This window comes from Pipra filicauda, unplaced genomic scaffold (genome assembly GCF_003945595.2).
Source record: "Pipra filicauda isolate LSUMZ 115617 unplaced genomic scaffold, ASM394559v2 scaffold17_size4572894_pilon, whole genome shotgun sequence".
NCBI classification, from domain to species: Eukaryota; Metazoa; Chordata; class Aves; order Passeriformes; family Pipridae; genus Pipra; species Pipra filicauda.
The window spans coordinates 3,280,620-3,483,530 of record NW_024104287.1 but is presented as its reverse complement, the minus strand read 5'-3'; the positions used below and the strand labels follow the sequence as shown (position 1 = coordinate 3,483,530).

Sequence of the window (202,911 nt, the reverse complement as noted above, 5' to 3'; positions counted from 1 at the left end):
CCAGAGGAGCAACAGAGGAGGAAGGTGGCCCAGAGAACACAGCAAAGATGGTGAACTCTGTTCTGCCAGAGGATTTGAAGCCATGTGTCAGCAGGCCTTTCTACATGTTTGTTTCCCCATCTGTAATAAAATAAGTAAAATAGCACTTAGTTGCCTCATAGGGTGTGTGAGCTGCACTTAATTGATATGTGCAACCAATTTAAAGGTTCTGGGAACAGGGGAGAATTGAGAGGAGCTAAAAGGTGCTCGTGCTCTTGCACGATGCTGTGGCCTTTTGTACTGCACCCTTCAAAGGATGAACTGTCCCATGTCACCACTTCCCTTTAACAGTAAACCCCCTTTTGAAGCCAGGCTATCTTGACACACAAGATCTCTCTGTAACATTGACACATTGATTGTTGTCATGCAAGGGTCTGTCCTGACCCAAGGAGACAGATGAGGTTTTTGTATGCAAAAAAACACTGGAAGTTAAATTGTCCCTCAAAACAATGCACCTCAAGACACTGGAGCGGCAGGATGGAGGTGAACCGAGGGAAAGCTGGAGGGAATCTGGGCTTCCAGCGTGCTGCAGCTCTCTGCTCTACATTGCTGTCATGAGATAGTACAAATGTATCACCATTCCTTGAAGGTGGCTTTTAGTTTCCTTTGTACTGATACATTGGTAATATTATCCAAGAGTCACTTAAAATATGAAATAAGCACTTTTTTACAGGTGTCATGTTATTCAGGCTGTTTACTACCACCGTCCTGGGCTGCACTCTGAAGTGCATTATGACACCCTCTTTTTCCATGTGCTCCCCTTGCTCCTCTGGATGATATAAAAATTTGATTTTCCTTTGATTTTGCCTCATCCTGGCCTCCAAAAGTACCAAGACACAACAAGTTTTCTAAACCACTTGAGTTGCTGGCTGCAGGCATAGCTTCACAACTTTCTTGAACATACCAGTGCCAGGCCTATATGCAGAGGACTAGGCTCTGGTCTGCCTGTATGACTAGGTAAGATGTGCATAGAAATGTGTGCACAGGAACAAAACTGAGCTTTAGGAGGTCTTCACTGCCACAGCTGTTCCTGCCCAGGGAAAACAATTGAAGAGTAATGATAGACATCACCGGCATAACAGTCACTGAAACAGTCTCACCAAGATAATGGGAGAGCTGCTCTGTAGGCTAGATGAAATAACAGCCATAAAAGGAACCCATAACAAGATGATGGGGCAAAGGAACCAGGATTGCATCTGCCAACTCCTTATGCAGCATGGAGCAACAGATTAACACATGGCTCATCAAAGAGCAGCTGTGAAGCTAAGAAGAAAGGTGGAAGAAGAGAAAAGAAAGAGAAGGTGATGAAGAAAAATAAAATCAGCTGATTCAGCTTAGGGCGATGCAGAGGCAGATTTAGTCTCTGCCACAGTATTGACTCAAAGCTGAACAAGTGAAGAGACAGGGCTTCTACCAATGTTCTCTTGTACCAAGCCACTCGTCAAAATCAGGCAGGTTAGTCTTTTTACACATATGCAGGTAGTTAATTCAGACATCTGGTAAAAGTCACTGGAGACTTATTGCTCACTTAATTAAAGAATATAAAATGCTTAACCACATCTGGAGATGTGCAGGCTCTAGAAAAGGCCCTGCAAGATAGACAGCCCTCCCAGTCCTGTGAGCTGTTGGTTCATGAGTTCAATTCACCTCTGATTTTATCTTTCTTTCCCTTCAAACCCTGAGGTGTGCTATCCCTCTGTACCTTAGGATGGAAAACTCAGAATTGGAAGAGATCTCAAGGCAGGACCCAGAAATTAGTCATGACTGGGACCTGTAGGCTGCTGCTGTCCCCCCAGGGCAGCAAAGCACGGGTAGTTCAGCCTGTGTCTCAGGAGACATGGGGGAAACTGAAGGCCCAAACTGCAATTGCCATCTCACATGTCATAAGCAAGGGAGAGACCCAGCCACTGCCAGCCAGTGATTCATTCTTCCTAAGACTGTTCAGATGAATCATCTGATGCAGATATCTGCTCCTCTGCATCAGCCACAACAGGAGTTCAGCTGTCCTGCTTTGAGACATTGGCTGTTTGCTATCGCCCACCTCATGTGAGACCTCTAGCAAGATCAAGTGTCTGAGGAACTACCAGAACTTGACTTTCCCCACAGCCCTTCACACAAGTGTAAGGGTGTTGAGCCCTGGGCTGGGACAGTGGGTTTGTGATGTTAAAACACCTTAGCTGAAGGCTAGCCTTATCATATCACAGTTAAGCCCCACCACACTTCAGTCAAAGAGGCCTGCATTGTGGATGGGACCTAGGCTGCAGGTGTTACTCAAGTTACAAACCACATTGACCTGCTAGGGAAAGACAAGCCAGGAAGAGGTGGCTAATTTAGCATTCCTCAGAGCAGTAGAAAATTCATTCACCTAACCAACACTATTTTCCATGCAAGGCTTTTTTGAAGGTTTACTATTAATGCAATTAAACTGGCTTCTCTGGCTACAGCTGGGGTATCTCTACCACTGGCCTGTGTTGCTTTGGGTCAGATGACAGTATAAATAACCAGAACTGACTGAAATTAGAAGTCTTGGCTTGTTTGAGGACAGCACTATGGCTTGCTGGGTGTTTTCAGTAAGTCATATGCTGACTCTTTACCTGACTTTCCCCATTTGTCCAGTAAGGTTAACTTCTCCACCTTCAGAACTGCACAGAGACTGAGGGTTGTTCTTACAGGGAGATTGTCTTTTGCTCTACCTTTAGCAAGAACTATTTTAAAAGCACTGTTTTTAAACTTCTGTGGGAGTTATACACGACCTCAGGGTGAGGTGGGCACACCAGCCTTGCCAGGAGACAGGAATACAAAATCCCAAAATTGAACATCTCCTGTTCTCCCTGGCATAGCTCATCCCATCTGTGACACTGTTTAGTCAGCACAACATCCACAGACCTACTGGAAAAACAACTGAGTCATTAAAAACAGAACCCAAACCCACTAAAACCCAGGATCCCAAAATGCAGTTATCCTTGCACAGGCCTCTCAGGCTCTGGTAAAGCGCCTTGTGTCCATCAGATTTAACAGGCAGCTAAGATCAGCCATGCAGGATGTGAAGAAAATAAACAAACTATTTAGGCATTTGATATGGGAAAGAAACCAAACAAAACCCCCTCACTGTTCCCACAGTCTAATGTCACTGTATTACTGGGAGTTTAAAAAAAAAAAAGTTATTGTGCGGGTGACCACACAGTCAAACAGGTTGCTCAGAGAGGTTGTGGGGTCTCCTTCACTGGAGATATTCAAGAACCGCCTGGACACAATCCTGTGCCATGTGCACTAGGATGACCCTGCTTGAGCAGGAAGGTCGAACCAGATGACCCACTGTGGTCCTGACCAACCTTACCCCTTTTGTGATTCTGTGAAAATGCAGAGCAGCTGATATATACATAATGCAACCAGTTAGAAAATATTACAGAAGTTTCTTGCCATTTCAAGACATTAATCATGGGAGACACTACAGACACATTGACCAGTAATGGTTCATTCTTTCCTCTACAACTAAGAGAAATAAAAAAATGCATGTCAACAGGGACATCCTTGAAGATGTCCCCAGAAAGCCCCAAAAAGCTCACGTGATAGATGAATCCTCATCAGTGACATGGTATAGTCTCCTGGACTGTGTAAATGGATTAGGATTTACAACAAGTTTTCTGTAAAACCATGCAACAGTTTATAAGACAATGAAAGGGCAGAGAAACTATGTGGAGAGGAAGCCAGGGACATGGAGGATATCAATATATTTAATGAGGACTACCTGTGAAAGCCAGGCTAATCCTTTTAACTACACTAGAAAACCACCTTTTCCAAGGGGAATGGATATTTAGGCTTGTTGACAAACCTCCTTCTATGGTACGTCTCTCTCCTTGCCTGATCCTAGTCCTATACTGATGGGAATGGGACAGAGTATTGCAGCAGCTCAGCTTTGCACTTGGTCCATTACTACCACACAGTGCATTGCAGCTGCTGTACAGGGGTTGCTTGTAGCTGATGGCACCAATAACATGGGAGGTTTAGTCTGCAAAAAGAGGATTAAGCCATAATCATAATCATTATCCTTATCTGCGATTTCAAATCACCTACCATGTACCTTTTCAATCCGCCATCACCAAACTATGGATGTGACAACTCTGACTCATGTTACAGCTATGGTTACAGAGTCTGCAAGTGCAGTAACCTACCAGGACTTTCTGTATGGTCTCAGACATGCAGCCCAGGAGTTGGGCTTCCTTCAGAAGAGATTGTTCTTAATAAAATGTTTCATTGCCATTCAATTTCCTTCATGGCTCTCAGATTGCCTTCTCTAGTATTTATAAATAGTCTGGTGATCCTGTTCTTGACACATTCATTCCACAAGCTGATTCCTGTTGCAAAAGCTGACTTAGGCAGTAGGACCACAAAAGGAAAAAATGTAGATTCAGAGCTATGCACAGTCTTAGCACTTGACTGAATCACACCCACAGTGATGTCCAGATCCAACCTGGTAAAACTGATCCATTGTCTTAAAATATGTTGACTTTCCCTGCCATGTAAAATTTAGCTTGGATCCAACAGAGTTTCTTGTGTGTGTGCTTGTGGCTAATTTCTTGTAGGAGAAGCATCTCAGAGCGCACCTGGCCCTATGCTCCTTGGCTCATATGTTGACTAGCCCGGATGGTTCAGGGGTTGGGAGAAGTAAATGACACTAGCTGACAGTTTCCAAAGAAGGGATGTCTTCGCACAGTGCATAGTTAAAGCATGGACGCTGAACCACAGGATGTTGTGCACGCTAAAAGCTCACACAAGTTCAAAGAGCAATTAGACAAATTCATGACAGAAAAATCCATCAAGGGCTATTAATTGCAAAGATGGAGCCTCTGCTTCAGGAAATCCCCCAGTCCCACACACCTGGAGGCCAGGACAGTACCCTGGGATAATAAGAGAACATACTAGCCTCATGCTTTTACTTCTTGCTAGGCATTTTTTTCCAGCCCTTAGTAGAGATAGGGTGGATGGGCTGAGTAGTGTCATGTCAATGTGTGGCCTTGAGATGCTGGAAATACCATAGACCTACACAGGACTTCCTGCCTGTAAAGAAAAAAAGTAGCAATGTTGTAAGACTACAAACAAAATTGCACAATAAAAAAAAACCCTTTTCTTTTTATCTTGGAGCGTATCTATAAGCGCTATGGAAGCCCCCAAGAGCAAGATCTATTGCTAATGGGAGGAGGCAGAGAGCTATGCCATTTTGCCTGAGCTGCCCCTCTGATTTGAAGGCACCATCCCTACCTCCTGTTGATTTTTTCTTCCCAGAGGCTAAAATGCACATGAATCATTAACAAGCTTGTAGAGTCCATGCGCATTATCATTGCTTGCGTAATTAATCCTGAGCCAATGTGATTTGGCGAATTAATAAAGCTGCTGTTGCTGGGGTGGAAATTCCTGTTACCTGCAGTAGGGCTGGATTTGCTCTTTGTCTGCATCTGCACATTTGCATATGCCTGTGATCACAACGGTAGGAGTTATATACAGGGTTTATAGATAGGGGCAAATATGCGCAGAGCAGATGAGAATGAGAAAAAATGCATCATGATCCAAAGTTTTAGTGGCTCTTTTTTACAAGAAATAGGATTTATCATCACTCCTGCGCAGATCGGGTTTGTCATGATGAGTTTTGGTGTCCATGTATCACTTCTAGAATCTGGGAAGACCTCTCCAACACTTTGGTCTTTTGCTTTTGCTTTATCCAGCTATTCAAGCAGTTCCTTTACTTAGCATCTTCTCTTAGTCACCTTTATCTGAAAGATCCTTGTTGAGAGGAGCAGAGTAAACAAGCCTCATTAAAAGGAAGTAACTTTGTAGTTCTAGGCAGGCAAGAAGTCCATGTCCTCTCATCTCCCTCCATTGTCCATCTGCACTCTGACACACAGAAGCAAGTAGATGTGATGCTTAGGTTTTATCTGAGTTCCAGAGCTTGGTTTGATTTCAGAATATTCAGCTGTGGGAGAAAGTTGCACATGCTTCAGACACTGTGTTTTATGCAACCCCCTCTTCAATGTTTGGCCTGTGATTTCTCCAGTACTATTGTCCAAGTGAGCTGTCTGAGCTTCCTCTGAATATAAGACACTCCTGCAGTTGAATGAAAAATCTGCACTCTGAGGACATCAAAACCCTTTTGACCATTTCCTCCTTAAGGGTAATTTTGTTAATTCCTGCTTGGCAGCTGCTATGGATGAGTCTTGGTCCTGCCACTGATCTAGACAGATCTGGAAGGTCTCGGTAAAGTGCTGAGGATCTGGGCTGGAAATGTTGAATTTGATACCCTTCTCTCCCCATGCGTCTTGAGCACTGGGTGAGATGTCTGTAGCTTTTATTGATCTTTTTTTTTGTTCTTTCTTGAGAGTCAACAGGCACATGTTCCATGCAGCCAAAAAGCCTATCTGACATTGGCTGAGCTGATATCCACCCCTCCCTGGGTGCAGAGCCCATCTGTACAACATGAGCGATGCATACCTGTTTCTGACACCAAGGCAGCTTTTCTGCATCAAGAAGACATTGTGCTTTCAGTGAGTGAGGAAGAAAGGAGTCATACAAATATAGTCACCCAGTTTTCTTTCCCCACACAGGTTTCACAGACTCCTCGGTCACCATTTGCCAGATATGGTCTGCACAGTCAAGCAGGCAGGTCTGAGTGTACACAGATGGATGAGGTTTGAGGTGCTCTTCTGCTTTTCTTTTTTAAATAGAGTTTGGTTTCTTTCATAGTCAAAAGTGAAACCTGGGCTTGAAATGTTGAAAAAACAGCACAGTAATGGAGAGCTTACACAAAACCAGAGCAGTGAATTTTTTATCAGTGTTAAGTGATAGAAAAACTCTATCAAAACTCTGTTAAGTGATAGAAAAACTCCTATGCAATATGTCCTAAGCAACTTTCTGCTCACCATCAAGGGAGGGAAAAATGTTATTTGTCCTAAACGCAGATGTGCTAAAAATAGAAATTGAATCCGAGGCCATATTTAGCATTTCAATTAAATGACGTCATTTTTAACAAGCATACCTAGATGATTCACATATTAGAAAAATCAGGCTGTATACAGAGCTGTCCAAATGGGAAAATACAGCTTGCCAAGATAGAAGTGGAAGATTAAATGCGTCTTGGGTTCAGATCTTCACACCACTGACCAGATTTCGGTGGTGGTCTCTCTGACATTCCTTGCTTTTCTTTTTCCAAATAGATGTGGACTGCAATCTACCTTGTGCTACAACAGCTTCATAACTCCTCTCCACAAAGTCAAGAGAAAGGAGGTGAAAGGCAGAGTTGCTAGATCTAGAAGAGAAGGGAACAGCCTGTGCTAGAGAGGTCAGCTAAGATTGGGGAAAAAATAAGAAGGCAAACATGGAGGAAATAAATCTGTTGCAGAAGAGCAGGACAGCCCTGGACGGAGGCCTGGGGGCATGGTGGCATCTCCATCCTTGAGGACCATCCACTATCAGACCTGACCCATCTGTGAGGGTGTGAGGGAGAGAAGGGGCAGAGAGGTCCCCAGACCTCCCTGCTAGCCTAAACACTCTGTGACTTCACAAGCCTGTAAACTGCCCACATCTACCCTAAAGGTTGAATGCACCAGAAAGTGAAACCTAAGCAGCAAAACTTTGGCCCTAAAAGTACCATGGAAAGTAACTATCGAAGCAAAATGATTGTCTTAGGAGACTGGCTTAAGCATTAGTATAAACTTATTCTTCTGTCGGAAAGAACAAATATTTCCTGCAGAGTTAATAGAGCTCTACTGGGTTGCTCTTAATAGTTGTTTATTTTATTTTCCACTGTTTGTAATAAATCTCTGTGCATCTGAAAATAGCTCTCTCTAATTACTGTATGAGTACCTGAGTATTATCAGTGTGCATGGGTGTGTTTGTGTGTGCTGATGACACCTCAGGTATATGTAGAGGGCTACACAGCTTCACTGAAAAATGTATATTTACTAAGAAATCTGAAATGTTTCTGGTTCTCAAGAGTTTCACCAAATCCAACACTGGGTAAGCACGTTTGAAATCCCTGGCTGTCAGATCTCTGCATTTGGAGGACATGTACAAGAGAAATCCTGCAAGGACATTTGAATAGAAAAATCAGAAAATTAAAAAAAAGGTTTGCTGTGATTCAAACCAAAATTAACTGTCATAAAAATTATGTTTCCCCTGTGCATGAAACATTGCTGTTTTTCTACAGAAAGACTACAGTTATATCCTCTGCCACCTCTCTCTTGAGATTTTTGTCACAAACTGCCCTCCTGATAAGATTCAAGATCCTGACATGCAAAATGAGGCGAAGAAGATGAATATGGTGGGCTGGTGATTTCCAGCAGTAAATCTTGGTGCTACATGAAAGCCTTAAGTAAAATATGGCATGACTTCTTAATGAACAAGTTGTTTTTTATTTCGGTTAAGGCATTTCAGTTCATCGAGACACCTGGACAACATCTGGGTTGACTTAAAAGCAATGGGTGCCCAAAACCAGGATTCAACTCAAAAGCAGTGAAGGAGTGGGACAACCTGAGAAATAAAAGAGAAATTTGACTGAAAATTTTGCACAGAATTTGGTCAATGTAGAGAAAATCAGTGCTGGAGAAAGAAGATGGGTGAATGCTCAGCAATGTGCAACAAATAGGGAGCACACGTGTTTAACTGAAGGGGGAGAAGGTCTTTTTAAAGGGCTCCTGGTGGAGCTTCATATCTTTATTTTTGCTTGGTTGAGTGCAGCTGAGAAATTAATATGGAAAGATTTGCACCTCATGAATCCCTAAAGGACTATACCTGCAGCAACTACCTCCATTCCAGGTAAAGCAAATTAAAAGAAATCAAGGGTAAATTTCATGGAGATCTTTTCCAAGTCCAGCACTGTCTTTGGCTGCATCAGTGGATTTTATCTCTAGACCCACTTTAGAGCTAGACTAACTCCTTGTAGATGGAGTATCTATCACACAGCATCAGAAATGCCTCTTTCTTTCCACTGCCTTTTTACAGGTGACCAGTCTCTGGAGTGGCTGTCTATGCTGGGGTGTACAACCTCCTCTTTATTTTATCCAGCAATGTCTGTTGCAGCATGCTTTCACCTTGCTGAACTCTTCAAAATGAAGTCCACAACTGGAAATAATGACGCCTGCTGAGAAATATGGGACCAGCTGACTATACTGTTCAACATGGCCTTCGTTGTCTATTATCTCTGTCAGAATAGGGGCAGTAGGGATGATGTCCAAATGGATTACTTTTTCGTGGGATAATTCTACCCAGCTCTGAAACACCCTTATTTCTGCCCAAAATATCTCTGTCCTTTCAGCTGAAGTATCAACAATTCCTTCCCACTGAAAATACTTAGGATTTCTTTTGGAATTGCACTCATGGGATCGAGCGTGTGGGTCATGTGTGTTGTCATTTGGTGATGGGGCAAATCTGACAATGCCAGGGACATTGTTTCCTGTATTACAAGTTTCTATGTATGCAGTAGCGTGCCTGTGAAAGAAAAGACAGAAACACGATCCTAACCATGGTGATCCTGGACACCTCCCATCTCTGTAGCAGGCTGCAATGTGGGTCAGAAGCTGTTTCACAAAAGCTGGCTCTTGCACTGTCTTTTCTCTGGCTGATGCTCTTTAAGCACCACCACTGCCAGATCACGTTCTCTAGAGGAAGCAGAAAAATACCAGGTCTATGAAGCCAGCTTGGTCTGCCAGCTCAGCATTCAGGACAGGTAACAGCATCCTTGTTCTCACTAGATTCAGGCAATTGAAAGCCAGAAAAATAAAAACATAAAGTAAGTGCCATCCATGCCCCTAGGATCTGCAGGCACGCACTGCTCAGTGCCACTGTGCTGCTGTCAAGACAGCACAGAACCAGTAATTTAGCTCCAAAACCTTGTCTAGTAAATCAGCAAAAGTGCAGGATGCCCCAGCTAATGGTACCTGGACAGGGTACCTGGGACGAAAGAACTTTTCAAAACAAAACCAGGACTTGTTGCTTAATATAGGATAACAGGAAGGTTTCTAAGTTTTGAGGGATGCAAATGGACAGAGAGAAAGTCACTCTTTCACCTGCAGGAGTGGTTCTTCTGTGCCCAGCAAGAAGGCTAAACCCCACCCCAGGTGTGATGCTTCACTTCCTTTTCACCAAACCGAAGAGGCTGAGCTGGTGTCAGTCTGCTCTGTATGCGTGTCTTGGGTTCCTTGCACAGCCTGGGAAGGGGCTGGCAGGGGACACCCAGGTTCAGCTTCTTGCTCTCTCTCTCTCCCACCAGGAGAAAACCTGTCATCCTTTCAGGAAAGCCGCTCAATGGAGAGGAGACAAGGAAAGACAAGGAAGAAAAGACTGCCACTGGAGCACCAAAACCACTGAGATACAACAGCTGGCTAGTTTTTCTCACAGGCAAACAGCCATCAAGTGCTGGCTGATGAGTTTGCAGGCATCTTGGAAGTCCTCTGGGAAAGTTCCTACCAGTCTGCTCTCCTGAAGTCCAGCTGGCTGAAAGCACCTCCAAGCATCGCTCCACTTCCCATGGTGAACTGCCACTGCCAGAACACACATCAGATCAGCAGTCATGCCCCAGCCCCAGGAATAAGGTGTTGGGGAGGCAAAGTGGAGATGAAATGTCCTCTGAACGATTCATGTTCCACTGCAGAATGAGTGAAGGGGAGACCCTGCCCTTTGAGAGCAGTTCCCCGCAATATCAGCGTCTCAAGTCTCATCCCTTGGGTTCTACTTCTGGCTGGTCCCAGCATTGCATCCTCTGTCACACAAAGACACACAAATCATGCAAACAAGTGACATGGTGGAGCTCACAACCAGTACAGCTGGTATGGCACCTTGCTCTGGCCCTCACTTCATTGCAGAGGGTTATTGGGTTGGTTAAACACCCTTTCCCCTTTGTAAGTCTGTGCTGATTACTTCTGATCACCTTCTTGTCCTTCATGAGCCTGAAAATTATTTCCAGGATTAGTTGAGGTGAGGCTGGCTGGCCTCTAGTTCCCCATATCTTCCTGAAGACAGGAGTGGCGCTTGCTTTCTTCCAGTCTCAAGGAACTGGTCCCAGTTGCCATAACAGCTGATGCACTGAAGATGGGAGAAGCAGTGGACAGGCCCTGAATGTCATGCTCAACAGTTTTTCACTTCTTTACTAATATTTCCTCAGCCAAATTAAACCAAGAAACAGCGGTGTTGAGATCTTACACAGTTTTGTGCTCTGATATTGAGGATTTTCTTACCCTATGTGCTGCTTTCTCTGCAAAGCAGAGCAGTGTGACATGCAACTCCAAATTCTGCTGGGCCAAGGTTTGCAGCTCATTAGAGCATTGGTTTGTCTTTAACTGAAGCAGATGCTTAAATTTCAACTCATAGTTAAGGACATTGCTGGATCTGAATCTAAGGGAGAGGGAGAGATTTCTTCTGTGAGCGATCCCACTTCTTCTCCTGGCCACTTCTGTGGTCTCTGTTCTAGCCCACACTCCTGACTGCCTCTGTACACATGTGTGGCCCCCTCTGCGGAAATAAGATCAGCACTTTAAACCCTTACGGTAATTATTGGTTTAGCTTCAAAGCACATACACCCTGCCTAGAAGAAGAGTTTTGAGCTCACACCCAAAGCAAGAAAAGCCACATGGGGATTGCTGGAATAGCTAAAGGAAGATCTCTTTAAAAGCCTCAGTTTTTGAGAAGATGAATAAACGTTGGAAGTCAGCTGCTTGGCATTCACTCAACTCTCTGTATTTTACAAGTGCCTACCAACCTCTGAGGATGGAGCAAAGGCTGACGCATCTGAAGGGGATACTGAAATGACAATGATTTTACTTCTGCAGAGAATCACAAAGCTGTGGCCATAGGGAAAACAAACACGGGAAATCTGAAGAACAGAGAAAAAAAAAATCACAAAATTTGACCAGAAAGCTCCCTTCTATTTTGTATTTTCCATGAACCACAAGCCTACATGCTACTGTTTTGTTTTTGTTTTGGTTTTGGTTTGTTTGTTTGTTTTGTTTGTTTGTTTGTTATTTTTTAAATATATCCTCTTATTCCCTTTATGGTATTCTACAGATTTTGGATTGACTTTACAATTCCCACTCCTCCCATCAAACCACATCAAAGACCAAATCCAAGTCCTTCTCCCAAAATGCCTGGATTGCACAGATATTTTGGATCTGAAGGCAGACCCATGGGCTGCGGAGCCTGACTGGCATTGGCAGGTCTCCTCCACACACAGGGCAACACGTGAGGAACAACAGGGCCCTGCCAGGGCTGGGCAAGAGGGAAGGCATGTGGCAGAAAGACACAGTCTCCGTGACCCATGTGGGTGGATTTGGCTCCTTTCTTTGGAAATGCTATCGACAGAGGCAGACACTCCCTCTGGATGCTACAAGCCAGGCTACTAAACCACCCTCACATGTGCAACGTGGCTCTCTCACATTCTGCCAGGCAGAGCCTCCCATGGGCAACTTGCCAAGTACTGGGGGACAGGAAGCAAAGGTGGCATTAGGGGCTTCAATATGTGCTCTAGTCTATGGGGCAGCAACATCAAAAAACATGGAAAAAGAAAGATTTGGAGCTACTTTTTGCTCCATTCCCCACTGGTGGATGATCTTGAAGGCATTTTGCACCTTTCCACCAAAGAACGGGGAAGTCTCTGGGAAATATCCCTGTACTACACAGCAGTGTCCAGATGCATAATGTTCAGAGCAGCACCTGCCAGGTTGAAGGTCCCTAAGGTCCCTCTGATCCCCCAGCTAGGATGTGACTTCACCTTGGTGATACGGCTAGCAACAGGTATGTTGAAAAAACCCAGCAATTTCACCCGTGGGAGACAGCAGTGATCACCTGGGACAGGTGAGCGCATCCTTGTGTATTTGCTTTCTTTCTGAAACTAGTCATTAGAGAGGGTGTCACTTGCTTTCAGCTGACAGCAAGCAAGGCGTTGTTACAGGAGTCTTCTTTGCATGTCAGAACTTTCTCACGGTCAGAAATGCTCCTGGGCATGGGAAGGGTAGAGAAGGGAGTGGTGTTGCCCTCTGAATGTATGTCTCATGCGTTGAGGAAACACTCACACAAACCGGGAGGAACAGGAACTGTGCTCAGGTGATTGCATCAGGTCCTTTACACCAGTATCTCACCAAAACAGCTGTTTCTCTATGTCTTTCTCTATATTGACTTGCTTGTCTTAAAACGAAGAGGGTTTTCTTGTGGATTTCTCAAGCTCTGTTCCCTGCTTACAGGGCACTTTGTGCTTTGACTTCAGCAAGCCTGCCAGGCCCTATGGTACCATGGGAGCTGGTCTGCTTTTAGGTGTCTCTGAGCATTTCAGAGCAATGGTAGCACCTTACAGTTGATCTGGAGAGCACAACTCCAAGGGATAAGCTACTGTACTGCCTCCACAACATGCAGCTCTCCCATTTAGGAGTACTGACAGACCTAGTCCTCCTGTAATAGCTCTTCTTGTTGCTCTGCTGTGAATCCTGTGAAGTTGTTCCACTGTGGAACCAACTCTTCTTTCCAAATGTTGCTGCATTGCTTCCAGGCTCTCCTCCCACCTTTCTTCAGCACAGCACACCTTTCTGGCCAGAATCCACCCAGTATCATCATTAGAAGGTTTGTTGATCCCCAGAATAACAGCTGCATGTTCTTTAGCAAGTACTGAATTTAGTTCATGGCCGTTTTGCCCTATGTGTATTTTCATTGAGTCACACACTGCTTGCTGACTCACAGAAAACATTGAGGTGGAAAGTGGCAAGAATAGTAGGATGCAGGCTGGATAGCCTCTCTCCCAACGGGAGGTGGACGAGGCTCCTCTGCTTAGCTTAGAAAGAGACCTCATGCATCTACACACATCCATATGGAAGGAAGGTTTCTGACAGTTGGGATTCATAATTTTATAGGCAAACACAAAACAGAATCTAGAGGTTGACATGGATATCAGACAAATACAGGCTGAAAGAAAAGCAAGACGTTTTCTAAACAAGGTAGCAGAGTACTTCTCATGGAAGGGAGAAAGGCACCCTAGACACGATATCTCAGAAGCTGCCGTGCCATGTAATTCTATTTCCTCGTGTTCTGTTCAAACATTACTGTGTTAGGCTGGTGGGTACCAGAAGCACAGTATCTGTGCTCTAAACCACTCCCAGAAGGGATGAGGCACTTGCCAGAGTCAGGGGAATCTAATCCTACAGCCCTCCATCCACACAGGCATCACAGCTCTATCAGGAGTGAAGATTAACACCTCTGTCCATAAACATGTAGAGAATGGACTGGCAGACTTCCTGTGGTGTACGTCTGGGGTACTCCAACCAGGACAGACCAGTCTGGTGCTGCTAATGTCCCCACAGTGCTTGATATGGGACTCTAACACTGTAACATCTCTTGCAAGTTCCTTTCTGACAGGGTTTTGACAAGACAGGACAGCCTCCAGGAGAACGAAGGCTGGACCCAAGACCAGATAAAGGAAGCGGACTGATTTATCATGCATGGAATAGCTATTCCATATTTCCTAGCTCAGTCCTTTCGCATGGCTTGCAGATATTCACCCTGAGCGTGTGTTTCAAAGTCCCCTGTGCCTGCAGAATATCCACGCAGCTTCAAGCAGGCCCTTAATCAAAACATCAGAAGGAAAGCAGGTGCTATTTCCCTAGCTAACTGTGTTGGACCCTGAGGCCTCTGGAAAACTGTAGCAAGGTCCTCACAGCTTTTGGGATGAATGAGGGTCATGTTAGTGGCACTGAAGGGATGGCAGCTAGCTGTGAGTTTTGCTGGCTGCACGTGTGTTTACCTCATTCATTCACATCTCACATGTAGGGAGCTGTGGATTCAATTAGAAAATAATACCCATTTGCAGTTGATTGCCTGAGACATCAGCTTTAATAGCAGCTGGAGAGAGTTAGATGCCTGAATTGGTTCTGAGCTGCACTTCCTAGTTATTATGCTTCTAATTATGGCAAACCTGCTATTTGTCAACAATGTTTTATCAAAGGTGGGGAGACATGACATTCATCTTTTGGGAGGTGGCTCAGACTTTCTATTAGGTATTGCGCAAGATGGAGTCTGCCATATACCTGTTTGCCTTTCAAAGAAGGATCTGGGCTTTTTTTTTTTTTTTTTTTGTGGCGATGAGGATGTGCAGACAGACTGGGAACTGTCAGTCTGGCAACCTGGTGGCATACATGTTTCTCTTCCGAAACACAGGGGGCTTACGCATGCTCTAACACATTTTTCTCTCCATCTGGACAAAATCTGTGAGAAGATCTGTTCTAGAAGCCATTAAAATTTTCATTCCAATCAGGTCAGGAGATAGCTGGGAAATGGTCTAGAGCCCAGGACAAAACTTTGCAAACAGGTTATATGCTTGTAATGAGATAGCAAACAGCACTTCTTGTTCCTGTTGCAGCAATTCAGCAGGGATGGTTAGTGGGTCTTGGTAGCTCAGTCTTGGGGACCCCCTAAGACAACTTTTCCTGATGTAACTTGTTTCTGAAGAGCTGCACTTGTCCATTATACAAGCGTGTGATATGCTTTGCTTCGTTTGATGTAGAACGTACAGCAGGAGCTATAGGGCTGCCTAATCCAGCCTCCTGCAGTCAGAGGCAACCACTGAGGAGTTGTTCAGTCCTGATAGGAACACAGGGTTGCACTCCACGAGCTGTAGAGCAACTCCAATGCTCTTAAGCAAGCTTAAGATTCTCTACCCAAAGAACCTATCTCAAAAGCAACACAAATTCCTACTCTAGGAAGACAGTGAGAGAGATGAAGGTTATTGCCAGTGTCCTCAGTGCCTTCAAGGGGGAGAAATTTGGTAAGTGGAATTCCCATGTGTGCCTAGTAAATAGACCACATCCGTGTAACAGAAGGCAAAACAACAAGTATCCTAATCCTGCTTTTGCTATCCAGTTCGACTTGAAATTCCTTCCTGACTCCAGATGTGTTTAACTCTGGTCAAGACGCGCTAGCCAGGCACTTCGGAAACTTGCTAGCATCCATAAGTGCAGCATCATCCTCCATACTTAACTGTGGTCAACTACCAATGTTCCAGCAAAGTGTGCTTCACATCTTTCTTTTCAGCACTAGTTCTGCTTGCCTTTTTCATGTAGCAGTCCTAATTGTGGCCTCAGACACTGATGAAATGTATCTCAGGGCATGCAAACACAATTCCTTTTGGAGTGTCCTTGATAGAGTACCCCTCATTAGCTTCATCATGAACCAGCATCTTACTTTTGCAGAGGGATATGAAGAAGTCCATTGGTGATACTAGACTCCTTCGGGACAAAAAGAGACCAAAGATCCCCAGGAACTGGAGTTTCAAAACAGCACCACTGACACTTCCCAGAAAGCTCTTCCATGGAGAACAAAAACCCCACCTGTCCTGTGAAAATCACAGAAACCAGTTCTGGTCAGGGCAGAGGCATGGTAAACAGCTTTCACCTTCCTGTGACCCTGTTGCACATCACTGTAGCCCATGTGCAATATATTCAGGATATATAGTAATCCCACAAAGAGCAGATGACTATAAAACTAGAAAATAGCAAAAGGCATGTAGTTAAACTATAAGCCTAATTGTTAACATGTAATGAGGTCTCATGGTATTTCCTACAACATCTGAAACCCTGAGGCCTCAGGATCCTGTGGCTCTGAGAAAATCTGAGTGTTTTATTTAAAATATCTCCAGAAGATAGATATTTCTTCCTGCTTTATGGAAAAAAATTGAGTTTGTTCTAAAGGCATTTATTACCTCTTTTAGATCTGTGTTTTTAGGGGCTAGCAATACATAAGACATCTTGTTCATCATCTGGATTTATGAGACCCAGCATATTCTCTCCAGTTTCAAGGATGACACTAGCTGGGGGGGGAGCAGCTGACATGTTGGCAGGCAAGCAGGGCTGTGATTCAGGGGGACTGCAATGCGCTGGAATACTGTGCCAGCAGGAACTTTACAAGGTTTAACCAAGGCAAGGGCAGACTCCTACACCTGAGATGAAGTGGCCCCTTGTACCAGGACAGGCTGGGAACTGGCTGACTGGGAAGTATCTCTGTAGAAAAGGGCCTGAGGGTCCTGGTGGACAAGAAGTGGAGCATGAGTTCAGCAGTATGCTTTCACAACGACGAAGCTCAACTGCATCTCAGTTAACGTTAGCAAAGCACAGCCAGCAGAATGAGAGAAATTATTATTCCTCTCTGCTTCACACTGATAAAGGTGCATCTGAAGGGCTATGTCCAGTTTTGAGTGCAAGAGAAGTTTCAATAGACTGGAACAAGTCTGACAAAGGCCACCAAGATGGTCAGGGCCTGAAGCATGTAGCATACGAAGAGAGAACTGAAGGGCTGAGGGACTTGTCTTTGTTAAGCATGGAGAAGAGTCTGACTGTATCTTTCTTGTAATCCCCCGTTTGGCAGAGACAGCAGCTAGACCTCTCCACTACACACATCTTTCTCTTCTCCAGGTTGACCATACACAGCTCCCTCAGCATCTTCTTGTACATCATCTTCTTCTCCTCATATCCCAGCTGACTGCATCTGCCCTGCTTGTGAGACCTGCCAGCACTGCTGTTTGTGAATGTCACCACAGGGCAAAGATCTGGGGACCAAGGGACAAGGTGAAGAGGAACAAATTAAATCATCGAGGAAGCGCTGATGGCAATTTGCTCTGGGATCCCTTTGCTTTGCAGAAGCTGACTGCTATGACTAAAAGTCAGAGAACCCACACTGCTTTCCCCAGCCCCATCACTGATGTGTACCACACGAGTTGCCTCTCAGAAGAGGGTGAGGTTTTTTCACTGTACTTCAGGCACACCATGAGCTATGAGCAATCATTTGGATTGGAAGGCTGTTCTGCAATCCACTGCCTACTCTGGGGGATTAGCATATCTAATGAGTCTCCTGCCTCTTCTAATTGTTGCCCCTATACAATTACTGAAAAACCTGCCTCAACATGACCCAATATTCTCTCCCCACACTTGCTAATTGCCACAGGTTCTCACTCTTGCGCACGTGGCTATAGCTACTGGGAAATGTTCTCCTGCTCAGATAAAAATTGTAACACAGGCATTTAAACTGGGTGGCTTTGTTTATTCATTCAGCTAGAAGAAAAATAGCTGAGGGAAGAGCCAGCTAAGCAAACAGCATGAGATGAGGTGAGACACCGAAGTTTTATTTAGGCCTATACCATGCAGTAGGGTCTAGAAGGCATGTTCCTAGTGAGGAGCCCCAAAGGGAACCACTCCAGCTGTGGTCTAAGAAATGGCCCATTTTGGGATCCTGAGCATGGACTGGCTACAGAGAAAGCAAGAGAACTGCAGTTGTTAAGCTCCTCTGACTGAATCTGTGAGATGGCTGAGTATTTGTGGCTGACTGCATTGATGCGATTGAGAGAAGCTGGAGTACGTCCTTGAGGTCCAACACAGGTACTCCAGCTATGGGTATCTCTATTAGGAGGTGTTTGCCACAGCTCATTTGCATTCTTTTTTGCCTACTGATCCCTTTGCCCAAATTCCTTAAACATAACTCTGGCCAGTTGCTCCCCAAGGCTGAGAAGTGAGAAACCACCTGACAGTCTTTCATTTTCAGATACCCTCTTTCAGCATCCTCAGTACTGAGTTAGGGGATTGAAACAGGGATGAGGTTCCTTGGTTTATACATTTAATTTTACTGAAGATTGTGATGAGAAAGGACAAGGACAGTAAATTCTTCACCTACAAAAGATTTGCTGCTGGGTGAGACGAGTCCCTCAAAAGAGGGAAGAAATTCACAGACACCATTTCCTACACTGCCCCCTTTTTACCAATAGTTGTGTTGGCACCAAGCAGCAACCTTGATTGCAGACCCCTGAAGCCAGGTAGAACGACCCCCTCTCCCAGACCTGTATCATGGGGTTTATGTGAAACTGAATCTATGTCTTCTCTCTCTCTCTCTCTCTCTCTGTTTTGTTTTGATTTAATTTCATTCAGGCTTTCAAAGGAAAAACAAACAGTTGACTCAGGTATACCACCAGGTACCAGACATATTTGTAGTGGACCATCCTAGAATCTTGCTCAGATTCATCTAAAAATTTCTTTCTACTCCCCTAACAATTTGGATATCAATCACCTTTGGTAGTACAAGTATGTGCAGAAGCACATATGTTTCAGATACAAAGAGGAAACAACCAAAAGGTGCCTGTAAGAGGAATCACCACATGTATATGAATGTGCCTTCTTTCTACTTCAAAGGATTGGCAACTTTTACACTACAGGCCACGAGCTCACAAAGTGCTGCACCTTGAAAAGCAGGGTGAAGAATACCCATTTAAGGTCTGTATGAACCATACAGAAAACTTTAGTGCATGCTGGCTACCCATACATCTCAGTAACAACAGTTTAAATTACACCTTGAAGAGAAAGTAGAGCCAGAGAGTATGACTCCTACAATGAGCAGGCTTTATCTAAACACAGTAATTAAGGTCTTGTGCAACCTCTCTGGTACTTAAATATCTGTAATAATTATGCACCAGGAAAGTAAGCCCAACACATGTTCACAACCTGCCCCTAACATATGGATTGTTTACACATTCAAGTTCCCATCCCATCCTCTTGGCACCTTAAGAAGCTGAATATGAGGCCACATTGCTGAAATGGCCCTCTGACAATTCTGTTCCATTCAAAGGCTTTTGAAAATCATCCTTGAAAGGAAACTGGAAAGTAGGTTCAAGGTTCAGACATGAGTTTCTGCACTTCTACATTCAAATGTCAGCCACCATTCCACGCAGACCAGCATCACCATCTCTTGCTGGTGTTTTAGTCCAAGTCTTGTGCTCTTGTTTCCTCAGTGACTGTCACACTCGCACTATCAAGTGAGAAGTCACAGGGATCTGTCTCACAAACTCCAGGATCCCACCATAAGTCAAGTACAGAAAAGATGGAAAAGTCCTGCCTCCTGTGAGAAAGCTCAGTCATGGGGAAAGGGCAGCCAAGAGCATACAGAGAACTGGGATTTTACTCAAGCCCTACTGTGTGCTAGCAGTACAGCCACAACTAGCCCAAATCAGCTGTGACTGTCAACTAAAGTCTGCTCAGAGAGCTGGTCAGGGTTTGGCTGAATCCAAAGTCTGGAAGCTGGCAGCTGGTACAAACAAACATATTTTCATTCTTGTTTTAAGCCTCCCATTGTCACCTTTCTTTCCTGTTTCTGATTTTGAGGTCCAAGACTAAGTATTTTAACATGGAAACACATCTAAAAATCTCACATATAAAAGATTGCTATATACTGTATCAAAATTACAGAAGACCTCAAACGAGAATTACTCCCAAAGCCTTAAACATCCTTCTTTCCTTCACACACCAGCTATTTAATTTGAATTTCTTATTAATCTTTTCCTTTTTAAGACTGTTTCACGTAACTGGATTTATGCAATGGTATAAGCAGGGCAGAAGGCAAACACATGTAACATAGACTGCTTTGTTCAAGTAATCGGTGAGACAAGGAATGAGGCTTGCTGAATTCCTTCTGGCATAATTTCACCAATTTGCTGCTTGTGAATTATCTACAAACCTATTTTTTCTCCAGCCCAGTATGTGCTAGATGTGTACCCACCAGCAGACCCTCAACTTCATCTGAATGCCAGTGCGTTTGTTATTTAGCCTGTATGATTGGTCAGTGAAGTCACCCATCACTTCTTCTAGCTCACTGCATAGTAATAGACCACAAATAAGACCAGTTCCTGCTGAAATAACCTGAGCTTGCCCACAGACCTGACGTTCTTCAAATAAGACAGCCTCTCCCCAGGGGATACTTGGTGAGTTATGACCAAACACCTGCAAGCTGAACATTGAGTATTTTGAATTTCCACACTGGCAATGCCATGAGCCTGAGCCACGAGATTATATAGAAGCAGGAGGAAACCCTTCCTGAAGAAGTGGTCTCTGAACAGATGGTAAAGAGATGAACCCATATCATGCCAAAAAATGCACCAGTTTTTTGGAAAGACATGGCTTTTTCTAGGCTAATATTTTGTATAGGTTTGGACTTAACAGTGAAGTCTGGAGGTCAAGGGTATGTTTATACTTAGCTATCTCTTCAGTCTTCTGGTTATTAGGAAAGAAGGAGAATATATCAAGTTTGGATTTTCATATTCTCGTCACCATTGTTATTGTATATAAAATAGGAAGGAAGAAAGGAAGAATCGCACCCTGAATTTCTCTGTCCATTGCTGTTCTTTACATCATCAAGGGCAAGCTAGAAGAAAGATGCTGCAATATTGCACCAGTTTGGTGAATATGGAAACAACTCAAGGTCTCTGGAACACCATGATGGCTACCACTGCTCTCTTTACCTGCTGTGTGTTTCATGCTATGTGCTGCCTCGAAAGCAAGAGGGACTGGCCATACAGAGAGGATGCAAAGTGTCCCAGACAAATCCAGATAAACTACCAAATTTGGGAATGCCTCATGGAGCCCAGCCCACATTCCAGGACTCATTGAGGTGCACTCCTCTTGACTCATAGCACAAAGTTGACAAACTACCCACAAAGGCCTCTGAATTCTCTCTATAATTAATTAGCCACAGGAAAACCTCAGAGAAGAGAGAAGGGAGCAATTTAACACAGCTCTCAGAATGACAAAGGATGCTGAAATGCTGAAGAGTTAACCTGTCCCTTCTTCTCACCAACCTGCCCCTTAACAAGGCGTCCCAGAGGCCATCCCTCTGAAGGGGAAGTTCCCTGCTCCAAAATAGATGGTGATTTTGTGGCTAGTTTTCCAACTCATGAGAATGACTTCCTTCCAACCTTGCAGGTTTTATACTGTAGATGACACAAACAAGCAGCATTACTCAGTAGAAAGCTTCCTATCAGCTTCCATGACAATTGAAAGAGGTCTCACTCTGCTGCTGGTCTTCCTGAGATGCCACTGCTGAGATATGATCTGTTCCTGTGCTCCTCCAAACACCTTATGATGTCTTAAGATCATCTAGATAACATGTCTTATGTGCAAGATTCCCTCCTTCTCTTGCCTGACTTCATCCCCTCCATCCTTTATCTTCCTCCTCCCTCCATCATCTTATTCATGATACCAGTTTGGGGCATGGCAGGAGGGCTTTTCTTAAACAACTCTGCATCCACAGTTATCTTTGGGCACATCATCCTGTTTGGTTGGTATTTCCCCCAGTACACCTGCTTATAGGGTTTGAAAATAGTTTTAAGTCTGCTGAGTGAAGAGGAACTTCTACAGTGAGAGGAATTTCTCTCTCCAGCCTATGTCTCTAGTGAGTGAGTCCACCTCATTCCGGCCTTTCGTTTGTCATAACCATCTGTGACATTTAAGAAAAAAATGAATGAATTCATCACCACAACATGGTGTTCAGCAAGGAGCTCATAATTTCCCAGTCATTTACTTAAATTACTATAGAATGAGTGAATTGAACTAAATTACAATGGGGAGAAGTGAGAAAAAGGCCTTATGGTCTTCGATTTCAATACTCTACCTAAGTACCAAATTTACTACCTCATTACATCTTCTGATCGGGAGGTCTGGAGACACACCATCTATAACGCTGCTGCTTCTTTTGGGAACTCGTGCAGGATCACTCTAGAGGAGAAAAGACAATGCAGAAGGAATCGTGCCTTGCCAATACCATCCAAGGAGTCTTTCTGCTGTGCCTTTTGCAACCGGACTTGTCTATCTTGCATTGGCCTCTTTAGCCACCAGCACACTTGTAGCAAATGTGGGTAGAGCCCTTCCCAAATCTTCATTCCCGAAGCCTAGCCATGATGATGACATCTTCTGATGTGTTCAAGACACTGGAAGGAGAGTGACGTGCATATGCTTTAAATCACTTAGCTAATCCAAGTTTTTGCTACTTTTGGAGTGGGAAGGTTGGGAAAGAAAACATATATTTTCCTCTCCCAAACTCATATTGCTAAAATGGCATCTGGTGTATATTTCCCTCCTGCCCTAGACCATCCTACTGTCACCTGGGTGTAAGCTTCTTCTCCATGGGTGTGTAAGTCATCATTCAACATATTGTCCTGCCATGGTGAGGAAGTCCAGTGCAGCCAGATATCGGTCTGTGCCTTGGCTGCTCTGTGAAATCAGTCTCTAGAAGAAAAGGCATAAGGACAGTCAAAGCCTGGCTGTGGCCTTGCTGTCTGAGCTGTGAACATAAAATTTCTAAGCCACGGCTTGTGTGTGGAAATGGAGAACTGCAGCCAAACCACAGCAGAACAAATAGCATCAGACCTGAGAAGGCAGGGTCTCCACTCTGGATGGTTTCTTCTAGATTTCCTGTGTAAAGTCCCTGTTTGCAGGCACCTCTGTTTGACTCCCCTCTCTGACTCAAGCCGCTCTGATTCTACTACTGTCCTGACATGCAACAGCTCTGTGGACACCTAGCAGGTGTAAAATTGGTGGATTTTTCCAGAGGCTTGCCAATATATTGCTCCTAGTCAACCTAGTCTCAGCTGCCTTTCTGTAGACTTCTCCAAGTGTGCAGCACAGCTTAAAGGTCCAAACTGGAGGGCATATTTGCTTGTTGAGGGCTGCTGGGCTGCTTTTTCAGAGCCCTCTTGTGGCAACAAGGGAGAGCCAAGGAAAGGCCCTTGCCTCCCTGAAAAACAAGAGGATTTGGGGAGGTGCCCTGGATGGGTTTTGCCATCCCATGATGGCACACCAAGGGCTGAACTCAGAGCTGACCTCAGCAGACACATCTCTGATTGGCGGGAGCAGAAATATTTACACCACAGATTGGCTGATGTGACTCAGAATGGTCTTCTGTTCTGGGTATCTGCTGCTGTCCCTCTCTTAGTTTGCCAGGGAAGATGTTCTAGTTGATGCTGCCTATGTATTTTCATGACTCCACATTAGAAAAGGTGAAGCAATGCAGTAATTTTGAATGGGTTGGGAGCCTAAAGAGGCTCATAAATTTTAACAGAAGTGCCTCATCCGCTTAATCTGGATTGAGTGCATTTCCAGGTTGATCTATGTGTGAGCCCAGACAATCAGGACTCAAACTTCACTTCAGCCAGAGAGCAACATAAACTTCATCCCAGATTTTCACCCACAGCCTTTCTACAGACGGACATATGCCATACCATATCTCAGGTAAAAAACAGATCCAAGACACTCACATAAGCTCCTGGAGCTGCTACAAGAGTAATATTGAACATTGGGACAGGTGATGTCACTGAGAGCATCCTGCTGCTCCTGCACCATGCCTAAGAGCCTTGCAGGTCTGATTCTCAAAGAAGGTGTCAATTCATAGCTCTCCCACACTTCAAGACACAGGTCTGCATCTTGCTCTTCTGCAGCTTATACAGAAGTGATTGTGGGGTTTTTTTAAGGTTTATTACTGCCATCAAAAGAGGAAAATTTTTCCACTGCTAGGCAAATAAAGCAGTAGGCAGTGGGCTTGCAACACACCTTTTGCCCAAAAGACAAACTGTCAGTGTCACAGGATTTCCTGCTCCATCTCATTGTTATATCTATGCAATGCCAACCAAGAAAAACACCTTCTTTAGCACAATGGTCCAGAAAAAATGTATGTAATCAAAAAATACTCTTCCAACTGAAGCACCGCAAACCTGCCATTTTTCTACACAGAAGAGTTTGATCTGCCAGGAAAGGTGTGCACAGCACAAGCTTTTATCCTTGCACTCAGTTCTAAAGAAATCCCTGCAGGAAGACCAGAATCTTCAGATGGAGCTGAAGATAAAGAGTGTTTGGTCTTGGCTCAAGAAGTCCACAGGACAAAGTGTTCTTCAAAGCATACTGGTGTGGTTTTCCTGTGACTATTTAAATATCTGTGCTGTTAAAGATTCAGGTTTGCATTTATTTTTATTGTGCATGATTTTTTTAATAGGATTATTGTGATTTTATTTCACAAGATTGAAGAGATGTGAAGACATACATAGTTTACTTAGTCCAACCTCTGTAAGCCAAAGAAATCCCACCATCATCTGATCATGGGAAGAGGTAGATTTTATATTTAATGGAGATAAGGATAAATTTTCTGGACAATATATTACATTATTCCTCCCGAATGATAGTTTCTCTTTCTTTTGCCTCTTCAGGCAAAAGACAGACAACAATGCTGTTAGTACATCTCTGAGTCCTGCCTTGCTTTTTACAGCAGAATCACACTGACAGCTCACATTTGGTCCACGTTCTTCTACAACTCCCATATGTTTTGCTGAAGTACTGCTTAGACAGTCATTTTCCATTCATATAAAAATCATGCTCACAGGGTTTTTAATTCCATCTAGCTAGCAAACAATGAATTTAACAACTTCTGAAGTGCAAAGTGCTACACCTGTCTTTAATCAGACTTTTATCTCATTGATTTCAGACCTTCTCTCAAGTTTGGCAGATCATGCTGAATTTCTAGTCATTGCTGTCAAAGCTCTTGTAATCTGGCCCCACAAATTAAATAGCATGCCACTTTGACCTTTATCCAAATCATTAACAGAAATTTGAAATGGCAACTAGACTGCGACACATCCCTTGAAGATGGATCTCTAAAGCCCTTCCATTTTGATAGTTACCAGCAAACTACTGGTAATTACTCTTTTTCTTTTTTTTTTTTTTTTTTAATTTTGAATAAATTCACATAAGGAAGGCATGCTCAGTAAGGAGTGGCCTTGGGTTTGTCTGTTTTAGAGTAAAAGATGCTGAAGTGCGATCCCATTGCTCTCTACAACTTCCTGAGGAGGGGAAGTGGAAAGGGACATGCTGACCTCTTCTCCCTGGTATCCAGTGACAGGAAGTATGGGAATGATTCAGCGCTGCACCAAAGGAGGTTCAGACTGGATGTTAGGAAGCATTTCTTTACCAAGAGGGTGATCGAACACTGGAACAGGCTTCCTCAAGAGGTGGTCAATGCCCCAAGGCTGTCAGTGGTTAAGAGGCATTTGAACAATTCCTTTAACCACATGCATTAGCCCTTAGTCAGCCCTGAACCGGTCAGGCAGTTGGAGTGGATGCTCATTGTAGGTCCCTTCAGACTGAACTAGTCTGTTCTGTTTTATTCTCTTCTATGCTGTTCTGTACTTTTAACAATGGTCTAACCTTTGCTATCATTCCTGACTTGATTCTGAAACTGTCACCTGGGGCAGCCTCAAAACATTTTCTGTTAAAGCATATCACACTTATAACTTGCCTTGACTTCAAGGCCAGCTGATCTACCATAGGAGAACGTTTGGTTAACTTGATATAATCTCCCAAACTAACCATACATGTATTGTCAGCACTGAAATGTTTCCACAGAATTTCGGATTCATGAAACATTTGCTGTTGATGGCTTTTGATAGTCAGGTTGATTTTCAGTGAACGTTTTGGTGGAAGCATAGGCTTGGATTTTGACCATGTCCATTTTATAGGTGCAATAAATGGTAGAACAGAGTTGGAGCAAAATGGATTATGCATTTGGTCACCCACATGATATCCACTCCTTCTTGCTCCCCATCTCAAAGGCCACCAACAAGGATGTACAGCAAAGTGTGTAGCTCTCCTTTACAACATCTGTGGCCACCACAGGCCAGCAATGAGCACAGTGCTTCTCATCCCAACATTTTTCAACCTCACATCAAAAAACACCAAAAAAATACGCCTGAAAAAAATGTAAGCTTGGTTATTTTCTTATGTTGCACCATTTAAAGGCAAAATGATTTTTCTTTCCCATTACAAATGGCAATAATTCCTATGTTTCCATCTCTTAGTGAGTGATACTGCCCTGATAATGCACACAACCACTCCAAGGCAGAGGCATCAATCACACTGAGAAGCACTTCTTAGAAAATAAAAATAAAAAATGCTTCCCATTTTTATGATATAATTAGAACATGGGGGGAAGTGGTTTCTAGTCCTGCTCTGTGAACTAGATTTTTCCATTTTCTGCTAGATTCAGGGAGGTTTGGGAAGCTGTTAGCATGCAGATAACTAAAAAGGCAGTAATTCCAACTTAATTCAAACTGATGCCTAATTCCCAAAACAAAGGAAGAAGTCATAATGCGCAGGGACCTGAACACTACCCTTGTCCTCTGCTGCATAGAGATCTCCCAGATGCTGAGTTGCCATTTTTTCCTGCCAGATACCCACCTGTTTTGAAATCTTCATTACAACGGTTTCAGGTGTTCACAACAACAAAGCCAAGGGCGAATCAAGCCGGTGGTCAGTGTTATGACACTCCAGACTTTCTTCTGAAAATTTCAGCTACCCACTTAAACTTCTATTCCATCTACCCCAGCTCATGGTTTTGCTGAAGACAGGGGAAGGTTTGCCAGCCAACCCTATATGGAGACTCAGAGAAGAAAGTTCTTGAGCACTTCTAGCAGTTTATACATCCACCTATCACCCCACATTTTGGGGTGTTTTTTTTCACAACCTTTCTTAGAAACTGCAGATTGCAGCACAAACCATGGAAGTTTTTAATTTCTTTTTTAGCTGGGGCAAGACACATATTTTCCCCAACCTCACTTTCAGAATTAGCCAAGCTTGCTTTGACTGAAAAAAAAATTCATCCCAAGGCAGAGAATGACACTAAGAATTTCGCTTGATATTCTGACCAAGTTAGATGCAAGCAGAATGAGTTCTTACAAGAAGAACCAGGTAACCATAATAAGAGGCACTGCAGCCGGTACAGCCTATAATACAGCTGTAATACAATGAATTCCCATATAGCTGGCTATTCCAGAGTGATTGCTGGGCTGTTTTCTTGTCAGCTCACTGGTACATCAGGAAAAAAACCCACATCTATCTGGAGAAACTTTTTACATCTAAACAAACAAAATCAGCATAGGGTTACACTGCACCATCTGACCAGGAGAGGAACCGTGGCACACAAAACACAGACAGGAAGGATTTACTGTGCTCCAAAAGCAGTCTCAGTTCTATGTCTCCACAAGAGTGTAGTAGTTCTTTGACCAGCATCTCACTGTGAAAGAAAGATGTCTCTTCCACCTCTGTGGCCTTCAGCTAGTCTCTAAAGCACTTGGCTGGTGTTGTTTGATGCTCTGACTCAAAATCTCTTGTCTGCCTGATATGGAAAATGGCCTTGAATAGTAGCCTCCTGGTTGCCAGCAGAATCTCATGCCTCTCTCCTGCACCGTTTCCATATGGAGTGACAGTGAGTTGGGTTTGGTGAAACTCAGCCTCAACCAGAACCCCAATGCACAGAAATTTTTAGGCAACAACCCAGTCTGGGGTTCAGCTACTGGAATTTCTTTTTAAACACAAGGACATGAAAAATACCTGTTTAGTTATGTTGCAGCTAAAATATGTCCTTCATCCTCCACTATCTCTTCTGAACATACATATGTCAGAAAGCTAAGCTCCTGTTGGACTTGCTGGCAACTTTTCAACGTATCCGCTAGTACCTTCTTTCCTCTGTGTGCCGACATAGCTCTTTGGGGTAAATTTCTGTCCCTGTGGGCAGCTAGAAGCAATGATGAGATCTTGAGCAGAGGTCACTGAGGAAGAGGTTTGCAGCACACAGAGGTGTTCATGAGCAGATTAGAGCAGGTTTTACACAGAGGCCAAGTTAAAGAGACAGTTGCTGATTGTGCCCTGGCTACAGAGAGCTGCACGGCTGGGAGGAGGACCTGTGATCATGAGGGACTTTGTGTTCAGAGCACGTCCTGTGGGGTGGGAAATGCTCAAAGGGGCTCTGGTGCTGCTCCCTAGAAAGCTCTTTATCCTGATATCAGGGGTTTTGTGGCAGTGCAAAAACTGAGTCATCACAATGGTAGGGGAGTGGGGTTGACTCTGAACACTTCCCCATATAAACTACTGCTTACATAAAGTATCCAGCTCATACCTATGCCTTCCCTGCTCTTGTCATGCACTTGAGGTGATCAGAAAGGTTTCAGCTCTTGCCACCAACTTTTAGGGGTTTTTTTGTCTTATATATTTTAGCAGAAATTCTTTGTGGTGGGTTGACCCTGGCTGGATGCTGGATGCCCACCAAAGCCACTCTATCACTCCCCTCCTCAGCTGGACAGGGGACAGAAGATATGTTGAAAGGCTCATGGGTTGAGATAAGGGCAGGGAGAGATTGCACACCAGTTGCCATCATGGGCAAAACAGATGCAACTTGGGAAAATAAATTGAATGTTATTACCAATCAAATTACAGTAGGATACTGAAAACTAAAACCTAGTCTTAAAAAATACCTCCCGTCCCACCCTTTCCTTCCACAGGGTTTAACTTCATTCCTGATTCTCTATCTGCTCCCTCCACAGTGCAGGGGAACAGGAATGGGGGCCATGGTCAGTTAACTACATGCTTTTTCTGTTGCTCCTTCCTCCTCAGTGGGAGGACTCCTCACGTTCTTCCCCTGCTCCACCATGGGATCCCTCCCACACAAGGGAGTCTTCCATGAAATTCTCCATTGTGAGTCCTTCCCATGGGCTGCAGTTCTTCACAAACTGCTCCAATGTGGGTCCCTTCCACAGGATGCAGTCCTCCAAGAACAGATTGCTCCAGTGTGGGTCCCCCATGAGGTCACAGCAAACTTGCTCCAGGGTGGGCTCCTCTTTCCACAGGTCTGCAGGTCTGTCAGGAGCCTGCTCCAGCACAGGCTGACCAAGAGGTCACAGCCTCCTTCAGGCATCCCCCTGCTCTGGCATGGGGTCCTCCATGGCCTGCAGCTGAATATCAGCTCCACCACGGACCTCCATAGGCTGCAGGGGCACAGCTGCCTCTCCATGGTCTGCACCACAGGCTGCAGGGGAATCTCTGCTCTGATATTTGGGGCACCTCCTCCCCCTCCTTCTCCACTGACCTTGGTGTCTGCAGGGCTGTTTCTCTCATGTATTCTCACTCCTCTCTCTGCTGCTGGTCCACAGCAGATTTTTTCTCCCTTCTTAAATATGTTATCACAGAGTCACTACCAGCAATGCTTATGGGCTTGGCGTTGGCAGGTTCCATCTTGGAGCTGGCTGGCATTGGCTCTGTTGGACATGGGGAAAGTTTCTGGCAGCTTCTCGCAGAAGCCACCCTTGTAGCCCTCCCACTACCAAAACCTGGCCATACAAACCCAATATGCTCTTTGTGGGGCTAGTGGTACTTTTTTCTTTGAAAAGATATAACATATTTTTCTAGCAATTTGTTATCACTTTTTCCAAAACAGGGATTGAGAAAGAATTTCAATGGTAGTTCAGCTCTCAGTGATGAAGATGACCCCCACATGGAAGCCTCACAGGACCACATAATGTGTAGGCATCATAGGGACATTCCCTGTTCAGTTTGTGCACAATGTGGGCAAGATCTGATCCACTTTACTTGAGAAACAGTTGCTGAAAGTGTGCCTTCAGTCTCTGCCAGCGGGTACCCAATGTCCCATCTGCTCATGGAGCTCAGTCTGTCTTCAGATGCACTACTTTTTCATCACCTGCTCTTTCGTCATTGCCATTTCCATCAGCAATTTCCAGCCTTTCCAGGGAGCTATTGGGTCTGTTTGCCATCTGTCCTTCTCCTTCCCCTGAGAACACTTGGACAACATTTCATTTACTGCTGTTTTTTTCTTTTAAGTAAGTTGAACATCTTTTCATAATAAATTGCTCTTGATATCCCTTGGAGCCACTTAAATCTCCTTTGGTGACCTCTCACTCTTTCTGTGCATTACTATGGCTTAATGTTCACCTGCCCTCTTGCCATTTCATTGGTCCACATTTGACGACAGAACAAGTCATGAGCCTGAGTCATGATCCTATTATTCTTCTGGAGAGTGCTTACTACTACCCAAGATAATTTTTCCCCTTAGCATTACTCTTTTCTTATTTGCTTTTTTTTCCCTTTCTCTGTGTGTAGGTTCTCAATTTCATTCCTTGATTTTCACTTCACATCTCTCCTTCCGGCACTCCCTTTTCTTTTGCCCTTGAAAAACAAAGACAATAAAACCTAAAACAGCTTTCTAGACTTTTTTTTTTCTAATTACCTTTTTATTGGTTTTCTTTGAGACAATAAAAGGTATTGGTGTATACCAAACACAGAAAGGGACAAATATGGATAAACCTAAAGAATCATATAGGTTAAATATAAGGAAGAGCTAGACAAGACTATATTTAGGTGGTGCATAGAGAAGGAGAGAAAAGGAGCAAATGAAAGCAAGATCTGGGAGTGCTTTCACTTAGCCAACTTCTACAGACAAAAATAAAGCAAAGTTCTTCTAATCTGATAAAAACATAGAATCGGGCAAATGCATCACTTCACCTAAGACTGAATTTTGCCTTTCTTTTTTTTTTCTGTGTTGGGATTGACGGAATTTTTCAAATTTCCTTAAAAATATTACTTATTTAAAAAACAACCAATGAAACAAACAAACAAAACCAGCTGAAATTTTCTCCATGGATCATAGCACGAGCTAGTCTCCTGAGATTTCTAAACTCATCCTTGGACTGAGTCTTGGACTGAGTCTTTCCTTTCTTTTCTTCAGAGGTCTGCTCCTAGCTTTTTTTATGCAGCTAGTGAGAGCTATATGGCTTGAGTCTCTGGGGGGCTCCAGTGTCCATGCTGTCCACTCCATTGGGCAATCCCCTTGCCATTGAGAGCTGACATCTCCTCAAATAGCAAGCAAAATTTAAGCAGGTTGCCCAGAGAGCTTTCCCAGCTTACCACACCAAGATAGTCAAAACTGCTCCCCAGCTATTGCATTTCAGTGGGGAATCCCAATTGCACCTTGCATTTTTTGCTTGGGGTTGTGAGAGGTTGGTTTTTTTACAGGGAGAGGGAATACATCCTCTAATTGTGTATTAGTGTTCAAGCACTGAGCTGGTGAACTCCTTCTGGCTCAGGTGAGTGACAGAGAGAAATTCTGACTCATTTGCAACCAGGAAGGAAGCAAAGTATACTGTGTGCTCAGAATTAGGGACAGCCGGTGAGATTATAGCTGGAAAGGCTGCCTGCCGAGAGCATAGTGTATTTAGAAGCATCTAAAATTATTTGTGTGACTCAGTACTATTTTCCTAACACTGACAGCAGCATGTGGTAACTCTCCCCCTTAGAATGCTCTTTTTATCCTCCTTGTTTTTTAACTTATGGATGAGAAGGAGGAAGAAAAATAAAGAACAGGGAGACTTGCTCTGCTGTTTATCAAAAACAAACAACACTTTGCACTTCTGCAGCAATTCGAGGTGATTTGCAGATGAACTTGGAGGTACTGGACTTGGACCTGGGTCAGTATCACATAGTATCTGCTGTTGTTTACATGAACAAATTTGTGTGGTTATCTCTAAGCTGTTCTGATTGAGCTTAAGGGTTTGTTTGTCCTGGAACAAAGCCTTTCTTTACTGACAAAGACAATTTTACACAGTTAAAACCATATGTGGGTGGGCACCACTATGAAATCTGGAATGTCTAATACATCAATTTCAGGAGCCGGGAGGACCCAGCAGTAGCAGCACTAGGAAATGCTAAGGTGAGATGATAAGAACTCTACTACAACTTATTCACCCTTAATATTACAGAGGTCTTTGGTGATCCAGAAATACCAAATAGTGTTTCATTTTCTTCCCATTTATGCCAGCTGCTCACACCCCCTTCTCCCATCACCCATAACAGTGTGACCCTTCAGACAAATCTCCTCTGACAGTATCATATAGAAAGTGTTACCTGTTCTCCATGCACAGACTTTGGAGAATCTACCAAATGAGGATTTAATTTCCTTCCCAGATAATAAAGCTAGGTACCTCCTGTCTTTTCCTAGCCTGCTTCACATCTAGATCTAGCCCTTATGTTTGCCTCTGTCTACTGGATCAAGCAGCACTTGGCTGTCAGGAATACTCTGCAGGTTCCCAGTGGCTGGAGATCGTGACTGAGCTACCTTTTTGCCAGCTCATTTGTGCCCAGAGCTTTCTGGGAAGCTTAAAGGAAAGACCGTTTCATGTCACCGTGTGTCTCTGCAGGTCCAAATGGACCTCATGTGGAGCGGGTGAGTAGGCACAGCAACTGCTGTGCGGTCGTGATGATAACATGGCAGTGCCTGAGCCAGCTATCCCCTTGAATGATTCATTCTTTCCCCTCTTATCTACTTCCCTTACCAGCTTTGCTGACAAAATTAGCAGCATACCTGCTGTATGCTTAGTGCTACTGTTCACAGCACAGAAGAAAATATTAATTCATCATAAATGGAAGCAAATTAAGCAGGAAGCAGCTTATATTTGCATTATTGCATCAAAGTGAATGGTATGCTTTGACTCACCTAATAGAGGCCATCACAGAGAAGAACCTGCTAGGCAGAAAAGAGGAAGTCCAGATGTGGATGAGAAAGCATCTAGTGACACCAGGAGACATCTCTAAAGCTGTGCAAGTATCAACCACAGCATGTTTCTTTCTTCCAATCCCCTTGCACATCATGTAGCTATCTGGGCTGGAGTTCCCTCTAATCCATCCAAACCACAGAAAAGGCAAACGGGCCCACAGCAAGAGACATCTTAGCCTTCCCCCTCTCCACAACCACCTCCAGTGCCTAGCACTTGTACTCTGAAAACTAAAACTGAGGAGAGCAGAAAAATCAACTGAGAAGGAACATGGATTACTGTGCAAGTTATGGAGCTGGATACTCGACTTGACTTATTTTGGATTCTGTGTTTGTCTGGGTGCTTGCCAGCTACCCAGGATCTACTGGTTGAAAGAATCTACTTTCCATTCATGGAAAAGTACTCACCCTAACCCTAAACAAAACCACCAAAATGAGTACCATCTGCCAGCAGAGAAATGGAGGCTGTCCATGAGTGCAACTGATTGCTACACACTCACAGCTAGAACATCTGCACAAACATCATTGTACCTATGAGTGAGGCCTCAGTCAGGTCCTTTTCCAGATGTCTTTCAGTCATACTTCAGAGGATACAAGGAGCCGCAGAAATGCTCTTCTTTAGCGGCAGACAGTACATTGATGAAAAATTGTTTCATCTCCAAAACATTGCTCCCACCTTGCCTCCTTTCCCTTAATTGCTTTCCCCGAAATAAGCATCTCAACAGTAGCACATTTCAGTCCATAAAGAGACAAGCTCCAGACACGATGGATTTTCCTTCTTTTTCATTCAAGGTCAGCTTCAGTCCTAAGGCACTGGCTTATTTTTTTCAACAAAACATTACAAAACCATGGTAATGGGATCGACCTCTGCCTGCAAGCTGCTAATGACTTCCTGGGTGACAGGGAATAGATCCACTCTGGTCTGCATGCCGCTGGGGGAATTCATTCACTGGGAGAGCATTACTTAGCCGACTTTCAGCACTTCCATGGAAAAAAAAGGGGATCAGCTAAAAACTACAGCTTGCCGAGGGGGCCTGGCTGTTGTCAGATGCTGTTAAATCTCACAGCTCTGCACAGCCACAGCATGTCTCCAGCAGACAGGGTGTTTTCATTCAACAGTTATTTGGGAGTAAAGTGCACCAAGTACCTTAGGCAAGCATTATTATTAACTCCAATTATTCATCACTGGTTCTGCTATTACTCTACACCTAAGAAAGGGCACAATGACTCTGAAGGCCAGTGAAGGAATGCACAGACCACAGAGCAGGCATGAACTCGTGTCCCAAGCAGGCACAGCAAGGCAGGTATGGTCCAAAGGCCTTGCACTGCTGCCTGCAGTGAGACTTTGGACATGTCACCATGAACCTACCTGATGATCTTCACTCCTGGCTGAACCTGGCTGTCATCTAGGCCTGCCTTGCCTGGGTGTGAGTATGGATTCCAGAGTCCTGGTTTGCAAAGACCCTGCCTTGCTGGCTGTATTACCACTCTTGGCTTCTGTCCTTTAGTGAGGACCTAAGCCTGGCCCTCACTGCTCCTGAACACTCACTCTGCGATTGAGGTCCTCGATCACCTGGTGGAAATCGTTCTTACCCATCCTTGCTATAGCTCTGGGGTTTTTCAATGTGACAATTAATGATTGCAGTGGGAACTGCAGCCTAAGCCAAATCTGAGCCACCAGAAAAGCCAGACAGGTATGTGGTTGTCCTCCCTCATGTGGCTGCCTTTGGTTTAACATTAGGTTATATTCTTGTTCAGGATTTCTCCTAGACTTGGCTGTTGTTCACATAATGTAGGAAATGGGCTTGTCACATCTTGACACATCAGTAGTGAGGAAAATCAGGAGCATCAGAATCAGGCTGGGCATTGTGAGCCAAGCACTTGGTGCCAGGAGCCTGGGAGGAGCTGCAAGGTCTTTTGTGGAGACACACAAGGTGGGCACAAGCCAAAGTGAGACTTTGATTTCACTTTATCTGTTGTTTGAAGATACACAAACACCTATTTTAGTTTTGTGAATGTGCACCAAATGTGCAGCTTTCTCATACAAAGAAGGATCAACTTTAAAAAAATCAAGATAATGAACCTGGTTCTAATACTGCTTCAGCTTTCAGCTCACCAGGTAATCCCTTTCCTCCATGAAGAGGTGGTGGGTTTTTTGCTACCTGTGCATTGAGGTTAAGTTTCCTAGTGCTGGCAGATTTCTCCCTGGACTGAATGCTCCCTTTATGTTTCCCCTCACCAGTGGAATCCGCATTTACAACTGATGGATTCTTCAAAAGCAAAAAGAAAACAGAAAAGCCAAAGCCTAGGTTGCTATGCCAGTGTGACAGCTGTTAGTCTGTAACATTAGATTTACTTACGAACCTTTCCCTCATGTCTGATGGATCATCTGACATGCATACATCCAAACTGAGGGAGCTGGTGTAGCTATTTCCAGATGGGCTGCTTCTTATCCCAGGGTGGATGTATAAGCTGAGTGGATGATTCATTCCCTGCAGGTATTAGTTTTTACAGTCCTATCATAACCTTCAGAAATGGTACTTTGTTGTTTTTCAGCACCTGCTTAAAAGAAGCAAGTACGAAAACAGTAATACTTCATGGCTACGAATCTCATCAAATGTGGAGCTGAGACCTAACAGCAGAGAGATGTAGGTGTGCTACTCTGCCTTCCTTCTGCCACTCAAAAGGTGGACGAACAAATGAGATTTTAATACTAACATAAATGGGAAAGTATCACCACTGGAAGGAAAGAGTTAAATTCCAGTGGTGTCACCCAAAAAGAAAGATCAGGGTAGCTTTTTAAACCTTTATTTAAAAAAAAAAAAAAAATCTTTTTTCCCCAAACCTTTTTCTGAGTCTCTTTTTCTTCATTCCCACTGAGAACAACAATCTTTTTTCTTGATCAAGGAAATAATAGCAAAAGCAAAAAACTACCTTAAATTGCTTGGGCAGTAGGAGTGGTTGGTTCAATTAATTGCCTTAACTTTGCAGAAACATCTGGCATGCTGTTTACATTCTGTGAGAAGCAGACTTCCATTAGGAACAGGGCAAAGAAGATGAATGAAAACCAGCAAATACTCACCTGCAGACTTCAGCAAGCATAGATCTTTAGCCTAGTCCTATTGAAACCACCCTGCAAAACGGATCTGCCCACACAGTCAGAATGTCAGAGTAATACAGCTTTCAGGTGCTTTCAGGAGCTTTGATCCTAAAAATGGCAGCAAATGGGGATGATAAAATGACTCTAATTATCGTTACTATTATTTCAGGTAGAGTTAGACTGGCTGACAATGGAAAGCGTTCCTGAACTTTGTCTAGATGTGTTGCAACAAGAACACAATGAGACAACATGGTGCAAACTGAACAGCAGGCCTGAGCATTCATGCAAAACCTGTATAGATGTGAGCTTATTGAAAAGCATGACCAGCATGGCACAGAGGGCTTCACAGGGTTTATTGGAAATGCTCTGTGTGTGTGATGGAGGCAGGAAAAACTGTATAAGCAGCCAGAGAAGACAGTGAGGAAGCAGAGCCAGAGCCACAGATGACTCGACCCCCGAAAAAGAGGAATTTAGTTTCTTGGGTGCAATACTGGTGAAAAGAGGTTCCAGATGTTTCCAGACTTCTCCAGGAGACAGGATGCTGTATCTACCTCAGAACAACATTGCTCCTCATCAAATGAAAGGGATTATTTCCAAAACACAATGTTGCTTCAAAAAGTCAGGCCAGATTATCTGGCCTTGCATAAACTGTGGTAAGCACTTGGTGCTCGAAAATATAAGGTAACAGGCAGGTGAAGACTTTGGCCTCTCTGACTGAGAGGAAGCTCCAGGGAAGGTGGCAAGCTGGCTCAGAGACCCTATCCTGACCCACAGCACATAAGCTGGCTCTCCTTTCCTGGAATCAGTTGTGAAACACATATTTCCCCCAAGGCTGTGGATGATGAAGGTTTGGTTCAGAATAATTAAAGTAAATCCAAAAGTGGTACAGTGGTACAGATGCAGTAGGATTCATTCCCAGACCTTCTAGTAGTTTAAAATTCTTCATGTTCAATACTTCCAAGAGGGCAGGAAGGGAGCAGATCTAAAAAAATAATATTGTAAATAATTTATTTACCAGTGGAGGCACCAATTCCTTCTGTCTTTTCCCCTGCATCTGGCTTTGCTATTATCTTGAGCAGCCCACCAGCGCAGAGCAGCAGAGATGTGTAGAGTGGGTGGGTTGGAAGGGCTTATCTCATACATCATCTGCAGCTAACTGCTGGGACTGAATGAAGCTTGCTGGCTGCAGGAGATTTAATTAAGAGGAGATGTATGTTGCACTGGGGACAGGGCTCTTGCCTTGGCATGCTGTGCTTCTATTGCACGCTTTTGACACGGAACGTAAATGTTTTTCCTTCTTCCTAACATCAATTCTTATTCCAATAAAACCAATGCCTGATTGGCCCTGTGAGAGCACAAGTCCCAGTGCACTCCCTTAATGTGGTGAGGAATCCATTTTGAGACTCTCAGACCCCCCTTCCCCATTGTTTCTTGACAGGAAGGCTCACACTGTTCCCGCAGCCAGCTTCAGGACAAAGCAGCAGGGGCGCAGTGAAGCCTGCTGAGCCCTGATGGGAAGCCCAGGAACAGCCCCTCCTTGCTGGGTCACATCCGCTGCCTGAATGCTACCCCTCCAGCAAGCATCTGCTTCCCTGTTTCAGTGCACTCCCACGCAGGAACATTTATCACGTGCAGGCAGCAACGCTGAGCCAAAATTAGAAAGAATCATTTCTGGTAGATTAGTAAATTAAGGGTGTCTTTTGCAGGACCTTCCCCTGTGCGTGTTAGGAGGTGTTTTGGATTCAATTTAGCCATGGCATATCAGTATCTCACCTTGTGCTTTGCCTGACGTTTTCCAGCTCTGCCTTTTCTGTCTTTCAGACCCTTCAGCCACCTTCTTTCATTATTGTTACAGCCTAATCAACAACAATTTTAGTCCTTTTTCTTGAGGGGACAACTCATGTACACACCTGATCTGGCTTGTGTAAATGAATATTCAAAGACAAAATGGAGTGGATACAGAGTAGCAACACACTGAGAGGACTCTGCTGACACTGAACACCGAGGCCATGGCATACACAGCTGGAGAGCATTAGCAGAGCCCATTCAGAGGTCTGCCTCTCTCAGGGCTGTTTTCTGTTCTTTTTATTGGTGGTAAATTACTTTCCAAGCTCCCCTGTGAACTGAAGAGACATCATTTAATTTTAAAATGATAGATTGCTTCGATGCCTCTCACTGCCTCTCTTCTCCTTCCCAAAGGAGCAGAGTGGAAGCCCCAGTGACCACCACTTTGAAGGCTGTGTTGGCCTGCTTTAAGGTATATCTTTATCAGGGGCAATCTCTCATTCCCTGAGTGGGCAGAGATCTTCCACTGCCTGGAGGTTATTCTCAATGCCATTTTTAATGCAGTCTGTGCTCAGCCAGTGTATGATAGCCATCAGCCTGAGTTCAAACACTGTAAATAACAATTCCTGTCACCAGGCCTCATATCACCACAGAGGTCTCTCAAAAACTTTGGTCCCGTCATGCTTCTTGTGACCCGTGGCCATCATCTTCTTCTCTTGTTGTAGCTTTATCTTTCAGCTCCCACAAAGCAGCTACCTGAAAAGCAGACAGTACCACCAGCTTCTGCATCCAATAGCACCCAAGAGGAAAACATGACACAAGCCTTGAGACCTCTCACAGTTCCTCCTGACTGTTTGGCCCTGTGCTGCCTCGGTGGCAGAGACCCTAAAGAGTCTGTAGCCTGCTCCCCAAAAGACTGGATCCCAGAAACCTGTCCCCTCTTATCCAAGACCTTTGATGCAGATGGACTGGAATGTTGAGTCTTATAGCTGCCACCTCATTAGCCAGAGTGATGGAGGGTTTTTCTCACTTGATTTCGGCCATATCCTTCAAACTAAGTATTGTGAAGTCCATAGACAGAGCCAGGAACTTCCAGCCAAGGAATCTTGCCCTCTACTTGATATACAGGAGGGAAGGATTGAACCCCTCTAGGAGTGACCTAACAGTAGTCAGTCCCCTCTTTCCAGAGTCATCTTCTGGCAAGAGAGTAATGGATATATTTTTCTTGGGTTACTTCAGGCTTTCTCCAAGCTAAGGCTGGGTTCTGGGACTGTGTCAGGCAATGCTTTTCACAGACAGGGCACTGAGGGACCTGAAACAGCTCCGCCACTGATGGCAATTTCAACCTCATCCCAACTCTTTGGGCTCAGTGAACCCAGTGCTGGATTTTTGCCTCAACCTACTTCCTAGAAGTGTACACAACAGCATCACAGTGTATAGCGCAACTGCACTAATCTAGTTATGGAAAACATTTTGGTATGTACCCCTTGGTACCAGCTATGACCTCTTTATCACATTCTTATCAACCCACTCTTCCTAAAGTACAAGTCAGAAATAGACTGTGGCAGTGACTCAGAAAGGGAAAGAAGAGGAGGACTCATTCTGACTCGAATATCAAGGTGAGCCTCCAGAGGATGGCATGCGGGACTCTGCAGCAACACTTGCAGCTCTCCATATCTCAGCTGCCAAAGTTACCTCTCAAAAACCTGCAGCATGCTGGAAATGCTGCTGCCTATCCCTCAGTAGAGAAGGTGATGCTCTGCCAACTCTGTAGTGTGACTCAAAGGCACTAGTTCTCCAGAAGGTCTTGACCATAGGCTGAAATCTGAGTAGCTTTATCTGGGCTGGTAAATAACATTGACCAAGGTTCCCTGTCTGGCCTAGAGGGCAAGCAGCATAGCAGAGTTTACATTCATACAACTGAACTCTTTTCTCCGTCTATACATCCTGGGAGTATTCTCTGCCTATTGTTCCACCTGAACCATGGCCAGGCACTGCTGCAAGCTGGGACAGTCAGAGTCAAGACAGAGATGTGGATGGTCTCACAACTGAGCTCACAATACAGCTCCAAATAGGAAAGCCAAGATTATAAAGCACTTGTATTTAACCTCTTTCCTAAGCTGGTCTGACTCTTTTTAGCACTAACGGCCCAGCTAACAAGCATCTTGTCCTCCAACAACATCATTCCGCTGTTCCACTTACTGAAGGCACAGCTGAATGTGAGGCTTTTCCTTGGGAAAGAGAAGATAATTTGCAAAAAGATAAACAGAGACATTTCCCTAGAAGGAGAGAGCAGACCTCTGTTACCAGAACCTAAGTGATTTCCCTTTATTCTTCCTTCCTGTTTTTCTCATGTTCTGTGCCTTTTCCCCTTTGTCCAGCAAAATAGCTCGGAGAATAATATCATATGGACTCTCTGAGTCTAGAAGTATATGTTAGATGACTGGATAAAATAAGGCAAAGCCTGGCCAAACATAGAGATGGACAATCCCAGGGAATGGTCCTATCCCACATCACCTCCACATCACCAGGAGCAGTGGGATCCCTTCCCAGCCTGCTCAACAAATCAGCAAATAATCAATTCACCAGGCTAGGGCAGGCTCACCTGTAGCAGAGCAAACAGGTCCCCAGAGGATAAAATTACATCCTCACCACCTCTTACAGGAGCACATTCCGTTTCTCATGCTTTCCTCACTGCCTGATACCTCTGACTGGCTGTGAATGGTCAGCAGAGATCAGTCTGTGGGTGAAGGAGCTGAGGAGTCCTCTGGCTCTTGGATACTCATCTCATCTGTTTAAATGTCAGGGGTTTTTTGCAAATTGGGGACCATGAATGAGGAAGTATTTGCCTCAGCCATCACTACCCTTCAGCAGAAGTCAGGAGAAAATTCCTTTGAATTAGTTACAGCAGTTCTGAGATTAGTTTTGTGTACGTGACCACCTGTAGTCCCTTCAGCCCCTCCCACTTCAGAAGTGCTCTGCCCAAAAGATTCAAAATCAAGATATTCTTTGCATCCCCCAAAACACAAAGATGTCTGTGACCTGAGCTGAGCAGAAGACTTATCTGCTTTCAGACTCTATCCCAATGCTTGATATTTTACAGTGGGAGGTTTTGGCTCAAAAAAAATGATAGATTTGATCGAAGCAACCTCTAGATAGAGCTAGGAAAGCCTGACCCTGAGCTGACTTTCTTCTACCAAATGTCATATGCTGCTTCAAAGCAGAAAGGGTCCTGAAGATGTAAGAATTTTTTTAAATTCATCATTTTGCCTCACCTCCTTCTGGGAAACAGACAACTCATCTGAGCTGCAACTTCGCAAAGACATCAAGCCTGGGCCAGGCAGGCACCAAGGACATTGTTGCTCGAGTGAATAATGTATCCTAGAGATCAACTCCATCTTTTAGATGAAAATATCAAGGAAGTCTCTTTGCACCTTTCTGCATCTAGATCAGTGCAGCTCTCTCGGGGAAGAAAATAAAACTGCTGCCCAGGTCATTAGCGCTGTACAGAACCACAGCCAAAGGCCTTCCCAGCTGGCAGTCCACATCCATGCAGGCAATGTGCAACCAGTGTAATTGCTCTCATGCTTGCTTTTCATGACTTTCCAGAAGCAAGCAGCATCTAACATACTTCAAGGGACAGATCCTCTGATTTAAAAAAGCCACCTGACCAGTACCATTGTTCTTTAATTTGAACAGCCAATTAGTGTCTGATCACAACAAATGGGTCAGTATTTTTAAGGCCCCACTGAGTAGCAGCAAAAAAACCCAACCCAAGTTGAAATAGAGACACATCACTTTTCTCGGGAAATCAGAGAGATTCTTGAAGTTTATTTAATTCAGCAATTTTGGAGCCTTCTGGCAGTATTCCTGGTCACACTGGTGGTGGGTACAAGTGAACACAAGTGCATCTCTCTGATGTGTTTCTGACCTTGGTTATGCCAGGGTTAAGCCAGGTTTGTCCATTGCTCATCAGGAGGGGCTTCAAACTTGTGCTGTGAAGAAAGAGTTTCTTCTGAGAACCTTATCATCACAAAAGCAGCACACAACAAAATACGTCAGCTTTCTGCAGTGTGCGTCTGTCACCTCTTCTTGTGGCACCCCAGTTTTCAGCATGAGACAAGCCCCTATCATGAACGTGTAATTGATTCTGCAGTTCATTGAGATGGACACATACTTGCTTTTGTTACTGTTATCTGTGGGTTAACCACAGCTGACCCTTAACATTTTTTCCTGTGCACAAAGGACTTTCAGCTTCCGCAGTCTGAAATTGTGGCAAAAAGATTTGTTGCTAAACAGAAACTAAGCCAGTCACAAGGCTCTCAGTGCCCGAGAGAGCACACCACTCCTTCTCCTTACTCTCCAACCAGGGTGGCTTATAATTAGCACAGTCCAATTAATAAAGCAGTGTTGGCTTACAGTCAGGCTTCTGGAAATTATTCATGGGCAGGAGCAAACACATTTTGTGTAAACTTGTGTCGTAGTCTGGCAGGTTACCCCTGGGAATTTCTTGGTTGGAGCTACAGTTTCAGCTGGCACTCTGCTCCAAGCAGCACAATGTTCATCAGCCTTGTGTCAGCGTGCTGAGAAGGTGCTCAGTCCCTCTCTCATTGCTGCAGGAGTGCAGCTTGGTTTTGCTTTGGGATGGACAAATTTTATCCTGAGTACTTTTGCCCTTCTCAGTGCAGATCTGCTGCCTTCCTACTTTCTATTATTTCCCTCAAAGTTTGGTGAGGCAAGAGAGCAAAGAGCAGAGAGGATCACACAACTAACTGCTCTTCCTTCATTCAGTCTGATGTTAAATTCCACCTATCCCATGCCAATTCTCATTTCAGCAGACCAACACAGAAGTCATGCATTTGGCACCTAGCAGGATGGTTAAAAGAGAGGTAGAAGTGGAAAGGAATAAAAACCTTTTTACTAGGTGTCTAGGAGTCACAACTGCAAGGGCTGTCACTCAAGACAGCATGGGAAGGAGGGTTGAAGACCCTCTGTAGTTGCCTCCCACAGTCTGGTGTAAGACTTACTTCAGGATGGTTACTTCACCCAGGGAAGCATGTCTTCCTCAGTCATTCGAGGAACTGGCCATCATCACTCAGGTCTGACCCAGAGGCAAGAGAACAGACTCCAGGGCAACACATTGGCTAGGGGAGGAACCAAACCCTTGCCTAGTTCATGTCTCTCCCAAGGTTTAGACAGCAGCTGAGCAGGATGAAGATATGCCTGATGGCATTTTTTGGTGCCCAGGGAGATCACATTGCCTGTGATCTTCTAACTTTCCTCTTTACTTGCTTACCAGATGGAAGACACTGTAAGAAGAAGCAAGGGAAGGTAATCAAAGTGCTGAGCTGCCACAGTAAAAGGGGCCATGCCTCAGGGAAGCACCTTCCCAACCTCTCATGTCTAAGGAATATCCCTGAGACCTATTCATTTGCTTCTTACACCATCCATTTCTGGCTGAAATCTTGAGTCGTCACCTGGAAAAGACTTCCTGGAGTAGGTGAGAAAAGACTTCCTGGGCCACTGGGAAGCACCTGGGGAGAGTGAAGCTGCCAGCTGACATGGCTTGTGAAGATTGTTCTGGCTGAGGCCCTGGCATTTTGTTCCTCTTCCTGACACAGGACTTGATATATGTGCAATGTTGAACCACCACGGACCACCAGCACGACTTGATACATGTAGAAGGATGCAAGTCCCTGCTCATCCCAGACACCTGACAGAAAATTGCACATGAAAGGACCAAAGGTCTTATTTGCTTTGGAAAAGCTGGTTAATCCTGTTTGTTTTTTGTGAATCTCCTCACCAGAGGAAAAGCCTAAAATGAATTAACTAAAAGAAATCAAAGGCTGAAATGTCTTATATCTTCAGGTACCCATAATGCAAGCTGGAAGGTGTATTTAAAGATTTTTGAATGTATCAGAAAGGGAAAAGCCATAGGGCTGATATCAATAAAGGCAATAAATCTATCCTAGAAAAGACAACAAATTTAATCTGGTTCTAAAATTTCTGATTAGCTTTTCTCCTTATGAATACTTTGATTATTTGAACCTTGCTCTTTTATTTAATGATCATATAATGCAATCAATACTCATTTCAACGTTGCCATCGAGAGCGTCTTTTCATTTGCTTTTACAAGCAGAAAGCTGATGTCTGCTCTAATCGAAAGATGCACTCCAGGCATGTGAAATACAGTACCACAATGTGCATTACAAGGATCAATGATAAATTCCATGAGCTCTGAATCCCCAGGAGGGATTTATTACTGAGGTAAAAGGAACAAATGGTTTATAGAAAGAGACGGTTTGTTTTTTCTTGCTGATTTATGCAAAAGCTCTGTTCCGGCAGTCATTTAAATAAGAGTGTTAATGAAAGAATACAGTGTCACATGTATTCATTTAGAGAAAAACTGTGCAGCTTATAGAAGAAAGGATGCTAACAATGCTGTCTTTGTCATTTGGCCCAGTTAGTTACTTCCACCAGAAGAAAAACCCAAAGTTGGATTGTTAAATGTGGAGGGAAATGGGAGGAGCAATATCTTCTAAAGAAAAATGCCATGAAGAAAAAAAGAAAGTATAAAAGATATTTTAAAAGCAAAGAAAAAAGAATGGATTCAAAGTTACTCAAACTTCTATCTCATCAAGGCATTTTCCATTTTGTTGTCTCTTCTTTAAGACCTTTTCATTTTCATTCCAATCAAGTTACAAGAAAAGAATAAAGATTCTCTATAACATGGAGAATCATTGCCTGATTTCCTCCTCTTGTCATTGCTGTTCTCAGTATGGCTTAAACAAGAGCACTGATACATTTGGTTAAGACCTCTACAGCTTTTAATCCAACCATGGACTCCCAGAAGAAATCCAATCTTTTCCTCAGCTGCCTTGCATATGCGGTCTGTATTTTAAGGCAGTACTGGTTGTTGGATGTGTCTGCCTGGATTACAACAAACAGACAGGTTAGCTAACACATCATGACCACAAATGCAGCAGGATATTAACATCTTGAAGAGATCAGACCTACTTGTAACTTTGACTGGGGAACGTCAAAAATCCATTTTTATTAGGCTCAATAGGAGAACTGTCACTTGTGGTCAGGGAAATTAGCATATAACTCCTGCTCCATCTCTCCTTGAGTCTTCATGTGCCTTTCTGAGCCAACCTGGCTATATTTTTGCAATGTACCTGATCATTTTCTAAATACTGGACTGAACATTCACCTAGAAAGCCATTCCTGGCTCCCTGCCATCATTCTGCAGTAATGAACCTTTGCAAAGGAAGTTGCCTCAGCCCCTCAGGCTGAGTTCTCTCCTGGAGTAAATTCTGCCTGTCTCTTAGATGACATCAATCATTCAAAGCCTTGTCCTGCTCTGAGCATCTGCTTCCCATTCTCTTCCTTAGTTTCCTGCTGATTAATTGATGAAATTGCTAAGTGTGGTTGCCTGGGAAACCGCCATTTCCTTAAGCATTTTTGGCCCCCTTTATGGCAGAAAGCAGGAAATCTTCACAGGAACCCTGAAGGGACAGAAAGGTTGAACAGGATCAACCTTTAACCAGGACAACAGAGGCTAGGACACCAAAATAAATCCTAGCTGTTCCCAGGCTGCCATGGTGTCTAAGGGTAGAGAGCACAAGAAGAGGAAGGACCATGTGCTTTTCCTGTCATACTCGATTATCTAAGCAACAAATATGCCATTCTCTGGACAGTTTTCCCTCAGACAACATCTACAATGGCCCTCAAACTCTTATCCTTGACATCATATAGGTAGCATGAACGTTGGTGCAGGGCAGAAGTGGGTAACCTTGCACTACCACTGCTCGCCCTCTTCTGCTCCCGCTGTCCAGCACTTAAACTCACTGGCTGCACAACCACGATGCTCTGGGGCAGCTTGTGACCAGAACCTAAACAGGGAAAGGCAAAGAGATGCAGCTGATGTGAGCTCAACAGCATGGCAACTTCTCTGGGAGCCCATGGCAATGCTTTCTCTTCAAAACAAACCCAGGGCCAGCACAGTAATGGTTTGCAAAGAGAAGCTGGGGAAAGAGACAATGGTGATATTAAAGGCCATCTTCACCTGCAAAGCTAGGAAAGAGGCCCTGGAGAGCCTGAGCCTCAGGTCTGTGGTGTTTTTCTCCCTCTCCAGTGCCCAAACATCATCCTTACTGCAAGTCTTCTGTATTCAGAGGACTTTGCAGAGTGAGTCAAATTCTGTCTCACCAGGTTGCCAGAGGACCTGTCTCATCCAACCTTTGCAAAGGCACCAGGCATGTCTACCCCTTGCTGGAGAATGAGCATGGGACTTACTGACATGATGAGACAACAAACAACATGGGGGCTCTACCATAAAACCTGATTGATGGGCAACACTCGTTACAAGACAGCAAGCGACACAAGACAATGAAGGCAACTGTCTCATGGCAGAATTTCATAGCTCATGAGAAGCCTGGTGGACCAAAGCACTCTGGCTTCATTCCTGCATGAGACAGGAAACAGTGTCAGGAAAACCCTAGAGCAGGTGCAAGCTGGGGACTCTCCTTTGACACAAAAGGGAGCAACTTTGATTTCACTCTGTTCGTCTCACTGCTACTATTCAAATCTGTTAGTTCCAGTGCTTTTCTGTCATCATTCTTTTTCAGAAGTGTTTGCTGATCACTGAAAGAGCTCATGATATGCTGCTTTCTTAGGCTGACTCTCTCTGCTTTTATTTGGCTAAAGGAGAGAGCAAACAACATCCTGCCAGGCCAGAGATGCTTATGGTCCCACCAGCTTTCACTCATAGCAGCAGAATAATCCTTAAAAATGGGACTTAAATTCTACTTGATGTTGAAAAGCAAGTGCTACAGCCACTGGAGGATGATGAGAGATGACACAATATGGCAAAAGTACTGAATTTTTGTATTAGTAGACATGTTGCAAATCACAGAATCGGTCAGGTTGGAAGGGACCACAGTGGGTCATCTGGTCCAAGCTCCCTACTCTAGTGGGCTCATCCTAGAGCACATAGCACAGGATTGTGTCCAGATGGTTTTGAATATCTTCAGTGAGGACTATCTTGAGAATCTGCACAACCTCTATGGCCAACCTGTTTCAGTGTGCAGTCACTCACACAGTAAAGTTCTTCTTCATATTAAGGAGGAACTTCCTGTGCATCAGTTTCTGCCCGTTGCCTCTTGTCTATTGCTCAGCAGACAAGAAGAGCTTGGCTCCATCCTCTTGGATGTCCTTCAACAAATTCTCTTTCTCAAGCAGGCACACAATGTGTTACGTACTCTGTTCCAATCACAGGAGACCATTGGATAGGTCCCAGCAGGCACAAGCACTGATAATGAACCTGCTTTCTGACCTGTCACAGCTGTGTTTGGGAGGTGGCTTGTATCTGGGGCAAATTCAACTATTCCAGCTCTCAGTAGCAGCTAAAATCAGTGGAGGGAGGCCTTATTCCCCTTTCAAGGGAAGTTAAATTGAGTAGCCTGGTCTATGTAGAGGAAGACCTGGCTTGGGAACCAGGAGTTCAAATTTCTAGCTTTCCCACTCACCTTGGTAGTATCGGTCTTTTTTCCCAGTGTCTTCTCTGGCCACATAATCTTTAGGCAAGGACTGCTTCCCACTCTGCATATTTACTGCCCCAGCACTCTGAACACCAAGCCCCTGGAACTTACTGTAAACTGAAAACAAACAGAAAAATATGGGCTGGAACTCCCCTAATGCCCAGAGACAGTGGGTGCCCAACCGAGGGGCAGAGGCTTGCTGAAGAAAAGGAGAATCTGCCTAGTTTACAGGAAGAAATCTATGAGAATGTTTTAATGAGGATTTCAGTAGATATGGATTGTTTCCTGGGCAATGGCTAATGACAGCTAATAGGGATCACAGAAACAATTTGCCATCACCTTCTTGTTTTCTGTGGCTTGTAATCAGTGTTCAGCTGTTATTTTCATCCTCCTAAATAATATAATGGAAAACTGTATTCACATTTCCACTCATTTATTTTACAAGAGATGTCATCATTCCTGTTTTGTTTTTTTCTATTAACACAGAAATGCATTGCTCAGTTCTCATAGCTTCAGTTCTCAACTAATGTAAAGAGGCAGAATCCCGTAAAAAGTTTATTAGCCAACCCCTCCAGAGGATCAATTTAGCACAGTTATGCATGATAAAGCTTTACTTCTTTTATTTTTCCTTACATAAAAAAGATAGGAAAGGGAGTTGTTTTAAATTTATGAGCTGATGCGACAGTGAGTAATGGTGAATCACTGTTTAATATTTTAGTCAACCATCTGCAAGGTGAGCTGTACTTCCATTTCATATTGCTACAGCTAAGAAGTCACCTCAAGTTTCATGAATAGAATCAGTCTTGCATGAACCCCAAAAAGCTGTATTCAGCACCGAAAACAATCATCGTCTGTCCAGAGTCTCAAACACAGCCTCTGAACACAGGAGAAAACAAGCACAACTATAAGCCAAGGTGGTGGGTGAATTGCACACTGAGTAAAAAATGCAGCAATGGCTTTTTTGTTAGTTCTCAGTTATTCTGCAGGCAGTGTTACAGGGAAGAGCAGCTTTCTGGCTGTGAATGAAGGACAGGAGTTATCACTGTCTATGTGCTAGCTTGCAATTGTCTTGTCTTCTTGTGCTTCCAACAACATTCCTAGCACTCCAGAGGCACTAAACCTCAGGGCAGCTTGGCATTTTCCATCTAGTTTCCCAGAGGAAGCACACACAAGCTTCTCTCTTCTGATGCTTCTTTCTCCAGCCCAGTGATATATGGAGAATGTCTCTGTGTCTCAGTGTCACAGCTACCCCAAGAGAAAGCACAGCAGTGCTTGCAAGGGAGGAGGATGCAGCGTTGTCCTGTGCAAAGGAGGTTTGTCAGCAGTCTGGCACCTGCAGATCCACACTATCAGGGAATACCCACACTGTGCGGGTCAATCACCTGCCACACCTGCAGGGACAGCATTGGAGCAGAGAAGCTGCAGAGCCAGATGAATCGCTTCCATGGGACATCTCCCGGTGGGAACAACCCTAAGACCCTGAAATACCAGGTGGCTCAAGAAAGCTTCTCTTAGACCTGCTGTTTCCAAATTTCCCCTTCCTCCTGCTCCCTGTGCTGAAAACCTTATCAACCTCTTGGTCTTAGCTGCTTTCAGAATGGCATGGTCTCTCCAGACTGTGTACTTAACTATGTCTCACCCATCTCTTGTACTCAGCCCCTCTGCTGCCACTGACAAGAGCTGTCTCTTTAGCATGTACTACCAGGTAAAAACAGCTCTAGGTCCAGCCTCTCATCCTACCCTTCTCCAAGGACATCTCCAAGTTCCTCTCCTTGATTAATTCATGTTAAGACTGACTAATTTCATACCTTCCATTTCTGTAGCTGCTTTACAGTGGGGAAAAACGCAATTTCCTCTAGCTTGTCAAGTGTCACAAGAGTTTGTGAACCATGACAATGTACATTGCCACTCTGTGCATGCCCTACCCCCACCAATATCTAATGGAATATGAATAGTAGTTATGCAATAAATGTGAGTTATTAAATTACTACAGAAAGCCAGTGCTACAAAGAAGGGTACTGAGAACCTATGTGAGCCTGCAGAAATACAGCTCTTTGTACAGTGTGAGCAGACCACAATTGCTCCAAAGGAAACTATATCAGTTGCCCATTGCCCTGGGGCTGATTTCAATGGACAGGGGAAAACCCTCACACCTTTCATGCCTCTTTCACATCCATAGGAAGACCACTCATGTCCATTGTCTTTATATTGTCGGAAATGACAGAAAAACTGATGCATCCAGTTTCTTCAAAATGTTTTATGCTTATACATATGAATGAGCAGTTTAGTCTCCATATTGGTTTGTAGACCTTTTTTCCACAGCACATGCTTCAACAACAATGCAGTGAAATGTGATGTCAGCATAAAGTCAGTGGTCGTTTCTTCTCTTTTTAAAAATAACCTGTTTCATACTGTGTAATGGAAATTTTTGAAAGCTTAGGTGAGCTGATTTTGACCAAAAAGGTGTCTCCCTAGCTTTTCAGGCCGGTGGTTAACCACTCTCCCTGTGAAATAGTACAGCAGCTTTATTTACCACAGCTATTTCTCAACGTCCTTTTTTTTTTTATTGGACCTGACCCTACAAACAGAAGGAGCCTTCTGGTATGTACTATCTTATTTCTAGCAACACATGGAGACACCATGTTCATGTCACCTCCTGGACTTCTCACTGAATTGGGCAGATTTGGCACTGGTTTATTGCTAAAAAAATTCCTGATATTATCTAGCATTCCTGCCCCAGAGATAATATCTAGCACTCAGAAAAGTGTAGGTTTATTTTCTGAATGCTCTGTTTCCTCCCTAAAAATTCAAAAAGCTTGTTCACAAGCTTGAAGGACATATCTTGAAGGACAGTAACAGAACAAAACCAAACATTCAAAGAAGTATTTTCTTTTGTCTTTTCCAGGTCTTCCAAGTGAAGCAAAATAAAGAAAAAGAGAGCTTTCTAGCCCTCTCAATTTTTCAGACATAAAAGATCTCCATGCAAGCACATTTCCCCGTTTTTTGAGGTGATAGAAGCAAAGGAAAGAGTTGTTAGAGAAATGAGAGAATCTTCTCTATCTCTTTAACATTTAGGGAAGGAAAATTTTATGGGTTTTTAAAAATTAATATGAAGGTCTGTTATTTTGATCCCTCCCCCAGTCCATGCATGCCTTGAGTAAGCATGGCCTTGGAGATGGTGACCGTGCAGTGAAAGAAGGGTCCCCATCTTCATGCCACAACAACCCTCTTTTCTCACTGAATCTAGCACAAGACATGGAAAAAAAAATAAGGAGGATGAAAGTACTGTCATAATGCTTCAGTTCTGACAGGAGAGCCCAACACAAGAGTGGAAAAAGACACCCTCCTACCTGCATGTATGGTCATTTTGCTTTCCTGCATTTGTCCGAATCTCGTATTGTTCCCCTTTCTCTACTCATTTGTGGTACCACACAGAACTGCAATCTGTCTCGTGTATTCATCAGTGCTTCAGAGCAGATGATTCACCTACTTCTCTTTATAATTTTATCTCCCATCAGTTGCGAAGTCAAAGCCTGCATATTGCACCACTGTTGTTTTCAGGAGTGTGCTTGTCACTGTGATGGGATTGACTCCAGGAGAAAGGTGTGATTTGAATCGAAACAGAGGGTCAGCAGGTAGCATCCTAATGCTCCGGAACTAGCAGATTCAAATTAACAACAATGAAATCGTGTCTTCTAACAATAGGGAGGAAAAAAAATAATAATAATAAACACAATAGCCCTGACTGCGGAACTGCGTGGGAAGATGAAGGTATATTGTCCACTCTGGGCAGAACGTAAACAATGCTGCTAGTTTTACATCCTTTACAACCAATTGTATCTACAACCAAGCTCTGCCTCCTCCCAGATACAGAGGCTTCGACCTCTGCATCTGGGAGAGCTATACTGGTCTCCAAAAGAGAGGCTTTGAGAGGGGCACCTGCCCTGTGGGCCAACACCTCTTCACCTGCAGTAGTCAGGGACAGGGACAGAGAGTGCATCTGTGTCAGATACAGCTCAAGCTCTGCCATGGGTTGTTAAACCCTGAAGGCCATCAGGTAGGCATGCAGAAGAATGGATTAGCTCCCATGACAGGGAAATCTGACAATAGCTCTAGGTGATGCACTAGGGACTAAGGTTTTCTGCATGTTCAGCAAACACCAGTGGGGTTTGCTCTATGTCAGAGTGGTCTTCTGTCCTGGATGAGCAAAGAGCAGCTCAGGTCAGGTATCAATAGCACCTTATAGCTCTTTGGAGCTAAGTTGTGACCCCCCAGGCATCATTGTGTTTTTTGTTTATCCCAGTGCACCTCCACCCGCTTCAATAGAAATGTCATGTTCTGGCAGCTCCAGGAAGTTCTAGGCTGGTCCTTGAAGGCCACAGCCCCCAAGCTGAGCTTTCAGCTCCCTCAATTCAGCTCTCTCAACATTCAAGCACCAGCTTCCTGACAGCAAATGAAGCACTGTTGCCCTCTAACCCCCAATCTATGAGCCTACCTCTCCCACTTCTTGCACTGGTGTCATCCCTAAAGTCAGAGAGGTTTGGCTTTAAAAATCCATCCCAAATACCCATTTTCCCCAAGTGTGAAAAGCCACGTTGCTCACCCATCTACTAAACAACATCTGAGTTACTTCCTCAGATAAAACTCAGTAAAAATCCTTTTAACAGCAGAGTATTTCATGACAAGTGAGTCAGACTTAGTCCATTGTTAGTCTGCCAAGGAAATACTGTAAATGAAGATGACACACACATCTCTAGATGTTAAAACACAAGACCTAGACAGCAGCACCGCACTATTCAGGTCTCCCTGCTCAGAAAGCAGCTCTTTGGCTTGACGGCCCTCTGCTACCCCAGCCAACAGGCCATGGAACACCCCTACGCTATGTGGGACCTCTTGCAATTCACCTGGCCTAACGTGGAGCTGATGACAATGCCAGTTGCAATGCCTGAAAAAAGATGGAGTGACAGAAACCAGTGGCTCTTTCCAGCTGCTGGGCTACAGTGCCCTGACCTGAGAGCACTCTCTCAGAGCATCCAGGTGATGAAATGGGTGTTTGTTTCCTTGGTTGTTGGTGTTGTCACCCTGGCAGGGAACAGAGTACTGAATGCAGCTGTAGCTTCCCTACTCTGATCTACTTATGGAATCGAATTACCTATCATAAAAGATTTGCCTTGTTTTTTAAATTGTCACTGGATTTTGCATGAAAGTGGGTCAGGTAGAAGCTAATAGCCTCTCCAATGCTGCTGGATGTCTCCCAGCAGGGCCAGATTCCCACACATGGAAGCCATAGGAAGGACGCAGAAGGACACATGCCTCCCTGGGGACCATCTTGCAGAACATGGAGTGCAGAATGCCCTCATCTTCTCTAAATTTTGCCTGAAACTGTTTCTTCGTTAAGATGGGGCTTATTCAGTTTTGCATTCACCCACTGTGCTCATGCTGTTGATGTTAGGTAGGTTGGCATAGACTGGTGTAGCGCAATTGCTATCCTTGGCTAGGCACTAGGTTAAGGATTCTATAAGTATGTCCCTCTTTTTCACAATGAACCTTCCTCATTTACAGGGCAATAGTTGATGCAGCATCTTTCCTTCCATTCATCCCAACCTGTCTCATCTGGTAACAGTTTGAGATTTAAGGCCCGGCCAGATTCATGGCTTCTTTTTACAATGGTGGCCACTGCCCTGATACGTCTAATCCTGTCCACTATTTTCATTGCATCAACCCTGAAGTTTGTGGGATCAGGTGGGGAGTGCAATCAGGGAAGTGATATTGCTCTGTGTGTGTGTGTGTGTGTGTGTGTGTGTGTGTGTAAAAAGCTCCGCAGACAATGTTTTGGTTAAGGGAGATGAAGAGAATTCAGGAGAAGAAGAAATCCATGACATTTCAGGTGGCAAGACTTGTCAAACTATTTCCTAAGTTGGAAAGTGGCCCCTCAGCTCCACCTGTAGCTAAAGGATGAGAAAAGGATGTGAGACAGCTCCCAGGCTGAGCTCTGGCTCATAACCACCCTCCCTGGAGGCAACATATGATAAGCATCTTAAAAGACAGAGGTGGTACAAACATCCTCCTACACTGGCAAGAGATCTTTCACTGCTCTAAGCTGTGGTTCCACATGGGCTGGATTGATCCACCAGTTCCATTACCACCAGCACAGCTATTAACTCCCTCTAGCCTTAGTGACTACAAATTCTCAGCAGTTCCTGTGGGCAGCTGCATCTCATACCCCTTACTGCTCCATGGCATGAGAGGAATAATCTGAAAGGCAATGACTCGCATGACCACCTGGTGTTCTTGGAAAAAGCAAGCTTTGAAACAGAAATTGGCTCAGAAACAAACAACCCACAAGGACATCCAAGAATTGGCATGTTCCTACAAGAGGTGCTCAGGATAATATGGATAACAGTGTGTTATCCTTCTCTGCATAGCCCAAAATTCACCCCTAGAAATAAAACAAATACTATCAAATAAAACAAGCTCTGAAAGCAGTTTTGCTGGTCTAACCACCGCTACAAAAATAACCCCCAAAACAATAATCTTCTAGCTTCCTGTGTCCATCAGGATCCCTTACTACCTTCCTAATGATCAACAGAGCAATGCAGTCAGATATGTGTCATGTAGACCTGGCCAAGAGAAATCTGAAACAAGCCAGATGTATGTCCATCCACTGGAGAGTGACTGTTGCTGGTTCTCTGCAAAGATGGTATGCCCAAGAAATCACATCTGCACTTATTTCCTAATGAGAGCCATCCTGCAAGGCAAACCAGAGCACAACACTGTATTTACTATATTCCTCCTTCCTTAAAAGAATTACTCCCTTTGCCCTAAAATCATCATCAGACTTCCTCTTACTCTGTGGTTGGTAAAGCCAGTATTTACTGCTTAGAACTTACTCTGGCTAAAAGCCACCTACACTTAATCACCAGGTCAAAGCATCACATAACACCACCATTCCAATGGAGAGGCCATCCTCTGTTGTTTCCTAAGGTCTCCCTATCTTCTGGGAGAAGTCTCTGTGGCATGGGAATCCTCCATAACGGATGGATCTGTTTCTGTTCTTGTGGTTGATGGATGTGGTGCTGAACACCAGCTGCAACAGTTCACCTGCAACAACTGTCTACAAAAACTGCTATTTTGGGAAACACAGTCTGCTGGGAGAAAGTAAATGGGTTCATTTTTCTTGAGAAAAGCCCACCAGAAGCTAAGGATCTGCCTTGGTTTACTGTCTACTAATTCACCTCAAATCCATAGGAAGCACATCTTACAGCCAACAGAGACCAGTATGAGTGGGGAGTGTGTGTGGGGGTTCCAAACCATGCCACAGAGCCTAAATACAGAGCTGGTCTGAAAATACAAGGATTTTGCAGTTACTGAGCAGTTACTGAGCAGGTCAAAGCAGCCCCCATCTGTGCTCCATTTTCTGCAGAGAAACATGCATACCTTCAAAACAGTGCTACCAGGTCTTACACCTTCTCCATCTGCTGCCTGGGCTGTAACGAATGTGTTGCCACTTCCAGTACTCAGCAGTGATTGATGCTGTGTTAAGAGGACACCAGTGGTTCCGGTCTATTTACATTTCCAAGGAGCTTGGCTGGGTTTTGTGCTGTCGTTTTCTTTTGGTATACCAGCTGTGGGAGACCAAAGGGTACAAAAATTACTGTGATGCTCAAGCGAGGAAATGCTACTGTTGAGAAAACATCCTATTTATGCCACATTTTAAAAGAAGCCCGTCTTTAAGAGTTTTAAAGAGCTGCCACTGGCAACAAATAAGGCTGCTAATTTGGCCTGGCAAGCAGCGTTTGCTAAACACCATTTCAGGTTTTAATTCATCACATGTAGATTTGGAATTGGAATTCTACAGCAAAACCATCATCAGTGTGTTTTTGCAATTCCAGCTCCCTTTCTTTTCACATCAAGCCTCCCTCTCTCCCTCTGTCTTCCACAGCTGTCAGCTGTCATCATCCAGGAAGGCAGATGAGCCAGTCACACCCTGCAGATCTGACCCAACCTCCTGTGAAACAGATGCCCAGGCTCCAGGTCCTCTTCTCTCACCAGCCCCTTGTTTGCAGAAACTGCATGTGCTACCTGCCCCCCACAAAGTGAGGAAGAATAATTGACTTCCTGGGAAGCAGACTAGGGATAAAATGTTTCACGCATTTCATCACACTGAGAACTGAGGTCTAATAGCCTGCTTGTGCCACTCAGTTCAGAGTGGAACAACTGATGTATCCTCCCTTTCACCCAAGTTGCCACCAAGCAGCTCCTCTCAGTTTCACCGCTTTGAGGTGGCTCAAAGAAGGATGCTATTGATGCTAGCTTGACTCCAGCTGTGCCAAAGTCATAGCAGTCTGTGGGGAAATCTTTCAGGAGTTCGCTTCTCTCTCTAGCACAGATCTCTTCTTCAGGACCAAGTGAGCCCTGCCAAGAGCTATGTAAACAAAATTCTGTTTTTTCCCACACAGCCACCACAACCACGGCTTGGGGGAAGGTTGCAGTGGTGCCAGCACTAAAAGTCCCCTGTGTAAAGAGTTCTGGTTCCAAAGTGAGCTCTCCAAGGAAATGTAGCCCTGCTTGGGCTGTCCTCCAACACAGCCATCTTGCTACTCTGATTGCCCCAGTAGATTTCCCTGATCTGTTCCCAAGCAAAAAACTCCTTAGCACCTGCAAGGCAGACATAGTGATGTCCTCTGGCTAGGAACTGGGTAAAGGACTCCTAATTCATTCACACAGAAAGGGCCATCCAACATGCCATGCTGTCTGCACTATACCTCCCACAGCAGCCAGGAGTACATCTGCATATACAGAGCCTGCTGTGGGACAAGCACAGACCCACCTCTTCCCTGACATGTCTTTCTAGGTACCTTGGGTCCATCCTGGGACAGAATTTTTGCATTTAAAGCGGGGAGTTGTATTTACCTTGCACCATGCCGCTATCTTCATTTATGGGAAACCAAATGTTTAACAGGAAAAAAACTGAAGTAGCAACCTCTTCTGCTTCATAATGCTTGTATTTTGATATCTATTTATTTACTATTTTACATAGTTTGCAACCATAGAGCACAGGAGATGAACATCACTTTGGAGCAACTTCCAAAGATCAGACCTCAGCTTTTTTTGCAATTGGTCTTTTAAGAATTAAGTGCAGACTAAAGAGTAGAGGTTGTCTTTCAGAGACCCGAACCAGTGGCTGGTCAAGAGCAGGAGGAGGGCAGGTTTCCCACTCTGCCTTTGCTGACTGGGGCAGGTGGGCTGCTGTTCCCAGGGAAAGGAGCTGTCTAGATACAAGAGGAGTCATGTTTTGAAAACTGCTTTCTGAATGAGTCAGCAGAGCTGTCTCCCAAGGCACTGGAGCCAGCCAGAGGGAAGAACAGATAGTTTTGTTGTATTTTTCCCTTCTGCTGTTGAGGTTGATTATTCACCATCTTGAAGTACGTCACCAGCCTTGGGAAGCCTTTTTTTGAGTAGAATACTTCTTGACTTTTCTATTTCTGAGGAAGTTTTTCAGTCTGCCTTGCTTCTGTTTTGTCAAAGCCAGTCTGTGACAGCAAGGTCTGGAGGAGAAAACAGAGCAAGCTAACACATTATCACTGCAGGCCTGGCCTATAGGTGCTTTTCCCTTCCAGGCAGGGAATGCTGCAGTCATTACATCCCTCTTCATCAGAAGGACACACTGAAATCTCTCTCCCTTCAGAGACATCCCCTTACACTTCTCTCTCTCCTCCTCTATTTCATAGGTATTAAACACCTTTTCTTTCAGAGATTACCTCAGTGGTACACTCCTATTTCAACACTGAGCAGTTTGGATTTACCCTTCAAGTCTGTTGCTTCTGCTTCAGACCTGAGGAAGGAACAAAAACATGTCCTTTATCAAGTGATAACTGTTGCTTTAAGAAGGGTATGCTCTCTCTTCCCGTGTGTTTTTCCAGTCGTAGTAATTGACATACTTTCAAGGGACACAGTAAATGCTTCAGCTCTTCAAGTTAAGACTCATTCAAGTTAAGAACACTTTTGGAAGAGATACTTGAGCCAGAACAAACTCTTCTCTGTGCTATTGCTTCATCCTGGCTATGCAGATTTAACACCCCAAAGGGGCTGGCTTTTTTCATCTCTGCTATGGCACAGGGCTAAAAGAGGAAACCTCTCAATCTTAGTCACATTCTGGACTGTCGTTGTCTGGATGGTTTTGAACCCATGGCTGTGCCAGGCTCAAAGCCATGGATGAAAGACACTTTGTGAGCAGCTGATGCAGCAGGTATTGTGTTTGCTCCGGTTGGGGTGTGTGCAGCAGTTTGGCTATGAGACGGTCCAAACCTGACAAGCCCCTGGTTGTCATGATGACAAATGTGAAAAACAGATCTCTGTTTTACACCTCCATGCAGAAAAAACATAGCTTGGCTGGTCCCAGAGATGAGCTAGAGTTTTCTCTCTCAGCCTGGGGAGAGAGAGGGGATCTCCTGTAACACAAAGAAACAAGGAACACTGATACTCTCTGCATCTGCCAGCGCTAGCTTGAGGCAGGCAGCAGCCAGAAGAAACTGCATCTCCACCAGTATATCCTGCCACATGGCAAAGTGTAAGCTCTTGATAAGCCTAAAATCAAAAAATCCTAACCTTCGTAACATCTAAAGCCATATATATCAGTCTTCCCCACTTTCTTTGCCCAGCCCAAACTAAGCTAATTACTAGCCTCTCTGTTTTCTCAAAAAGGCTAGCTACTTCTTTGTCCCTGCAAGTCAGCATCCTTATCCCTCTAATTGCTTGATTGATTAGCATAATTAAGTTGAACCCAGCATAATTGCTCCTGACCTGCCTCTACTTGGAAGAAGCAGCTTCCATTCCTGATCTGGGAATGGGCTTGTGTGCTGGCAAGCATGTCTGCCCCCTCTGTGATGTATCTGTCAGTCTGGTAAAAGATATGAGCTCTTCCTACAGACGATGTCTGTCTTCCCAAGGCAGGATGCTAGGCTGCTTTTCGTAGGCCCTGTGCCGTGAATAAATGTACGTCACTAAGAAACAGCTTGATAGTAAAATGGTCAGAACAGCAATATATGAAAATCAGTGTCTGGCTGCACTTGGCTAGGATTAGCTCCATCAGATGAAGCACAATTAATGCTAATTTGACGTGCTGCAGTCAGCTTTCCTACCTCTGATGTTCAGGAGCAAGGATTACCACTGAGTTAACAGGACTACCTAAAGACAGTTGTGGTTTGCTCCTGGAAACAAGTTTTACACCCAATTCTTTATAGTCCAGTGCCTCTTTCTGTGATTTTTTTAAAACCAAGCAGAAATACAGCGATCCCTTATTCTGATCTGCACAGCACAACGGCAGGTAATTTTTGACAACAATTTCTGCTCTGACTTCATCTATGATCACTCTAGAAAGCCTGTCAGTACCACATTATTCCCTGTAAATGACTTTTTTCATACAGATCAATTACTGTGGGTGTCATATACTCTGCACTATCATGCTGACTTTAATCTGTACTCAGATCACCTTGCTTTATTGTGGAAAAATAGCTGAAGTTGTACTTTATCCACAATTCCCAGTTCCCTGGGCTCAATGCACTTGCAGCAATCAGAAGCCACAGAAACAATAGATATAACAGAAATACCCAAATTCCATTATAATAGAAGGCTCCTCTCTGCGTTTTACAAGTTAGTATGCAGTGGAGGTTGGGAAACAATGTCTTTAAAACCCACAGCTAATGTATCCTGTGGGCCACAGAGGAAGGTTCAGGGTACACTGGTATATCTGAAGTTTTTTGTGGGTTTTGTTTTTTTCTAGTTTCTCCTTCCTGTGATAACCTTTCACCCCAGGCTTTGTGCTCTTTGTGTGTTTATCAGCAAAGCACATCCAGATGCCCTTCAAGGGAGAAATGACTCATACCTGACTCACAATCGCTCAAGCAAAGCTGCAACCTTTAGTTCATTTCCTGGGAGAAGCATCTGTTAGATTCATCTTGGAAGATTAAGCATTTTTCACTGTCATTTTACAGATGGAGGCATTTGTGACTGGCTGGGGAAGGGTCAACTGATTCTCTGCAATGGGTGGAAAACAAACTTCTTTGGGCAGTTGAAGCGACGCACTGAGGACCGCGAAGATGCTTTTTAGTGAGTGCTTCCCAGTATCTAACTCTCGCCTTGCAGAAATACCTCTAGTTTCAATGTGCGCCTTCAAAAAAATCAACCTTCCCAAGACAAGTGTGCGAAGCCAGCAGCCTGCACACTCTCTGCCCACATTATCCCCCCTGCTGTCGCTGTCTCTCTTGCTGGTTGATCCACTGCCACTCAGGAGACGCAAACTGCCCCCCAGCCCGTGTCCCTGATTGCAGTCCCAGACCCTAAGTTGCCTACCTGGTAATAAATAACAAACATACTGGGAAGCCACTGTAAAAGCCACCTTGTTTCACAAAGCCAGCAACTTTTCACTCCCAAAGGTTTCCCAGCTGTTTCTGCACAGCCAAGGGCCCCTTCATAATGTCACCTTTCTTTGCCAAAGGACAAAAAGAAGCAGATCCACTAGGTATATCAAACAAGCCAGTGCTGGAAATCTATTTTCTTCCATCTCCCTTTGAAGAAACCTTTATTCCCCTTTATGCTAAGTCCTCATATACAAGATTTTCTTCACATAAATTTAGAATTCACAAAGACACTTGTATCTGCCATGTATCCCCCTCCACCCCTTCTTTTTTTAGAAACAGAGAAAGACTTAGCAAGGTTACTGGCCTATCCTTTAGACGCACAAGTCTTAAGACCAGAGGAAAATCACCTGTTCCTCCCCATGAGGACTTGATCACACAGATGTTTACACACAGACATCCCAATAAGCCTAACCCTACCATAGTATATGGCTTTGTTATCCTCCTTATGCTTACAAATAGTATGCAAATGCTAATAATAACGTGTAGCCCTTGGTGTGCACATTCCTCTGCTTACCACTGTCTCCCTTCCTGGCTGAATAATCACAGATAATTCACTTGTCTGGATATGACTCAGAGCTACTTTATTTCACACAAAGCAATTTCTAATTGCATGTTGTATGTCTGTGTTATGAAACCCAGCGCTAACTGTTATTACAAAATTAGTGCAGAAAACTGAAGGGGAAGGAAAACCACAGTGAGAAACCAAGTAACAACCCACAAAGGGGCAGGCCAGAACTGTGTCAGGTTTCCCCTCTCTAGTACAGGAAGTTTTTCCACATAGAGCCAAGCATTTCCTAGTCACTCACACAGTAACTTACAGGCAGTGAGACAACTAGGGTCCCTCTTCTTTTACCCTCAGATGGGCTGAAAGCGTTTTGGCAGCAGTATACAATGGGGAATACGGTTTGGCTCTGCTTGTCCTTGTATCTGTGCTAAATAATCCCTATAGCAACACCATCACAGAGTCACGCATGACAGCTGTGAGCAACCAGGGAGGCAGGTCCTGTCCCCTGCCTGGTGTCCCAGTTCTTATGGCACTTTCAGAAGAGTTTTATGCATTTCCAAAAGGGCAGGCAGTCAGACAGAACATACAATGGCTGGAAAAAAACACAGCTGATGTTATAGATCTGGCTATTTTTCATATTTCTGGGTAGGGCCAAGTCAGGAACATGTGGATTTTCAATTTTGCTCAGACCCTAACTCCATCTGCTTGAGAAACCTCCTTCAGAGCATGGCCATTGCCAGGCACTTCAGAGAGAGTTTGGGGGAAGTCTGGTAGCAGGCAGACAAGGGACAATCCATCCCATGGACTAAATTTTATCCTCATTCTAATGTAATGTAATGTAAAAAGACAGTTACATAAAACAGTCAGGGAGAAAGATGAACTCCAGAACCCCAGTCATCCAAACAATCTAACCATTCATATATGACAGGTATGATTCTGACCCATACCAACTGTGTTGTTCTCAATAACGTGGCTCAAAGGACAGCGTGCACCAGTTACCACTCCCAACAGCTTTATGGGCAAGGTCAGTTTGAGCTCTGTAACCTGTACGTTGCTCTGACACTGTCCCAGAAGGCTGTACTTCCTCACAGTCTGACAAACCACATGTTCTCAATTTTGTGCTATGAAAACATTTCTCTTGGACACTGAAACACACCCCTCTTATTACCTGGAATATTTTGAACTAGAAAAACATTCTGACAAAATGAATACAGGCATGTCTTGCTATCCACTGAGGATGTATTTCTTCTCTAAATATCTACGGTGAGAGGTGGGCAGACTGGTGAGCTCAGAGCAAACCATTAACCATCCAGCTGCATCCATGGGGACAAGAAAGGATCCAAACTCTCTGTGAAGAGGGAGGCTGCTAGATGCTGTAAGAAAGGACCCACAGGCAATCAAAGACTGTGAAAGAGAGAAGCAATGCCAAAGACTCACTATGCATGCTGGGGAGACAGATTCTTAGCAGTGAGGGGTGCTTAAACACCTGGACAGGCTGACACAGTGCACAGTGTACTCCATCACTAGCAATATTTATACAAAGATGAGACATTTTCTGACAAGGAAATCACAGCTCAGCCAGAAGCTTTCAGGCTTCAGTTCTGTACTATGCAGGTGGCCAGTCTAGAAGAGTTAATGGTCCTTTCTGGCTTCAGAGCCAGAGGAAATATTGTGATTTAATCAAGCACAGAAAACCCACATGGGCAAAAGCTCAGCTCTGGAAGACTGCCAAATCTCTGCAGTTGGACTGCAACTGAAGTACCCTGTCCTTCCCTCGTGCCACTGGCAATCAGAGGAGCCGGTCCTAGGACCCCAGAATAACTTACATGCTCAGGATACTCAGGATTTGACCTGAAAGCAACCAATGAAAAAATCAGGATTGATAAGAGACAGACTTCATGTACCCAAGAAGAGCAAAACATGGGGACAGGGCTGAGTGATAGTTCACGCCCACAAGGTGACAGGCATGGTGGGGAATAGGCATCATTTTTCCTCAAGTATCTCTTTGCCTAGACCCATGATTCCCTCTGGTTTCATTCATGTAAAACACAAGAATATGAATGAGAAACCCTTCGAAGCAGAGAGGAGGAGGGGGAACTGAGGAGAAAGGATTTCATGCTACCAGGGCAACCGTCTCCATGGCAACTATTTAATTAATGAGCTGCTGCTGAACCCTAGCAATATGGTTCTAGTGAAGTCATGCTGTAGTAATTACCAGAGTTTCATTCATGCTGTCCTGGCAGGGGCTGCGCAGGCAGCTCTGACAGACGGGAGCAAACAGCTTGCTGAATCAATGGAGGGAGAGCGCGTGCCTGGGAGCGTGCTCCATTACTCCTCCGAGCCAGCTCCCCGGGCACTCGAGCACAGAGACCACATGCCGTCCAATCCATCTCACAGTCCCACACTGCCAAAGGGCAACCCGGCTGGCCCCTTGCCGCCGACACAGGCAGCATTCACAAGCAGTCTGCAGAGCTGGATCTCCTCCTCCCTGCTATGCCTTCAGCTTCCAGAAGATGATACCGAAAATAAACAAATAAGCTGGTGACTTGCCTTCTCTGGCTGGAGGATTTCTCTTTTCACCCAGCAGACAGCAGCATAACAGCTGCACAGGTAACCCAAGCAGAAAAAGAGCTCTTGATAAATACAGGGGGGTTTCAAAAGGTACATATCTATCAGGGACTCTAAGGAGATGAGAGCTATTCCACACAGATGGAGGATAAATAAAGCAAAAAAACACTACTAAAGGTGAGCATGAGGTCAGCTAATTCACCTGTTCTCGTGAGACGAGAAGACACCCCATGATACTGCAACTGCTGAAAACACATCTCACCATGACACTGCATTGTTACCTGCTCCACAAAGATCCTCAAGCGCTGTGGGACATGGATATGATTGACACGGATCAGAAGGATAGGACATCTTACAGCCATATTCGACTGAAAGATGTGGAAGTGTACAAACTCATGTGCTGCAGGACATACCCTATTTTAGCACTTGCTGTCAACAAGCCCACTCTGTCCACTTTAGAAAACACAAATTATTCAGCCAATTATTTTCATGGTAAGTGAGAGAAATCACAAGGATATGCACTCCATTCTCCAGAATTTCAGCCCACAGGATTAACTTTGCACCCTGGAACTGCCACCACAGTAAGAATAACCATACATTGTAAAGAATTCACTATACACTATATTGACCATTCCGGAGATCAGAGATAATGGCCATAAGCAGTGGGATTTCCCTTCCTAGCCTTTAAACAAGGACACCTACATCTGAACTGATTTTCCAGACTTCAGGCTAGTTTTTACCACTCCTTGGAGTGGACTAGACCTTCATCTTGTTAAGCTGCAATCTTCCAACTCCCTGCTGCTCTTTCTCACAGTTTTTCCAACTTTTGACATCAGCATGTGCCCACTTGAACCAGGAAAAGCCAACATAGGTTTTGCCCAAAGGGCAAAACTTGGCTGTTTCCCTGCACTTTTTCAGCCATGGAAATCAGTACTAGTCAGTTCCCAGTTTGCATTTTTATAGAGAATATCCACATTAAAAGCCACCTAGAAATGCCAGTGCTCACAAGGTAATTCAACTTGTCTTTCCACTGTAATTATCTGAGCTTCCATTGCTGTAACATCTTTGGTAATTCATGGCTCCCTTCTGAGCCTGAGACTGGATATGAGAGGGGAGTCATCTCACCTGACTTAAAAGTGCCCATCTCAGAATGAGACGAAGTGCTCATCTCTCCATAGTCTCTAGGAGGGAATTCAGACCACTAGCACAGAGATAGAGCATGGTACTGGAGGTAACTTGATCTGGACAAATTAATCAAAAGAAAGACAAACAATTACACCAAGCAATGGATCTAAACATGCATTGCAGTGCTTAGGTGGAAATGAAATGCCTAAATCCACACTCAGCATCCAAGATCTCTAGGCAGTACCCTTCTCACCCCACTGACTTATCTGCCAACACTCAGTCTAACTGGCATGCTACTGCCACATCTGAGCATGGTCTGCTCGAGACTAGATCTACACCTGAAAAGATGCTCTTCTAGATGAGGCCTGAAAGACGTTGGCAAAGAAGAGCACTAAAAGTGTCTCTACTATGGTGCCTCTCCCCTGTTAACACTGCACATTGCTAGTGCTTGTAGAAGAGTCTGGTTACAACATAGCTCAAAACCCACAAAATCTAAATTTGTTTTCCTTTAAACTTCATTTTAGGGCTCTAAATGAAAAAATCTCAGTCACTCTGATCCTAATCTGGCACCACTGAATCAGTCTAATTTCTCTGGTGAAAAAAAGAAAATCAGAAGAAACCTTTTCCCCAGACTCATTCTTTACAACATTTAAAAATGAGGCAAGACAACAGCCTCAAAAAATTCTTTTGAAAAAAGTAGTTTTTTTTAAAGAAAACTCTCATCCATATCAATACTAAACCATCCATGGCAATGCAACCGCTTTGAAGCAAAAGCTACCAGGACCCCTCAAAGCAGCATATGCGGGGTCTGCAGTGGAGGTCTGCCATTTCTTCCCTAAAAGTCCTTCTGTTTATATGCATCTTGGCAGGCTTGAAAGTACCTGCCAGATGGACAGATAACTGACATCCGGAAAAGACACTTCACCAGCTGCTGTTCGCAGGGGTTGGGAAGCGTGGGGGCTGGTTAATAAGAAACCACTTACTTCCTCACGGCTGCTAGCTGCCCGCTGCCTTCCTAGGGCTTAATGGAATTTGAAGAGAGTATTTCAAGTCAAACCATCTGTCAGCACACATATACATCAGTGGAGACCCAGCACCTTGCCTGCACATCGAGCACAAGCTTTGTTTTCTCACAGGAATCTTTGTTGGTGCGCTCCCGCTCATCTCCCTGGCTTTCACAGTGATTGCCACAGGACAGGGCTTGACCGTGGATGGGACTTACTGTTGACGAGCTGGTGAGCTGAGACTCACGGCAGTGGGCGGAGGGCTCCTTGGATGGCTGTTGGCTGCAAGTCAAGAGTCAGCTGTGCCCAGTAGAGAAGTAAAAGGAGAGAAATAGCTTTCACACCATGCAGAAGCTGAGGTATGAGAGCCTTCATACCACAGGCAGTCCTGGGTAGAAAAGCCCTGGGGATGACAGCTGGATACAAAGCTTAGAGAGCTGGCAGAGCACAGAATAGAGGAAACTGTGCCCTGGCCTACACTAGATGAGTGTCCAGCAGAGCAAGAAGAGGTGTTAAAAAATCATGTCAGCTCTTGCACACTGCAAGAATCAGAAGAAAACCACCGGAATAAAGCCACATGCTCCTTTACACTGCATCAGTATCTGTGGTTGCCAAAATCCCCCCACTTCTTCTTCTTCTGCCTCCATGCCCCTGTTTGTAAAACAGTGCTGTGATGCCATCCTCCTTCATGAGCTCCTGAGAAGCAGGATTTGTAAGAGCAAGGGACTGTCATACTTCTGCTTAAAGGGAAAGACTCCCACCTGCACATGGAGCCTAACTAAAGCGAGTTTGACTGAAGGATTAGTTTGTGGCTATTTTTATTCTCCATGAACCTAGACACAGGAGCATGTCCTCTATTCTGAAGACGGCACTTACCCGTAGTTCAGTCACTGCATTTATTTCTGTGTTATTAGTACATTTGCCTGCAGAGGAAGAATAAATGGGAAAAAACAATTGGGAACAACAAATATTCCTTCTTCTGGGTCATGTTATTTGTATTATTTATATTATTATTATTTATATTATTTATTTGTATTATTTATATTATTTATATCTGCCTCATACTAATAAGAAACATAGGTGACAAACAATAAAGTATCTCTGTGTCTATGATCTCATTTATAACTAGAATAATCTTCAGTAATTCTGCTGAAATCAAAGGAGCTACCTATAATTTAAAGGCTGGTGCTCAGATCGGCATACACCTAATGCAATAATAGTTACGGATTCCACTGCTCCTTGACAGTTGCAATTTCACCCAGGAGTGTAATTTTTCTTAAAGCACTAGATCATGGAGCCTTAATTTGTCCTTTTGTTTTCCTTTTTCTTTTCTTTTTTTTTTGGGGTCCATTTCAATTCCATTGAGTTAAAAAGAAGTCTGAGACATTTCAAGAGTAAGAGACAATTAACAGCAAATTATTTTAGATAGTTTCACATTTCCCCACGTGATTTCACCTCTCTGAAGGTGTGTTTGAGTTTGGAATTTAGCAATGCCAGATTAAATCTCTGAGTTGCTGCAAGCCAATAAATCACACTGCTGACCCCTTGAGAGTAATAGTGTTAGAAGCAGTGGCATAAATATCAGATACATTGGACAGCCCAGTAATTTAACAAGGCTGATGATCATGCTTTAAACTTCTTCTTTCAATACATCGGATCAAAAAAAAAGAATCCAAAGCCACTCTTCCTCTCTCACCAGATCCTGCCTTGAAAATCAATTGATTTTAAATTCCTTCTATCTGAGAGAGGTCAGGGCTCCATTAAAAGTCATGCACTGGCACTAATTTGAAGCATTCTTTTTGATAACCTTACCACACTGACAAAAAGGGACATGTGGGGTTAAAGCTCATTATTTCCTTGTGGCTTGTTTCACCCAAATGATTGTGTCTTTCCTGCTGTAGTAGCATGACCTTGAAAAGACCTTGCTGAACCATGCTCTGTCAGAATTCCATTGCCTATATTCACCTCCTTCATGCCCAGGAAGATACTCTGGAGACTAGAATAAAGGGCTTCTCACCCACAAGATGGCAAGGGATGTTTGGGATGGCAAGAGCTGCCCTGAATAATATGTTGCTGTCTGCTTTTTAGGGGAATTGTAGTATCATGTGGTTAGTCAACAGCAACAAGTGAATGATATTCTGGGGATAGAAGGCAGAGGAATGAAATGGAAAAAGGCAAACTGAGCCTCCCAGTGAGCTTTAGGGATGTTCCCAAATGGGAACTGTAGTGCAAGCCTCAGTTGTGTTGATGCCCCACATACATGCAGACAGAAATGATGCAGGCAGAAATAACTCTGGAGGAGGTCAGGGCTTCTTCTGTGATAGTATTTAGATATTTTGGCTGAAAAATTCAATGAACAGCTAGTTTTCTGCTGGGACAAAAATCGCATTTTAAGGTGAGTCAGCTGCAAACAGGTCTCGTTACTGAACAACACTGGCCTAGAAACAAAACTGTGTTTCCAGTTCTCTTCCATACAGCACTGGCTACTGTTCAAATTTGGTTTGTTTTCGCATTCTTCCTATGCTTCAGAGCTGTCAACACCACAACTGCGCACTCCTATCCTCTCAGTCCTCTTGCCAACACACAGGTCAATGAGAACCTTCCGCTACAGTGTCAGTCTGCGAATCATGAAGCCAGAGTAGGTAGTCACTAGGAGCAGGGCATAACTATTTAAAGTTGCCATTTCATATAAGTACTCAATTTTCACTCATTTCACAATGAAATTTGCCTTAAGGGCACAATCTCAAGTGTTCTGGAACAATAATCTACAACATCACAATTCTTGAAGATCTCTTAATGAAGAGAAACACTTAACATTAACACTTGGCTACTAGAGAAATTGGCCAGTTCATCAGGGCTTTATTACTGTTAACATATTATCTTTCCCACATAAAGTTTAATTAATGCAATAAGAGAAGAGAGAAGGACACAAGCAGCAGCAAACCCAGAAATATCTAAAGGGGAAGTAAGTCCCACCAGTCATCCCAGACTTCTCCTGGACTGGGACAGCTGGTAGAAGGCAATGCCGTGAGAGAGTCAAATACCTAAAGATAAATTTAACCTATTTTTAAAACAGCTGAAATTTCACAAGCAATGTTCCTTACTTTGAGAGTTAGTATTTTGAAACAGTCCAGTAGAAACTAGACCACAGTGAAAATATCAAGGGATTAGATATCAGCCCTGGAATATATATTCCTTTCACTTTAGGGCATTTTCCATTCCTAAACTTCTGGAATTCAAAGTAAAAGGATGTTCAACAGAGAAAGGGTTTTTTTGTAGCAGTTGCTAATTTATTTATGGGGGAATTCTTTCAATTAGTCTGCCTTCTCTTCCTGTCAGTTTGGCAATTTTGGAATATACTGCTCAGTATTTAAAGAAATATTAAACTTATATGAATTCAATACACTTCATTTCATCATAGAGTACGCAAGAGTTTTTTAAATCCTGCTCCTAACTCACTGTGAAGCAAGCAATATTTCCTAAGTTTCCAGGAAGAGCTTCACATCTTAAAATGATTTCTTGGTTTCTGCAACAACACTTGAAATCATCAAGGAATCCCTCAATATACCTTCATCTTTCCTTTGACAAGAAGACCCTGGCAGGTCCAATTTCTTCTTCTTGAGTATTAGCATCTCCCAGTTTGCCAGTAAATATAGGTGATCAAAAAAGACCACTGCTTAAAAATGCGGCTCAAATTGACTTGGTTATTGTCTTTGGACGAATGGTGTGAACCCTTTTATATTTGCATGGTCTTGCAAGAGGGAAATAAGGACCAAAATAAAAACATAATAATAAGCACAGAGATATTCAAGTGTGTTGAATGGAACTGTCATGGATGGAAGTGATCTGGACAGTGACCTGGACATCCTTCCTTATGGCTTCTGGGCAGAGAGCACTCTGCACACCACCAGGTGAGGGGCCAAGAGCGGATCTGGTGTCTAGATCCTAAGAGATTTTGGCCCATGATGGATTAAGTTCTCAGGTCCTCCCAAGCAAAGTCAATGCACTAATCCACTAGAGGAAATTAATTGTATGCTTTGGTTCAAATAGAGCTGAATCTCCTTTATCTACCCCTGAACAGGATTTACACGAAAAGTAATTCTTTCTGATGCCAAAATCATAATTCAGTTAAATTACTTGCTGCATTAAATTGCTGAACACAGTGATTTATTGATTCAGTCTTAATTGTGACCTTATTTTCATCCTTGTCTTGTTCTTCTTTAATTAGTTTCATGAAACCGTAGTAAATTAGCCTAATAATGTGCTTGATAAGCACATACTTGCTCACTTTTTTTCTTTTACTAAAATCCGTAAAGAGTGCACTTGGCTGGTCTATCCCTCCAAGTCATGTGAACATTCAATTCTGGCTAATACCTAAAGCCCAAATTCACAAAGGCATTGTAGGAGCTGAGACCCCATGTTAACAGAACTCGCTTTCATTTATTTATTTACTTATTTATTTTAACGAATCAAAGCCTTTTCCAGCCTTCTCCGCAAAAGTGTGAAGCCTTCCCTCACTGAAGGGCCAGTGAGCCCAGCATGAAAAAATTAGTGCTGCTTCATTCCACACAGGACTGCTTGTATGTTGTGTTGGCATTTGGTTGGTTCCCAGTCATCATACAGGTCAACACACAGAAAGTAGTGCCAAGGGCTACTGTATGCTTCTCCATGGTCACACGGTGCTCTAGGAAAGATGCAAGTGCTGTGGGGAAATAGTCGCAGCACTCATGCCAGAAGCAAGTCTGAATTTTACAGATGGGCTCGTTATCAGACCAAACCAAAATGCTCAATCTTCAAGGTCTCTAATTCCCAATCTATAAGAGCCCATTCTTTTGTCTATGCTGGACTTTCTCCACTGGTTCTACTATCTCTTCCCAGATATCTTACTGCATGGCACAAGTACTGCATACCAAGTCCCTGTATCCCAAAGACTGGGGACAGGCTAGGGACTGGGACCTTCAAAGAGAAAGGAAGGTTTGGAACACCAAAACCCTGAAAATGTTTTGTGCCCCCTACCACTTCCACCTAAAAAATACATTTCCTACTTTGCAGGAAGGGGAGAATGCAAACAGATGTCCGCAGACATGCAGCCTAACTCCAAGTGCACAGTATCATAAAGGAATGTTCAGTGAAGAGTGGTGTCCATAAGCATCCTTTATTCTTTGACTGTTATCCTCTGACACAGGTTGTTTTCTGTATCCAAAAAAACCAACCTAATTACATTAAAAAAAAATGAGGTGAGAAATGAAAGAGAAATCTATCAAGTGCTGCCAGAAAAGCTGTGTTATCACAGCAATATGTATCCAACCACGTAGTCATATTTTAGGAAAGGAGGGTGTTCATAAACTTTTGTTCCAATTTTTTGTTTTCTAGTCCCTGAAGGAACCTAATGTCCAACACCCATCACAGAGATAAAAATAGAGGACCAATGTTCCCTGCTTTTGCTACTAGTGTAACTTCACTGGCAGGTATTCCCTGGGTAAATCCCAGTAAGATCTGTCTCTTCTACCATCCAAAATGAGTCCTTAGCCTCATTGTGTCTGTTTGACTGCCAAGCTGAAGAACAATTATTAGCAGAACGATCCCTGCATGAGCACTGAACAGGAAACAGAGCTGATTAACTAAGGCAGAAAGCTCTCCAAAACACATTTGGGGTTTTTTTTGCTCACTTAGAGCTCTGCCTGGCACCACTGGGACCATCCATTGCCAACACAGTTGCACCACCCTGGTGCAGGGAAGACCTCTGTTTGGCAGAAGGGAGTAGAAGGGTCTCAGCCAGCGGGAAGCTGATCCCCAATACAGGAACAAAATAAGAGACACATTTTTAATAGTCTGAAATTCCCAGGTGGATCTGCACACTCTAGTAACCATCACCTGGAGTTTTTGAATCCAGACTGAGCAGCATACACCCCTTAGGAAAATTCCACATAGGGAAGTCTCATGGTCCAGCTCGCAGTCCTCTCAGACCTGCCAATCTCTTTCTGTACAGCCCTCACAAAGCACTGTGACCATTTGCCCTCTTTTGAAAACTGCATTTCCCATTTACATCATATTACCTTGTGATGAGAGGATTCCCAAGGCTCCTGGGCAGCGACCACAACCAACCCTAGGAACTGGACAGAAAGGATCAGACAGTCAGGAGTTTTGCCTTCCAGGCAGACATGAAATGACAATTTAGACCTTTATTGCCATAAGCAAATGGTCATCTCTAGCAACAGAACGATCAAGCCAAATAGCGTTTCCCCACAAATGAATCAATTACCACTGCTAGCTGGGATCATTACACAGCCTTGTTCCCTTCTGCATTGTTTGCTCAGTAATATTGCTCTATGTCTTCATTAACTAGCAGTGATTCGGAAAGAAACAACCATAATTCATATCCTAAAAGTCATCCTTCCATGTACGCATTCACTCACCATTCCTAATTAAGTTCATGAAAGATTAATTCCTTAATGGTTATGATTTGTAATGTTAATTAATTAGCTACTTTTCCATTAAACACTCAGAGGTTTCCAACATTACATAGATTCCTTAATTAGCCCATAGCAAGTGTGAAAAAAAAAAAGTGAGTAACTTCTCTTTGTCCCTTAGGCAATTTATCTGCTGTTTGGTCTTCCAGTCCATCTCCTCTCCCACTCCACGCAGAATGCCTTTCCTCCACTGCTGTAAATGTACCTGCTTTGTTCACTCATCTTTCTAAGAGAATAATATAACCAAGGAACAGGTATAGTTGACTCACCTCACTCTTTTCCTGGGGAGAAAGCACTGATATGAACCCTGCCCCTCTTCAAGCTCCCCAAGGTGTGCAGACCTGCAACTGAAAAGCTGTCTAGCATCGTGCTACACCAGGATGCAGTTTGGGATGAGCATCCCCAGGATTGCTGAGCTCTACCTGATGCCAGCAATGGGACTGGTATTTACATTGCAGCTCCCATTAGCCTGGCAGGAGCTCCCAGCAACTTCAGCTTCATCACAGTTTCCAAGGCAACTTCTTTGGCTCCTGGTTGAGGTAGGTTTTATAAGATTCCCACAGGGGGTTTGCAAGCTCTGCCCTGATGGCAGCAACTAGAATCTCCACCAGCCACAAGGCTGAGGCTGCACTTCAGAGTGAAAATTTTTAATTTCTTCAAAACTTCTGGGCAAAGTTCTTGGTTGGGTGCAATCTCCAGATTTGACACTGAATGAGCACAGAGTATAAGCATTCTCCTTCTAACCCCTACTGCATTTTGGGAGACTTAAACCAACGCCTAAGCTGCACTGCACTTTCTGCTCCTTTATTTTCCAGTTCTGCACTTTTCTGGTCTCCAGCTGCCTGTGCAAGAGACTTGCTGTTGTCTTCTGGAAGCTGCAGAGGTGTCCATGCATTCACCATGGGAATAGGCATGCAGAACAATGAAGGAGAAGAAACAAAAGGGACAACTGAGGTGAATGAAGCATCACTTCACCTTTGAGTATTGCTGCACATCCAGTTCACCCACAAAGATCACTCTGAGAGGCATCAACAAGAGGCCTTTCTTCTCCAAACCATTCTGGAAGCATAGCAGAGCTTGGGACTTCCCTCCAGACCCTCTTGGCTTGCTCCCCATGGCTTTGCAGCCTCTGGTCACCACCTGCTCAAACTCAGAGCTGGGAACAACCAAAGAAAGTCAGAGTTGAGTAGTTAGGATATATCCCTGACACCTTTCCATTGCCACTTTTAGAGGTACCCCTAAGTCATATTCCTCCAACACCACCATTCCCAAACCTTCTCTAGCACAGGGTTCAGGGGAAATGTCAGTAACCCTGACCACCCCAACATGGGAAGCTTGACCGAAAGTAAAACAGCTTTTCAAGAGGTCAGAACATTACAGCTGAGGAATGGTATAATCTAGGGGCTTTAGCTTCAGCTCTGCTCTTCTCCACACACCTATTCACAGAAGAAGGCTTCCCACGTGCTGGATGCACCCAAGTGGGCTACTCCACAGGCCAGGTCTCCTGCAGGCAGTGTAACCACAGCCCTCAGGGGCAGCCTCAGCATCAGTCACTAGTTTGCTTCCCGAGTCTGGTAGATAAACCTGGTAATGTGCAAGGAACTAATGGAAATCATAGTTAAAACAGAGAGCATCCCATCCTGGACCAACACAACAGGATGAGGAATTTGCACAGTGCTACTTACCAGCAGGAAAAGCTCCATGGTAAAGTGATAGCAAATACATGAGTAAGAAGCCACAACTTCTTTGTCTTTGGCACTTGAAAACTCTGCCATCAGCAACTGCAGTTCATTCCCAAGCTCCCCATTGGTATTATCCTGTCATTAATTACTGCACTACACTTGGTTCCTACAACAAACTTATCTCATGGCTCCAAGCCCTCCACTTAGAGTAAAGGATCCCCTCTGTGTGATAAACTAAAAAGGAAACCCACTGGCAAGTCTTTCTACTATGGTCATTGTCATGGGGTTAACACGTGCAAGCAGCAGGGTCTCTAAATGTAGGAAAATTGAAATTTGCAGAATCCCACAGTAATGGCAGTGTGCCCACAGGGTACCAGGCCTCAGCGTGGCACACATATCTGAACCACAACAAACATGGAGGGAACAGGGCTCTCTCATTTAGGCAACCTGGCCAGGATAAATTGCAAAGGGAAAAACACAGCAGTAGTCTTGTATTTGTCAAAATGCAGTGAAAGAAATTTTTTCTAACTGATTACAATCCCATAGATTCATCAGTGATCAGAAACAGCAGTGAAAGCCACAGTTAAGGGGAAAACCAATATGGCAAATCACACACATCCTTTCTGCTGGAGCTCAGTGAAGTGTAAACTAGTTACAGCAAACTTTCATCTCCTTTCAAGTGCTTTTATTACAGCAGTATGTGCTTCTCTGTTTAAATATGAGGTGTTTGGATCATTTCTAGTAAAGTCAGCTTACACTGAAGCAAATGTCCCTTAGGACAGCCACATCAGTCTGATGAGATTCTTGGTGGCTAGAGAAACTGATAGGTAGAAAGTTCTCCTGTCAACATCATATGCATCTGCCAGGAAATCTCCCCATCACCTGGTGACAGGGACACATGAGGATTGAGACAGAGACCACAGCTGAGCCATGTCCCTAGATTACCTCAGTTGGCCTTTCAGTTTAGACGCTTTCTGTCACTCCAAGTAAACCTTGCCCTTCTGTCTGGTTCCCAATAGGAAAAGCTGAACAGCTCTTGAAGCATTTCTGTTCTCCTCTTCCTACTGTTATTACTGCTTGGTGACTCACTCCCGAGTATGCCCACAACCTGCTCAGGCATTGCTGCTGGAAAGCCCTGCCAAACACAACACTGCAGCTCAATCAACATAAATACCACCTGTCCCCTTCCTCCCCTTGAGCACCAGCACAGACAAATTTGTGAGCGGAAGAGATCTCAGCCCTCCAAAATGGGGCTCAAAGACACAGTACAGAGCAGAAAAATCCTGTGTGAATCAGCAGGGAAAAGGGGAAGGGATTCAGCTAGGAATGGCCCTTGCTACCTGCTACCAGTCCTCATTCACAGCTCCTGGAAGCCTCTGGGACTGGCAGGCAAGGATCTGAATGGCTCTGTGAGGTCTTACATGCCCCAGACATCCTCATGTCCTCATTCCTGCACAGCTCTGCCACTCCTGGAGCGCTGACAATGCATGTTGAAACACCAAGCCCAAGGGGATGGGTAGTTTCACACTGAATTATAGATGTCTCCAGCACAGCAAGGAAAGGAAGAGGTTGTGCACTGCTGATGCTGTGGGATGAAACCACTACATTACAATACAATATTATCCAGCTGACAGCTTAAATGGTCCATTGAGCTCTTCACCCTAGAAAAATGCTGCTAACAAAACCAGTCATGCAAACAGTCAAGACAGAGCACTTACCATGTGCAAGGCTGCCACCACATGGTACAGGGACAAGCCTGTAGACTCCTTGAGCCAGAGCAGGAGAGGGGAAAACTATCCTCACACCTCCAACCAGCCCTGCCTCGTTAACCAGCTGTGGCCAAATCCTGATGTCTCAATCAATTAATTTGGTCCGGAACTGTTGCTCTTGCACCCTTATCTCTTGCACTTACCTGCAGTTTATCCTCACTCCTGGAGACCATAAAGTACATTGAGCGGGTTTTCCAGGAAATGTTCATTTATGGAGTTGGAGAGAGCTGCAGTACATGCTGCCATGAAACATGCTCAGGGCACAGCACTGCATAAACAGGGCACCGAGGAAAAGGAGATGCTAAACCTAGTGCCTGTCCTTCCTTCCACCTGTCTTCCCTCTTCCCTGTTGATAGCTACCATCTATCCCTTTTCCCCTGGCATGGATTAGATGCAACCTCCTTGTCCTACAAACCCAAGGGCACAAGAAACTGGACAGAAGCTCTGCTGGAACAGAGATGGGGACCATAGCTTTTGCCTGGATTAGGCATTTCTCAAGTTACCACAGCATTCACAGAGCCCTTTCCTGCAGGGTGAAGAGACAGAAGAGAGTGTGAGGCTGTCTCTGGAAGCAGATTTGAATGGGCACTGCCCTGGCTGAAACCACTCTGTGATAAATAGGTGGGCATTAAAGAAGGTGCCTTTGGCTTTTCAAACTGTCTTCCCACATGGAAATAAGACAAACATTGCTGGACCAATTCACTTGCAAGCACTATGGTGATTTAGTAGCAGCTTTGCTCCCATGGACACACTCTCTGTCATTTCACAGCTGAACAGAATTTCTGCTGACATTGCTCTATAGCTGCAGGTCATCTATGGGGTTTAGCCTTAGCACCCAGAAAAAGGTGAGCAGCCTTCTGTGTAGGTTCCCTTAACCTTGTCCCCTTTAACAGCTTAAGCAGTCAGAAGAAGGTCTCACAGCCTGTCTTGAAAGTTTCTGCTCTTTGAAAAAACTTTTGACATAAGAAATGCCACTGGGACCAACCACCTCCCACTAAAGTGGTTATGATCCCAGAGCAAATCACTAAGATGAAGTGCATCTCCCCTCTAGCAGGACGGTGGCCCAGCTCTGCTAGTTCTGTCATTTGAACTAGCACACAGACAGACAGCAGAAGTCAAAGCCGGCACCTGCAAACCTGTCCATGACAGACCAAATAGACAGAGGTGCTTAGTCAAATTGAAAACAACAGCAGAAAAGAACTTCTGTAGGAGAGAGAAAAAGAAAAGTATGTTGATTTCTGCCCATCAGGACACCCTTCAGGAGCTTTCTGGAGGCTCCAGAGACTACTAGAGCCCTTGTTCAACTCTGAGCATCACAGGAATACACACACATTGCCAGGCAGAAGGTTGTTGCTTTGTGCTGTGATGGTGACTGACGGCACGAGCAGATCCTCCAGGAGTGTGTGGGTACACTGTGAGAGGCTCACCCCCCTCCAGAGAGCACCCCCACGTTACACACAGGTGAGAAGGAGCCAGGGACACAAAGTGGGCAGTTGGCCAGCCAGTAAATTAATTTCAAAGACCGGCAGATGATAGATGGGGTTCATTTGGGAAACAGGAGAGGAAAAATTGCCCGTCTGTGACTGATATAGCAGAGAACGGTGCAGGATGGAGCAAAATGAATGGATGCCGAGGGATCAAGGAAGGAAAGACTGAGTGCAGTGTATATAATTGAATCCCTGAGGCCTGGATCCTGTCTTTTGGACTACGTGGGATTACAAATGTAGGAGCACAGCTGAAATGAGTGATTCATGTTCTCTGCGTGACAGATAGGACCCCCCAGAGCAATCTCTTAGTGGTGTGGGGGTGGGAATGCCACTGACAGGATGGTGAGGGAGTGTGATGAGGAACTTCCTCCACATCTTTCTATGAACCTTTGAACCCAGCCTTTATGGAAAAAGTCTGGAGGAGTCTACCAAAATTAGAGGTGATGCCACAGCTCACGATCTGGCCAGGAAGGCAGCATGTCAACTGGAAACAACTCGCCCTGCACAACAAACCCAGACTTACATCAAAAGCTTATTAGTCTGCTCAGTGCTGCTGAATTCTCCCCTGCAGGAATCATTGTCAGGGATACTAAAACATTAGAAAAATCAGCTCTTTTCCCTCTGTCCATCTCTGCCCTGCTGCTGTGCAGGTTCAAGTTGGCAGAATCAGCCAATTAACAAGTGCCAAACAATTTATAGGGCATTCCCAGTCTCGCCAGAAGCAGGGGCCCTCCAGTCCCTTAGGAAAGAAGCCTTTAGAAGTGCCACCCACCCCAGGCTGATGTGCTGAAAAGCAGCTCAGAAGCATTTTTGTTTGTCCTGTGCTATGTTCCTTTCAGGGTGTTGCTTGGTTTTACCCCTGCAATTACTCAGGTGAAGAGACAGGCTCCTGTACTTATGGCAAGAGACTCACATGTACATGGCACAGGTACAGCTGGGATGTGCCCAAGCACTGTGCCCTTAGAGACTGTCTGCCAGCAGCACAGGCAAACCAGCTGCACTGTCCTGCTGCTTCAGTGGATGTAAACATCCTCCCCCACATGACCTGGGGCTGTAAGAGGATATTAACTGCAGATTATGTGTAGCATCCCTTTCACCAGTCTTCGCTCCCCAAGAGAAACCATCAATGATGGCCAAGAGAAGAGCAAATTGGAGCAAATGCATAGCCAGACTTCTCCTGTGCCATTTTCCTGCCTACAGCAGCCTGCAGGAACCTGTTCAAGCAGGAATTTTCATGCCATTAAGGTCACTTATTGTTTCTTACCCTGCAACTCTCATTTTTTCTTCCAATTTTCTTCCAATTTTAAACCTTCAGCATCCACCATAGCCTGTGGTAAAAAGGATATTCCACATGGCGGAATCCTACAGTTTAAGGCAGGAAGAAATCCAGCGCCTTACTCCCAATTCTTCTGGTACCTGAACTCATCCCTATACCCGTTTTAAGCAGATGAGGCGATAGATCAGCTTGCTTTTTGAGATTTCAAACTAATTTTATGCTGAGATCTGGTGTCTCATACCTCATTCCCAGCCTGCCCTGCCACCGAAGCCCATGCTGCTATTGTGCTTGAGAAAATCCATAAATAGCCTGACTCTCTGTTTGCAAAGAGATGTCTTTTCACTAAGTGGTACAAAACAGTTCTCCACTTGTCCCATCTTCATGAAATAATTTGGGTTTTGATTAGGCTCATTGGTCTTACTCTCTGAGGTGCTGAGAGAGGCACAAAATAGTTATTAATGCACTAATTCAAAGGCTTTCCATGAATCAGAGAACAATAGAGAATGCTCCTAAGGTTCCCCTTATCACCACTCAATTTTTCCATATGGTAGAAGAGTAAGGAACATATTGAAGCGCTTTTTACTGCAATGAAGGCGTTTCTGCACTCCCGGACATTGCCAATACAAATAACGTGTTGTTCCTTCAGTTTTGGCACACCCATCCTGGCACAGGTATGCCAGCCAATCTTTCTTTCCCAATAAAGGTGATATAATTTCAAATAACAGGAATAAATGGCACCACCAAATACATTTTTGATACCTTTGTTAAGCTGCATATCCATAAGTCTCCATCCTTCCAGTGTTTGATGCCTATTGATTTCAGGAGAATAGACAACATAAGCAAACACAATATGAATCAGCAGGTGAAAGCTCTGAATGGATTTCAGGGATAGGGACACAGAGTCGTAGTAGTGATGGCTGGAAGGGACCTCTGGGTCTCTAGCCCCCCCTCCCACTCAGAATAGAACTACTGCCAACAGTATATCAACAAAGTTGTGACCTTGTCTAGCTGAGTCTTGGAAATCCCCAATGATGTCACAGTCCACAAGTCTTCAACACGTTTTCTTTGCGAGAAACACCAAGAATAGGGGGCAAGTTCAGATTTTCACAAAGAGACTCAGTTACTTAAAAATGAACACCAGATTGGGATGAAGGGATACAGAGTGCAGCCCTGTGGAGAAGGACTTGGGGGTACTGGTGAATGAAAAGCTGGACATGACTTGGCAATGCGCACCTGTAGCCCAGGAAGGCAACAAAATCCTGGGCAGCATCAAAAGAAGTGTGGCCAGCAGGTCGAAGGAGGTGATTTTCCCACTCTACTCCACACTCACAAGACCCCATCTGCAGTGCTTCATCCAGTTCTGGAGCCCTCGGCACAGGAAAGACATGGACCTGATGGAATGGGTACAGAGGAGGGCCACAAATACGATCAGAGGGCTGAAGCACCTCTCCTGTGAAGACAGGCCAAGAGAGTTGGGGTTGTTCAGCCTGGAGAAGAGAAGGCTCTGGGGACACCTCACTGCAGCCTTCCAGTACCTAAAGGGGGCTTATAAGAAGGATGGGGACAGACTTTTTAGTAGGGCTCATAGTGACAGGAAAAAGGGTAATGATTTTATACTAAAGGAGGGTAGATATAAGGAAGAAATTCCTTACTATAAGGACAGTGAGACACTGGCACAGGTTGCACAGAGAGGTGGTGGATCCCCCATCCCTGGGAACATTCAAGGTCAGGTTGGATGGAGCTTTGACCATCTTGATCTAGTTGAAGATGCTCATTGCAGGGGGTTTGGACTAGATGACCTTTAAATATGTCTTCCAGCCCAAACCACTCTATGACTCTATGCTGGCATTTATCATTCTTTGTCTAAAAGCTTTTATTGATATTGAATCCATGCCACATTCAAGCACATTATTTTTCTGCAGTTTGTTGATGTCCACATTAATCACTGGCTATTTTTTAAGACCTACTCATTACTGACTGTATAAAAATAATTCCTGTTTTGCTTAGCCTGGTTTTGGGAGACAGGGAACATCCTGGAATAAGTCTGGGCCACCCACACCATGACCCTGTGTTAGAGTTTGCCACTTCAGTCCAATCTAGGTGGGGTACTCGGGGATTTTTAGCAGTAGGTCCTTGCTCACCTGGCTGATTTGCACAGATTTAAGAGAGGAAACACCTTCACAAGCAGACCCAAGCAACTGAGCATCTCCAGTAGGCAGGACAGTCATGAGTGGCTGAGGATAAAATGTACAGGTGGAACTATAGAATGACCTTCCTGCCACCACCACTAGGGTGGTAAAAATGAATGGCCAATCTTTGCAGCAATCTCAGAAGCACCTGGACAGCACTCACTGGAGCAGCAGCAAGACCAAGGAGCACCAGAGAGTTTTCAATCCCAACAGTTTGGCCCAGTAGTTTGTTTTGTTTCTTCCAAGGCACAGCCAGACTACAGGCCAGTCCTGCTGGAAGCAGTGGCAAATACACAGTCACTCCTTCCTATAGAATAATTTTCTTCATAGATGAACCAGAGGCTCTGAGTTACACCCTTGGTTCTCCAAGCCAAACATACACTCTCCTTTGTAACACTTTACTCCAAAGGACATAGGCATGCACTTCTCGTGTGAACCCTGCCCTTAGTCAACTCAGCTGCTCTTAGCATCTTTGAGTCACAAAATCTCGATGCTTTGGGTCACAACCTTGTTAGTAACTAACCACTAGGTAGCAGAAGAATATGAAGTACATATAAACTCACTAAAGGAACTTTTTTCTTTCAGGAAGTCATATACATTTACTTTGAAAAGGGACTGAAGTTCAAATAAATTCCAGCTTCCAAGCACAGAGGGTTATTCCATTAAGCATAAGGCAGAAATAAACCTTTTCTGCAGGGATGTAACTTCTAATTATGCATTGTTCCCTGCAGCCTATATGCTAGGATCATTATTATCTTCCATGTTTATTAATCAGCTACCTGATGTTAACAAGAAGATAACTTCTAGAAGATATGCAAATAATTCTGCAATTTTCCTTTCCAGTGACTCAGCATTCATATCAGAAATGTGTTAACAGGATACAAAAGCTATTTAGAAGCCCTCTGAGTAATTATCCTCTTCCTTGCTTCCAGTTCTTACTAATTTATAAAAGAAAATTGGTATCTTTTAATAGCCCTCAATCTTTCCAGAAGAAAAAAATTGTAAGTTATCTTTTCTTTTATTTAATATCTTATTTCTATAGTTTTCCCTTCTCTAAAGACCTGTCTCTAAAATTTTATTCAAATAAGGCAAAATTAAATAACCTCAGTAGAAAATTTAGTAGAAAAATTTAAATAAGTGAAACAAAATGCTTTCAGAACTGAGGAGACTGGACTGGCGCCAGTTTCAAATACAATTGTGACACTGAGAGTTAATAGAGCACCTTCGGGTTACTTTTTCCTATTTTCTCTGCCACATCAGGAGGAAGCATCTGGGACAGAATACGTGGCTGTGAGTGAGTTCATGTTACTGTCACAGAAAGATAAGTCGAGTGATGTTAAACCAAAATTGTCCCATTCATCCCATTTACCTGAGATCAAGTGCAACATACCAATGACCATATAATTTCCTCATTGGAAAATACATTAATGTGGAGAATGTTTTTTAGGGGGCAGGTGTTCTCTGAGGTGACATGATAACAGCACACACCCATTTTGTGCTTGCTGTGCTGGAATTATTCAGGAGAAAGCTCATCTTTGCTACCAACAGCTACACTGAGCTCTTACTGGGTTTGTTGTGTTCAGGTTTTTTTTTTTCTGTGCAAGAGTTTTGTACTTAACTGTTTAGTGACATGAACTTCAGAAATTAACAACTTAAGAAATAACTCCTATCCTTGGTTTTTATTTCTTCACCTTTCCCTTGTTTCTGCTTTCTTCACTTTCAGCTGGCACCTCTTCCTTCAAAAAATCACACCTTCAAGAAACAAGGAAACCCACCACAGCCTAACTCTTCAGTATTTAACCCCCTGATGCTCCTTCTCCCAAGGAAATTTCTCTGGGACCTAAAGGTCCCCCCAGGATGGCAAATCCAGCAAACACCCCACCAGTAACAAGATAACAAAAAGATGCCCTCAACTCAAATGGCTTAGCAGGCAAACCTGGGGCAAAACCTTAGGAAAAGCTAGGGAAGGAGATCAAGCAGAGTTAAATACCCCTCTACGCGCTTCACCAGCCACAAGATATTCTGATCAGGCATGTTGCTTAAAATAGCCAAGCCAGAGGCTTTTGCGCGAAGCATCCCTTGTCACGGGTAGTAATCTCAGAGGTGTGCTCTGAATGAAAGTTTAACACTGCAAACAGTTTGCAGGGGTTACCTGGAGGAATGAGGACATATTAAGCAGATAATAACCTCCGAATGACGCCATGTGGGCAGGGCACACTGTCAGAAACATGCAGAAGAAAAGCCATGCTTGGAAGGACTCAGAGGCTGACACAGAGACAAGAAGGATGTGTGTATGTACCTATATGGGACATATCAAAACACTTGACAGGCCTAACTCCAGCTCGTATACAGAGGTATAGGCCATTTTACAAGAAGCCCATGCCCTATATTTTGGTAAACTGCATACAAACATTTGCAGTGCCAGACTCTGTGTAAAGCCAACTTTTGGTCTCTGCAAAACTAATCATTCTTATCAGGAAGCAACAGATGAGGTACTCTTTGGAAAGCAGTGCTACCAAGACACCGAGCCGTGCCGGCATGATGGCGTACCAAGACTTTCCAGCCCCTGCTGGCCTGTGCTCTCATGCCTTTGGAGGCAGGCAGGCTGGTTTTATTTCTGAGGCTGTATTAATTTTTTTCTTCCTCTTGGCAGGAAGGCACTCATAGTTCTGCACAAGTCACTTCATGTCACTTCTTGAGGAGACAGGGGCTACGACCTAAGCAGCCACATGGCACTCCATGCGTATTTCCAACTTCTTCGAGTTGCCCAAGATACTCTGCACAAACGCGCAGCACTAGCGACCTGAAGTCAAGCAGGGAAGCCTGGGGAATGCTGAAATCACAGTCGGGCTCCCACCATTAACTGCGCTGCCCAGCTGCACAGCCCTGACGGTAAAGCTTTTCATTCCGTGAGCACGCACGTTCCCTGGGAAGGTTTCTGCAGTCCTCAACACCCGCGTCCCCTCTGTGGCATCCTGGCCGTGCCCGTGCCCCGCTCCGCCACCCGCTCCCGTGCCGCCCGATCCCGCCCGTGCCGCTCCCGCGGCGCGGCCGTTGCGCCCCGAGCCGGCCCCGCTCAGTTCGCGACATGGCGCGGCTGCTGATGGCGCTGGTGCTGCTGCCCGTCCTCCTCGCCGGTACCGGGCGGTGGCGGTCGGGGGAAGGGAGGCGAGCCGGTGCCGGGGAGGTGGGAAACGGGACTGTACCGTGCCCCCGGCCAGTCTCGTCCCAGGGAAAGGGAAGGCTGAACTGGTGCCGTGCCCCGGCCGGCACGGCGGCGGGATCTAAGCCGGGGGTGGGCATCAGCCGTCCGAAGGCAGGGTGGGGAACCGGCACAGGGCGGTGCCGGACAGCGGCTGGTCGGGGACGGGACCGGGACCGGACAGCAGCGGGTCCAGGGGTCCGGAGTCGGACAGCGACTGGTCCCGCGGAGGTCGGAGGGAATCCGTGCGGGGCCGGGCTCCGTTAACGCCGGTTGCTCCCCACAGGGCTCGTCTCGTGTCCCGGTGCCGTGGCCAGCTACCCGGTGAGTGCCGCCTGCCCCGTCGTCCCCGGGAAGGTCCCCTGCCTCCCGGCCTCCCGGTGCCGGCGGCCCCTTCCCCAGAGCCCCGGGCCTGGCGATGGGGAATTTGTGCCTGTCCTGGCTCCGGAGCCCCGGCGCTGAGCAGGGAGCTCTCCCCACAGCTGAGGGACCCGGGACGTGCTGGCACCATCTGCTCAGGCTGCAGCGCACCAAGTGGTGATTCCCCATCCATTACCAGCTCCATCTGCAGTTGTCCTTCATGGCAACGCGCTGTCCGTGTGTCCCGCTGAGGTTCGGAGGTCGGACGGGCTGTGTTGTGTGGCATGCATATGTCCTGACACCACAGCTCAAGCCGTGCCAGGCAGCAGGAGCCAAACTTCAATTGATAAATTCCCATAGAAGTGTGAAAGATACTGTGACACTTTAAAATGCTGTGTCAGCTCCTGTTGGACACTTTTTTTTTCTGTGCATGAGCATGCCAGTATTCTTCAGAAGTTGAGCAGAAACCTGTTTCAAATGGTGTATCTTAGACCTCTTTTGTACCTGTCTTCCCTAGCCGGACTGCTCCAAGTATCCTTTGGCTGGATGTCCAAGGGACTTCCATCCAGTTTGTGGCACTGATGGGGAGACCTATGGAAACGAGTGTGTGCTCTGCCTTTCAAACAGGTAGTCACTTAATTGACATCTTGTCCTTCCCTTCCCTGTATGCAACTAGAATCTTCACCCTGACATCCCAGCTAACTGATAGATTCTTTACTGGCTTTGGAGCGTTTGCACAGCTGCACTGCAGTTTCAGCAGTGTCCTCTCAGATGCAAATCCCTTGCAAAATATTTTCTAATGATACCTGTAAATGGCTTTGAATGGATTCAGTTAGCTGGGAGTACTGAATATTCGCTTTTGTAATTCCTAAGGAGAAGTATCTTAGAGGAGGTTGCCTGTTATGTTCATACAGTGCCATATTGCCATTTAATATAATGCCATATTGTTCCACACTCTCCATCAGAAAACATCAGATCCCACCCAAAATGCAGCTTTTAATTCAAGATCCAATCTCCTGTCTTTCCTTTCATAGAGAAGACTAAGAATGCCGAGTGTTACGAGAAAATACTGTTTTGCAATAATATCTTACAGGTTGCCTAAAAATCAAGAAAAAGATTGCCTGATAGAATAATTTAATAATTAATTAATTATAACTATGAATTAATTAATAATTAATATTAATTAATACTAACTAATAATTTAATAATTTAAAAAACAAATTGAAAACATAGAAAATCAGTATGTAACGAGCATTGTTACCCCCCATTATGATTGACTGGAAATCTTTATAGAGTGTTCTCTCAGTACAAACTGAGAGGAACTGCTTGTGAATAGAATTTTAATGGTGAAAGGCAATTTATATTAATGAAATAACAGATTACAAAATTATGAACAGAGAGATCTCAAGAAAGGGAAGGCTGAAATGTGTTTCTGGCTTTGAGGCAGAGGAAAAATTAATTGTGACCAGATAATTTACAAAATTCAAATGACCAAGGGAACATAAGCAAAACAAAAAAAGAAAACAGGGAACCACAGTTCACGCAGAGTACAATCTGTGAAAAGGGGAGAAAAGAGGTTTTGGCATATTACATATTAGGAGCCTACTCACCTTTTACTGTCTAAAATGATGTTGGAGTAAGTTATTAAGCGATTGGCTTTGTACATAACCAGAGGTAAAAAAGAAAGTAAGCAGAGCTGATACAGATTTGTCAGAAATAATCCGATCAAATCCATGAGATTTTATTTTTTGGCAAGATAACTGGACAAACAATGTAGGAGGAAACAGAAGTGCTACTGCATGCTATTAATAAGACATTTTACATATCTCCACTTGACATTCACATAAACAGACAAATAGTTATTCAGCTGAAATTGTCAAAGGATGAAGTCACAGAAGTTTGAAATGCTGTGGTTCAAAAGCAGCAATCAGCATTTTACAGTCAACCTGGAAAGAGCTATTAAGTGAGTTATCCTTTAGGTGTAACATGTAATTCAGTATTTTTGTAATTAAAATGGATATGGGAAACAAGACAATAAAAATTGCAAATGGCATGGATATGATGATCTGAGCAGGACAGCATCAAAATTCCCAGGGCTATGGAGAAACTGAGTGAAATCAGCACAATAAAAGACAGAGAAGTGCCAAGTATTGCCCACAGAGAGTGCAAATCCATATTGTGGAGGTATAGGCAGAAGAACATCTAATGACTTAAGCAGTGTCTTTGATCCTTTCAGAGCAGAAGGACGGGCTTTGAGATCCAGCCTTATGTTTCTAGGATGTTTCATTTTTTTAGGCGTGATCCCTCAGTTCCAGATGGGTGCATGGCAGATCCCTGAATACAGCATTGCACACAGAACAAAGGGTTTTCCAGCCAAACCTGCTGTTTATTTCAACTCTCTTAAGTGATTTCTTAAGTAATTTGTGATGGGGCTTATGTCTTTTTAGTATAAGATGTAATGTACAAGTTTTGTGTGATACATGGGATTTAATCCAATTACACACACAAGGTAGAATTTTATTTAGCATATTTTTGTTGTTGGAGTTGTTGTCCTAAAGTGTTTGACTTGGCATGAACACAACACGGATAAAACACTTTGTCTTACTGGAAGAATTTCAGCTTTGAAAAACATAGTCATAGTCATAAGCATTGGTCATTTCACTCCAAGGAGTCTAAGGTACAGTCTGTCACACTCCTTAGGAGGGGACAACAAAGGGATCTTTTTCCCCCTCTTAACCAGCTGCATGACCAGTTGCTGAAATAGTGTAATGTGGTGATAAAGAAACAGTCACAGATATATGGGCACATCCAGTACTAAGTTACAAAAATTCACTTCTCAGTTAGCTTAGGTGATTCTGAACAGACAACTTGCAGGTTAGTTCTAGCCCATATTTAAGCCCATGAAAGGACTTTTTAGAGGGAGTTGCACTTCTCTGATGACCAAGACGGTACTGTCCATGGGCTCTTTTAGCCATGGAAGACTGTGTGGGCATCCCGAAAGCCCCATGTGCATTATGAGTACTGCAGAAGAGATTGCTGTGACTGATCCATGATAACATGAAACACCTGGAACAAAGGTGCAGCACAAACCCTGCCCATCCTGGTTCTGCAGTGAAGCCCTTTAATTATAAGACCAAAGTTGGTCTTCCTCCTTGCCTTTTTTTTTTTTTTTAAAGCTTAGATTTAATCCATTCTTAAGTGGGTGCTCAAATGCAAATCTCATGTCTCTTCCACACTCAGTGTCCAGTAGCAATGACAATATCTGATACTAATTTAAACCTAGTCTGGCAGCACCACAAGCTCTTGGAAACAGATGCAGAAGTTTGAGCTGCCTCTGCAGGGTTTAGCCTAAGGTCTATCCTTCAGTCAGAACTTTTTCTTGCATTTTTACAGGTGTTTTACATCCCCTGATCTTGATATTTTCTTTCATATTCCTAATTTGCTCCACTCCCTTCTGGTTAAAAGATTCCTGATTCAACTATTAGTACAGATTATCCCTACCTTTGGGTAATCATAAGTCTTTTGAATTTCATGAGGAGTAAACCAGCTTGACTCTATTAAGATAGGGAAGCAAACTGAAGAGGTAGGACAATTTGCATTCTATTACTTTCTTTTTGTGTCTGCACTTGTCTGGTAAATTGAGATTGTACATGGAGCACCTCAAAATAAAAAAAAAAAAAAAAAGTGTTTCCAAACTAAGGGATACTTGGCTAAAATTTCCTTAAAGAAGATTCCAGTGTTCAGAGAATCACACATTCAAATTTTAATGAAGCCTCAGATGCAGAGATGCATCAGGATGCACTCCCTTCCTACTGAATTCCCATGCGAAAGGGGAAAATTTTGTAAGCATTAGAACTGGCTCCCACCTCAGAGACTTTGAGGTTCAACTTGCATTAGTGCTTTGTAATTGACATGTTATTCCTCATGGAGAGATTTGTCACGTGGGTTGATAGTTCTCAGATTTGCAGATGGTTTTATCAGGTTTTTATAAGTAACAAAACCTGATGTGAGGCTGCCTCTGGTAAGTTACTCGCTCTCTGTGATTCATAAATCTTTGCATCGTGGTTACTTTGTGGTAATGCTTGCCACAAGTGATGCAATTAAATGCATCACTGCATTTAGACGGGTGAGTCCACTATATAAAATGTGTCTGTCAAGTATAGTGTTTCTCTTCTGAAATATTTTTCTTCTGCTTGCAGTGAAGAAAACAAGAATGTTGAAATTTTCAAAATGGGATCTTGCTGATATGGCAGATGGCCACTTTTCAAGAAAATGAGAGGGATACAGATGATCCAAATGGAAACAATTCCTTAAATGTACCTTCTGTGTAGCGTGTCTTAATAAACAAGCTTGCATGTTTAAAGTATTGTTACTGTATCAAACTAGTGTTTATAAACATAGCCATAGTACAGTTATAACCTGAACCCAAATTTATTTTCTTATGAAAGATGGCTCATAAGAAAGAGATGTCCCGACTCTATACCAGTAAGTCAGTTGTTTGGAGAAGGAAGTGAACGGGTACCTAGTGCCATTCCCACAGCGCCACCTGGGATCAGGGAGGCTCTAGCACCTCTGTGAGAAACAACGGCAGTGCTCTTTGCTTCTGGGATATTCTGAGCCCACGGGTGCCAACAACCCCTGAGGAGCCACTGGAGGGGTTTCCTGTGGCAGCTACCAAACCGGTGATGGCGACCCGACATGTACCAAACCTCTGCCCCTGGCTCCCTACCTGCAGGTCCTGCAGGCAGAGAGCAGTGACCTGGGCACCCTCTGCTCCTGCTGTTTTGGAATGCTGGAGGCATGGGCAGGAGACATGCACTGCCATCCAGGTCCCCGTCCCTCTGGGCTCTGCTCCGTGAGGCAACAGTGTCACTGCCCCGTCTGGCACCCAAGAACCACTTCCTGTAGCAAACATCAAAGCAAAATCGGAAAGCTCAAGACTGATGTAAAAGAGTGCATTCCAGAGTGGATCTGGTGGACCATCCTGCAGGGAGGGTGTGTATGTCCTGGGATTTGGTCCTTTCCTTGCACTTGTCATGAATATGGGCACATAGCCTTTCTTGGGTTTGTTCCTTTCTGTTTCCTGCATGTTGATTGAAATTAACTGTATTTGGGTTGCCCTGTGGTGCTTGGTGATGCACAGGTGGCTTCTACCTTTGATCCAAGCCAAGCAGCACCTGCTCTACCGCTGGCCCCAGACAATGGCTGTGTCAGGCTTTGCTGGGGAGCAGCAGTGCAGGTAGGGATGTACAGCACACTTTGTGCCCGAGGAATGTTCTCAGGTCAGTGACTTCAAGTTTGAAAAACAATAATGCTTTTGTCTTATGGTTCCTTTAAAGGGTCAAAACTACCCTTACCTTCCAGCACACGCCTGCTTTCATTTTCTTCGAGCGAAGGCTAATCACTTGACAGAGGAACATCGTGTGACACAACTGGAGGTCTGCAAGCAAAAAACCAGAAACATAACAATAACGTACACTGGTCGGGTGTTTATGAACATTTATAGATCAAAAAGATGGTGAATTTCAGTATGGTGGGCTTAATTATTTTGCTTTAAGTTAAAAACTGTAAATTACATTTAGGACAATGTTCATCTTTATTCATATGAAGAGTAGGACTCATACTTCTAGACTAGGAATCTAAGCCTTCCTATGAAGCTTCCTATGAGGCTTAACTGTATGAAGAGTCCTCACTCATGGCCTAATCCAATTGCCTTCAGTGATGCTGTTAGAAGTCCATTTTATATACAGGTGAGGTAGGAAGTCATCTAGATAACAGTGTTAGAGCAGCAAAATTAAGTGGCAAAGAGGGAAAGACAGCTTGTGAATCTTGCATCACTGGCTACAGTGGGTTCAAACTGTTTAAATATACATTTCTAGCTGTAGCAAAGAAGTATATTTCTCTTTAACAGAGAGACTATTATACAGCACAGGATTTGAAAAAGTTCCAGCCTCCTTGAAATTAAAATTGACTAGTACACGACTATGTACCAGCATTTGGTGATCACCATGCTTGATTTACCAGATGCACTAAAATCCCTATGTCGCTTTGATTGCTTGAAGTGCTGACTGGCATCTACTCATGGCGTTAAAATTTACTGCTAAAATCAGTAGAATCATAGAATATCCTGAGGTAGAAGGGACCCACAAGGATCATCAAAGTTCAACCATTAGCCCTGCACAAGACACCCCAAGAGTCACACCATGTGGCTGAGAGTATTGTCCAAATGCTTCTTGAACTCCTTCAGGCTTGGTGCTGTGACCGCTTCCCTGGAGAACCTGTTCCAGTGCTCAAACACCCTCTGGGGGAAGAACCTTTTCCTTATATCTAACTTAAACCTCCCCTGACACAACTTCATAACTCATAATAACATAGTATTAACATAACATAATAATAACAGCTTCATAACATAATTTGTAATTCAGTAACATAGAAGGATGTTACTGAAACCTTAAGACATCAACAACCTTATGGCAAGCTTTCTCGTTAGCTTATTACACATGCATGAAGCTAATAAGGAGTTATACTAGCTGAATGGCATGACTGTGAAACAAGAAAGGATCTCTTTTCTGTCTGAGCTCAGGTTGTTGGATAATATTTTGATTGATTAGGATTTTATGACATTTTCTAGCTTCACAGGATCAGCACAGTTCTGATCTGACTGGGAGGAGAATGTGCAGCCATCCACATAGGTCAAACGAAGGTCAGAGGATGTCTTACTGGCTTTTGCTAATGCAATGTACAGATGAATGTTTTTTTCCCCAGTTGAACTACAAGAAGAGCTTTTTTAATTTATTAAATTCCCAACTCTCCCTCCTATAGAATTTTTTTTACATTTGGCCAGGAAACACGTTAAAAAAAAGTTCCTAGACTTCACATCTGCTGTTGCCCAGCAGACACTGTGTGTGTGTTTTCTGGGACAGCTGGGCTTCAGCTCCCAGCTTAGCTGTGAGTAGTTTGGAAGTGCTCAGCCCCTTTGTTTCAGGTCTCTTTAAAGGGTATGCGGGCTTTCTCCATCAGAGTTGATATCTAGTTTGAACAAGGAGGAAAGCATCTCTCCTTGAATTGCTGGCACAATTTTTCAGGACAGGGAATCCTGAAGTTGTCTTGTGTATCATAGAAACGTGTCAAACCCACCGTGCTTCCACTGAAACGTTTAAGGCTCAAAAGATATTGTTAGCTATTGAAAACCCTTGTGTATTGGAGAACATGTATCCAATGGTGCTACCCATCAGCAGTCACCCAGGAGAGACTTCCCTCTTCCTGTAGATACCAGTGCAGCTTTAGCCAGTACTATCGCTGCTCCATTTGTCCTCGGTGATACAGGAACATGAGCAAAAGCAGAAAGGAGAGCCGTGGCCCGAACCCTATGGGAGACAGTCCGAAGAGCCTGAATTGGTGGATTTCCACCTTGTTCCCTAGGTGGCAGCATTTGTTTTCTTTTAAATCTCATTTTGTGTTCTCAGTACGGGGTGTAGGAAAAGCTTTTTATAAATCAGTATGGTTTGTATGCATAAACGTTCTGTTAGGAGCGGTTTCTTTTAATCTGTATTATTAATGTCACTGGTACACAATCAATCTCATTTACTTGGCAAAGTTAACTTTCTTTTTCCTGATCATTGAATCCAAGTATGTTTACTGAAGGAGACTCTACAATACTCAGTTTTGTAAAAACTTTATTCTGTGGGCAGATGACTCATAGATGAATTTGTGGCATTCACTGCCATGTGTGAGATTGTATTGTGTTCTATCTCAGCTTTATGATTTTTGAGCTGGTCATGTAGCCGCTGCTTCATTTTTTAACCCCTAAACATTTATAGAAGCAGCATAGGTTTCTGGACAGGGCATTCTTAGCTAGATAGATAGCCTCAAAAATAATTTTCCTCCTTTCCATCTTTCACACTGAGGAAAAATTAATCCTTTTAAGAGCTTTTTTGTCAACTGGTGAGAAATTATGTGAGAATCTGGTACATGTGTTTTATTTTACCTTTTAGGCAGTTCTGAATACTTCTTCCTGACATTAGGTGCAAAAGTGTTTAGAGTTGACCTAAAACTGGTCCCACATAAGCTAGTCTGTTCTGGCTTGCCCAGTGACTGAGGCAAAGAGGCTGAAAAACCCTACTGTGAAGTGCTCTGGAGCAGAGAATAGGGCTGGGACTGAAATGTTTAACTTGTCTGGTAATATCCGGTGTCTCTGTGCATTCTGTGGGGTATTGCAGCAAGCCCCAAACTGCTGCCCTGGAAGGGTCTGGGTTTCCTGAAAGTCTTTTTTCTTATCTGCCAGTCCCTTTCAAATATTTTGGATATCCAGTAAGTTGCACATATCTGTAAATGGACACCTGAAGTGAGCCCTCTTTATTCATCTCCACTTGAAGAGCATCTGTCAAAGAGAGGAGTGGGTTCTCTAGGAAGCTTTGGGGCTGTTCTGCAATAGCTATCTGCATGCATACTCTTACCTTCTGGTAAGCACTGGGAAACTACAAGTAGCTTGTTTCTGTCTGTGAATTACTAAAAATTAACTTTGCATTCACATGGGATTCATAGCTTTTTGGGGGAAATTTTTTTTTATGGTTTAGGTGATGTTCTGTAAATATATGGATATGCTTGCCCCACACTTTTTCTGCCTTCCCTGAGCTTATGCTAGGAGACATAAATACAGCTAGAATGCACAAAGTGTATTGGAATATTTGTGAATGAGATGTTACATCAGTGATTAAGTTCATCTACTAAGACTCATAGAATCATTTAGGTTGGAAAAGAGCTTTAAGATCATCAACCATAAACCTAACACTGCCCACTAAGTCCCACTAAGCTATGTTCCTAAATGTAAATCCTGACAATCAAACAAAATACAGGTTGTGTCCCTGGTACTGTCTCTGACTATCAATTTGCCCCCTGCACTGAGGGTGCACTTGATCGCCTTGTCCAGGTCATTGATAAAGATATTAAACAGGACTGGCCTCAACACTCAGCCTTGGGAAACCCCACTAGTGATCGACCACAACTGGATGTAGCGCCGTTGACCACCACACTCTGGGCCCTGCCCTCCAGCCAGTTTTTAACATGTCAAACAGTGCACCCATCCATGCCATGAGCAGTTAATTTCTCCAGCAGAATGTAGGGTTTTGCAACCATAATCAAAGTTTAAAACTTGACTATATATTTGGGTGTCAGTTGAGAGCTAGATATTATTCATGTCAGAGTCAAATAGGAGAAGGCAGTAAGCAAGTCATCTGCATGGATCAGCCAAGGTAAAGGTTTCCTAAACTCTGGGCATAAGTGTTTGTAAATTCCTAAGAGCATCTCTTACTATGTGATTGAGCCCAAAGAGAGGAAAAACCTGCATATTTTGGGGACTTCTTCCACTCCTACACAGAGGAAGAAGGATACCCTTTTAAAAAGTAATCAGAAAAGGAAAAGGAGATTTTTAACTCTGGAATGAAAACCAAGTGTTTGGGCACATGAGGAGGGAAAGAAGCATTTATTGTCCCCTGATAAACATTGTCTTCAGACTCTGCCATGCACCAGTAAGCAAAAAACCCATACATAAGTAATAGTGTGCTAGAATGGGGATCTTGTATACATGCAAAAATTTGATTAAATACTAGCAAAAATATGTTTCCCATGAGGAATACTAGAACAGGGACTCATGGAAATTCTAGATCCAACACTCTTCGAGATGTTCACAATTCTGCTGCTTACAGTCCTAATCAACGTGATCTAGAAGGCCCTGCTTGGAGCAGGAGGTTGGACTAGAGACTTTGAGAGGTCATTTCCACTTCACTTGTTTGTAATAGCAAGAGGTTAGTGCATTTGCAAACAGTAACTGCACTGCCCAAAGCTGGGTGTCTCACCCCAACAGGTCTGACTATGAGAAAGCACCTAAGTTATCCAGAGTGCTGTGTGTACATACACAGCAGAAAAATGCCTCTGAACCTTCTGCTTAATTTCCCATCTCTTGCGTTTAAGTTTCTCGAGTGCAAAATTCACAAAATATGTGCTTAGGGTCAACAGTCAGCCAGTAGGGATTAGTAAGATTACTTTATTCAGAACAGATAGTGCACTCTCAGAGACTCAAGAATGTCTCCAGGTCTTCAGAAATGGCAGGGCTGAACAACATCTGACAGAAACCAGCATATTGTGAGCAGTTCCTAGCTCACACCAGGTCTCTCCAGGCAGAGTACATAGTCACTTGTGTGTTCCTACTCCCAGGTCACCAAGATTTCCAGAGCAACAGGATGCTGGGCACAGAGAGCAGATCTGGCCCTTTGTGTATTTTATTTTCTCCATATTTGCCATGATCTGGCACAATGGCATTTCTAGTGACCCAGCTGAGCTGTGGGAATGCCACTGAGCCCGTGACAGCCCTTAGATGTACTCGGAGTCCTGATCCATTCTGGCAGTCAGTAACATGGGACATGGCCAGGGGGTTGGGTAGCCAGGCTGAAAGCAGCATGTACATACAAAATAGGCTGCAAGGAATAGGTAACCCATCCAAGCTGACACCCCATTGCAGAGCCAGTGGTCTAACTCAGCAATTACACATCACACAGAGAAGGGATAAAACTCTCAGCTCAGTAATGAGCAGACACACATGAGCTCCTTGTACCCATCCTGTTTCTTTAGCATACTGGATTATTGTAACATTCAGTCCCTATAAAGTAGTTGCACCTGTAGAAGTGAAGTCACTCTGAGACTCTATTGCTTCATCTGAAGTTGCCAGTTTTCTGTCCTGCCTGTATGTAAAACCCAGGAGCTTCGACAAATTACTTCTGGAATTTGAGCTGTGCTTCAATACACACCTCTTCTTATCTTTTTCAGCAAACGAGACCTCAGTAGCAAGAGGAGATGGTTTATGATGAGGGGGCATGCACAGAAAAAACTTTTCCTAAGGTCTGCATCTGGCAGAGCAGTTACAGTCAGCTGCTGGTTTGGGGCTAACAAATACTTCCCTGCTTCTTCCTCTTCCCGTGAGAGTTAATGCCAAGAGGTGACACTGCTGCCAGACTGGGCAGTGTCTGGGACCATGCAGGAAAGTGTCAGTGCGTTGTCAAGGCTGTGGGTGATGAGCTCTCAGTGACCAGGGAGAGCCTGCAGAGCAGAGAGAGTAGGTGGTCAATTTATGGCCTGGTTATAAAGCTCAGCAGTGACCCCAGTGGTGAAGCATTCTTCTGTGTCCTTATCTTCTCTTCAAGGGATGTAAGGCCTGGATCAATCAAAAGGGAGCTTCCTTTTGGCTTTCATACAGGAGGAACGATGACAGCAATCGCCCCTTGGCAGGTGAAGAGTTCAGCTCCAACGTCCAAAGCTGTTCAATGTGGAATATGGGGAGGCATATCTTCAGAGAGTTCATCCAGGCCTCAGCAGACTAATATAGACAGACCACGAATCTTTGGGTTTCACTTTGTGACTTGGAAGGTCCTGTAGTCATCCCTGAAAAAAGAGATATATTTATCAGCCACACATATCAGAACTGCATATCAGGATATCCTGGAGTTCATTTTGTTCTTAGTAACTGGCACAATGATGTGTTTTGGATTCAGTATGAGAATAATGTTGATGACAAACTGACAGATGTTTTAGTTGATGCTCAGTAGTGCTTACCCTAAGCCAAGAACTTCTCAGTTTCTCATGCTCTGCCAGCAAGCAGGTGCACAGGGAGCTGGGAGGGAGCTTGGTCAGGACAGCTGACCTGAACTGGCCAAAGCGCTATTCCATACCATAGAGTTTCGTGCTTAGTATATAAATGGAGTACTTGGCAGAAAGGATGGAGGGGGGCTGGTGGGGAATGGGATGGGCATCAACATGCGGTGAGCAATTGTACTGTGTATCACTTGTCCTTCTTGTTTGGGTTTCTTTCATTACAATTATTATTATTACTATTGATTTATTAGTTGCATTGTTATATTTTATTATAATTATTATGTTTTACTTTGTTTCAATTATTAAACTGTTCTTATCTCAACCCAGGAGTTTCCAACTTTTTTGCAATTCTCCTCCCCATCCTAGCAGGGGTGGGGGGAGTAAGCAAGCGGCTTCATGAACTTAGTTGTTAAACTACAACACAGAAAATGATCAGCAATATTCAATTGGACAAGTTCTCCTGGGAGGACCCTGGCCATCATAGGAAATAATGATGCGGCACAACTCTTCCTCAGGTGTGCAGGTTTGCTCTCTAGCTGTGCAAACAATTTCTGAGTCCCAAGAGGGTTGAGAAGCATGTTGCTGTGAATACTAGGATAAATGCAGCCAAGCTCCAGAGTTCACTCTTGAGCTCTACACCAGGGTGAAATACACACAGGATCCTTCTGGACAAAATGTCCAGCACACATCGTGTGGTGGGTGAACAATTGGCTCATGGTTCGAGCACTAAGGGTAATACTGAATGGTGTAATCTCAGACTGGTGACCTGTCACTAGTGGGGTTTCACGGGGCTCCATCTTAGCCCCTGTGCTCTTCAACATCTTCATAAATGACTTGGACACAGGACTGGAAAGGATACTAAGCAAATTTGCAGCTGACACAAAATTGGGAGGAGCTGTTGACTCCCTTGAAGACAGGGAGGCCCTACAGAGAAACCTCGACAAATTAAAAGAGGTGGGCAATCACCAACCATATGAAGTTCAACAAGAGGAAGTGTCAGATACTACACCCGGGATGGGGCAACCCTGGATGTACAAACAGACAGGGGAATGAGATGCTGGAAAGCAGTGCCGTGGAAAGGGACCTGGGGGTCCTGATCGACGGCAAGTTGAATATGAGTCAGCAGTGCCCTGGCAGCCAGGAGGGCCAACCATGTCCTGGGGGGCATCAGGCTTGTTGTCATCACCAGCTTGTTGAGGGAGGAGATTGTCCTGCTCTGCTCTGCACTGGAGCGGCCTCACCTTGAATATTGTGTGCAGTTTTGGGCACCATGACAGATATTAAGCTCTTAGAGAGCATCCAAAGGAGGGCAACAAAGATGGTGAAGGGCCTTGAGGGGAAGCCGTATGAGGAGTAGTTGAGGGCTCTTGGTCTGTTCAGCCTGGAGGAGAGGAGACTGAGGGAGATCTCATTGCAATCTAAACGTTCCTAGTGAGGAGAAGAGTGGGGGCAGACACTGATCTTTTGTCCGTGGTGACAAGTGACAAAACCCGAAGGAATGGCCTGAAGTTGTGTCAGGGGAGATTTAGGTTGGATATTAGAAAAAGATTCTTCACCTAGAGGGTGTTTGGGTGCTGGAACAGGTGCCTCAGGGAAGTAGTCACAGCACCAAGCCTGACAGAGCTCAAGAAGCGTTTGGATGATACTGTAGGACACATGGTGTGACTCCTGGGGATGGTCCTGTGCCGGGCTAAGAGTTGGACTCAATGATCCTTGTGGGTCCCTTCTAACTCAGCAGATTCTGTGATTCTGTGAGTTGCAGTGACCTTCTTTGCTGGCACTGAGGAAGAGAGAATGAAGTGACAAGTTAAGGACAAGCAGATACGATCCAGGATTGCTGATGCTGGAACACTTCAGCCCCTTCTAGCCACTTGCTCCTTCTCTTCCAGAATTCATGATCCTTCCAGGCTGCTAACTGAGGGTCAGTGAAGTGGCATTTTTAGCCAGAGAGAACTCCTTTAACTCTGCTTTCTCCTAGGCCAGAGAAGGTTCAGAGTAGATGGAAGTGCCCTGCAGCACTGCCATGAACTGTTTCTTTTGAAGCTGTGCAGAGATCTAGCACAGAGAGGATGCTGCAGCACAGAAGTAAGATGCCCTGGACAAATCCTGTCACCCTGGCTGTTGCAAGTTTGTCCCTCCTTTGCTCTTGGCAGAGGTTTCCTAGTGCCACAATCCAACAATGGAGGGTGAGGGAGGAAGAGAAATCAAGTTGGGAGCAATCAAGGCATGAAAACTCAAGACTACCTTTACAGACACCTACTTTAAAGCCAGCCCAGCCTCACATGCCAGCAAATCCATGTCTATGTGTACAACAGCTGAACGGGCAGCAGAGGCTAGAATCTTTAGTATCTTGCTAAAAGAATATCTGCCAAGTGAAGTGTATTTCAAGGGAAGCAGGAAACCCCTGACAATCTGGTCCAGTGTTCCCTTGCCATGCAGACAGGCCAGTTCTGGACAGCAGGAACAGCATGGTGTTCAGGACATAGCTTTCCAGTGGGTTCTCTCAGCTCAGCCCCACTGTGCCCACCCCACTAAGCAGGGATTCCTGTGGCCAGGCCATAGGCTTAAGAAACAGGAGACATAGCCCTACATAAAACCCTCTCTGAAGAAGATCTCAGGCCTAGCTAGGACTAGGCCTAAGATGAGAAACAATCTTTGAAGAAAGGAGAAAAACCCACCCAGAGAAGCCAGATACACTGGTTGTATGTAGTACCAGCCAGTCAAGAGATGGGCACATAGACACTCGGAGCAACATAAAAGCAATCTCCCACCAGTGCCAAAAGGCCTCCTCCCTCAAACAGCCTCAGCTTGGCAGTAAGCCTCCAGAACCTGATCTCACTGCTGATGGGAACTGGCACCTTCAGTCTCTGGTATCCCCCAAACCACTTCCCTCCAGCAGGACAAGGAGCAAAAACACATGCTGCAACAAGAATGGGACTTCCTTAAGCAGCGGCACAGGCACGGCTTTGTTAGCTCAAGTTTGTTAGGATGTTTGTGCTTGTTTCAGCCTGCTGGACTCTCCCATGGGTTGAGCACTCTCCAGCTGCTGGTCTGTGCAACACTGCACTGCATTCTGCTCCCTGGAAAGCATTGCCAACCACCAGCCCAGTCACTGTATCTTGAGAGATGGTAAGGAGCATCCTCCTCCATCCTGGAGCCTCCCTGCCAAACACACTAGACACACACCAACACTCTGACAGCGGAGTGCCCCAGCCCCCAAAGATGGAGCAGAAGGGAACTCCCAGGAGCAGGGGATGTCCCACGGTGGGTGACCCATTCCCTGGGGTGATGAGGCTGTCAGAGCAATGAGGAAGCCAGCTGTAAGTGCCTCTGTTGTGTTCACCCACCATCCCCATGGCCAGCTGTGCAGAGAAGACTGTTGGCAGCTGGCACCCAGGTAGCTGTGACACTTTGTCAGTGCTAGCTTCCCAGGAACCCTCTTTAGCAACCAGGCTCTTAAAGGGGAAAACATTTTTAAAGTTTATTGCATAGGGCTCCTGAAGCCACTCCCTGACACCCAACAAAGCAGCTGGAGCAGAGGGCCAGTCTCCATTACATCCCATCCCTATTCACTGTCACTCTGCAAGTCATCCTGGTCACCTGCCACTGCCATGGGGTACCACAGGTGCCACAGGAGCTGTGGTGTGTGTCACATGGAGATGACTCATCCTGTTCATCACCTGTGGCAATGCCCCAGCAGCTGGTGGCACCAGGGTCACCTCTCAGTAGGCACCGACCAAGGCCCTCTCCCACCCACCCAAACTGCTCCGACGGAAAGCACAGGGCTGGCTGCACGGCACTGCTGCTGCAAGGTGGGTGCAACGGCCAGGCACCCCCTGCAGCCAGGGACTCCCTGCCTGCCCCTCACAGCACCCATGGGCTGCCTGGCATGGGACAGCACAGGGGAAAAGATGATCCTTGTCCCTCAGGGTGAAGGCTGAGGAAAGTGGCTGGGCTCCATGACAGCCAGGGGATTGTCAGCAACTGTGTTCAACCCACTAGGAGCCTCGAAGCAAGCCTTCAGGATAGCATGCCTGCTTACAACTGAGAAGGCCGTGTTGGTGGCAGGCAAGTGTTTGGGGAGAGCTCATCCCTGCTCTGGGGAAGGATGAAGTCCCTCCTTTGACCTTGAAGTATTTGACTGAAATATTTCAGTCGGGACTTCCAAAACCAGGCAGCTTCAGCCTAGAGATTCAGAACAGAACAGATTTCAGAACACTGATTTCAGAATTGGTTAACATGTGGTGAGCAATAGTATTGTGCATCACTTATTTTTTTTGTTTGTGTTTTTTTCATTATTATTTTTATCGTTATTACTATTTATTGATTAGTCACAGTTATATTTTAATATCATTATTATATTTTACTTTGTTTCGAGTATTAAACTGTTCTTATCTCAACTCATGAGTTGCCTCCCTGACTTGCTCCCTCGAAAACGCATGGCCATCCAAATCTGTGGAAGGGCACTCGCTCCCCTTCGCATACCTCTGGCACTTCCAGGGTAGAAAGCAGTTCTGCATGTCTACTCTGCCCTCCTCCCTGCCTCTCTATTGGGAAGAAGAAACACGTGTTTGCAAAGGGACCACAAAGAGCCATTTTAAAACATGTTTAAACAAGTTTCTCATCAGATTCACTGCCACACTGGAGCCCATGTTTCCCTGGGCTAGGCATGTCAGGTGGCTCACATGTGGGATGCCCTGCCGGCTGCCTCTGCGTGCTGGGGCACGCTCTGCCCACAAGCAATGGCAGTGCTGTTGAAAATCCTCCTGGCAAGGAACTGCATGTATCAGCTCCTGGTTTAGTCACTTCAAAACAATCTGGTTAGTAAAAGGGAGAGTAGGAAGAAAGACTGTACCCCAGGCAGAGACTGCACATGGAAATACCAATGAGATGACACTGTTCTCTGAGAAGTATTGGAACAACTGGAGGAATAATAAAACATTGCAGTTTCCATCCACACGACTGTATCCCACAAAGTAAAGGCAGGGATCTTACTGGAAGTCACATCTGATTAGTATCTGTCTGGCCTGGATCTGTTCTAATGCTGAGGAGAGACAGGCTGAGCCCTGCCCACTAAAAAAAAAAAGGAAAATGCACGAAGAAGAGTGCAGGAGAGGCAGTTGCTGAAGCCGGGTGGGCAGCAGGCAGCCCGGCTCCACCAGCAAGGGGCCACCTGTGCCCACCTCCTCTTCTCCCTGCCCGGGGCATGGTCTGAGTGAGCACTGCATGCTGCTGACTCTCTGGCTGCAGCTAGTGTTGCTGCTCTCCTAGGGAAAAACTGATCAAAAGATCAATGATTCAGTCAGGTTCTCGTGTTTTGGGATATCAAAGGCAATTGTTAGCTGCACCCTGAAGAGCGACTGATTTCTTACGCTGTTCTGGGGCAAGCGGCGTATGCAGGTAGAAATCTCATCTGATTTACTGCAAGAGTTGTCCTGTAAGTGAGTACTGGCTGGTTAGGAAACTCTTCTCTGACTGAATGGAAGCCAAAAAATTCAGTAAAGCCTTGTTTCCAGCCACATTTTTTGGATTAGTAGCCAGAAAACCCCAGCACACCAGGAAAAAAAACACTGAAAAACAAAACAGAAGATGGCTTTTGAGGTTCTCCTTTGCATGGGTATGCTCAGAGGAAGAAAGGAAGGTTTTGCTCTCTATCTGACAGTTGGGTTGGGGTGGAGTCTCTGGAAAGCGGACATTTTTTAATTTACACAATTAGAAAAAGAAAGAAATCTCTGTTTAATGCCCAGACAAGAGGTGCTGGTACTAAGCCTCATTTTGAGGAAAGAAAACATGGCAAAATTCAAGAGAGACAGATGCATGAAAAGGAGGCAATATGAACAAGTCAGAAAAGCTAAATTATATCCCATTCTATCCTGATGGCCTGACGAGTTGCTTCCCCCCTCTACTCTTCATCTTTTTTCCATTCTGTCTCCATACAGCTTTAGGGGGACAACATTTGGGCCCGGATAGCCATGAGCTGTGTGTCCAATGCTCCCCCCAAAGTGACTGCAGCCAACATGTTGCCATGGAGCAACATGGATGATATTCAAGTCTCTGCAAGAGGGGTCCAGAGGAGTGGGGTGCTGAATGCAGGCTGCAGCTGTCAACTCCTCCATGCAATGCCATAGTATCTTGCAAGACTGTCAAATGCACATCACAACAACTGTACTTCTTCCCCTGTCAGGAAAAATTCTCTGTGATAGGCCTGGATGCATCCTGCATTTTGTTTCTATTTAATCTAATTCCGCTGACAAAGGGACATCTTCTGGGGACAGGATCACTTCATACCAGATGAGGTATAAACTCCAGCAGTACTTTGACTCTCTCCCAGAAGGAGAAATGGGGCCTAAAAAATTTCAGAAAAGATCAGGAAAGCATTAGCATGTGCCAGGTACATGTGGGTAGATTCATGATGTGACTTTCACGCTGTCACCACTTCAGGACTCTCAGCACCTCTGAAGACATTTCAGTGGTGTGTCTCAGCCTGAAACATGTCACTGCCAGTGCTCTCAGTGCAAATCTGGGCTGGGTTCATAGGCTAAGGGAAAAGGGTTTTTCCACATTAAAGACTTTCTTTCTGTTGACAGTAATAAACAAGGGAAGAGAGGAGCCCATCCTGTTCCTGTGGGCCAGGTTACTCACATTTTGCAATGCTTGGGGCACATGCATGGAAAAAAATAAAAGACAGCATACAAACATAGGAAAATGTTTCTAGGCAGAGTATTTTCCCATCTATCCTGTCTCCAAGGTTAGCCAAGAGCAGATGCCAGAGCAGAGCATGGGCATGGGGCAGATAAGTAGCAATATCCACTGGAGCTCCCCCAAGCACGTGACAGTATGCAGTTCAGGACCTCTACCTGGATTTTCCCCACACTGGGTTTGAAATCCAGGGCTGACTCCTGCTGCAGGGGTCTGCTCCAGCCTCCTTGAATGCACGCTGATGTCCCCCAGCCATGGCTGCTGGAGCCATCCTGTTGGACACATCTTCCAACCTGCCTGTCCGCACCCATTGCTAACTATGTTCCTGTTGCTTAACACCTGTGATAAACAGGACGTAATTCCTTGGCCAGGTGCCTGCCCAGGGCATGCAGGATCAAGTCTTCTCCAAAAGACTTCTCTTCACTTGCTTTATCAGGCAGTGAAGCTATCCCTGTAGCAAAAGCACTCGTTTCATAAATGTCATCCTGCCAGGAAAATTGGCACAGGTCTGCCTGCCCTTCGGCACAGATGTCTTTGCAATCCCCTTGTCTTGGCCCATCTTTTCCCCAACATTAAAAATCTCTTTGGGATGGTTTTGGCTCATTGCTAAACATATGGCAGGTTTCTTGTGTTTGTCCAGCCACTTCTCCCCAGGGGCAGGGCTCCCTGGCCCTGGCTCCAGTCAGCTCCACAGCTTTTTGCATCCTGTGCCAGTTTGCATTTTGCTCTGGCAGATAATCTCAGCCGTTGCAACTCATACTCAATTTTTCATGAGCCCTTTCTCCAGCCTCTCTGATTTTCCAGCATCTTCTTCCAGCTGTCTATAAGCTGAGAGAAAATCAGCCCCTCCCCACTGCACCCCACCCGACAAGCTGCCTCTTTTTAAGATGCTGTCTAATGCTTCCAGACCACCCCAGTGGGAACTGCAGGCGCCGGGGCACTTTAACCGAGGAGAGTATTGGTCTTTGGCAGAAGAGGATGCTCTACCCTCCTCCCCATTCCCAGCCAGGCTCCTGTCCCATGCCTCTGGAGGGCACTTGGGCTGCAGCAGCAGGTCAGATCCAGGGCCAGTCCTGCCCCTACACCCAACCTGGCGGGATCACACGGCTGACCAAAGTGACAGCAGAGTCAGGAATGTTAAACCTGGACACATCATTTGCAAGAGACTGAGTGAAGACACATCATTTGCAAGTGGCTTCTGAAGTGAGATCAGAAGCCAGCCCTGCAAAGGAGTGAGCGCCACCGTACTCCATCAGCAAAGCCAGGAGCGGGGCTCCCCGCGGCAGGGGAGCGGGATCCATCCCGGCCGAGGAGGACAGGGAGTGCAGATGAACGAACAGCTCAGCGCAGTTTCCGCCGCACCCCGCCTTCACCCTTCCTGTACCCCTGCAGGAAACAGCCCCAGCAGCCTTCGCCCGGGGCCCGTAGGACGGTGTCCATCAGCCCGGAGAGTGGCGGGACGAGCCCCGACGGCTGCCGGTGACACCCGTCCGAAAGCCCCGCAGCGCGTACAACCATGCGTTGAGCCCTGCCAAGGAGAGTGGATGCCAAACCTGAATTACCAGCCCAGAGAGTGGCTGTGGATCCCGGGAGCTCCTGTGATTTGCGGCAGGTTTTTCAGGTCCCCGCCTGTCACACACATACGCAGATACTTAAGCAGTCACCCAAGGACCTGCGGGGTTCTTGTTTTACACACTTCTGGTCCCTGCCAGCTCCAGGTAAGCACATGTTTTGAGCTAGGGGTGCTGGAGTGGATTTGCTGTTGGGGATGGGGAGGTGGGTGATGAAGGGAGGAGCTGCCCTGTGAGTATTGGTGCTGCGAAGGTTGGAGCTGCACCCAGCCGGTCTGAGTGAGAAAGCTTCATGCCCGGGGCAGGGCAAGGGGCGCACAGGCAGGCAAAGACCCCAGGCGGGAGCTACCACGGGGACCTGCCTCTGCTGCAGCAGCTGCTGTGCTGTTTGCTTTGTTCACATCCGATATTATCTTCTAAAAGGCTCAACGGGTGGTTTACCGGATGCATGACAGGTGGTTTTTCCTTATTTATGGCAGGGTCCGGTTTATTTTTAAAGCCTGTGTCCCACCTTATCCTGTGCACCGTGCTGGCTGATGTTATCCACAGCCACCCCACAGCAAGAGGCCAAGCAAAGCTCAGGACAAGACATGGCTCTGCAGCAGAGCAAGGCAGGGTTAGAGGGCTTGTTTGCATTGAGAACTGCTATTTTGATCCCTGCAGCGGCAGGAAATAGCTGCAGGCTAAAAGCAGATGCAGATGCTCCAGTTGCATCCCAGCCCTGACACTGGGAGCACTGGGGAAGGGGACAAGAAACCAAACAGGGGCTATGGGGGCCCCATCACCTTGGCAGGAGCTACTGCTCAGAGAGATTTCCAGGGGCTTTGGGTGCAGTAAATTGTTAGAAAGTTACACAGCCAGCCAGCTATTGTGACTACTGTTCAAAAAACCAAAGCTGCGCAGAGATCATGTCTTTTCTGGAAAAGCAGCAGCTTTCTGCCAGATAATAAATGCTGACTGCACTAGCAGTGCTGAACAAGCATGTTGGGAGACAGAGGGATGTCCTCTCCTATTTCAGGCCAGAGCTAGGAGTCCTGGTAGTAACTCGGGGTGTTTCTGAGGAGCTGGATGCAACCACAGGACACGGGTAGTACAATATCTATCTATCTATCTACCTAGTAAGACTTTCTCTTGCTGCAACTTGTGTCCATCGGCCATTACCTTTTGTCTGCTCACTCCAAAATGGCTCTGGAGGTCCACTTCAATGCCCTGTCAGCCACACTAAGAGCACCAGGTGCTGTCATGTACACAGCAAGGCTGGCTGGAGCCGCCCACAGCACAGGCAACCATTGAACCCCTTGCAAGCTTCTGCTCTTACACTGCTCCACCTAAAACCAAGATAGTCAGAGCCAAGTGTGAATTCCCCAGGGGTTTTTAGCTTGACTTAGGACAGAGCAGGTGTCACCAAAGCTGTGGTGGTTTCACTGTGACAGTGCATCTGGCATTGTCATTTCTGCCTGTGTGAGTAAACCCCTGACACACAGCTCTCAGGGGACTGTTCACAGAGCTGAATGACAACTGCAGCCCCACAGCCTTTCTGAAAGCCAAATAAATGGTTAACATCCTTTGCACTGAAAAAAACATTTTTTACAATGCCTTCAAAACTTTAGGGAGGAAAAAAAAGCAGTAAGCAGCGGTGATTTTCAGCAGCTGAGCCAAACAGCTATGAGTCTCCATCTTTCTGCCGGGCTTAAAGAAGCGTAAGCAAGACATTTGTACCTTTCCTGTACAGGGGAGAGGTCCTAGGCAGCCTGAAGGCCAGGCTGCAGGCCTGGGCTTAAACGAGCCTCCATTTAAATAGAAGGCAGGTGAGAAGTGGTCCAGGTAGGGCCAATCAGGGCATTTAGGCATTCCTGGTGCCTTCAAGTTGTGTCATATGCACCAATTTTTAGCACCCAAGAGGTGCTAAATGCTGGATGCTGCGTGTTGCACAGGGGCCACATGGCTCCTGAAAGCCTCCAGGACTTAGTGGAGTGATGTGGGGAGACCTGTAGAGCCCTCCAGGAGCCCCAGGGTTTTGGCCTTTTCCTGAAAGCCATCTCACAGCCTTGAGAGGTAGGAACTGTTGTCCTTCCAGAGCAGGGTTAGAGAGGAGACAAGGAAAAGCCACTGGGCATCACATTATGCATGCTGGAGCACCCTGGGCTGCCAGCAGGTAGAAGACACTGTGTCTTACGGGGAAATGCCTCAGGAACTTGGAGAAAAACAGAAACAGCTGTGCAGGTGAAACATGAAAGTTGAGGCACATGCTCCCTATGCAAATCAATGCATTCACATTAACGTATATTAATGCAGCAGGCGGCAAACAATGATTTATGAATCGCCAAGACATGTTGCTGCTGGTGGCACAAGCCACAGGCTGGTGGTACAAGCTCTGGATTTATGATCCAGAGGTGATGAGGAGCCCTGTGGTGGCTGCGCTTTCTAGGAGAAAAGCAGGTGGCTCAGTAGAGTGCTGATCAAGGAGGAGAGGCAGGACTTGTGGCTTAAGCTTGGTCTCATCTGCACTTTGACCTCATGGAGAGCCTGGCAGCCATGGTGCTGGAGAGCAGCACCTGAAGTCCAGGGGACCTCCTTGTCCCCCTTCATCTTTTCCAGAGGTCTCCAAATGCCCCAAGTAGGTGAGCAGCATTCAGCAGACCCCCGCTACCTCACATGCCTGAGGAACTGAATTTTGGCTGCTCCCTTCCTATTTGGATGCCTCTGAACTGAGCTGACCCCAAGAAAGCCCAGGCAGCTGCAACTCTCCGTAGACAAGGCCAGCTCGGCTTGCAGTACCTGGGGTTAAAGCCGGGCTTTCACCAGTCCATCCAGGGCTAGTGGATGATACTGTCTACCAGCACTCCATCACACTCAGAGGTGCTGCAACCTTTCGCAACCGCTATGTTACAATCAGTATTTATCGAGTGACTCAAGCAGAGTGGGCTGTTTCACAACCAGCCCTGGTCTATTTATAAGCCCCTATTCAAATGCCAAAGGATTCTTTTGTTAGTCAAAGCAGCTTCTGCAGACTAGGTTCAGGAGGGCCTTTGCTTTATGAGGTAAAGCTCAAAGAAGAGGATCTCTCCAGACTCTCATGAACAGCAGAGCTGGGTCTTTGAAAGCTGCAAAACAGTTTTGAAGCTGAGCTCCATCCTAGCAGTTCTGTCAGCAAGTGAAAGCCCTGGGGCATTCAGTATCCCAGGGTACCCAGGTAAGTTATCAGTCAGCCAAGAAAGTGCTTGGGTTTAAAGCTATTCAGTATGGGTGCAGCATGATGGAGGTGCCTGGGTTACATCCCAGAGCCAAAGGAAAGGAGAAGCTGGACTGCAGTGTGGAGGCAGGGCAAGTCTGCAGTGGATGGCCCAGAGGAGTCTCAAGGTGGGCCAAGGGCTCCTGGCAGCACCGGAGAGCCAGCAATACCAACTAGCCCACCTGACAGAGATGGGCCAGGCAACTTGGACAGCAGGAGAACAGATCAAGAAAGGCCACATTTTTGCATCCAGCTCCTCCCCCACCAACACCCCACAGCCTGGTTTCGAAAACACCAAAATGATTCAGCATCAAGGGACTTCTGCATGCTTTGTGGGGGCAACGCCTTGTGTCTTAGTTAACTGAATTGGCAAGCTCGACCCTCTGCCACACAGGAGCAAACCTGAAGCCCAGCAGAAGAGATGTGTGGGACTTACTTGTTTTACTTGTGCTTTTGGGCTAAGCCTTCCAGAGATTTATCCAAAGCACAAGTGGGACAAATGTTACTCTGGAGGGCAATATGGGCTTCTTGTTTCTGCCATTGCTGGGAACACCTAGCACTGACCACAGCCAAAGGCAGTGAGTGCCTGGGCAACAGATATGCATGGAGTGCAGTCCTCTGAGGACTGACCCTTCACTTATACACCAAAACCCAAACAAATAGTTCTGTGATGCTCAGGAGTAGTAGGACTAACTGTTTATGCCCACGCATGATAACATTAAATATTAGTAAAAACAAAGCAGCTCACCCACTCATCACCAGCTTTGTGTGATGTCTGGCCATGCTGCTAAGAGAACCAGGACGTGATCAGAAGGGGAAATAGGATGATTGCTGTGTCAAAGACCATGCTCCCAAAAGATTCTGCATTCTCTGTTTTGTGATTCCCTTGCACAAACTTTCCTGATCACTGGAAAGTAAGGAAAAAAAAAAAACCCAACCCCTTAGGCTGGATGCCAGATATTGTCCCTTCATCCAGAGGATAAATAATGTTTTTTAACTAATGTCTTTAAATTACCCCCCTGAACATTCCCATTGCTGTGACATCACTCCTAAGTGACGCCCAGGCCTAAATACGGCTGTAAACAGGAATCGTCCCCATGGGAGTCACGCTGGCTATAAATACAGCACCAGGAGAGCGCTGAGCAGCCTGCAGTTTCCTGCCAGCTAAGAATGGTGAGACAGCTCAGCTGGGCACTGCTGGCGTGCGGTTGCCGTAGTAAGGAAACGCAGGCAGGAGTTGCTGGGAGGCTGAGGGGTTGGCACTCCCAGCTGAGCTCTGTGGCATGTCTTTGGGAAGGGAGTTGTGGCATGTCTTTGGGAAGGGAGTTGTGCCCTGCCACAGCCAGAGGCCACTGTGGAGGGGGGAGCTGGTGGGGACAGGGATGGCAAATCTGGGGCTCAGCAAGTGTGGCCCCACTGACCACTTCCAGCTTGAGCAATGACACCGGCCCCTCTCTGCAGTGCCTGGCCCCATAGCCCTGCCCCAGGAGAAGATGGCCACGGAAAAGCCAGTGACTCCCACTGAGGAGCAGCTGGAGATCCTGGAGTACAACTTCTGCAAGGTGAACAAGCATCCTGACCCCACTACGCTGTGCCTCATCGCAGCTGAGACTGGACTCTCTGAGGAGCAGACCCTGGTGAGTGTATGCCCCCCCACCCCTCCCCTGGCTCCAGCCCTGCATGCCCTGCATGCCTCTGTGCCCCATACACTCTCCCCGCATCTGCTGCCTGTCCTGTCCTGGTCTCTCCATTAGACATCTCTATCTGTCTGTCCCCTCACAGGCTTTCTACAGCAGCCCCTACACCTCTCATGCTCCCCCCAACGTGCTCTGCACTCCTCTGTGTCCCATGTGCATATTGCTCACTGTACCCCATGCTGCACCCACAATCTCCTCTGCACCTCTGTAACCCCCAGCACACCCCTAGCCCCACACTGCACCCACAAAGCTCTACTGCAACACAGCACATCCCTGTAACCCACATGCTCCCTGCACCCCGTATGTTCCTGCCCCGAATATACCATCCATGCATGCTGTTCTTCCAACCCATTTCTGATAGTCTTGGTTACCCAAACCACTGCTGACTTCATGGTCTGAAGAAACTACAGTCATTTAAAAACAGATACCGGATAGATGCAACACCTGCAGGATGTGCTGCGGGACACGCTCAGGCTGGGCACACTCCCTCTCACTGCAATTAGATACCCCAGAGTCCCCAAACCCAGATGTCAGGCAAGTCTGTGAGCCTTTCCAGGAGACACAGAGGCCTCCAAATAACCCTTCACAGGGACAGGTTGCCACTGTCTGGGAATTCCAGCAAGCCCTGTGCTCCATCTGCCTACCTGCAGGCTACCACAGGCTTCAGAAGCAAACGGCTCCTTCCCAATTCCTTCAGATTGCGGTGCAGCTCATTTTGATGCAGGTGTTTTATAAGCTACTAGACTCATAGCAGCATTGATGGGTATAGAAAAGAAATCCAACACACTGGAAAGTTAGCAGCAGTTTGCAGAGAGCTGCCAAGCCTGGCTTTCCCTCAGCAAAGCCAAAAGGATATAAGAGCAAGTAAGCAGTGTTAGCATTTAGCCTGTCCCAGGGAAGGATGCTGGTACAGCATCCATTGCACTGATAGTCCTTGGCTGGAGCAGAAAAGGGGACCCCTCCTCTACTGTGCTTTGGTGACAGGCAGGTATCACTGCTTATTTGAGGCAGCAAGGAGGCAGTACCCCTAAAATACCTTTTTCTCCTTAGAAATGGCACCGTTCCATTTTTTTTTCCTAAAGCAAATTGTAAAAACAGGTCATATATGTTTTAAGATATGCCCACATATCTTAAAATCTTCCCTGATAGCCCTCCTTTTCCACAAGTCGAGGGTGCTCCTAGAGATCTGGAGATGAAGGTCACATTAGGGACAGGATCAAGATTGGGATGGTGAGCTGCAAAGTGCCTGCACTGCGCATAACACAGAGAACCATTGCTCCTGACATCTGAAGTGCTTTATCAGCTAGAAATAGCAGCCATTTTAATAAAAAATTCAGTAAAAATGAGATGCAAAGAGGTACTGAGTCAACCGGAGATGATGGTTTAGGACAGAAAGTGACATTTTTGGGAGGAAGCTAGGCTGTCGATCATCTGACTGGATGTGATCCAAGGCAGTGTGAGTGCAAGAGACACTTGTACAGAGCACTGTGGTTGTATCATTATGGACCATAATAGCTTCAAAAATAGTCATGAACAAATATAGCAACAAGATGAGCTGCGACAAAAGGAATCACAGGCACATTGCCAAACAAAAGGCTGAGCTGTGCTTCCGGCACATGAGTTATATCTCTTTTCTTACTTTTCTTCTTAGGTAGTGTGGCTTTAACCAGATGCATTTTATCTAATATTTTAAATTGTGGCTGTGCTGAAATGGCATCAGCAGCTCTTGAAGTTGGCTTACAAATGCTAAGTTACTAAAGAAGAACATAGACATGCATATTGCTTGAAGACTAAGATAATTTTAAACAACTTTTAAAATCTATTTGTTCTTAAATTTGTTGAGAGCCACTGTGCTGTCCCTCTCATCCTTTCTGAAGCAGTTCAGCTTTTGATTCCTGTCAGTTTTGAAAGTGATTGTCTCACTGCTCCAATCATTTAAACAGACATCATCCAGCTCCTTAGCTAATCTCTTATTCTGTTTGCAAGAAAAGCCTGGACTCACAGCAATAAAATAAGAAGTCAGCCATGCTGTCAAAGTCTGAAGTGAGCAAGAGAAATGAGTTTGAAAGAGGTGCACATGTAGTTTAACAAGACCATTTGGTCAGGAGCGACTGTCCGTACTGCCTGGGAACAGTACAGTGCCTTGCTACAAGAAGCAGTACCATGAGTTTCCCTTGCCTGGTCCCATGTGCTGACCACATCTGCACCTTTAGCAAAATTATTTGGAGGGTTCACTCAGCCCAGTGCACTCAACCCCTGCTCTGTTCTTTCTCTCCAGAAATGGTTCAAGCAGCGCCTGGCAGAGTGGAGGAAGTCTGAAGGGCTGCCCTCAGAAAGCGGGTCTGTCAGGGACTAGAGGATGTTGCTCTGATCTCCATGCCTCCTATAAATGATAATGAAGCTCTTCAGAGTGGGTTTTGCTGGGGTTCTTCTGTTGCAATAGGTTTTGCGATACAAAGTAATACTCTGCTATTTAACATAAGTTTTATTTAACATGTACATAACCAAAAAAAAGAACATTATATATATATATATATATGTATGTATGTATGTGTGTGTGTATACAGCTTTTAATGGCTGGTAACCTGTCTAGTGATTCCAACCCATTAACACCAGCTGCACAGGACAAGGCAATCTCATGCTCTTGTCCCAGGCTTGCAGAAAAGCTGCCATGAAACATGTTCAAATATAGAAGGAGGAAATAAAGATTCATTTTCCTTACAATCCCCAGAGGCAAAATATGTGTACTAGCTTTAAGGTAGAGATAATCCAGAGAGCAGGGCACCTGGGAAACCAGATGTGTTGTTCAGGTGACCTTGTTTAGCTCAAGATGCCAGAGTCAGCTCTGGATCCTGGCAAACCAAGTGCCTACACCATAATCAGACCAAGCCAAGCCCTCCTTGAATGCCTTTTTTACCTTTCTGTTAAAGGTCAACAAAGAGAAGGAACTAGTAGGTTGGGGTTTTTTTCCCCCCAATGTAATAATAAAAAAAAAACAATGTTTTTTGATGAGAGGAGCTGTGTTATGTCCCTGCTTGTGTTCCCTGCCCTAATGGCAGGAGGCAGACTCCTTCCACTGGGAGGGCAACATTTCTCCAAGATGGCCTCAGTGGCCACTGTGGGTTTTCCCTCTTGCCACAGGGACAGCCCACAGACATGGGCAACCTCATCTTCTAGGACGCCCATGGGTCCCTGCACAGCAGCCCATACAGCACCATGCACACCAGCCCTGAGGTGGCAGGGGCTGGTGCTGCTGGGGTTCTCCCACATGGTGAGGGGTGTAGGGGGCAGACTCCAGCCTCCTCTTGGCCATTCTCAGGCCTGAGGAATGCAGTTGTGCTGGGGCTCTTGCACAAAACCCAAACTCATCCATCCTCCTACAGGACAACACATGGTCTAAAAATAACCAGCACCATTTCCCAGTGACCTTACCTTGTTCAAGAGGGTTCAAAAGTCCTCTGCTTAGTGGATTACTGAATTGATTAATGGATCCTCTGATTAATCCCCTTCTGGTTTGTGGTCACCTGCCTCTACTTCTTTGGAAGCAGAATCAGCTTAACACAGGAAAGATTAAAATACATTGACTCTGAAACTGCCACATGCTTTCATTTGTGGCTTTTGTCCCTTACTAGTGAGCATCTCTCTTGCCTCAGTATCTCCAGCCCATTGCCAGTGGTTGGGCTGCCAGGGCAAAGCACACCAAACTTGTAGCAAACAGATAAAAGCATTCTCCCTGTGCCATGTCCTGCAAAGGCTATGTTGTTCCCCTGCAATCCAGCTGCCAAACTGACTTGCTCTCAGACCCGACTGGAGCTCAGAATTTGTTCTGCAGAGTCTGGCATCAATATCTGTTTTCTTCTTAGCCTTTGCAATGTGCTTTCTCTCTTACACTGAGGGGAACTCTGCTTTTTTGAGTTAGGCTCCAAAAATCCCAATTTTGCCCAGGGTGACACAACTGAGTATCTGAACTGCACAGATTTTACCCAGATGCATAATGTGTATCAAAGATGCATGCAACAGAAAAGGCTGGATCTGCCTGTTCTTCAGGCGTTTGAGAAAACAGGCCCCAAATCCAAGCCAACTCAACATACATTGCAGCCTTTTGTGTCTCTACTTCTGTCACAAGCACAAAACTTTGTGTCAGCAAGAAGTTCTTTAAACTTTAGCAAAAATTTTTAAACCCAAGTTCAGGAGTTGTGTTGCATCACCCTACTGCATGCTGTTGTGTTTGGTTTGCCACACTTTCTTGTGTGAAAGAACAGGTCCTGTGCTGCCTTCCCCCAGCAGTTGTTTCATTATTTCTTTAACTATTACAGCAAAACAATAAGGAGAGAAACTGCAGATATAACCCATCCTAGGGAGAGAGGCTTCCCAGATTAGGTCAAATTCTGTTCATTTCCCCTGGTGACTGTTCTTAAGGAGTGACCATTTTATTTGAATTCCCAGAAAGTGTTCCTGCTGAGTGCTGCCTCTGTGCTGTGTTCAAGTAGATTTTCTACACACAGCACATCCCAGAGAGAGTGATGTTCCAAGGGGTGATGGGGGCAGCTGGCAGGTGCATTTCTGAGGGAGCTTAGCGCTGAACTGGGCGAGCTAGTTCTCGGATCCGATCAGAACAAGTTGCCTTCATAGCAGTCTCCTTCACTCTGAATGCATCTAGGTTGAATTGAGCCAAGCCCATGGGAGGCCTGGGGGAGAGAGAGTAGGGATGGTCAGTCTCGACTAGAGCAGGGCCAGCTGCCAGCTGCCTGCCAGCTGACACACCTCCACCTGCGCCCTGCCCCTCCCTGTCAAGGGAGGACAAAAGGAGTCATGCCTCCACTGCTGTCACCAGGAGAAGGACTGTCTGGCAGTCACTACAGCCAGGCATTCCCCCACCCTCTGTGAAACATCCTATCCAGCACTTCCTGCAGGCTGGGCTGAGGTCAGCTGCATCATGCTGGGCAACATGAATGTGCTACATTGTGCCCTGTGCCAGTTGGGTGATTTTTATGATAGTACTTAATAAGAAATCCCAACCAGTAATTCCTGCTGGAATTAGAAAGTTCCTATTTCTTCTCTTTTGACTGTCCTTCCACCTCAAAATTGCACAACCCATGTAGCATTATCACATCCAGACATAGAAAATCCATGCATTTTGGAAGTGGAAGAACAGTGGCTTAATCTCACTGGCCAAACACAAATAACAAGGTGCTATGGCCTGCAGAAAATGGGCTGGCAGCTGATAATTTCCCCATGACAGGGAAGCAGCACCTACCTTTTGCCAGGCTGGGCCAGTTCCACAATCCTTGGTGTAGCCACTGCACGCTTGGCAGCCTCTGACACTGGCCACTGAGGATCCCGCGGGGCCGCGTACTTAGAATGCAGTTTCTTTGGCCTAGCCAGCTCAATGGTCCGAGGGCTCGCAACTGCCTGCTGAGCTGACTTGGAAACCTGTGGAAGAATTAGGAGGAAGGTCCTTAGAGGTGCTCCTGGCATTCGAGAGTGGTCAGCCTCCAGTAACTCAGTGTACCCAGGTTCACAGCCACTGACTACAAGCAGATGGGACACAATCCTGTCCTCAGACATGTTTGGCACCAGACAAACTGTAGAAGCAGAAATCACTGCTTGGCCATTCCCACAACCTGCCCTCCAGCCTCCCCTTACCCACAGCCCTTTGTCCAACCCACCCCGCAGCACTGGAGATCCTGGTTAGACACTTGTCTCCCTCTCCCCATCCCCACAACTGCAGGCTAGGCTCAGCTCTGCCATTCTCTGGGGACACCTACGGGAGTCAGCTCATGCTCTGAATGGAAGATGAGTCCTGCTTTCCAGCTCAGGAAGCAGCTACATCAGCCTTACAGAGAGCAGCACATTCAGGGCTGCCATGAAGAGAGCCACAAGGGACTGAGCACCCATGCCCTCTCCTCTGCCAAGTGTCCCTTCCATACAGGGTCCCGGGTGATGCTGCCTTACCGGACGAATGACAGATTCAGGATAGCTGTGCTTATAGCAGCAGGTCACCTGCCTGACACAGGGCTCTGCCAGACGCTCTAACCGCGAGGATGCGCTGGCCAAGGTCGCAGGAGTTGGAACCTGTGTTGGTACCTGCATGGGTTCAGAATGGAGGAGGAATGTGCAGATACAGAGCTTGTCCACAGCAGCCCACAGGGACACGCTCCCTCTCCACAAGGATGAGCATCTCAGCACCCTTCCTCTGCAGACATGGTCACAAGAAGGAGCACTCTTACTTCCCCAGCACCCACTGTTCTTTTTTCACCTGAACTATAAGGTAATTTCAGTGTTATAGGGATTCGTATGTCATAGCCACTATCACTTCTTTTCCTCACTGTTGCCTACTCATAGCCAGGAGAGGAATGCCATTAATGAGAGCATGTGTAGCCAAGTAAATTTCTCCCTGTAGCAGAGAAATTTCTTCCATATTTTTCATGTTCATCTTCCTGGCTGAATCAAATGATTTCCCTGCTAAGGAGAGACACACAGATTTCAGGGTAAAAGGGCTGGTACAGTTAACTGCATTCCTATGGAAAAAGTGATTGCTGCTCCAGCATGGGACTTCTTCCCTATTTTTCACAGGGTTCCCGTTGCCAAATCCTGCTCCAGCGCAGCCTCTCATTTCCCAGCCCCAGAGACTGCATCCATGCAGTCTAGCCTTTGCCACAGAAATGAGTGTAATCTGAGATTGCTCCAAGCCCTTTCACCCCTGCCAAACCAATGACCCACCTAAAAGGAACAAGTTCAGAAATAAGTCTCTAAATTAGGCTTCTAGTAAAACACTGTTAAAACACACATAGTGTTTGCAATCTTATGCCCCCTATATACATAGAGGAGCAAAGCTGCCTAACTACAAACATGACTGTTCTCCCTAAGAGCTAAACAGACCATTCCCATCAGGTTTCTCCAGTTTCCCAGTCTGCTTTATCAGGGGATGCAGCCCAGATGCCTCCCTTGGCTCCCCTGCTATACTAGGCTGCTCCAGCCTGGCTGTTTTCTGTCTCTCAGCAGGGAGATTTGCAAAGACAGTATCTCACTCTGAGAAGGCAGTTTCTCTAAGTATCATAAATCCCATCAGAACCAGACAGCTTCTCCCCTCCATAGCACACATTGGGCACATCCAGAGGCAGGATACAGGATGTAAAAACTCAGGACAGTTTGCTGCATCACTGTTCCCTCCAAATCTCACTCAACCACCTCCTCACCTCTCTGGGCGGAATGAACTCTGGATGCAGCAACTTTGGCCGGGCAAGCTCGAGGATCCGTGGGGAGGCATTATAGGTCAGTGCAGATAGTGACACGGGCCACTCGGGGGATCTGGAAGCAGAGAGTCATGGCACCGCCACTCACAGATACTCCCCCACCGTGGTTTAACCAGGCTGCAGCTGGGACGTTTAAGCCTCATGTTTGCTGCAGTAGAAGACAGCTTTGTTTGTGGCCATTTCCAGTGTAAAACTCATCCCATGAGAGCTTCCAGAAGTTCTAATGCCAGCAGAGACCCCGCTCTGAATTTTGCCCTCTGTTATACCCATCCTCTGTTGCTGCATTTATTACTTTGAAGCTGCACTGATGCTACGAGGCCCAAGGGCCTACTTGTAGCACCCTATAGGTTTTCTAGTCTCTCACCTTTGTTGCAGGGAAGCCGGGTGTAATTTTTTAGGTTCAGCCAACTTCAGCAGCCGCTCAGAAGGGTAGGCAAACTTCACTAGCAGGGGACGCCCACCGATCACTGATCTGTAGCTGTACAAGAAGAAGGATTTTGAGGAACAGCACAGAAGGGTTAGCAGAAGGCAACTGACAGAGAACATGATCCTGGCAGATGGTATCCTAAGATGGGTTAAACATCCATGCCTGCTGCATGGACAAAAGCTGGCCCTGGTGCACATGGAAAAGCCACAAACAAATAGGCATTTACACTTCAGATTTCTTCACTTTAAAGGTAAATGGTGTTTGTGTCTGAAGAGTTCTCTTTTAAGCACCCTCAGTGCATTGCTTTCAAAGGCTAGGCTTTTCCTTGATCATTTCAAGAAGCCACTACACAACACCCAGTTGTTGGTCAGCTCTGCCAATTTAGAAACCTCTTTTTTACAATGGCCTGATAGCATCTTGTGCCCTTGTAGCTCCTTTCATCTCTCCAGGCTCAAAAATGGTCTGTTCATCCAGCTTTCCATCAGCCATAACTGTTGGAAGATGCCTGTCATCACCAGGGAAGAAGTAAGCAGAGGTAAGTGGAAAGACAGAAAGGGCTGTCAGATGGACACCATTAGCAAGAGGCAAAAGCTCTCAAGAGGATGAGAACCCATGGTGATAGTGGCAGGAGGGGAGAAAACTACAAACATGCATGTCTTGACATCCCTCCAGGCAGAGGAAAGCCAGGAGTGCAACAGTTTCCTCTCCACACTCGTTGCTATGACTTCTTACAGATTAGCAGCCACCTTCCTGTCTTCAAAAGAGCTTCATCTCCTCTAAGAGAGTTAGAGATGACTTGCTTCAAGTAATGCAGCATCACCCAAGGCCACTGTTGTTTACACTTTTTATATCATTTTTCACTCTTATTCCAAAACATGGTCTAGTTCTTCAACATGCAGTGACAGCAGAGGTCTTATTCAAGGCAAGACACCTGGATTCCTTCCAGCAGCAGGATGCTCTAAGATGTCTCTGTGGCTGACCTTTACTTTCAAGATTTAGGTCAGAATCCAAGAGGATGCAGGGGATCATTAATTGTATCCAGGTGCCTGGCTAGGCTGCATCAGCCCCAATACGAACAGGGAATACTCTAGGGACGGTTCCCCTGTGCTTGCAGGTGCAACACACACATTTCCGTCAAGGAACGCATGCATACACTTGTCTGCTTCCGAGCCAAAGCAGAGCTGTTGGCTGGGGTTTTTTTGTTAAGAGCAGAGGAACATGCTCCCGTGTGCTTGAAGACTGAGATCAAGGCAAGTTCCTAAGGCCGCTGATGGGAACCTGCATCATCAGATGAGCAACCATGTGTTGCAGAAGTCCTTCCCACAGCCAGGCAGTGGGTACGAGGAAATAAAAGGGCACCAAAACTTAGCACCCCCCAGTTCCTAACCCTGTTGGAAGTCAAGCACTCAGGGTGACTATGCTCCCATAGCACTTTCCTCCCTGCTATAGGCAGCCCCTGTTCCAAGCACAAAACAGCCTGGTGAGTCTCAATGCCATGGGGCTCCCTGTGGGGCAGCGGTGGTAGCAGAGGAGATGGCATCTCCCCTTCCCCTAAGAGACAGCATGTCTCCCCTGATTAGAGACCACACTCTGAGCTGCCTCCTTCCCCAGGTTGTGGTACTGCATCACTGACCTTCGCTGGTGCTCGCAAAAGTCTTTCTTGGATTTGGACAGTAACGTTATTCTTGAAGATGGTCGAGATGTCATAGCCCCCCATGATAGAGGCCAGATCGTCTCTTGGTTTCCCCACTCAAGCCTAGCAAGAACAGAAAGGGTGTGAAATTTTGGTAATATGCACAAGGGGGAAATGTGTTTGCTGGGATTATCCTTCCCTTCTTAGGATAGAACACACACACATTCTCTATGGCTCCCCACAGCTTTAAAGTGCCACTACCATCCCCTGAGCATTCACCTTCTGTTGCACTGAACTTCCTAACACTCTCCAGGTGGTTGTTGTCAACTCAAAAACAAAAGAACCTTCAAGTTATGTCTGGTTTTAGTTACTGGAGGATGTGCAGAAAGAGTCATTTCACTACATCTCTGAAACCCCTGAGGGAGTTTCATGATTACATTTTTTTTGCCTCACTATTACCACCTAACTATACCACAGGTATGACAGTAAAAATAATGTTACAGTCAGGGTGTGCCATGGAAAGTGGGTGAGGTTTTACAGCACATTAGTGGTTACTCTCCTGTACCCAGGGCTAATTTGGAGTTGCTCATCCTCCAGTGAGAGAGTGGCCATGGTGGGAGAGGGTTTCAGAGTAGTCGGGACAGGGAACAGTAGGGCAATGGGTTTCTCAAGCCTTTTTTGAGACCCATCCAGACAATGGAGAAGAGTTATCAAGAGACTGTTGGCCTGGCTTGTCAAGCTATAGCTTGACCACATCCTGCAGACAGCAACTCTGTTACTAAAGCTGTCCTCCAGGATACAGTAGCCTGTGGTTCCAATGAGGTCCAGTCACCTTGCACCACAGCACCATCCTACCCTGCAACATCTCAGTTGGGCCGCTCAGAGGGGGCAACAAAGGCAAGACCCAAGTCAAGCCCAGTTTTTTGACTGAACACAAGAAAGGGCAAATTGGAGGGAGCCCTTCAAGTACTGAATTTCTCAGTCTGCTTTTCTGGAGACAGAGAGGAAAGCAGTAGCAAGACAATGGCCAAGGGTTTGATCTGCCTGAGCCCCATCAGTCCCCAGACCCTGAGCAAGGGCTGTTTGAGCACCTACTTACCTGGGACTGCTTTCATAAGCTACTTGCTTGGGTTCCGCAAGTACACGTATCCTGTCAGAATTGCAGAAAAGGACAAAAATGCCATTAAACATACAGTTAAACTAACAAAGCATAAAAAAGCCACTGCTGTACTCAAAGCCATATAACGCAGTCTGAAACCCCAGTGCTTTTGCCTCCATTCCCTTGAGAGAGTGTGTTTAAGGATCTCTCTCTTCAAGTACTTTCCATCCATTCAATCTGGCAAACTCACCAGCCCATGAATTTTTGTGCTTTCTTTTGGATTGTAGAGACACAAATTTGCAATTCTGTCTTCACTGCGAGGTCCCTTTGGTACATGGCAGGTAGAGTGGGAAGGAACTTTTATGGTTATATACATGAAACCTCTGCAGGTAGGAGAGGGATGATCTCCCAGCCTATGGAAGCCCAGACGAACAAAAACACCTGTTATCAACACCGTTGTGGTTTACTAAAAGGCATCATGGAGACAGCACTGTACCCACATGGCTTTAGGAGTATATTTTATTTCAGTCCATTTAGCACAGAGGTCTTAGATGCTTAGAGCACAGAAACGTACATGGTCTCTGGCCTAGGAGCAGCTGTGAAAATGTTTTTATTGAATATACAACAGACCAAAACCTCTCAGAAAGATCAGATATCACTGCTGTTCCTGCTGATCAAGAGTACCAGGCCTGAAATCCCAATGGCCGGGAAATGCTTGTGCTTTATGAGCATGGTAGAGAGAGAACAACGAGATGATCCAGTGCCACAAGTGTGTTGCACAACTCTTGGATGTCACAGACCAAGCCTATACCCACCCACTGGGGCTGCAGGTGCCTACCCCCAGCCAGCGGTGAACAACCACACTGTGCAGGCAGCTGTGGAAGTGCCCCACCATGGAAAAAGCACAGAAGTTGAAATCCTGGCGCATTGCTTCCCTCCTCAGTATCACCCTTCAATAAGGCAGCATAGCCCTAGAGAAGAGCAAGGACACCAACAGAGAGAGAGATTTGCTGGTAGAAAACAGTCTGTGCTTTGGGGACACACCTGTGGTTTCTCTGATGAGGCTAATACCTCTAGTGAGATGCCAAGTCCCACAAATGCTTGCCAAAGTGCTCAGCACAGAGATCCTAACAACGGCAGGCTGCTGTTACAGCATCTTCACCACACGCTCCCTGTGAAGTGCCTGCTGATTTATCTCCCCGTCACACCCAATTGCCAGCTACAACACTGGAAACACAGCTCCCACTGAGATCCCACACAGGGAACTGTGCCTGTAGGACTTTGGCCCCCTGCCACCAGTTCAAAATGGGACAGAGTCAGGAAGGCAGACATCATTTCAGGAGCCAAAAACCAGCTTCAGCTGTTTATTCCCAAGTGGTTGCCCAGCAGCTTTTCCTTGCTAAGTTGCAAGGGGGTAAAGGATTAACAGGCAGAGGTCTCCCCCAGCCTAGCTGCACCACAGAGCTAGCACTATCTCTGCAAGCAGGCTTGCTGCTTTTCCTCTGCTGCTGGCACATAACCACCACATGGCCACAGCCAAATCTAGCACAGCGTGCACACGGCCCTAATGCCCTGCACTGCTGGCTTGGACACTGCTGTGCAAAGCTTGCATCATGACCCAGCCAATGAACGAGCCACACGTATGTTCAAATCAGGTCTCTCAACTTGACAATCATTAAGTATTAATTTTTTTTTTCCCAATTAATAAAAAAAAATATTACTTTTGACTCTTTTATCATGGCAAAATCTCTAGACAGACAGGCATCCCCATACAGGATGCACCTGCAGCAGCTCTGCAATTTGAAGGAGTTAAGCCACCTCACTGACAACGAGACAGCCCTGGGGGAGCGCTTTGTTGTTTGGTCCTGCTCATGCTTCCCAGTAAGGAAAATGAGGACTTGCTGCAGCCAGACAAAGAAAGACCTCCTCTCTGCTGCCTGAGCTCTCACAGACTCATTGCTTAAGGGGGATCAACTCCCTTTGAGATCAATTCCTTGTAAAGCAAACAGTCACAGCTTCCCTTTTAAAGGAGCAGGATGGTCAGATGTTGTCATGAAAAGCTGAGGGAAGGGGAAAACCAGGCATCATTTCCTCTCAGTGTTTACCACTATGTCATCCAATATATCGACTCACTGCTTGGTGTAAATCCCCGGCTGAGCCCTCCCACGAAAAACGAGGCACGGTCTCAACACTCAGCCAGGAGGCTGAGGTTGGGAGGGTTTCTTACCTGGTGTGTGTGTATACAGATGAATAAGAAACTGCAAAGACAAAAATAGGTGAATTTAAAAGCTTGGTAACACCTGTGGTCTGGGCTGCCTGCTCTTTAGCATGAAATAATCATGTGGCAGATGACGTTTGTGCATCTCCTCAGAATACAATTGCTCAGCAGGTATTTGTATTGTTTTTCCCTGGCCCCTTCTAGGTGTAGCTGCCTGGCAATGCACCCTGCACATGAAGTGCTCCTCACCAGTGGATGCCCCTTACTGGGGGATGCTGGCAGCCCCAAGGCTGAAGGATAGAGCACCCCAACACCACATCCACTCATCAGCATCCTCCCTCCTGGGCACCAGTGGCCACCAACCTGCAGACTCCCACCTGACTCAGTGTAGTTACCCCTTATTACTGACTTCAGTAGCTTCGTGGGGGGGGGAACTTTTCAGAGCCTCGGGGGAATAGCAGCTGAGTTAAACTGGGACTTGGTGCTGACAGAAAACAACCAGCTGTATTTTAAGGTGGGAAGTGTGGGGGTGTGGTATGGGATGACAGGAAAGCCAGAGATAGTGAAACAGTCCCACTGTGCGGAAACCAGGGGGGATTTCAGGCAGCCACGTGCCCCGAGGGCAGCGCTGGCCAGGAATCGGGGCCGGCATCCACCACTCCCAGCTTCGGTGCCAGGAGCCTGCCGGCACCACAGCCCCTCCGTGCCCGGGAGCCCTCCCTCCCTCCGAGCCCCACCGCAGCCCCGCGCGGGGCCGGGGCTGGCAGAGCCGCTGCCGGAGCGGAGGGGCCGCCCCAGCCCGCCCCGCGGGCCTCGGCCCTCCACGCACCTCGGATGGGCCCGGCCGCCGCCATGGCCCGGCCCCTCCCCGCCCGCACCAACGGCTCCGCCCGCCCCGCCCGGCGGGCCCGGGGCACACACAAGCCGGGTGGGAAGGGCGGCAGCGGTAGGGCCCCGGCCTGTACCTGTTTTCACGGCGGCTCACCCAGAGAGGCCTCGAGAGTTCCCCGCAGCCCAACTCCTTGTTCGGGTAAATGAAGCCCAGACCACGGGTTAGGGTGGAATTTTCTGCTTTATGCATCTGTTACAAAGGACAAAACTACAAAAGCCTCGTACAATAGATGCGGTTGCAAAACGGGTCCTTACAGGACTGCTCACGGGGCCCTCCTTCGAGCAGGAGGACACTGGGAGAGTGACACTCCATCAGCAGCTCATCACCGTCCCCGCCTGCTGTGCTAACAGAAACCACAAGAAACAACAGCGTTTTCACACGTAAGACTGCTTGTTCGAGGACATCCCGGACTAAGCTGAAATAAGCCGCTCAGCCTGAAGAAGGAGTCTCCCAGCTTTGGTGCCAATTTAACTTAAATGCTTCCAGTCACTACCTCAAATTACACCATTTTGGTTTTTTGCCTGTAGGCAAAGAAACACTTAATGTATGACTGCTTTCATTTTCTTGTTCTTACCCACTAAACAACCAATCCAATTTCCAGAGATTACCAATTTGCCATTCCCTTAACAGCCAGCTCCAACACAGCAAGAATTGTCACTGTCAAAAATACTAGTCGCAGCACTTTCAGTTTCTGACACTGACAAGAAGTGAGGTCTCATTTTTAACAGAACACCTGTTAAGCACCATTAACAGGATTCTATAAAATCTGTGAAGTAAACATATTTCAGTTTAAGCCTGAGACATCAAGCCAGGTTAAATTCATTGGATGCAACTTTGTTCCACTGACATCAGTGCTTGATTCCCACCTGGCATGAAGCTATCTAGCCCATCTAAGCCTTATATCCCCTGAACTCTGCTGTCTGAGAGACTAATTTCCCCCTACAAACATGCTAAAAATAGACTACTTCTCAAATGTATTTTCAAACCACTATAAATTAGATTTCCTTACCGACTAGACATCACTTTCAGAGGAATTCCACACCCACAAGGAAAACATATCTGTACATTTCAGTTGCCACATGGCAAACTGGCCATACAGTAACACCTGCTCTCCCTCAGCCACAAACACCACCTTGTAGGAAAAGAGCTGTCACTGTGTTTCCAAAACCAGCTGCGCTATCAGCTCCTTGGCATCCTTCATGCTGGAGGAGATCTCAGAGCCGTCTTCTGCCACGTGGGTACCAATCAAGAACATCTTCCTCTCGTCCCCAATATCAGACAGTGCCAGAGCATCGTGGATATCAGTGATGCAATACGCGCCTTCAAGGTCCTGATACACAGAAATAAAACAAGCCTGTTAGTTGCAAGAGGTGGCGGCACCATTCCCATTTTGAGCCACTGCTTTTGTCCAGGGAGGGGAAGGGTCTCAAAAGTTCTGGGGCACCATTCTTACACACCTTCTATGAGGTCAAGTTCTCATGCCCTAAAATGCTTTGGGGAAAAGAGTTTATCCCTAACCTAAGAAAATATGAGTACAGTTCTGTTTCTATTTCTATACTAATTCCAGTGTTTCTGATAACTCTGTAAGACCACCTGTAAAAGGCAAACAAAAGCCTGCCTGGCCCAAGACCCCAAGTGTACATCAGAGAGTTACAAGACCAGTGCAAACGTACAACAGTCATGCCCTGCATACCTTCTTAATCACCACTGTTGCTGGTGCATTTGAGTTTGATGAAGCCCACGCCTGCACTTGCGTTCAAGAGTAACACAAATGACTAGTAACATGCCTCAGTTACCAGAAATTTAGGAGGCAACAACATAGAGCAAACTGAGCACACAGCTCTGATAAAAGAAAATCTGTGGTTAAAAACCTTGGGCTGTTCCGTCATCTGACCATACCGGAGGCTCAATTCTATTCCAGGTACAGCACCAATCATCAACACTTTCACAAAGAGCTTAGGAGGAAGCATTGCCTTGTGAGGAAAGCTGCTCCTTCTCTCAGATTTCAACAGCAGCCTTAGGAGCAACCAACTGGACAATGTGAAGGCAAACAATGGTGCTTCACTGTTTAGCTGCTGCTAGGTAGAGTGGCACTTCTAGGCAGATACTCAGAACAGAAACCTAACTCCAGATCTAACTGTGGTCTCCCTTGCAGCTCTAAAACCTGTGCAGCAGTTTCCACCCGCAGCTCTGACTGCATCTTTGCCAGGCACAGGACCCGCATCTTGCAGATCCAAAACTCAACCTCAGATTATTTTGCTTTGCGGTCAACAGGTGTGTCAGAACGACTCTCAGCCATGTGGCCTCCTTAAAGGCACAAAGCCTCCTTTGAAAGGCTTTGTTGCTGTTTCCAGAGCTGCTGCCAGCCCAAGCTCAGCTAGCAGGAGGGAACTCTTACCTGCTTGTTGGCCAGAATCACCACGGGCAGGGTGGAGTTGTTCTGGATCAGTTGATGAAGCAGCTGTTTCGCCACAGGCAGTCGGGCATGATCAGCCGAGTCCACAACATAGACTAGCAACAGCACTTTGGGCAAGTACATCTTCCAGTAGGAACGCAGAGATTCACTGCCCCCGACTGGAAGAGAAGACAGCAGCACAGTATTCACCAAATGATTCAAGCAACACTACTCCCAGAGGTGCAGTTCAGTTGGGTTCACTTTCTTTATGGTTGCTTTCTGCCTTGTTGGTTCTTGCTCTCAAACAATTAGGGAGAGTAGAAAGAGGTTCAGTGTCCATAACAACATGTTATATGGTCCCCATATAACCTATCTCCACATGCCTGTCTCATCCTAAGACAAAGCAGGTCTACAATTTCCAGAGAAATTTCGCTCTGAGGTGAGGAAAGCTCTCATATTTGAGAGGCTCTCTCTGTATATGAAGCTCTCTCATATTTGTATGACACTAAGAACTAGTTCAAAACTCCCACAGTTTTGATATGGTCAAAAACCAGAGGTGCTTGGGAAGAGAAAAAAATCAAGTCCCAGCAGACTCTTCAGGCAACCCTTGTGTAATCTTTGCACAGGATACATTTCTACCTGAGCTCTTCTCTGCTGGGTACAGAGGAAACTGTCCACCTTACAACAATTCTGTGGTGAATCCATAGGCAGCAAGTTGTTTGAGATTGTTGTTCCCATCTGGGGACAAAGAGTTCAGTAATTTGCTGAGTGTAATAGGAGAAGGAATAACTATTAAGTATTTCAGATGTGTTTTCAGGTCTCCAAATCTTCTCCAGCTATATTGCAAGGACCACTTGCTCAAAGAGTACTGAGGTGCTCAAAAGGCATGGGTGAGTCTCTCAAAAGCAGCAAGTTCTCAAAGCAATATATCTGGGGTTCCATATAATTGTCTCCTGCCGTAGACAGGAGCTCTTTTCAAAACTGACTTGCTAGTCCACCATTTTTTACTGCCCTCCGTGACTTTGTTCTCTTTCAAAGCAATTTCACTTAAAAGTCAAAAGGGTTCAGCAGTTTCAAGAATATGGAAAGGGAAGTAACATTTCCCGCTGCCTCTTCTTCAAGCACCCTGGTGTACCTGTAGGCAGAACTGCAAGACTGCCACTGTGGAAAGGAGCCAAAAGGCTGTGACAGACACATAACACTTGGGACAGAAGCCTCTGATGCTGTACTGTGATACTGTAGGGGCTCAGCACCGCTCCCTTTGTTAAGTACATTCATGCATAGCATAACCCAGGGGTCAGCAGCCTCACATTTTCTTTTCCCAAACCAGTAGGAACTCAGCAGAAGCAAGGAGCTCCTATCCCTTGCAGAGACAAAATACCACAGATAAGTGTACCACCCACTTATCTGTATGATGGTACAAAGAAAAAGATAGAACACTTTTCTATCTGTCTAAGCCAGCAAAATAAAACCCCTGCTGTTTGCTGATCACCTCGTGCCATGTGATCACAGCATAGGCTGCTAACCCCAGGACTAGGCGATGGTACAGACTGGATAAGTAACCAGATTAGAGAGCCATGCATGGATTTACCTGGCTGAAACTGGCCTGAGACATTGCATTTCCCATGGGGCAGATCGTAGCCATCACATCTCAGTCACTACCAACCTGGACCAGAGAGGGAAGGACGACTCAGAAACAACAGGTTCTGCTCTGGGGTGTGCAGTGCTGGGCCCAGACCATCCCCAGGCAGGAAACACCCTCTTACCTACTAGGTGAGGAGCACAGACTACATGCATAACTGCAGAGATGATTTCCCCCAGCCACTGCAGAGACTCCTACGCTATCAAGACTCGGAATGAAACTCTGCCTTAACGGTCTCATCCTTAAAAACTTACCTGGGAATAGCATAACTCCTTTAGGCCTGCTGACAAAGGTACAGAGGCATCTATGCACTAGCTGCCAACTGAGACAGTTGAGCACTGGTACAGTATAGTGCAGAAACAGCAGGAAGCAATGGGCAGCTTCTTCCTCCAGAGAAAGCAGGCACTGATGAAGCTGGGATGTCAGCTTCTCTGTACCAAGGACTGACCTGACTCCACGGTCTGCACCTTTCCCATTAGCTAGCTGCACCTTGAACAGCTCTGACATCCCAAAAGCATCACAGGAGATGCCCTCTGCAGGCATGGACAATACCCCAAAATCAGCACGAAGGACAATACAGAAATTTTAGCAAAATGCTACAGACCTTCAAAAGCTGTTAAAGACTAGAAAACACCACTTATAAGGCTTTTGAACAAAAAGCATACAAAGCTTTTCTCTTCCTCCTCTCTTCTTTCACTTATTACTTATTCCTCTGTGGCTCTTGCCCCTGGCCAGGCCTGAGCACCAAGGAGAAGCTGTACGACAGCTATGGACCACAACACAGGCCTTACAGGGGAAATCTCTCCTTTGGGCTGGTTTCACCCAATCAGGCTTGTTACCCTTCTCTCTCTGAGAGCAGAACTCCCTAGTGGCCAGGGCTGAATGAAAACTGACCTAACACCACTGTGTCCTTCAAAGAGGCTGGGTAGGAAAAGAGAATCCCCAAGGTGAAAATAATCATAACTTCATGTTATTGGAGCAGGCATGCAGGAACATGGAGCTTTTAAAATATGTGCCTGACCTCTAAGGCACAAAATAGGAACTTATTTTATGTTTTGCACTAAAATGGGTTCACTCACTCTCCAGAAACTCCATCTGGGACTCCTCAGTGTTGATGCAGATGGCATTGAAGCCCTCGGTGGGAGCCACGCTGCGCTTGACGTGGTTAGTTGCCAGGGAGTGGAGAACGCTAGTCTTCCCAGCCCCATCCAGGCCCAGCACCAGGATCTGCTTACTGTATCCTTTTCCCTGCAAAGCGAGAGGCAGCACCGTTAGCCGGGGAAAGAAGGAGGCTGAACGAGGGGCCTGGAGGGCACAAGCAAATGCCACTTGGCGGTGAGGAGGTGGAAGATGCCCGTCGGGCTCCTGCGGCACAAGGGCACGGCTGCGGCGATGGGGGAGCCCTGGGACACCCGCCGGCCCCGGACGCTGCTGGGGAGGAAAGCGGGGAAAGCGGCCCCGGCGCGGCAGCCCCAGCGCGGCCCAGGGCGCCGCCGCGCTCCAGAGAGCGGCGGGGCCGAGGGCCCGGCAGGGCCGAAGGCCCGGCGTCCCCGAGGCGGCGCGGCCCCGCCAGAGGCGCCCGGCGGCTCCGTCGGCGCTCCCCGACTCCGCGGCCTCGCCCGCTGCCCCGACCCGGCCCCGGTACCTGATCGGCGGTGGCAGCGGCAGCAGGCCGGGGGACGGGCAGCGCGGCGCGGCTCCGCTGGCGGGCCCAGGCCCGGAGCGCCACGGCCGCGCCGCCCGCTAGGGCCAGCGCCGCCCCGCAGAGCGCGGCCGTCCGCAGGCGGGAGCCCATCGCCGCCCCGCTCTGTGCACCGACACCGCGCCGGGCACCGCGGGCACCGCGCACCGCCTCCGCGCACGGACAGCGCCCTCCGCAGCCCCGAGCGCCGCGCCCGCCGCGCTCCCAGGGCCAGGCTGGGCACACGCGAGCAGCGATGGAGCAGCGATGAAGCAGCGACCCGCGCCACGAGTGGCTTTTCAGTGTCACAGGGAGGCCACTCGTCCCCCACGACTGCTGCTGCCCCCTCCTTACCCCAGTCCCACGGGATTTTTTCCCAGCTTGCCTCTGTCTGCGCACCCATCTCTGGCGCAGCAGTCAGGCCACTGTCCAGGCACGCGGGACAGGCAGGGCTCCAGCAGTGCCATAAGTCAGCGTTTCCATCAGGCCAGAGTTTCAGCCAGGTTTGACCAGAGAAGAACAGCGCCTTTTGAACAGAACTGCATTCTCCAGAAACTGGAATGCTGTAGGATAGTGCTTTCTCTCCTCAAGGCACCAGCTGCTTGCTAAGAGGAGGCACATCGCCCAGGGAAGTAATTTAAAAACAATACTCTTTTGTTCAGCACTCACTTGGCAGCAAATGGCTCTGGCAGCCATTCATACAGCTGTTTTCTCTATGCTCATTCTTCTCACTCAACAACACACTTTCAGCCCCCCTTCCAGATACTCCCAGCATAGAGTAAAGGAAATAAAAACTGGATTCTATTTAGTAGATTTTTACTCCGTGGGGACTCAGGATTTGTTGTTTTTTTTTTTAAGCCACGGTAACATTTCCCTTGCTCCCTGCTTTTTCAGGCCTTTGCTTTAAATCCTTTCAGAGGCAGAAGCCTTGCCTTTTGGGCTGACATCTGACAACTCTCTCTGAGGTGCTATGTCTTGCACCTTGACAGTCCATGTCTGGAAAAATGTTTTGGCTTCATTCAGATCAAACCAGATATTTCAAGATGGGTGTTAAGAGATAGTAGTTGTTAAGCATGAGTAAGTTTTCAGCAGAATGAGTTACACAGAGTTATAATTCTGTGTGAGGTAGTATGCTGTTTGCTTAGCTTTACTTGCTTAGCTGGACTTGCTGAAGCCTTGGGCCACAAGCTGTGAACTTACACCTAGATACCTTTTCAGCTGGAATGGAGTTAATTTTCTTAGCAATTTTTCTAGTAGCTGGTACATTGCTGTTCTGTCTTTAGTAGAAGCAGCATATTGATAACACACTGTTTTTTTCGTTGTTGATAAAGACGTTTATCCTAAGACAGCTTTTCTAGTTTTGCATGCTTTTCTAGCAAGCAGGTGCACCGGAAGCACAAAACAGGAGACAACGACCATCAGCAGTAGTTGCAACTTCACAATATAAGAACTGTTAACAGCCTTCCTGCATGAACACAAAGAAATACCTCACTAAAGTGTTAAAGATCCAGACCAAAAATACCCATGGACCAAGAGGCAAGTGCAAGGTACGTGTAGGGCACGTGCATAAGTCTCAAAGGTATAATTGCTTGGGGATTTCTTTGTTCTGGGTCCCTCTCCAGAGTCAGCCAGCCTAAGCTGACCTGCTGCTGTACCATTCAAATTATTTATTTTTATAAACCCAGCACCTGAGACTCTGCTATGGGAAACCTATGGTCCAGCCCAAAGGAGGAAGTGCATTTGGGACAATCAAGCACCTTGAGTTTCCCCTTGTTTTGCCAAGTCCATTAGAATAAGGCAGCTGGCTTGCAGAAAACAGGACAATGAGTCAGCTGCCATACAGTTTGCCATGCTTTCTCCTTGTCCCCCTTCAGATTATCTTCTCCTACATGATCTAGTCCCGATGATGCTTTCCAAGACGCTTTGTGCCTGTGCTCTATGCGGGTCAATGACTGACTGGGACAAGATATAAAACACAGTGCTTGCATGAGACACCATCAGATGCATTATCAGATAAATCTGCTAAAGGCCTACTTCAACATATGCAGGAGCGTAAAACTACATTTCAAGAACAACTTGATTATCCCACATCTCTTAAATGTTTGGCAGCCTGGACAAATTTCTTCGTAGGGGCTAATTTGAGTTTGGCAACAACCCCAGGCATGATGGGGGCAAATGTGAGCAAGGGAACTTGGTGGGCAAAGACATCACGGCACCTATACCAGCCCATCTTCCCCCAGACCACTGACAGGCAGGACAGAGATCCCGATGCCAAGAGTCTTTCGCCAGCACTTTCTTTTGATCTTTATTCTGCAACCAGCATCACCTACTGAAGGAGAGAGGTTACACATCCTGCTTTTTACCACCCTCCTTTAGCCCCTTTCTTTTTCTTCTGCTGCTGTTTCTTCTTGGTGGCTGCAGCACCAGCGGGTTTTTGGTGCCTGGGAGGGATGACGTTACTTGTAGCCGATACAGCTGCGGCGCTGCCAGGCCGAGGGGAGGTAGGTGGGCTGCTGGCAGTTCTACTGGCATCCCTGCAGGGAAGACAAGAGAAAGAGATACCACGTGGGTTTACAACGACCTGCAACATGTGGTACTAATGCAGGAAGCTGACAGTGAAAAATACAGTTGCCCCATAAGATAGCATTATGTATGGGAAGGCACTCATGCAAGATCTTACATAAGCTTCAACATACAGAAGGGCTGATGGATAATGGGAACATGTCTCAATGACAAGGCAGTCACCTTCTAGTTGATGTTCACTAATAGTTTAAGTCCTCAACAAGAGAAGTAAGGCTAACTTTTGAATATGTGACAGCTCATGCAACACACAAGAAGTCTTTCAGGCCCCCACTCTTAGGCAGTGTCCTTTCTCTCTCATATGCTAGTGTCCCAGCATCCTTTCTCTCTCATATGCTAGTGTCACTATCTTGCCGTCCATACATAAAGGTGATTCCACCTCAAATTCCCTGATTCCACCTCAAATAATGTGTCAACTTAGAAGGAAGTACAGTGTTTCCTCGAATCATGGCTAATGATTCTCCAGCTGCCAAAAGACTTGAAAGCAAATAGCTCAAGAGAAAGCATGCAAAATTCATCTTAGCATCAAAGCTAGATAAAGCACATTAAAGGACTACGGGAATTTTATTTGCACCATGGCACCTTCAAGTATGCCTATCATATCACTTTGGTTTTCAGCAACCTATAGGGAGAGCAGCTGGTAGCAGGTTCAAGCAGCAAAGTACAATTTCACTTGTGCTATCTGCAGTTGGTGTGGGGAAAGAGCGGCAGCAGAACAGCACAAACCCATCCCTCCCAGCAGCCCAAGAGTGATTCCCTGCATCAAGCCTTGCAAAATGGGTACTTACAATTCAGATGAGCCAGCTGTGGTTGAACCCTGAGTCCCCTTGCCAACCTGCTCCTTCTTCTTGCCCTTCTTCCGTCCACGATAGTAGGAACGCTCCCGCATTGGAAGCCACCGCTCAGGGTCAGGAGTCACCTTGGGGTCGTAGTTCTTAGGCAGCTTTCCTGCAGAACATCCAGTGTCATGGAATGAGACTGGGGTCAACACACTAGTCAGGAACATGCACGGCATGTCAGTAGCCAGACAGTGCAAAGAGCCCAGCAACCCACATCATCCTATCAGGGTATTGCTCTCACTTCTATGACAAAAATGTCCCATCCAAATAAGCTATCATGAAGATCTGCGTTCACAGGGACCCAGTCCTAACAGGGGGCTCTGGCTCCTGGGGAGCTGGGGGCTGGCTATTTGAAGAAACAATCTGGAGAGCTCCCTGGAGCTGTGCTATGTCAACAGCTAGGAAATGCAACTTACCCTTCTTTTTTTTCTTCTTCTTCTTCACTTCCCCTTGTCTGAAAAGCAAGAAGGGGAACAGACATTGTGACACAGCATGGACAGAGCAGACAAATCAACTGAAAACTAGCTCTGGAAGAAGCTAAACCATCTCTCTAAGAACTTGGTCTGCTGCTACATGAAACTTCTTGCAGTTAAACAACAGGCTCCCTTTTCACCAGTGTGCCTTCCACAGCTATGCCACCACCACACCAGGTGTGGTTCCCGTGCCACCCCAAAGAAGGATGCACCAGAGCCTGCTTTACCCTTGCTCCTTCTGCTGGTTGTCTCCAGTGAGCTTCCCAGCTTTCTTCCGAACATAGGTTGCTCCATGGGAGTTCTCCAGCGCATCGACATCTACTTTCAGTGACATGGTGTCTGAGGAAGGCAAGTGTTTGCTAAGACTGCAAGGGAAAAGTTCAGGGATGCAAACGAGCAAGCATAAAGACCCAGTTTTTTTCCAGACAGCAAGAGGCAACTTCAGCTTGAATAAATTCTGTCTGTTAACAATGCAGACACCAGACAGGCCTACTGGGCTAGTTCTGTCTCTCTCACCAGGTTCTTACACCAGTTGGGATGAGCTGCTTAATTGCCATCTGCCTTATTTTCCCTCTTTAATATGGGGACAGAAGGATCAACTTCGCCCAAATGCAGCTCAAGTGACAAACGCAGTATGTGAACCCTATTTTGGGTGAGTGAGACCTTAGTCATATTTTATCAGGCACAGTCCTGCATTACTACCACAGGTTTAAGATTCCAACAGGAAGGATGGAGGTGTTCTATATTTTTTGTTCCGCTGAGTCTTAAGTTATCAATTCTCAAAGAAAATGCAGCCAAAGACAAAAGGGGCCGGAGAGCTCATCGTAATCAAGCCAATTAGGGAAATAATGTAGCTCCAGACAACTTGACCTGGATATGTTGCTGTTCTGGAGATGTTCCTTGCCTTTCTTCAGGCGAGAGTGAGTCTGAAGTCCCCACACAGCTGAAAATTCAAGTGAGCAGTGCCCAAATACCTCTTTCTTTGGTCTGATACCACCATCAAAAGGATACACTTTAGCTTTTTCAGGGTCAACCAGGGAATAGGCAGAGATGAGCTGTGCCAGAGTATGCACATCTTTTGGGTTTTGCCTTTGTAGGGGAAAAAAAAGACAAAACAGAAAAGGACCAAGTTACCAATGTTACTGATCCCAAAGACTGGTATCACCATGCAAGAGCTTGCTGTTGCAGCACAGCTGCTGTCTGTGGGGACAGGCATATCAGCCTGTGGTCTCCTCCACAGCACATCACAAACATCACTAGTGTGGACAAAGGGAGGTGCAGACAACCCCACAGTGTCATGAAACATCCAATGAAAGATGAAAAACCCAGTAGCAAAGGCAAGTTAACAGTTCCCCTAGCCCCCAAAATCCCATCAAGGGCACAATAAAAACTAAAACCTAAACATCCAAGAAAAAATTGTGCATCCCAGTCCCCAAAGCAATCTTTGCTGCACACAAGAGGCCTCTGGGACAAGTCTACCAGGTTTTCAAGTGAACATCAACTATAGATCAAATGAATTCTCTCTCCTCCTTCCAAAATATGGCTTTGCATTGAGGCCCCCGTGCAGAAGCAACTCTAAAGAATGGCTACCAGTTAACAAAAATTGTTGCAGATACCGCCTGCCACCAGACAGCTTGCAGAGGACTCTGGGTTGAGACCTGCTGCTCAGCAACCACCCAACTCACTTCCAGAGTTCTTCCAAGTCGCTGATTGCTTCCTTCTTCCTGCCATGCTTTAGTTTGAAGTTGGCAGCTTCTCTTATCAGTGACAAATGGACAGGAGACTTTGGCTGAAAGACACAGCAGCCATAATTAGTTCCTTATTATCACAGCATGAAGCCCAGCTCTAGCTGGCTTTAATGCCCCTGAGACCTGGCCAAGGAGAACTGAGTTAGCATCCTATAATGCAGAAAATAGACTGCCTTTGCACTCTGGGATATGAGGCAGAACTGCCTGGGACAAGGCAGCTTGCTGCTCCACCATGCTGTCTCATCAGGGAGAAGCCCTGATTGCTACATTCGGGCATCCATTGCCACCACTCTCCTAATGTGACAGGAGCTGCTGCTCCCTGTTTGCAAAACATCTAAAATAATGTAACAGTGATAAACAAATGTTCACAAAACAGGAGTTTACAGGTCTCCATAACTCCAACTGGATAGCTGCTGGGCTATGCACCAACATGAAAACCTGAGATGGACTAGCTAGAAAAGACTGGGACACATCCTTGCACATTAGCTTCTCTGGTCTGACTTGCCTGGAATTGCTGATACCACTGGATAGCCTGTGTGAAGACCTCAATTGCACTGTCAATATCCTCTTCATGACTGTACATTGTCACCAATGCAGACACCTGCAAACATTCAAGAGCAGCATACAGATCTTCATGCAAGTTGTTTATAGCCTGGGGTCAGCAGTTAAATGATAGGATTTCCCAAAAGCAGAGTCAATGTGAGCTTTCTGCTCTGTCCCTAAAAAACAGCTGTGGTAACAGGCAGGATACACAGGCCAGATCTTCCTACCCAGGTCCCTCCCCAAAAAACACTCCTACCATCTTTCTCCTATGGTACAAGCCTACGACTGCATCCACTGAACAAACCTTCTTGTCTTGCCACTTTATCTGCTTACCACTGGACACAGTTTCATTAGAAACCCTTTTTCTTCCTCTGTTCTCTATTCCAAGAGCCATGAAAAAAGATGGGAGATGATACAGACACCATCTGTCTGCCTACATCCCAGTCACAACCAGAGGTGACCCAGGGCAAGGAGTTGCTATTGTTGACTGCCCCTACAAATTACTTTGATCATTCGCCCTTGCAATTGGAGCAGACCCACAACTGTCAGCCCCTGCTCAAGATGCTTATGCTGAGCACACGAGCACTTACAAGGTCATCAAGCTTTCCTGGATACCACATGTGGATATGCATTCAGTCTGGGGTGATGCTGTGGGGATGAAACATATGGTACTTTCTCCCTAAGGCCTGTTGTCCTAAAGCTGCTTCATAGTACATACCAGGGAAGGAGTTGCTCCAGTCATGTTATGCAAGTAAATCCAGGCAACATGCAGGTCTCAGAGACTATGAGGGAGTGGGAACATAGGCAGAGAGCATCCCTGCTGACAGGTAGAGTACTTCTTTGGCTAAGTTCAGGCTACCTGATGCAAGTTATAATCCCACCTTTGTCCAACACAAGGAAGATGGGCTCAAAATCCCTGTAAACACTCAGGGCAAGTGAAAACCACAGGGAAGAGGCAAAAAGGAGCAGGCAGTGCAAAGCTGTCCTACAAGGGAAAAACCTCACACAGTTTAGACTGAGTTTTGCTTACCATACCAGGCTTGTGCTGCAGTTCTTCTATGCTCCTCAGGATCATGCAGGCTTTGGTGACACTGCCTAGAAGAGAGATAGGGAAGAACACACTCTGAGTGGCATGGCAACACTTCATCCCAGCAGAGAACTTCGAGCCAAAGGTAAACAATGAGGACAGAACGATTTCCCCTTCTCAGATCATCTCCCCCTTTCTAGAGTTAAGGACAGGCCTCCACACAATGGACATTTCTGCCCTTGCCACATTCCACAAGGGTTCAGGAGCAAGCTTTTGCAAGCAGGGTCTTCTCTTCCAGGTGCAACTCTGTGCTGCTTGACTGTACACAGGAATGGTACCATTAGGGAGCCGCACATTGCTCCCGAGATTATCCCGCCCCAGAAGAGATTCCTGCCCCCTATTATTCACAAAGACTGTGGGCATCTCTGGCAGTGATCTGTGGAGCCTGCATATCTGGCCATTAAGCTATAAGCACTATCCTGCCAGAGCCATGTATATATATTACCTGACTGAAAGCACCTCTGCTCCACACCTCTGTCACAACAGTGACTGCAGCAAAGATTGCCCTGAAGTCTGTTTTTCTCATCCCTTTTAGCATTATCATGTACAGACACTTCCCAACAAAGAAGGACAATTAATACCTTGAGCAATTTTTAGCTGGGCCATCGTCAGCTTGATCTCAGCTGCATTGGCAGGGTGCTGGTCTGCAAAGTCCTGAGAGTCAGAAGAAAGAACAATTCAACTTGTGTGTGGGCACGAGGCTGTTGCTTTGGTGAATCATATCTCATGCTCAGTCATGGCAAGCTGGCAAGAGCCAAGGGAAGCTTTCTGGCACAGGCAGGCTTCAGCACACAGCAGAAGAGGTGCCAGTGAGCCACTGTCCTTTCAGATTTCTGTCCCAAGCCACTCATTTCCTCCAAAAAGAAGGGTGTTGCAAACTGCTTGTAAGCAGAGCAGCAAAGACTACCGCTTACCCTAGAAGAAGTGTACTACAGCTTCCTAAGCATAAGAATCAGAGGTGTAAGGGAACTATTTCCCTTTAAAAGCAGCATTGTTCAGTTGAGTGTGAAGGCCTTCCAACAGCATTAAACCAAACCAAAATAAGCAGTCAGATACCCCTGGAAATTTAAACCAAACAAAACAAACTAAGGGAAAACAGCAAAGGAGAACACAAAGCACAAGTTTAAATGGAGTTTGGCAAAACTTCCTTTTAACCTACCTGCAGAAGTGCCACAGCCTTTGCATGCTGCTTCTCACGACACAGTTGGGCTGCCTGGATAAGCACAGGGAGCAGATGCTCAGGGCTCTGCGACTGCAGGCTTGCTGACAGCTTGCGGCACTGATCTGCCTGAGGAGTGGGAAGAGAGAATACACTTATCTCAACCTCTGCAAGCATCTAACACAGGGCTAACATACCTGCAGTACCTAAGATATGCTTGTGATGACTTCCCTGAAAGGAGTACACAGAGCCAAGAACAAGTCCTCCTAGTGGCACTTCAGATGCATCTAAGACCACTCATATCGCTTTTATCTTCTAGTAATCTCCACACAGTTCTCCCTACAGCAATACTCAAGTCACTAAACAGTCAGCCAGTTGTGCTTTTAGGGATGATTTTATTTTTCTGCTCAGTTATGTGCCTAAACCAAGTGGTCTTGTCTTCTGACAGAGAACAGCCGCATCTCCCAGTCAAACTCCTGTGGAGTAAATCTGTAGCTACTTACTGCTCATCAGCTTCCCCTACCTGGTTAGTGTACATTGCCAGCAAAGCTTTGTTGAATTCAATCGCCTGGAGCTGTTTCTTGGAGAGTTTATGCTCAACACCCTCTGCATTGGTCAGCTTCACCTTTTTCTTTGAGTCAAAGACATTTTGGTCCTAGGGAAATTGCACATCATGAGAAGATTTCACTATATTCCTTGAAGAAGAAAAGGCCTCTGGGTCTGAAATTTAACTACTATTTAGGAAAAAACTTTTCCAGTTATCTTCCCTCTCTCCACAAAAGCAGAGAAGCAAGCTGAGTAACTGCATCGAAAGCAGCAAGCTAATTCTATACCTTGTTAATTGTGATGATGTTATTTGCAATGACAGCAAGAAGTCCTACATCTGTTGGCCTGCAGACAAGAAAAGCAGAAAGCATACTGTTATTAAACAGCAATCTCTCTACAGATGGGAGGTTGAGCGTTTGTTTTTAAAAAAACCCCTTACTTCAACTTGATTATTTGATTGTAGAGCTGTAAAGCATCCTCTGTACGACCCTGCAGTTGCATGATATAAGCCATCTGACCATGAATAATAGCCAGCTCAGCCTCAATGTCTTCCTCTGTCACATCCTGAAGAAAAATCAAAGTAAAAAAGCTGCTATGTCACCTCTCTTATCCTGGCTTCTGTCTGCTGGCAAATGTCTATGAGTGTTCTTGGGGAGTATTAGCAGCAAAGTACTTCAGCTACTACAGATGAAGGTCGTAGCCACAGCACAAACAGAAGCATATGTGGGTTAAACTGGGAGAAAAGAAAACTTCACCTACTCCTGTGAGAACCTGAAAATTCTCTTGTGTGCTGAATTTGCTCAATCCAGTGACTGATTACAAATTTCCTGTTTCTCACCACCCACTCAGCGTGTTCATCCATAGCAGGAGTAGGTTACAGGGAGCTTTCAGACAACCTGTACCCATCCTACCTGCACCAGCACAGGCAACTCTGCAAGGAGCACAGCCACAAACAGCTTGCAGTGTTCGCTACCCTTCTGCAACAGCCACGATCGCTGCCCCAGCCTCATAAGCTGGTCCCAGCAGAGCAGCACTGGCTCTCCTCTGGCTCTCTGCACTTTGTGATCACATGGCACAAAGCAAACACTCTTCAGAACATCAAGAACTTACAGAGTCTTCTGACAGTGATTGGCGACACAGCTCTAGAAAGAAAAACAAATTGAAAAACACAATTTAGAAGGCTTTAGGGGGGGAAAAAGGCTAGAAGCATGGAGGAATAGATAACTTTTTTCGTGTATTGCTGAAACTTCTGCAGCACTACAAGGACAGAGGAGACTGCAAGTTTGATGATGGATGGGACTGAGCATGAGATACTGTCCCTCCCAGAGCTGCCTTCTGAGAGCAGAGTTATATGCTCATTTTCTCTCCTGAGCGAATTTCCTTACACCTAGCTCCTGATCTTTTCCATAAAGATCACTCAGCTACAACTGCACACCATCTTGGGAGTTATTTTAAGTGCTACAAGCCTGCAATATTGAGATTACATCACCCTTTATGGGGCAGCAATTCTGTTAGTTTTCAGAACCCACACTAGTCGCTTCTTAACTTTCTCATATACCTCACCAGAACATCACTTGTTTGCTCTCCAAAGGACACCTGTCAAAGCATATAGGTTCTTCATCAAAACTGGGACAGAACTGACCTATTTATCTGCAAGAGCAACTAGATCAGACAGAAACTAGTCTTTCCTAGTTCCCACCCTAACCTTTTTTTTTTTAACACATAAAAATCCCTCTTCCACCCCATAGAAAAAAATCCTCTTTGCAAAAAAGCTCATTTATCAGCTTACACTAATTTCATACCTAATTCATACCAAGAAGTATTTTTAATTTTTATAGCATATGTTTAAATATACACTCATACTAACAAAATTAGGAGTTAGAATAGATGAGACATCTCATGCTTATAAGAGATTACACTCACATCTACTTCCTACTTTAAAAAACTGCACAAAGTTATTGAACACAAATCAGGGGGTTGCAAGAGAGCCAGGAGATGGTACATGCTGCACAGCTCTGGAAAAGAGATGCAGAGGAACATTTCTACAAAAACACCAGTTGTGTCAGGAACTTAAAACAAATCCTGATGCTGGCCAGTTTTTAAATTTCCAAAACTTCTTTTCCTCTGATTTGTGTCTACAGAGAGCACCTGCTCCTATCACACAAACCTTCCCTCTCACCTCACCATGTTTTTACCTTCTGCTTTCTGTAGTTTTTTCATTGCTTCATTCAACTTTCCTTGCCCAATCAATGCACATGCACTGTTATAACACAGCTCGTAGGTAGCTTCTCGAAGGCCCAAATCCTCCTACAATGAAAAGCAAATGTCACATTCAATAAATGCCAACTGATCTGTACAGATTTGACAAGCAATGGACACAAATTATAGTTTTCATGTACACTTAAACTAATCCTTGCAAAATAAATTTAAGAGGCAATTTTAACAGGGCACACACCTGGCAAGTAAGTCGAAGTGCAAAGGACCTTCCCTCACATAGTACAGAGTCAGAGGTAACTGACAAGGCAGCAAGGAAACTCCACCCTGAACTTGGGGACTACTTAGCCTGCTGCAAGAGAGCAAAACTGCTGCTCTACAGAGTTAGAAATCTACAGTGGATCTACAGTGCTGAACAGAAAGCTGAGCACGCTATGCACACCTTGAAGGACAAATATTTCTAAACAGATGTGAACATTACAATCTGCACTGTTCATTAACAAAAATATTCCCAAGTATGGTTGGGTGATCCAAGAAGTTAGCTTTTACCCTGGGCAAGAAGGTAATGAGAGAGGAAAGTGCTAGTCACCACAGGTGTTCTGCCCGATGCAGGCTCAGAGAGATCTATTTTCTGCTCTGCTGTAACATCTACAAGTCTCCTAGAGATCAAAGGTGAAGTATAACTCATGATCAATAACAGCATTCCTCCATAGAGGAAAAGCCACTAGCTGATTTTCAGTACATTCAGAAGTCATTAAGAGACAGGAACACATTTCTATCCTGTTCAGTATCTATAATTCCATATCCTTTATTCCTTGGCTTTCACTCTCACACACATAGACACACATACTCACTTACTGGCACCACCTTCTCCCATGTGCTTTGTGCTGCCACAACAGCAGAGAGGTTGGTTTTTCTCTCTTCCTCATACTCATCCTGGGAGTTGCGGATGAGATCCCTGTATGCAGCCAGACAATCATCGTAACGCTCCAGTCTGTACAACTGTGAAAGGGAAGGGATTAGCCTTCAGAACAGTATTTTCCTGGGCATGCTGGTAACTACAGCCTCCTTCCTCCCTCCCCATGGACAGGGGCAGCAGAGCATCATATGCTGAACATGACTAATATTGCATCTACCTTTAAGGGCAGACTATATAGATTATATTTGCAAGGACTCAAGCAATGACACCAGATACCTGCAAAAAATGACACAGCTCTTACTCCTAAAACAGCTTCTTTAAAAGCAGCAGTTTACACAGTTTTGTCCTCAAACAGCCTTCTTCCAAATTAGATCGCCTCTCTAAGAAAGAAATTAAATGAATGGTCTTTCATGCAGCTGAGAGAATTCTTCACAAAACCGTTCTGATCAACCGGGGAGAAACGAGAGAAAAAAACATAACTTCTTTGCTGCTTCACTTTTAACGCCCGAGATGTCAGGTCCCACAAACCATTCGTGGACAAACAGCTCAACCACAGACAAATCCCATCAGATCTCTTCCATCCTCAGCCATATGGCTAATACCAGGCCAGACCCAGGAAGGGAGTGGGAGTCACAAATTGCTTTGGTTTAGTGGGGATAAAACGATGACTCTCCCTCCAGCAAAGCCACCTGAAGCTCCACAGAAGTTTGAGCAGTTGGAACTGTACCTGCCCTTACCTTCAAGGCAGAGAAGGAAATTCTGTCCCCATACTTGCCCCCCATTAGAGGAGGGACAAGGCATCCAGCATATGAAACTCCCACCAGGAAGGAAAGCTTGTAATTACCACTTGTCCATAAAGCTCCTTCAGCTTGTCTGTCTGCTGACTGGCACTCTGAATGGTCTTGAGAGCACTTTCAATACGATTCAACCTGTATTCACAGTAGGCCTTCTCAAAGGCAATAATGTCACTGCAAGGACAAGACAAAGGCTGACAGCATGCACTGTAGTTTGCATTCAAAAGCATTCACCCACATAAGCACACTTGTTTAATCAGCCCTAATTAGTCTCTCAGACTGCTCCGTAACCCAAAATCCAAACACATGATCCCAGATTACTGAATTATGTATCCGTTGAGCACTGAAAGTACCTTAAACCTACTTTGTGTTCAACAGAGAAAGCATATCAAAACTTCACCTAAAAAGAGGTTCCTTTTTAATGGCGTCTCCAGACAAGCAGCATTCCAAATCCTCTCTGCCCCCACCTCCTACTGATTATGCTAATTAAATGCTTAAAAGGTGGAACAGTACCAAACCTCATTCCATGACTCTTTCTTAAGGAGAAGGTGTATCATTACAACAAAAGCTTGTTACTGCAAATTTTTAAAGACAATTTACTCACACAGAGAGAGGAAGGAAAAGGTATAAAATACAAATCTCTCTTACAGTCTGATATGAAGACAAACATAACATTAACCTATTCTGAAACATCAGCGCAGCAGAACTGCAGCAAAGAGGTTTGCTAACATAAAATGGGCTTCAAAGCAAGCTCACACCAGCAGGGAAGCATTCCCAAAAAAGCCAAAGGAAAGTTAATTAGTGATTCCTTTAGTTCATGCCTGGGGCCATTTGCTATCAGCTTTTCTTTGCCTATTTAAAATTATCTCGATTCAACTGAGTATTAAGGAGGTTTGAAAACAAATTAATGGAATTCAGAATTAAAGAAAAGCAGTGGGCCACCCTCAGCACAGGACGGGACAACTTCAAGACAGAGAAAGAACCACCACTTTCCTGCTCTGCAGGACAGAGACAGACACATAGCAGAATGAGGCTAAAGAAATTATAGGAAAAACTCTGAAGCCAGTTGGATTTAAAGAAAATATTCCTCCTCCTTACCATATAATTAAAAATTAAGCTAAAAAACTTGAATTAAACCCCTTTTGTCCCAGGAAAGAAGGAATTAGTGAATAAGGTAATTATTCAGATGTGAACATAAATGATGGCATGTTTCATCACAGTGATACTTCAACACACTTTTCTGGGAAGTTCCTTAATAAAAGCAGTATCTGAAATACAAAAATTTTGCTGCCAGGCAGTTCTTGGGTAGAAATTTTCATCCTAGTTGTTGCATAAAGAGCATCCTTATTAGGAAGGAAATCAGTCTTCTTAATGACTCAAATGAGAAGCTTGACTTGTCCTCAGACACAAGTTGTCTCCAAGGTCCTGATTTTGAGAGGATGCACAAAGGGCTGGTACCACCACAAAGGCTGAGGCAGTACCTTCAGGCTGGCAAAGAAAAGGACCCCAAGGAGCAGTATGGTGAGACAGCCAAGCAAAGCCAACAGTTTGCTGCCACTGGCAAAGGTTTTTCCCTCCTCTCCTCACTCCCACTGAGATCTGTCCCCTTCCCTTGTATCAGCTGTGATACTCAGCCACACCAACAGGCAGCATCAGCACATGGAGGTGGCTGAGAGCTACATCAGGGACAGTCCCTTCAATAGTGAGAGCAAGATGTTAGACTGCCTCAAACTCACCCAGACCCATAAAAAACCAGAGTTTCACTGAGAAGACCAATCCCAATGTCTCTGAGCACCTCCTGCACTTTATTTTGCTGCCTTATCAGTCCCCTCCAATGAAGCTGCAGCAGCTTCTCAAGGACTTAGGGTTTCATATTTTGTAGAACACAGCAAAACACAACTCACCTGGTTAACACTTTAGTGTGGGTATTGATTATGCTGAGAGCTTCCTTGAAGTTCCCATTCTGGATAAGACACACTACTTTACACTGAAGCGCAGTCACGTCGTCTTTGCTGATCTGCAGTACTGCGGGGGAAATCAGTTTCAATACAATGATCCAACTCACTATAAAACACACCAAGGCTTTGTAAGAGCCATGTGTTGTTACAGGTGCAAAAACCCACCCCAGAGAGCGGTCACGTCAATTTAAAAGGCACGGCTTACTTTGGTTCATAAAAGAATTGAGCATAAATACTGGAATTACCCGAAGTGACCACTGTGCTAACATGTCTGGAACAGAGCTGCACCAAAGGGGCTGGACAAACACCTGGACAAACCTTTCATTGGCATTTCACTTTCAGGCAGAGAACACAGTGCCAAGGCCTGACTGCCACGTAAAGCATACTGAGGAAGGACAACAGCTAGTACAGAAGAACAGTGTGGCTCTAGATAGGGAGTCACTTTACACACTAACACTTTCTGCCACTGGTAAACAGGGAAGTAGAACTAGGAGAGAGACACGGGTTTTGCTATTTGATTTTTTCATGTGATCCCAGCTCTGCCAGGAGAGGAGAGGAGTCCCTACTCTGCACAAGCAGCAAAGACAGAACTTTTAACCATTACGTGCCTTATATAGCAATTCCATTTGGGATGCCAAACCATCAAAAAACCACAACCCAACGTGGACTCTCAGCCCCAAGCAAGTTATCGCTCCCAAGCCAGTCAGTCCATAAGTACACCACTCCTCCAGTTCCCAGGGGGAAAAGCACTCCTTTCCCCCACGATCAAAACGGAAGGAAACCCCACGAGCAGCTCCGAGGCTTTGGATCACACCAAGGGATGCATGCGATGCAACAGAAGCACCTGCTGGTCACGGCTGCCCGTCTCGCCTCTTCCCCAGCACAGTCGGACCTGCTGGGGCCTTTGCCCGCTGCCCTGCTCCCGACACGAAGCCTACGGACTGACACCCCTCGTTCCCCGCCACGCGACAGCGCCCCTGCACCAGGCCAAGCCCGCCCCGGCAGGGACCGGCGATCCGCAGGGCGGTACTACCGCCCGCACTCACTCTTGTTGACGGACTTGAGGGCGCGGGCGAAGTCGCCGTTCTGCCCGCAGCGGTTCACCTCGCTCCACAGCCCTGCCGCCGCCCCCGGCCCCGCCGCCGCAGCCGCCATCTTGGGACCGGGACCAGACACACGTCGCGGGGGCGGGGGCTGCGCCGGAACCGGAACAGCCGGGCGGGGCCCCGCCCCCCGCCGCGCGTCACCTCCTGACAGCCCCGCCCCCAGCCGCCCTCACCCCGCCCGCCTCCCGCACAGCGGCGGGCAGTGGGCACCGAGGGCAGTGGAGTGATGTTCACTTCCTGCTCTTCCGTGCAACACTGCGAGTGTGAATTTCAACAAGGAGGGCAAGTGCCGGATTCTGCAGCTGGGACAGGGCGACCCTGAATGTACCGACAGATTAGGGAACGACAGGCTGGAGAGCAGTGGGAAGGGACCTGGGGGCCCTGGTCGACGACAAGTTGAATATGAGTCAGCAGTGCCCTGGCAGCCAGGAGGGCCAGCTATGTCCTGAGGGGCATCAGGCGAAGTATCGCCAGCTGGTCGAGGGAGGGGATTGTCCTGCTCTGCTCTGCACTGGGGCAGCCTCACCTTGAATATTGTGTGCAGTTTTGGGTGCCACAATATAAGAAAGATATTAAGCTCTTAGAGAGCATCCAAAGGAGGGCAACGAAAATGGTGAAGGGCCTTGAGGGGAAACCATGTGAGGAGTGGCTGAGGGCACTTGGTCTGTTCAGCCTGGATGAGACTGAGGGGAGACCTCATTGCAGTCTACAACTTCCTTGTGAGGGGAAGGAAGAGGAGGTGCAGACACTGATCTCTTCTGTGGTAACCAGTGACAGGACCTGAGGGAATGGCCCGAAGCTCAGTCAGGTGAGGTTTAGGTAGGATATTAAGAAAAAGTTTTTCACCTAGAGCATGGTTGGGCAGTGGAAGTGGTCACAGCACCAAGCCCGTTGAGTTCAAGAAGCATCTGGATGACACTCTCAGGCACATGGTGTGATTCTTGGGGTGTCCTGCACAGGGCCAGGAGTTGGACTTGATCATACTTGTGGGTCCCTTCCAACTCAGTATTTTCTCTGATTTATTTTGATTTCATGAAAAAACTGTGTGCAGCCGTAGCACCTTAGTTATTGCCAAATTACCTCACTCCTCTTCCAGTGTTTTGACTTAAGAAATGCAGTTAATATTTTAACCAACCTTTTTCCCCTCTTAGAATAAACAAACAGAAAAAAAAAATCAATAGATATGACTAAAGTGAGTGTGTGTCAAGAGAGGGAAGGGGATGATGGCTCACCCCAAAAAGATTTTCCATCAATTCCCATTACTTTCTTCTGTTAAAGACTGACATCACTTTTCAAATTTCAGAAATGCCACATATCATTACAAATATCACAAGGGATGGTTTTTTTTAAATAAAAATTGTAAAGTTATAAATACATCAGAGAGTAAGGGTGGCCGTTACTTTGTATAATTCCAGCAACATATCAGGATTTGGCCTTCAAACACAAACTTGAGATAAAACTCCAGGTGTGAGATACAACCAGCAAAGCCAGCTCAGTGCAACTAGTACAGCACTGGACACTCAAGCCTCTCTTTGTAGAGCAGCCCCAGGTAAATGACACAAATACTCACTCTGAAGGACTAGTGAGCAATCTGGTGTCATCTCTGCCACAGGAATGACAATCACATTAAAGAAATGAAAAAGAAAAACCAATTAATACGTTAAACAAAATACTCCTTTTATTAGAGTATTTTTGATTAAACATACAGAACTCAAGATCGCCATTTAAAATTTTTATCACTCAAAGTTTTTCCCTCTAGAAGGATGGTTATGCTATCTCAGTGCATATTATATGGAAGGATTATACCTCTCAAGTGTCTAGCTCACAAATCAGAGCAATACTGCCTGTACTTGGTGTGCAAGCAAAGAAGGTAGTGCTGTAATGCAATTAAACAAAAAAATGCACCACCAATACATACACAGTCAGATCCGTGGCCAGTGATCCAGAGGGTAGCATCATATGGAGAAGCAGGCTTCAGGAGTGAAGGAGAAAACAGTTCCTGACCATGAAGAAGGAGTTGGTAACAGATTCAGATTGGTACATGTCCTAAACATTCCTCCTTTGCAAGGACTGCAAAGGACTGCAACTTTCGCCACTGGTTTGGAAGATTTTCTGCCTCCGTTATAGTGGCACAGAGGGGATGAAAGAAGGGATGAAACACGTGACCCTACAGCCCTCTTGCAGCTCCAAATGCCACCATCGCAGGCAGTCTGGTGAACCACTTACTTATGGCTGAAACACCATCTGCTATGGACTGGCTTCTGCACTAGAGCCTTGGCACCTACTTGTTCCTCTACCAGCACTGACAAAATTGAGCTCTTGTTTTACCCACAAGACATTAACAAAGCAGAACACATAGGCAGTGACACCCCTGCTGTCCCCACCTGCTGGTTTCAGTTCCTTGAGCACATCATGCAAGTCGCTACCATTACTATCAAACCTTGCAGACATTCATATACAAATATGAATATATACATATATTCAAGCTTTATACTTTGCATCTGCACACAAATTCTACAGCCAAAACCTGCAGTTCTGTGCCTTTTCACACTGTTAAGCAAAACCTAAGCAACTGTCAGCTTTTAATTATGCATGGTTAAGATTCCTACACTTTTTTTAAAGAATTGAAAAATACCATTTAGAAGTATGTTTGGTCAAGTTCATCACTGCATGTGGTACAGTCAAACCTGGTTAAGTGGTACTCATCAACTGTGTTGTGATGGAATGTCTAATGGCAGATTTCTTCAAATGAAAAATCCAGACAATTGAGAGGTATGCATAAAACTTGTCTTAAATATCTGAAGCTACATGTGCGATCTTACAGAACACAAGCTACAGTTACAGACATAACATTAAATCTTATCAACCAATAGTGCATAAGAACTTAAAAAGAGTCAAGTGAAATCAGTTCAGCTAGTGACTTCCAAAAAAGTCACTCAACCGCATTGTGAGGGGAAAAAAAAAAGCGGGGGGGGGAATCATTCTTAAGCAGGTTTAACACAAAGTTTTAATCTACATTTTAAAAGCTGTTTTATTATATATATATATACTATGTATAAAATAAATTAAAAAGGGGGAGGAGGAAATAGCTTTGTATATGCTTCAAATGAACATAGACCAGTAGTTCCATAAATGAACATTTTACCATCTTTGTGGTAAAAACTTGACATAAAAGTTCAAAACCATACAATACTTATAAATAGAAAGAGTTCAAAAGATACTTTTTTTAAAAAATGGAATTTAAACATCATTTTCCCTTCCCCTACAATACACTTTAGTTTTGTATGTCAGCATCAATACATTTACAGAGCATTTGAATGTCACATCCACAGAATCAATAACAAAGCAGGTAAGAGGGCTAGCAGTGTTAAAATTTAGGACTTTTCTCCCAAATAACTCTACCTGCTCCTCAGCCTTCTCCTGAAATGAAGGCTATCAACATTCATCACCCGGTATGAGGTATGGGCAGAAGAAAATCTGCAACCGGTACTTTCCAACCCGCCTTGCCTCTAAAAATATAGCTACAATATAGCAACAATCTGTTGATTTGGAAATTGACAACGGTGGTGGACAATCTCTTACCTCCAATCAGCTTGTATATAATTTAATCCTGGTATTTAAAAAAAAAATTAAAACTGAAACATAGTACTAATGCTTAGCTTAAATAAAAAAACAACCAAAAAACCAACCAAAAACCCCAACTTTAAATCTTCTTTGAAACCATGTTTAAATGTTCTTGTTCCTGATTTAAAGCTTCACATAAAACACCAGACAAAGGATGACAATTTTAAACCAAGAGAGCATCTAAAAACATACCATAGGTAAAAATGAAATAATCTCTCCACTTCATAAAAACATATAAACCCTGTCAGTAACAGTAGTACACTCAGAACGAACAACGTGAAAAGGAGCATCTAGAATACTCAAGAGGCTTGCTACGCTACTTCTCTTTATTGCCCATTCTCTCATTTGTATGGATGGCCACTGCATGACAAGATGCCTGTGATAGTTCTCTTATCTTCCTTTCACCACTGCTGCCAGCTGAAGTCGTCATTGCTGCCAAAGACCAAGAAAAATCCTAGGATTGTGGCAAAGATGACTGTATTCCCCGTAAGAACAAGTGCGCATGCGCCCCAGTAAATCTGTGAACAAGGGGAATTTAGTTAGACACATTTTGAACTGAATACTGACAAGACAAAAGGCAACATCTTACTGTCCCATTCTAGACAAAGTTCAGTAACATGCCCATGATGCAATAAGGTTATATCGTTATTTGTGGTTACACCGAGATGGCTGGGTTTACCTAAAATTACTTGATCAATTCACAGCCAGCCAAGCAGCACAAGTTTTTTCTATCCATACTCAAAGTGTTGGCTAGCAGGCACAGCTGTTTTGGTGTATAAAGTAGGGCTAGGTTACAGCATCAAACACATCTGCGGCCCAGTTATATTGCCAACCACTCGGTAAGACTTTTTTAATCAGACATTTATTTAAGGTCTTCAAAACACCAGCAGATATGCCAGCAACAAAAAAGGAGGTGGATGTTTTCCAGGGAGAGTGAGGGTGTGAGGCACTCAAACTGACCGTCTGAGCTGTATTATTCTGTTTCCACTGCAAACATTTAAGTATGCAATTATAAGAGTTGTTTAGCGCACAAGAGCTTTATCTTCAGTAAAAAAACCCAAACATCAAGAACAAAGTTTTCTAGGAAAAAAAAACAAACAATCATAGGTTGAAATATTACTAACCAATGCTGCTCTTGCAAACACTATTGGTAGCCCAAATGCTGATACCACAATGCCTGTTGTAAGGAATATTGCTAGCTCCTTGCAGGCATTACTTGTAGCATCTGTGTCATCTACTAATCTTCTTGCTATGCAGTACGGGATAGGAGACAGGATGTAAAAAAACAGAACAAACAGTGGCCAGTACTGGCTGAAAAAGAAAGGAGAAGAAAAATTTAAGTTAACTCGATTGTCTTCCTGTCCTTCCTAAAATCAACACAAGGCATTTTCCCCATCCAGCATCCACATTCAGGAAAGACAGACACAAACCCAGAGAAGGCAAATCCTTTGCTTTGGAACAAGCTGACATTAATCCAGCAGACCATGTTTGTGAGCGGCTTCAGCTGACCTCAGTGGCAGCAGAGTTCACTAACAGGATATTCATAAAGCAAGATTTCACTATGCAAGCCTAAATCTAATGCCACCTCACAAGATGAGCTTAACTCCAAAGTTTATCCTGTCAGCTGTGCTTAAGAATTGCAGAGATACCTTTGCAGAGCCCTTACATCATTTTGGCCATAGGCTTTCAGTGCACACATGTGGGACAGAGCATCATTCTCAGACAATACTCAGCCACCATGGGGAACCAAGACATTTTTTTCCACTTTTTTAAAAATCTGAATGCAACCAGCAGACACCTACAAAAACTACACCATTGTTTTGGCAACACTCTTTTTTTTGCTTGCAGCTCACCAGACTAGATTTCTCAGGCACACAAACGCAGGTGCACATTGTTTCAATAAAACTTTATTGCATTGTTTGAAGGGCAACTGCACAGTGATCTCCTTCCCAAGGGTTTGTGTCACCAGTACTGGTTTTATATATGTCATCGTCATATATGTAGAGAACTGCAATTCACAACCAATAACATGTTATTTACCGAATGTTATTTAACATTCAGTAAGTCAATTTAAAAGATTTTCTGTAGAGTCAGCATTCACTTGCAAAAAGTCAAAGCCACAGGTCTAACTACCTGCACTTTTGGTCTGCTACTTTGTATCTCCTGAGAACTAAAGGATAGGAATGGACATACCCAAAGTACAGGTAGCAACTGCAATCACTCCAGATGCTACATTACCTGCCTGGGACACAGCAAAAGGTCCACCTGACAGTCACTGAGAGCCCAGCTACTACTATGCAGACAGAGAAAATGCAGATGCTTCCCTGGATAACACACACTTGCTGCCTACCTCAGGAGTTCCTGTTTGTTTGTCAGCCATAGACAATAGCTGGGACATGTCAGGGCAGTGTACCCTTTAATAACAGTCTACAGTCAGGCCTGGTAGCTTAACTTTTGTTGTCACCACTTCTAACGTGAATTAAACCCTGGATGGTCTTTTTTCCCACCCCAATCTTTCGAAGCAAAAAAAACAAAGGCAAACCCCAAGACCCCTCCTACACAGAGAGGACTTCTCAGTCCACAACTGCCTTGGCATGCAGGGGGGTTGGAGTAGATGATCTCCAGGGGTCCCTTCCAATCCTAACGATTCTGTGATTCTGAAATGACGAAATCCAAACCACTGTGGGGTTAGTGACACACAAAACAAGACACAACGAACAGGAAGCGAGTGCACGTTACTTGTATTGGGGAAGGGCACATCCGAGCATCAGGAACATCAGTCCGACCGCTCCGCCGAAGGACAGGCTGATCAAGGCTGCAACGAGAACACAAGCGGACCGCAGATGAAGGGCGCGACACGCCGTACAAAACCGAGCGCGACCCGCAAACCAAGCGGTTCAGCAGCCCCGCCCGCCCGGCACAGGGGGACACGGGAGGGAGGGGAGAGGCACGGGGGGCTCCCGCGGCGGCTCCGGCCCGCACCCGCCCCTGCCCGCGAGGGCCGCCCCGCGCCCCCCGCGCGCACCTTTGATCCCGGCCATGGCGCCGCCTGTCCCGCGAGCCGCGCGGCACCGGAGGAGCGCGCGCCGGGAACCGGAACTGCCGCACGGAACCGGAAGCTGCGTCCGGGAGGGTGGAGCGCCCTGCCCGCGCGACGCGCGCGCGCGAAAGTCGCGAGACGGCGGCCCCGCCCGGCGAAGCGCGGGAAGGGCCGCGCCCTCGTCGCCTATTGGCCCTACGGACTTCTGGGGGCGTGGCACAGAGAGAAGCTCCCTCCCTTCCTCTGTGTTCCCCCCGGGGCGGAGGGTGACGTAGTTTAGCGCTGTCATGGCGGCCGCCACCGCTCACCTCCTGCTGCTCCTGCTCTGCGCCGCCGCCGGCCCCGCGCTGGGCTGGGACCGCCCGGGTGAGACCCGCAGGGGTAAACGGGGCTCAGCGCGGCCCCTATCGCCTCTCCTGGCGCCGCCGCTGCTTCCTACGGGCCCGGCGCTGCGCAGCTTTGCCGGGCTGGCGGCGGCGGCACGGGGAAAGGAGGGGTTGTGCCTGGGCCCGCGCCAGGAAGGCGTTTGGGTTGGGGTTCCCTTTAAGGCGGGTTGTGCCGCAGCAGTCATCCCGCTGTGCGGTCGGAGCGGCTCGTATGCCTGAGAGGAGTAGCCCATAGCTGCCTCGGAAGGAAACGAGGGAAATGCCGTGTTTCCCTCTGCGCATCTGATGCTTCCTGGGGCTTTGTCTCCTGTAGCAAGGCACTGCTTCGGCCTCTGTATGGCCAGTCGTGTCCTGAGAGGAGGCCCTTGTGGCCAGGGGAAACGCACCTGGACAAGTGCTGACAAGCATTAGGAAGAATTTCTTCACGTGATTACACATTGGAATGAGCTGCCCAGGGAGGTGGTGGAGTCACTGTCCTTGGAGGTGTTTAAAGAAGAACTGCATGTGGCACTTAGTGCCATGGTTGAGTTGACGTGGTGTTCAGCCATGGGCTGGACTCGGTGATCTCAGAGGTCTTTTCCAACCCAGTTAATGCCATGGTTCTGACGTTTGTGCTCCCCGTTTCAGGGAAGGTTCTGCTGAGGGACATACAGGCGCTCACTCTCCACAGAGGGCAGTACACGACGTCCCGGCGGACACCTGCGGTCCCACAGCTGCAGTGCACGGGAGGCACTGCGGGGTGTTCCCGTGTCCCTGAGGTGGTTCAGTGTTACAACAAAGGTTGGGATGGCTATGATGTACAGGTAACTGTTTAAAACTTGTTAAACTATTAATGAAATCATCTTCTCCTACACTCGGTAATTTCTGAAGAAGAAAAGAACTAGGGTGTCAGTTCAGTTTGCTTTTTGTTAGATGGCCTTTGATGACTAAAACTTAACCTAAATACTTCTAGGCTTACATTTTCCAGAACTACTGTATGTATATGTTTGAAATATCCTTGAAGGTGCTGATGTAAAAATGCAGCACAGCAAACCTTCGTTGGTTTTAAATAAAATAGCTCTTGAGTTTATAAAATCAAGCTCTGGCAAACCTCAGAGGATGCTCTTGGAATTGATATTGCTGTGTGGATTTCCATTTTTTATTAGAGTGGAAAGGGATTATAAATAGTTGCTTCACTTCAGCTCTGCCTTTTAAACACTAAGTTTTGGGCTTGCATGACTTCCTCTTGCACCTTAGGATGTGAGTGCTTGTCAGGAAGTAGTCATGGCTCTTTTTTTTGTTAGCTGTTACCTAAGCTCCTGTCAGTAGATAACCAGGAATCAAGGCTGAAGGTGAGTGTTAAAACTGACACAGTACTGTAAAAGAACAGTCAATTTTGAATTGACAGTTGATACTGCTGTCCTGAATTATTAATTTAGAAATGACTACTTTTTTATTTCCTCTCCAAAATATGTGTCACTTGCAGTTAGAGATGGTAAGTTCAGGCACCTCAAGGAAACATGAGGCTGAAGAATCCACATATATTCAACTGCAGAGTCTGCAGTAGGATTTTAAGTGTTGGATTTGAATGCCTAATGATGTCTGTTCCAGTTTCTTTTGGTTTCTGCATGGACACAAACTGAATCAGGTGCACTGGATTTCAGGATCACATGTGTTTTTGTAGCTGCCATCAAGTTTACACAGGACAGGCGTTTATTAAGTAACTGTTGCACAGGGTATAGCATGTTTTTAGAAGTATTGCTTTATCTAAAGAAGGAATATGTGAAAAACCTGTCCAGTGAAGAAAAACAAAATCTTCCAGAGTCGTAACTCTTTAGTGTTCTGAAAGATCAGAATTTTTTTTCAAGTTGTAGGATTTAAAAATCATCTTTAGTTAACATCAAATTCCTACTCCTTTTCAAAATAAGTGCTCAGAAATTTCATACCCTGTGGCCCCTTAGATAGTTTGTTAGCAATCACAGCTTTATTTCAGAGCATATTTGGGGAAGCAGACAGGTATTTTAATCTCTGGAGCAGAAGATTTTACTTTGTATTGTGTTTATTTTTTCAGTGGCAGTGCAAAGCAGACTTGGACAAAGCCTACCGCTTTGGACACATAGAAGTGAGCTGTGAAGGCTACGATTACCCGGATGATCCTTACATCTTGAGAGGCTCCTGTAGTTTGCTGTTCAGGCTAGAGCTGACTGAGGAAGGTGAAAGGAAGGTGAAGACCTCTGGAAGCTTTGGTTCTAGCTATTATCAGTCAAGGCATGATTCTTCTGATTCTGGTTCTGGAGTGATTGTTGTAATAGTTCTTCTTGCTCTTGCTTTTGGAGTATACAAGTTCTTCCTCAGCAATCAGCAGCCTCAGCAGAGTCCCGGTGACAGTGATGGATTCGCGAGGCCGTTCTGGCAGAGTCAGCAGGCACCTCCTCCTCCTGGCTTTAAGTCCAGCTTCACAGGTAGGGCCCTGACCTGTTCTCTGTACTCAAAAGAGCAAGCAGGGTTATACTGTTTTATCTACAGTAGGAGCAGGTGGGACCAACTTAAAACCAGAGCATTGCCAGTTGACTCTGCTGATTTGGCTGCAGAGCCTGCAGCCAGCTTTGTGTTCTGTTCTTTGTTCAAAAGAGAAAATAAGAACTTGGTTTTCCACAGGCTTTCAGGGCAGCTATGCAGCAAGTTGCCCTTTGAACCTTTGAAAATCCATCTCCCCATGCTCTGCAAGTGTTCTTTTCATACCCTGTGAAATAGGAGGATTATGACAGGGAGAATAATTTTTATAGGTAATCTGGAAGAGAGAATGGTCTTATGCAGCCAGAAGCAAACCCATTCCAAAGAGGTGCTTTGAAACCTTACAGAAGGATCTTTCAGCACTGATTTCATTCACAAAGCAGTTAATGGAGTTGAGTATCATATACCAGTCCTCTGTTTAACAGGTGCTTCAGTGTAGTTCCAGCAGCTGAAAGATTTGGTTCCCAGAACAGAGAACAGTGCCTGTGAACTGGCATTAGAGGTGCCTCATCTCAATCTCACGTGGGGCCTTTCATCTGAAGTTGTAAGCAATAGATAAGCAATGACAAGGGTGCTGCTAGGAAAGGGTGCGCACTTTTTCTTCTCCCACAAAACTGATGGCTTCTTTCACTTAATAAATGGTCTTCCTTAGGCAGTCACAGTGTCTGAGGAACATAAACGTTGCTCATCTGGTGTCTGACCAACTGATTTAACCCTCTGCACGTGCAAGCTGCTCACAGCATTGAAACGTAAATTATATTCTCACAAGTTACGTAATCTTTTTTTTTTTTGTGAGATAGAGAAGGGGTTTTAGCAAGAAAATATATAGCAAGGATTAAGTTTACTTAGAGGTTTGTATTTTAGTAATGCGTATTAATGGTTTCTTCAAGTTTTGCTCAAGCAGCTTGGCCAACAGAGGGTGCAGTGTAACTCTTTGGGATACCCTTGTGCAGGGCGTGCCCAGCAGAAACATTCAGATGTACCTGCAGCAGAAAATTAAAGGGATTCTGCTTCCATATTACTGTTGGCTTTGCAAATTGGTTTCCATGTAGTTATTTCAAGCTGTCTTTCTATGCTGCATGTGCATCAGTGACCCTGTGTGGGCACTTGCCATTGGCATTACTGTGGTAGTCAGTAGAGCCCTGGTCATAAGACAGGGCTCTGTCATACTGGACACAGGCAAAACAGTGAAGAGTTACTTTTGTTTTTTTCTGTCCTGTTCCTTGTTGATTAATTGCACCAATTGTTACGCTATTTCATTGCATTTAATGTCTGCCTTATATTCTGGCAGCAGAGCAAAAGCACATCTCTGAGTGTGTATGTCCATGTGTTCCCAGGAAGGTATTAATCTTTGGAAATCCGGACAGTAATGGAAAGCAATGTTCGTATTGCTGTTAATATTTAGTTTGCCTCATTTTAAATCCTGTTAACATGCAGAGCATGTCCTGTGAAACTAGTTTAGCCAGCCTATCTTAATAAAATTCTGCTTTCTCTCTGTTTGTGGTTTGACATGATTCTTCATGTTTACTCTAGATATTTCAGCAAAAAATGACTCAGTTTTCTGAGTCAATGTTCAGTCATGGTGCTTTTGAACAAATGAGTTGGTTCATCTCTGATTAACATTGTTTTTACAGTAAAGGAAGTAGTTTGGTTTTTTTTTCGGTTCAAATCAGCATAACTGATATATCACTCCAGTGAGAGTTTATCTTTCTCCCCATGCATTCAAAATGAAATTCAACATCAAATCCAATGCAGACTGAAAACTGATTGTTTCATACCAGTTTGAAGACAAACCAGACCTTCTATAACTTTTACTTCCATTATCTCTAGTCCACATGTTCAGGTGGGCGTGTTTCAGGGAGACTCTAATGTTATCTTCCTTGCTTTTTATACTTCCTTATGTGTTAAGCTGTGGTTGAGCTTATTCTTGCATTTGTGTTTTTCTCTAGACCAGAAAATTATTGTACTTCAGGGTTGTCTCTTCTGTTTTTATTTCTAAATGGAAGACATTCAGTTCTGACTCAGAACCTCATGTTATGCAGGTCACATGTAAAAAATCTGTGACTCTCCTTCCCCCACAACCTACTTGATATGCTTGCAGTTTCATCAAGGTATTTGTCAAGCTTGGTGACTCATGCATAATAAAAACTTTGCAGTTAACATGGCTTTTGATAACAAATTCCAGACTAGGATTAGCAGGAACAATACAAGTAATGTTAGCCATTACACTGAGCCGCTGTGACTCAAATGGTGCAGCTGTGCTGAGTGAGATTAGAAGCTGTATGTCTTTGTGGTTTGCTCACTTTGTAGTCTTACCTATTTGATTTCTGCTCCTGTGTCTGCCTCTGGCCTGCTATGTGACCTTCAGATTATTCTTTCTTCCCTTCCTTTTCTATTTTTAGTCTTAATTGTCTGTTTATAGATCAGCAGGCAGGGACTTTCCATGTTTTGTGAATGTCAGGGCTGTGAGATGGGGTGGAAGTAGATTTTTAGCATAAAACTCCTCAAAGCAGTGTTCGTTTCTGTGTTTTTCCCTGCTTTCTGAAATGTGAGGCCTCTCAAGTTAAGCTTGATCAAGAATCTACTGGAATTAGGAAGAGCTTTTCCAATTTTCCATTATCTTTAACAGGAGAGAATCTTGTTGCAACAGCTGGTCTGAGGATTAGGCTACTAACTGATGTTTCCTATTTTTGTTTTGTTTAAGATGACAATAGCTTTGGAACTCATTCCCATCATGGAGCCCATTCAGGACCAGGATTTTGGACTGGATTAGGAGCAGGAGGCTTGCTAGGCTACTTGGCAGGCAGTCACAGGTAAAACATGCATCTATCAGATTTTAAGTATTTAAGCTTTCAGGGGGTATGCCATATGCTGTGTTGACATTGTTTCTAAGCTTTCAGGCCTGTGTCATTAAAGCTATAAAATCCTAACACTAGAAGAATTTTGAGGAGTTATGTCTAGCTGCAGCATCAGAGACATTATAAGTACATTTCTGGGGAAGAACTGGGAGGACTGAGGTACTTCATTCTGCTTTTAGTTACCCTGACCTGGCATAATGGCCTGCAAATTTAAACTGAGCTTTTAAACAATCTACCTGCAGACTGCCTTAAAACACAGGTAGTTTTATGCCTAATATGACTATCTGTAGATAGGTCTCTTCTATCAGTGTCATCTCTCCTGAAGTCAGTCTGTACGGCAGCTGCTCTTATGTGATACTCAGTGTGATTAGATTAAACGGCCTTTAATCTTCAGTCTTCCAATGGCCCATGTGTGGAAGTCCAAGAGGTATGGTTTTCCAGAGGACTTGTAGGTCTTATGTAAGTTGCATTTTGAAAAAACATAACATAAACAGCATTCAAAAGCAGTTTTGTGCTGGAGTAACCACTTTTAGGCATTTAAAATGCATTGGTTTCAGTGTAGGAGTTTGGTGCCATTTTAGGCTTTACTGGAGAAAATATGTGACTCCTCCAGGGAATCTTTAGAGCCCAAGCAGTTTTCTCTTTTTATCGAATAACTGCATGTGTATTGAGTCTATTCCTGTAGGAAAGTGGCAATGTAACAGGTTAAATATAACCATATACCTTTTTTTATATTGAAAGTTTGAAAGTAAAATAATATGGGCAGGAGCGTGTTAAAGCATCTTGATTGTAAAGTTGTTGAGATTCTTTTTGTTGTTATTTTTTGTAATAACAGAAGCCTTATATTAACTCTGCTAGCAATTCTCAAAAGGTAAAATGTGTTAAAGGTCTTATTGTCTTAGTATTTCTTAAGTTGAAATACATGATCCTTGTGCTTAAGCATTGTATTTACGTAGTATCTACAAACAGGTTAGTTAATTGATTTCCACACCCCCCCCATTTCCATAGCCACATCTTATTGTTCAGGATTAGAGACCTAACTGAATAAGTCCAGATGCATGAACAAGCTTCCTAACTTGGCTTCTTTTCTTTTAAAACAGTCTTTGGTCCACTATTATTTAATTTGATTTTTTTTTTTTTAATTATGTGCCTCAAAATGCTGGTACCAGAAAGTGCGAGACAGCTCTTTGTCCATTTCAGCAGCAGGAAATCCCATATCCATGGAAGCAAATAAATTAAATCAGTGAGTCAAAGATCGTGATATGTTAGAGTTAATGATACAACCTTTTCAAAATAGTTAACAGAAGGATGTTTTCTCTTGGCTGACATGGCTGGGATGTAGGTGTTGCCAAAATGCATTTAAGCTTCTGATGTCAAATTTCTTTTCTTGTCTGATAGAATCTAAGGTCAGAATTTCAGAGGGAAAACTTTCCTCATTTGCAATTGATAGAATTGCTTATTTTAAAGAATGAGGTTTAATTTCCTTTTGGAAGTGTACAGGTGATATTATAACAACACTGGATATCCTTGTTCTCAACATGTAAATATGTTCAATAGGGGGATTTCCAGATTTGAAACAACTGCCTGTTTACAGTTTTCCTCAGAGCTGCAGTTGTCTTGTTTGGAATGGTATCTTCTTAATTTTTCATAACGTCACTAATGAATCTTTTTTTCTACTCTGTCTCACAGCAGAGCACAGCCACGTTCCCCATATTACAGTATGTGGACAGATCCCACAGCTGCACCTCCTATGAATGAGCACTCAAGCAATTCCACACAAGGTAGCAGTTCAGGAACAAGAACTGCTTCTGGTAAGGCAAAACACCTTCGCATCTGCTGAAGCTCAAGAGACTTTGACCTATCAAAAATATGCAGACATTAGTTGAGATTCAGCAAACATTCTTTGTTTTATTTTATCAGTTGGTGTAGGTGGGCATGTAACCATGTCCTTTATTTCTGTTTCCTGTGGAAGTAGGGCAGCATTGTGGGGCATGAAACTCCCCACAGGTGTATAGTGGGCATGGTACCACCAGTATTGGGTTTGTCTTCGGTGGCAAGGTGCATTAGTTTAAGGGTTTCCCTTCTGGTGCACATTATACATGCCCTTCTCTAGCAAGCATGAACAAGCATGTTCTTTGTAGAATACAGGCTGTCTAATCTGCAAGAATAGTTTTCAGGCCAGTCAGCCCACAGTTGGTTGCTGTTCTACTTCATGTGAATATGTGTACCTTGTCTCCCTTGCCACCTTTAGCCCTTTTAGAACTAGAGAGTTCAGTGGAAAGGCTGTAGTGGAGCTGACATTTTTTTTCTTTACAGGCTTTGGGGGCACAAAACGAAGATGAAATCCTTGACGTTATTACATCGGAGTCATTGAACTGAATCTTCCTGTGCACTTGTATTTATTTTATTAATAGTAGGTTTCAGAAGGGAATGTGAAGTATGAAAGACTAGGCAAAAAGATCCTTTCTTTCTTTGTGGAAATGTGGACTCTCACTGCTGTGTAGGATATCACAAGTGTTGGAACATCCACTGTTTCAAATCAGCAGCTTCTCATACAGAATAAATCCATCCAAGTTAAGAAAAATTATGTTACAGTGACTATATATCTGACTGTACTTGAGGGATTATGGCAATGATAGCCTTACCAGATTTTTTAACAAGTAGCTTGCTATTCATGTTCTGGGCTTAATTTCATTTGATCTAGAATTTCTGACGTATTTCTTTCCACCTCTTTCTTGGTAGTCCAGCATCCACCTGATACCTAAGGAGTGCTGCTCTTTGAAGCTACTTTTGTTCGTCATTGTAGAATTCATGTGAACTTTACTGTAAGTGCAGTCAGCTACTCAGATAAGTGTTGCAGTTTTTCCTCAGTGGAAAAGAGTAAAACTGTATATAGAGAGACTAACATTAATATGTTTGTATCTGTGATGTGTGACTGTTGGAGCTAAAATTTGCAGATTTGAGGATGCTCCATGTTTTAGAGCTTATCCAAGGTGACTGTGCAAACCTAGGGTATTTTGCGTATAAATTAGGGGGGAAGTAAATAAGTAACCTGAAAAGAGACAAGATGGTTTTTCTCTGATTTGAACCTTTTTCTGGAAGACTGAGATAATTTAAATTCAGGTGATAGCAGACATTTTGCCAGCATTGAGGCCACAGGCTTTGCTTTTAATGGTGGATGTTGGCAGTGCTGTGAAAACTTCTGATGTGAATGATCTGTCCTGCTAGATGACCTGTCTATGACACAGTAAACCAAAGGTGCTTATTGCAAAGGGAAGGGAGCATTCTTAATCCAGAGCTGGTAGAATCTCTAGAGCACAGCAGGCCTTGATACTAAGCAAAAAAGAAAATTGCGTGTCTAACAGGATGGAAACTTTACCCGGTATACTTTTTCAAAACAGAGTGCTGTTAAAGAGTGGGAAGCAGAAAAGCTTTATTCTGTGATGATATTTTGGGGGCTCTGAGAAGTATCATACAGTTCTTGTGTGATTGACACTGCCCTGGGAGAAGCATTGCTGAAAAGAAAGCAGAGAAGTTTCTCAGGATTGTGGGAAGAGGGCAAGAGTGAAAAATGGGCTGCTTGACCCCCAGGTCTTCTCCAGAACTCATCCTAATAGAGTGTAGAAGTGTGTGCACAGATTTTGTATGCTGGCAGCAGCAGGAGGAGCATAGCTTTCAGCCTTGTGAAAGTAAAGTGTCTGGGAATTGATATAAACTATTACAGTGAAAGCAAAGCGCTGCTTTGCTGATACAAGTTGCACCTCCACAAGGAGATATAGCAGGTCTGGTTAGTTTCTAAGAAAGTGACTTCAGCATAACTAATCTGAAAGCAGCTATGAGTACAGAAAAAATTGGCTCATATGATTATGCCCAAGTTCAATGTCTGGCTTACTCAAACAAAAGAAAACCAAAGAAGAAAACAAAACCAAAATAAACAAGCAAACAAAACCATCAAAAAACATAGAAGTCTGTATGAAGTCAACAGAAGCTATGAAAAAGTGCTTGCACTGAAAATGTTATTTTGAAAATATCAAATGAAAAGTGATAACTTGAGGGTAAAATGGTGGTTTGCTTCTCAGAGCTGCCCGAGGGTTGGGGAAAAATAACTGCATTAACAGTTGCAATCTGCATTATGAACCTAAAACCAAAAAGGGAATACCTTACCGATGGCCTGTTAGAAAGTTCTACTTTTTATGAGAAGTAGTATATGGTAAATCTCTTACCTTTTTGACAAAGTGTAGCAAAATAATGTATTTTAAATGTGGAGTTTTTACTTATTTCTAAGTGTATTCAGGTTGAAACTTGTCACAGTCAATATTCTCTTTGCCAACTAATTACCTAACAATGAAACTGGATTTTTGCTAACTGGGTAGTTTGAAGCTGAAGTTAGCTCTCAAATTACAACGTGCTATGAAATGTGTTAGACTATGTTTTCGTATGTATTTATAGTTTCTGCATGAAATGTGATTTGATACATGAACCTGATGAATACTGAATACAGTTTCCAAATCTGTAGGATATTTTTGCCCTTCCCTTTGGTAATGAAATAAGTGAATAAGGAGTACTTTTTTCTTTTAAGCATTATCTCGAGGCTTGCAGGGATGGCGTGTTCTGTTTTTTCAGAGTTGTCTGTCTCCGTCCACTTCCCGGGTGGTGTAATATCATCCTTTACCCCCAGACCCAGAGTGGGTAAGCTGTATGTTGTTTCAATAAAATAAAACAATTCTGGGAACAGAGTTATTATACTGATTAGATTTTCAATAACAAAATACTGAACACTGTACAGAATTAAATGCTTTCTTGTAAATCATGGTTTTGGATCTGAGTCTGCAGAAAAGCTCTGCTATGTTGTCAAGTTCCTGGTTTTAGAAGGTGATGAACCGAACCTTTCAAAAGAATTTCTGATCATTGCTGTGCCTGGTTGTGTATGTAGCAGAACTCTACACTGGTGTAGCCTAAGCTGACATCAACTTCTTACACAGAGAATTTGTCACTGCTGGATAGAGCCCTGGTCTACAGATAAAGGCAGTTCAACTTCTTGGCTGTTGTAATGTAGGGTTAAACGGAGGCCTGCAAATTCTGCTACCAGTGTTTCCTTGGTCAAACGTAAGGGATGTTGCTGATGCTCCTGAATGAAAAGAACTTGTGGAAGGCAGCTTAGAGTTCATACTTGTGAGAGGCCTTGAGCTTCCTTCCTGAGCATCAGATCTGGAAGGTCCTAGTCTGTCTTCTGCTCCTAGGCAGGGTTTTGGCAGCATCTTCACAGCAACTTCATAGTTGCAAGGCATATGTAAATGTTTAAACTGTAAAATGCTGTTGCAGATAATTGCAGTTCTATTTGGCATCTGGGACTAGTACTTCTCATACTCTGACAAGGCTTATATCCTCACACAAAGCTAAAGCTCATTACAGGAACGAAACTCCTGGTTTTACAGCTGACTTCCCCTGAAGCATGTGATGAAAGAAAAAAAAGATGCACAGAGATCAGCTTTTCTCTATGCTGTTCTGTCTTGTGACTCAGCTCCCAGGTCAGATCTTGGCTAGTTCTGCAGACTGTTGCTACACACCTCGCTTTTTTCCTAGGTGCCGTGTGTGTGTTAGACTTACCAGCAAGGCGAGATGGTAGGTGGTTGTTTTTAAAAGTAAAATTCTTCCACGATCATCACTTTATACCACTAAGTTCCAAAAGGGGAATCAAGCCAAGTGGCACAATTTCCAGCACTAAGAGTTGTTGCAGAGAGAAATTGCTGGAATAAAGTAGCAAGTGATGCCTGCCTGCGTATGCAGCATTTGCACGTAAGACTGTTGTCCACTTAGCACCTATTACAAGTGCTGTATTTTTATCTCCTTAGTAAAGCAAATTAGTATTAGTTCTTAGTATTTTCAGAGTGCCCTATCAACCAGTGATTGCGGTACAGAAATAGCCCAGTTGCCTATGAACTAAAGTATATGAGCAAAACCACAAAAATGCTAAAAAATCTCACAGCAATGAAATCTGTACCAACGGACAATGCTGTTGTGTCTAATGAAACATAACGTCAAGTTCTCCTTCAATACCTATTGGGGCAGTTCAAGGTTAAGTGCTGCGTGGGAGAGGCTCTTTATCACTCAGCATATTTTGCTGAAACCTTCCTCTGCAGCCAATTCTCTTGCTTTCCTAATATTGTATGTAAACGCAGTAGTCTTCACTTTCTGACACCTCTGTTTCTATTCCGGCTGTGATTTACCAGTGCTAATGAAAATAATCAGCTGACTACCTTTATGTGGCCTGTGTATCTTATCTCCCACTGTCTTCCATCCTGTAGTTCCCTCTGTTCCTGGTGAGTGTCAATGTTTCTTTTACCAAGAAAGTGACGGGCATTTGCAAAAAGTGCACTGAGCTGGGAATGGATGGAGTAGATGGAGTGGAAGTCAAGCAAGCAAACTGTCAGGCTGTGCACTGACCTGTGTGGGCAGTATGTCTGTGGAAAAAGTTTTTTTTAGCCTTCTGTCAGAGAAGCATTTTTGTCCAGGGTACAGTATTGGCAACTGGCGATTGGAGCAGATTAAGGGCTGGTGAACTGGCAGCAAGGAGAAGACCTGAAAACATCCTCTGCATCCTACCTTAGGAATGACTTAAGAATATAACTAGGAAGCTGGCCTAGGATGTGCTAGCTCAGCCACTCCACAGGCATGCCATTGCAAATCCTGTAGGTAGATGTATGTTTAAAGATATCAGATCCTTCTGAAAATGCCACAATGCTAGTGCCGAGCACAAGGAAGGGGACTTGGCCCTGCGTCCATGTTTCTTTCCCGCTGCAGTTTGACTTGGAATGAACAGAGAAGGCCAGAAATGGAAAGAGCAGCAAGCAACCATGATGAAGGGTAGCAAGTTTACACCTGCACCAGCCAAAGCCAGGCTTGCAGGGGAAGCCTGTGTCCCGTTATGTCCTGCTTGTTCACTCTTCTGACATGACAGCAGGAAATACTAGGCAGCTCTAATAGCTGTTGTACTAGGATTATTTTACCAGGCTTAGAAGTTTATCCTGCATATCTAAAGAAATCCTACGAGCAATTAATTACTGGTAATTTATATTGACACCTTTTGCTCTGAGGACCATCTAAGACATACCAGAATTCGGATTTCAAACTAGCCACTGCCAGTTTTGGTGGAGACGAATCATGTCTACTTAAAGACCAAGTTCTCTGAGTTATGGTACAAGGAACTTTAGCTCATTTACTGCATTTGCCTTGACTTCCCTGGCACCAAGATTCTTGTGCAGTCTTTGCTCTGCAACTGTATATGGATGTCATTGTGCAGGATCCTCTGAGATTTAGCCTTGAGATCATAGCCCTGACATCACTGCCTGTTAGCCTTCCTCTCTATGTCTCCTGTGTCCTTGTAATTAGTGTGTGGGGATGTGTTTATTGAGGCAGCACTGGAATTACCATCAATCCAAAATACCTTTTGCTGGTGCTTCTGCAGAATAATGGTAGTTACTTATCTTCCAGTCAACTCCTGTGGTCATTTTCCTGTCATTTAGCAGCTGTAAATGCATCACATCTGCTTTAATGGACAGAAAACAATTATGGTTGGGGGAAAAAGAAAAGAAAAGAAGGTATAATGAATGTAGATAAAATGCTGAGTTGGAACAATTTTGCAGAGCTGACCTTCATGCTGGGATTACTTTATCAACATTCTTTCTCCAGGAGCTGGAGGAATACTTTATTGATGTGGATTTAAATAATTCCATCAGTGCTTTCTGCACCGCTTGGGCAAGAATGAGAGACTTAGAACTGTAACAGGTTTGGTGTTCAACAAAGTCTGGCCTGTTCAGGGGTCTTTGTAGTTTGATACACAGTTTGCAAAGAACTGGTAGCAGTAACAGGGGAAGTTAGATCAGTGCAGAAATTCATGTGGTTGCAGCATAGACAGAAAGACTGATCTGTGCTGTTTCTGAAACCAAGGTAAAAATCAAGCTCCAATCAGGCTGAAACAGCTCAGAAAGTTTTACTTGTCTTAGCTTTGACTCAAGAAGATCCTATTCAGCACAAATTGTCATCTGCTGCTGACACCTACTGTCAGAAGTGAAGTGCTCTTTCCCTTAGGAAGGCAAACCGTGTGTCCACATCCTGACTATTAGAAAACGAGCCAGGCCCCCTAGGTCATAGTGCAGTGTGATTCTGTCTTGGCAGGCTCGGGTGGTTAATTCTACATGCTCTCCTCCATAACAGGTGGAAGGATTTATTTCCTTTTTAACAAGGAGTTGGGGACTAGGCTGTAACTAAGTGAATGTGTATAGAGCTGAAGCAGTGCAAACATAAGTGATGGGAGGAAGACCACACTTGATTCAGGTAATCCAGTTTTACTCAAGATACTAATACATTCCCTTTAGCTCGGGTGATGTAGCTGCTAAAGAAAGGTTAGTGTTTGGGCAGATACTGACTTTTACATTGCAAAGCTGCTTTGGATATAGCTGAGAAACAGAACTCTGCAGCAGCTGAGAGAGAAACCCAGCACAAACCATCTCCAACGGGATTCAGCCATAGCAGAGTAGGGAGCAAAGAGTCCCAGACAGGAACCAGATAGTGTTTCTAGCCTGAACGTGCTACCGAGGCATCTGTTCCTCTCCAGTCTTTGTTTGCTTAAGCACCTGAGAGGCCTCATGGAGCAATGAGTGCTACCACTTAGCCTCAGCTTGGCAGACCTCCAAGCCAAGAGGCTGTGGGTGAGGGAAGATTGTATTTGATGACCTTTGGACAGCATGTCAGGAGAGGCGCGGGAAGACAGCTGAGCTATAGGAATGTTTTATGCCCTGGAATGACAAATAAAGCAAGGGTATGGAACAGTCAGCAAAAGAGAGCTTTAAAAAGAGATGTAGAATGCTCTGATGGAGCCAGTCGGCACATGGAAGGGTGTTCTTGTGCACTGTGGCTGCAGCACGCTGAAGGAGCTGCATCCCCTAGTCTGCATGTGGCTCGTGAAGACCCTGTATTAATTCAGCTGCTGGGTCAGGCTGTCCTGACTGTCCTCTTGCTCACCTCCCAAATGCACGGCCTAACCATACATCTTCACAATCTTGCCAGGTCAGAGATAAGGTGCACCTCAAAACAGAGGCCTGATTTATGAAACTTCCTACTGCAGCATGTTTTAAAGGCCAAAACTAAAGGTGAGAAGGAAGCGATTGGGTGATTTTACACAAAAACAACACGTCAGTGATTGAGCCATTACATGACTTCTGGCTCAAAAATCCCTAGGACTTGAATTCCAGAAGCAGAAGGTTTTAATGGCCTCCATCAGAGTTGAGGTACTGGGGTAGGCAGAGCTGTCCTCCAAGGCAGTATGATAGCTCTTACATCATTATCTACGGGGATAAGGATCTACTTATCCTAGGCACAGCTTCTAGCACAGAAGGGTAACGCTGACTGAAAAACTCTTTGTCCAGTACAGTTTACTGAAATTCTGCAAACAGCGCAGCTCTAATTGCACTAAAGCATTTGTTGGTGTAGGGGGAAGAGAGTTTTTTGTGAAGAGAATATTTTGTGTTCCTGTCCCAATATATGTTCTTGGCAAAAAATTTAAATGTAGACCAAACTTCTGAATAAAGTTATCATAGTTGTCATCAGCATTTCTGTTAGACTGATGATTTCAATAGGCAGGTGTTCTTACTGCATTCAGACATCTTTGCACTTTGCAGACAAGACTGCTAAAGAGGTGTTAATTTCTTAAAGTGCCAGACAAGGGCAGGTAACATGACTTGTCTTCCAGGAAAGTTCACGTATGAAACACGGATGTTAAGAATTTCATGTTTTCTTGTCTCAGTAAGTGGCATGATTTCCAGCTGAAATCAGGAGAAAGGCACAGTCAACATATCGGACAACCGACATTTTTACTGAGCATTGTAAATAAACAAAAAACCAATTACTAATTAATCATTTGTGTTTCAAGAGATGGAGCTCTGTGTTATATTACAGCATGTGCTATATTACAGTGTTCATATATCAACTAGATCTACAGAAGATAGATCTTAAGATCTCTTAGATGTTGAATAAAATCTCAGTACACCTTTCCACCCGAGACAGGACGTCTACTTTTATAAGCCATGTGAGAACTGTAGAGAGAAGAAATAATTTTTATTAGCATGAAACAGAGCTTGCATTTTGCTTTTTCTTCACTATTTTTCTTCAATAGGCTTTTCCAGCTCATTTTTCCTTAACAACTTACCATGCTACTGAAGCTCACCGAGTTCAGATGACAACACCATCTGTCCCAGAGGCGGCCTCCGAGCAGGCTAGCTGGCAAGGGCAGAGTTAACAGGACTGGTGATTTTCCTATACTGCAGCAGTGCCTCTGCATCTCAGCTCAGACTGGCAGAGGAAACGCATCATACCGGGCACGGTTTCGCCCTCAGTAAGACACAATCCCCTTCCTGCAGGTCCCCCAGACAAAAGACTGGGGGAGGGATCACCCTGCAGAGATGGGTGGGAGGTGGTTTTTCCAGTTCCTTTCTTACCTTGTGGGCAGAAGTTTGTTAGCTCAAGATGAGCTGCAGAGATACTCGAAAGAAAAGAATGAGAGGGGAGGCATAAGGCGGATCTGAGACTTACCTGCGGAGTCAATGGTGAGGAGCTGTTAAGGACAGCTGTCAGTTTTGGGCTGTTTGGTTTGGTTTATTTGTTCGTTTGTTTTCAGGCTTCCCATTAGGAAAAAAATGGGGGCAATATAAAAGTCGCTTTGTCTGCCCGGAGCACTACATTTTCCATATTTAAAGGAAACTTTAGGCCTCACTTAAACATGGGCATTAGCCAATGTTGTAGTGATCGGTGTGGCTCATCAGTGAAACCTCTCTTGAAACCGTGTTGCCTGGGAACTGAGAGGCAAGTAACACGCCCGGGGGCCTTTGTCCACCTGGTAACTGTGTGTCCTTCCTGGTGCAGCTTTTCCAGTGTGGAGAGGTACAGCATGGCAAAGAGTTGAGCTTTTGGAAAAGTCCGTACAACTCCAGAAGAGTGCACAGAGAGTGTGCTCCGGAAAATGCTCATAACACTTCACTGATTCTTAGGGATTATTTCAGGCTGGTGAAACGTTGTTTCTGTTGACTGAACAATTATTACTGGAGGTGAAGTGGAAAGGTTTATACGTTTATGTAGGCTGTGTTTTCAACTTTTTTTCCCCTGAATAGTTGCACTGGTGCAAACACCAAACATTGAAGAGCTGGGCTGGAGTGAACGTTTGATGTTGTTTAGTTATACTGCATGATTTAGAGTACCCTCTCCTTGCTATTGTCCAATCTCAAACCCCTTTTGTCCCTGCTACTGGAAAGGTACAACTCTTCCAGAGAGTCCAACTCGGGTTAAATATTGCCTGGTTGTCAGAGGGTGAGCTCGTGCTTGCAGCAGGTAGAAGAACAGGCAGTAGCTGCTGTTCTAGGGAAGATAGGGCAAAGACTCGGTGAAGGAGGGAACAGAGGAAGAGCAGACTCGATTAAAGATGGAGTAAACATCCCAAGTGGGTTTGGCTGAGTGACACTTCCAAGCCAGCGGGCATAGGAAGCCTGGTGAGAAGCAGGAGCAAGAGGGCTGTGGCTTAAACCCAGAGGTGTTTAGGAAAGTTAGGTGGAATTTCTGAACCTGAGGTGAATAAACCAAACTCTTCACAGCAGGAGTTGTTGAGTAGACATGCAGCATGGAGTTTGACTTCCTGGGAATGAAGGGGAAACCAAGCAGGACTGTGGTCAGAACAGCTGAGCCCCACCACACAACTGCATGTTCCTTCTAAAGGGGCCCTTCCTACTCCCTTACTCCTTCTCTTACCCATTAATTGTACATTATATCATCTCTTCTCCCCACACAATGCCTGTTGTTGTCAATTAGCCAGCGGCAAGGAGCAGAGGACTGCTGCTTAAAAAACACTTGCTCACTGTTGTCAAACACCAGGCACACCATTCCCTACCCTGCCATTGCCCAAGACAAAAGATGTACAGCTCCAGATCCAGTTACACCAGTGTTCCCATATGAGAAAGGCTTTTCAAAACAGTTTGCGAGTCACTGCAGCTGCACTTCTGTTTAGGCTGTGGCACTGTAATTCCAAGCACAACATTACCCTCCCCCTCCAAACAGTTACTCAGGCAACTTTAGTTTTAGAAGCCAAGAATTGCTGCAGAGGATTAGGTGCTGTGTGCCTAGCCCTGACACCCGACTGCACAGTGTCCAGCTGCAAATTTGAGAGCACATTTTCCACAGCACTCGGTACCTACCACCTCTTTCTTCCATGGACTGAAATAATTTGGAAATCCGTCCACATAAATGGGAACTGTGTAAAATCTGATGGTGCAAAATTAACTGTTCAGAGCATCGTGAAACAAACAGGACTTGACAGGATGTGTTTTGTGCCAGGTTCGTGCTTTGAGTCAGATGGCTGTGGTGGATTAAGTCTGGCAGTGGCAGCCCAAACGCTGGATTTACTGCTTGGTAAAATCACAGGCACAGCAGTTGGTAACAGCCATATGTTAGAAGCCAAAAGATATTTTGAAAAGGCTATGTAAAAATAGGTACAAATATTAAGCCTGACTGCTTGTAGAAAAATACCCTGTGAGTATAAAAAATAACTTTAAGTAAATACTTTGCTGAAGACCCTTTGCCTTATTTGAGCATGATATTTTGTACTGTATGAAATTAGGGCTTTGCCAAAGTTTGCCCCTTCGCAGTATCAACTGCTATCCAAGAAGGCAGCACCATAACAAATGCAATCTATTCTGTGTGCTTTTCTGAAAGACCAAAGAGTGAGAAGCTAAGTTTGGATAACCTTCTGTAAACTCGTATTCCCTGAAACTGACCCCGCATTACACTCATTTCTAGGCAGAAGAGCTAACGTGGCATTTCTGCTGACCCTGCAAGGTAGGACAGGCCAGTGCTGCTCACCAGAGGAGCATTTTGGAGAGGTAGTTTTAATATGTGTTGTACTTCTGATCCTGTTCACCGCACAGGAAACCTTCCTGTTAGGAGGGAGGAGGTGCCACAGTGGCATAGCTATGAGTCAGAATTTTACTGACTTTTTGAAAAAAATAATTTATTAGATTCCTGTCATCATGAGATGCAGAATGAGCTTGTTCAAAAGTATTAAAGCCAGAATTTCTGAGATATGAGTGATGCTGCATAGGGCTTGAAATTTTGGCCCATTCTGGTCTTCAAACAGGAGATGTCTTATAACTAGCAAATGAGGCAAAACAAAACAAATGGAGACCTTTTTCAACCCAGACAGCAATGCTTTTTCTCCACCAGCACCAAAAGAGATTCCTCTCGGAGCACAGTACTGCAAAGTATATATTTGGTGTGAGGTTCTGAATAGCATTTTAGAAGTTCAGCAGAGCCTACGTTGTATTGTTAAAGCAAGAGCTTGTAGGGTCTATGCCTGGCAGTGAAGCAATTAATATTTAAGTTTTTTAGAACACTGGAACCATAACCACCTTTTTACAACATCAACATAGTTACAGAAAATTGGCTTACTTGCAGAGTACAAAAGTTGAGAAATCTGGTCAGACTGGTTTCTGAAAGGTGAAAGAGATCTCTGTTGAAGTGATAAAGATTAAAATACTATTAAGATAACATTAATAGTGGTGCTTTTAGACAAGCCTAAGCAATCTGGTCACCAGAAAAAAAAAATTATGAGGAAAACCAGACAGCACAAAAAACCCGCTTCCAGGCAATGAACCTAAAAGGGCACTTATGTCAAATCCAATTGTGAAATTATACACAAAGGAAAGAACCAAAGTTCCCGTAGGAACCTCAAGTCATCTAAAATGCTTTAACAGTTCTGAATGCAGTGCCTTTATAACAGCTGGATGTTACTATTGAAGTGTGCTTTCTATTACAAACACAGTTTCAGCTCCTTGCTCCCCAGCTGATGCAGGATGGAAACAATCCATTTGAGTATTAACGTCAAGTTTCTTGTTTTGGCAGAAGTTTTTATTTACTATTGCATTTTTTTTCAGACATTACAGGCTTTGATGTGGATCATTTCTTTCATGATACATATTCACTGCAGAATTATCTATGTTCAAGCTGCTCAAAAGCATCCCGACCACAAAATAATTGATGTAGCCACTTCCATGTGCTGCTAAGACTTTTTGGGGTGCACATGGGGGATTTTTTTGGAAAGCACTGGAGAACTAACAGCACTTGACTTCTGGCACAGCTAAGGAGTAGTGTAACTTGAGTTTTAACCTATAAATCTGATGGGGCAGCCACTAGAGTTAAGGGGGTTTATGAACAGCTCAGACTTGACTTAGGAGCAACGTTCAACTTAGAGGTCAAAGGAGCTTTTCACCAGGGAACATGTCTTTTGTGTCAGCCTGGCATAAGGGGAGTGTTGAGCAAAGAGCTGTCTGCAAATAGGGCAAGTTCTACAGGAAGAGGGGTAGGCAACAGCAATGTCACTACTTACAGAAGCTGGACTACAGTTGGATTATATTTTTCAGAGCCAAGTAGCCTGAGCCAATAGCATCCATATATTTCGGAAGGGCAAAGCTTTGATGTGAGTCTATCCTCCCATGAGCTCAAGTTTCTCTTCCTGAGGAGTAGCTCAGAGCTGTAGCCTATATTAATACCAGAGCATGGCTGTGATCCAAGCACCCGGCTCCAAACTATGGGTATCCTGGGAGCAAGTGAAGCAGGAGGAAAGACACACTGACATTGCAAGAGTGCGATGCTTCGGCAAAAGACCTCAGGTTAAGGTTTTAGAGCAACCTCTTTCAAATAAAGCCGTAGCATAATATATATAAATATATATAAATTCATAATATAAGATGCCTGTATTACAGAATTCCTTTTCTGGATGAAGAAAATGACAGACAGGCATATATGGAGGCTGGAGAAAGGAGCTTGCCCTTGGGAAACAGAAATACCCCAGTAGAAGTAGGGCCAGTTGGCAAGATTTGCAAGCACTCTTGGCATTTCTGTAACTGCTAATGAACGAATCTTTGGAGGAAAAAATACACAATGAGGAAACTCTTCTCTGAATATAAAATATAAAAGGCATTAATTTTGTTTTCAAAAGAGGTGGGAAGCAAGAAAACTTCTTTAAAACAACTTAGAAAATGAAACCTTATTGAAAGTAAGTTAGGTTTTTAGGTTATTTATGTGCTTTGACAAGTTTTACTCAGAAGCTTTCTGAGAGCTGAAGAACCATATTTCAGGTAAAAAAAAGCACTGAAGTGTTGAAAGGGGCCACTTTTACACTAAAAAACCCCTCCAGTGTAAAGCCCAGATCACCATTGGTCTTCATCAGACACTGAAAAAAAGATGCAAAGAGCTGACTTGTGACAGAACCGTGGTGGCATTTTAAACTGAAGGGCAATGGTGTGCGCCTGTCACAGAGCCCTGGAACTATAGGTTTGGAAGGGATGTTAAAGATCATCCAGTTCCAACTCGCCTGCCATGGGCAGGGATGCCACCCACTAGATCAGGTTGCTCAGGGCCCCATTCAACCTGGCCTTGAACACTTCCAGGGATGGGGCATGCACAGTTCCTCTGGGCTACCTGTTGCAGTGTCTCACCATCCTCTGAGTAAAGAATATCTTCCTAACACCTAATCTAAATCTCTGTTCTTTTAGTTTAAAATTATCCCCTTGTCCTGTCCCTATCTCCCTGTGTAAAAGTCACTCCGTTTTTTTTATAAGCCCCCTTCACGTACTGGAATGTGCTATAAGGTCTCCTCAGAGCCCTCTCTTCCTCATGCTGAACGACCCCAACTCTCTCAGCCTGTTTTCATAGGAGAGGTGCTCCAGCCCTCTCTGAGATCATCTTTGTGGCCCTACTCTGGTCTCGCTGGACACCCCTCACAGGCATGTTAGTGAGGAGGGCGGCAAGGCACATCCAGCACACACATCAAACCTCTACTTTGCAGGCCAGAAAAGTTGTTACAGGAACAGATCAGAGATACTCTTTAGATACCCCATTTAAATATCCAACAGAGTATCTTTACAGTCCTTCAACAATTCCTGACGTAGTTTGCATTCTCCAGCTGTTTTTGCATCTAGGAAAAAAAACATTTGCTTTCCCCAGTTTAGGAGAAATTGCTACTTTGCCAGCCAGGGAGGCTGGCCCCGTCTGCACCTGCTGCCCAGCAGTACAGCATAGCTCTCTTTGAAGTTGGCCAGATGACACAGGGAGGGGGGTTTCCACAGCCTCCCGGTGATGTCACCTCATTAGGTATTTGGCTCCTGCTGAAAGGTTTGGGATTTATGAATCAGCTCGGCCTGAGGAGTTCCAGGGCCAAGGAAATTTTTCAGATATTCATGTTGAAGAGCCACACGAGTGCCCAAGAGAAGAAAGAACCACTAGGAAATTTGGGTTCTTCATTTTGAATTGGGATTATCACACAAGCAGGACTGCCCACTGTTCCTGAGCTCTCCGTTACAGGGACCTGCCACAGCCAGCAGGTGCACAGCCAGGCTCCACAACAGACACTTGCTGGGGTTTTTCCTAGTTTTGGAACAAGGAATAAATTTGTAGGTTTGGAGTCCTGCGATTGCATGAGGCACTTTACGTTTTGTATTTGGGTAGTTTAGTCACCTAGACCATGCCACGGTGGAGCAGGGTGAATCAATGAATCAATTAGGTTGGAAAAGACCTCTGAGATCATTGAGTCCAACCTATGACCAAAAACCACCATGTCAACTAGACCATGGCACTAAGTGCCACATCCAGTCTTTCCTTAAACACCTTCAGGCACGGTGACTCCACGACCTCCTTGGTCAGTCTGTTCCAATGTCTAATCACCCTTTCTGTGAAGAAATTCCTCCAAATGTCCATCCTAAACGTCTCCTGGTGCAGCTTAAGACTATGTCCTCTTGTCCTGTCACTAGCTTCCTGGGAGAAGAGACCGACCCCCACCTGGCTACAACCGCCTTTCAGGTAGTTGTAGAGAGGGATAAGATCACCCCTGAGCCTCCTTTTGCCCAGGCTACACAACCCCAGCTCCCTCAGCCGCTCCTTGTGCTCCAACCCCTTCGACCAGCTTCGTCGCCATTCTCTGGACTCGCCTCGTGAAGGCGATGCCGCGGACACCGCCTGGCGATGGGCAGCTCAGCGCTATCGCCCATGAACAGGACAAAGGAGCGCAGGGCAGCGGGGCTGGGCACGGACAAGCCCCGCGGCCGCCGGGCACGAGCCCCCTCCTCGGGCGGATGCCCCGACCGCCACCTCCGGGCCGCCCCTTCCCCTTCGCCCTCCGCCGCTGCCGGGTGACCTCGCTGGGCCCGGCCCCTCCTGCCGGGGGCGGGCGGGGCGGTGCCGCCGCTGCGCGCTGTGTGCTGGAATGCGGGGGCGCCTCCGCCCGCCACCGCCGCCGCCAGCAGCGCCTCCCGCCCGCCCCGCCCCGCCCCGCAGCAGCCGCGCGGCCGGGCGGCCCCGCGCCGCCGGTGGGTGAGCGAGCGAGCGCGGCGGGGCCCGGCGGCGCCGGGCAGGGGGGGCCGGGAGCCGGGCGAGAGGCGCTGTCCAGGGCTGATCTGCGGCCGGCGGGCGGGCGGGGGTGGCCGGGCGGGCCGGGCCGCGGGGGGATCAGCACCACGGCTAAGGAGCCGCGCCGGCCGCGGGGGCGCTCGCCGGGCCGGGCCGGGCCGCGCCGCCGCCGGAAGGCGAAGCCTCCGCCGGCCGGGCCGGCCCGGGCGCAGCCACAGGCCGTGGGCCCGGGCGCAGGCCCGGGGCGCCGCTCGCTCCCCCCTCCCTCTGCGGGGCACCGGGTGGGCGCGGCCGCCGTGACCTTGCTGGTACCGAGGCGCTTCCCCCGGCCCGCGCCCCCGCCCCGGCGCCGCTGCCCTGCCCTGCCCTGCCCGCCGCGGGGGGAGGAGGGAGCCGGGCGTCCGCACCGGGGAGCGGCGGGGCGGCTGTGCCCGGCCAGGCCCCCCCGGCGGCTGCGGCGGGCGGGCCGGGGGCGGCGCGGGGAGGGCGCTTTGTGTGGGCAGGCAGAAAATGGCCGCATGCCTGGCAGGCAGGGGGGGAGGGAGTGCGGCGGGGCACGGCCCGGCCCGGCTCCCCCGGCGGATGTGCACCGGGCCGCGGGGAGGTCGCGGCAGGGCCGGGCCGGGCCGTCCTCCTTTGTTGGCGGCCGTGGGACCGTCGGGTGGGCGGCGGCCGGACAGGGGCGCTCGGCGGGACCCGGCCGCGGCACTCACCGGCGGGCTCTGCGCCGCCCCCCGCGTCTGGCGTGGGGAGAGGCGCCGGGCCCGGCCCGGGGCCATTCGCCGCCCCGGAGCACGGCCTCGGCCCTGAGCCCCCGCTGTCAGCGCCCCCCACCCGTCCTCCACACGGTGGGATCTTATACCACCCGTAGGGAAGAGCCAAACAGCCCCTTCGGGCGAGGAACGAGACCCCCCACCTTCCCCGAGGCCGAGTGAGGTCTGTGGCAGCCTCACCCCGGGTTCTGCTTCCCGCTGCCCCAGCGCCTCAGCAAAAAACTCTAATGTTCTGGTGTTCCCTGGAGGGCTACTTGGACAGTACATAGCACAGGAGGCTTTTCCGCACTCGGGTGCTTACAGGTGTTCTTTTCTTTTCCGACAGAATTACTGCCATGGCAACTCAAGTGCTGGGACAGTCTGGTGGGAACAGCCTCTTTCCTGGCAGTACTGGTATTGGCATGGCATTGTCCAGTGACATGTATGACTTACAGGACCTTTCTAAAGCTGAGCTGGCAGCTCCTCAGCTTATTATGTTGGCAAATGTGGCCTTAACAGGAGAAGTTAATGGCAACTGCTGTGATTACCTGGTTGGAGAAGAGAGACAGATGGCAGAACTGACAACGGTGGAGGACAGTAACTTCTCAGATAGTGACGCAGATGGTATGGAAGATACCCAGGCTGCGGAGAGTGACCGTGAGGCACCTGAAAGTGTGGAATTAAGCTCCCTTGAGGTTCCTAGTGTGGAAAGCCAAGGTCCAGCTGCTTCTTCCCCTGCTAAGACGCCCAGTGTGGACAAAGATGTGTCACTGGAAGCACCATGTACTCCAGAAAGCACAGAGGACAAGTGTAAGAGCTTGAAGAGCAAGCCATTCCGTTGTAAGCCTTGCCAGTATGAGGCGGAATCCGAAGAGGAGTTTGTGCATCATATCAGGGTTCACAGCGCTAAGAAATTCTTTGTGGAAGAAAATGCAGAAAAGCAAGCAGAGGTGAAAGAGTCTGATTCTTGCACTGCAGAAGAGGTGGATTTCTCTAAGGGCCCAATCCGTTGTGATCGCTGTGGCTATAACACTAACAGATATGATCACTATCTGGCTCACTTGAAGCACCACAACAAAGCAGGGGAAAATGAGAGAGTCTACAAGTGTACCATATGCACTTACACTACTGTCAGTGAATATCACTGGAAGAAACACCTTAGAAATCATTTTCCCAGGAAAGTGTATACCTGCTCAGAGTGCTCCTATTTTTCAGATAGGAAGAACAATTATATTCAGCATATTCGGACTCACACAGGTAAGTCTTTAATCTTTTTTTGATTGAAGTACAGTAAGACTACTGAGAAATCTGTGATGAATGAAGCAAGCAGAGTCTTCTGTTTGCAAAGTTTGTTCCACCCTGATGGAACAAACTCTCTCTTGGTGCCAGCAGGTTATAGACTTGTGGAATTTGGTTTGGTTTGAGCTCCAGTCTGCAATCCTAGAAGACTGAGGAAATGTCAGGTACCCAAGGGGAGATAAAGAGCATCTTGTTTAGTAATTATGAGCCTATTTGTTGAAGAGGGCGTGACAAAGTGTGCCTGTGATGATTGCCAGGGTCTACAGCACCAAAAACTGATATACTCTAAAACCAAAACAAACTGGTTGACAGAAGGTGCCTAAATCCGATAGGTAGTTTTGAAAATGATGCTTTCAGACTGAGCTGAAACTTGACTATGGTATAATTACAGAGAAGAAAGATCTGATACTCAAATGCAGAGGAGCCCTCCAGCATCTACAAAGTCAGAAGAAGAGTAGTGAATTAATTCATTTTATTGTACAGGGGCTTCATTTTTTCTGGGGCCTGCATCATTGCAGTAGCCAGAAGTAGACACATACTTCTGTTGCCCTATAGGAAGCCTACGAGGGAGTCCTTGGCCCGATTTCCTGACTTATCCTAACCTCGATTTGTAATCGGAAGGAACAGTGTGAGGCCCCCTTTTTCTCTGGTTTATACCAAATGGAATCAGAAGACCTTCACTGTTGCTGCTGTCCTGTGAGCTGGGAGCGCAAGTGACTTAGGAAATACCTTGCTTTGCATCAGAGAGCCTCACCGGCCTCTCACATGGGGAGTCCTGAGGCATAACAAAACTCCCTTCTAGGAGGGGACATCATTGTCGTCTCACCTCTTTGGGCCATGAGATGCTTTGCTTCCTGATCCCTTTTGTGGAAGTGGGAAAGCAGTTCAGACCTTCCTTGCAGCTTCTTAGAAGCTTTTATTTCCACCATGTCACGCTTTTTCTGAGGAGAAGGCAGACTTGCTAGCCATCCTCCAGCATGCTGACCTGACTTGGATCCCCTTTATTGTAGATTATGCCGGCTGAGCAAAACTCTGGGGAATTTCTCCTTTAAAATCGTGTCTTGCTACAGCAGTGACATAAATGGTTTGGAGGCTTCGGTTTAGTTGTCTGCAGCTGTCTGGAAGGGATGAGCACTCCAGAGGCTTGGGACTGGACTTGAGCTTAAGTGTGCAGAAGTTTGTGTTCCTCAGCTCGCTTTAGTATTTGCTTTGTCGGGGCTGGAAGAGTCTGCTAGCATTTTTAGTACTTTAAGACATATTATTCTCTTAACAATAATTGAGTGATGTTGTTCAGAGGATACCATCAGCTTAAAAATCAGTCTTGTATAAATATTTTTTTCCTAAACAAGTAAACTAAGATTATGGTGAGAGACATTAGCAAAATGGTGTGGTTTATCCTCCAGTTTATTTTCTTTGTGTGTATTGTAGGAGGTAACAGGAAAGAGATCGGGTAAAAATGGCAAAATAATAGGGAAAAAACTCAAATGAATCATGTGGGGAACTCATGGCCACGTGTGAACCAGTGCTGGGTTTCTGTCTGGTTTACATTTGTCTTGACTTTAAATTCATCCCTGCTTGTGTTTGTACATGACATTAGGTCCCCCTTTCTGATCTCTGAAATCATTTGTTGAGTTTTACAGGAACTAACATGTTGAGTTTTACAGGAACATGAAAGCATGTGTACCGAGGAAGCGCTCTGTTATTACTGCATTTGACCAATTTACCAGTGAACTGTATTAAAATTTTAAAAAAATCCAGTTCCTTGTTTCTCCTTTAAAAACAGGGATGCAGTCAAGGTTTCTGATTCTTTGGTTTGCCGTGTCTTTTTATTATTTTAATTAAGCTGAAGTGAGCTACCCTGGTAGGTGTTTCTTTGCTACTTCATAACTACATAGTTAATGTCTTTCAGATAAAAAGCTTTCAAATATGTTAGTAGAATGATTTAGCAATGTGCCCCGTTCCCAGTAACATTGATTTTGTGGGGGAGAGTTAAAACTAAAGGAAGAGTATTAAAAGAATGGATAAGCTCATGGCAGGTATATTTATACACCAAGCTAAAAGTTTTTGCTGATATTAATGTGTAATAAGTTGCCTTAAAAAACACAAACAAAACCCCAGTGCACAAAAAAACCCTAAACAATCCCTGCCCCCAAAAACCTGAAAAAACACATACAGATATTTTATAGGCAACAGTATTACAGACTGTTCACATAACAATACTGAATTTAATAAAAACTGAATGATACTAAAATAGCTTTGGATTATAGTTTTCATTTAAAACTTCAGAAAAATATTTATTGGGAAAAATGAATGGGATACATACATAGTTTTCTTCCTATTTTATGGGTTCAGAATGTTAAGAGAGTTGGAATTGCTTGTTTCTTTGGTTTCCTGATTGCTAAGAAGTTAAATAATTTTGGATAAACACTTAATCTTTCTCTCCTATTTTTTGTGCTTTGCCAGACTTTTTTTTGTGTGGGAGAATGCCTTCTTGCAGATAATTGGATTCTGCTGTGTTAGAGCCATACAGTTTTCTGAAACACTGACTGTACAGAGTGGAGTTTCACAGGATCAAATGCTCTGCCTTTGCTGCTGGAGAAAGGCAGTCTTGATTTTCTCCCCATGTCCTGGGACTGGTTGATTCAGCTCACTAACATGGCAGCAATACTCCCTTTCTCTTCCCCAGGTTGGTTTTCTCCTGGTTAGTGAACTGAATCGACTTAATAGGGACACATGGAAATGCCAGAGCACATGGCCAGGAGCAGGGAAGGGGGCTGTATGCTAGTACCTTCAGTGGTTGGGAAAAATACCTATCCTCTGCATGTTTGGGGACTGCGGGAAGGCAGGCAGAGGTTATCTGCTTGCCTATTGCTTGCATCCGTGTTGAAAAGCAGGTGTCCATGAATCCGCCCTGTCCTGGAAGATACCTTGCAGCTTGTGACAGTGCTTGTGTGGCAGGCTGCTGACAAATGTGGGGGACCTTGGGCAAAGGAGTGTTTCAAGGACTCTACAGATGGTCATAAACTTGTCACCTGGGAAAGCTACATCTGGAAGAGCCTGTCTGCTGCCCAGGAGTGGGTGGTGGAGGTGTTCGGGGCAATCCCTCTGCTGTTCAGGCAGAAAGGACTCTTTGTGTCAGGGACAGACCTACCTGGGCTCATTTGTGCTTGTTAGACCTTTTAGACCAAGTTTTGACTTGATTTACCTGCTGCTGATCCTGGAGCTGTACTATGTGCAAGACAGTGCAGCATTGTTCTCTTCCTTTTTCTCCTGTTTTACTTGTTGGAAGCAATTTCTAGAAAACTTCATTGAAAGTAATCTGCAAGGCTCTGTGAATAAGACATCTGCTTAGGCAGTCACAGTGTTCTGCATCTAGCTTTGGACTTTTTTGTTGTTGTTGTTGTTGTGGGGTTTTTTACATTTTGGTTGTCATAGGGGGTCTTTCTTGCTTGCCACTGTGTTGGAAGTTTGATGGAAGCAGTTTCGTTTCAAGCAGACAGAAACTCTAATGGCATTGTGAAAAAGGCTTTATAAAGAGATCGTTGAGGACTACATTTGGAGGAGGTAGCTTGGTTTGCAAGCTGCAGTTTGAGATGCAGATTGAGCTCAGGGTGAGAGCCCACAGAGCCAACCCTTTACTGGTGAGGCCAGTCAGGTGAATAGACACTGAGAGACACAGCAAGAGCCATGAACTGCCAACCTTTTGGATAACTAAGGAGATGAAAACGGATGATTCCACCGAGGTGGATGGGCACGGAAGGACTCAACAGGAGCAGAAGACCCGGGAGGAAAAGCGAGACTTGCATGCGGGTATAAAAGCCCAGAGATTCAATTGTTGGGGGTCCTTCTTGGAGGCACCAGCTTGGACTGTTGCTGTGTTACTGCTGAGACATCTGAGACTCTCCTATGGGAAACTTGGGGTCTGACTGGTAAAGAAACCTGGTCTGACTGTGAGAGTGGGGTGTGTTGGGAGCCAAGCGGGGCACCCGTTGGCTCTGCCGTGAAGGGCCTTCAGTCCCAGCAGTCTGGCCTTGGGAGTGTGACTGCCAGAGAGTCTCCTGAATGGAGATTGGATAGTTTCCTCAACAAGATGGTCTTAAACTTGTTCACTGATGTCAGTCTGCCTGTTCATTTGCATAAAGTTAAGTGCATGCTTAAGCTTTTGCTAGTTTGGGTCTTATTCTGTAAGTGTCTTCTGGAGAGGTTTTTTTGGTGGCTTGTTTGCATGTAATGAATGAGCTTGTTAAATTACAATACAAATCCTTTGGGGAATAGTATTTTATAAAACAGCCTTTACAATGTAGTCATGCATTTAATTCTCAAGTGGGAATAACACATTTTAAACTGGTTGCATTCATCGTACATAAATAGTATGTTTTGTTGCTGTGCCCTATGTAAAAAAGGGTATGGAAGTAAAAACCTTTTCCACATTCCTAATGTTGTAGGTAACTTTACAGAAGTGAAATTTCAGGTAATGGAAAGAAGATATGACTGAATATTCCAGGACCTTTGGCCTCATATTTTCTAATTGTAAGGAGTCACGTAAAAACAAAACCATTTCTTTATAACAAAAGGACTAACCCTCCCTTATACATGACTTAATCTTAATTGTGTGTATTGCACCAATCTCCTACCTTGTTTTAATTGGAAAGGAAGGGGAGTTGTTGTTGTTAGGGTGAATTTAACTTTAAACTGCTGATTTAATCAAGAACGATAAATGTTTGATGGGAGAAGAAATGTGGGATTAATCTGCATTACAAAGACCTCTTCTGCTGCTGTTTGGCACAGGCCAGCAGTGGAGCCTCACATGCTGCAGATAGAGCTATAGCTCTGTAAGTGGAACACACGGTTTGTGTGCAGGGCTTTTGCTTTTGCTGATGTCCAGGTCTCCATGATTTGTAGAGCACCTTGGTTGTATGCTTCATACGTAGCAAATTTAGCAAAATGGTGTAGTGTAATTCTGACTATGACTTGAATAAATATTACAACCAAGTAACTTCCTTTTCCCTTTTCAGCTTCCTTCCTCTCTTCTTGTTGAGAGTGTCCACCTGAGACTGAAAAGTGTTTTTACAACTTCTGGTGGAGATGAGGCCGCCTAGATCTCTGGGCTGTACTAGTAGTTTGAGGCAAACGGCCCTGTTACTTATCTGGACCTGCTTACAGATGTTAATTCTAAAACTATCTGCCTTTGTTTGGAGCTTGTCTTCACTTGAAAAGGATTTTCAAGTATCATTGTACTTGATATAATTTTTAGCTACAATTACAAGCTAATTCTCTCTTGTGGAGATATAATTTATGACAGGTTAGTTTCCATTAGTTCTCCAAAACCAGTAAGTCTTCAGGCAGATGGTTTTGAGTCTTCAAAATAAATGTTGCTGCTACACTTTTGGTAGCTTTTGCCAGCAGCATAGTTTCACTGAGCAGGGCATCATGGTTTTCCATGCTGCAAGCTAGTTTCACTCTGCCAGTAAAACTTTGAAAGTAGAGACCTGGTCTCTATCTGCGCACGTGTTCTGGGAAATGCACATCCATGCTGAATGGATGGTTATGCCCCAACTTAATCCAATTTAAACACTGAGATTTCAGGTAAGGTGTTATGTGAAGCAAGAACATACCTGGTTTCTTAGAGGATCTGTATCTTTTGTGCATCTTCTGAGTGCTGGGAGAAAATGCTGTAGGAAAGTCAGATCTGGTGGCTTAAGGCTTCTTAAAGGTGTCTGTCCTCATCACCTTTTGCCCGAGGTCACTGTCAACCCCAGATGGACATTAGGATGTGCCTCTCTCATATTCTGCCTTTTTATTATCCTTGTTCATAGGGCAGGACACATTGTGCTGGTCCAGCTCGGGCATGTGATTCTCACTGTTTCCCTTTGCTGAGAGATAACGTGCCCTCAAATACAACTTGAGGGGCTGTGACAGCCTCACCTGTGTGGGTTGGTAACCAGATTTGGGAATCTGCTGTGTTTCAGTAACTAATTTACCATTTGTTTTTGCAGGAGAGCGACCCTATCAGTGTGCTATGTGTCCCTACTCCAGCTCTCAGAAGACCCATTTAACCAGGCACATGCGCACCCACTCAGGTTGGTAAGGCGTGGCAGCAGCGGGACTGAGGAAAAGGGGATGGTTCACAGTATCACAGTGTGGTTGAAGTTGGAAAGGACCTCTGGAGGTCACCCAGTTCACCTAGAGCAGGCTGCCCAGTTCTGTGTGAGATGCCATCTCATTCCGTACAGCCTGAGTTTTAGCTCCTCTTTTAATGTCTCTACTTACTAAGGAAATGCTAAGTCATTAATAAAAGTGATGACAGGAATATATCTTTTTCTTTCCCTTTTACTTTCCAAGATGTATTCTGAGGTTCATAGGGCTGCTCTAGTAGTCCTAGTAATCTAGTAATAAATACAGCATTGTGATGATGTAGGAACAAATTCTTGTCTTCTGTCTGCTGCCATAGCTGAGTTCAAATCAGTGAAGCTGGGAAAATTTTGAGTAGCTGAGAGTCTTCTCTATGATGTCTGGGATTTCATCTCATCCAGGGGTTCTGAGGTGATGTAAATTAGTGTCTGCTTATGTCAAGGAGACACAGAGGAGAAAAAGCAAACTCAGAGGTTGTTCACAAGTGACTTTGGCACTAAAAGCCAAATTAGCAGTTTTCACTAGCCTTTATTTCCCATTACTGGTGGTGTTAGAAACATCTGTTCTAGTTCTCTTGCAGATTTTTGTGAGTTGTAACACCACAGACACAGGCACAGTTGTTCTTTATGACTCTTGCAGGGCAGTTTAGGTAGATCTCAGCCTGTGCTTTTGGTTTGCTGAAATGTAAATTGACCAGACCTGGGTGAATTCCTAATGCTAGCAAACAGGAGTGAAGATCTCCTGAACAGTAATTGTTTTGATTTCAATAGATGTGGCTTTTAATTGAAAGCAGGATGCAGGCACTTTTAACTGTAGTGGAGGGGGGGGCTTGGAGCCATTAAAAATAGCCAACTTTAGAATGACATGTCAGTGTTTTGGTTTGAGAATTTTGTGAATGCAGTATTCTGCTTCCAGAAATGAAAACCATTTTTGGCTGAAACTCTGGTTCAGCCAAATGGAATTTGCAAACAGTTTGGTCAATACCGAACCTGAAAACCATTTCAGGAATGTATTACTCTCCCTTTGTTCTGTGCAAGGAAGTCTCAAATCTGAAGGAGATAAGGAGTAGGATCTGCCTGTGACCCTTGCCTCAAAGGTCTGGGATGGAGGGCATGACTTTTGCTATCAGGGATGTTGTATTATTAGCTCTTCTAAATTCTGTTGCATGTTTTGCTGCATTGCCCAGGCAGCTGAACCTTTTCTGTGGCAATTTCTGGACTCCTCCAGTTCACAGGCTGACCTTTTAAGGCCAGCTGGTGCCACAGCTTTCTTCCTACGTCAGACAGCAAATGACAGTGGTTTAAAGCCTAATTCGCAGCTGGTTTTTCAGCCATGTTGTTACATGTCCTTTTCAGTTGTGCAATAAACCCCCTGGATTTAGAGGTGATGGACAAAGTCTTCAGACACTGTCTTTGAGTTACCTTGTTGCAGCTACCTCTGAGCACTCTGTGTACTTAGAACAGCTTGTTTGTGTGTATATAAGACACAGGCTGCTCTTGTCCTCACTGCATGTAACACAGAATTGTGCCTTGAAGTGTAGGTGGTAAGGCTCCATACTTGGATGCAGGATGAGCAATAAGCACATCAAACTTAAACTTGTGGAAAATATCACCAGAAAGTGAGGGGGAAAAGGAAGGACGTAAAGAAGGGAGGGAGGGAAACAAACTGACTCTTATTTAAATAATGAAGGGATGCTGCAGGCAGACATGAAGTGATCTGGACTCTTAAACAAATGACCCCCTCCTGCCAGGGAAGCAGCACAGCCTTTTCTAGAGTTTTTGAGGGTGTTGCAGATCAACTATGTGGTTAACGCATGAACAGGCACCATATCTTCACTGCAGGCTGTCTGGTTTCCTCAGTCATGCTCTGGAGGACCAGCTTGAGTATGGGCAGTGCCAGGGCAACAGGTTGCAGGGGTGGGAGAAGTACTATTGTACCATGAGCAGAAGGGACTGGAGTGGATTTTCAGCTTATTGAAGAAGTGGCAGGCATGAGTTCTGTGGGTCACTTTTGAGATGCTGGTTCAGACGTCAGAAGCATCCCAAATTCCTCAGCTGAATTCACACATGCTCTCAGACTATTTCTGGGATTGAGTTGTTGCACTAGAAGTGTTTTTCCTATTTGCTTTGATGTGTAAGTGAAAAGCCACTTCTGCTGCAGCAGCACGCACTAAGCAGAACACTTCTACAAGAGTCGTTGCACAACTGTAAATGTGGATTTCAGTAGTAAGATGATGGCTTCAGTCTGCATTTGGTTGGCTTGCCAAGAGTAGCCTGCAGCCAATACGTCATGTGTTTGAGACACCAAAACAGTGAACTGAACTTTTTCAGAGGTAAAGATCATCTGGGCACCCCTTTCATGTGCTTAGGTTTTTGCTAGCTTCTTTTCCCTCATTTCCTTTTCAATGCAAACATGAAATATGCTAAATCTGTGTAAAGTTGGACTTTTTTGAAACGTTTGTGTGAAACTGCTATTCATCAAATGTTACATTTCCATTTTTCTACAATGCATTCAATGGACCAGTTGGGTATGGATTCCATTTGCTAATATTACTGTAGAGAGATCTCTGCCGGTATGTATGCCTAGCCAGAACCTGTGACGTTGTTACTGCTTGTTTGGTTTTGGATCCCCTTCCTCCCAACCCTCACCCCTTCTTTCTTTTCTTGTATTTTGTTCTTAGTGTCCTGTGAATGTGTTTGTGACTTGTGGATTTCTTATGTTGACTTCGCTTAATTTTAAAGGCGCATGGATAATTTTTTTTTATCCTTTTTGAGTTTCATATTTCTTTATCTGTATTAGTGGGAAGTGAATGCTCCCCAACCCCCATACTTAATAATCACCATCATTCCCTTCCGTCCTTCCTTCCCTAGGTGAGAAGCCATTCAAATGTGATCAGTGCAGCTATGTGGCCTCAAACCAGCATGAAGTAACTCGTCATGCAAGGCAAGTTCACAATGGGCCAAAGCCTCTGATTTGCCCGCACTGTAACTACAAAACGGCTGACCGCAGCAATTTCAAAAAGCACGTTGAACTCCACGTCAATCCGCGCCAGTTCCTCTGTCCTGTTTGTGATTATGCAGCGTCTAAAAAATGTAACCTGCAGTACCACATCAAATCCAGGCATCCCGATTGTGCTGACATCACCATGGATGTTTCAAAGGTGAAGCTACGGACTAAAAAGAGTGAAGCTGACTTTTCTGAGAGCGTTAATGACAAAGTGGAGAAGGAACCAACAAAAGGGGATGCAGCTGCAAAGAAAACTGAGAAAATTGTGAAGGTGGAGAAAAAAGATAATTTGGCAAAGGAAAAGAAATCAACAAGCAATGTTTCTGCAGGCCAGGTGACAACCAGAAGTCGGAAATCAGCTTCAGAAAACAGGGAGATGGATATTAAAACTGAGAAGAGTACTGAGAAAACATGCAAAACAAAGAAGGTCAAAAGAAAGGCAGAGACTGAAGCAACTTCCTCAAAGCAAGAGCCAGCAAATGATACCTCACTAGTAACAAAAAAGAAAAAGAAAGTGGAAGCTAAACCCAGAGACTACCAGGAAGCTCAAAAAAGTGATGTTGTACCAGAGGAGGAGCCTAAAAAGCAAACTTTTTGCCTCAAGAAAAATAGAAAAAAGAAAGCTCTGAAAATTAAGCACAGTAAAAAAAGCAGTAAACTCAACCAGGAAAAGATCGAGGAAAAGGAGATGCTGGATGAGCATCATATCACAGAAGATGATGGATGCGTGAAGCCGGACACTGAGGGCAGTAACCAGAAGGAGCAAGATCCCTCTGAGACAGTGGCATTAAACAACAATGGTGATCATGCTCTCAGGGGGGAGAGCACTGATCCCAAAGGAGACTGCATCCAAGATCCAGAGCAGCTTTGTCTGCCAGTTCAGGATGCAAACACAGAAGCTGAGGTAGAGGACCAAGAAATGCCTGCTGCAGCAGGAGAGAGCGAAGACACTATTGATGCAAAAGAGGAGGAGAGACAGGCCAACAAAGGGGAAGACACTTGCTCTGAGGAATCTTCCCATGCAGCGTCTTCTGAAAAAAGCTTGGACGTACTCATGGATGTGGTACCAGATCTGGCACCTGAGAAGGAGCCAGAGGAAACCTTTGTGGCAGAACCTGTGAGCAACTCAGACCTGACGGACCTGACCAAGACGTGCCTGCCAGCAACAGAGCCAACAGGAGATGCTGTGCCAGCACCCATGCCTCCAGAAAGGTGTACACAGAGCCCTAAAGTAGCTCTGGCCTTATCTCGGGATAACACAGCAGTGAATGAATCTCAGGAAATGGATGAGGATGAGGGCATCCACAGCCATGAAGGCAGCGACATAAGTGACAACATATCAGAAGGAAGCGATGACTCGGGGTTAAATGGTGCTCGCTCTGTACAAGAGGAAACAAGTCCAAAGACATCACAAGGAGTTCCAGACACCACAGAGGCCAGGGAGAACTATGTGTGCATTTTCTGTGACCGCTCATTTAAAAAAGAAGGTGAATACAGCAAGCACCTCAACCGGCACCTAGTTAATGTGTATTATCTTGAGAAGGCAGCAAAAGGGCAGGAATAGAAATAGCGGTTGTTTGGAGAATCTTCTTTTGTAAGACCTTACACAGCTTATGTACAGATATTGTAGATTTTTTTTAAGCATGGTTTCCTTTAGTGTCTGCATTGGTTTCTTTTTTTTTTTTGTTTTTTTTTTTTGTTTTGTTTTGTTTTTTTTGTTTTTTTTTTTTGTAAGTTGAAAATATTTTGACAACTTTGTGTGTAATGGTGAACTCATTAACTATTGGATCTCTTAATTAGAGAAGGCAGGTAGGTGGTATGAGGTTCTGTCCTGTAAAGTGAGCGTAAGGTTCTAGTCTATTAGCATATGCAGTTCTTTTATAAACTGAGTTTTAGGAACAAGACTGGAGCTAGCAATACACAAGTTGCATGTTCATAGAGCCACTGGCATTAGTTGGTTTTGTTCTAGCAGCCAACTCTGTCCCCTCCTCCCTTCCCCATTTTTTTTAGCTCTTTTCGATGTGTCTTGAAGTTCAAAGTGTTAAACTATTTGATGGTTTTTCTACCAGGAATATAGCTTCTATTACATAAAGAGCACTTTGTAAAAGAAATCAAAGTTGGCTAGTGATGAACATAACTGTTTAAGCTAATTACAATTATGAACGTACATTTCAGGTCCCCTAAGCATGAACGATAAGCCAAAATTTGAGAGCAGTCCTTCCAACTTTTGATTGGAGAACCTCTGTCTTGATTAATATCTTAATCACTGATATGTAATTGGCTTTGTTGTGGGGGAACAAGTTTTTTATTTTTACTTTCTGCTTTTTTTTTGGATTGTGCTTTAAGGGCTTAATAATGTTGCACATTGTTTTTGATTTTTACCTATGCAGTTTAATCCTTTAGGAATAGTGCTTGTGCAGAACATGTACACTTTATATATGCATGTTTGGTTTTGTATGTAAGTTTTTTTTATTTGGAAACATTCAGACTTGTTGCTTACCACGGGACAGTTTTCTGTGGCAGTTTTCTGTGATGCTTCTTACTGCAGATTTTTCTTATTTTCCTGGATTGTGATTAGTCATGCATGAAGTTGCTGAAATTATGATCTGCTTGGCTATATATTTTTAACTGGCTTTAAAATTGTATAGTCCTTGAGCAAAAGGATACCAATGCAATTTCAAAACACTTTTTAATGAGATTTATTCTATCATGGAAATGCCACTTCTGATATTTTGAATACACATACAGAGTAATAAATTCTGATTAATAATTTGGACAGGAAAATAATCACTCTCCATGGAAACAGTTCACACATTCTGCAAGTCCAGATGATTATTTTTTTTCCCCTTCCCTATTCATTTCTGTGGTGGACAGCGGTCAAACATCACAAGCTTAAAAAAACCAAAATAGTAGCAGTGATATAATCTAACATCTCATACACAGAAAAACTCCATCAAACAAATGCAGATAAATCAACTGGTAAGCAACAAACCTGACATTAAAAAAACTAAGGATTTCTGCTCCTTATTCATTCAAGTTGCATTTAATAAAATCATCCTCCTGCTTCTGTGCAGGGAGAAACATGTAAGATTGTCATCTCAGGTCTGCATGTCATACTGGGAGTTTTTAATTCTAAACGGATGTCATTTCTAGCACACACACACAAGAGAGATTGCATACTTACTGCTTGTAGCCAACCTGTGGCAAAGTGTAAACAAAATCCAAACCAGCAGGGAAGAAGCAAAGCCCTCCAGGTCTCATCTGTGCACTCTTGCGATGGTCATTAGCTGCCTTTCCAGTGGGAGCAGTTGGGCAGCTTCTCTGATTGTCAGCTCCAGAAATGCAAATTTGGAGGTGGGTGTTATTTGGAGAGTGGAGTTGAAGAGCTCAGGCAGCATTTGTCAGAGCACTTTGTAGCAAATAACTCTCGATGTTTAAGTTCTGGAATAAACCCCATTTTTCACTAGGTGTTCCCACAGCATCTTCCCCTCCAAAGAAACCCACTGCCTTGAATGAATAGAGAGCAACAATGCTACATTGCTTCTGCTTTTGGGAGAGATTGGTAATAGGAGGCCAAAGATTTGAGAGGGAAGGCATCCCTCATGGCAGAAATAACTTGTATAATGTATAGTGAGTTTTTGTTTGCATAGATAGTGTTCAATCCTTACCTTGGCTGCGACAATCACTGTCAACTCAAGATCAAGTTGCAACTATATTTATGTTAAACATTAAGAAAATAAACCTAGTTGAATTTTTTTCCTAAACTACCAGTTGTAATAGTCTTAGATGTATTTTTTTTTTATAATAGTGTTTCTTTATATATAAATGTTGCCACCATTTGTGAGCGATATGAGTAGCTGCTGGGAATTCCAGTACTGTGTAGAGGTTTTATAGCTCCCTTCATATCCTTGCGAAGAGCCTCTGCCATCTTGTGAGAGACTTCAAGGACTTTAGCTATGTTCAAATAAACTCGTGGACTGGCCTGATAATTTTTTTCTTGTTTGTTTTTAAATGAAAATGTTGCTGTTGACTGACTCTAAATCTCTCTCTGTGAGATAAGAACAAAGATGGTTCTTTGAAATACTGTGCTGCACATTTCTATGAAGTGGTCAAGGTTTCAGTGCTTGATCTGACAAGAACTCTTTGAAGACAACAGTCGGCTCCTCTTTGGCAGTGTTTCTTACCACAAGATGACAAACTGAAAATAAATTATTATTAACATATTAAGAAGAAAAGTTGATTCTTTATATCTGAGACCCATCAACAATGTCCTGAAATACCTAATGTTGATGCAGAACTGTGTTGGAATTCTGTGCAAGGTTTGGGATTATGTTACAGTAAAGAGGCAAGGATGTAATGCATTATGTGTATCTAAAATGTTAAGCACTGCTAATACTGAGTGTTTGAGAGGGAGTGCAGGTCAGGTAGTCCACCATATATGGTGGTCTTACATTGCTGTATCTCCCTTTAAACAATGCTTTTTTTTTTCCCTTGGTCTTTTTCAATATTCTTAAATTATTATGTGTTGTTTTTGCCAATGCTAGAGTTTTTGTGGTTTTTTGGCAATAGTATCTTCATGAGTGTTTAACCTCCAATACATGGTTGGAAGGATTAGCACACTGATACCCCTACACTGCCAGCCCTCATTCGAATAATGTGGTGTTTTGGGCTTTTGCTGTATGAATCGATACAGTCAAAGTAACTGCCCTGGGAAACAGTCAAGAAGTGGGTAGCTAGGCACTTATAATCCATGGTATTGTAATTGCTATTTCTGGATTTTGATGACCTAGGCTGGAACTTTAGTCATTTAAAGAAGAATGTTTAAGAGCTGACAGGCCAGTTAAGATATGATAATGTCATTGATTTCAACAGATTTAATGTAGCTGGAAGGTATTAAATCAAATTCAAGAGTTTTCTTGAATGTCAGTTGTATAGATAAGTGGCGTGCATACGATATTAACAGAATCCAAATAGCTAATGGAATTGTTTTATGTGTACATAAATTTTTTTCCCCCTCTAAAATTACACTAGCTAACAAACTTTTGTAAGCTGGCATGGAAACATGTTTATGATGTTTAGTTGCACCATGTTTGATGCTTTTACAGTGCAATACTTGTATTCTCTGAATTAAACCAAAGGTAATTTTTTTTCATGCTCTCTACTGTAGTGCATGACAGTCTTTTCTACATTTGTAATAGATATAAAACGAGCCAGATCATACATCCTGTTTTTACCTAAATCATGTATAAGAAGTCTTTTGTCCAAAATGTAGTATAAACTAAATTGCATTATATTAACCTTTACAAGTGTATTTTCCTAAGCATAGTTATGATTAAATAAACTTTATTAAGGAACGTGCAGCTTCTATCTTCTACTTATTAATGGCTACGGAAGCCGTTTGTAACCAGAGGCAGGAGCAGTGCAAGCAACATTGGCAGAACTGAAGACCTCCAACCAGCCAGGTGGGTGTGGGGGAGCCAGTACAGAGATGCCAGGTGCGTGCACACGGAGACTTGGCTGCAGACAGGGACAGTGGCTCCAGAAATACATTGGTTTTCCATTTCAGCGTACTGTTCGTACTGTTTTCATTTCAGTGAGGGCAGGGCACAAGGTGGGAGTTGCGTGCATACGGATGAGATTCATATGGAATGCTGAACCTGTTTGTGATTTTGGAGGATGGGCCCAACAGGCATGAAAGGCAATATTCCCTGCCACGTGAGAAGGGATGCAACTTGATGGAAGCCGAGGAATTTAAATTTGAGTTTCAGAGGTAATGAGGTGCCAATATCTTCTGCATTCCAGAAGGATTTCTGGTGCAGTCTCACTTGGTGAATTAGCAGTAGATTTATAAAAGTTAGTGTCACCCATCATCCCTATGGCTGCAGTACTGTCTATATAGACACTGAAAATGTCTTGAGAGCTGTGGAGCCTGGGATAACCTGCAAGGGTGACATTTCATCTGTCTGCCAGCCTGGCCATTTTAGAAAACCTGAGCTAGATGCTAACCTACTTGTGGGGCTTGATCATTCTTACCTCCTCCTAGCACAGAACAATTCCTAAGGGATTAAGGCAAACAACATTTGATGAACTTAAGGGGATACTTGTGTATGCAGCTGCTGCAGCTTTGAATGGTTCGGGATGCTCCTAGAACATAAGAAATGAGCTTTAGGCTTCTCTGTTATAACGTTTTCTCATAAGCCATGCCTCTCTCCCACCCTATGACATCTTAGTGGTTTCCAAGCCATACAGTTACTAGTTAAGCAGCAAAGAGCAGGGTGCACCACTACCACAGGACATACCCTTGGGCGGGGGCTGTCAGTATTCAGATAAGGGGTGGGTTTGGGGTTACTCCCCTTAGAAGTTTTGTAGGCAACGTGTGCAATTTATGGTGAGGACAGGGAACAGGAGCGATACCTGAGCCTGCCCATGGACCACAAGGGAGATGTAAGAGCATGGTAAAGAGATGGCAGGGTTTGGATAGGCACTTGTGTGCCTCTGCCTGTGCTGTGTAAGTTAATGATTTCAGACTGGATCAATAGAGGAGGTCCTGCCCTTTGCACCACCAGCCAGTGCTGCCCCTCACCCCCAGGAAGGCGTTTTGGTGACAAACTAGCTGAAACCAGAGAACACAAGTGGGTTGGCAACCTGAGAAATCATTTTCCCTTACACCTGCAGTCAGGTCATCCTTATCTTTGACTAGTTCCTTGCACTAGTTCCTTGGCAGAAAACCTGCTAGTTTTTTCCTGATAGAAAACCAGGATAAAACCTGCTAGGCTGAAAAGTCAGCTAAGAATCTGCTTTGTGCTAAGTTGTTTTTTAACAGAACTGGGTAGCTAAGCACAAATGCATGGCTCTGCAGTATCTCCAGGCCAGCAGGAGATCCTCCCACACACTGAGATGCCCAAAAGGTGAGTTGGCTTGAGTGGAGGATGACTTAGCTTCCCCATGGCTTGTATGGGGACAGAGCGAGCTCATGTCTTAATTCAGCTGCCTTATTCAGGCCTTAATGCTCTGAAGGAGCCAAAATGCTAGGTTCCTGATTTTGATTTGGTGGTTGTCTTTTGTTTTTAAAGCTTAGCCATGCTGACATAATTGGCTTTACCACTGTTCATATACAATATAAACTATGTGTAGGAAAAGGTAAATCTAAAAGGACAGGACAGGATCCTTCTCTCACCCACGTTGTATTTTTAAGCTTGGTAAAATGAGTTCTCTGCATCTCCCTCCTTTGCTGGAAGCACTGGACCTGCAGCAACACAGTGTTGTAGCTCTGACACCCTTGGGCTCAAACCACATGGCCAAACCCATCCTTTGCCCACAGGCTAGTCCAAGGAGCCTTCATGGTCTCCTTTAGCCCTATACAGGTCAGAATATTCAAGCTGCTGTCATCTGCAGCTGAGGCTGTGCTGGAGGTGAGGGGGACAGATGATGTTTGTTGCTGGGCTTGCTTCCATCATAAGCAGCCAAAAGAAAGTTGCAGCAAAAAATTGAGTGGGAGGATGGTGACTGGTCCCTTGGTGGGGATGCCAGGGACAAGGATGTTGGCAGTGCCTGCAGTGGTTGCAGAGTGCCAGGGGCTTTTCCTGTTGCTGTGCTGGGGGTCATATGCTCCTCCAGTCTTCCCAAAAGGTACTAAGCAGACACTGAGTCTGATTAGAGCTGGCCAGAATAACCCTGATGGTTTGAGGGCTTTTTGCTTTCCTTCTTTCTTTTTGTCCTCTTCCTTGATTTGGTGCTGCCTGGTAAGGCTGGACTGGGGACCTGAGGCACAGAATAATTCAAAAATGTGGTATAGCCACACCATGGCATGCAATAGGTGACATGGGATGTTACCACGACTCATCCCCAACAGTAGACAGTCAGAAACTCCACCTGGTGCTTCAGGAGGCTGCTATCTGATCTGCGCAGACACAACTCTCCCAGCAGAAGAACCACTGGGATGTGTCAGTGCACTGCCAGGGCATGGGCGGCCCACCATCAAGTTTCTGTTCCAGCATGTCATATTGGGCAACCCCCAGCAGTTTAGCTGCAAGATCAGCGAAGACAGTTGCTGCTGAGGGGAGTTTGTGGGCAATTGCAAGCTGTGTGGTTCACTAGGCTCTCAGCCCAATGGGCCTCTCCTCACATTACAGGCTATTTTGAGAGTGTTAACAGTGGGTAAAATTTCAAATTTTGTATGGGACTTGTTCAGCTCTTGCCATGAAAAGCAGCAACCATTTTTGTAGGCTGGGAGTCCCCCACCATGACCAGCTCTGAAAAAGGAATAGCCAGTGGGTGGGAAAAGAACCTGTGGGTTTTTTTTTTTTTTTTGGGGGGGGGGTGTGAGCTGGTACCACATCAGATGCATGCCAAAGAAAACCAACCCACAGGCTCCCACTCATGGCAGTACATCCGTGCTTTCAGTGTGGCAGGAAGATGCAACCCTCCCTTTAATGACAAAGTCAGCTTTCAGAAGGATTTGGACTATTCCCTTTCACAAAAACTTCTGCTGATGTGTTGCCCCACATGATGATATTGTTGATGTACTGTGGGTATTCTGGACCTTCACCCTATTCCAGTGCAGTCTTGATTGGTCCATGGCAGATGGTAGGGCTGTGTTCCCACCTCTGGGGCAGCCAATTCCAAGTGCACTGGACACCTCTCCAGGTGAAAGCAAGCTGTGGCCTGCACTCTGCCACTAAAGAGACTGAGAAAAATGCATTAGCGATACCACTTGTGGCTGTCTTTGACTCCAGCTGGCACTGAAGTTCCAGCATGTCCGGAACGCCAGCACTCAGTGGCAATGTGACTTTATTTAGACAAGGATAATCTACTGTTAATCTTCATTCTCCATTGGCTACATATCCCACTGGGGATATCAAAGGGTTGGGGTCAGGGTTGAGCAGAAGTGACTGGCTGCAGATGTACATGATCCTCTGATGTGACAGCGCACTGGCAGCCAGGTGACCAGGGGAGAAAGCCAGCCAGGTAAGGACAATCCAGGAGCCCTGTGGGTGCCGGTCTCCACTTTAACCCCCTACAATGGTCAGATCTGAGTAGCATTTCAATATTCCCTTTTAAAGATGAACAACAAAGAATAGCTGTCCCAGGGCTGTCATCATCACCTTCTGCAGAAGGGATGACCGTCAGACTCAGCTTCATGGAGCAGCATCAAGTCCTCTCAGCAACCTGAGACCTGCAGAGCTACATCTGCTGTCAGAAGGTCTGTCCGGCTGGAGACCTCTGACATGAGTGGTGCAGTGACTCCAGGACCTACTGGGGAAGATGGTGACTTCTACTGGAGGTGGTGACTTTCTACTGAGGCCTTGTAGATATCATACTTCAGACAAGTTTGCATTTTTGAATGTTACAAGGAAAAAAATACAAAGCTGTCAGTGGTAATGTTTGCAAGGGAGAAAAAAGAAAGCAGTAATCTGAGAGAAATCATTTTCTTGATGAATTTCATGCATGTAACCAAAACACTTCTGGCTTTCTTTAAAAAAAAAGAAAAGAAAAAAAAAGGAAGCAGAATAAAAAAAGAGCAGAGAAAAATTATGAGGAATAAAGTTATACAGCTTGGACTTCTACTCTTGAAAACCTCAACCCCTGTGGTTAATCTGTAGTTATTTCCACTTGTAAATGCCTCTAAGGTGTGTATTCATTTATGTGCATGTGGAGCTAGCCAGTGATTATTTGCAGCACATGAATCTGATATTTAAACCTGTAGCTGTTGCTTTTCCAAGGTGGTAAGCCTCCATCTGCTCACATTAGGAAGTTCTAATTCCCATCAATTTTTCAGCACATTTGGAAATCAGGCCCTTGATTTAAAAAGGTATTCTGCTGTGTAGTCTTACATCTTTGCTCTGATACTAAAATAGGTACATGAAATACACTAGCATTATAACAGTCAAATTGAATGCTCTATAAAACCTTTAGTTTAGAATAACCACTAAAGGAAAAATAAAAAGGCAATTGATGGAGTGATTACAAAATCCTTGCAAACTTCTTCTATGCTTATCAGATTATTAGCTCTTTTTAATTAGATCACAGAACAAATTCACTCATACTGTTAACTTGATTCATACAGGCCTGTTGATTTCAAAGGGAACCCACCAGCATATATTAACTGAAATGTGAATACTCATTTCTATGATGTTTATAATATTAGAGTTTCATTCTTTACCATATTAACAAAATTAACCTTTTGGCTATTTATTTTTTCTTATAGACACCTCATCTACACTTTTAATAACATCATATACAGTTTATAGCAATGTGGATCATTGGCTGCTAGAGCACTGTAGAAGGTTCTTGGGTCATCACTAAGCATTCACATTTCCCAGGGCACCAATCCCTTGCCTGGAATTCCTAACTACAACTTTGTGGCTCCAGTAAAGGGAGAAACTGCTCACACACCATAACCCATAATTGCAGCTGGTTCCTACTCCCCTGTCCAGAAAACATAGGTGCTTTGATCCCAAATCAAAATATAGGGAGGGTAGAGTCAGGCTCAAGGCGAGTCTAGAAAGAACAAATAATTTTTTTATTCTTTATTTTGCAGATAAGGTGAAAAGTTGATTGCACAGACTGTATAAAAGGCAGTAGAAAGATCAGGCATTCTGACTTTCAAGCTGAGATTTGTCAATTTTAAGGCTGCTTTCTTAAGGTTGGACACCAAACCTAATCAATTGGAAAATATGGAGATAGTTTGGGAATATTATCAACAATGCTGTCACAGTGCTTTTTAGCCTAAAAGGTCTGACCGTCCCGATTAGGGTGATTATGGGAGATGGGAGTAATCATATCGTGCCTTTTGCACACAATTCCTTCCCAAGAGGAAGCAACGCTCGCAAATCTATACCAGCAACTGTGCCAGGCAGTCACAGGGCAGGGATTATACATTTCTGCTACATTTGCGCAGCTGAAGATGTTTCTGTGGAGCTCATTTGAGTCAATGCTCCCCTCAGACGTGAGACCCTGCCGTCAGTCTCCAGCAAGGCAGCGCCAATAATGCTCTGCAAGAATGAAGTCAGTGTGTACACAGGGGCCATGGAGCCTGAGGAAAGCCGGCAGCTGTTGGGAGATATTTTTTTTTCTGTGTAATTCTGCTGACGTTGTTTTGTTCCAGTCTGTTATTTCAGCGGTGGAACTCCAGTGGTCCGTGACGAGGCTTTTCCTGCTCAGAGTTTCTTACAGCGCTGAGGGACGAACCCGGTGGCGGGGAGGGAGCGCCACCCGCAGCCTGTGCTTATTCTGGATTATAGCAGGAAGTTGGGTGATGTGACAAGAGAGCAACACGAGAAAATTCCAGCTGCTAAAAAAAAATAAAAAAATCAAGTGCTGCTTCTCCCTTTGGCTGGCAGGCATTGACAGTAACAAATATATCTCCAGGAGGGGAAATGATATTTTATCAGAGGATCTAAAAAGCTGCAAGTGCATGCAGTCACCTGTGTTTGAGCATGGGAAAGAAGCACTGAAAAAAGTCAGATAAAAAGGATTATATTGCTATATTGCATAAAGCAGTATGTAGACAGGTTTTGCTGCACAGGATTTGCACCTTAGTGAGTAAGAATATCAGACTTTTTTTCGTGCATTGCAGTTGCTGATCAGCAATAAATGTGTGCCTGCTGTTTTGATCTACTAAGCCACCCAAATACCTCAGAAGGAAAGAGACTGCAGATGGTGTGGTCACTGGTCAAGCATTTGCAGAGTCCTTTCAGGTCATCCTTATCAGTATACCCTGTGATTTTCTGGGGGGAAAGTGCGTCTAAAAAGTGCTTAAAGCGCAGCTTCTCTGAAGAGTTCATGTGCTCCCCTTTTCCCTGTTTTGGGGGCAGGGTTGCTGCGCTCCCAGCCTTCAGAAGTCATGCAGCCTTGCTGTTGGAAAATCGTCAGCTAAGGCATCAGACAATGAGACTGGGGGCTTTGTGTGACCAAGGAAACCCTTACTAGAAGAACCTTTAACTTCAGGGCAAAAAATCTCCAGTCTTGCTCTAACATTGTCCATTCACAGCTTATTAAGTTGTTTATGCCTACATGAAGTCAATTTTAGATCACTAGGAAACCAGATTGATGGTGTTTCAGCATGTCTTTCTCAAGGGATAAGGGAGGTTGAAAGTTATCAGTCATCTCTGTGGGTACCACAGTGATAGTCGCTTTTCTGTCCCTGTTAAGCTCTTCAGCTCCATGGGAATGCCTATGCTGATGTAATGGAGAAACCAGCCCATGCCTGTTTGTCTTAGGTGCAGTAGCTCCCAAATTACAGCTTGCTTTCCATGCCAAACTACAAAGCAGTGGTCATAAATTGTCCCCGGAACCATTTGAAAAATATGGAAATGTGACAACTAGCAGCTGTTTGGCCTGAGAATTTTTTAGGACTGTTATTGCTGTACTAACTTAAAATATTCCAGAGGAACAGATTGGAAACTGCCAAAGCTTTTGAGAGTGCTTAAATTGTTCACAGTCATTTTCAAATCGACTTTAAAGAACAGGGACCGTTGCATGCTCAGGTCCATGCCAGTCCAGTTCATAAAGGCAAAAAGAGATCGTTGGTGTTTCTTCAACAATGGCTACTGAGAATTGCTGCTGGACTGCTCACCCAGCTTTTGGTTTGAGGGTCCTTTCTTCCATATGTTAAAGCAAACCAGCTGGCAGACAAACGAGATCCAGACATAAAGTTTCTGTACAGACTGAGCAGTTGCTACTGGGCTGTGACAGACATCTTGGTTATCAAGATCACCAAACCTACACTTTGAGCACTGGTTCTGCTGATTTAGAGTGCCATCACTCCTCCAAACTCTGGCAGCTCTGGAAACACTTGATGCCTATGCAGATTGTACTTAGCAGCCACTGAACTGTGGCAGTAACTGAAGGATTGGGATCACATAACTTTTAAGCAAGCCATGTGTGTAGATACAACTTGCAGAGTCTTTGCAGGTTCCCACCCAAGGACTGAACTGAAGCCAAGCTCATCATACTTCTGCTGCCCATCTGGATTCACAAAGAGCTTGATTCTGAGGGTGGCTAAATCCACCCAGCTCCTTAGAGAAACCCACTTGCTTGCAATGTCTTTGGAAACTGATTTATTTCTGTCAGTGTCTAAGGATCCACAGATTTGAAAGTTTTCAGAGATATTCTGATGCTACTCAAATGTTATTACTGATATAAAAGTCCTGCATATGTCAGAAATATTGTGACAAACATATTTAGAATAGTGTAACTCCTGGAAGATGTGTATATAATGCAAATAGATGTGAAAAATCTGTTATTTGATTTGACTTATACATGAATCTAGAGTTTGCAAAAGAATTTGAATTTATCAGGCTTTGCTTTCAATGGTGACAAGGCATTTATTCATATTTTTCTTGACTGGCATGGAGTTTCTCATGTCTGGCACAGGTTACAAAGCTCAGTAATAAGGGATTTGACATTTGAATGCAGGCAGTTGCATTAGAAGGTGTATGGGACAAGACAGCAGAGCTTGCCTGGGAATTTCTTCATCTTCAGGACAAATCCCACTAATGTTGACAGGAAACTGCATCTGATTTCAACTACAGCAATATCAAGGCAAGTTTCAGGTCCTTAATGTAATATTACAGTAGTTGTCAAGCACACCCATGTTTTACTGACACAGAAATGTTAACAGCAAATACTCTTTTTGCACGATATCCATAGGGCATTGAAGTGATAGATTGAAGGAATGCAATTTGTTCTCTTCAAACACAAAGCTGATTTGAGACATGATTTGACAATAATGTTGAAATAACTCTACTGAGGGGAAGTACCTTGATTTACCTCAGGAAGATCCAGTAATTTTAGGTAAGAAAACACACCTAAAGCTTTAAAGTAAGGGTCAGGTATTAATAGTGAGGCCAGTAGAAAACTGAAAATATATGAGAATCTTTGCTGGGTTTCTCCATTCCTTGATGGCCTCAGATCAGATGTGTATCTGTTTCAGCACTGTGTTCTTCAATAATAGAAGTATTTGGGCTCTTTTCTATCCTTGAATTTTTAAAGGAGGTCAAACAAAAGGACCCGATATATTTTGTTCCTGATATTTAGCACTTCTGGAATCTTCTTCTGACACAGATCCACTGCCTTCACAAGAGCTATGCTAGCAGAAGATGGGTCTCGAGGTCCTCCGCTTGTTCCAATGAATGAGAGAGGTAAGCATTAAGAGCAGGAGGCTTTAGTGATCAAACTCTGAAACTCAGGAAGAGTGGGGTCAAGGATTCCCTTTTGTTGCTGTAGACCTCACTCAGGAAGTTACACAAACACACCAAATCTTCTTAGGACGTATGCAGGTGAGAAGTATATGGTTCATGGGAATGCCCATGTGGTTGTATGAGTACAGGGGAAGGAAAGAAGGGCAACTGCAGTGACAGCAAGGGAAGGTCAACATCACAGTGACCAAGTCAGGAGAAGAATGAAAATTGATCTCAAAGGTCATTCTAAAATCAAGATGTACAAACTTCATTACCTCTTGCTGTCATTATGAAAAGGCTGGTCCCCTAACCAACATTTTTTTTTTTATGTCAGTTTTGTTCAGGCCTTTATAATGAGTGAGGGAAGAGGTTGCCTTTAAAATGTCTTTGGCTAATCAACATGGTTGGCAGAAAATAACTTTTTGAAGAGCTGAAGATGTTTCTGGAAACCTCAGAGATTTAACTGAGGCCGTTTGTAATTGAATTCATATTACTGTGCAGTGGAGCTCTGCAACAACCTAGATTAAAATGAGTTCTCTCAGTAGAGGCTGGCATTGAGATGGATCCTATGGATATTAGCATAATGAAGACTTTCAGATAAACATTCCCTTAGTTTGAAACACAGCAGTGAAATGGCTTTGGATTAAAAGAAGCAAAGTAGTGTTAATGTTGCCTGGTGTTTGCTGGAGAATCCCGAAAAATTTGCTCTTTTGGCAATTAAGTCTAATTCTCAGTAATGCCTTTACTGAAAAGCAAGTAATATATGAAACCATTAATGGATTGGCAAATTAATAAAAAAACAGGATTGATTTAAACTCAACTGGCTTGCCCTTTTAAATGTCAGAACCAAAGAAATCAAGAGCAGAAAACACCATCAAGTAAAACAAAGATCAGAAAAGCTACCCTCCCACACATGCACTCCTCCCCCCCTCCCCCCTTCAGGCCCAATTAACTATGATTTTCCTGAAGTAATAGCATTTTCAGATGGGAGACTGCCTAATATTAATTGCTAATGGAATTAAGTGACTAGTCATCAGAGAAATGCTCATGCGGAGAAAAGGCAACGCTCATATAGAGATGTCACTAAGCAATTTAACTCTTGAGGCGAGACTTCTTTGGATAATTTTAATAAAAGATCGGACTGTGAGTAGGTACTTGAGTTAATCTCTGGGAACACAACTTCAAACTCAGTTTTAGCACAGTAGCAGAAAAAATGGAGCACACCTCACTTCTGCTCACATCCCTTCCCATCTTCTTTGCCCTCAAGCTTAACAGAAAGAATTAAAATCCCCATGAAGTCACCAATAGCCTATAATCTCATTTTTAGGTGAATAGCTCCTCTACTTCCTATGGCAGAACTAGAGACATTTGGTTGGGTGTTTTTACACAAATCTGCTCTTTCTCTCGTTCTGTTGTAATTCTAGTCTCCTGAATCCTATGTTACAGAATCTTCATTCAAAGGTTTCTATGCCTTTTTTTCAAACATTAGGCAGCAAAGCCTGGAGATGCACTGACAATTCAGGCAAAAATTGCCCCTATTTTACGCAAAAGTCTACACCAGTAGGCAATGTAATTCAATTTAAACTAAGTATTTACAGCACAGATCCTGAGACTTGTGACTTCTGTGTCCCAATTCTAATTAAAAAAAACCAACCACCAAACCCTGTATTTTCTAAATAGTGCTGTTCCCACCCAAGGGTATAGCAATGTAAGTATAAATTCCTGGGTCCATCCTTCAGCCACCACTCCAGGGTCTGGGGATCTTCTGTTGGTCCCCTGACATAGCCCCAGGCAAGGTCTCTTGCCTCAGTGTGAGCTTGCAGGGTACATTTCCTTTGCTGCTGGTAAGGGCTGAATTCCAGTGAAATGCCTCTGGGCCAGCTGAAGTTAAGCAAACATTTTTGTAGGGTCACCTTGCTTTGCAGTCCATGGGTGTGACTCATCTCCTACATGGGAGCTGAGGGCATGAGCTGACCTCATTTGAAAACAGACACCTCTCTCTCTCCAGACAGCTCTCTTCAGGCAAAGTGTCCTGCTTTTTCCTTGGGCTTCTCTAACCCGATGATCTTCTCTGTCAGCTTCTACATTTCCTGTGGTCTCTAATGTCTCTCTCACCGCTATCACTACAGTGATGTGGCACTAAAGATATCACCAAAACTCAGAACACTGTTTAAGAAGAAGGAGGACAGAGGAAAAGGAATGTTTTCTTTTGAAAAAAAAAATCTGTTTTTGACCTCCTATATCTACCAGTGAATGAAAACAATGGGGAAAAGAACTCTGGTCAGCTTCAACACTTGGTTTCAACTCTTGAGCCTGTCATTCGGTGGCAGTTCTGGAATGTCTTACAGAGAAAAGGTTTTTAAACGAGAACTGTCTTTCAGCTCCCCTAGAAATTATTTTGGGCTTATTTTGATACTATCAAACCTAGAGTGGCCTTGGATACCTTGATTAATTTTCCTCTAAAGGAAAAAATACAACAATATATTAAAAAAAAGAGACAGAGTAACAAAAGCCTTTGGTGTGACCAAAAACATCTCCTGAAGATGGGCAGCAAAAAAGAGAAGTTTTGCCCAGCTTTAGGAGTGATGACAGCCCTTGAAGAGCTGAGCACTGCACTGTTTCCTTTCCTGTTTGTGCTTGTAGGGAAGCAGAAGAGCAGACAGAAAAGGCAAGGAACTGCTAAAGGACCTGACTGGGACGAGAGGAGGAACCTACAGTGGAATTCACAATGGAGCATGGACTTGCTGTTACTAAGGTAGGAAATAAATGCAGGCATCCTGTCTGCTACAGCCAACCCTCATGGTAGGTGAGAGATGGCAGCACCTTCCACCTTGGTTTCTGCATCAGCACATCAAAGAGCAATCACACAGCTGAGGAGGAAACTGAGAGAAAGGCCAGTGTCTCCAATTTCTTGAGATGGAGGCCTTTCAAAGGCCTTTAAAAAGTTTCCAGAAGAGGACCAGTGGAAATTCTCCTTGCTGCCATATGAGCAGCTGGCAGCTTCAGCAGGAAGGAGAGAAAATCTGGAGGTTTGTCAAGATTTTTTTTTTGACTGAAAACACTGGTTTTACAGAAAAATGCATGTGGAAATGTGGTTGACCCTCCCCATTGCATCTTGCTTTCTCCAGTAAGTACCACTCTGTTGTGCCCTGTAAACCCTCTGTAATTCATCTGATATCCATACAAATGTGATGCAGATGTACTTTACTTAGTGTTACCTGCTGTGTCGGGGAAAAGCCAATTAAAAATGGTGATGCTGAGGACAGAATGCTAGTCCTTGCAACAGTATTTGTGTTTTAAGAGTTGTTTTTCCCCCTTTTCCTTCCAGATACTTCTGACATTCTCAGCCATTCTGACATTCTCAGGATTCCCTTGTGCTTCAGGCAGGAAGGAGGAGTTGTGCAAGCCCGCAGGCATCACTAGGTGGTGCAAGTAGTCCGCAAGCTCCAGCGCTGCTCTTCCAGCCTGAGGAAATACCAGCTTCTAGTTCCCGGCTGTGGGCTGGACAACTCGGGGTGAGGACGACAAGCCCGATTCATTTTGCAGAAGCCCAAGCAGGCAAAGCCGAACTGGTTTGAGTTAGAATGAGAATGAAACTAGCATTGCTGTGTGCCCTTGAACCACTCATGCCTTATAGTACAGATATATTTTGAATAGGGAAGAAAGTTTCTGCAGGGTAAATTTTTCTCATGCTGAAATAGTGTTTAAAGAAACACTTTTGGTTTGTTTAAGGATTTAGGCACCTGATAACAGAAAGGTGAGCAATGCAGTTGCAAAACCAGTTCATTGGCCAGCAAAACTGTCTTGTATTCTATTAATTAAGCATCTGGTAGATCATCAATTCAGCATCATAATTAGAGACAGGTTAGCAAGAGAGTTTGGTTGTTAGGTATGTAAATGAAGTGTCTGATAATTCTAAATG

At 45.0% G+C, this 202,911-nt stretch overlaps 8 protein-coding genes and 1 long non-coding RNA gene across 15 annotated transcripts; 4 read left to right on the top strand and 5 right to left on the bottom strand.

Annotated features, from left to right (window-relative positions):
- Positions 1 to 83,230: 83,230 nt before the first annotated feature.
- Positions 83,231 to 88,092, top strand: SPINK2 (serine peptidase inhibitor Kazal type 2). Its single transcript, XM_027721724.2, has 4 exons — positions 83,231 to 83,301; positions 83,653 to 83,690; positions 84,244 to 84,353; positions 87,926 to 88,092. The coding sequence occupies exons 1-4, from the start codon at positions 83,253 to 83,255 to the stop codon at positions 87,969 to 87,971; spliced, it is 243 nt and encodes an 80-aa protein (XP_027577525.1). The 5' UTR covers positions 83,231 to 83,252; the 3' UTR covers positions 87,972 to 88,092.
- A 5,656-nt stretch (positions 88,093 to 93,748) lies between these two features.
- LOC120322984 lies at positions 93,749 to 107,903 on the bottom strand. Its single transcript, XR_005563015.1, has 2 exons — positions 107,620 to 107,903; positions 93,749 to 95,159 (listed from the first exon to the last, which is right to left on the bottom strand). It is a non-coding gene; the product is annotated as an uncharacterized LOC120322984 (long non-coding RNA).
- On the top strand, positions 103,504 to 111,580 carry HOPX (HOP homeobox). 4 transcript variants are annotated; one of them, XM_027721615.2, is made up of 3 exons: positions 103,504 to 103,786; positions 108,333 to 108,508; positions 110,847 to 111,580. In XM_027721615.2, the coding sequence occupies exons 2-3, from the start codon at positions 108,365 to 108,367 to the stop codon at positions 110,922 to 110,924; spliced, it is 222 nt and encodes a 73-aa protein (XP_027577416.1). In that variant the 5' UTR covers positions 103,504 to 103,786; positions 108,333 to 108,364; the 3' UTR covers positions 110,925 to 111,580. The 4 variants fall into 4 exon arrangements, with proteins under 4 accessions (XP_027577416.1, XP_027577415.1, XP_027577414.1 ...); XM_027721614.2 differs by lacking the exon at positions 103,504 to 103,786 and adding an exon at positions 106,741 to 106,832; XM_027721613.2 differs by lacking the exon at positions 103,504 to 103,786 and adding an exon at positions 107,957 to 108,044.
- A 1,393-nt stretch (positions 111,581 to 112,973) lies between these two features.
- On the bottom strand, positions 112,974 to 122,088 carry THEGL (theg spermatid protein like). 2 transcript variants are annotated; one of them, XM_027721608.2, is made up of 9 exons: positions 122,031 to 122,087; positions 121,211 to 121,241; positions 118,984 to 119,034; positions 117,885 to 118,007; positions 116,189 to 116,302; positions 115,768 to 115,879; positions 114,524 to 114,655; positions 113,826 to 114,001; positions 112,974 to 113,256 (listed from the first exon to the last, which is right to left on the bottom strand). In XM_027721608.2, exons 1-9 carry the CDS (start codon positions 122,053 to 122,055, stop codon positions 113,142 to 113,144), a joined length of 879 nt encoding a protein of 292 aa, XP_027577409.1. In that variant the 5' UTR covers positions 122,056 to 122,087; the 3' UTR covers positions 112,974 to 113,141. The 2 variants fall into 2 exon arrangements, with proteins under 2 accessions (XP_027577409.1, XP_039235803.1); XM_039379869.1 differs by having other exon boundaries at positions 113,133 to 113,256; positions 114,576 to 114,655; positions 122,031 to 122,088.
- A 166-nt stretch (positions 122,089 to 122,254) lies between these two features.
- On the bottom strand, positions 122,255 to 128,038 carry ARL9 (ADP ribosylation factor like GTPase 9). The gene is made up of 4 exons (XM_027721609.2): positions 127,776 to 128,038; positions 127,210 to 127,378; positions 124,492 to 124,667; positions 122,255 to 123,423 (listed from the first exon to the last, which is right to left on the bottom strand). The coding sequence occupies exons 1-4, from the start codon at positions 127,923 to 127,925 to the stop codon at positions 123,244 to 123,246; spliced, it is 675 nt and encodes a 224-aa protein (XP_027577410.1). The 5' UTR covers positions 127,926 to 128,038; the 3' UTR covers positions 122,255 to 123,243.
- A 2,051-nt stretch (positions 128,039 to 130,089) lies between these two features.
- Positions 130,090 to 143,882, bottom strand: SRP72 (signal recognition particle 72). The gene is made up of 19 exons (XM_027721607.2): positions 143,718 to 143,882; positions 142,618 to 142,738; positions 140,764 to 140,887; positions 139,859 to 140,002; positions 138,982 to 139,093; positions 137,897 to 137,928; positions 137,226 to 137,350; positions 137,074 to 137,131; positions 136,764 to 136,895; positions 136,241 to 136,369; positions 135,663 to 135,735; positions 135,025 to 135,089; positions 133,957 to 134,052; positions 133,389 to 133,492; positions 132,715 to 132,792; positions 131,931 to 132,068; positions 131,647 to 131,684; positions 131,180 to 131,339; positions 130,090 to 130,345 (listed from the first exon to the last, which is right to left on the bottom strand). The coding sequence occupies exons 1-19, from the start codon at positions 143,824 to 143,826 to the stop codon at positions 130,171 to 130,173; spliced, it is 2,013 nt and encodes a 670-aa protein (XP_027577408.1). The 5' UTR covers positions 143,827 to 143,882; the 3' UTR covers positions 130,090 to 130,170.
- Positions 143,883 to 145,433: 1,551 nt separating this feature from the next.
- Positions 145,434 to 150,512, bottom strand: LEPROTL1 (leptin receptor overlapping transcript like 1). Its single transcript, XM_027721719.2, has 4 exons — positions 150,427 to 150,512; positions 150,141 to 150,216; positions 148,526 to 148,712; positions 145,434 to 147,919 (listed from the first exon to the last, which is right to left on the bottom strand). Exons 1-4 carry the CDS (start codon positions 150,440 to 150,442, stop codon positions 147,803 to 147,805), a joined length of 396 nt encoding a protein of 131 aa, XP_027577520.1. The 5' UTR covers positions 150,443 to 150,512; the 3' UTR covers positions 145,434 to 147,802.
- A 185-nt stretch (positions 150,513 to 150,697) lies between these two features.
- On the top strand, positions 150,698 to 160,988 carry SARAF (store-operated calcium entry associated regulatory factor). Of its 2 annotated transcripts, none has more exons than XM_027721718.2 (6): positions 150,698 to 150,807; positions 151,455 to 151,630; positions 152,878 to 153,268; positions 156,025 to 156,133; positions 157,871 to 157,989; positions 158,495 to 160,988. In XM_027721718.2, exons 1-6 carry the CDS (start codon positions 150,729 to 150,731, stop codon positions 158,518 to 158,520), a joined length of 900 nt encoding a protein of 299 aa, XP_027577519.1. In that variant the 5' UTR covers positions 150,698 to 150,728; the 3' UTR covers positions 158,521 to 160,988. The 2 variants fall into 2 exon arrangements, with proteins under 2 accessions (XP_027577519.1, XP_027577518.1); XM_027721717.2 differs by having other exon boundaries at positions 150,702 to 150,807; positions 157,868 to 157,989.
- Positions 160,989 to 173,542: 12,554 nt separating this feature from the next.
- REST (RE1 silencing transcription factor) lies at positions 173,543 to 186,370 on the top strand. Of its 2 annotated transcripts, none has more exons than XM_027721714.2 (4): positions 173,543 to 173,577; positions 174,716 to 175,626; positions 181,665 to 181,748; positions 184,671 to 186,370. In XM_027721714.2, exons 2-4 carry the CDS (start codon positions 174,726 to 174,728, stop codon positions 186,368 to 186,370), a joined length of 2,685 nt encoding a protein of 894 aa, XP_027577515.2. In that variant the 5' UTR covers positions 173,543 to 173,577; positions 174,716 to 174,725. The 2 variants fall into 2 exon arrangements, with proteins under 2 accessions (XP_027577515.2, XP_027577516.2); XM_027721715.2 differs by having other exon boundaries at positions 173,574 to 173,581.
- Positions 186,371 to 202,911: the final 16,541 nt, after the last annotated feature.

Bases quoted from the DNA above. Each gene is read 5' to 3' on its own strand.
- SPINK2 (XM_027721724.2), top strand. From the start codon at position 83,253: ATGGCGCGGCTGCTGATGGCGCTGGTGCTGCTGCCCGTCCTCCTCGCC. The intron at 83,302-83,652 runs GTACCGGGCGGT...TGCTCCCCACAG, and splicing joins GCTGCCCGTCCTCCTCGCCG to GGCTCGTCTCGTGTCCCGGT. The intron at 84,354-87,925 runs GTAGTCACTTAA...TTCTGCTTGCAG, and splicing joins GTGCTCTGCCTTTCAAACAG to TGAAGAAAACAAGAATGTTG.
- HOPX (XM_027721612.2), top strand. From the start codon at position 108,042: ATGGTGAGACAGCTCAGCTGGGCACTGCTGGCGTGCGGTTGCCGTA. The intron at 108,088-108,332 runs GTAAGGAAACGC...CCCTCTCTGCAG, and splicing joins GCTGGCGTGCGGTTGCCGTA to TGCCTGGCCCCATAGCCCTG. The intron at 108,509-110,846 runs GTGAGTGTATGC...CTTTCTCTCCAG, and splicing joins TCTCTGAGGAGCAGACCCTG to AAATGGTTCAAGCAGCGCCT.
- THEGL (XM_027721608.2), bottom strand. From the start codon at position 122,055: ATGGCGGCGGCCGGGCCCATCCGAG. The intron at 119,035-121,210 runs GTAAGAAACCCT...CAATTCTGACAG, and splicing joins TCTGTATACACACACACCAG to GATACGTGTACTTGCGGAAC. The intron at 118,008-118,983 runs GTAAGTAGGTGC...TGTTCTTGCTAG, and splicing joins GCTTATGAAAGCAGTCCCAG to GCTTGAGTGGGGAAACCAAG.
- ARL9 (XM_027721609.2), bottom strand. From the start codon at position 127,925: ATGGGCTCCCGCCTGCGGACGGCCGCGCTCTGCGGGGCGGCGCTGGCC. The intron at 127,379-127,775 runs GTACCGGGGCCG...CTCGCTTTGCAG, and splicing joins CCGCTGCCACCGCCGATCAG to GGAAAAGGATACAGTAAGCA. The intron at 124,668-127,209 runs GTGAGTGAACCC...CTTCTCTTCCAG, and splicing joins CCAGATGGAGTTTCTGGAGA to TCGGGGGCAGTGAATCTCTG.
- SRP72 (XM_027721607.2), bottom strand. From the start codon at position 143,826: ATGGCGGCTGCGGCGGCGGGGCCGGGGGCGGCGGCAGGGCTGTGGAGC. The intron at 140,003-140,763 runs GTAATTACAAGC...TCCCTTTCACAG, and splicing joins AGGAGCTTTATGGACAAGTG to TTGTACAGACTGGAGCGTTA. The intron at 135,090-135,662 runs GTATTAATTGTC...TCTCTCTTCTAG, and splicing joins CCAGCTAAAAATTGCTCAAG to GCAGTGTCACCAAAGCCTGC.
- LEPROTL1 (XM_027721719.2), bottom strand. The intron at 148,713-150,140 runs GTAACGTGCACT...TTTCTTTTTCAG, and splicing joins TGTGCCCTTCCCCAATACAA to CCAGTACTGGCCACTGTTTG. The intron at 147,920-148,525 runs GTTAGTAATATT...CCTTGTTCACAG, and splicing joins TGTTTGCAAGAGCAGCATTG to ATTTACTGGGGCGCATGCGC.
- SARAF (XM_027721717.2), top strand. From the start codon at position 150,729: ATGGCGGCCGCCACCGCTCACCTCCTGCTGCTCCTGCTCTGCGCCGCC. The intron at 156,134-157,867 runs GTAAAACATGCA...TCTGTCTCACAG, and splicing joins TACTTGGCAGGCAGTCACAG to CAGAGCACAGCCACGTTCCC. The intron at 157,990-158,494 runs GTAAGGCAAAAC...TTTTCTTTACAG, and splicing joins AGGAACAAGAACTGCTTCTG to GCTTTGGGGGCACAAAACGA.
- REST (XM_027721714.2), top strand. From the start codon at position 174,726: ATGGCAACTCAAGTGCTGGGACAGTCTGGTGGGAACAGCCTCTTTCCT. The intron at 175,627-181,664 runs GTAAGTCTTTAA...TTGTTTTTGCAG, and splicing joins GCATATTCGGACTCACACAG to GAGAGCGACCCTATCAGTGT. The intron at 181,749-184,670 runs GTTGGTAAGGCG...TTCCTTCCCTAG, and splicing joins GCACATGCGCACCCACTCAG to GTGAGAAGCCATTCAAATGT.